General features: G+C 38.3%; 6 protein-coding genes and 1 pseudogene across 9 annotated transcripts in view; 5 read left to right on the forward strand and 2 right to left on the reverse strand.

The window, feature by feature from the left end:
- The first annotated feature begins 4,232 nt into the window (after positions 1-4,232).
- Positions 4,233-7,016, forward strand: LOC127618180 (T-cell leukemia homeobox protein 1-like). The gene is made up of 3 exons (XM_052090478.1): positions 4,233-4,701; positions 5,420-5,657; positions 6,806-7,016. Exons 1-3 carry the CDS (start codon positions 4,233-4,235, stop codon positions 7,014-7,016), a joined length of 918 nt encoding a protein of 305 aa, XP_051946438.1.
- A 3,321-nt stretch (positions 7,017-10,337) lies between these two features.
- On the forward strand, positions 10,338-12,959 carry LOC127618151 (succinate dehydrogenase assembly factor 4, mitochondrial-like). Its single transcript, XM_052090438.1, has 3 exons — positions 10,338-10,515; positions 10,738-10,869; positions 12,422-12,959. Exons 1-3 carry the CDS (start codon positions 10,437-10,439, stop codon positions 12,529-12,531), a joined length of 321 nt encoding a protein of 106 aa, XP_051946398.1. The 5' UTR covers positions 10,338-10,436; the 3' UTR covers positions 12,532-12,959.
- Positions 12,960-13,789: 830 nt separating this feature from the next.
- On the forward strand, positions 13,790-156,376 carry LOC127617645 (stromal membrane-associated protein 1-like). Of its 4 annotated transcripts, none has more exons than XM_052089661.1 (11): positions 13,790-14,069; positions 53,012-53,145; positions 59,126-59,211; positions 68,656-68,731; positions 76,338-76,409; positions 79,656-79,733; positions 121,619-121,697; positions 129,165-129,292; positions 148,061-148,280; positions 149,355-149,668; positions 155,228-156,376. In XM_052089661.1, the coding sequence occupies exons 1-11, from the start codon at positions 13,952-13,954 to the stop codon at positions 155,360-155,362; spliced, it is 1,440 nt and encodes a 479-aa protein (XP_051945621.1). In that variant the 5' UTR covers positions 13,790-13,951; the 3' UTR covers positions 155,363-156,376. The 4 variants fall into 4 exon arrangements, with proteins under 4 accessions (XP_051945621.1, XP_051945620.1, XP_051945623.1 ...); XM_052089660.1 differs by having other exon boundaries at positions 79,653-79,733; positions 155,228-156,375; XM_052089663.1 differs by lacking the exon at positions 76,338-76,409 and having other exon boundaries at positions 155,228-156,374.
- A 194-nt stretch (positions 156,377-156,570) lies between these two features.
- LOC127617648 (galactosylgalactosylxylosylprotein 3-beta-glucuronosyltransferase 2-like) lies at positions 156,571-172,451 on the reverse strand. The gene is made up of 4 exons (XM_052089665.1): positions 171,446-172,451; positions 166,558-166,702; positions 162,124-162,272; positions 156,571-157,133 (listed from the first exon to the last, which is right to left on the reverse strand). The coding sequence occupies exons 1-4, from the start codon at positions 171,998-172,000 to the stop codon at positions 157,047-157,049; spliced, it is 936 nt and encodes a 311-aa protein (XP_051945625.1). The 5' UTR covers positions 172,001-172,451; the 3' UTR covers positions 156,571-157,046.
- A 15,342-nt stretch (positions 172,452-187,793) lies between these two features.
- On the forward strand, positions 187,794-201,578 carry LOC127617646 (opioid growth factor receptor-like protein 1). Its single transcript, XM_052089664.1, has 7 exons — positions 187,794-188,066; positions 189,884-189,970; positions 190,193-190,271; positions 192,025-192,103; positions 195,638-195,704; positions 195,945-196,090; positions 198,807-201,578. The coding sequence occupies exons 1-7, from the start codon at positions 187,878-187,880 to the stop codon at positions 199,294-199,296; spliced, it is 1,137 nt and encodes a 378-aa protein (XP_051945624.1). The 5' UTR covers positions 187,794-187,877; the 3' UTR covers positions 199,297-201,578.
- A 22,184-nt stretch (positions 201,579-223,762) lies between these two features.
- LOC127618141 (isoaspartyl peptidase/L-asparaginase-like) lies at positions 223,763-234,864 on the reverse strand (annotated as a pseudogene).
- A 1,602-nt stretch (positions 234,865-236,466) lies between these two features.
- LOC127617981 (regulating synaptic membrane exocytosis protein 1-like) overlaps positions 236,467-288,358 on the forward strand; it is a 126,361-nt gene continuing 74,469 nt past the window's right edge. The window contains 3 exon segments of the mRNA XM_052090181.1: positions 236,467-236,796; positions 238,825-238,899; positions 281,075-281,288. Coding sequence (XP_051946141.1) covers positions 236,630-236,796; positions 238,825-238,899; positions 281,075-281,288 — 456 coding nt within the window. The 5' untranslated portion in view covers positions 236,467-236,629.

The raw sequence follows: 288,358 nt of genomic DNA on the forward strand, positions 1-288,358 counted from the left end.
TTTGCTATCTTATTTTATTCTCCTTTATCCTAAAACTATATTGAAGTAGGCTGTTTGGATTCTCATCCGATGATCCTATGTTCATCTATCGATGTAATAAATGTCTATGGATCAAATACAAAATTGAGAAGTCTATTGTTTTTTAAGCAAAGTATTGTTTTTTCTGGACATATGAATATCAGCATTGGCAGTATGACTGCTAGAGATGTGGTGGCTGTTTTTTTCTGGTTGGTGTGTAGGGTTGGGGGTGCAATAGTGTTGATCTCACACATAATGACCAGTAGCTGGTGAGATGAGTCCATCCATCTCCGTGAAGTAAACAGGTCCCAGCTGGGCTGCTGTGTTCAGGATGGAAAAGGGAAGTGAAGCTGGCCTCACTCGCCCTCCCCTAAATAAAACAGGCGACAGGATGCACCCGCACTCAAGAAGACAGACACACCATCCAGTGGCTATAGGGGAGGAGCAGCTTCCGCTGTCATGGGTGTCAAGTCCACTATAAGATCGCAGAGTGAATCCACATGGTGCCTGATGTAAATGCCATGGTGTAAATGAGACTTCCCATGTACTAGCAGGAGTGGGAATTCAGACAAGAAATCTGTACTCCAATTCATCCTGTGAGTGATCTGTCCTATAGTCACCACATGCATGCCTGCTGCAATTATTTAGGGAGTTCATCTAAAAAAATAAGTTAGTCTTTATATCTGATTGAGCATGAACTTTTTGAAACTGCACTGGAAATAAAAAGGGAACAGTTACGGTGACAAACTGAAAAAATTTGCCCTGAAAACATATTTGATGATATTTAGAGACAGCATTTGAATATATATAGTTTAAATAAAGACTATATATTGAGACTATATTGTGGCAGCTTGGGAACCTCAAATGTTGCCTCAAGTATCTTTTCCTTTTTACAGTGAAAGCTGTGATAATCATTTTACAAGAACGTTGTTATTGTTTGTTGAAAGCATTAATGTTTTATGTCTGAAGAGAGTCATAACATAGACTTGTTTTGGCTTCTTCTTAAGATTGATGTAATGGCGAGCACCCGAACTAGCTTCATAATATGCCATCCATTGAATTTGACTAGTTCAACATTAGTCAAATTATCCTCTCATTTTCACAAGCATTCAGGTTCTCTCTCTTGACTATTGGCTGTAATACATATAATAATTATGACCAATTTATCAAACAGTTGTTCATACTCTGTTTTGACAGACACATTATCCAGTAAAACAAGTCATTAGCATGGGAGACACAATAACTTAAAGGATGTCCTGTCCCTCAGCACCTCAGCAACTGATCTACACATTTGTTAACTGGTGATTGGTCCACTTCTAAAAAGCAAACTAATTCTTTCAGTATTAAACAAATTGTGTTTCACCTTGTGGCACCTTCCAATTTAAAGGGACCAAACACCTCTCACTTGCGAACTTCCTTGAGGAGCATCTTAGTTTCACTAAAAACTTGGTAAATAAATTCTTGCTGATTTCCTTTCCAACAATACATGCCAAAAATGCCTGGTCCCTTCCCTTTTGGCACCCTGCGTTATAATGTTCTATTTACAGAGTTCATCAATCTTTTTCAGAGGTTAAAGATGGTGAACCGAATGTTCTGTCCTCCAAAAAATAAGGCCCATTTTCTTTATTACAGAACAGAAAACTACATAATACTACAGTCGTTTTGATTTGGGGTTGTATTGACGCGGGTTTCGCCCAGGGCGTCAAACACAAGTTTTTATAGTCAAAACATGTGAAAACAATCTACAAGTGCTGAAGAAGTAATCCAAAGTATTTAGAATACATTACTGACCTTGAGTAATCAAACAGAATACGTTACAAAGTACACTTTATAGCATGTAATCTGTAGTGGAATACATTTCAAAAGTAACCCTCCTCTGCATATCAGCTACACTGAAAAAGTGGATAGGTGCATTTGATACCTTCAGAGTCAAAAAGATAGACCCATCGCAATGGAACAGAAAGCAGGTGTTTATAAAAGTGAAGTTCTTTTTAACTTGATGTCTAAAAAACGCGGCACTGGAAAAATAAACAGCAAGACACAGCGCAATGGCGCATGTTTACATAAGAACCATTAAAACCAGCGACAGATAGCCTACAAAAACGCATCCAGGTGTTGATCGTACATGATCCGCTTTAAAATGACTGATGATGTTACATAATTCCAATTGATTCAATCATATTTCATTTGATTTTTGACTAATAAAACAAGATCATTTACCAGATAATTTTCCGTGGCAACAATTTGAAAGTGTAACTACATTTCTCTTTTTGTTTTTTAGAATGATTCTCTAGTTGCAGATGTTTTGGATATGGCATTTAAATATGATCAATGAGAGTGCAGGATTTCTGTAGGTGCTCTTGAAGCTGTCAGCAGCAGGGCTGCGCGCTCTCGACTGCGTTCAGAGATGCAGTTGATGGAAAAGGCGCCAGTGCGCTCACGTGACTCAGATGTCAGACTCTACCACAGGTACACTGATGCACCACAGAGGGTTTGAGCCGAGTGCTAAATCGCTCTACAACGTCTTCAGAAGTTATATGTTATTTAATTGACTTGAAATCTCTAATCTTGCCTGTAACTAATCTTATAGGCCTACTATAAATGTATTTAAACAACAAAGCCAACATTGACCGACGATTTTATATTTCGTAAAACAAATTAGTAAAATTTTAATCAATACATTTCGATTCCAGTCACAGGGCCTATTATTTGGCAACGGCGGAATTAATTATCAGTAGCCTCTCAATAAATGACAATTCTGAAGTGTGCCTTGGTGGATTGATAATGCTGATCATTATAACATAATAGCATCGAACTCGTCATACCAAAACAATCCAGCATTTAACAGTCTGACTTCATTTTCATTTAAGAATTAGAGGGCATTCAAATGCATTGTTTTCCAGGTGTTGTGGCCTAGTGTATTTTAGTAGGCTACCTACCTAAATCCTAAAAGCTGTCATTAAGACCATGAAAAAAATAAATACATTTTAAGCGAAAAGACATCCTTGTACTTGATTAAACTTTAATGTTGATCATTTGGCCAGTGTTAATCTGAAGTCCCATCAGATATTGAAGTCCCATCAGATATTAATGCTTTAATGAATCTTGCGTTAAATAATCACCTTAATAATCACCACCAACCGCCCCAATGCTTTCTTCCAGAAAGGAAATCAATAATCTGTAAGTGTTTGCGTTTTATATAATTTTGCATATTTATTTGTAATAGCCTGATTTAAAAAGATGAATGAATAAAATGAATAATTAATGCAAGAGTTCAGCCTATCCTAGTTTAAATAATCATCTACATGAAATTTGCCATGAGTAGCCTACATATAATATAACATATTAAATAATTTAAATGGAATTTGGTCTATTACACAACATTTACAAGTAGCATATTCAACTGCCCAAGGTATTTGTCTGGTCGGATATAATTATTATTATTATACATTTATATGATATATTTTAAATATCGTTCTTTTTTTCCAACTTGTCTTAAACCGTATTAACACAATCCTCTTTAATACATAAGATAAATAGGAATAATAATTCACATGCATTGTTTTGCTTTTAAATACATTCTATTGATCTTCCTCAGCATGAAATACGACTGTAATAGATTTGAAATCTTAAGGGTACCTGGTCGCGAAATTTGTATATTAGTTTAACATGAGTGAAAAGATGTAACCTCGAAATCATTGTCTCCTCTTTCCATGACCAAAGAAGTATTATCAAAATTATCCACAGACAAATGTCTAGGTAATATGTAGTAAAGAAACGACATAGCCCAAACTTAATGCTGCAATTTGGCTTTGTGACTTTTGTTGAATTTTGGTGACGTTTTGAAAAATGTGTGGTGTTTGGTTTAATAAATCTCCTCTCCCCTGTGTTGAAAAGGGAATCCCAGTGACTGTCACTGAACAGACTCGTCGTGGTTTTTTTTTTTTTTCAACCAATTGGGTCTTTCGGCCCAGAATTGGAGGCTTAATTTTACCCTGCCTCTTTGGCATTTTGATTGATGTTCCCGTGTCTCCATAGCTATAAGGGTAAAAGGGTGGCAGTAAAAAAGTCCCAGTTCAGCCTTTTTCGCACATACTCATGCAGTCCATGTTATTAAATAACGACAAATCATAGCTAAACTGCATTTTAGTTGCTGTAGCACGGGTGACGTGGAGAACCCTGTAGGCTTGCAGGAGCGCGCGCCTCTCCACACCATGGATCATATGGGAGCGCATCTCCACCAGACACACGCGGACACCATCAATTTTGGGATTGATCAGATTCTTAACAATGGAGACCAGGGGAGCTGCATGATCTCCAACCCCAGAATGCAGGACCTGGACTACGGATTGGGGTGCATTGTCAGCACATCCTACACTACCATGACTGGCAACTACAATGTCAATAACTCGGCTGGATACAATGGGAACTCATGCAGCGTTGGCTCGCTCGGCAGCTCATACAACATGAACTTGGGCACGAATGTTAATGGGAATTGCCTTAATTCTTCGGGAGTGATCCGGGTGCCAGCGCACCGACCGCTGAGCAGCGTTCACTCATCCATTCCCACTAATGGTGCCAAGGTGCCAAGTATGGGAAGCATGGGCACCATTAATAATCTCACGGGATTAACATTTCCATGGATGGAGAGTAACAGGAAATATACCAAAGACAGATTTACTGGTAACAGCAATTACTCCAAACATTCAGTGTTGGCATATTTATTGACCCTCCGTTCTTATTCTAAAGTATCCACAATGCATCTCGTAAAACGTGAATTCAAATTAGCCTATTTAGAATGACTTCACTGTTTAAATTACTCCATTAAAACGTATTCTCCGATTGTGTTGCTATGAAAGCATATATAAACAGCTCAAAACGGAAGATATTTCTTATAAACTTTAGTTAGGCATAAATTAACCTTCTATACACATCGTTAATTAATCATTACCAATCATAAATCATTGATAATGCATTACAATCACGATTTCTTTCAAATCCACGCTATATCTTTTTCTGTTATACTGTGTCAGGTGGTCTAAAACTCAAATAAATAATTCTAGTTTTTTTTTTATTCTTAATTAAAACATTTTTTTCCTCATATGAAAACTTAATGTTAGTCGGGATACAGCAGCAATACGTACAGTAGGGTAAGTTTTAAGAAAATTTGATTAACATTTTAAACTATTCGTTTTTATGTTTTAATGAGTAAATTGTATTTTGCGCAAATGGTTTTCCTGTCTTTGCTTGCTACGCTGAACCTATTTGACATGTTTTCTGCATGTTGTTTTAAAGGGCAAATTCATCTTTCTCCTCTGGAAGCCTCTTTTTGCTCCTCGCTGCTTGACTCTGTCGTTTTGCTGATTTATCCCGCTTGCTTTTACCCTGTCTCTCAATCCAGTGGCCATCTCACCGTTCACTGTAACACGCCGTATAGGTCACCCTTACCAGAACCGAACCCCTCCGAAGAAGAAGAAGCCCAGGACGTCATTCACGCGCCTCCAGATCTGTGAGCTGGAGAAACGCTTCCACCATCAAAAGTATCTGGCGTCAGCTGAGAGAGCAGCCTTAGCGAAAGCCCTTCAAATGACTGATGCGCAGGTCAAAACATGGTTCCAGAACAGAAGAACAAAATGGAGGTAAACTGTTGACATTTAGTAATGGGGTTTAAACTCTCTCTCTCTCGCTCTCATATGTTTTTTTCTCATTCTCTCACCAATTCCAGTGAACTAGAGTTTGAAAAGTATAGGCCAAAGCCAAGACGATATCTTAAAAACATACTAAGCAGCTATTTGTAATGCAAATATTATTAATTCAGTTAAAACATAAACATATATTGAACTGGCTCCGTTTATTTTGGAATGATCAACATATCTCAAACATATTGACAGCATTTTTCCTTCGTCGTGAAATGCTGTGTGTAAACAGGTTATATACAACAGGTTACTAATGCTTCATCCTTTAAATGAAGGCTGCTAGGCCTGGACATTGATTACTTCAGGCCGAAAGATGATCAGACATGGATGAAGATGAAGGCTGTATGAAAATGAACGAAATTTAAGTATCGGCTTTCACTGCTGCTGCTGCTAAATCAATAGTCGATATTGTGCTGTTTTTGTGCACCAATATTTACAGTCAGAGCATTGTACAAACATATAAAGGACATTTGATTAGCAAATCATTACAAATGAACATCTGTTATGGTCCGTGATTTAGCAAAAAGTGACTTGTGGGGGAAGTCCTGACTCTGACTTCTGCTAGGAACATGAAAATGTAATTTATGTAAAATAATATTTATGCTAATTTTACCATATTAAAATAATAATATTATAATCATATTCATATAATATGATATTTCATAAAATATTAATATATTGATGTAGCTATATAGGTTTATTATATATTAAAATACATTCGACCTCCAAAATAATAACAAATTAATGTAATCTGGGAACCCGTTAAAAAGAAAATGAGCTTTTGTTGGACTGGCAGTTGATGTATGTTGCGCCAAAAGTATTATGGGAAATCCACCTTATGAAATAACTACACCAAGACCCAAAATAAGTCATTTCCGCATGTTTATTTAAAAACGTTTTTTTCATGCATTATTTACTCAATTCACCAAGTCGTTCTTTTCAGCAACTCGATTCTAATGGTTGGTGATAAGCTATCATGGCATTCATGATTTCTAATCGTTGTCTAATATTGAATATTAGAAATCGTGAATTCTTATTGTCCTGTTACAATTTATGGTTTGTCTCTTGTACTTTGATCCAAACCTATACAGGAGACAGACAACAGAGGAAAGAGAAGCCGAACGACAACAAGCGAACCGAATCCTAATGCAACTTCAACAAGAGGCGTTTCAAAAGACTATCAACCAACCTGTTAATACGGATCCAATCTGCCTTCACAACAGCTCTTTATTCGCACTTCAAAACCTCCAGCCCTGGACTGAGAACACGGGGAAAATCAGCAGCGTTCCCAACAGTGATTAAGTCCAGAGCTTTGTTATGGACGTGCGATGGACCGGGAAATCGATCAACATTAGCCTACATAATATCTTCTTTATTTTCGTGAAGTTAGCATTTTATTTGTAATTTGCAATATGCAACTGACAAGCTCAACGAATAGCCAACTTAATATTCCCCATTACAGTCGAGTAGAATAATGGGAAAGCGATTTTATCGATTTCATTGTAGCCTATTTCGATTTGGAAATAAAACGAACGAATTGTAATAGCCTTTTGTTTAATTTTATCTTTACAGCCCGCAGTTGATGGTAACAATTATAATAACCTTTATTAACAAGTCCTTATCGAATAGACATGTATTAATGCTTTAGAGTTCAGTGTATAGATGTGGGCCAACATTCAAATTTTAACAAACCTAAAAATATACTAATCTAAGTTTTATTCTATTTATATGTTATTTTTTGCTAGGCTATTGTAATTAAGAATGATTAAGCATTAGCCTCTAACATATTGTTTGTTATAAACAAAGTTATTTCTAAGTGTTGCCCAATTTGTCCTTTTTTTATCACGTTTCTATGTTGGGTGTTTTTTTTTTTTTTTTTTTTTTTCTTTTTTCTTCTTCTCCATAATCGCAAATGTTGCGTATAGGCCAGCATGGAGAGATTGCATTTTTGCACGTTTGATATTTAACATTTTGTGAACAAATTCGTTGTGTGGATTTACATTAAGAAAAATAATTACAAAATCGGCTTTTATTCTCTATATTTGTGATAAATGAGGAGTGTGTGGTATATCGACTAGCACTTGTTTTGCAGAAATGGGAAATTGTTGCGACTCTGCGAATTAAAATGATTTGTGAATTTCAGATTTTATCACCCCCAGAGTTGGTCTTTCATATAGTTCGTGACCCTCATCATCATGTATCTTGTCAAAATATTCAAATTAGCCATACCATTGATACAAATTATAAAGGCAAAACGACTTATTCATACTTAACAGCAGGCATACGTCAACAGTTTTTTTTTAGTTTTCATTTTTACACAATGTTCTGTTTCTCTGAGGCAGATAAACTGCACTGGCAATCGGTTTGCATGATTTTTCCAAGTAAACATACATTTTGACTCTGAAGTACGGTTAACTAGTTACAAGCCTACACTTAACTCATCTGTGACTAAATTATCGTTGTGTTGACTTAATTTAAATTGGGTTATAACATGTATTACAGTGTAAATAAATGTATGACTGGACTCTATAGCCATTTGGACTCTACTCAGTACTAGTGCATACAGAGAAGAAGTAAAGAAGAATGGCTTAATCTTAACAGGCTCAAAGTTCACCAGAGGTAACACTAATCACCCTAATGGTGAATTATCAACCAGCTACAACAAAACAGTCATAAGAATTAAAACTATATAAATTTTTTAATTAAACATAAGTAAAACTAAATAAAACAAATATATATATATATTTATTATTTTATAAAAGTTCCCTTGTTTTAACAAACATACATAATAAATTAAAGTGTAATGGCTTATGGGTATTTCACACATTTTTCACACATTTTTTTTTTTTGTTCTTGATAATTTTGAGTTAGTAGTACTCAGTACCAACATTTACATAATGTAGGCCTACATTTTTTAGTTATGATTCCAAAATGTGAAATTTCAAGTTCTGTTTAATTAGGACCACTTACTGTAAATGTTTTTATTAATGACAACTTTACGATTTAGAGAGTAACAGTAACTTAATTAAAACTAGTATGAATAGTAAAAACATAATGTCTAGTTGAGTAAACTATTTATGAATACTATTGGTATTTACAGTGTGTGCTAGTGCTGTTTTATGCTCATAAATAAAGTTCCCCCATTTTTTTTTTCCATGAATGATTGAAAATATATGGCCAGTTCCCAGACTGGGTCACTCCAATGTTCCAATTGTTTAGCGCTTTATGTAGTTGAGAACTCATGGGGGGAAACTTTGAAGGTTTTGTCGTTTTGGAGAGATCTGTGATGGATATGCACTCGAAGTGAATGACAGGCTTGGTTGCATGATAAATGTCTTTCCTATTGCATGGATAGTGCAAAAGTGTGCATGTGATATGTGCAGATGTGAGGGTGTGACTGAAACTAGCCAGATACTTTTCCAGTACAGCAACGGAAAATGGTTTACGTTTCATCATCTCTTCCAATATTTTATAATAATCATATGTGTCTCTTTAAAAGTTCCAGAATGGGGGATATGAGGCATTTTTCCATTATCACTAATTCACAATGCAAAAGCGCAATTAAGTCCGGTATTTGTAATTCATACGCCGATCGTAGAGAAGATCGTTACGTATGAGTTTGCAGACTGTTTCCAAAAATCATTATATTTAATTGGCATTTTGAAAATTGTCGTAGTGCTGCATGTAAGACAGACTCATGCAGTCCCCTGCAGGACAAACGCAAAATTACACCTTATAATCAGTTCATGTTGCAAACCTTGAAAGTTCATGCGGGATATGCAAAGTGTATTTAATATCAGGATAGGCATTTAATTACAGGCTAATTACCAGAGCCTCGGGCCACTTGTAAGCTAATTACGTGCTAGTTAAAGGGACAATTCACACTTTATAAAAGATAAATGATCACTTCATAAATTAGGCTAGCTAGATTTGAATGCATTTTTCTTTGAAAAGTAATAGGCCTAGGCTATAACTAACTAATGGCACTAGACATGAGTTATTGCACTAAACTACATTTAAAATAAATGAATCAATTCTAGCAGGTTTTAATCTGATTCAGTAGCCCCTAGCATATTGAATCCATAATTATCCATATCGAACCAAAGCGATCATTATTTATTTTATTAAAATTAGGAAACAATTATAAATTACATTTTATAAGAGATTAGCTGTATGCGATTCTTATGCAGGCACATAACATTATGTATTTTTATATATATATTTTTTCAAATCACATTGCATTTGATAGGCTATCATTTGACTAAATACAATTTCCTCTAAGTGTCCTATAAATATGTGAATCGATTAACACTCAATTCAAAAAATTATGTTTTTTTAAATTATAGCCTAACTTTTTTTTTTGGAAGATTACTTTTTTTCTAATCATGGCTTTAAGTGACATTAAATTAGTTATTATAATAAAATACTAAACAACAATAGAAATGGACTTTAAATCTATTTTTAAGAAAATTCATATATTTCATATTTGTTGAAATGAAAGAATTAACAATAACAGTCGGTAAAATTTATTTATCTTATTTAACCGAAACATTCTGCACATTTTGAGCGCTAACGCGACCCTCTCGAGTGTATTTGGTGTCCCTTAATGATGACGTACGCACGTAATTTTTGTCGTCAAAACATTATGCAGTTGTGTAACTTTTCTGTTGCTTCTTCAACAGGATTAACATTTACAACACATCAGTGCAGCCTCAAGGCAAAATGTCTCTTTTGCGTGTTTGTTGTACTAGAGCAAAAGGTTTTGTAAACAGAGGATTGTTTTTAAAGTCGACTTTTACAGGTGAGTGCGATCAATGTATTTGACCGTGGTTGAAGGGCGCATTGGGATGCTTTTAGTGCATTGAGTGCTAGTTATTTAAAATTAAACGGAATGATTTTATATACTCCTTTATTTTTGTTACTGAAAATTACATTAGTTTGTTAATAGCGATTAAACCATTGCACGAACTGCAAGTCTATTTGGTGCAGAATTGTTGAAATGGCTCCATGCTCTCCCCTTCAGCAAGTCATAGGACAGCAGGATATGCATCTGGTGGGGTGGCCAAAGATAAGAATCCGTTAAAGAAAGCGAAAACACCCCAAGGACGCTTTGACATGGACGAAACTGAGCCAAAATCTAAAGACGCCCTTGAAAGTAGGAACACATCTCAGTTTTACAGTATTATAATTGTGGAATAAATTACAAAAAGAGCAGAGTGTATTGTAACGTGTCTAGAATATATTAACTATACACAAAATATGTTTTAGCCTATTTTTAAGATTTACGCATTCAGTTTAATAACAAAATTCCATAAATTTAATTGTGTAATGTTTAACTAAATTAAATTAATAAAACATGTTTTTCCATTGCATTTTATTAAAGATGACTCAATTCTATTTGATGGAATTATGTTACCAAATTGAAATGCTTAAATTTGAAAAAAAATAAAATAAAAATAAATAAATAAATTATATATATGTATATTAGTGTAGTATAGTTCATCTTCTGTATTGTTACAAAACATATTTAGTCCTTACAACGTTCCGTGTCCGGAAATTGATGAAATTCACATTCATCAATTTTGCTGGTGTTTTAAACTAATGGCACATTTCCACTGCACGTTACGGTGACTCGACTCCACTCTGCTCTCTTTACTTTTCTGAGCTTGCTTTTCCACTGCAGTTTAGTGCTGCCTCAATGTGGGTGAGATTATAGGCTGATCATCATTGTTGCACTGCCTCTACTGCCGTGACATCATCTTAAACGCAACACAAACATTACTGACCATAAACGATAACATGACCGTTAGCTGTTAGCTACTAGCTCATTGTGCTGCTTAAAGCAGTTGTTGCATGGTGATTTTACACAAGTGTAACAGTTAAATGTACCTGTTTTTTTAGAAGCAAGTTTTCCAGTAGCTGGTCAACTAAATAAAGGGAAATAAAGCAGAATATTGATTTAACGTAACAAAACGTACCATCGTCCTTCGAGTTCAGGGCACTCTCCCTCCCATTGCTCGCCCTCCCAAGTTTACATATTGCCATAGATAGTATCCACTTGGTCAACCCACTTCCACTTTCTTCTGTTTGAACCACTCCGTCTGTTGTGGTCCTTGATGGTTCTGTAGTCACTTTTACATTTACACTTTTCCCTACACTGTTGGTAGCCGTGTGTTGCCAACAGCTGAGACACTTCCTGAAAATTTTTTTTGTTCGTCGCTAACGAGAGGAACGTCTGCTCTTCGTTTATTGACCACGGTGTGGTTTTGCACACAACCATTTCTTTTTACAATTTGAAAGTCGCATGAACAAATGATACTACTATCGCTGTTGCTAACTTTAAAACTAGCGGTTGTTGTCCCGTGTTGCAAATCCAGTGATGCTGGTAGTGACATTTCTCTGACCAATCAGTGATTTGCAGGGTTTTGACATCACATTTAGTATCGGCTCGGCTTGCTTGGAACCTAAACTGAGGTGGTACTAAAAAAAAGTACCAGGTACCATCCACAGTGGAAACCCGCCAAAAAGCAAGCAGAGTGAGTGGAGATGTACCATTCAGTGGAAAAGCCCCATTAGCGACACTTGCAAAATTAAACTATTGTTTTGTCTTAGATATCTAAACAAGGTTTCATAATGTGAAAGTTCTTACACTAAAAGAGAGATGTTGTTAGATTACCTTGAATAATGCTTAACTTTTCCCTAAACAGGATTTCCAGATGATGTGAATCCAGAGACTAAAGAAAAAGGTGGTCCCAAAGGCCCAGAACCTACACGATATGGTGACTGGGAGAGAAAGGGCCGTTGTATTGATTTTTAGGTCACTGTGTTAACAATATTCAAAGTTAATAATTTATACATTTAAATGTGATTAATCACCATTCTGAGATACAAAAGAGATCATTTCTGGACCAGAAATTGTGTATCTCCCTCCCTTATTGGCATCAACCTATTAGCATAGGAGTACTGCTTAAAACTGCTTAAAACTTTAGTGAGCAACTTGAGAAGACTCATTACTTTATTTGTAATTATTGCAGTCTATTTTTTTTCCTATTGGAAGTAGGGCACTGTATAACATGAGTGTCTGCACAGCCTGTCTGGTTTGTTCAAAGAATAAACTTATTAAAAGATTTTTGGGATCACATTTCAAATATTTGTTGAAAGTTTAGTAAGAGGTTTTAGGATACCTATTTATTTGGTATGTAGCATCAATGTTCGTATTTGTTTTGTGAATAAAATACAAATAAATTAAATGTTATGTTGTAACTGTAATAGCTATGAATTCTTCATCTGTTCAGCATTTCATCTGACATTAATCTGAGAGACATCTGGAAGGAATAGAGTGGGGCAGTTATAACATGTTTATAAATAAAACAGGAAAGAAAATCACTGCATGGATGAAACCGTTAATAGTGATTTAACAGAGACTTATTTATGTTTTCATAACAACAAATTATATATTTACGACTAAAATTATAGATTAATTTTTAATTGGTGAAATAATAATGACTCCATTTACACCAGAAAACGTGTCACATCACAATAATAAAACAAGTGGGCAAGGCTTTTACTCTTGTCTTCACCGAATATAGAGAGTAGTGCATTACAAAGGCAAATGCTGTGCAATATGGTAAAATATAAATATTTTAAATGTAATATTATTTATTTGTGTATTTTACTTATCAAATCATATTGTCAATAAGGGAATTACAGTGGGTTTTCCTCTTGGAAAACCTGCATTTTGAGAATGTAATAATTACTCCGTGAGAGATTCGTCTCTTTATCTATTAAGCTACTAAACTGCTATTCACGGTAGTCTTATACCGGCTGTCAAATACATACGTAAGCAATGACGCAAAAGTTTAAATGGGACAATTATTTTAACAATAAATATAATTCCACGGAAGTATAAAATGACTTTCAGAGAGACATAAAAATTAAGATACAAATTAAACCAGCGAATCCTTTGATTAATCAATACAGTCCCGTTTAATATATATATATATATACAATTCTGACAGCTCACGGCACCTTTCTTGTCTCCGTTTCCGCTTCCGGTCAGTTCCTCCAATCGGCCATATTCCGCCGATCTGTCTCAAGCAAAGCAGCTCCGGCGCCTTGAGACCATCATAGTTTAATTTTTCGGGGGATGGTCTTCCATTTATCACGCTCCAGTTGAACAGAGTTCGGGGGAAAGGCCGGTGATTTTATTCAGAGACGTTGACAGAAAACGGGGCGAGATGACGACGCGATCGGAGAGGGAAAAGGCTCAGAAACTAAACGAGCAGCATCAGGCCATTCTGTCCAAAATGCTGAGAGAGGATGATAACAAATACTGCGCCGACTGCGAAGCGAAAGGTGAGATGATCACCATTAAACACTCGTGAGATGTTTTGATCACCTGTACAGCGCAGTCTGTGGCGCTGGAGTCACATTACACACACTAGTTTTTCAGGTTTCTCATGGCTTATGGACCTGAGTCATTCAGAGAGGAAAGCGATGGCTTCGTGTCAAAACCTAGTAAACTGCTGATCTAGAATGCATTCTGGGATAATCAGAGGCTCGTTTTCGAATATAACGATGCCCAAAATGCGGTCAAACGTTTCGATCGCGCATGCGATGCCCATAAATGCTGTTTTGAGACACATCCAATCACTATAGATCTTTTTGACAGACTGTGATGATGCGTTTCCGCCTTATTAAGCAGCGTAAATCTAGCAATCGTTTTTATGATTTTTTTTAAAATATTGAGTGTAAGTTTAGACCATTATTCTTTGTGTTATATTGCTCTGGAATTAGTTAAAATAATAAAATAAATTAAAACAGGTGCGAGGGCGTTTTGATTACAGCTGCTGAGAGCGTGACAGTACATTTGGCATCTTCTCCCATCTGACTCTTAATCCACCGCTCTCAATTTTTTCCTTTTCTGTCAAGTCATTCAAATGTAATAGTGGATTTTTTTCTTTTGCTCTTGGAGCAAATGGTTGTGAAAATAATATTTGCTGTGGTCTCCCATTCATTCCCATTCATCGCTGTCGAAGTTTATCCTGCAATCGTTTACTTCCGCGTTTCAAAACCCGGAGTGTGTAAAAGGTCTTTAGACTGTGTCTTTGACCAAAACCATTATTTATGTATGAATGGAAAACCAGTCTGGAGTTGAACTGATCAGCGGGTCTGATATACGGTGTCATACTGATGTTTCATTGGGTCTACTGTGATGTCAGAGTCAATTGTGTGCAAGAGGGATTAACCTGTTCTTGTTTACCTCTCAGTCTAAGTGCATTGAAACGAGTATTAGAACTTGATGATCTTAATCAGAAAGGTGCTTTTTGTAGACAACATCTCGCTCTACTTTGTTTCAGATATTTACATGATATTTACACATTTCCTAAGGGTTCACCCCAGTACAGATCATAATACACACAAGAAAACAATGTTATGTGTTCTCCAAAGGGACTGTATATCCCAGGTGTGAATTACTTTCAGCAGAACGCATTTGAAAAAGATCTTGGCTCAGTAGGTCCTTAAAATGCAAGTGGGTGGTGATCTGTTTTTTGAAGCTCCAACAATAACAGACAGTTAGCATAAACGTTATCCATGCGACTCCAGCGGTTAAATTAATGTTTTCTAAAGCGGCACGATCGCTTTTGGTGCGAAAAAGATAAATATTTAATTACATTTTAACTCCAAATTATCGCTTCCGGTAAGCTTCACGAAAAGGTAGAGTTCAAGTGGTCTCTCTTCGTGTTGCCATGATATGGATGTGATCTCACGTTCTCTGCTTGTCCTTCTTTTCCGGCTGTGACTCACGTGTCTCAGTTCTCGCGTATTTCAAATGACAATGCGATTAAGTCACATGTGCTTACCGCTGCAGAACAGAAGCACGATTTAGAGTAAAGTACTTAAATATTAAACTTTATTGCACCAAAGTGATCTTGTCTTTTTAGAAGACATTAATTTAATTGCTGGAGTTATATGGATGACTTTTATGCTGACTGTCTGTGATTTTTGGAGCTTCAAATATTGGCTCAACATCCACTTACATTTTAAGGACCTGAGCTGAGATATTTTTCGAATTGTCTTCAAATGTGATCTGGTGAAGAAAGTCATACACACCTGGGATATCATGAGGGTGAATAAATAATGAGACGATTTTAATTTTTGGGTGAACTAACCCTTTAATGATGCTTTTGGGACACGCAGACAGGTGTGAGGTCTCTCCGGTGTTTTTAGTTAATGGATTTTGTGCACTTAAGATGCTCATTATTATTTTAATCAATGTATATGTTAATTCCTTCCAGGGAACTTTGGGCTTATTTTATTCTGAAAATATGGGAATTTATTGTGTGTTATTGAGAAGAATGTAATTGAAAATACACAGTGTTAATACAAATACAGAAGGCTTTGTCATACATGGCAAAATTTTCAAGCCTATATGTCAGTTGTCTCCAAGCATCAAACAAGTTCAGTGACTGCCAAACTATAGTTCAGGGCATTATGTCATCCTAGTTGTTACAGCACATATCCTACTATTTGCATACTTGTGTAGCCTTGTTTTTTGTGACGTGGATCAAAATGTTAGTGGAATTTTTGCATTTTAATTTCCTCACATTCATGTACTTGCCTAAATTCTTTTAGATTAGTACTTAATTTATCCCATTAATATCCCTTGAAATTATGCAAGATCAAAAAGACAGATCTTTTCTTACTCTGTCATTGCTTTCATTTCTGTGTTATAATTCCTCATCTGTCTTTCCATCGAATTCCAATATCTCCATACAGAGCAGACCATGCTCCTGGCTTATTGAGGAAGTCTTGTTTTCTTTTGATGAAAAATCTCTTCTGTATATATCAGTTATGAGCTCTGGAGTGATGTACCAGACCAGCACCTTCATAAGCTCTCCTCTCTGCTTTTTGAATTAGACCAGTTCCTCCCTCTCAGCTCTTCGGTGTCAGTGCAGACACACCTCACCGCTCATATTGCAGGCCTCTTTCTGCCTCTCTTACTTTATGCCGGTGCTGAAGGGGCACAGTTTTGTAGATTCAACATTAGCCCTATTAGTGACTGCTGTCAGGGTGTATGTTTTAGTGAATATGAAATCAGAGTTAACATCTTTAATTTTTAATACACAATTATGTTTGTATGCTTCATCAGATAACAGCAGCATTTCCTATAGAATTTAGCTCTTGCAGTGGGGAGAGCGGTATTATATTATTTATATAGTTTATTATTTATTACATTGTAAATATTAGTAACATTTTAATGTTATAATTGATTATAAATGTATTGCAAAATTTATCTGTAGCTAGCTACACGTTGTACTTTAAACAACACTGATTCAGCAAGTCAAGGATTCATTAGACATTGCACTTTGTGATAGTGCCCACTTTTTCCTCATATTTTTTTTTGAACCAAATCAGTTTGAATTTTAAATCATTGTAATTTAATTCTGAATAATAATAATAATAATGGGTATTATTAATTACAGAAATCATTTTTTTTTTTTTTGTATTATAATAACTACAGAATGTTATTATTATTGTACAAGTAATATTTCCCAAATAATTTCTTAACTTGTTCACGGCATTGCTATAGGATCTGGTTAAAAACTGTAGGAACATTCTGTGTGAAGTCTCGTTAACAATAGCCTTTGAATGAGCCTTGGAATTATTTCAAATATGGTGAAATGCTCACATCTCTGCTTCTGTCAACTAAAACATAGTGTCATAGGGTTATTTTATATATGTATTTTAACTTGAAGTGAATTTAGAGTGCTGAAACAAGCAGGCGTTGACATTAAGTGGATTTTTGAAAGGCCAATTGAAAGAGTACTTGACCGACTGGACAAGTAGCCTGATTAAAATGTCAATAACTAAAAATAACCGACAATATTTGTGATACAGCCTAACCCTGTTACAAAGTTCCTATTCTTAATCTGCTGTTAAATATAATCTATAGCGCATGGGCTGCTGCATAGGGTGGAATGTAAAAGGTAAACTGTTGACGAAAATTTTATGAGAAAAAAACAATACATGCAAGATATTATCAGTGCATATAGATATAAACAGAAGAAGAAACATTTAAAGAAACATCTGTTTAAAGAAGATATTAGATATGGATGCATCTAATCCATTAATCCAATGTTGAGGATTTCCTCACTTATTTCACGGAGCTCACATCTGTGCATGAGATGAAATTTGTAGAGTGAGCACAGCCAGAATCACCTCACGTGTGCTCAGAACAGAGCTGCGCATGAGCAGTGTATTGCACGTGCAGACTGTTTGATTAAATCAGAACCCTTTGCAGTTTAATATTTACATAAGTTCATGTCTTGATTTTATTCGATGGATTGTTCAGCCCTACACAATGCAATAGAAAGACATTATTTCGTGGCACGCACTCTCTTTATCTTATCAGCTCACAACTTGGGGACCATTCTTTTGCTGTGGTGCTACAGATCCAGTGGAGCGCTACTGCTGAAAAGCGGTGCCTGAAACTCTTGAAAGAATGCAAAAGAAATAAATTCATTGAAATACTGTGTATATCAATATGTAATGACTTGTTCTGCCTCTAAAGCGGCTTTCTTTTCCAGCTGACATCACATAGGCAGCACAGGATATTGGTTAGCATTAAAATCGGCCTTAATGCTAACCCATGGCCAAAAGCTATATTAGGCATTGTTTTAGACTATTTTTGTATTGCAGGTAATTCAACCTTTCTAAAATCTTGCCAATAGTTGCATCGTGCATTCCATCAGCAGCGTGGGAGACCCGGGTTCGCATCCTGCATTGAAACCAGGAAGTAGTTGCTTTCGCATAATTTACAATGAATGTTATTTGGAGGTTTCAATTTTGCATCCAACATATTTGTTTTACTCTATTCCTGGTTAGGTTTAGGAGTTGGGTTGGGCGGTTCAGATTATAAAGTGTGCATTTCTTTTCACATTACAGCAACTCTCTTCATAATAGGACTGAAATGTTTAAAAAAAAATTGTAGACAAAAATGTTTGTTGTCAAATAGTTGTAGTAGAATCATTTGAAATTCTAATGATGATGCAGAAGAGCAGCACTTCAGCTCGCACTTGATTGAGAAGGAAGAAAGAACAGCTCACAGTCCAAACGCACTCCAATCTTTCCAAACAGATTAAGGTGATGTAGATCGAAAAGTATGGGGAAATTATAATACAAAAATGCTAAATAAGTAAATACAGTAGCAGTGCCGTTGACGTGAAATAAAGCGGAGCCTTACCTGGCATTCCACTTGTCAGCAAAACTTGCCTAAAACACCCTGCCGTTTTATACTGTATTTAATGCATCCTTTATTAAAGTTAAAATAATAAGGAAGCGGGCTGTATAAATAAGCACAAACTCCAAAACTGGCGTCTCTCTGTGCGGGCGTGTCAAAAACGGCGCAAGAGAGTTTCAAACTGGAAATGGTCGTCTCTGGTGTGCACTTGCTGCAGCTATTATATAATGTGATTGCTTGCGACGTAGTCGACGTAGAGAGCAGGGTTTCTTAAACTTTCTTGGCTCAGGACACAAATTGGTGTCCATGCAATATGCTCTATTTACTATATCCATTAATTTATTCACTTTTTCATGACTAAAACAATTGTGATATAGACTCACTAATTGTTTCTATCCTTTCACAGACTTAAAATAACTAAATTAAACAATTGAACATGCACATAAACATGTACACAATTTTTATTTTATATTGATAATCAATTATACACGGTTTGAACTTGAAAGCATCATATTTTGTTTCATATTAGATCAATAAATTAGTGTCAAGCTGACTATTAATCATCATACTGATGTCTGTCTATGTTTAGGATTGGACTAAGAAAGAAAACGGCATACAACAGTACAGACTGATTTTAAGCAAATCACTTATTCCACTTTAATAGACACTACTTGCGTATTTCTGCATGTCTTCATCGCTTCCAGTGCATCAATTTTTAAAGGTGCACTCAGTAACTTTTGTATTTGTGTCATCCTGGACTTACACTGACACCTAGCAGCTTGGAAGCAGCATACATTTAAAATCAGTAGTTTTCAGCTTCAGATGTCATTGTAGAAATGTAGTATTCATGGTTAGCCATGATTACTTTAATCATTGGGTGAATGTGTCTAAAAACAGGACATTTACTGAGATTCAGTATGTAGTATTTGGCCGGTCTTGTGATTCTTACATGGCAGCCCTCATGTGCTGACCCTCTCCCCTATATAACAGCTATTACAAGGTTACTGATAATGACTGGAGTCTTACAGTTCATACCTTTTTAGGAGTTAAACATTTGTAATGAGGAAAACGTTACTGAGTGCACCTTTTAACTTTTTCCTTTTCGTCTTGTTCTGACATTATTTTTGCGGCTTACACTCGAGCTGCAGGTGCCGCTTAAGGAAATTTTGTTTTATTAAGAGATTATTAAGAGATTTTGAACAAATAAAACTTTGTTGGTGCTCCTCATGTGTTGTTAGCAGCGATGTGTTGTGATGATGCCAAGTGAAGGGACCTGTGATGACTCCAATAAAACAGCTAAGCTCAAATCTAATTGGCCAGTCAGTTTTCTTTGCAGTCTGAAGGAAAATAATCGGACTACTCTGTTAAAATATAACTTCAGATTGTCAGCGGACGATTTGTCTGACCTGTTGTGAATAGCAGCATTTTTCCGAAAATCCAAAATCCCGTTCGGAACATTCGCATTGTAATTTGGGCTTGCTGAATAGGTCATCAGTTATTGTTTTTTGCTTTTTTTTCTTATTTTCACTTAGTAAAGATAGTTTTGTCTAGATGCCTAGGTTAAAATCTCTGTTGACTGTTCAGTTGTCTGTTCGAAGGTATAAAGTATGTGTGCGCGTGTGTGTGTGTGTGAAAATGCAAAAATGTTCAACCTGGACCTAGCAATTGCCTTAACCAGGCGCAATGTTCAGTGGAGTAAAAAGGCATTCATACCAATCCATTTTTGTTTGAAAACTTTTTTCAAAAGTGCGTGGCAATAGAGAGTGTTTTGATTGTTGATGTCTGTTTTATCAGTTTTTTCAATGTTGATGTCTGTTAAGATTTTCCTCATGTCCTGTTTGGCAAAACTGTGAGGCATTGAGAGGAGATCTTACAGAAGAACCACTTTTCTTTCTGAAATGAAATGTCATTTTAAGATGAAAGGATACTATTTATTTATTTATTTTTTGCCTGGCTCCTTTGAGGACATGACTATAATAACCAGGCTTCCATCAATTAAAATTAAATGGTGTCAGTCTATGTCATGGTTCGTTTTAAAAACTTTTGCTCACTTTTCCATTTCATGTGTCTTTTTCTCTGTGTGCATATATGTGCATATATATGTGGAATATGTGCAGAACTTTGTGAATTTTGTGTACTTAAATCCAAATTCTTCTGGGATTTCTGAGAAATTCTGCAGGAAAAATTTCTGGGGAGGCTTCTGGGCAGCCGTAGTAATGATTAATGAACCAATCATAACTGCAGGCCTCTAGACACCAGACAAGAGTGCTGAAGTGTGTGTCCATCCTGATTTAAGTGCTGATATAGATGGGTTATGTGTGTATTGGTTTTTGCGTTGTGCCTGGAGTGTTGAGAGTAGTGTCTGTTCGACAGTCTTTTTATCCTTTACTTCCCCTACGCACATGGACAGACAGGAAATGTGCACTGGTACTTCCTCCTGTGTGCTCGTTCGTTTTCAAACTGTCACTCACAGAGATAAGCACTGTTGAATGCTTATATCAGCATCTTTGTGTGTGTGTTTTGTCATTATAGCCTCCATAAGATATGTTACGATAAAGAGAGAGCATACTTGACTAGCTGATGGAACAGCCACATGTGTTTTTTATATTAGTGATTGCAGGGTTCCCATGGATCCTTAAAAATCTTAAATGATACAACAAAAGTCTTAATTATCATTTAAAGAGGTCTTAAATTTGAGGGCAGAAAGAAGGAAACGTGATATGACCTAATGTGATTTTATCAAATTTAAAAATAACTGGATTTAGTTAAATAAATGTATGCGCTGCATCCATCAAAGTGAAAATGTGGCACTGTTGTACTTAATCCAAGCATGCAGCTTCTGAGTGTTTCCAGCTGTTAGGCCATATCAGAAATTTATGACTAGTGATCACTAATGATAAGATAGATGATGATGATGATGATGATGATGATATACTATTGATGATAATATACTACTGTACTGTTGCTGAAATAAAATATGACAATGTTTTCTTTTGAATTGTTTATATTTTATTACATTGTAGATTATTGTAGGAGTGCACACTTTATTTCTCTTATCTGTTTGAATGAACACCAGTGAAGTGCATACATTTCAAAATAAGAGTCCCTGGTGTATTTCAGCCTTTAAAGTTAAAAGTTCTGCGCCATGAATCAAATCTTTTATTTTATTTTATTTTTGCCATTTTGGTTGCACCATAAACCTCAACTGCCAAAACAAACACACCCCTCCCTTCAGTCCTCCTTTGGAAGCTCCACCCCCCCAAATTCTTACAGTAACATATACAAAACCACAGTGACCAAAAAGGGTGCTACCAAACATGTGTTTTTAACCTTTGTGGCTATAAAACCCTTTGCAAATGTTGAGAGGACAAATAGCATTAGAAGATTAGAGCATATAACAACACAGCAAGTAATGTAAGTAACGTTAGCAATGTAGTGGGTTAGCAAACTGTTGCTACATTAAGTTGCTGCTACTAAGATAACTTGAAGAGAAGATGAGAAGGTTTTACACACACCAGCTTCAGACACTAACAACTCTCCTGCTACTAAATCTAACATCACAACAACAGCATATGGGTTCTGTGAAACAAAGCAAAATTTATGTTACCCACCTATCAAAAAGAAAAAGAGCAGGTCTGAGGACTGTCCACCGCTGAAAAGCCTCGCCGACGTTGACGCGGCTTCTAGCACTCAACTTATCATAATCCTTTTTTAGTTTTAAGTCATCTGGCCTTTTTCTCTTGGTCTGTTTCTCAGCCATTTGTCCTCCTTGGAGTTTAAAAAGTTTGCATCAGCCAGATTTGCCATAGCTCATCTAATGAATTTCAATCTCGCTCTGCCCCACCCCCATCCTGTTCACATGCTGGAATAGTGTTGTGTGGATCAGTCCGATCCACTTTGTTTTTGTCCCATTTACAGAGCCAGGGCTGTGTACAAATACTAGTTTTTTTTTTTTCAGCCCACCCACAGAACAGACCGCTAGCAGACTGTGAGGAGATATTTGCAGAATTTGACAAAGTGTATTGGATTAGAATTACTGAGTGCACCTTTAATTGCCTTTCTTTCAACCCATAAACATCTCAGCTAAATCCAATATTGTTCGACGTATTATCCTACCCTGTTTAACTGATAAGCTATGTTAAGGCCATGTTGACTGTGTACCCATGCCAGTTTAAGTAAGATGTGATACATGATTTATTTTGAGATTGTGTGGGTTTGTTTTTGTATGGGGATACCTAATTAATTTGATTTGTTCAGGATTTAGAAAAGGGTCTTAACATCTTCAATTTATTTTCCAACACTCTGCACCAACCCTGGATTTTTTTTGGTGCCAAAGGAACTCAGTGGACAGCATTGTATTTTTGATTAGCACAATATAGAATTTCAAATTGATTAAAAAACTAATAATCACTTTTTCAGTAAGGCACTTACAATGGAAGTGAATGGGACCAGTCCATAAACATTCAAATTTACCAGCTTTAGTAGAAGTATAGCCAAAAGAAGTATAAATTATGATAACATGATTTTAGTGTGATGAAATCTGAGATTTATTGGCTTTAGTGTTTGCCAGATTACAGTGTTATCCAAGCGTTATGTCGTCATGACAACAAAGTTGAAAAACTTGGATATTACTTTAAATGGATGAACTTAGTGAACTATTTAATAACATTAAATCATATATCGAGTTTGTCAACGAATACAAATTTGTCAACTAATACAAATCATTTTGAGGCAAGGTTACAATACATAGAGGAAATCACAAAAAAATAAATAAATATTGTATTGTAAAACCTGTATTGGACCACTTGAGATGGACTAGATTATTATTAGTAAAGAAGGACTCAAATATTTATCTATTTCTTACCCGCACCTATCACATCACTTCAGAAAATATTAATTTAACCATGGAGTCATGGATTACTTTTATACTGCCTTCTTTTTGGACTTTCAAAGTTCTGGTCACCATTCATTGGACCTACAGAGATGAGATATTCTTTTTAAAATATTAATTTGTTTTCAGTAGAAGAAAGTCATACACAAAAACCTATCCCTTTAAGGACAGAAAGCATCTCACCAGTGTTTATTTGTCCAAATATTAGCTGGCTGTTTTACATAAGACTCTACCAGCTGGAGTGGTTTCAGTTAGGTCAGTATGTTGTGCTGTTGCTTTAATGCTTTTCAGACATATTTAATTCCACTCACAGCCCAAATAAAATTGGCTCACACCTGAATGGCAGTATGGGGCCTGTGACTGCTGACCCTTTGATGTGTTTGGCTGTGTCCGCTAGAGTCAGATGGACACTGAAAAGGACACAAGCCATGCCACAATTGGCACACACTCCTGGAGCAGGCAGAGGTACATTTAAGATATTTTGACCTATATCCTCGCTCAGCTGCTAAAAGTGAATCAGTCATGATGAACTCTCAGTGATTTTGGTACATATAAGTTCATGTCAAAATTACATACTATAAGAGAGGGAGAGAATCTCTACATTTGGATACAGCTCAATTTAATATATCTCAAAATAGGATGGTGTAGCATAGTTCATTGTTTTGACGGCATAGTTAATTTTTAATGTGCTAAAAGACATCATTAAAATATGTCTGCCATTCCTCTCAAGGAATCAAAAGTGTTTTTTAGTGGTCTTTCAATATAACTTACCATATGAGTAACACTCTGTATGTATGATTAATGCTTTTCTCTAGTTTGTCAGCAGGTGGTGCAATTGAGATGTTTCCTCTCAGTTTGGAGGGTGGCAGTTTGGAGGGTTTTAAGGCAGAAATATGAAGTTAGCGCTTCCATTAATGCTTCATTTGAGCTGTAAAGTTTTTTTAAAAATCTTAATTTTTATGGTTGATTTAAGATTGTAGAAGGTTGTTTTACTATGTTACGTTGTCATTTGAAATGGAATGAGCTTTAATGCCAAGGGTTCTCACATACACAATTAAAATGTTTTTGTGTTGGGAGAAACAAGTGCACACAGAACATTACAGTAAGACACAGAATTTAAAACAAGTTAAGAATATAAATAGACATACAAATAAAAGGACGTAGAACTAGAGGTCGACCGATTAATCGGCCGATTTTTTGCATTTTTTACATAATCGGCATCGGCCAATATCCACGCATATCAAGCCGATTATTAGGCAGGCGCATCTGTGGGCAGCCTAGTGTTGTTGTGGAACACGTGTTTGACGCACGCTGCCCCTAGAGTCATTTTCCAGCAGAGTGAGCAGACCTCATCCAGTGCCTAAGGAAGGAGCTAAGTTCCTGGGAGAAATCAGTAAGGGTTAAATTTGTATAACTTCTTTAGATTTAATTAAAAACTTTTGATATGTTACTGCCAACTTCAAGAAAAAAAGTGACAAACGCGATAGTTGACATGACGTTCGGCTACTTTGGATATTGATAGCGTAGTTGAAGTTGCATTATCACAGCAGAAGGGTTGCTATCATGTCACAATAAGCAAGCAAGAATTTTGCAATTACAGACAGTGAATCTGACACTTTTATTTGTTCTGTTTGTGTGTCTTATATTTGAGAGGGTTGTCACTCAATGCAGATAAATAAGTAATAAAAATATACCAACGCACTATAGGCTATTGAAGGACTGGCATTGGTAAGCTCGGACGTTATCGGTTCTGCTGTCGGTACTGGAGAAATTAAGAAAATACATTCTTTATTGCTATAAAGAGAAAGTTATTTTATCTCGCCAGCCATTTCTATGTATAATAATATGAACCCATTTGTCTGTGATGCAATTTAGCTATTCGCAGAGAGAGAGAGAGAGAGAGAACTCGCTCACGCGGTGCCACGGCGAGCACAACACGAGCCCAGCTAAATGAGTGACAGAACTAAACATTCAAACATAGCCTGGTTTAGATCTGTGATTATTAGTCTGATTTTATTTTAGATTTCGCTTTCCAAAGATTATAAAAAGAATATTTATACATAAGCCGCATTCTGTCAAGCACAACTTCCCTTCACAGCGGTGCACTGACATTTCTCCCTAAAACTCAAACTTAACGTCAGAATCAGCACGTTCGGTGATTGTTGTAAAATGGTACTGTTGTTAAATTGCGGGACGCGTTTAATAATAAAAAGAGCGCAAGAGATACCGTTCCCAAGGCGGCGCGCGCTCCGAAACAGTCCGCAACGAGACAAGCAAACTATAGGCTACTTTGGGTTTCATGTGCGCGTCTAAACGATCAACTATACACAAAAATATGTCAAAACGACCGGCTTGGAGAATTCACTTAAACACAGTTTATGTCTTAAATGGAAGTAGTTATGGAAATAGTTGGGGAGAAAATATGCTGCATCAGGAGCCTATTAGATCTGAACTCGGTCTTAAAGGGGAAGCTGTCTATTAAACATGTGACGATTGAGCCATTACTGCGAATCAAACAACAAAAGGCAAAGAGAAAATCACTTACAGCTCTTGAATGAATAACTTCTGCATTAATAAGCATTAATCTATCTATGATAAACTATGCAGTGTTATTTTACAATTGATTACTTTATTAGATTTCTTTTTAGACCACACCTGAACAGTAATGTTAGTAGACCTTCCTGAAATGAAATCACTGTGCCTATATAACGTTTATATTTGTGTAATATATATATATATATATATATATATATATATATATATATATATATATATATATATAACTAACATCCTGGATGTTAGTTTTCCCAGTCTCACAAGCTGCTGCCTATTTTTCAGACAGCTGGTTATCCATCAACCGATTGTGGTTGGTATGGAGAGCTGGGCCAGTTTGGTTGAGAAAAGATTAGGCATGATGGTATTGAAGGCTGAACTTAAGACCACAATTAGGATCCTTGCATTAGTCCCAGGTCTGTCAAGGTGTTGCAGGATATAATGCAGTCACATGTTGACAACATCATCCACAGACCTGTTTGCTCTGGAAGTAAACTGAATGGGGTGTAGCAGGGGTCCAGTGATGTCCTTCAGGTACCATTCTCTCAAAGGACTTCATGGCCAAAGACTTGAGAGGGACCGGAATGATGGTGGAGAGTTTGAAGCAGCATGGAACTTCACACTGCTCCAGTGATCTATTGAAGATCTGTGTGAAGATGACAGGCAGGTGAAACACCATCTGGGCTTGAAGCTTTCCTAGTCTTTTGTCTCTGAAAGACCCGGCACACATCCTCTTCACAGACCATTAGTGCAGGTTGAGGGGGGGTTCTAGGAGTTGTTGGTGTGTGTGTGTGTGAAGTGAAGATCATAGTGGGGGAGGGTGTGAGACTGGGCTTTGATCAGTGCAGACTTTCAGACAGGCAGGTGAAACACTGTCTGGGCCTTCAGCTTTTCTAGTATTTTGTTTCTGAAATTCCCGGGACATATCCTCCTCACAGACCATAAGTGCAGGTTGAGTAGCAGGAGGGGGGGTTCCAGTAGGTGTTGGTGTGTGTGTGTGTAAAGAGAAGATCAGAGCATTGTAGGGGTGTGAGAACGGTCTTTTCAAACCTGCAGTAAAACACATTAAGGTCATCAGCTATATGTTGATTCTCTACAAAGCGAGGGGGTGGTGTCTTGTACTCAGTGATGCTTTTCAGGCCTTTCCACACAGATGCAGGATCGTTGGCTGAAAACTGGTTGTACAGTATTTTATCCCCACTTCTGTAAGCATCCTCTTTGGCATGACAAAGCTGTCTGAGGTTTCCTGTAAACCATGGTTTGTCATTATTGAATGATAAAAATGGCCTAGATGCACATATCCTCACAGAAACTGATATATGATGTTGCTGTATCTGTGAGCTCATCCAGGTATGTGGCTGCAGCTTCAAAAACACTCCAATCAGTGCAGTCAAAGCAGGCTTGTAGTTCCAGCTCTGCTTCATTGGTCTCTCTCTTCACAGTCCTTACTACTGGCTTAGTTGATTTTAGTTTCTGCTTGTAGGTCGTGAGAAGATGAACCAGACAGTGATCAGAGAGTCCCAAAGCTGCTAGAGGGACAGAGCAATATGAATCCTTTACAGTGGTGTAGCAGTTGTCCAGTATATGTCCTAAAGCCGCATTGACAAAGCTTCACAAGCACACCAGCTCTCTTCCCTCGCTTGCATCTCTTGAAGCACTTGTAGAACACTGCTGCGTCTCCAAATAAGATGTCTACTAAAATGTCCAAATAATCAAAACCCTGTCAAAAAAGGATTAGGTATGCTCTGCTGAATATTCAGAAGTTAATCCCTGGTGAAACTGATCGGGAAAGAGTGACAAAAAACATGACAGACAAACAAAAGTAACAATAATGCTAGAGAGCTCCACACCGAAGCAGCCATCCGCAGTGCCATCTTGTTATTAGAATGGCAACCAAGTTGCAAAATTGGACATAACTTAACACAGGAAAAAGTTAGTAATTTTATCACACTAAAATAATGTTATCAGCATGCCTACTGTTTACATGTTCTGGCTATACTTTTGAGACGGTGAGTATTTTAATGTTTACTTATTGGCCCAATTCACTTTAATTTTAAGCGCCTTACTGTAACCTGGATTTTTGCCAGGTTTTTTTTTCCTAAATAAATTGTGATTAGGCTAATCAATAATTTGCCACAAATGCTTTTGATTGAGCTTAAATTGTAATAAACCCGGGAATGTTACTTTTAAATAACCAACGTCATGTTAGGTTTGAAAGCTTCTTTCGAGTGTCAGTTGATGTTGCTTCAGTACTTCATATTCAAATTCTTTTTTGTAATTCCCAGTGACTCTTACCAGCAGGGGGAAGCACAGCACAGCTTAAAATTGATGTGAACTAGATTGACTGTCTCTGCTGTTCTGATCTTACACCCAAATGACTCTGGCTTCTTAGCTGCAGGTCACAGTCTCCCAAACTTGCTTTTCACACCATATTACGAGACCGGTGTGGACGTTTAAGGTTGTTCACAGAGGTTACAACAAGTCAGCTTTTCTCTGCTTTTCTCTCATGTTCATTCCCAGTCTTTGCTCTCCTTTCCGCTTGACAGAACAGCCACTGTGGCAAGACTTTACCCCCCAACGCTCTCTCCTTTTTCCCCTCACCTGTCAGAGTTAGCAGACAAACACACATACTCATACACATACCTTTTCTGTCTTTGTCAGGTGTCTTTCTCCTGCTAGGCTGGAATTGAAGGCTCTAATTTCATGCTCTGCTAGTCTTCTCTATGTGAGGCCGAACTCACCTCAGTCTGTCAAAGACCACTGCCACTTTTGAGATGATTTGTGTATGCGTGTGTTTTCTTAAATCTGAAGACTGGCAGATCAGAGCTTTTCTTTGAACAGGGTGTATTTTTCCTGTAATGAAGTTGGTTCTCTCAGCATCTCTGTGAATGGCTTTTATCTTTAATTAAATTCTTAATTTATTTGGGGGCTTTGTAGGGTGTACTGCCACATGGTGTGTGCTTTTAAGGGCTCAAGCCTGTGAAGATGAAGGTCTTGGCAAATTGTGTGTCTGTATCCACTTTGTGTTGATTTCAGGTCTGTAAAATCAAAGTGCTTGTACTCTCGTGAAGATGGATTGCATAAAGGGATAGTTTTTACTAAAGAATGTATTTTTCATTCTTTGCTCACCCTCATGTTGTTTCAAAGCCAAATGTCTCTTTCTTCCATGGAACACAAAAGGAGATGTTAAGCAGAATGACAGCCTCAGTCGCCATTCAGTTTCAATCTGTCCCTTGCAATTTAAGTGAATGTTGACAGAAAATGTCTGTCCTGAACATTCTCCCATTGTGTTCTGAAGAAAGTCATAAGGGTTTGGATTGGAAGTACATGAGGGTGATTTAATGAATTTTGGAGTGTTCAGACAGAGCACGTTAATGTGCTAAAAAGCTTCTCAAAACTGCAATTCTCAATGTGCTCATTTAACAGTCAACATTCTTTTTTAACCTGACACAGCCTCTAAAAAATGCAGCCCTGCTGCACAAGTAAATCGAGATGTGGCACACCTGTCTAAGACATCCATCTAGTGCATGTTTTCATGGAAAATCAATGGAAAAAGCATGCAACGTCCATCGCGTTTGGTGCGAGCTGCCCCTTGTTTTGATTTTCATTCCTGTATAAGTAACACATTCTTTGTAAATTTCTTCCATAAATCATTGTTGAATTCCTTCAAATTGTGTTGCTATGGCGGTCTGGGATGCTTTGACAGGCCTGGGATCTGTAAAAACTTGTGTAATTTGGTGTGGCTCATCAGGTCAGTTTCTGCCTTTGCAGCATCGTTGGCAGCATCGTTGGCAGCATCGTGCAGGATGCTGTTTCTGGCACTGGGCTGCTGTATATTTTGACCACAGTGAATCAATAAAGAGGGAAACAGGCTACACGGATAAGTTGTAGTTGGTCGACAGAAATGGGTTTCAACCGCCAATACTGATGCTAACATCTAGATATATAATACAGTTAAATCATGGCAATTTGAGCAGATGATACAGAAATGGCTGAAGTTAGGACTTTTATTTTACAAAATATTTGCTCAGAATCTACTACAAAATGTAACAATGGAAAGTTTAGCATTCATTGACCAGGTTGTCAGTAGATTTCAGAAATGTCACTGAAGAAGTTTTTGCTCTGACATTCTTTGCCTCCAGGTGGCGCTATGAGGATACATTATAGCTGAAGTTGTACAGTGGTAATTCTTGCCTTCTGTGCTCTTTCCATCTGTTTGTCTCTTCAGTCCCTTCATTTCAGATCCATCTGAATGTATGCTAAGTATGGAGAGAAACTACAATGAGCCAGCAGGGACCAGGTGATACGATATCCTATTGATATCTGGGTCGTGATGTGATAACATTGTGATTCTTTATGTTTAGTGTATTTAAAGCTTGTGGATCTAAAACTGTGCAGTCTTTTACTCGTTTACTGAGATCTGATCCTGCTGATTTTCTTCAGCATAGAACTGCAGAAGTGGTGCAGAGTCCGTCAATGGCACAGAGTCTGTCAATGTGGAAAAGAAACGTGCATAAGGGTATAGTATTCCAGAACGTTTAGCATTATACAAAAACCCTTGCGGTCTAGCTGTATGGATGATCTGTATAGACACCGTCTCACAGAAAAACTAGAGATGCACCAATTGTGAAATTCTCTGCCTATACCAATGTTTAAAATGATAAATTTGCCTTTACAGAATTGTTTATTTATTTTTATTTAATCCCCCTTTTGTGCCAGTGTAACAAAGAAATCTTCATTATAAAAAAATTAGTGAGCTGTTTTTAAGTCTCACAGCCCTGCATCACACCACACATCTTTGAGTACAAATCCAATCATACAAATTTATGAAACTACGTTTAATATAACTTTTTCACATGCCGAACATTCTTTCTTTTTGTGCAAAATAACATTTTCAAGAGCCTTTTTAGCCTGTTATACATCTGTCTACTCAATGAGAATAATTTTTCAGTACATAGCCCAACAAAAATAATTTTAGTGAAAAATAAATGTAATTACATTTAAATGTAAAAGTGATTATAAAAGCAATAAAATACAATATAATTAATAAATACAAACATATATAGTGCTATCTTTCAGCTCTTGTGTTTTTCATACAGAATACAAAGTTCTTGTGATTCCATTAAGCACAATCTTAATTTAAGGAAAATCAAAAATAAATTGGCCTCTTAGGAAATACCTTCCCATACTTTTGCAAGTGAGCACCCAGTGGCGCCTGCATCTGTACGGCTGTACGCACTGTGCGTACCATGAGCACTCCGACTGACCTGAGAAATGTTTACTCTCAGAATATACAGGTGAAACTCGAAAAATTAGAATATCGTGCAAAAGTTCATTAATTTCAGTAATTCAACTTAAAAGGTGAAACTAATACATTATATAGACTCATTACAAGCAAAGTAAGATATTTCAAGCCTTTATTTGATATCATTTTTATGATTATGGCTTACAGCTTATGAAAACCCCAAATTCAGAATCTCAGAAAATTAGAATATTGTGAAAAGGTTCAGTATTGTAGGCTCAAAGTGTCACACTCTAATCAACTTCTTCAACTGATATAAATGCATCTCTAGACTCCTGCGTTCCGCTCTTCGTTGTGGTGCTTTTTGTTTTTTGTAGCGTGAAGACACGTTTGTCTGAACGGTTACTGGACTTTACTGTATTAGCCAATAGTTACATGAATGCTACTCGTACTTGAGAAAATAAATTAGCGCTTATCTCAAAGTCATCTCAACGCTTTGGAGTTGGTAGTATAGTACCACCTGTTGGATCTACTCCGAATCTGCAGCTGGGTAGGGCACTGTTGTCTAAGTTGACCATAAATAACCAATGCATATAAACAGATAAACATCGGCCACTGCCATTGGTGAATGGCATTGTATTTGCAGATAGGCCGATGGCAGGCAACAAGGCGAATATCGGCCGATACCGATGTTTGGCCGATAAATTGGTGCATCCCTAATAAAAACAAGTTATTGACTTGAACAGAAAGAGATTAATTGGTCTAATACACAAAAATATATATTTTAGCCTATTTTTTTAAGTTCACCCATTTTTATTTAATATCAAATTCCATGTTAGCTGGGATAGGCTTCAGCCCCCCGCGACCCTGTACACAGGATAAGCGGTTGACGATGGATGGATGGATGGATGGATGGATGGATGGATGGATGGATCAAATTCCATTAAATTGAATTCTGTAGTTTTTAAAATTTTTCACACTAATTAAATTATAATTTTAATTTTACAATTAAATTAATAAAAATTTTGATATTTTTTAGATTTTGTAATCAAAGTCTTCAAATATATATATATTTTTTTTAACTTTTTGAGGTTTTTTCCCCCACCCAAATATTCCTCTGGATTCCTGGTTGTGTCTTGAGACAGAAAATTACTTAACTATTTCTTATATTGTGAATGGCAGACACATATTTTGAAGCTAGTGTGGTTGTCTTGTCATTTTCTCGAAGTACAATTGTGAGTTTCTCTGTATCAGACAGTTTATGGAATGAATGATGAAATGTTAAAAAAAAATTAAAGAATGTTTCTCTTACAGTTTGGTACTTTGGGCAAAAAACAAAACAAAAAAAAAAGTGTTTCTCATCTACTATTTGGTTTGTATCACACTGTCTACATATCATCTGCTCTCTTGGTAGCCAGTAACTGTGATGTCTTCTGTGATCTCTAGATCGGTCACTTAGTCTATATTTAAACAGAATCTTTCTTTCTTTAAGTTGTTTAATTGACAAGTAATTTGCTATTTCTGTTTAGGACTGAATAGCATTGAAGTTTGTTGTGGAGTTCAAATTCAGTTTTTAATGTTTCATCGTGCTCATGTCTTAGATTTGTTTTTACATTTTACAGCCGGTGGGGGGTGGTATTTATTAGAAACTTTATCATTAACTAGTATACTTAGCAAAATGAACATTAATTCCAGTATAATCATCAGTAGAAAGCTTAAAAAAAAATTCAGCTTGCATCTGGACTAAATGATTCAGATCTCTTTTTTTTGTTCAATTTAGTTGTTAGAGATCAGCTCACTTTTCATTCACTCAGTTATTTTTTGGGACCCATATAATATATTATAATAGTAATATATAGTAGTATATCTCAATCCTGCACCTTTGATTTTTAAACCCTCATGCTTTTATTTTGACATTCTGAACTATCCAGGAAGTCTTGTGTGTCTGTTTGTAGGCAAGTTCACAGTACTTTTAATTAGCTTCTTATTCAAATAGTTCAAATAGCTCAAATAGCTCCTCCACCTCCTGGCAGATGTCAGATGCTCCTCCGCCTTCCGGTGGACAGCAGTGAGCTCCCCTGGCCCCTGGTGGATGGTTGTGGCTCCTCTGCCCTGCGCTTCATGGCAGACGCAGTCCTCCTCTTAACAGTTACTTATGGTTGTCAAATAAAGGAAAGCCTCCTTCGCCATCATTTACAGCAGGGGTGCTCACACTTATGAAATCTACCATGTTCAATAAAGGCTATACATTATCACAATACCAAAATTAGTAGTGAAATTTTATGCTTCTCAAAACCACAACAAAAAATAACACAAACTAATTTGTTAATTATGGAAGAATGGTTTCAAGTTCTTAAAGGAGACCTATTATGCCCCTTTTTACAAGATGTAATCTCAGCTGTCCCCAGAATGTGTCTGACGTTTCAGCTCAAAATACCCCACGGATAATTCATTATACCATGTTGCAAATGCCTCTTTTTGAGTGGAATCAAAAACATGCTGTTTTCGTGTGTGTCTTTAAATGCAAATGAGATGTTGCTCCCCGCCCCCTTTAGCTGCATTAGCCGTGGAATCGGCTAACATTCACATAATATAAAGTGCAATACTTGCATCTTCAGGATATAAAGCTGGAACACAAACAGTTGGTGCTGATCCATGCTTGAGAATCAATTTTATTTAAAAATCCAGATTGATATTGACACTCATTCACAAAGCAGGTGTAAAATGATTTGCACAAACTTTTTTTGTATGTTTTGGGGCACATTTCCTTCAAAAACAAAACTTTTTTTCAGTGGCTCTGAAGCCGGGAGTATATGAAGACTCTTGTGTTCACTTTTACAGCCAACAACAGAACACTTATGATGCTTATGAAGCTGAGACAAAATTCTTCTCACTGTATCTTCGAAAACAAATAGCTGACCATGTGTAGATCACTCGGGGGAGGATCTATGATAATAGGGTGGAGTCCGTCACCAGTCGTGGGCGAGGTCTGCTGTAATGTAATAACACTGTTTTTGATTAATATAAATATAAGAAAGAGGAGTGGGTGGAGTTTTAACATTTGTAGGGTGGTTGTGTACACACACTGCCGACTCACATTTATGTACAAACACCATGTTAAAGTTTTTGCTTAATCGGTCCCCTTTAAGTAATAATTTAAGACTAGTAAACAGTCAGTAATAAAATAACAATAAAAAAACAGCAATGAATAGAAATTGGTTAAAAATAATAGAACACACAAATACAAAAATAAGAAAATTCTGTGCTTTTTTTTAACAGCATTAAACATTCAGAATGAAATGCAACATAAAACTACTGCTGGTTTTCACTGTATGATTATAATACATTAATACCTTTTTAAAGCTACTAAAGTTACCCAGTTAAGAGCTGTGAGTGTTTTCCCGTATTCTTGTTATGGTTGTTTGATTATTATAATATCATGCTACAATAGACGGCAGCAGGTCTATTAGCTTACATTTATACTTTCTAGTGTAACATTTTAATAAAAAAAATTTTCTCCACTGTTTACATTCACTTTAGACATCACTCTCTGTGTTTAAATGAATACCTCACCAAGACGGGCATTTTGGCAGAATTTTGAGATGTATTTGACTGTTTAGGCACGCATTTGCGTAAGCATTTTCGGAACAAACCTGCGCTGCCTGTCAATCAAACAGGGAGCAACTGTAACTAGATCACTTGCGAATTATAAAATGACATGCTCTGGATTACTTTCAACTGATACAGGCCTAAGATATCTCAAATATAGCTGATTATTTTTTTCATTATTGATGTTTTAATCAGTCTGCTTGTCAGGTCAAGCAAGTAAAATTCTTTCACTTTTCAAAAATCCACTTGTCCCAGACAAGTATAATGTCGAGCCCTGTTTGAATATTGTATTCGGCATCCTCTGTTACCAATTTGTTTTTCTGCAGTATAGCTCCTCAAGTAAATGTACGTTATTTTAAAGGAGTTTTAGATATTATTTTGGAAAACAAGCCAAAAAAGGCTAATCAAAAATGTATTTTGTTCCAGTGTATATTGGTCTTAAGACTACACTCTCACATCTTTCGATCCATCTTTAACTCACAAAATCTCCCTGCATCCCTGTCTCTCTCCACGACTGTGCCGGAAGAATGCATTTCTCTGATATCCCAGTTTTACTGCACATTTACTCTATGCATGCATGGATTGTATAATATCAAATGTTTTCCCACTAATGCCGATTTGTAGGAGTATGTAAAGTAAACCATCATGCCAAATTGATACAAATTCTTTTTTTTAAATCTACGAAGCATGCAAATATTTTCCTTTGTTTGCCCTTGATGTTTTTGTCTTTTAGGGTATGTAGAGCACACACAAATACTGCGGTAATTATTGGGGTCAAATTTTTCAGTCCTTCAGACCAAATCACAGGGAAGATGCCAAACCATAAAACCAAATTAAATATCTTGACTAGAGCTTGAATTATGTTGTGGCTGCTGTATTTAAGCATTTCATTACTAATGCTGTCTTGTTCAAATGCTTTATTTGTTCTTTTATTTCTGACAGTGTTATATTTATATATATATCTCTTTGCTTTATTTGTTCTTTTATTTCTGACAGTGTTATATTTATATATATATCTCTATTCAAAGGGTTTATACAGACTCCAAAATGTTTTTTGGTCTATTAATTGATCAATTTAATTAACTTTAAAATAGATAGGAGTCTTGTCAGCTGATTGGCTGTTTTTTTTTTTTTTTTTTTTGGCAAATTGTCTTTTCGAAGACATTTACATTCTATATGGAACCAGACAGCATTTTAAATGTTTTGTTGAAGTTTGTTTGGTTGTCTTGTTTTAGATAAAATTACATATTACAAATATGTAATTAATTTTGTCTGCTGCTGTATTCCATTTACCTCTGGAGGGAAATTAGTAAACATGAATTCATCTAACATATGTAATATTATAGAGATGTTCATGTTATCTTTGAATTTTTCAATGTTTGGTTCCATTTGAGTTTGATTTTCAAATGAAATATCGAACAATTCCAGATTCTTGTGGAGTAGTCTTAGTCCATTCATTTGATTTGTCTTAATAAGAGCACTGTTTGACAGTGATCAGAAATTTGGAGTTGAGGTCTTACTTTAAACGCATCATTGAAGTTTGGATTAATGTCTGTAATTGAATAATCAACCACACTAGCCCATAATGTGAAGTAGTGCATTAATCTAACAAGTTAATCTCCTCTAATTCTACCATTTATGATGTAAAGCCCCAAACCTATACACAGCTCTAACATCGGTTTTCTGTGTTGACTAAACTGTCATAGCTGTTTCTTGAAGTGATAATGTTGACTGAGACATGGTGTCAACATATATGTGAATATCATCTACTATATTTATATAATACATTTCTCTCCTAGTTCTTGCATTAAGGTCACCACATATCAGGACATTTCCTCTGGACTCAAAGTGTAGGCTGCAGCTGTATAAATTATTCTTGGTAATATGGAGAGTCATGTGGTGGAATATATACAGCACAGAGGTAAAGATCACTCTGTCCTACCAGTGGTTATATTTCAGTCTAGAGCCCGACCGATATGGGATTTTTGATACCGATTTTAGAGAGGGGACATTTCCTGATTACCGATATGGTGGCCAATATAGTTAATTTTTGAGTTGTTGTTCGGTTGATGGGGGTACCAAACTGTGAATCCTTAACAAAACAGTTTGTTGAGTACATGTTTACACATTAGCTTACACTCAGCTGACAAGCAATGAAAGTAGCTACGTGGTTAGTTAGCTTTAAGCTAGCTGGTAACCGCTAATAGGTACATGTACAAATTCATGTTCAGTTGACAAGCAATATACTTCAGACATCTTATTTTTATTGTCTACATTTGCAACAGACAAACACACTAATGAACAGACAACATTTTCAACCCCACCTCATAAAACAGCTTATAGATATTAGTTAAAATAGAAATATCATCATCAATAACAATACTGGATACAAGAACACAACATTTCAGTGCATTAATACAAAATATTTCACACATGGTCCCGTGCGTCAGAGAACATTCTCACTATTCTCAAGACTTTTCAACAATCAGTCAGGTATCTCAATCGCGCATTTCTTCAAACTTTCTCCCTCTTATAAAAACTTTTTCGTTTTCCACAAACACGAGCAAAACGGCATTAGATGTCTTTGATTCCTGCACTGTCATGGATTTAATAAAAACTTTTGATGACTTTTACCCTTGTATTTTATTTACCCTTTACATCTGTGAGGAGAGCTGCTCTGATATATGTATCTCTCATACTGTACTCCTATTTGATCACTTGATCAATGATGTATTTGCGAATCAAATTTGTTTTTGCATGGCTCTGATGGTCACCTCTCTGAGCACTGGAGCCAAATGACCTTTCATGGCCCTTCAGTCATTCGTCCCTGTGTGAATTAGTGCCCGACCGATTTATCGTTGGCCGATATTAGCCTTTCACAGATTTATCGTATCAGTGTATGTGTTTTCTAATATTTGCAGATATTAAAACTTTCTTTTCAGAACATATAATGCAGAAAACAATGTTTAGGTGATTTAGAATTGGTGTAATAACAGCGTTTGTCCAGCAGAGCGTGCTCCGAATCCATTGTTGAAAGAGCTGAGCTGATGGTGGTTCTGCAGACAGGGTGGAGTTAATGGTGGTTCTGCAGACAGGGTGGAGTTAATGGTGGTTCTGCAGACAGGGTGGAGTTAATGGTGGTTCTGCAGACAGGGTGGAGTTAAGTGGTGCGGAGTTAAGAGGTGTTTTCTGATTAAGTTGCTAACTAGATTTTGAAATGCATACTGGAAAATTAATAAACACTGACTCCATTTTCCCTTTTCAATATAACTAATAAAATGTTAACCCTGTCCCTGACAACCATGTCACTCATGTTCATCACATTTGTTTGCTGTGTTAGCCAGCTTTAGTTTGTCAGTGCAGTCAGTAACTTAGCAGATAGAAAGGTAAGCAGATCATCTTTTTGCAGCTCAGCAGACAACAGTGCAGTAGTGGATGTTGTCTGTTGAGTGTTGATGGCATGTTACGTTGATACCTATTTGGCGAGACCCAATGCTGGGAAGTAAATAAACAATGCCCATCTTTTACTCTCTGTGACAACAAGCTTATAGCTAATTAGCTAACCACGTAGCTACTTTAATACCTTGTCAGCTGAGTGGAGGCTAATGTGTAAACATGTATTCACCAAACTGGTTCATTCAGGATTTGTAGTTTGGTACCCCCTTCAACCGAACAATTCCAGTCATTGCATTTACAAAATATAATATTTAAAAGTCTGGTTTTCCACCATTTAAAAGTTTCCCCAGAACTTGTATAGCAGAATACGGTGCAACACCGCTGCCGCTGTTTATCTCTCGACTCGGCAGCATTGAACCATGAGTTGTTTGTGACTATTTTGTTATGCATTAACAGTGAAATATTGCTTATGATGTTTTGATAAGCAAGAAAACTGTACTTTAGTACATTTAAGATGTACTTGTAATTTACTTGAGGATTACCATGGCATTTTCTGGTACTTTATACTTATACTCCACTACATTTCAGATGGAAATATTGTACATTTTCCAGTGTTGACAATGTATAACAATAATAATAATGTAAAATATTCTTTGATAAAAATATTTGTTTAAGAAAGCAGCCTTCTGAGTACCTTTTTATAGTAATATCATCCACATAGAAAAGGTCTGTTTTCATTCCAGCTCAAAAATTAACTATATCCCTATAAAATCAGTATCGATCTAAAATAAAAATCCCATATTGGTCGAGCTCTAGTGTGAATAAGGATGTGCTGGTAGGTTTCATTCAGATTTTTATCAGAGGATTTCAAAGTCACTTCTTGTGTTCGGGCACCAGATTTTCTGGTCCTACATTTTTGGAAGAAACAGTTTCTTATTTATATATTTGCCATTTGAGTCCATTAGAATAAGAACCTGTGCTTCTCTGTGGATGTCTGGAGCCATACTGTGGGATTGATCTTGTGGATCTGTTGAGGAGTGAAGCTCTTCCATCGCTGGTGATTGTTCTAGCTAAAGATTTACAATGAGTGTCTCTGGAGATATTGACGTTCTAGCAGGAGATGAATGTTGAAACAGAATTGAGCTGTTCTTTCAGGTCGTAGATAAGTCCATCTTTGGCCCGAAGTTCTGACTTCAAGACAGACAGTTCCTCCTGCATTTCTTTCTTAATCTCTGTTAGTTGTCTTCTTAACGTCCTCAAATCTTCTTTTGTTTGCTGAAGTTCTTGTGTCATCTGTTCTTTGTTTCTCTGCAAGTCTTCAATCTCTTGTCTTTTAAATTTATCAAGTCAATTGTAAGCTTATGCATCTTGTTTTCTTTTAGGTGGGGCATTTATTAATTCTTTCAGTTCCAGAACCTCATCTCCAGGAGTGAGAAGTTTTCTTTCAAAGATGTTGCTGTTGTCTTTGTGTTTTGGATGTGTTTGACGTGAGAAGAGCTGGTATTTGGATCTTTGTGGTCATCTTGTATGGGAGTTGCATTAGACAGTGCCTGTTTTTTAATTGTTACAAAATCTCCCATAAAATGGTTTGAGAGCAGCCTCTGATCCCTGAACCATGACAGTGCCATTCTGATATAAGTCCAAAGTTAAAAATCTTGTTTCATTATTCCTTTCAATTTTTTCAAATACCGGGATCTGTATGCTTTTGCAGATGCCTCTCTTGGTGATGAAGTGTTGGCAGAAAGCTGAGTGCCATAAATGGTTGTTTTCAGTGTAAAATAACAGGTTGATTATGACACTTTTATTATAGTCAGCAAAGAGTGGCCAAATTCCAAATGGAAGTGAGAATCAATATGCCCTACTCCCCTCTGAAGGACTGAGCCCTTGAAGTGGAAACTCTGAAGGGAGCAGGGCACTTGTGTCACGTCTTGTATGGCTGTTTGGAACACACTTGATGAATGGACTAATGAAAGACATGGATCACTCCCACTTTATCATCGCCTGAAACTAAAAGGGCTCAAAAACGCAGTTTGGAATTCGCCCAGTGTGTTAGGGTTTTTCTTCATCTGCTTATGATGCTGTTTGGAACATTCCAAGCACTTCTGAGGGTAAGCAAAGGGGTGGGGCAAACATGCTGCATTGGCCATATCTGATTTTAGAATGTAAACAATCAACTGAAAAAATAAAATGCCTTTTTGTTTGTTTTTGATATTTCTTCTAGGAAATATATTACACATAAATAAATAAAAAATGATTAAATAAAACCCCAAAACAAGCAAATGTCCAGTTCCACTGGCACTGTATTTTGTCCAAAATGTTTTTTTCTGTTCTTCATTTTGGAGAAATCTGCTCCTTTTGAATTAAGATCTATCTTATCCTCTCTTTTCTTCTCAGTTTTTCTTTATTTGTTGTTGTTGTCTCTCTGGATGAGTGATGTTAAGGTGTTGTCTTTTCCTTCTTTGAAACTTCTGTGCTCTGCTCTTCAGAGGTGTTTACACTGTGACTTGAATTCAGACTCCATACTGAGAGGGTATCAGTGAAAACAAAAACTGTTTTCTGTGTAAAATCAGCAAAAACTAGATCTTATATGTTGATTGGATGCGTTTTTCCTTGATTTTCCTTGTTTGTAAATTATTTTGATTATTTACCTGGAGCTTTTCTAAAGAATGATTTTACAGTACTGCTGGAACTCTCTCTCTCTCTCTCTCTCTCTCTCTCTCTCTCTTTCTCTCATGTAGTTCAGAGAGGAACTAGTCGATATGTATTCAGTGTCAGTGTTTCATCTCACGGTTAGTTTTCTAGATAAATTTTCTCGGCTCTGCGGTTCGCTGCCTCTTCGTTATGGTTGGTATTGAGATCCACTTGCTGTGCGCCTGTTTTTCACACTTCATTTTGGGTTATATTTCCTAGTGTGTGGGTGTTTATGGGGTTGATCTTTGCATAGAAAGGATCTGAAAACAATCACAGACGCAGCATAGGGTAATCTTAAGTTGATTTCACACTGGCTTTTTAGTCTAAAACAGAGCGGTTTTCACATGAAAAGTAGGCAATGTGAAAGCTGATTTGGGGAATGTTGTACAGACCCCGAGACTACCTGTAGTAGGTGGTCTGAGCTCTGATGCAGTGGAACTGTGTTCCGGTTGGTAAGAAAGCAACATGTACTTTGGTCCGCACTTGTTCAGGAAGTAAAATGACTTGAGCTTGCGTTTTTGTATGATGACATCATTAATTACATAAATGAGGTAGGTAAAGAAAAGTTTTAACCAGTCTGATGATTCAATGTTTTATATATGCAGTAGAAATGTTTTATTTGTCATGTTTACATTCTGAATTCATAGTGCTTTGGAGCAAACAACACTCTATGCGGCCATAATATACATCGATTATGCCATTTTTGTGGGTGTATAAAAGAGTGTTAATAGGGGAAAAACAGACAAAAGAATGATGATAAGAGCGGCATATCTTTAGAGAGATATGTGAATGGCTTTCGCTGCAGATGGCACATAAGTGAATACGCACTTGAGTGTATCTGTAGATTTGATTAGTTTTGTAGACTAAATAAACAAAAAATAAATCGCTTGACATGTTCTTGTAAAATGTCTCTACATGACAATCGTCAAAATGTTGGTAAATTTGCACCAGCTCGCTAATAAATCTACATGCCAGTGTGTTCATGTTGACTGATTTTGACTGACGAATGTAAACAGAATTAGCTGTCTGCCTCAAGGTAAGTGGAGCTCTAGAGTAGGGCTGAAATGGCTAGTTAATGTTATCGGCAATGTCAGCAATAAAAATTGTCAACAAAAATTCACATTGTCGAATAGTCGTTTGATCTCATTTAACGTTGATCGCACTCTAAACATTCCAAACAGCTTCAGGTGATGTAGATTGCAAAGAATGAGGGCATTATAATGCAGAAATAAGTAAATACAGAAGCATTCTCGTTGTGGAATAAGTGGAGCCAAAGCTCTTTAAAGGAAACACTCTGGAGTTACATCTTAAATGCAGTTATATTTAATGCATTATAGTTAAAATAATATGGAAGGAGATCATGTTAATAACTACAAACTCCAAAACTGGCATTTATCTGTGTGGTCCGAGCCTTTTCTATGAGTTGCGCGAATGTCCCAATCTAAGGGGGAGAGATTGAAATTGTACCCGGCTGATTCACACTCTGTGGTGGGGGGCTCGTCCCTCGAGCGCACACACTTAATGCAGCTAGATTATAACTTGATGGCTCGCGACTTATTGATTCATAATATATGTCACTGTGCATTTCTTATAGTGAAGAAAATTGGCAATATGTAGCTTTATTAATAAGAGAGAGTTTGTTTTTCTGTGAGTTAAAGATGGATTGAAGTGAACAGAAAGGTGAGAGAGGAGGTCTTCTCTCCATTATACACTGCAACAAAATAAATTTTTGATTTGTTTTTGTTTTGGCTTGTTTTCCAATATAACTACTTTTAAAACAACGTACATTTTCTTTAGAAGCTATACTGCAGAAGATAAATTGTTATCAGAGAATGTTGAATATAATCAAAAATACATTTTGGCCAGATTTTGTCCTAAATTATATCACACTCGTTCTTTCTTCGATTTTGTATGAAGTATATCAGGGTCTTAAGATGCACCTTTTTCCGAGAGGTATTTACTGTGCAATGTGTCTTAGAGCTGAAGCACAACATGATGTTACTATAAGCATGCTAATTAAGTAACCATCAAATTGATTGTTGGACAACTAGATGACAATTATGATCCATCCCTATTCCATACAGCTCTCTCCCACACAAACAGGCACGACTGTGATGGATGGGGCAGAACTGCATATTTCCCCCTCACTCTGTTCTTGCGTTTCATAACCAAACACATTTTCTGCACCAGTTCTTGATAAAAAATGGTGCGGCTCTCTTTGTGGACTCTCCATAGATAATGATTTTTATACTGTACAAACTATAGATTCTATCTCCTAAACCTAACACAACCTCTAAACCTAACTCTCAAAGAAAACTTCCTGCATTTTTACATAAAAAATTAATAAAAAAAACAAGAAACTATTTAGTATGTTTAAGCTATTTGAATTATGATATGTCCTCATAAACCACATTTATAGCATAAAACACTTGTAAATACCAGTTTAACCTTAAAACCACACACTTACTCACCACACATGCATATATGTTGGTACTCCTATCATTACGAGGACTGTCCATAGACATGATTGTTATACTGTACAAACTATATATTCTATCCCCTAAACCTAACCCTCACAGAAACCTTTTGTCATTTTTATCATTTCAAAATACAAAACGTGGTTAAGTAGGTTTTTAAAGCTGTTTGAATTACAGGGACACTAGGGGTGTCCTCATAAATCACATGTATAGCATAATACCAAAGTAATTACTAGTGTGTAGCCTAAACAAAATGTCCTTGGAAACCTTGTAAATTTATAAAGGCTCAATGGGTGACTTGATGCAGTCAAAAAGTGTGCGTGCTCATACCATGCCCACACTCAGGTGTGTGCTTGTGTTATGAGAGACTTCTGTGCTGATTCCACACTCTCTTTGGAACTAGAGATAAGGGAGAGTGCCACCACAGGAAGCTCCCGCGGCCTCACTTCCTGTTTATGAATACATCCCACAATCACATTCCCAGCATGTTTTGTGCAGTGACCTATACTCAGCAGTCGACACTCACAGTCATTTAGAGATGCACACAGATGCACTGTACAAGCATGGCTTGCCCTGACAGAGCCAATGAGGCGTTACACACACACACACACACACACACACACACATACATACACTATTAGATAAACATCTTTAGCACTGTCATACACTGTTAAAGATTGCAGCAGTTGTTCTGTTTAAAAACAGTCATTGTCTAGCAGAAGTGCTGTGTGTGTGTGTGGCCAGCATTTCTGTGCTGTTTTCTATTACTATGCTGCAGTGCATTCAGGGTTACCCATGTACTCACATTTATGTATCTTTTAGGGAAGACGACATATTTAATTTGGCTATGAGTGAAAGAAGTATTGTCTTATATGCGTCTTACTGTGGGGCCGGTGAATCATGAATCATTAGCCACTTTCACATTAAACCCGTTAAATTGCAGTGAGATATACTGTAGTTTATAGTACTGGTATTTCCAAATTGTTCCTGTTCACATATGACAACCACCACAACCTCCTTCACAAATCCAAACATTTACCCATTTGCCATCACACAAGTATCTGTCAATGACAACAGGTGAAAATTACTAATAACCTACAAATTAAGAACTAAAGACAATTATAAATGTAATAACAATCATAATAATTAAGCCTAATAAATTCCATTGTGTTCCCAAAATAATGCTGCCAAATCTCTGTTCTTTTCGAATTTTGTTTTGTATTGCTTTTTTTTTTTTATTTTATTTTTTTTTTTACAGTTAATGGTGCCAAAATAAAATAAAATGGAACTCAATTTTAGGTTCAAGGTGAAATTGTCTTGTATTATTTTATGATTTAATCACTTTTGTCTTTTGGTTCTTTAATGCAAAGATGAAACTGCTTTCACAATGCATGTTAACTGCAAACTGCTCCATGGAAATAAAGCAAACTACTCTCACAGCACCTCCTGAGATTATCAGAGCTCATATTTAGCATTCTCATAGATGACATGATTCTTGCAAACAGTTTTAAGATGAATGAAACAGAAAGAATGAGAACTCTTTATATGCGCTTGTTCCACAAGACAGGCCTCTGAACAAACAGAGAATTGGAATCAGAATCTGACAGATAATCTTTTGTCTGTTCTTAAAAATACAATAAAGTGTGTTTCTTAAAGCAACATCTTTGCATCTAATAGCATTTCTTGTCATGTGTTTCTCTGAGACGTCTCACAGGTCGCCTGCCTTTTTGTGGGTAGATGACCCAAAATGACATGTGCATAAAATATCTGCATTTAGACGAGGAGCTTGCAAACTGGATTTAGCCTTGTTGCATTTTCCTGGAGGCGGGTGCTTATTTCCATGGTTTTGCTATTTCCCAATATTGTCGATCAACATCTGGATTTTGTAAGATATCATCAGTATCTGATTACATGTTTCCTATTGCCCAGCCAGCAGCATAAAGAAATCCATATGACTCCAGTCTTTAAATCTATATTTTCAGGAGCAATATGATAAGTGTAGGTAAGAAACAGATCAATATTTAAGTCCTTATTTACCATCAACCTCCACTTTCACATTCTTCTTCTTTTGTTTTTGGTGATTCACATTCTTCATGCATATCGCCACCTACTGGGCAGGTAGGATAATTTACTGAAACTTTATTTTCTTGCAATGAAAGTGAATGGGGATGGAGACTGTCAGTCTCTAACAACTGTTTTTTTAAGATAGTCATACATTACTATTATTTTTGTGTGAACTATCCCCTTTAAAATGCAGCTCACCCTGAGTAAAATTCTTTGCATGTAGGCTAAAAGTATGTTCTCTTGATGGACCTGTCTTCCTCTAATTTGTGGTCAGGGTCCAGCTTGTTTGTGATTTTACCATTTAATCAGTTTAAACACCTTTCCTCTATGTACAGTTAATAAGCTGTGCCGCTTTGCAGCTAAATTAGAGGGTTTTGCTGTACCTTGACTGGGGATAGAGTGTTATTAACATAACAAAAAGGGGGAGGGGCTGATAGAGAAGACACACAATGGAAAATATTTGCCATAAATAATTTTTCCTGCTCTTTAAATAAGAGTCTGAAGTAGTATGCAGACACAATCTGACATATGCAATGCAAAGCTCCCTGCCAAGACAACACAGACCAAAAAAGAAGAAACGTGATTTAGAAATTGTCTGTTGTTCAGAAGACACATTAATATATGACTGCCGACATTTACCTATCAACTACTATTTAGTATTGGCATGCCTTGATGAGCTACACTGTGAGCTAGGCCAGTACATGAAGGATAGATAATCATAACTGAGCTACATACAGAAAATGTAAATATTTGGCATCAAAAACACCCTGTTTTATTCTGAGAGAGAAGGCCAGAGAGAAGGGTGGAAAATGCTCATTAAAAATAAATTATAACTGTCTGAAAAAGTAAAATGCTTCAAAAGTATTAAATTGCGACCCCTTTGAATCACAGACCAATAATAAGACCTCTCTAGTACACTCCTATTACTCTGCCATTTCTACTTTGGCCTATGTGGTGCAGGGGTTGGATCCTAATCAGCTTTTCCTAATCAGGCAATACAGGGGGCAGCTTTGTGGGGTCCTGAGACACAGCAGCTGGCCAGTGTCCCTGGACCAGACCAATACAATCAGCACCAGCCTTTTGAAGTGTTTTGAACCATAGCTGGAGTGTCCTCAAAGTTCTTTTGAGGTTATTAGGTGAAGTACAGTGCCCCTCTCTTCTTTCTCCTTTTCTTTATCTCTCTCTCTGTTCTTTCTCCTCCCCCTTTGGCAGAGCTGATGGAGGGAATTAGGAAGGAATTTAAAAGAGAGAAAGAGAGAGAGAGGGGCTCTTGTCGCCACATTTACCCATGCCCCCAGAAGTGAAAGATGGTGGGCATAAGGGGACTGTTGCTTGACAAATGCTTTCTTGTAGCCTTGGGGTGACATTGACTGAACGAAGTGGCCATTCAATTTACAGTGAGACAGGTGCTACAAAGGCACACATGACGTGTGTGGGACAAAGAGATGAAGAGTTTGTGTATGTGTTTGGCACATCCTACATTGTGCATGGCTGATTGTTTAAATGTGTTCTATACAGACAAAAGAGCTACAGGCTTATAAATCTGGGGTGACTCCAGAAAGATGTGGGCAGAGACCCGGGTACCAGAGTGCCAACTGTAAATCTCCCGCTTTACAGACACACAGAGTCCCAGGGCCCTCTGAAGGTTTAGACATTGATTCATTTATTTTGCCACCTTATAATTGAGTTTTCAAGGGAGGACCACACACACAGACTCAACCAAAAATATAATGTTATCTTACCACCCAGCTGTTGAATGCAACCTTGTGTTTTATATTCAAGTCTAAATATAGAGTGCCTTAGCCATTCTAAGACCATTTCATACGGCACTTTCACACATCGCTGTATTGTGGACTTATTTACAGTGGCAGATTCAGGTTTCTACTGAGATGAATGCTGAATTATTAGCCAGTGAGTGGTGACTGAGGGACTGGACTGCTACGACCAGCTGTGCGAATAATGAAGGGATTTAGAAAATAGAAAAAGAGAGAAAATGCAAGCATATGTCATTTGAGTAGCCAGAGTCACCCTTTAAGACACCATCTTTCGTTCTGCACAATTTTAGGACAGACGGAGCTGGGGCATGGTCATTGGTCATGGCCTGTCTTGAGTGTGACCTCTGCCAATTCCCCTCCATTTGCAGCACTATCTGTTTACGTAGACCTGTCACTAAACCACACGAGCTGTGAGACGAGCCAAGTTGAAAGTCGACAGACAGTAATAGACAGCAAACAGTTTCTGTCACAGGGTTTGCTTATTATAATTCTTATAATTTTATATTTTTTATATAATTTACCTGTGACATATCACACCACTCGCCTCTAGCAGCTGTTTTTGCACTGATGCTAGAAATAATATGCATTTGTTATGAATAAACTTAACTGAATTATAGAAGAATAGGCATTATGACTGGTTATGTAATACAGTATATACAAATTTTTTGGATTGAATTTCCTGCAAAAATAATTATAGTGGTATTAACATGCATCTTGAATACTGATCTGTGCTGACGTCAACCAAGACTACACTACACCTAAGGTGTAAAAATATAGTGTGCGCACATAAATACATGTGCACGGGCAAAGCCACTTGGAATCAAATAATAAATCACACCTTTAAAATTTGCTACCTGGCATTAACATTATGTTGGAAGTGAACTGTTTTATTTGCATATAGAGCAGGAGTTCAAGATCTAAATTATACCCTTTTGGTGGAGATACATTGATGTGGCCAAGTGTAAAAATATTGTGCATATTTAATCTGATCAGTGAAAACGGATGAATTCACCAAGTGTAAATACCCCCTTTCATGAGTCCTTTTAAAACTCATGTGACTTTCTTTCCGATGTGGAACACAACAGATGTGTTGATGAATATCCCAGTCCATCTTTGCACAATACAATTGTAGCTGATAGTAACTCATTTTAAAGCTTAAAGGACCCAAAAATATCCTGCAAGAATTATGTGGCTTGTGCGCCATTTCCAAGTCTTTTATAGGCATATGGTGGCAAGAAAAAAATGGAAATCAGTGGAATTCTTGATGTCTGTTCTTTATGTTCTTCTCAATGTTCTTCTTGATGTCCTTCTTTCGAGAACTTTCATTGTATTTAGCATTAAAGAAAGTCATACGGGTTTGAAATGGCATGATTGTTAGGAAGTTATGCCAGGTTTTCTTTTTTGGGTCAACTATTCCATTAAAACTCTTGTTCTAGCAACATAATTATGTTACACGAGTAGGTAGTCTTTCGCCGCTGTTTGGGAAACATCAGGACGCATTATCGTTTACACAGCAAATGTGCCCGACCACAAACATGATGAGTGATACATTAGATAACGTTTAGACCCAAGATGAACATTAAACCATGTGTAAGCTAGGGGCCTTATGATAATAATTATAATAATAATAATTTCTTGCATTTAATAGCACTTTCTAGGTGCTCAAAGCACTTTTACATGGTTTAGGGGGAATCTAAGCCATCACCAGTGTACAGCATCCACCTATATAATGTAACGGCAGCCATAGTGTGCCAGAACGCCCACCACACACCAGCTATTGGTGGAGAGGAGAGTACAGTTATGTAGCACATTCATATATGCATAATGCATATTTTTAATGACCTCAGAGAGTCTGGACTTTGGTTTAATGTCTCATCCAAAAGAGGGTGTGCTTTTACAGTATAGCATCCCCATTACTATACTTATGCATTAGGACTCACACAGACCACAAAATATACAGCCCCTGCTGGCCTCCCTAATACCTTTTACGGCAGCAACCATAGATTTTCCTATGAGGACTCCCATTCAGGTAATAGGCAGGCTCAAGCCTGCTTGGCTTCAGTGGGTAACCAGGTGAGATCTGCAGGGTGATATGCTGCTGGCATAGATATGATCTACTTCATTCCCCATCTGGTAAAGCTCTGGAGGAGAATATCCAGTCCCCACTACAGAGTTCTTGTCCAGAAGGGAGGGTGGAGAGTTCATCCAGCACTTCCCTTTCGCAGGGGCTCTGCACCCTTCACTGCGCCGGGCTCCACTCAATGACAAATTAACCTTCTTTAATTGTGGGTGAGCAATGCAGCTCCTGGTGCAGTGGTGTGAAACACAATCTTGCAGCCTTTTATTGGGCTAATAAATCTGGGAGGGTGGCAGATGGAGCCTGTACAGCCAGCCGAACTGAAGTTTGGATGGGTGAGAGATAAGAGACTTTGAAACGAGCTCTATCTCATTACCGCAATTTTTTCTTGTGCTTTTTCGCATGTCGAGGGAATCTTATCAGCCTGTTCCTGTGCTTCCATCCTCTTTTGTCAGCTGAATGGCAAACTGAAGCGAGATCAAAATCGTAGTAATCATGCAGGATGAATTATGAACACGCTTGTAAAATGAAGAAACAGTGCAGTATTGTTTGTTATGCTAATGGTTTCCTTGTGTGTGTGTGTGTGTGTGTGTGTGTGCGTGCATGCGTGCTTGTGTGTGCATGTGTATACGAGGTATGGAAGAGCTGTGTGTTCGGCACTGCCAGGGCCAGTGCAGTGGTTTACTCTACTGTTGCCTAATGGGCATTCAAACCCATGCCAAGCATCCTACAGATCCTTTCTTCCTGCTACCAAGGATACGACAACATGCTGTTAGAGCACGTGAGACAGAGGAAGAGAATTGGACATGTCCTAAGATGGCTGACAGGTGTAGATAAGGCCAAAGAGGGAGGGAAAACCACTGAAATCCATTTCCTGGCAAACATTGTGATTAATAGCCTGTCAGGAGCAGTGCTCCCACCAACACCAACTGACCAGCCAAGAACTGTCAGGCCCGCTCAAGTGCACCCCCAAAATCCTCCTCGCCTTCATGCTATCAGCTTGCTTTTAATCTCTCTTACCAAGCTTCGAACATAGCTGAGAGATACACAACCTCTGTCTCTGTCTGTCTTCGCATCTACAGTCTGGTTACAGATAGACCTTTTCCACCATCATGGTTGGGGTGCGGGCTCCTGGGATGGTTCAAATTCTCTAACTGTTCCACGTATTTCCACCACAGAAAAGGCTGTTCCGGGGCCGAAAACCTGGTTCCGCACCAGCCCCAAAAGCTTCCTGGTCTCTACGCAAGAACCGATTATTTCAGGGGATGGAGGGTGGGATAATGCTTTGTCACCATGGTAAAGTTTTCCCAAAACAACAACAGTAGCTACCGTCTGCAGCAAGGAGTACTTTTTCACTCTATAACAACAATAAAAAACAAAATTGTCAGACATAAAAGCTTTCAAGTAACATGACGAAACAAGTGCTCTACTTGCGATTATGGTATTTACGAAGATCCGAGATAAACTAGAGAGATTGCAAAGGAAAAAAATACTCTGAATGAAGGTGCAGCACAAAATGATGCATGCCGCCTTCAATCGGACAGTTGAACAAATCATAAATAAATTGAACAACACTTGACTACAGGGACCATAAGAAGGAAATAAGCATGTTTGAAATAAAATGTTTGTTTATGTTTGAGATAGTCACGTGAAACTACCACGTAGACCATAAGTGTTACGTCACCGTTTGGCTCAGGTCAGTGGAAAAGTGCGGCCGGTTTACGATAGGCTCCAGATTGTACCAGCAGTGAACCAGCGGCGCACAGGCTCGACTGGGAACCATTGCAATTTCAGTGGAAAAGGGCTAAGAGACTTCACCGGGCTGCCTCCATGCTGAATATTACACACACACACACAAACACAAGTTAATCACAGACACACTGTATTCTTGCAAAATTCTAATTTTTCTGTGGCTGATGAGATCTGGATTCTCGCAATGCAGTTTCACTGAGGCAGATTACTGCAATCAGAAAGTATTCAGACCCCTTAATTTTTCACATTTTGTTATATTGCAGCCTTATGCTAAAATGCTTAAAAAAAATTTCACATCAATCTACACTCCATACCCCATAATGACAAAGCAAAAAACTGATTTGTGATGGACTAGGCTTTCATTAAGGATATCTCTGTATTTTGCTGCGTTCAGCTTTCCTACAACCCTGACCAGTCCTCTAGTCCCTGCTGCTGGAAAACACCCCCTAAGCATTATGCTACCACCACCATACTTCAACGATGGGGTGGTATTGTGAAGGTGATGAGCGGTGCCTGGTTTCCTACAGACATGATGCTTGGAATTGAGGCCAAACAGTTTCATCAGATGCCCAGATCGGTGGAGTGTTGCAGTGATGATTGTACTTTTGCAAGTTTCTCCCATATCCACTCATGATATCTGGAGCTCAACCAGAGTGACAAACTTTCATTTAAGAATTATGAAGGCCACTGTGCTTTTGGGATCCTTCAATGCAAACAAAATATTTGTGTAGCCTTCCCCTGAGCCTAAACACAGTCTTGTCTCTGAGCTCTGCAGGCAGTTCCTTTTGACCTCATGGCTTGGTTTTTGCTCTGATATGCATTTACAGCTGTGAGACCTTATATAGACAGGCGTGTGCCTTTCCAAATCATTGTCAAATCTATTGAATTTGCCACAAGTGGACTCAAAAGTGTAGAAACATCTCAAAGATTATCCAGAGAAATGGGATGCACCTGAGCAAAATTTCAAGTGTCAAATCAATGGGTCTGAATGCTTATGTCAATGTGATCTTTCAGTTTTTTCTAGTAATAAATTTGCAAAGTTATCAAAAATCAGTTTTTTGCTATGTCATTATGGGGTTTGAGTGTAGATTGATGTGGGGAAAAAAATCCTAATAATTTAAAACATTTTAGCATAAGGCTGCAACAACAACATGTGAAAGAAATGAAGGGTTCTGAACACTTTATTAATGCACTGTATATTGTCTGTCTATTGACTGAGTGAAAGCCGTAAGCAGATGTGCTACCTGCTGCTCTCATCTCTGCTTAGAAAACTTGATTGAATTGTTAGGACAGCAAAATTGTATCGTTTAGATATTGTTTTTTGCAATCAAATCAGAATACAGTTTATTCAGTGCCTTAGAGGGGCAAATTTAAAAGGCAGTTTGAGGTAGCAACATGACTAAGAAGATTTATTTTATCCTTTGTTTCTTCACTGCCTGTTATGATTTGACTTATACGTTTCAGATAATGAGAAGTACAGCAGTTAACTCCAAGTTTAAAATCGACCTGCTTTCTTTTTCTCTGCAGGACCTCGATGGGCCTCTTGGAATCTGGGTGTGTTTATGTGTATCCGCTGTGCTGGAATCCACCGTAACCTGGGAGTGCATATATCACGTGTCAAATCAGTCAACCTGGACCAATGGACCCCCGAGCAGATACAGGTGTGTTTGTTATGTGTAAAGGGCTGTTCACACAGATTATTTTTGTTTCCGTCTGGGTTTGTTTTCCATATATTTCTTTTTCGATGTAAATCTGCGCTTTTAGATTAAGGTTTTTGACTGTTGTGCCGTGTCCAGCTGATTTTTCAGTGTGTTGCCAAGCAGTCTAGTGTTTTTAAGATACTGTTTCAGGTGAAAAAGAAAGTCAACTTTTAGTAGTGCGCCTCAAGACATCGGTCTGTTATATCACGTCTAACATTTTTTAGCACAAGAATGCTTTTGGGATAAGCCCTTTTAGCCCAAAATCCAATAGGACATTTATCAACACAAGAAAGAAAACTACTTGTAAATGTATTAAATGTTTACTAAATGGAAATGTACTCATACAGTCATTCATGGGGCTATTTATTGATGCCTCCATATCATAACTCATTAAGTTCAGTCATTTTTATTTGTATAGCACTTTTCACAACACGCATCGTTTCAAAGCAGTTTTACAGAAAATCATGCTTTAACAGACAGTGAAACTGTAATATCTATAAATTCTTAGTCATCATTGTATAATTTGATTAAATATGATTGTAAATATAAATAATTAAATAATTGTATTTAGAACCCCAGTGAGTAAGCCGAAGGTGACTGTGGCAAGGAACCCAAAACATCATGTCATCACTCAGCGACACATAGGAGTGGAGTCTGACAGAAAGCAGGAACGAAGCTGGATCTGGCTCGGGATATGAATCCCGAGGTTGATACAGGGAAACAAATAGAATAATATTAGTGTAGATGCCATTCAATTTATTGCAGAGCTATAGATTATTAGAAATGTTTCTGAGGAATGTTTCTGGATCCGGCAGACCTAACTAAAGCAGCCTTATTGTGAGTTAATGGATAAATTAGGGGTATGCCTGGCTAAATAGATGAGTCTTTAGTCAAGACTTAAACTGAGTGAGTGTGTCTGTGTCCCAAACAGTGTTAGGGAGACCATTCCATAGTTTAGGATGTCCATGACCAAGGGTCTCGAGATATGTAAAACAGAATTTGACGTTCATCAAGCACAAGTGTACACAAAACATGCAGTGAAAATAAACCAGTTTTCTCCCCATAAAGAATGCCGGGGTCATTGTGGCGAACCAGTTTTCTCATACAATGTTCATACAATGTTCCCCATTCAAATACCATGGATATATATTCTGCCATAATCCCTGCTGTAGATACATTTTAGGGCATCTATAATTTATGCCTAAATACAATAAAGGCAAAAACATTGTCAAACTAGCCACAGTATTGAACTAGCCCTCCGCTGTGTCGCTGTTTCTGGGGCAGTCGCCAAATGTAAGCCAAGCATGCCATCAATTGGTTAGATGTCACGCTGCAGGCAAGAGCCATGCATTAACCTGTCTGTCGGCTTGGCAGCAGCTGTAGGGCATTTTGAACTGGGTACTTTGAACGATAAAGCATGGTTATGTAATTCAATTCAGACAGGCTTTGCTGGTGTTCAATGGGGTTGTTCCGACAGACGTTTTTTTTCGGGAAGCCCTGTTTTTGATTCGGGAAATTCACTCTCTCTTAGAAAGAGGCAATTGAGGAGAATCCCCATTCTCAGAGAATGTGGCTTTTACAGCCGTTATTTTCTTTTCCTTAAAAAAGACAGCTGCTTTTGTCCCATTCTGGATTATTGAGATGTTTGAATTTTGCTGTAATTAAATGTAAATTCTGAATGCTCAAGCAGAAACAAGTGCAGCCGGGGGACTGGTTTGTGACTATAGGTTTAAAGGATGTTTATTTCCATATTCAGATTGCGCCAAAGGATAGGCTGTTTTGGGGGCGAGCATATACATTTTGCATTCTTCCGTTGCACTGGCACCATGCACTTTCACAAAAGGCATGGATGCAGCTTTGATGCCCTTATGGATTCAAGGCATCCGCGTTTTGTATTATCTCTGTGATTTGTTGGTGTTTGCCCACTCTGAGACTCTGGCTGTCCAACATCGGGATGCCGTTCTCAGCCATTTGATCTAGGGCTGTGTTTAACCTAGACAAGAGTGCCCTGTTGCCAGGGCAACAGACTCAGTTTCTAGGGGGGAGCTGGATACATGACCAATATAGGTGCATCTGTCGCCAGTTTGTGTTCTCTCGTTTCGCCAGTGTCTAGCGATGTTTGTTAATATTACAGGTTTTTGGGGCTCATGATGGTGGATTCCGCTGTCATTCCCTTGGACATTTTGCATGAAAGACCTTTTTAGTGCTGAATAAACTCCACAAAGGGACTTCAACCATTGATGCATGCCTTCCGTCTTTTCAAAGAGACGTGTGGGTGCTAACGAACTCTTTTACTATGGAAACAGACACTCCTTTTGATGTCTGGCGTACCGTTGGGACAGGCGTGTCACCACAAAGTTATAACGACAGACACCTCCTCCAACGGGTTTGGCTTCTGTTAGTGGCGCCGTTTTGGCCATCTCAAGTATGGTTTTTGACTCTGGTCTCTCTCCTGGAGGAAATGCCTTGGGAGATTCCAGTCAGAACAGACATGCTGTCTCAGGCTTGGGGCAGCATTTGGCACCCCCGCTAGACATGTGGAAGTTATGGGTATGGCCCCTCAATAGGGCGCTCTTTTGAATGAACTGTTATCCCCCGCTGTGGTTGATGGCATTCTGAACTCTAGAGCTCCATCAACTTGAAAACTTTATACGTTCAAGTGGTGTATTTTTCTCCTTGGTGTACGCCACAAGGTGAAAATCTAGTTCGCTGCCCTGTCGGTACAGTGCTGAATTTTTTGCAAGGGCGATTTTGGGCCGGGGTTGCCCAATGCTTTAAGTCTATAGTGGCTGAGGATGCGCTTATCAATGCAATCTCAGTCGGTAGACATTCTCTTGTCTCTCGTTTTGTGTATGAGATATGCAGGCCTTCTTGTCCTGTCCGCGTTCCGTTATGGGATTTATCTGTTGTTTTAGAGGTGCTCTCGGGTGCTCCGTTTGAGCCTTTTGCAACAATCGCTGATATGCTCTTAAAATGGCCTTGATAATAGCATTAAACATAATTTAAAGGGTTGGTTAATAGCATGCCCTGTCGATCAATCCCTTATTTTGGGCCAGGGTGTTTAAGACTGTTGTTAAGACCACATTTGGGCTATTTACCTAAAGTTGTTTTTAAATCATTTCACTTGTAGACTTTTAATTTTCAGGCTTTCTAACCTCCCCCATTTGAGTCGGAGAAGTATGAAAGATTGCATATCCATTGCCCTGTTCAGGTGCTGCGAGTCTATTTTGACCGTACTAGCCAGTGGTGTAAGTCAGAGCATTTGTTTGTGTTCTTTGGTGACCTTAATAGGGGGGTTTCAGTGTCCAAGCAAAGACTGTCGCTTACTGATGCAATTTCAAGTGCTAACAAAGCGCACTTTACCTTCGACTTTGCGTTTTCGAGCCCATTCTATGATGAGCATTGCATCCTCATAGGCTTTTGCAAGAGGTGCGTCCTTAGAAGACCTTTGTATGGCGGCAGGGTGGTCCTCTCCACATAAATTTATTAGATTTTATAATCTGGATGAGGGTTTGACTCCAGCTCAAGTTCCTAAGAAAGCTAATGCCTGAGTTTCATGAAACGCAACCCTGGTTCTCTGAGTGGAAACGAGAAGCTACATTGTGCCTACCTGCATAAAATCGGACTCGATGGCACCAAAGCGAGAATTTCCTTCAGAGTGCACAATCTTAAACAATAAAAGACAAGGCTGAATCCAGCTACTTAATCGCCAGCTTCATATTCAGTAAAAGGATCTTCTTCACCACTACACCACTCAGTCGGTGGAGAGTAAAATCTGAAAATTTACTAGCCTCTAGCTAGTGTCTAACAACATGTTTGGGACATATACCTGTGTGATTAACTTACAATTTAGAGGGCAGCAAATGCACTTGGGGTTACTGAGGTGCTTGCTTATTTACTTAAAGAAGTCCTGAACTATATATGGTTTACTTTTATGTACATGATATGCTTTATCATGTATAGTTATATAGCATTATTAGGTTTCTTAACCCTCTGGGGTCTGAGGGTATTTTGGGCCCTGGATAAGTTTTGACATGCGTTGACATTTGTGCTTTTTTCAGTTGCTTAAAAACATATTAATGGCAACGTCTGATAACCCTGTATTCAGCACAAACTGGGCTACAATAATATATGAGCAACATGTATGTACAGGTTTGTATTTTTGAGAAAATAACGTTTATGTATGGTTTTTGAAAAAACTTGAATTTTAAGTCACTGAAATGAGGTCCTATAACAGATACTAAACATTTGTCCACAATACTTTTGAGAACTGGATCTTGTAGCCTAGAGTTTCTGCTACAAAATGATGTGAAAACCATCCTGATCACTCATTCATACAAAACAATATAGTAATTGAACTTTAGTAAGACAATTTTAGTGTTGAAAGGTAATATGCGAGGAGGCGTGAATGATCATGAATATTCACTGAGAGACAAAGACCCCTCCCCTGGGCCTATCAATGAGGGATAGAGAATGAATGTGAGGAGACTTAATGATCCAAATCAAGTTTTAATTTAAAAGAAGTAATCTGACTATATATTTTCTTTACATAAATAAACAGTTTTCTATTTGAATATATTGTAACATGCAATTTGGGATCAAAGCTGAATTTTCAGAATCATTACTGCAGTCTTCAGTGTCACATGATCATTCAGAAATCATTATAAGATGCTTATTTTCTAATATGGGCATATTTAAAGTGCATTTTACTCATTTACACCTGAACACATATTTGCAAGCACAAGCTTTGTAGATGATAATGAGGCAGCATAAACGCTATTTAAAATATAATCTAAACATTCATATAATTTTATATCATATTACATATCATATTTATATTATACAGCATACAATTTAAATACCTGCTATAGCGGAAACAGCATTTAAATGTAACTAAATCTTGCTTATTAGGACATATTTCAAATGTCAATACTCTAAATCCTGTCTGGAAACAGTCCCACTAGTAAAATATGTACATGTTTATATAAAATAGCATGTCAACTAATGAAAACTAAATGACTTACTCATCTGAAATTGTATCCTCGGCTGGATCAAGTCTCTCTTCAAAATACAAATGTTCATCGGAGTCCCACTCTTCTTCTGAGGAAAATGTTAACTCTTCTATACTATCCTGGAGCTTTCTGGTCTGTGTATCGTTGCAAACGCGCAGAAAAATGAAATAAATGTGTTTAAATCAAACCTCACAGTCGCCTGTGTATCGTTACAAACACACAGAAAAGTTGAGTTGTGTTGTGTTTACTCTAAACCTCAGAGTCGGGGGCGTGTATGTTTGCGTTGATCGTTCAGGACATTAGTGTATGAATGGCACGATCTGCTGGTGGGTGTGATCACATTACAGATAATGAGATGGACTGGTAAAAACTGTACATCGCTTTGTTTTATACAGATTACATTGCAGGAGAATATTTGTTTTAAATTTGAATTGTTTTATTTAAAAGTAGAAATCTTAAGCTTTCTTTAGATATGTTTCATGTTTGTGTGATAAGTATTCGCAGCGCAGTTCATTTTTGTGATGTGTTTCTGAAATATGCTTGTGAACACAGAGACTGCAGAAAGCTCACCCTTTTTATTTTCTTTATTTTACAAAAGCACAAGGTTTTGTTGTTATTGTGAGTGTACACAAATAAAAGTAGACCTTTATAGTTTCTAATGATGTCTTACACTTATCTGTATACCCAAAATTGACGGAGAATTTTAAGTTGTTTCTGCTGTAATGAAGAAAATATCCAGCAGGACGCGCAGAGGGTTAAAGCTTTGAAAGAAGAATCTAGATGTCAGTGTGGTTACATCAGTGCATTTTTAATTTTTACTCTGTCTGTTCAGCTGCGACCCTGCTTATTGCTGCGGGCCGCTAAATTTTGCTAGATGTTTTGTGATCTTGTTTTCCTATTTACCTCTTTCTCTTCTTTTCTCTGTTTAGAGTGTGCAAAGCATGGGCAACACCAAGGCAAGACAACTGTACGAAGCTCATCTCCCAGAAAATTTCAGACGACCACAAACCGACCAGTATCCTTGTATCTGTGTGTTTGTGTGTTATTAAAGCTACACTATGTAATTTTTTTTTCTTTTTTTTTTCTATTTTTTTTTGTAACAAAATGTTATTAATGAGAGAGAGTGCAACAACAATCCATCTTACAAACCATGTCTTTACCCAAATACACTTTGATAAACCTATTATAATAATGTATATTTTAGAGCTGTCAAGACGGATTTAGCTGGTAATTGCTTAAATGCGTCATTTGCCTGTGTGTGTTGACGTCATATCTGTACACAGAGACAATATGCTCCGGCTACTGTAGCATGTGTATGGTGAGGGAGTAGCTGACGCTGAACGTTTGTTGAACAAGAAAAATTGACCATGGATCATTCAAAAAGGCAAACCTCTGGGGAACCTCCGGTTGTAAAAACAAAGAAACCCCAAACAGATCTTTTAATAAAACTTGAATCAACATCGGCTTGGCTTTTCAGAGGTGGCAACAACTCCGAGATCTGAAAGGTTGCTTTGTTTTTTTTTTTTACTCAACAGGTAAAATATATATATATATATATATATATATATATATATATATATATATATTTTATATGGTTTATGTTAGGGCTGCACAATTTGGACAAAAAGTAATATTACGATTATTTAGAAAAATATTGCAATTTGAACTGCGATTATGATGGTAATGTTTTCCACATGTTCATCTGCAAAAAGGCTGCTGGGGTTTTCACACTTGAGCCCTCTTAAAAAGAACCAAACTGAGACCTTTTTTCAGTTCACCCACAAACAAATAAATATATAAACAGTTAAAAAAAAGTCTTCTTCATATTCAATTGTTACTATCCACCGTGTACCTGTTTTTGTCCATTTTGTGATGGACAAAAACAGCCCACTAATCATCATCATTTTGAAACAGTCAACTTGAATATTAGGGATGATCCAATCAGGATTTTAATATCTGATACCGATCACCAATTTTCTTTTCATCTCATCAATCGATGCTGATCATTTAACTTTTTATCAGCAGCTATGTCAAAACTAATTATATGTAAGCTTTCTGCTCATGCCACTGTTAACTGAATTACCCTGTTGGTAAAGCCATAGTTGTTGCCAAGTTTTTGCTGGCAAAAATGTTGGTTGATTGAATAATGCAAGAAACACAAAATATAATTTATAAATATAAATGTTACTCTTTATTCTAGGCCTTTAAAAACTATTTGGCTTATACAAATTATTCTTTACTATATATAAGATAGTCCTATAGAATGAGGCTTAATGTCAAACTGAAGTTGAACTGATAACCCATTGGTGTAATTAAATTTAAAGTGACAATTTTGGTTAGTTTGTCATCATTTAATATAATTATTTTTATTAATTATTTTATTATATATAATTTAGCAATTTATTATATTATAGTAACTACATTTTTTATATAGATTTATTAAATGTACGTTCCTTCCTTTTAAATATTCCGTGGGGAGTGTAATAAGTGCGACACACTCTCTCGTGAGGTAAACAAATGACAGGGGACTGGATGAAGAGAAGTTTCTGGACTCTACAGGTGTTACTGTTAATGCTGTTTGCTCAGCAAGCATTTAATAAAGATGATTGAATTATACCCCATCTTGTATTCTGCGTTATTGTTATGATACCTGTGCCTGCGGAGACTGAGATGCTGCTACTGCAGATAATAATAAAAAATGCTTCATGCAGGATGCGCCAGTTTAGTTTAAATAAAGAGTTTAGCGCATGTTAGCAAACGGAACTGATCTCAGAGCACTCTGAAAACACTGTACCAATGCTCTAACTTAATGTAGACTGGACAGAGCAGCGCAAATAAACTTTGATGAGAGCGGAATATTTAATTAATTAAATCACAGCCTTTTGCAATTTAATAATCACACAAGGTCATATCGTGGTTTGAATTTTATTTCGATTAATTGTGCAGCCCTATTTTACGTATAATTGTGTAATCACACACACACACGTCTATGTATGTGTAGTGAAATACAATAATTATACTGTAATCGGTGCAGAACTTTTCACTTACTAGCACATGTGTGTATTTTTCTTTATAACAGTAATCATTTATATCATTAAATCCTTTAATCCTTGGCTTGCCAAGGACATATGAGTCTTGAAATGTTGACCATTGGTTGGTAACAATGACAATTTATAATTAGTTACTACCGTGGTCCATTTGGACAGAATATCCTGTAGTTATAAAAACGTAACAACGTTTGACTTTATAAGATTAGCAATCGTTATGTCTAATGTTAACACTTTGCCTAACTTTTGTAATAAAATGTATTTCAAAACATCAATGTTTCCAATTAGGCAAAACAACAGCATAAGATATGGCACTTACCTACTAGTATTTGGTAGCATTGCCAATTTAAATTGTTTAACTTGGATCAAACATTTTAGTTAGCCTTGCACAATTTTCTCGCAATAAGTTGCTGGAATTTTGGCCCATTCCTCCAGACAGAACTGGTGTAAAAGAGTCAGGATTGTAGGCCTCCTTGCTCGCACATGCTTTTTCAGTTCTGCCCACAGATGTTCGGATTGAGGTCAGAGATTTGTATTGGCCACTCCAGTACCTTGACTTTGTTGTCCTTAAGCCATTTTGCCCCAACTTTGGAGGTATGCGTGGGGTCATTGTTTATGTATTTTTGACCAAACTTTAACTTCCTAGCTGACGTCTTGAGATGTGGCTTTAATATATACACACAATTTTCCTTCCTCTTGATGCCATCTATTTTGTGAAGTGCACCAGTCCCTCCTGCAAAGCACCCCCACACCCCCATGCTTCGCAGTTGGGATGGAGTTCTTCGGCTTGCAAGCCTCATCCTTTTTCCTCCAAACATAATGATGATCATTATGGCCAAACAGTTCCATTTTTGTTTCATTAGACCAGAGGACATTTCTCCAAAAAGTCAGATCTTTGTCCCCATGTGCACTTGCAAACTGTAGTCTGGCTTTTTATGGTGGTTTTGGATCTGTGGATTCTTCCTTGCTGAGCAGCATTTCAGGTTATGTCGATATAGGACTCGTTTTAATGTTGATGTAGATACTTGTCTACTGGTTTCCTCCAGCATCTTCACAAGATCCTTTGCTGTTGTTCTGGGATTTATTTGCACTTTGTACCATACTATGTTCATCTCTAGGAGACAGAATGCGTCTCCTTCCTGGGCGGTATTATGGCTGTGTGGTCCCATGGTGTTTATACTTGAATACTATCGTTTGTACAGATGAACGTGGTACCTTCAGGCATTTGAAAATTGCTCCCAAGGATGAACAAGACTTGTGGAGGTCCACCAATTTTTTTTCTGAGTTCTTGGCTGATTTCCTTTGATTTTCCCATGATGTCAAGCAAAGAGGCACTGAGTTTGAAAGTAGTCCTTAAAATGCATTCACAGGTACACCTCCAGTTCACTACACCTCCTATCAGAAGATAATTGGCTAATTGACTTCATTTTCTGGAATTTTCGAAGCTGCTTAAATGCACAGTTAACTTGGTGTATGTAAACTTCTGACCCACTGGAATTGTGATTATAGTCAATTAAAAGTTAAAAAATCTGTCTGTAAACAATTGTTGGAAAAATGTATTGTTTCGTGCACAAAGTAGATGTCCTAAACGACTTGCCAAAACTATAGTTTGCTAATATGAAACCTGTTGAGTGGTTAAACATTTGTTTTAATGACTTCATCCTATGTCTGTGTAAACTTCTGACTTCAACTGTATTTGTCCATTCGCTCTAAGATGTCCTGTATCCATGTGGATACAGATGCCTCAGACTACATTCATCTTTGCAGAGGAGCAGAGCCAAAGCACAGCCAAAACAGCGTTCTTCCGTTTAATTTTTTTAACCGCTAGAGGGCCAAAAGTTATACAGTGCCATAAAGCATTTTTTAGGGTTATGGAACATGTATATTGACAGAGTCTAGAGTTGACAGTAAATTATTATGGAGAATGTAATCGGAAAATACAACGCTGGTCAGATTCATGTCTGATTTTCCCATATGAGCAGCCTAAATACACTATATGGCCATAAGAATGTAGACGACCCATTCTATTTATAAGTTTGTTTGCTCCATTAATTCAAGTGAAGTCAAATCATAATTCTACTGCATACAGTGGTAATCTAGGGCATTGTGTTCTTCCAACTTTGTGGCTAAGGTATGATGGTGGGTCCTTTTCTATTCCAGGATGAACACACCCTGAGAATAAAGTGAGGTCCGTAAAGAAATTTAGTCGCCGAGTTTGGTGTGGAAGAACAAAGCCCAGATCTGAACCCCATTGAACATATTTGGGGTAAACTGGAACGGCAAGTGTGAGCCAGGCCCAATCGCTCAACATCAGTGACCACTTTTACATGCACTTAAAAAAAGGTTTATTCCAGGGGTTTTGCAGATAACTGCATTCTGAAACGTAATGTAAACAAGATCGTTGATTAACTCACGCTGTTTAAAGAGAAAGCGATTTAACACACCTAGTTTTCTCCTGAAGAATGTGGCTCATTGTGGTCATGTAAACGTATAGGTTGCGTTTTAACAGGTTTTTTTTTTTTAGGAGTGCTGAATGCTGAAGAGAAGCTTAGACTACAGCCTCAGAAGAACTGGCATAGGAAGCACACAGCCTAACTAGTCTGCAGCCTTCCAATTAAGAAGCACCGTAAATGTCAACCCAGTGGAAAGAATAAAACATTTTTGGAAGTACAATGGGAAAATCACACTAGCTATAAACTATACCCATTTATACACACCAATGTAAAATACTGACTGTCCCTCATGTTCGTGTATATGCACCCTTACATTGGGAAAATCTTGGAATTTTATAAGAGGGAAACCCCACTAAGGTCGCTATAGAAAGTGAAGGAAACCAATACAGCAACAATTCTGGAATATATGGAAAGAAAACAAACAAAAAGAGAATAAAAAAGTCTTCCTCTGATCCCATGTTTGTTATTTACACAAGCATCACTGGAACATTACGTTGCCGTGGAGGAAGCTGCTTACTGATTAAGCCTCATGATTATGGGAGTAAAGTGAAAGCCACGGACACAGCTCATGTAAACCCATACACTGAATTTGAGCCTTAAGCTGCTTTCTCACAATTAACAGCTTTACGGTATCCATGTAAACATAGTCAGAGCCTGACCTCGCTAAAGCTCCAGTTTCTAAATGGGAGCACATCACGGTAGCCATGTTACTAAATAAAGTGCATTTGAAAGCCCTCCCAGAAGAGTATAAGCTGTTTTTAAGTAATGAGAGTAATACTGCTTTCAATTAATATTATATTAATAACAATTTAATGACTTACATTTTTATATACATTTAAAAAAATGTACTGTCATGGTTGTTTACACATGAAGCTACCATTGATTTTTGGTCCTGTATCATGATAATGCCACACAATTGTTTTTGTAAGGATACTATTGGATTAAAGCATTATTTTGGTTGTACTCATTTGCTTTTAATTAGCATTTAACAATTATAATTTTATTTAAACATTTTATTTCATTTGGCGTTATCAATTCTATCACAAACTGCCTTTTGGAAAATACTGTAGACTTTGGCGAATGTGGAAGTTTGCAAGTCTGACAAACTTTTTTTGTGTGAATTCACACCTCTAGCTCCAGATATGTGATTCAGTGGCAACACTGCTGTTTTCAGCACCTTCACATAGCGCAGAACTGAATGGGACCTAATGAGACCTAAGAGAAACTCAAGCTACACCTACTTTCTTCTCTCCCTTTTCATCCTCTACTTCATTCCTCTTGCCACTGGTATCCTCTTCCATTCTATTTCACACCATCAGTCTAATTGGGTGTGTGTGGCAGTCGGGACAATTCCATATTCTCCTCATTGACTCTTTCAGAAACCCTAATTGAAATTCTCTGGTATCTACTGCCTGTTATCAGCACTCCTACATTTGGTGTGGCTATGGAAATGGCTTCATTTGTATGCTGACCAATGAGTTACAATTTTCTTAACCGTCAAAATTGATTAATCTGGACTGCGGCGGTGAGCTTCCTCTACAAACCTGCTTTGATGGAATTTGCTGTATCACAGGTGTGCTTTCAAAATGTGGATCTTTTGTGCTCTAGTGTGGGGGTCTCACTCACTCACTCTCTCACCTTTTGGATAGTTTGTTTGTTATATATTATGTCTGTTAAGGGAATTGTAAAATGAGCACAATCCTAGTTTGTTTACTATGGCGGCTGTGGAACTCCTCTCCTTACTCAGTGCAGGTTTTAGGCCAATCACAGGCTGCAGTTCTTCCCACAATCCCTAAAGTACCTACCCCAGAGTTGGAGATAAAAATGGACGAGACGGACACGTGAGCATCAAGAAGGGAGCAGAAATGGATTGCGGGAGGCAGGGAGCAGAAATGGATTGCGGGAGGCAGGGGTTTGTAGTAGAATGGTGAACAATGGGGGAAACAACACACAAATCTGCCTGAGTCACAGTGAACTGCATGAAAGAAAGTTAAACTGTTAAAAAGAAACCAATTGAACTTTATGAGAAAAAGAGAAATTATGAGCAGCCACATCAAAAGAAGGTATCTCAGCCATACACAATGAGCCAATTTATTTCAAACAGAAGAAAGAGTACTTTTTAAAGCATTTCCTCTTTTCTCACCGATCTGACATTCACATTAACACACCCAACTCCTCCATTAGTAAGATCATGAGAAGAGAAGAGAGGTGGTAAGTGGGAAGAGAGGTTCGGAAAAAATGTTCTCCTGTAAGCTGTGCATACACAGCCACACGCTTTTGTTGCTTCCATGCAGACAGAAAAATTCAGAGAAGAAAGTAGACTCAAAAATATGCGGGGAAAGAGCTAAACGAATGATCAAAGCGTGCTCTACTGTTGTCCAACATCATGTGAACCATCCATCCGAATATTGCATGGAAATAACATGGTGTTGATTAATTATTGATTAACATACAATACTGAGATTTCAAGTTCACAGCGGCACGTACATAAAACCACAATAACCATGTAATATAAATATATATACAAGTTATAATTATTAATTTATACTTAATTCATGTTTTATAATGAAATGCAATTTATAATACATTTTACTTAATATTTACTGTATATATATATATATATATATATATATATATATATATATATATATATATATATATATATATATATACATATACACACTCACCTAAGGATTATTAGGAACACCTGTTCAATTTCTCATTAATGCAATTATCTAATCAACCAATCACATGGCAGTTGCTTCAGTGCATTTAGGGGTGTGGTCCTGGTCAAGACAACCTCCTGAACTCCAAACTGAATGTCAGAATGGGAAAAAAAGGTGATTTAAGCAATTTTGAGCGTGGCATGGTTGTTGGTGCCAGACGGGCTGGTCTGAGTATTTCACAATCTGCTCAGTTACTGGGATTTTCACGCACAACCATTTCTAGGGTTTACAAAGAATGGTGTGAAAAGGGAAAAACATCCAGTATGCGGCAGTCCTGTGGGCGATAATGCCTTGTTGATGCTAGAGGTCAGAGGAGAATGGGCCGACTGATTCAAGCTGATAGAAGAGCAACTTTGACTGAAATAACCACTCGTTACAACCGAGGTATGCAGCAAAGCATTTGTGAAGCCACAACACGCACAACCTTGAGGCGGATGGGCTACAACAGCAGAAGACCCCACCGGGTACCACTCATCTCCACTACAAATAGGAAAAAGAGGCTACAATTTGCAAGAGCTCAACAAAATTGGACAGTTGAAGACTGGAAAAATGTTGCCTGGTCTGATGAGTCTCGATTTCTACGAGATCTTAAGAATTAAGGCAGTTCTGAAGGCGAAAGGGGGTCAAACACAGTATTAGTATGGTGTTCCTAATAATCCTTTAGGTGAGTGTCTATATGATTAAAAAAGAAAGGGGATGTTGTTCAGTGGGATTCATTGACAAAACTATCTTACTTTGATGGTAAGAGTTTTTCCCTCTTGCATTGACATACAATTCCAATTTGAATGTGGTTGTCTCTTTGTGTGTCTGGGCCAGGTGTGATAGTGTTGGTGCTGTAGTGTTTTTTAATGATGAGGAATAGGTACAGATACACAGCGGACTTGACCCTTTTTGCAGGGGTTACAGTCTAGCAGCGCAAGATGCCAATTAAAGAGCTCTCACCAATGTGAGATTTGTCACCCAAATACAAGGCTTCAGACTGGGCCCTGGATCAACTTAAAAACAGAGGTTTTAAAGTTTAGCAGACTAATTGACTTTTGGATTGTTTTTTGTGTATGAGAGGAGAGGGCTTAGTGTTTGACGGGTGTGTTTGCATCAGCAGATCAGATATGCTGCTTAATTTTTATTACAGTCCCTCTTTCAGATTAAAGATATGTTTAATCTTTAGTCTTTAATCTTTAATCTTCAGATTCTGTTATGTTTAAAGCTACTTTTTCCTATCTCAGCTTAAAATGTAGACAAGTCTTTAAGTAAGCCATTTGTAGGTTGCTTTAGCAAAGAATGATAAACAGTGTGGATCTCTGGCATCATCAAAACATTAAGCTTGTTTACATCGTCACCAGAAAGTCATTTATTGCAAGAAAGCTGTTTTAGGCTGGAAAACAGCATTCCTGTTTACATGCGCTGTGTTCGCGGCATTCTCTTTTCTCCCATATACATACTGCTTGGTCTGTAAGCTGCTTGCTCCAGCAATGTTATTTCCTTGCAACACTTGTGTAAATAATAAAAATGGGATCAAGGAGGGCTTCCCATTTTATTATTTGTTGCTTCGCTTTATTTCCAGACATTCCAGCATTTTTGCTGTGTCCTTAACTTTCCATAGGAACCTGCATAGGAATTGCCCTGTTATAGTGGGTTCACCCAATGTACTTGAGCTCATATACTGATATTTTTAAATTGTGTGTAAATGGGTATGTTTTAGAGTTTGTGTGCTTTTCCCACTGTACTCCCAGAAATGTTGATTCTTTCCACTGTGTTGACTTGTTGATTGGATGTATGGCTCCATCCTATGACATTAATTATCTGGTCTATTCCACGCACATGTACACTCTTCAAGAACCTGTAAGAACACCGTTGTTGCATTTACATGGCCGCATTAGCCTCGTCCAGGAGAAACATTGGTGTGTGTTAAATCGCTTTCTCTTAATCACTTAAACGGCGGAAGGAAAATGGCATTCTCGTTTACAATGACATTGTAGAATGTTGCTTTCTGCAAAAACCTTGGAATAAACTGTTTTCTTATGTGCATGTAAACGTGGTCATTGCTGTTTGCCAAACTTGGCAACATTTGCTCAACCAATTATTAATATCAGGGAAAAAGCGCAAATCATTTTTTTTTATATTTTTGGTGCTGGTGGCACCAAAATTACATGCTTCAGCTTCACAATGATTTGTGTCTTGTATCTGATTAAAATGCATCAGTTTTTTTCAGTTTTCCTGAGTAGTGTTTCAGAGCCGTGGAGTTCTTCATCAGAGACAAGTACGAGAGGAAGAAGTACTACGATAAAAGTGCTGTCAATGGAGCCATTGTGAGTATCAGCATGCACTCATCCACTATTACATTCAATCATTTTTGAGTGTGCGTGGCATTGCAATATTCTCCAGGTCCATGACCAAAGTTGGAAGGGCTGATTTGGTGGCCAGTTGTGCTGACTAGTGAGGCCCAAAATTTATGTTACGGCCTGCATCTGTCGTTTTGTGCTCAAAAAAGGTTGATGCTGACAGGGCCAGCTGCCAATCAAACCACTCACATTCCTGCAGAAAGTCACAATAAATAGTGATTGGCCTGCCTTATTTTGCTGTGCTGGTTGTAGCCTCATGAAAATGCTTGAGCAGATTAAGCATTTAAAAAAACAGCCTCTTTTTGGCCTTCTCTGATTGCTTTAGATCACGAGAGAGTGAAACATGGCTGTAGTGCAAAGGGTTTTCGATCAAAGTCTGCAAGACTGCCCTGTCCAATTACATTTCTTCCTTCACTTACACCTACCCAGGCAGAGCTCTGCCATGCTTACTCACCCGTCTGACCAGACTAATTAAATCTATGAATGTACCTGCAAGCACAGACAACCAATCAGATGGAAAACCCTGGAAACCTAGGATGAGGTCACTCACTGAGGAGTCACAAAGTAATCAAAAGCAAAGAAAAGCAGTTAAAGGGATAGTTCTCCCAAAACTAATTATTTTGCAATGCTATTTTCTTTCTCTTTTCCATACAACAAAAGTGGATAATGGTTTTAAATGTCAAGCTCCAAAATGTAAAAAAAAAAAAAAAAAAGCACCATAAAAGTAGTCCATAGGAATGGAGTGGTATATTCGAAGTCTTCTGAAGTAATACAGTAGTAGTATGTGAGGACCAGACCATGGCAGAGGGGATTATTATCAGTGTATAATGACTTAAATTTGAGCCTGTTCCTCACACAAAGTGATAGCATGGCTTAAAAATACTTGAAATATAGCACACTAGTGCTGTTGACTACTTGATATCAATGATATGATCTGTCTATGGTGCTTTTTTGGGGGAATTAAAAATCACTTTGCACTTTTTATGCACTGTATGGAAAAGTGTTGCCTCCTGTTTTGGAGAAGAGAGAAAATTATATTGATTTGGAATAGCATGAGATTGAGTAAATAATGTCAAAATATATATTTTGTGGGGTGAATTGTGTATTTTAATGAATAATAAAAAAAAAAGCAATGTTGTGGCGTGTTGTGTTGTAGTGCTGCACAGGTGCTGCCAGAAGTCTGTCTGTGATTCTAGGTTGTCCTTGTCCACCCACTCTGTCAGAGCCTTTTATATGCAAATAAATTATTTAAAATGACTCGTTATCAGTTTAAGGCATTTTGCCTTGTGTGAGGAGGGGGCCTGGATGAAAAGGAGACACCGTAAAGAAAGAAAATGGAATGAAAAGGTGAGAGAGAACAAAGTGGAGTGAAGGACTGAGTGTGTCACTTTGAGTTGAACGCAAGAGCAGATAATGATTTATTGACAACAACTGTGTGTGTGTGTTTTAAGTATATTAATCTTATAAACAGGGTCATGGATATTTTTAGTTTTTAAAAATAGCATCTTCCAGCCCTATTTTTTTTAATTTATTTTAATTAATTTTTTTGAAAAGAGCTCTGCTCTAAAATATTTTGTAGGCTCAGTGTTGCTCTTTTGTAGAGCTTTTCAAGAATACAACTTGCTCTCAAGCTATGGTGATGTCCAATTCATGAGTGAACCATCATTTTGGGTTCGTTATACTAAATTAATTGGTCAAACCGGTTCACAACAATGACTTCTTGTTCACAACCGGTTCTGAACAATTCATTAGAAAATCAGTCTAAACCAAAATGATATTTAAACAATCACTAACCACTAGAAAAGTCACAGGGAAAAATAATTGATTCAAAAGTCTTTGAACCCTGTAAACTAAACTATATGTAATTTTTAATTTTATTTTATTTTTTTTGGCAAGAGGATGTAACTGAAACGGTTACATTCTCTTGCCAAAAAAATTTTAGAATTTTTTTTTTTGCTAGAAACCATGCATTCATATATAATTAGGCTGTGCAACAATCATGGAATTGTATACACATATACACACAAAAAAAACCCAACCTAATCTCATATAATGAATGCTACTATAATAAAATTTTTGCAAACTGGCTTTTATGTGCATTTTGTTGCAGGTTACTGGTGAAATGAACGTTATAGGCGCTACAACAACTGCGTTTTCACTTTCATAAAATCACCACTACAACGGCTGATTATGACTTTATTAACACTTATCTTTCACACTATTACTCACACACTGTTGTATTATGATATCGAAACACTTCTACTCTCATCTGGCATCATCTGAAAACTTATACATTTTAATGCTTGTATTACAGACTCACCTACATTTACACACTTATTACATATGGGGTTAGCTTCTGAGTTAGCTCACCTCATAGAGTGTTTGGCTTTGCTTTCTGAAGACAGCGGTTCAAAACCAGTCAAGCACCGCAAGCTAACACATGAGACGAGTGTCATAGAAGTGACATGAAATTATGTGGTGGCTTCAGAAAATGTGATTTTCCTTTTTTCTTTTTTTGGACACTTGGTTAGGTTTAGGCATTGGTTTAGGTAAAGGATGTCTGTTTTGTGTAACTCTAACACCCTGTGTACACCAGGTGCAAGCGTCACTTTAAAAATAATAGAACCCCATTGTAAACAGTGATGCTGACTACACTGGAAGTGTCCATTGCGGCGCGTTAGTCACACGGACAATAAATGGGTGTCGCGTTCTATTTTGCTGGCTCTACTACATACATTAAACAGTTTAGAATGGTTAGCTTGAGTTGAATGCCACAAAAATGTGCTTGGAATGACATGAGGCTGAGTAAACTACAACAACTTTTTTAGTTTTGGCTGAACTAACCCTTGAATGCTGCTGTTGGACTTGGGAAGAAATAATGCTAAATAAAATACTAGATTTGGCCAGGGTCAATATTTCATGGCACAACTTGCCCCAATGGTGTTTCAGTCTAAAGCCCTGTACAGGTATGCTGCCACTCTTATCAATGTGATGTGAACTCTAAGCCTGAAATGGAGGCATCTGATTGGCAGCCTCTCTCATCTGGATGTGGAAGAGAAAAATCAATAGTGCCTGTTTCTATCCATGACCGTGAGAGATGCAATATTGCAGCCTTTCCTTACTTCAATTACTAAAACAAGCTTGAAAGAGTTTAACGAACCCTCCCTCTCTTTCCTTCTTTTTGTTTCCAGCGTGCCAGTAATGAAAGTTTGGTGTGTTCTGCTGTGGCAGTAGATGGGGAATAAATATGTCTTATTGAAAAGCTTATCACGAGTCAGTGCGGTGAAGTCATGCTCCCTCTCCGCTGATTCGCACCATTTAAATGATTGTGTGTGTGTGTGTGAAGCCAACAGCGAAGCGGAACCCCTGGAAAATAAATGTCCTAGGATATTAAGCGTAAGCTTGTATTGTTTTGATGTTTTCGAAACATGTTTTTTCCTTTTCATTTTTTTTAATTTTTTTTTTATTATTATTTTGATCAAAGTGTCTCCGACACACATGTAATGTGCAAAATGAAGAATTTTGACAAGCTGTTTCAAATCTGAAGAACAGAATATAAAAAAGAAGACCGCAAGAACACATCACAGGCTCTGCTCTTCCATGGAAAATGTAACTTGATTTTCAATGTCTCTATGCTGCAGAACTGTCTGTATTAGTGTGACTGTGCGAATAAGATATCCGAGTGTAACTAATTATAGCTTTAGCCATTCGCAGCCTGTGATTGGTCTCATACCTCTCAGTTCTCCTTCTCTCACTGCAGTCATCGAAGCTTTATTCAGTCTCAAGTGACCTGAACTGCTTGGCCATTTGCACTGCATTATGGAGCATTTAGCCATCCGCTTCTTCTATTACTCCTGTCTCAGAAAAGCTTGGGACCTTTGGACCTCACACGGATGCTGTTACCTCTTTGAGAGGTTGGCAGTCTAGAAGCTTCAGGGTGTCCATTCACACTCTGGATTGATTGCTGTCTCTACTTATTGACCGCCTCTCTTCATCTCCTCCTACCCGCTGTTCTACTCTTGTATCCCCAGACGGGTGTGCGGGTATTAAATGGAATGGGGGAAGAGGAGTATTGCATGGTATTATTTAATAGCCCACTAATGAATATGGGCCAGTTCTGCAGTGGAACATGATGCTGATGCTAACCCAATAAAAGCTGATTATGAGGGGGACCCAATTAACCTGCCCAGACAGTTGTGCGCTAACTTGGGCTGTAATGGACATACTTGTTCAGCTTGGGCTCTGAGGAGCCATGCTGCTGACAGCACTACTTCTGTACTGGGACAAAAGAAAAGTAATCTGTCTCCCAGTCCCATTCTTCTTTCTTCGAACAACATCCCTCTGCCATCACCATCACCTAATTTAAGTCATTGAGTTTCATTCTTTAACCATACCTATATTTATGTGTGAAACCTGTGTGCAAATGTTTCCATGAAGAAATCATAACTAAGTTCTCATGAAACGTTGAACCAACTGAAACAACTTATGCAAAAATGACAGATTCCTGGCAGTTAAGTTTGTAATGTATATTAATTAGAAATGGAAAAATTATGTGTTCCTACAGTATGACTTATTTCAGAGCAGCAACAATTATGTTTATAACTAGATCTGGAATAGGCTCTGAATAAAATTGGCAGTCATGTGGTTTTGAGAAATGGCACACTTGAATTTAATTTCAATATCTAGCATATGTAATTTTAGGCGAGATATGTCAGTAGAGAGTAATAAATAACTGTAAAGTAGAGCTTGTGCAGAAAACCCTAATATGGAGTTTAGGTGTTTATTATGCTAATTAATAACTGCAGGCATGCATTCCCCCATTTAGAATAATCTGCATTCATCAACATTAGAACGAAGGTAAGAACAAGTTTATGAGAGTGCGCACCTGTTGTGAATCCAGTGGAATTTTTGTGCAAAAACCTTTTCTGCGGACAAAAGAAAACTTGTAATTATTAGGCAATGAGACCCAATCCTGTTCCATCATTGCCTTTTTCCACTATTCATTTGTATCTGTGCCTTTCGCCTTTGTCCTGACCAGGTCAACTCTTTCTCATCTTCTACTTTACCTTCTTCCTCTTTGTCTTTGTCTCTGTTTCTCTTTCTCTCTCCATTTGGGATTGTGTTGTCACTAAGGTGAAGGTACAGATATAGAGTAAGAACCCTGGCCCTGACCCAACCATGCCCTCCCCTTCCTGTTTCTCTTTTGCCCCAAGAGAAAGAGCCTTTGTGGGACTATTTGAAGGGGCAGAGCCATATATTTGCCCCATAGCCTTTGGAAGAGAACCTAATCAAACGTCCCAAACAAATGAAAGGGGTACACAGGGAGGATGCAGTGAGGGAAAAGGGAGAAGACAACAACAAGAAATGATGGTCAAGGGGTTGTGAATTGATCTGTATCTTCCGCAAATCATTTATTTTAGTCACTGGTGACAGTTATTCTTTTCTATGGCAAGAAAAGAAAAAGAGCTTGACTCTGGTTTTTCATTCATTCATACTGACATTCTTCAACCCCGCTTTTGTATGAAAAGGTGTCACACCTGTTTGTAAATATGATTGTCAATCTCAAATGTTGACTGTGTGAGCAAGAAAACATATTATAGTGATGAAATATCTGCTTCCTTTTTTGTGGTTTGCCTTTGCATTTCAGGTATGACCTGAAAAGCATCTGGAGCAGGTTTATTTTGTTTCTGGCATGTGTCCAAAACCTGTATACATCTGCAAAAGTGTGTCCATCAGTGCACCGTTTTTAAAGGTTAATAAACATGGGGCCCTATTTTTGGAACATTCAACCTTTAGCGCACCGAAATATGATGGCCATGAAGTTTTTATTTTTTCTTGCAAGCATGTGCTAACTATGTGCACAAGTGGGTAGATGAAAACGTGTGTGCAAAGCGCTGGATCAAGTGCAATTCTGAGGTTCTTCTCTGGTTATTGCACCATCTGTGTCCTATATTGTATTTCATGTCATGCAATGTCAAAATAAATGAAGACCGTTCATTCATTAGAATTTTGTAGTGTAAATGGGCTGTTTGCAATGCATCTCCTGCTCTGTTTGTCGCCTGTGCTGCTCTGGACGATGATGTATGTGTTGTATGTTCTCTGTCGGCCTCTCTGAGACTGATGGCTCTCGTCCTGCTTGCCCGTGTCTCACCTGCTTGAAATATGCTTTTGATTCTCTCCCATCATTCATTGTTTTGTAATGCTCTGCGCCTAGCGCAGCCATGAAAATAGAACCCATACAGTGCAAGCCGACATATGTGATTTTGGTATTAATTCTGAGAGCATTTTTTAGCAAGCAATACAACATTGGTGTCTTTTTTGTTTTTTGTTCTTTTTTGTCTACATTACACCAAGCAACAGTAATAAAAAAGTTTGTACATAATCAGAGAGGACTATTTTCAGCCTGTAGTTTCAAGTACCCCAGCTCCCAGAATCAACACAACCTATTAATGCAATCAGTACGTGAACCACTTTTTTGGTTTAGTCATACCACAAATGATGCCTTTCCACACCAGATGATGTAATTCTTTATGGCACAGAAAAAGTAATCCATATATTAAACTTGTCTTGGCCCTTTATCTATGTATCTGTTAACATATATGAGCAAGCTTTTTAAATATCACCATCTGATTGATGCGGTTATTTGCAGTGTGTACACTTGAGAGTTAATTGTATTGATTTTAGGCAGTCTTGGCCATGCAGATTGATTGACTTACTCTGACTGCAGATTCTGCAGATGGTCTCACATTATGGAGTCTTGAGCATCTGGAAAAGTGTGTGCTATTTATACCCACATGTCTTTGATGATAGATGTGTCTGCTGATTGTGCAGCTAGACCAAGATACGTGGGTCCTTTTCTTGATTTGGGTATTTGTGTAATGAAGTAAAGCAGGGTTTTTTAGACTTGCCAAATAAGATCATCCCTTTGCAAATGAATCACTTCCTGGAGGCGGCTGTATTTTTTCATGTTCAAAGACCCCTTTATACAGTGTGACACAAACAATAATTGGTAAAATAGCATTAAGACAATGCGGTTATCTCGTGCTTTTACAGTAATTTAAGAAAAAAAAAATGTTGGATTCAATAATTTGGATGGATGATGCTCTAAAGGAGTGTTAAAAATGGTTAAACATATATGTAATTAATCTCTTAAGTTAATGCTAATTTTGACAGCCCTAAAATTCATTTTGGAATCTATTTGCCTCAAAATAACTGTAGACCTCCTTGTGGCCCCCAGTTGAACAACACTGAAGTAATGTATTTGTGTGTGTGTGTGTGTGTGTGTGTGTGTGTGTGTGTGTGTGTGTGTGTGTGTGTGTGTGTGTGTGTAAGAGAGAGAAAGAGAAAATGTATCTGTATAAATGTAGCTTTTCCCAGTTTCCCTGAGGCTAAATAATTTGTCAGTGTGTGGTGCGATCAATGCAGCCTATTAATTCTGATGTCTCTCTTCTGCTTGTTCTTTTTCTCCACATCACTCTTTATCTCCATCTCATTCTCTTTAAATTGCTCTTTTTAACTCTACTTTTCTTCTAACACTCTCTTGTCTTCTCTCTCTCATCTTTCGACCCTGCAGAAGACCTCTGATGCTGCTTTGCCCTCAGTATCGTCCCCCTCTTCGCAAGCAGCTGAGAAAAGCAAACTGGAGGTACTATAGTGTTGTGCTTCTCCGTGTGCTGTGCTGATCTGTGTCGTTTGGTGATCTTGGTGCTGTGCTAAGTAATGGCAGCCTCTTAGACTGCATCACAGATTTAATCTTTTCCTTTCTAAATAGAAAGTTTATGTTTGGTGCATCCCAAATCATAGTACATTCAAAATGCAGTATATGATTGCATGAAAGAAAGTGCATCCTTGCATGCTTTTTGGATAATAGAGTCCACAATATTTTGAACGTATCACCCTTTGCCAAGATTTGTTTAAACAAATATTTTGGAGTTGACTAGTCGATTAGTCTAAAAAGATACCCATAGAAAACAGAAACAAATGTCTGTTTATGCAACGCATTTAAAATGCTTCATCTACTCCAACAGCCAAATCCGACACTAAATTCTGCGAAAATGGGCATTTACCTGTAACGTCTTACCTTGCACAATGATCATTGTACATTAAATATAGAAGGTGACCCACATTTACCAAATCAACATTTGCAAATATAGACATTTATTAAAAGCAATTGAATGAATGGTGCAGGGCCAATAGAGCAACCCTAATAGCCTATTTTAAATGGAATTCACTAAGTAAACGTTACTTTACATATTAAAACAGTCAGGACATTGTTGAAAATATTAAAGCAGTAAGCCAAATCTACTAGAGAAGAAAATGCATTGAAAAGTTGCGCATATTTCATGACTTGCATTAGCCTATGATCTGCTGTCTTTAACGGAACGTTAATAACTGGACCTGACTCGCGTGTGGCAGTTATCCTGTACTTGAAAAAGCCAGCTCGGCAGGAAAATAACTTGCAAGCATGCAAAGATTTAAAGAAGACATAACTGTAAAAACATCCATAGCCAAAGTTTTGTTATTTTCACTGCCCATGCACCACCACCAAAGTGATTTCCATAGCTACTTTGCTGGTCTTGCGAGAAAATATTTTCCTGCGCGTGCCACGAATGAGAGCGAGAAGCACACACAGCCTGAGGTGAAATGAAACTTTGTATCCATCTGCTCCAGATATCCTCTTTTTAAATAATTTGTATTGGTAATTACAGTTTAAAAGTGTACCATAAATATGACAGTAATTTAATCTTCTAAAATCAGTCTTTGTAATAGTATAAAGCTAAATGTAAACGTGTGAAAATGTTGAACAGTTTAATGGGGAAAAATATTGACGACTAGTAATTTCAGTGTCGTCTTTGTCTAGCAGCATTAGAATCATTTAGTCGACTAGTCTCGCTCATCCCTTTTATCAACATAATTCAATGATTTGGTTTTTCCTAAAACCATACTACTGATAAGCATTTGCAAAGAGCCTTGCACATTTGTGTGGTTGGAACTACCTGCCTAGTAGCCCTGCACCAGTGGTTAGAAGCATAGTTTGTTGTTTCAATTTTCTGAGTGATATCTACCATGACTTCGAATCAGCATTCGTGACCATATGAAATAATTCTTCCAGAAAGAAAGTCAGTCTTTGAAAACTGTGGTTTCTGCATCATTTTCAGTCATATGTCTTTAGCACACGATTTGTATGTCATATGACACAGGACTTAATAAGAAACAGATGCACAACAAATACCTTTTTTTCAATCATCATACACTTTGGGATCCGAAAACTGCACCTTTTTCTTAATGCGTGCATTTAGCCCCGTTGTACTCTACCGTGCAGTACATTCTATATCTTTTATTCCATTACAGTCAAGTTATTAATCCATCACCTGTATATCGCCATTAACGACATTGTTCAACTAACAAAGTTCAAATGACAGATGTGCTGATTTGTGACGAAGTTATCATGGTTTTGGAGAAAAATCATGACTATCTTGTTATATTCTCTGATGATACATTGTATTATGGGGGTTAAGCTGTTAATTACGATGTACGGGAAACTCACTCCTGACTGTTGAAACCCCAAAGCTATGCTGTTAACCAGCAAAACTTTGCTTGGTTAAGGTAGTTAAGAATCCTGGTGGAAACACCAGTATCCCATGCTGGGGATCAGTGTCCAAAGCACAACATATGCTTGTATGTAAACTTCCTGTTGCCATCATTCCCAATAGATAATCAATTTGTTTAAAGGAGCATGTAAAGCGGATGTAATTGCAACAAACTACAATCAGACTGACTCATGACAGGTTTGACAACCAATGATAAAATGGTCCTTAAGAACACCAATTTAAACTGAACAAAGAGAAAGCAGATGCAGCCTATAGAATTGAAGGCTTCACATTCATTCTTGAAAACTGCTGTGATTGTATTTCAGTGTGTGTGTGGAGTCTGTTGCCTCTGTGCTTTGCTGTGGAAAGGAATCGATAGCACAGCTCTGTCAGCATGCAGTAGGGAAATAAAATAATCAATGTGCCCATAACGAGCTCCAAACGGCCGGTCTACTCCTGTCCTCCAGGCCTGTGCTCCATTTGTTTCATCTGCTCATAGTCATAGTGCCAGCCAGACACCACCACGGCAGCAGAAAACCCCCTTTGGTCCTTCACACCTACACCTCAACTGGCCTTCATTCAGCGTGTTAATGCAGGAATTGATTTACCCTGAGAGAAAAAATGGCCGATGGCTTGATATCAAGGCCAAACTTTCATGATGGATATGTTTGGCATTGCAGTAGTGATGGGATTTATATATGTTGCACTTTGTTGTAAAAGCCTTCACAAACTGTATGTATCATGTATGACTAATAAGAGTGTGTTTTAGGCTGTGGAATTACCTCAGGTGATTCTATTTTTATTTTTTTTTTCAATAATAAAATGAGCTATTTTCCCATATACCAGCTCAATATAAGGAGACCACTAGAAGGAAGCCCTATGTAGGTTGATTTTCCCCAAAAAATGTCAACTTTGTTGATATCAAAATATTGTTTAAGCATACCCACCAGCCCGACAGAGCAACATTGGTTCAAGCAATAACATGAGTTTTGGGTTGGGCTATCAGTTCATCCGACCAATGGCACATATTTTTGTAATTCAGTTTGGTGACACTAGTGGGAATTACACAATTCACCTTTAAGCTGTCTAGGCAGCAAGGCAAAACTGTAAGCCTTGTGCCCTAAAGTAAACTAACTCAACTTGTATACCTTTTCTTGTTTGCTTTTTTATTTGAAGTAATTGAGTGCCGTCATTGATTGTGCATGTGTGATTATTTGTGTGTCTGTTTGTACACTTGTCCTGCCTGATTGCAGTTTGTTCTGACATGTAATATTTCCTGTTCCCTCAATCTGACACAGAAGGAGAAAGATAAGAAAAAGGATGAGAAGAGGAGGGAAAAGGACATGGATAAAGGGAACAAGCCAGCAGCATTTGAGAAGGTAATCAACCTCATTACCCACAGAATAGCACTGAAGCCATTACCTCTTCTGTTAAGAGCTTTATCTATGAATCATTGTAAATTTGAAGGCTTGTTTGAAAAGGAAGTAACTGATTGTGGAGCGTCACCTCCACCCTGAGCTTCTAAAAGGTCTCAATTAGGAAATACAGCAAAAATGTTTAAAGACATACACGGATAAGGATATAAGTATGCCAAATGTATTGTCTCTGATTTACAGTTTTGCGGAACATGTGGGAAAATCTGAACATTTTGTGAGAATATCAGAATTATGTGAAAATGCTCACAAGTGTGTAGGTCAGGTGTGTGATGTCCAGGGTTCCTTTGGTCAAGGAAAACTCTGAAATATCAGGGAATTACATTTTTTTTGGTTTTCAGACAGGGAAAATGTATGGAAATTAACAATCTGGAGAAGTCATGCTCATTTATAAGAAATATATATTGTCTCTGATGTACTTATCCTCTTATTTAGTTGTACATCTGGACTTTCACATCTCCTTCTGTCCATGTTAGAGCAAGTTGTCCTTTGTATTTGAAGACTGTAGTGTACCACTTTTTATATGAAATCTTCAGTTTCTATCTTTATTTTTGTTTTTGGCAATTTCATGCATTGTATAGCCTTCATTCTTTAAAACAATGATTGATGATTTTCTAGAGAAATGCTGTTTCTTTTTTGCCATTTTTGACCTAATATTGACCTTAAGACATGCCAGTCTATTGCTTGCTGTGGCAACTCAAAAACAAACACAAATACAATGTTAAGCTTCATTTAACGAACCAAATAGCTTTCAGCTGTGTTTGATATAATGGCAAGCTATTTTCTGGTACGAAATATGCAATTTAGCATGATTACTCAAGGATAAGGGGATGGCTGCTGGAAATGGGGCCTTTCTAGATTTTATAAAAAATAACTTTTTTCAAATAGTGATTGTGCTGTTTTTTTACATCAGTAATGTCATGAATGACACTCTGGTGAATTAAAGTACCACTTCTTCCATAACAGCAAAATATGTACATTATTCCAAACTTTTGGTGTGAGCGTGTATTTATCACTTTGTGGGGACCAAATGTCCCCATAAGGATAGTAAAACCCAAAATTTTTGACCTTGTGGGGACATTTTGTCGGTCCCCATGAGGAAAACAGCTTATAAATCACACTAAATTATGTTTTTTGAAAATGTAAAAATGCAGAAAGTTTTCTGTGAGGGTTAGGTTTAGGGGTAGGGTTAGGTTTAGGGGATAGAATATAAAGTTTGTACAGTATAAAAACCATTATGTCTATGGAAAGTCCCCATAAAACATGTAAACACTACATGTGTGTGTGTGTTTATTTATATATTTTTTTTTACATTACACAATTCAATTAGATAGAATTGTATTATAAAATTGAAATGCGTAAATCTTAAAAATAGGCGGAGGGCAATTTAATAAAAAATGTATAACAATATCCTTGAAATTTGTTATTTAATAATTCCTGAGGTAATTTACTCAATGTGATCGATTTAACTGCTATATTGTCCACCCGTACACATTTCAGTTGTGACTAATATACATTTATGTAGTCATGCTCAGCCCTTCATTTGCTTGAAATTGCTATTTGTGAGTTCAGTCTCTATTGAATTTGTTTTATTGATATGCAATTTTATTGGTTTAAAAGCATTGGGATCCTGGCTGACCATCGGGAAGATCACTGTTCAGACTCTCTTGTCATATCAAAGGCTCTTGGCACTGGAGAGAGACATCTATGTCTGGCATTTAATCTTTAGTCTTGCATATTCATACTTCTCTACATGTGAATCTTGCAGAAAATAAGATCATTTAAATCTCTGGGATGTAGTTTGGCAAATGTTGTTTATGTAACAGATACAACATTTTTGCAGCATTAACTGCAGAGATGTTGTGCAAACTCTCACACACACACACTGTTATGAGTGATGTCAGTTTTCGATGGGAAATAGCCACAGCAGCAGAAAATGTAATTTTGAGTCTACACCCATTCCCAACCTTATAGTAGAGAAAAATCTCTGAACAGGCATCTTACATTTGTACTTGTTTAACAATCTGCTATCTCCAGACTCCTTGCTTCCCTTCGGGCTACAGAGACCTTTCATAACCATTTTACATACATTTGCATTTACACACTTTCCCCTACCCCAAGCACATTTTGGGGTCATCTGGGATCACGACACAGAAAATAAGCACAAAGAGAAAGGCTTATGCAAATGGCAGTTGTTTGTATGAGAGTAAAGAGTGTGTGAGACATTTGGGAATGTGTATTATTGTCATCTGTCTGTCAGAGTGCAAATGTCGGTATTTGATTGACAGGCAGAAGGATGAGGATCGGTTGCATACATTTCAACACTCCCTTTTTTCCCGGGAGTCTCCCGTATTTCACACCGATCTCCCGACCCCCTCCCGTTTTGTTATTTCTCCCAGTAAACTCCTGTAATTTGTATGGACCAAATCTCGTTATATGAATAATCGCATCAATATATTATTTAAAGTTTTATTATGTTTAGTTGCCTGATCTTGTTTAAAATGCATCCTACTCACACAATTGACACATCATACAAATTTCAACCCATTTGTGACTTCAACCTGGCAACCTACAAACCAGTTGCGCTGTTGATATCTGCGCAGGTAGTAGATGCGGGAAGTTGAATCAAACATCACTGATGGGAGAAGATTCAGGTGGCGCTCCGGTGAAAAAAAACTAAATATACATGTCAATTTAACAACAGCTGGACGGAAGAATTTAATTTGATATTTCAAAGCCATATCGACCATGGCCACGCCTTTTGCAAAGTGCATCGCACTGATTTTAATATCAGACACGGTGGGAAAAATGATGTTACTCAGCACATTAAATCACAGCAGCGCAATTGTATGTATTTAGCCTGCCTCTGCTAGGGATGGGCGGATCGATACTTAAGTATCGATACTTCCGATACTGATGTGGTATCAAGAATATCGATCCTCACATTAAAATATCGATTCTGAAGGTTTTTTTTTTTAGCCAGCGATCTTGTTATTTTTATAACATGAATATTAATGTATATCATAAGCTTCGAAGTGGAAAATAATAATTATATGAGCGAATTGTTGCATGGCACCGCTCATCGTGATGCGCAGAAATGCTAAAATACACTATCAGTCACAGACAGCTCTCACCCTTTCAATCATAGCGCTTGTTGAAAGAGGGAGCAGTGTTTTAGGTAATGACAGAAAAACAGCATCTGGAACATTCACACCAAGTAATGACAAACCTAGACATGACATGTATTATAATTTTTAATAGGCTTATGTGACCATTTATACAGGTTTATTTAAATTCACGTGTTAAAACATTTTCAATGATCTTTAATCCTCGTTAATAAATGATACCCTTATGAAAACTACCCATGGATTTACTTTAGTAATATTGTATTAACCTTGACTAGTAACCACGACTGTAGAAAACGTGTTTTTTTGGGGAGGGGCAGTAAGCAAGGTTTTAATACAGTTAACCATGGTTTTACTACAGCATTACTGTAGTATCCATATGGTTACATGGTTTTAGTAATATTAACCAACCATATAATAATATCTATGGTTAATTTTGTGGATTTATATGTTGCTTATACTTACACATTTTTAAAAGGTAAACAAAGCAGCCTAATCATTTTCTGCTTAGACCTATAAATATATAAAAAAATGTAAGTAATAATTTAAATTACTAATTTTATCCAAAGAATTCGTAAAAATGTAATTCATTAGAGGTATCAGTATTGGGGCCTTAAAGTACTTGGTATCGGATCACCCATCCCTAACCCCTGTCAATGACCAGCTCAGAGGTCTCCCGGATTTTGGTACCCAAATGTTGACAGGCCTTGAGTGAGAGTGGAGAGTCACAGTCTTTGCTGTGCCTTTTTCTCAACAATTTTTCTCTCTCTCTCTTTCTCTCTCACTATTGCTCCTTATCCTTCATGCTCAGTTGTCCTACACTCATGTCTTTGTCACAACTGTGAGTGTGTATGTGTGTGTGTGTGTTGATTCAACTGTGGGCCGCGGAGGAGAAGATTAAAAATTTCGTTGGCCTTTGGAAGTCCAGCAGCAATCTCTTCTAGTTTTCTGCTCCACTGAGTCAAGAATATTCACGTGTCTGTAAGTCCTGGAAAACGACTAAGCATTAAAGGAGAAAGAGTTAGTGTGGCACGGCACCACCTGTTCTCGAGCAGTCTCGCTCCATCCCCTAAGAGACAGGGATCAGATGAAGGGAGAAGACTTAAAGATGAAAGAATGGAGGGGAGATCTGGACAGGGCAGTTCAATACCTTTGTGCCTTTGGGGCTGCTGCCTGTGGCCATACGTGACAGCTCATGTATTCTCCTCTATATGCACACACACTCAGATAGAGAAGTCCTGGCCACAGTAGACACACATTCTCTCTCTCTTTTTCTCTCTCCATCCTTCTCTTTTATTATTTTTACCAGTTATTATAGCACTTCACATTGCCCATTTCACCTGCTTTTGTCTTGCATCAAATGCACCGATAAACACACCACACACAATCAGGTATGGTAATAATGCATTAAAAGATTACATTACATCTTCCGTTTTGTTCTATTGTATTTCTGTCTGGCTCATGATTAAAAATTGTAATTTGGAAGACTGCTGTGTTTTTGTTTACAGTTGCAAAATGTAATTTCATTGTTACAATTTGGGCTTTCGATGTTAACACATTGCTATTGTACACAATGTTGTACACATTAATTCTGTGATTTTAATTATACAGAAAAAAACACGTTGAAAAGTGTAATGCAATTAATCATATTACCCAGTTACATTTTACATTTATGCATTTGGCAGACGCTTTTATCCAAAGTGACTTGCAGTGCACTTATCACAGTCCCCCCAGAGCAACCTGGAGTTAAGTGCCTTGCTCAAGGACACAATGGTGGTGGTTGTGGGGATCAAACCGACAACCTTCTGTTAACAGTTATGTGCTTTAGCCCACTACACCACCACCATTACCCGACCCTAATATAGAATATTCCTACCACCGAAGCAATTTAAGATGAAATGTACCTGTTTTTAGCAGGGGCCAATAAGTGAAACTCCAGCTGTATAGGCAAAGTGGAGCTGTACAGGGAACAAACCACACTAAGGCTTGCTTGACACTAGCCGAAATAGAAGAGGAGAACACTTTTATGCATTCAATCACATCTGGATGGAGCACAATTACGAATGCAGGGATCTTGAGTTGTGTTTTTCAAAGTTTTATGATATGTTTAACTTGACACAGCGACCTAAAAAAAAGTTAGATGCTACAAAAACGCATGTGTTCATTGACGTGTCTTGGGCAGATTAATAAAACCAAAGTTAGATGCTACAAAAACATCTGTCTGACACATGAATTGGTGTGTCTTGGACAGATTGATGAATTCAATTGCAAATGATTGGAATGCTGGACCTTTGTTTATACTGCCTTCTTAAGCCCCTTTTTGTATTGTCTTATCAATGCTTTTCTCATCTGTCGCAATAACGCAATGCATTTTAATTATCTGAATTATTATTTGTTACATATAGTGAATTTTGAGTAAATCATTGGGTATATAAATTAATATCTTGACTAAGGCTGCACAATTCATTGGAAAATTATTGAGTTTAGATTACTATTAATCAATCCTTAATTTGGTCATCCAGCATAGCTGAATGAGATGCCGCTCACGTCTCTTAAAGCGCTGCAGCGGAGAACGACAACCTTCATTTTTATGTCGTTGTGAGTTAATCTCCATACATACTTCCTCTGCCATCAAAGGTGCATTCTGGCTTATGTTAAAATCAGCCAAGCAAGGACCTTACAATGATATTCATAGCCTCCCCTGAACATGTGTGCGCATGCGTGTGTGTGTGTGTGTGTGTGTGTGTGTGTGTGTGTGTGTGTGTGTGTGTTACTTCTCCTGAGCCATACTGTGTGAGTTGTATGTTTAGATTGACAGAAATGTGTGTGGCTCTGTTCAGAATCCTAGTAAGCTTCCCAAAGAGATGGCATTTTAAGGCATCATCATTTTGACTTGGGCATCTTAATAATGCAGCCTCTTTAAGATTTTTGTTTTGTGCACATGTTGCTGCAAATAGGTTAATTTTAAAGTTCCATCTCCTTTACGATTCTCACTTAGAAGACAGCTGCCTATGTAGGCAGCAAGCCAGCAAATTGTTTTTAAAACAGACCCTTTTGAATGTGTGAAATAAAAAAAGAGAACCAGAGAAATCAGATCTGACCCCAGGTCAGTGTTCAGACTGATTAAAATAGCAGTGTGCCTTCATGAGTAACACGACAGAAGAAGAATAGGGATTAATAGCAAGACCACCACAGTCTTCAGACAACAACCGACCCGAGAGAGTGGTGAAAATCCTTTAGTGTGTAAGATGTTTTTAACATCCTCATGCCCTTAATGTCCTGTACTGTTTGCCCTATGTGTGTTAATTGCCTGTAAAGTATATGTTGAAAGTATATGTATTGAATATAAGTTAGATAGGTCTATGTGTAGTGTTTATATTTGTAATACTGTGGTCCTGCGAGGCGCGACGTTTCGTTCCCTTTTATGTCTCTACATATAGAAGAATCTCAATAAAGCTCACTTGACTTGACTTTGTTTTGCTTAGTTGCAGCCAACTTCACCAATTTGGTCCTTTTTTTTTTTTTTTATCCTTGGCTGATTTTTTTATTTTTTTTATAATTAGCCGTGCTTCCTAAGGCAACATCACTATTACTTGGTTATTGCTCATACTGGGCTATGTGTTCGTTGAAATCCCTAAGTCTTAAAGTTTTTGCTTATTAAAACATTTTACACAGACATGAATAGATTTTTTTTTTTAATCTGTTGAAAATGATGTACACTCACAATAGATCAAGACACCAATAAAAGCTGTTTAATTTTACAAGGAGCAGGACGCCTGCTCATGGGCGCTGCCATGTTGACCGCACATGACAACCCGTGTCATGCAATTGACCGAGTTACTATTACTAACGTGTTTACTTTATATAGTGCTTTTAGCCAATGCTCAAACATAAAAGTGCATGTAAACAAAACAAGCAAACAAAAAATTTAATAACAAACACAATATACTTGGGGTACAACGTGGCTAAAGTCTCCACAGGGTGAAAGGCTCCATTGATTTTATTTTTTTCCCAAAACACTAAATAGCAACTAACTACCACGGTACTTTTCTAAACACCTGTTTGTCACTATACACTGGAAATGTTTCCTGATCCATGAGATCTTTGCATGTGGTGTCTAAAGGTTGATTTTGAGGCAATTTGATCTACTTTTTTATTATTTTTTTTAAATGTTGCAAATTTTTGTAGCTAATGAAAATCCCTGAAATTTAACACCTTTCTTTTAAGACAAAATGCTTATTTTTTGTTTTAAGTCATTAAATCAAATTTTTTTCAATAACTGTCCAATAACTGAAAGGATAGTATTTGTAGTATTACTGCGTGTGAATATGGAAAATTATTTGGTGCTGCTAAATGTCTGACACCTGTCATCAAAGTTTATGAACTTATACCATCAGAATCAAAACTCCTATTCATCTAAACTTAAATGCAAATTACGTGATGATTAGAATAATAATCTAATATTATTAATAATCTTGCTGTCTCAAAATTATTTGCATTATTTGACAAATTGTGCCCTATAACTATTGCCCCTGTATCTACACAATATCACTATAAACCCCCTAGAGGCCTTTTACCCCACACCAGGAGTAAAGGCTCCTTCACCACCTTTGTTTTTTAAAACTGAATTTTAATCGAAACAACCTTCCATTATTATTTATTTTCACACAAAGTATGTTGCTCCTTCAATATTCAATAAAAATACATACATTTTATGGACCTTGATACATTTCCTTTAGGGGAGCCTTTAGCCCAATTGTACCCTACTATAAACAACAATGTCAACCGTAAAGTCCAGATTGTTGGTACTGATAAAATAAATGTTATCCACCAGACAGTCCAAACAGCATGAGTGCAAATGTCCAAAGAAGAGGTCCCTGCTGGAATCACGAAACAAACTGATTCTAGCTCTCACGGATAAGCAACGCAACATCGAATAGCAAATGCGAGCACAAGAAGATGTTCAGCCGGGGCAGAGAGCTCACAAGTCACAGATGCCTGGTCACATTCCAGTGCGCAACAACTCACAAACATTTGTTTGGGTGTGATACAAGAATGTCCATAATAGGTATGTGTGTGCTATGAGACAGATAAAAACAGATAAAAGTAACAGAAGATAAACAAACCTCTTCGGTGTGAAGCGGTAGCAAACAAACTTCCAGTAGGCTATCCAAGATGATGGGTGTCAGTATAGAGTCCAAAACCACAAGTACTACTGGGACCAATGGGACAAGTAAGAGACAGCTAATATCTTAGTGCACCTTTAAATATGAAACCGCTGCGTGTAACTCGTCCCACGTTTGTGCTATGGACAGGAATGATTCCTCAAATCATGCCGCTTGTTGAGTAGAGGTGTGCTATAGTATTCTCAGTAGTCAGACTTGCACCCTAGCATTGTTTTGGGTACTTTTGCACAGGCAAACAAGTAAACAAAGACTAGTCTAGAGACCCCTGCTTTCTGTTCCATTCTGCATGCATCCAGGGCAACTATCATGTCTGCCATACCTGCAAGGGAAGGTGCAAACCAAAATGTACAAGCTTTGCTTTGACAAGGTGGACATTGTAAATTCCAGTGTAATTAAGGCATGCAAATTCTGAGATGTGTGCTTGCACAAACAGAATGTGAGTTTTAAATGGATTCAGGAGCAGGATGGGAGCAGCTTTCTGTGGTTGAAGTGAAAAGCTGGTTAATCTCTGGAGGAGTATGAAGAGAAATGTGCTGACAGTTGGTGCTGGAAAACATGTGTGAGGGAAGAGGCCACAACTTTCAATCCTGTTAGACAGCTCACCTGAGCCAGACTCCGCTTTTACTGAAATTACCTTCCCCGTCATTACCACACATAACCCTCCCCTAACTTTTGCACTTCAAGCAGTCTCTCGCTCCCTATCTCCCAGCATCTTCTTTCCACACTGAAATGGAAAATGTGATGGGAATAATCACAGCTTATCTGAACATTTTAATGTTTATTATACAGTTATGTGGAGCAGGTGTTTGAAACTATGAGATTTCACTGAGGGCGAGGCTTCCATGTGTGATGCCGCAAAAACTAAGGCCACACACACTATAGCAAAATACTGTTGTCACTTCCTTATGTATTGCTTAATCCTGTTTTGTACAAATATTTAGGTAATTTACAAGATTGTCTACAACTGAATTAACTCCCAAAAAATGTATGTTGTTATATAACCATTTTAATAAATTCATTCCACATGGTGTGTATAGAACTGAACAAGTTGTTGATGACATGAATAGTGTGTCTGAGATATTTCTGTCATCGTCTTGAGCGAATCACACAGATGTGTCTTCACTCGTTTTGCTCATTTCAGTGCTTTACCGAGAGCACACCGCTGCTTAACGAGCAAAAACAAAGCATGTGAGTCTTGTTAAAGGAATATTCCTGGTTCAAAACAAGTTAAGCTCCATCGACTGCATTTGTGGCGTCAGGCCTTATTCTAAGAGCGCTAGAGCTAAGCGCATCCCTATGTCATAAGTGTAAGTGCAAAGTCAATGGACATGGCCATGAAGTTTTTGTATTTTCATTCAAGCATGCGCAAGTGAGTTTGGTGAAATCGTGCTCACAACACGCTAATAGGCCGGGTCAAGTGCAGTAGGATCTTAAGCATAATAACATAAACATTGTGTAACTATGTGTAAATGCTGATTTTAAAGTCATTGTCCTAGCTGTTGAGAGACAGCTGTCACAAATATAAGCCTTTTTCTTTACAGTGTAGGTCTATGCCTCTATAGTTTTGTGGATTTATGGTTATTTTCATTATTTTGGTAATATCAACTGAGACAAATTCATCTAAACAATTTAACAGCAGTGAAATGTTATTTTGTAAAACGGCCTCGAGGAAAAACAGGCGATGTTGCTGGTTGACCAATTAGAGTAAAGGGGCGTTTCACAACCACCCACATGCGCAAATTCATTTTTCACATCTTAGTTTCTTTTTAGATGGAATCAGATTATCAAAACAAACAGTGTCCCATGGACATTTTTCCAATTTTCTATTTTTAACTTGAGCATAAAATCAGAAGTATGACAAACAAGTCATTATTTGTTTTTTAATATTGGTTTTGTAAATGATAAATTAAATAACAATTTGTTTTTCCGATTTCAAATTCTTAATTGAACATGGAAAGAACTAATGATACTAATAATTGTTCTCGTTTTATATGCTTGGAAAATGTACGCTCTGTTAAATTATAGGGAATGTAAGTATTAATAATAATATTTTTCTGACACACAAATCATGGCTTGTATCAATAGTGATTGTATCAGCACGCACTTCAATTCTACCAGTCAATTTAGATTTTTAATAATTAAATACATTTATTATAACACTAAAAGAGTTAACCAAAAATATTTCTAAATTAAAACGACAACGCAAACTAAACAAAAATACAATCAAATACAAATACAAAGTGTTAAAGGAAATCACCACAAATCCAAACATTTCACTCTCTGCAACTCCTTTCACCAGCACCTTTTGCAGTGACTTAAAAATCACTCTATGACAACTGGTGGATAAATACAAATACAAATTTGATCATAAATACTATTGTAAATGTAAAAATAATAATGATAATGGGTGGAAAAAACATGACCTACAGTATAGATACTTTCACACAAATGTATATAGTTTCATGAGACTGCTACAACTCTGATTGTCAGTGACATAATTTGATGAGTTTGGACATGAACTGTATTACCACCCACTGGTGGAATCTCCAAACTGTAAATGTAGGAACTGAATTTAGACATTGTATTGAAAACAGACCTGCTTCTGAAACGTCTTACAGTTTGCGAACATACACCCACAGATAGCACAAACACCCATGCCCACTTGCGCTTTGTGCCGGCACGAAAATGTACAATTACCATGCTCACGACAATTGAATAAGATGCAGCAAATGTAATTCAAAATGTACCTTAGCTTGAATTGAACCAGGAATATAACTAAAATTGCTGAATGATAAAGTCAAAAATAACAAACACAAAACAGGTTAAACTGTTGGCATCCTTGTTTATTGTCACAGGCGTGAGACACATAAGCATTGCTACAGTTATCACATGGTAACTCCTGAATTCTGTAATCAAATGGTATAATAATTTAGGGATTTCGGTTGTCAACTTCAAAACATTGCAGTGTGAATGTGGCCTAAGTGGTCGACACAATGTCCTGTTGCTGGTTGTGGCCACAGCTGGTTAACACTTAAAAATTGTTCCGCCAAATGGATTTACATAGAAAAGATATAATTTAATACTTTTGTCCTATTGTGCCTGGTTAGGACACATGTGAGGATTAGGATTAGGATGGGGAAGAGGAGATATGAAAGTAATGAAAGGGAAGAACAAGGTTGATGCATTGTTAGGAATTTAAAATGTTTTGCTTAAAGTCCCAGTTCTTTATCCTTTTATTGTATTTTAGGAAAGAATAAACCATATATTTATTGTGTTTATTGCACTTTCATCTTTAGTTTTCCGAATATTACAGACTTGAAGGCCTTAACTTGCACTTAACTGCACCTGGATGATAATACTTCAAGCTTTTTGGTTACTAGATTGTAATCAGGTTTCCAGTCACCCCAAATTACAATTTCCAGAGGTCAGTAGCTGCTCGGGCATTTCGTCCTTCCCGCCCATCTCTCATTAAAACTCAGAGAAATGCTCATTAGTGTTTAAGTGGAATTAATATGAAAAGCTCTCGCTCTACGCTAATGAATGCAGCAGTGCCACAACAGTTTTTTTTGTATTCCGCGACTCGCCCTGAATGCAATCAGAAACCCTGACAAAGCCCCTGCCAACTCTCTCTCTCTCATTTCTTTTTTTATCCCATGTGTTTTTCGAGGCCAGTAGGCAAGGTAACTGCACATATTATCTCTGCGTTTACACACCTCCCCCATTTTGTTTCTCAGGACATGTCCAGAATAATATTTGTTATTGTTTCAGAGATCTGATATAAACCCTCCACTATTGCTATAATCAACATCATCTCTTCCTCTGATTGGCGCATGTTACTGCCATGTGCAGCACATGGGTACAGTCTAGCATATGTATTCTCTCCGGGGTTAGCCCCCACACAAACATCGTGCACTGTATTTGAATCCACATGTGGTGCCACAGCAGGTTCCTGTATGTGTGCTTATTCACTTGGTTTTGTTTTTCGGTACTGTGGTGCTCATCATGAGACCTTGGTTGAGAAGACCTGTCTCACTTCCCTCCAACACCTGTCTTGCTTGCTTTCTGTTGCTACTTCTCATCTACTTCTCATTCCCTCATCCCCCAAGCTTGTGTTCGCTTGGGCCATAAATAAATTATGAATTAAGAACAAGGAATGTTGGCTCTACTGGAAATGCTGCTGTTCTTGTTTTCTGTGCGTTTATGTTTAGGGTACATTGAATATTAAAAAAAAATGTTTTTGCTGATTTTGCTGGCTGTGTTTAATATTAACCACTATTTTTAATGTTGCGATGATTTTAATCCACTTTTTATTTGGCCATGAAGTTTCCTAAAGAGCATGTCATTAGACTACTTTCATGATCTTTCCTTGTTTATGAGTAGCAAAAACTGAAATAAATTTTATAAGTTTGATTCCATTTTTGTAAGTAAGTTCAAACTGCCTATATTAATGAATCAATTCCACACCAATGTAGTGGTGGTGGCGTAGTGGTTAAAGCACAGGGCTGTTAATCAGAGGGTCAGAGGTTCTAACCCCACAGCCACCACCATTGTGTCCTTGAGCAAGGCACTTAACTCCAGGTTGTTCCGGGGGGATTGTCCCTGTAATAATTGCACTTTAAGTCGCTTTGGATAAAAGCGTCTGCCAAATGCATAAATGTAAATGTAATTCATAACTCTGACTCAACCATTCATATGTTATCTCTCAAAAATGCTCACGGGAGTCGAGGAAATTATGTTTTTAATTGTTAGTAAAATATAATGTATGTAGGTGAATATTAATGTTTATTACTAAGTAAAGTTATATTGGTGAATGTAAATGAAAATAATTAAATATCATTTTTACTTTTGCTTATTTACCATAAAAAGTGTGGAAAACATGCCTTGCTTACTTTAAACTGGATTTATACTGTGTTTTAATTTCAGCATTAAACATTTTGAATCTAATTGGCATCAATGCCTGATTGGTTGAAATGATGTTTCCTCTCATTGAAAATAAAATCATTATTTTACAAATAGGTTCTGTTCCAAAACCTAGTGAGCGTTATCTGGAGGCTGCACTTTAAAACATCATAGGCATGCTCCCAACACGAAGGCTGTTCCAAAAGGTAGATATCTGAATTATGCAGCCTCCTAATATCTCGTTTTGGCCAGATTCTAAGGTAGCATAGTATATATCCTTCCTTGGGCAGGCGATCCCAGAATGCACTATGATGAGATTGGTGAAAAAGAAATCCAAGATGGCGGAAGAAGGGCGAGAATTTTCCAATATACTGTAAATATTCGTACAATCAATTTTGTATTGATAAAAAAAATTTAATTTTTTTTATATGATAGAAAACCATTTTACCCCAAATCTGTGTGTGCTATGCACATTTATCAGCTCACTAAGTTTTGGAAAAGACCCATAGTGTGTATTGAATATTGTCAAAAGGCTGTAAAACATTAGATATTAATTTGTAATCTAATATTTACATAGATTAGAGATAATTTAACTTTCACCGATCTTTATGTATGTGTGTGCTTTTGACATGTATGTATAGTTATGATTCTGTGAGTTATGTTTATGATGTTGTAAGAAATGGTAAGTCATCTCTACACTTGATAAACATGTGTATGTGTGAGTCAGTGGAGTGCCAGGAGTGTGAGTGTGAGTGTGTACATGGAAAGCTCCATATATTAATCACATTCTGCATGTGTTTGTCCCTCTGAGTTTGTGTTTGTTGAGGGAGGATGGTATGTGTGTGTTTGCGCACATTTCTTGCTCAGATCTTTCCGTCCCCCTGCTGTTCTTGTGACAGCGTGATGTCAGGGGACCATGAGCAGTAGAGAGGGAGAATTTCCATATTGTTCAAACACACATTCCCACAGAGAAAGGTGTTTGTATTGTTCAATGTGAAAAGGGCCATCCAGATGTGCAGTCTGTTGCAGGGAAGATTGAGACACTTTCCAGCTCTGTGATAGAGGCAGCTTTCAAATCTGACTTTAGTCTTAGTGCCCCTGCTTCATCACAGGCATCCGACCTGAGCCAGCCACGATTCCCATTCGTGTTTAACATATACAACGGGACAGGCCTCTTGTTGAAAAATAAATGGGAGAGATCGCAACACATAACATTTTGGCTATAGAAAAGGAAGTGCCCCTTTTTTGGGGGGGGGGCATCAGGGACACAGCAGGATTGTAGACTTGGTGCTGGAGAGCTGGCATTAGTTCCAGAGGTGAGCAGAAACAGGTGAGATCCCAGAGTTCAATAGGTTCAGGGGCTTAACAATAACATATTTACATACTAATAGTGCAGGACCTTTTGTCAGCATTATGCATGTGTGTTTAATTGAATAATTGTAGTGTAGGCGTTATTGTGTAAGAGGTATTACCCTGTCTGGTGTGATTAATGAAGATAGAAGCACAAACACACCTGTACATCACCATTACAATGCGTGTGTGTGTGTGTGCGTGTAATCTCTGCTCTTGAAAGTGTATGCGTGTAGTGCTGGCAGGTGATAATTTCCCTTTGAAGTCTTTGTGAGGTAAAATGCATTTAATTAATGCTGATGAGATATTTAAAGCTTGAGGCCTTGCACTAACCAGTGCCACACATATTAATCCCCTTTTCTCACTCGTTCTCTCAATTACGTTCTCGCAATCCTTCTTACCTTGTGTTTTGCACAGTTTCTTTTGAAGAGAATCAGTAGCAAGAAACCCCTTAAGTTAGAAAAAGCTTTAGTGACCATAGCCTTCAAAATTTAACTAAGGGACTTCTTAACTTAAAGGAAAACTTCACCCAAAAATGAAAATTCTCTCATCATTTACTCAACCTCATGCCATCCATATGTGTGTCACTTTTTCGCCTACTGAACTCAAATGAAGATTTTTAGAAGAATATCTCCGCTCTGTAGGTCCATACACATACCCACACTCATCATATCACTTCTAAAAATATGGATTAAAACATTGAAGGCATATGGATTATTTTTCTGATACCTTTATGTGCTTTTTGGAGCATAACAATTTTGGCACCCATTTACTTGCATTGTAAGGACCTACAGAGCTGAGATATTCTCCTAAAAATCTTAATTTGTGTTCTGCAGAATAAAGTAAGTCATACACATCTGGGATGGCATGAGGGAGAGTAAATAATAAGAGAATACATTTTTTTGTGTGGACCATCCCATTATGGTATTTTGTGGAAATGGAGAGAGTACGAAAGAAGGATGCTGTTGTGCTAATTTCCATGAACTGATAGAACTCTTTCACACTTCTAGGTTTTGAAATGCAGGAGTAATCTATTACAGGGTATACGTCTATAGTGGTGAATGGAAGACAACAGCAAATATAATGTTTTTCTTACCCTTTTGCTCCAATAACAAAAGAAAAATCTACTATTACGTTTTCACGACTTTCCAAAAGATGAGAGAAAAAATAGAGATGCCAAATTTACTGTAACTCATTCAAAATAGAGATGCCAAATTTACTGTAACTCATTCCACAGCTGTATTTGAACGTGTGCATTAGCTGGACATTTGCTAATTTAAAATAGGTTTGAAGCGTAATCATCACAAACAGTTTTGGATGTCAGCCTTTCCTTATTATAGTAGATAAGAGCTGTACTTGTATGAAAATGCCTGCTGGGGGGTGTTACCAAGATGGCCGTTGAATAAACTGACTTGCCTTAAAGGGACTTTGATGTAGAGTCACTCTTTTTTTTTTTTTAAATGCCTCAGACAAACCTAGCTGACTGCTTGTCTCTCTCCCTCTTCATTTCCGTCTTATAGCCTGCGTCGCGACAGTAGATGCTGATTCACTCTTGGGCCTGAGGACAGCAAATAATAAAATGTCGGTCACATGATAATGTCCGTTCTTCCCTGCGCTCCGTGCCTAATCTAGGCTAACAATGACCTTGGGTCTGTGCTTATACCACACAGACACTGGGAGATTGTTTTTAGGTTGGAGGATGCAGAAGAAAAGATTGAGAGGTGATGAGGGAGATGGAGAGAGAAATGAGGTTTGGGAAAGAAAATCAAGAGAGGGAGAGAGAGAATAAAAGAGAGAGAGAGAGAGAGAGAGAGAGAGGTATCAAGGGAGAAAAAGGTATGAATGAAAGGAACGGGGAGATGAAGGAGAGGAAAAACAGATGCTTTGTTGCATTGACCCATAAAGTAACGTAAATCATAGGCACATCAGTGTTGGTAAAAACATAAATAAGACATGAGGAAATATCTTCATTTGGTTCCAGTGTATTTATCATTACACAAAAACCCTTACAATATGGAGGATCTTTACGTACATCCTTACAAATGAAACAAGTTATATACTTATTCTTGGCTGGTTCAGAGTTTCCCGTTAAAATGTCTCTGCTAGCATATCGATACAGTATACATGGTAAAATATCACAATACTTAGAAACATTTTTCTAGTGTAGATCTCCAAGTCTCAGATGTCTGTACAATGTAAAAATCTACAAAAGATACTATGGCTCTGTTCCTTTAGCCAGTGATTTTATCAAAGGTGGCAGCAGTGGGATTTCTGCCTTCTGGGCCAAACACGCTCACACACTCACAAAGACACACATTTACACTCAAACACCCCCTTTAAACTCTCCATCTTTAGCTCCGAATTCATTATGACTCATAAAAATGCTCATTTGTAAAGACGGACATACACACACACACACACACACACACACACAGCTTCCGTTCCTCCAGGCCTCCACCCCATCTGTTCTGTGCAACTGGTTTGTCATGTGTGTGTAGTCTGTTATTTATAGTGCAGGATTGACCTCAGATCAGACTCAGTAAGCTCACATTGAGGTTTGTTCTCCCTAGATGAACCTCCATTAGTCCAGTATCTCTCTTTCTATCTCTGTCAATGTCTGTCTTGTTTTCTGTGCATTTCATTCCTTATTTCCCCTCTACATATTCACACAGAAACTCTGTTCCAAAACCTAGTGAGCTGCTTCGCTGTCTACTGTCTACATAGGAAGCTGACTTCTAAGGCAACATTCTAACTGTAATTTATCTCATAAGTGACTGATTTGAAATGCTGTACTTTAGGACTGGGTAAAAATATACATTTTCCGATGCATCACAATCTTTATTTGAACAATCTCAATTTCTATTCTTAAATCCCAAGATCAATATTTTACTCTATGCCAAGCCCTCTACAACAATAAGAGGAAATCACTTGCATTTGCAATCAAAATTTGTGCTATGTGACAACTGGCTGGTAAATGTTCAGATTTCACTCACCAGTGATTGTGTAGTATATTGGGAAAGAAGTCCAGCACCATGTTGATTGTATAAGTTTGGTTTGACTCATTCCTTGTAATGTGTGTCCAAAGATAAGATCCACAAAATCCATTTGTCATTGAATAATGTCTCTTTTAATATTTTTTTTTTTTTATAAATAAACATTTCATTCTAATCATGCATAGCACGGATTCGAGTCCTCACTTGTTAACACGCTGTCTTTTACACTTGGTTTTCTTAAAGAGACTGTATCGGTTTTTAGCATGTGTTCAACAAAGCAACGTAAACACTTGTAAATAGTCAAATTGTGCATGTAAACAATAAACATATTACAAAATATATGCAATATTATATTTATTGATGGAATACATGGATTTGTTAATAAAAATAAAAAAAAATCTAAAATGTGACCAAAATAATAAAAAGCTAATCACATTTAATTATAAAAATTTAATTCACCATAATGTACATAGTTAGAAGATCCTCTGTATAATTAACATTATTAGCTGGGAGAGAACTTCTTGTAAGGAAAATGTACTTTATTACTGAAACTAAAATATAGCCATATGAAACCATATTGAATCAAATCGAAATCTGTATCAATACCCAGCCTTTCTCTACTTAGTACAATTCTGGAACCAAACAAACAGTGTAGAGGAGATGTTACACACAATTTATTCCTGTAGAGTCTGATGTTAGTGTGTTTCTAAGCTAACAACACAACGCTTTATTAAGCAGAATACATAGCACATACAAATATTGTATTTATTTATACAGTTTTTGCATTGTGAGTGCGCCTCAAAGACTGTAGACCGCTACAGTCTCTGTGTTTTAACGATTGCTTGAGCAGTTCTGAAGTTCTATTTATTTTGGTAGTTGTTGTTTTTTATTTGTTTGTGTGTTTGATCTAGACAGCTATGGTTTTAATTTCCCTCTGCAGATGTATCATCTGAAGAGTACATTGAAGATTTAAAAAAGATGCATGTGTGTTTGTGTGTGAGCATGTACGAGTTCTCAGCTAATCAGTCAATGGAGAGAAGGTATCTATGGTGATGGCAGTGTATATCAAATGCTGCAATGTATGGGTAGTTTGCGGTTAATGGAGAGCGGTGGAGTCCCTGATGGGAGGTGGAATAATGTCCCTTCATTTGGACTGTCAATCTCGGAAGAGTGAGCGAGCGTAAGTCTTTATTTAAATGATAGTATGTATAAGAGATAGTGTCTCAAAGAAAGAAATGGCAATAGACAGATTGGGGAAAAAATTGTGGAGGGAAAAGTGAAGGAGGCAGAGAAGATGAAAAGATGAACGCTATATGGAGTGAAATGAAGAACTCCGAGATGGAGGAGAGACGTGGGGGGTTGCCTCAGTCACCCTGCGGGAGGTGAGAAATGCAGTTATTTGTTGTGGTGGTGTATGTTAGCAAAATCAAGCTCAGCAGAGTGAGTGGTGTTTGTGTAAATGTGGTGTGACAAGGGCATGACCGGGCCGAGAGTATGCACGCCTGGCACTGAGTTGCCCAATAAACATACTTAATAAATCACTGGTGAAGACTTAACAAAAATGCACACACACAAACACTTCTGCATGCGTCTCTCTTTCTCTGGCATCCCCAGTCCCTCCTTTTATCTCTCTCCTGCTGATTGCACAACTCCGGGCGTTCATTCACTCGGCCCGGCTACGCCCTCCTCACTAGAAAAACACTTAACACTACATCAAACACCGTTGAAAGCTATTCAGTTCGTTAAATGATGCTTAACATTGTCTTTGTGTTTGTATTTTAGTTGCCACAGGACAGAGCAGTGAAAAAGTGCCATTTAATGTCCTAAGGTCAATATAAGGTCAAAAATGGCAAAAAATAAACATCGTTCTCTAGAAACTCATTAGTTAATCATTATTTTGAGGAATGAAGGCTATACAATGCTTGAAATTGCCAAAAATCTGAAGATTTCATACAAAGGTGTACTGTACAGTCTTCAAAGACAAAGAACAACTGGCTCTAACAAGGACAGAAAGAGATGTGGAAGACCAGATGTACAACTAAATAAGAGGATAAGTACATCAGAGTCTCTAGTTTGAGAAATAGATGCCTCATATAGGTCCTCAGCTGACAGTTTCATTAAATTCTACCCGCTCAACACGAGTTTCATGTACAACAGTAAAGAGAAGACTCAGGAGTGCAGGCCATATGGGAAGAATTGCAAAGAAAAAGCCACTTTTGAAACAGAAAATCAAAAGAAAAGGTTAGAGTGAGCAAAGAAACACAGACATTGGACAACAGATAATTGGAAAAGAGTGTTATGGATCTTAACTACATTGAGCTTTTGTGGGAATAGCTTTACTGTAAGGTGTGTGAGAAGTGCCCGACAAGACGGATGTGGAGGATTTTTTTATGAGAACTCTTTGAAGTATTTTAAGAGCTTCTGAAATTGTTTTTCAAATTGTAATAGTAATTTTTCACGTTATTATGTCCTGACTATACATTGTGATCTGTTGAATGCCACTTTGGTGAATAAAAGTACCAATTTCTTTTCATAAGAGCAAAATCTGTACATTATTCCAAATGTTTGGCTGCCAGTATATAAGCTGAGAGTGTAAAACAGAGAGAGAAAAAGAGTGAATTATTCCTCTGTTTGATGCATATATGTCTGTTAATTCACCATGGCAGGGCATTTCCCAGGGCTCTGTGCTCTGTGGTTCCAGTGATGTAGAAAACTAATGATTTGGCCCTATTTTCTGGGGCTTGAGTGTGAGATTGTTGGGTTAGCTTGCAGTGTGAATGAATAACTTCCATTGCTGTGGGTAGGTGAGTGTGTATTCCCCTGAGGCTGCACAAAGTGTGTGACATGGAAAGGAGTGTACAGTGTTAGTCTACAAACTATGTAAGAGCCAGTAAATGCATAGATCAGAGCTTGTCAGCATGCCATGCTCTATGTATTGCTAGAGCATAAATCAGTAGAAGACGTGAAAACACACAACACTCCAAGACAGTCATCATAGATGATATGAGTAAGAATGCTCTTTTTTTAATTTCCTTGATTATAATGAATGGTTTGTCCACGTATGCTACTTTTTTCTTACCCTTACAAAAATGTACTATGGTTTCCACCAAATTACCAAAGTTACTACAGTTGTTGTATTTACTGTAAAAACTGATTGAGGCTTTCTACGCCAGACGAGTCAAAGTGAACATGCTAAATGACATGCAGATAGCACGGACCAGTCAGCTGTGAGCTTGAGTAGACCAGCAACTGTTAAATGGGTGAATAAAGGGTATACTACATTTTTTCCAATGGAAAGCCACTGGTATAACCATGAATGGTTGCAAAAAATGTGTATTAATATGGTTATAAACAAAAGATTATTTAAATTGGTACACCAGAGATCAGAAACAAAACAGTCTGTCTGACGTTTTTCCAAAATGTAACAAGCTAAATTCATGGCAAAAAGGTTCCAATGTATTATATTTGGTAAGGTCAACTGTGACTGGGCGGAGGGCGGGGCCGGTTCGTGATTATACACACCCAGCCCCTTATCAGGCTAATTAAGCCGCCGAGAGGGATAAAGGCCGATTGCGGACGGTGGTGCGATGAGAGAGAGATCGTTTACAGACATGTCCGTCATGTGTGTGTGTTTGTCTTGTTTAAGTTTATCATTAAAATATTATTTATATTTACAAGCCGGTTCTCGCCGCCTCCTTTCCATTGAACTGCTTTACATCAACCATTTTATTTCAGATGTACAGAATAATACATTGGCTGTAGTAGCTTTGCGGTGCGTCAGCAGTAGAACAATCCATCTGTTTACTGTCGGCTCAACGGTCACTTACAGGATAGACATTGTTATTAATTAGGATGGGTTCTGTTTGCTTTTGATGCAAAGTGCCACTTGTGTCCAGTGTAGACAGGATGTTGAGGTTTTGAGCTTGGCCTAGATCAGTTTTTCATGTCAGCTTAGGCTAAATTCAGACTTGCACACTTCTCTGCAAAAAGTGTGTGTGTGTCTGTCTGTGTAGGATGAAATTCTATTCATAGTCTATGGGAGTCCCTTCACCTGGGTGTACTCACTTGTAGAGGGAATAAAAAGAGTTTTCCCTCTCTAGGATCAGGTAATGTCTTGAAAATAGACAGGTCAGGATCTTTATGCCTGTGCAGACCTCTTGTGCTAATACCAAGTTACCACAGTTTTTGTGTCGTAACGATACCTTCAGTAACCCTACTACTATATACAGTAGGTCATTTTAGTAGGAAAATGCATATTTTATTTATATATATATATATATATAGATAGATAGATAGATAGATATAGATAGATAGATAGATATAGATATATAGATATATATTGCTTATGTGTCTGTGCATGAAATTAAATTTGCACATTGCTCATCTTGACTAGTGTGTATTTGCATGTTTACACACTCCTGTTAAGGAAACTGAACATTGCTGTTAGTGGTCTCCATTAGCCAATGGTGGCCATTAGTTGCTCACTGCAGCCTCTAATGTAGTGTTACAAAGGCTCTTCTTTCCTCCCTAACGCCTTCATCTCTCATCTCTCTTTTCAACATCACATCTGCCTCCAGCCCCCACCGCTGGCTACTGTAATGCGTCAGGTCGATGGCCGATCGAGAGCCACAGAGAGAGAGTGAAAGGCGCTCTAAATGAGCAGCGTCCTCTGACAAACAACACTCCTCACCTTAACTTGACATCTAACTCCCCCACCGTCCATTCTCTCACCCTGCAGGGATCTAGTTTGGTTTAAAACCAGACGCAATCACACACCTGCAAACAGTCGATCGATAGCAGTGCTGCAGGGAGCCTGATCAATACTGGCTGGATTTGGAGCAGTGGGAGACTGTTTCCTGATCAGACTCAGGGGAGCACACTCACTACAATATGTTTTTGTTTGATGCATTTGTGTGATGGAGGGATGGAAGAATAGATTTTTAGACTTTAATTCATGGTCTTTTGTTTTAAGTTTGCTTGTTTTTGAGTCATGAACCTTTTAAGTTTTTTTTTTTTTTTATATTTAAATTAAATTAGCATCTTTTCACATGCAAGCGCACTCAGAACATATAGTGTCCACTTAAAATATTAGTGTATTCACTAAATCGTATTGGATGTAGAATTAAAGCACAAAGGCATCATAAAGAACATATTATCCTGGCAGGTTTGAAGTGTTGTTTCTAAACCTGCTGAAGGCTGAATATTAGCAAGGCTTTGGGGGTAAAGAAGGCCTTGCAGCTCAAGATGGCACTACTTAGGAATCATAATTAGATCTGCGGCAGTTTTAGTCCCATGATTGAGGAAATGAGAGCTAAAATGTATCTAACCCTGTGGAAGCCTTCATGATATAGATAAGCATTTATGAAAAGTCTTAATTAAAAGATTAATGCTGGCAGACAGGCGGTTGATGGGCGAAGGCGGGTGTAGCCTTTGTGCCTCAATGTTTGTGTGAGGAGGTGAGAGAAAGATAAGATTTCAGAAACCTGACTAGGATGTTACACAGTTCTGCATCTTAACACACACCCACACAAGTGCACGGTGCTGTTTTTGAAAAGGCCCCCTCCTGGGTGGTAGGGACTGACTCCTGTGAAAACTGCAAATCCAATTACTTTATGCAAAATGAGAGCAGTTGTATTTTTATTAAGAACAAAATAAAACTTGCGTTAGAATCTATTAACTATGCCTCATGAACAAATAGCTGATTGCTTTGATGTGGAAAGAGCAAATGAGTTCTGGAGATGCAGTCAGTGGCAACTCTTCGGCTTTGGGAAAAAAAGGAAATGTGTCAAAAATTGCTTCCGAAAGTAGATTTAATTCTTCTCCTGAAAGCCAACGAGGAACTTCAAAGAGTGGCTTTTTTTTTTTCTTGTAATTGTATTTCTATATCTCTCACCCCCTATGTCTTCAACTACCCTCACTACATCAAATCCTCCATCATTTCTTTCTTTTAATAAGCAGTCTTTTACCAAGTCTGACAGTCCTTTAATGTGTTTTGAATGGATCTCTGGGTATGTGGCCTGCTAACTGCGTCACAGCAGACCCTATGGGGTCACCTCCCATAACGCCGGCTGTGCTTGTTGAAATCTTAATGAAAAATTTGTGAGGGGAATATTTAATGTTTGAAGTATTGCATTAATTAAAGGAGAGCTGTGTAAAATGTACAACCTGGTCTCATAGTGAAAATGTGACCTATATAAATGTTTGCAAACTTGGTATACCAAGTACACCAGGTACAATTCCAAGCAGTTTCCTGTTGAAATGAACACTAGAGATGCTACAACACCTGTGTTTTATTCACTTTTACTCAAATCACGGCTTGAATGGCTGATTATGACTTTGTAAATACTTATTGTTCTTTGTTACTCAGAACATGCTATTTTATGATTTCGACACACTTTTACTCTAACGTATCTTTTGTAAAATTATAAATTTTAATGCTTGTATTTTAGGTTTAGTCTTTGATTTGGTAAGGATGTATTTTTTAAAAGTCTCATTTATATTTTAAAACACTTGGTTAGGTTCAAGCTAAAGTTTTAGGACAGGGAGGTATGTTTTAAAAATGTCCCTCTAAAATTAAACTTAAAACCTTGTTTTGGAGCCCCCAGCTGGACATTTCACTCGAAAACTGCAGCCAAACGTGTTCTACAGCACGTACATTTTTAATTAAAAAAATGTTCACGTAAATTTTATGCAATCACCATGAAAATTTAGACGATAATATACATTCTTTTATCACAATTTAATATGCAGAGAACAGCTTTAAATAAACCAAATTGTTTGTTGACTTCCCAAAAAGCGTAAACACTGGATTTGTAGCACTCATGTTTTCAGCAAATGTGAGAGAAATATGCAACAAATCACTAATCACAGCAAATAATTTCCTGACTACAGTGATTGGCTGTTGGCACCACAAGAATGCGCACAGCCCCATGCCCTTCACTAGCAACTATTCTGAGCTGTGACACGACAGACAGCAGACTGGGGAAAATTAAAATTTTAAATATCCCAAAAAGTTGATTTTTAATCAAAAATGTATAATGGATAAACACCTACTATAAAATGTTAATATATTTAAATTAAACATTACAATGCTTAAGTAACATTCTAAATGTAAGAAATACTACCTTTAAATGTGTTGCATAAAATACAGTATACTGCTGCTTTTACTGTGTGTCAATGGAGAAACCTTAACCCCTTGGATCCAACAAGCAGTCCGACATGTCAGCTGTTCTGGCTTAACCAGTGGTGTGCATTTGGGCCAACGCTACCTGTTTGTCCTGCAAATTCAGTTTTGTTCTAGTGGTGCAGAAATTATAGACCTTACGTTTAAAATTTGGATGCTTCTAAACTCAGTTTATGCATTTCTCCTCATTTATTTTGATACCTCTACGAGTTTTAAGACTTCTCTGTTCAGCTGTGCGTGACGTGGTTGTAGATCCACATTGTTTACGAGATTGTGAATTTTCTGGCCAGTTATTTATATTTTATTTTTATGAGCTTGCTGAAAGTTATGGATGGTTTGATGCTATATGGCATTGTTTAAGAGTGTGGCAAGAAAATAAAAAAAACATAAAGGGGAAAGAAAAACTGTTTCAGGGCAGCACATTTGTAGAATTCTCCCCTCATCTGTGGCTGAAGAGTTTTTCTCCCCTCCCTCCCCCATTTACATCATCAGACCCTGCTGAACATTGCATTTGACCTTTGCCAAAACAATTTGGTAAGCGTAAGGATCCAGTAGGCATGAAAATGACTGTGCTTTGCAGCCTGGAGTAGAGAGACTGTAACTCCCACCCTCTGAAGTGTGTGTGTGTGTATTTGTGCTGAGATTGAGGCCTAACATCCATATTGACTCGTGGTATGAGTGAAGTGGCTCAGAGGTCCAGACAGCCCTCACTGAGCTCCATATATACTGCAGTGAGGGCATCATCATTAACCTCAACATCTCAGCCCATCGACTCAGAATTCACATTAGCTGATGTACAGGGCAGCCGGGCAGAGTGATGTCAAGATAAAGGCTGAATTAGAGAGGGAGGTGAAGAGAGAGGACATGAGGGTTTAACTTCACTAGGGTTTTCTGGAAAGATGAGGGTGCAGGCAACTTTTAGAGAATGAGATCACACAGTAGGAATGCGGTGATGACACAACTGCAATTTCTCTCTTCTTAACAGTACAGTAGGTGTGGAAATCTTTAGGCCTGATTTGATTTGATTTTGATGCAGGGAGTCACAATCCCATTTCAAAAACAAATACATTTTTGTGCAATTATCCACATTTGTAATTTAGTGCTAAAACTATATGCCATTTAAAGGGAATAAATGTATTGACAGAATATTGGATTTGTTTTCTATAAGATGTTGTAAAAGAAAGTTTATTCAGCCATTTTGTCCTTTTTGTCAACTTTTCTGAAGTCACCTGTGCATGTTTGTTTTCAGTGTTACTTGCATCTTTTTGAGGTATTTCTGCGTTTTGCAATGTTGCTCACTGCATGCTACCTGCCCTTTTTTGTAAAGTTTTGTCCTGTGTATGCTTTTTTAAATAAAATTCCATATTCCATATCAATCAAATAAAATTAAACTCCTTTATTAATAATATTCCTATTATGAGTTTTTTCTGAATTGATTCTGAATCTTCTGAGAAAGAATTGTAATGCATTGATGAAATGACTTGTCCCCTGTAGATTCAATTTTTTTTCTTGCCTGGCCATCTGTTTAACTGGGCCCACCACAAAAAAAAAAAACAACAACTAGGGATTTTTAAGTATTGCTATATGCTTTTGTATGATATATGCAAAGAATAATAATTATATATGTCATTAAATATAAAGTTTCCTTTACAAAAACTACCGTTGCTGGAAAATGATAGCACACAATGCAAAATAGTACAGATTGATTTGTAATTTTCAACACATGCTTACTGTATCATCGGAAGACTATCACAAATTATTCTTACAATTTCGACAACATATTTTTTTTCCAGTTAAATAAAGCATGGTGCTAAATTTACCTCAGCAGTATTTGGAACAACAATTTGTAATATATCAGATATATAATATATTTTCTTTTACAGTACAGAGCAAAAGTCTTCGCCACATAAGATGTTTCACAAAATGATTTGTCTTAAAATAGTTATTAATAGGAAATATAAAATGTTAGACTCTCAAACATTACTTTTGCAAATAAAAAAAAAGATTAGAATTGAAGAACAGGGAGTCCTGCAACAGATGCCCCCCACTGAACAAAGCCACAAACTGAACATCATGCCAATCTGGGATTACATAAAGAGACAATTGAGACAGCCTAAACAGAAAGAAGAACTGTGGTGATTTCTCCAAGAAGCTTTGAACATCCTATCAGCAACAACCAAGAAAAACTGTGTCCAGGTGTACCTAGGAGAATTGGGTCTGTTTTAAAGGCAAATGAAGACATCCTCACTGTGTAACGTTTTTCACAAGTCCCTAAAACTTTTGCACAGTACTGTATGTTTTGCAAGTAGTTCGGTGTAACAAAGTTCAATGGAAAGGAGGCAGCGAGAACCGGCTTCATAATATAAATAATCTTTTAATAAAACAAAAAGACACAAACATAAACACATGTAGGGCAGCTGCCCGTAACTCTCTCTCCCTTGAACTGCCACCTCCGGTCACCTTTATCCCCCTGAAGGGCTTGATGAGCCTGATTAGGAGCTGGGTGTGTGGCATTATGACCCGGCCCCGCCCTCCTCCCTGCCACAGGTGGCAACTAATGATTATTTTGATAATTGATTAATCTAATGATTATTGGAACGATTATTCGACTATTTGGGCAATTATTTTAACAATTAATCATTAGCTCTTAACCGATCATTCAGCTTGTGCCCCAACTTAAAAGGTTGCATTTACCATACTAATAAAAAAAGAGGACAAAATCATCTTTTAAAAATATCTCTATATGACATTCACTGAATTAAAGGTGAAACAATTAGATTTTATTATGTTTATTTCAATAAAAAAAAAAAATTCCATTTAAAAATATCATTTAGATAAATTTACATAAAGCAGCATAAAATATATTTATGAATTGACTTCCTTTCAGAGAATGTATTTTGAATATACAGCAAGTGTATTTTGTATATTAGTGTTTTTGTTTGCTTGCTCATTTACTGCGAGTGCATTTTTTTATTCTGCAGTATAGCTGCTAAAGTAAATATATGTTGTTTTAATGGAGTTTTAGATATTTTTATTCAAAAACAAGCCAAAACATCAACCAATCTAAAACGTAATTTGTTGCAGTTTATAATGGGTGAAGACTATCTTCTCTTTTTTGTTCACTTGATTTAAATCTATCTTTAACTCACAAAAAACAAACTCTCTCTTAATAGAGCTGCTTATCGCCGATTTGTTTCTTAAGATACACACATGTATTATGATTCACTATGTCACAAGGGATTTTGACCCCTCAACGTTTGATTCCAGAGTTCTCACAAAAGCAGAGTGTTTGGAGAGAAACACTGTGTGTGAGTGAGTGAGTGTGTGTGTGTGTGTGTGTGTGTGTGTGTGTGTGTGTGTGTGTGTGTGTGTGTGTGTGTGTGTGTGTGTATGTATATATATATGTATATATATGTATATACACACACACACACATGTTTGTATATGTATGCAGGCAGGCAGGCAGGCATGAAAGAATCAATGTGCCAGAGTCTATTTAGCGTGATGTGCGTTGACAGTTTGTGATGGGCCAGAACCCTTGCCGTCTGTGTTTCACAGAAGTGAGCTCACCCTTCAACGGTGCCACTCTCCCTCACCAAACATCTATTGTTGATCTGATGAATTTTCATGCCTATCCATCCCATCGTATGCTAATAAAGGCTTATCACTGAAATACCCTCAAACCACCACATACATAAAAAGCTTACAGTGGCCATATTTACTATGAAACATTTGAAAACTCACACAAACAGAAATATTTTAAAATAATATTACGGGTTCAATGCAAGTTAAGCTCAATCGAAAGCATTTGTGGCATAAAGTTGATTAATACACTTAAAAAAAAAAAACAAAGAATATTAAACTCGTCCCTTTTCTTAAAAAAAAGCTAAAATCAAGGTTATAATGATACAATTACAATAGAAGTTGGAGATTAAATTTTTTGCCATTGGTAAAGGATGTTGCACTAGCTGTTTTACTTATTGTATATACATAAATATTTATATTATTGGTGTATATGAAGTCTGCATTAATGTTCTATTTTGTCTATTTATTGTCTGTGACATTGTGCTACTGTGTTGTACTGTAAATAGCTTGTTTCTTATGTAATTGCTAAATGATTGCGCCAAGGTTTACAGGGAAACTACAAGTTTTGTATTCTGTTTCTCTTTGCCTTTTAATAAAAACCATAACAATAAACCTGACTTTGACCCACCAATGTGTACGCTATACTGGTGCATCAAAAAAAAAATTAGAATATAGTGGAAAAATACATCAAGTGAAATACGTCAAGCCTTTTTTGTTTTAATCATGATGATTATGGCTTACAGCTCATGGAAATCAAAAATCCAGTATCTCAAAATATTAGAATAAAGAATTTATAATATAGAAATGTCGACCTTCTGAAACAGATGTTAATTTATGCACTCAATACTTGGTCGGGGCTCCTTTTGCACAAATTATTATTGCTCAGTGGTCCAAAGTCCTCTTTTCAGATGAAAGTAAATTTTGCATTTAATTTGGAAATCAAGGTCCCAGAGTCTGGAGGAAGAGTGGAGAGGCACAGAATCCAAGTTGTTTGAAGTCCAGTATGAAGTTTCCACAGTCAGTGATGATTTGGGGTGCCATGTCATCTGCTGGTGTTGGTCCACTGTGTTTTTTTTTAAATTCGAGAGTCAATGCAGTCATCTACCAGGAAATTTTAAAGCACTTCATGCTTCCATATGCGGACAAGCTTTATGGAGATGCTGATTTCCTTTTCCAGCAGGATTTGGTACCTGCCCACAGTGCCAAAATTACTAGTAACTGGTTTGCTGACCATGGTTTTACTGTGCTTGATTGGCCAGCCAACTCGCCTGACCTGAGCCCCATAGAGAATATATGGGGTATTGTCAAGAGGAAAATGAGAAACCCCAGACCCAACAATACAGATGACCTGAAGGCCACTATCAAAGCAACCTGGGCTTCCATAACATCTCAGCAGTGCCACAGACCGAATGCCTCCTTGCCATGCCACATTGATGCAGTAATTAGTGCAAAAGGAGCCCCGACCAAGTATTGAGTGCATACATTAACATACTTTTCAGAAGGTCGACATTTCTGTATTATAAATAATTTATTCTAATATTTTGAGATACTGGATTTTGGATTTCAATGAGCTGTAAGCCGTAATTATCAAGATTACAACAAAAAAAGGCTTGAAATATTTCACTTGATGTGTAATGAATCTAGAATATATGAAAGTTCCACTTTTTGAATTCAATTATGGAGAAAAAAAAAAACATTTCCACAATATTATATATATTTTTTTAGATGCACCTGTACATTGCATGGGCTTGCAACGGCAAGTTTGTTATTCTTTCTGTATCTCAGAGTTTTTGAGCCACAGCAGCCATGAGCTGCAATGCTGCCCTTGTGTCTGGACTCTTTGTAAGCAAGCACATGGATTAACAGATGATTAAAAGTGGAATTGAAATAAAGTAATTAGTGATGTAAGTGGCTGTGCTGATTACGAGCTGAAGACTCCTCAGGCCGCCCCCAGTTTAGATTTCTGATAAGCACAATGATGAACTATAATTAATGATAAGCATATTAAATTATATGAGTCTTGTTTTCTCTCCCCATGGCACAGGCCTCCATTTCTTCATTCTGAGCATCCATTGGCAGATGTTTCCACGCTTCCATTAACCACTGGCTGGGTTTTGTGCTACTTTAATTACTGGAAACTCAATGAGTTGGTGGATTGTTGATAGATTATGATGTTCATTATAACAGAGGTTTCATTTATTACATCCATGTTTTAGTTTCTGGCAACAATTTGCTAACATTGCCCCTACATTGCATGTTTTTTTTAAAGTGGTTTAAAACAGAACAATGCACATCTCTTTAAATTCTGAACAATTCATTCAGGAATCTGAATGATGAACATTGTTTACAAATATATTACACTTGTACAGCATCCAACTGGATGATGCGACGGCAGCCACAGTGCGCCAGTATGCTCACCACACAATAGTTTTGGTGGAGAGGAGATAGTATAGTGACCTATTCAATGCTTACATTGGTGATTATTATGATCCCTTAGGATCCAAATCTTCTCTGCTTGTGTTTTCTCATGTGCCGTTCTATTTCTCTCTATCGTTTCACTAATGATTAATGCTACTGCTCTCAGGTCTGTGGAGCTCTTTACTTTGTGTGCATGTTTATGATGGTCTATGTAACGGAAAGTGGCACGTGCCTACTCAAGCTCATGAACGCTCTGTACCTACAGCCGAAAGCATCCACTGTCATTATTTGTGTGCTGCAGAAGTAGAGCAGAAATTCACCTCGTTTCTGTTCCTTCTCAAGACATCTCATCTCCTCCCCACATTCATAAATTAGTAAGTCTGTCATTATTTTGCATAATTGTGCACACATTATTTGTTTTTACTTCGTCCTTTAATATAGTGTCAATAGTGGATTTTTCTGATAGGGAAAGGTAGATAACCGATTAAAGGAATGTTCTGGTTTTAGTACAAGTTAAGCTCAATCGACAGCATTTGTAGCATAATGGGGAAAATGCCCGGTATGCCAGACTACCAGTCTAGCCCTGCCGAGGACTTTTATATTGACAAAATGATGAAAAAACTATCGGCATAGATTGTTGCTGAACCTATATTTTAAAAAGCAACTATCGGCACTGATTAATCGGTAAAACTGTAATCGTTTGTCTAGATTTCTAGAATTTGTAAGGTATGGCGGAGGATCAGTGCCTTAACAGATTCCCGAACAAACAAGAACTTACTGTTAAAAACCCCCCTAATTACTGAAATAGCTCAACCAGCCTCCACAAGCACAATAAATGTATTGACAAAGAGACAATGAACTATTGACAGAGAACCGCATGTGACATCCGCGATGCTCACCACGTGCTTATCATGTGGACAGGAAGGGGAAACTTTGAACGTAAAAATGTGTGTGTGTGTGTGTGTTTTTCAGTTAAACACAGAACTGCATATTGCTAATGAAATACGTGTAATCCCTGTATGTTGTGTATTTCTGAGGTATATCAAACTCGTTAGAACTGTTTCGTTGTGTGTTTTAAACTCTGAGGCCTCATATTTAATAGCCTCAGTGTATATTCCCTTATTAATTGTACTAAATATACCTTTCTTGGTATCAAATTAAACCTTACGATTTGTCCGAGCTAAATTGAATATAAGATCTTCAGTAGAATGATATTACGCTATGTTTTGCCATCTTTTGAGTCATTCAGCCCAAAATCTCTTACCGCCATAAACCCAGCCAGAAACATGCAAATGAGCCGTGACTGAACAAAGGAATCATTCTCCTGCCCAGAGTAATGGAGGCCTTTACTGACCTCCAAAGGAATGTTCAGAGAAGTGCTGACTCTCCCTTCATTCTCTTACTGAGAAAGAGAAATGAACCCTGTTAATCCTATATATATATTCTATATATCCATGTGATAAATATTGACATGTATCTAATGTGCCATCTCACATTTTCCCTTAAATGTGCTTGATCTATGTTTTCTTGCAAACTAATGGGTTAATGTTTCAGACTTTGCATACTATGGTTAACCAAAATCATATGTGTGGCATATTTGGTCTCTATAACTTGGTATTTTGAAGATTGAAATGACTGTGTACATGATATGTCGATAACAACAGCATATTAGTATTACCAGTATGTTTCCTATTTTCTTTCTTGCACATGCAATGGGCAATTTTACAACAAAGAGCAATAAACCAAATTCCCGCCTAGAACTCAAACCCTTCTTATTGGTCGAGCCAATGAGAGGTGGGACCTGTTTCCCGAGGGTATAAAATTGCTGCGCCCACTTCCTCTCTTCTCTCTCTCTTAGCTCTCGCTCTTAGCCCTGTCAGCTTCATCTCTTGCTCTCTCTGAGCCTTGTGCTCTCTCACTCTCTCGCTGAATCATGCCACACTAGAAGGCCCCAAGGACTCCCAAGCATGTGCCAGGCTACGGCCTCGACTGCCCATTCACCAAGATCCTCTGACTCTCACTGGTTCTCTCTCATCAAGACAACATCATCAAAGATCAACTGGAGCCTCAACAAATTGCATCAGGACAGTTTAATTCAAATGGGACATGCAAGTATCAAACTTAGTCTCATTATTTGATACATTAAGTATCCTTAACCCCTTTCTAAAAAGGGCGTGTCAGAACTAATATGATGGTTTGCTCAGGCTGTTGATCTGCTGAACTTCAAACAATGCTATAACTTCTTGCCTTCCTGTATTCTGCTTCAGCCCTCTTTCCCTTGGTAAACTGTATGAATGTATGTATATGTATGTTAGAGTAGTTTAAATGTTTAGTCTAGTTAATAAAGTCTTGTTCATGTCACATGTAAAGTTGTCTGTGTCTCAAGCTCATATCTAAAGTCACTAATCATAGATTTTGACTACTTGCTCTTAATACTTAGTAAGAAAGACATTTCCTTGCCCCGAAATGTACATTTCTATTAATTAATTAATTAATAACCAAAATTGAGTGTTCACGGATGAACCGAGTATTTGGTTGTAATGTTAATGTAGCTACATCAAGTTAACCCGATTAACTGATCCAAATATTCATAATCGATTATAACAAGTTATGATTGATTATTAATATTTCATAGAGCTGATTCGCTACCTAATGGTGGAAGAATATAGAGCTGATTCGCTACATAATGGTGGAGAATGCGGGCATGATTAAACAAAGGTTATGAGCTTTAACCACTGTCAACTTAAAAGTGTGCATTGAATAATTCCGGTCAGAATAGGACATGACATGCTAAACGGCATTTGCTTCACTAGTTGCTGGCTTGTTTGGATGCGGATAAAGTGATGGCTTGAATTGACATCTCTACTGTAATTGAAAGAGTCTTAACACATTTAAGCATATTTTCAAAAGGTATCAGTGTACTAGTAATATGATTTTAGCGGAGAAACCCTAATTTCAGTATTAAAGTGTAAGTCTGTTTTGATGAAGGAATCTCAGCTCAGCTGCATGTAAACTGTACCAGAATTGATTGCTTAACCTGTTTCTGATGAAGAAATCTCAGTACAGTGTTATATAAATGTAGATTTGGGCGATGCTCCCTTTTCACAGTATAAAGGCCTTACAAATTATAGTTAGATTGATGTCCTTCATCTAAACTTTATCTGTGCATCTAAAAGGCTTAGCTTCCTGGTGATCAAACCTGTGTTTCACTCACTGAAACTCTGAAGTGCATTGGTTCCCATGACAACCACTTGTCACAGGAAGTGCTCACTCCAGATAGCACATGTGTTTCCTTCCGACGCCATTTTGTAAACAAACCAGCCTAGGTGGCTAAGCTAACCCAACTTAGCAGCCCCTTAGCTTAGGCTAAGCTAACTAATAGCTTCAACAGTTAGCTGCTAGCATAATTTACATGAAGCCTTTATCTACAGCTTGTGTGCATGCAGAGTGAAGTGATCTAAACCATTTTCCTTTAACCCCATTTCTGGTTTCTGAATTTTCACTTTCTTTCCTTAACTTTAATTCTTCTCATCTATCTTCACCTGCACCTTTCAGGTGCATCCCTTACTGAACGCTGTTCAGCTAAATTTGCAGTTACTTTGTTAATTAAATCTAAAAACTTAATTACATGTAAACTGTTTAGATAGAGAATAATTTTATAGTTATTGGGAACTTTCAATGGCACGCTGACTAAACTTTATAGAGGGACAAACACATTGTGTGGTCTTGAACACGCTAACAGCTGTGACCAACTATAGAATGATGTCCAAAGCAAATCTAATTGTTAATCATCAGTGCTATTGATTATTCCCAATACAAGGTTATTCTGCTATTTTAATCACTTCTTCAAGCCTTTTTATTATTTTTACTAATAATAGAAGTCAGCTATTCATTTTCCCATTTAACCCTCTTGGTCTAGTGTAGTTTTATTTCCCCATAAAACTGCAAAAGTAACTAGACATACTTTTCTTCTCGATTTTGTGTTTATTTGCAACAAGTTGCTTAAATTTTATGAGCCAGCTACACTAGTAATCTAGACGATTTCTATGGCATAATTTTGAGCACCACTAATAGACACAATCTAATAGGAAAGCTCTTTTCTTCCTCTTTCTTTCTCCTCTTCATGTGTTCAAAGATCAAGCCTGTTGTATGCTATCAGTAAGTGCTGATAAATAATTTGACCCAAAGAAACATCTTAAGTCATTTATTAAATCTAGGCTTACGCTTTTTAGCAAAGCCACTCAGATCCACACAAATCTGAGCATCCTGCTATTTGCAGCTAAGATAGTAATAATCAGGAACACATTTCAATTGTTAACCACACCTAGCAAAACCTAGCTGTACATTATACACCTTGCTGTCTCACTTTGCCTTTAGCTCCAAATTCTGTTTGATCTTGCATTAGTCTCTTGCCCTTACTCTCACCAGAAGTGTGCCAAAATGTTGCAGATGCTCAGCCTAACTGCCCAGATGGCAGGCCAAAAGGACTGGCTAGGTGTTTTGAGGAACACCCTTTATCCATGGCTGCTGACTCACCTTCAGCAACAGAACAAAAAGCAACTGGAAAACGAGGGAAAAGAACTAATGACAGACGACTCAAACCAGAGGTATGAGCACAAATATCTGACTGAGGTTATCGCCCTGGCCCACAACCTCACAGGTTTGAAACAGGAGGTAAACAACCTCAAACGCCAGATCACTGAGTCCCAAACGGAGCTGACACATGCTAAAAACCGCATAGACCAGCTAGAGATGGAGGCTCAGGACAGACACAAGGACCCTGGCAGAAGGGAGTCACAGGAGGTAATCCACAGACTTCAAACGGCTCTGACAGCTGCTAAACAACAAGAGCAGTTGGAAAAGACAGCCAGAGAGCACCTGAAAAGGTACTTTTTCACAAAGATTCACTGTTAAAAACAGCAAATTCTGAACTCTTGGACAAAGATGCCAGAATCATGGCCTGTGAAGGTCAACTGAATGTGTCCAGAGCTGAAGTTAAAGTGCTGACTCAGCAGCTGGACAACACCAAAGATGAACTTGACATGGTCCAACGAGAACTGAGACACTCTTACCTGCTGCAAAAGGAACCACAGCAGGAGAGACATCTCACTCCCCACTTGCAATCAGCAGAGAAACCTCCCCAGCCAAGCACAGATTTACAAAGGGGGAGACAAACCCCACTGCTTAACACGCCATCGACAGTTTCCTTAAAGCTCCTGCAGCCGCGGAAGGAAAAGGATTGATTCAGACCTAATCTTGAAACGACACGTGTAGCGTACACTCAAAGACCTCAACCTAATGGCCAGACATATCCCTGCATTTACACCAGAGCTTGCAGGAGACCACGACGCCCACGCTTACCTGCGTAGACATTGACTTTCACCTGCAGTCTTTGATGAGTGTGAACCATCAAGATAGACTCCATCTGATCTGGATCACGTCCAGCCCAGAGTTGCGACGCTTTCTGGCTCGACAGCCAGAAAACATCCAGTCTAACTACCAGCAGCTGAAACAAGCCATCATAAGGGAATTCTCAGAGTCTAACAACGGACTGATCGCTGCCCTAGACACCAAACAGGGTCGGCATGAAACTCCCTATGTTTACTACCACAGACTCAGACGAGCTTACTTGAGCTCAGAACAAACCTGGGATGGAGGAGGACACCAGCTTCAAGAGCCTTTTCCTCCTAAACCTCCATCCTATGGTAAGTCACCATTTAGGCATTATGGCCTGCCCCCACACAATGCCTATCCAACAACCGCGTGATCTGACACAGAAGGCCTTTAACAAACACAAGGCCTCACCCAGCAAACACCACAGGACGCCCCACAGCAGTCTACAACAACATCCTCCTGTACACCTTTCAAACAGGTGCCAAACAGAGGCTGCACAAAGACAGCTAGAAACGCCTGTTACTGAGTTACAAGAGCTGCTAGCACTAGCAAAAGAGCTCCTGGAACAGAACTCCCCTGAGGAGTACTGGGAAGAACAAACCTCTGACTCTTGCCCAACACCACTCAGGCAAGCTCAAGTCAGCACTGCTGCCAGAGCAGAGTAACACTGCAGACTTCAGACACCTGGTGACTGGGTGCCTAACCAAGGGCTTAACGGCCACCTGCTGCCCTTTTGCTACCAGTACTAGGTCAGTCTGAAACTCTCTCCACACTACACAATGCCCATAACCACTCCCTGCAGCCACAAACAAGCACCTGCCTCAAACGAACTGACTTCATAATGACAGGTGACACACTGTCAAGGCACCTGCTGCCTCTGCACCTGCTGCAGAGACCTGGATGTGGCTACTGTCTACATCACCCACCGTGGAACAACCACCTGCTACAAAACCCTCATGATTCACCTGCCATCCGCCATTGTGATGATTGTCGTCCGATGATGTCTCCAACAGGGACACCACCTGGCTAAAAAAGGGGACTGTAAGGTATGGCGGAGGATCAGTGCCTTAACAGATTCCCTAACAAACAAGAACTTACTGTTAAAAACCCCCTAATTACTGAAATAGCTCAACCAGCCTCCACAAGCACAATAAATGTATTGACAAAGAGACAATGAACTATTGACAGAGAACCGCGATGTGACATCCGCGATGCTCACCACGCGCTTATCATGTGGACAGGAAGGGGAAACTTTGAACGTAAAAATGTGTGTGTGTGTGTGTGTTTTTCAGTTAAACACAGAACTGCATATTGCTAATGAAATACGTGTAATCCCTGTATGTTGTGTATTTCTGAGGTATATCAAACTCGTTAGAACTGTTTCGTTGTGTGTTTTAAACTCTGAGGCCTCATATTTAATAGCCTCAGTGTATATTCCCTTATTAAGTGTACTAAATATACCTTTCTTGGTATCAAATTAAACCTTACGATTTGTCCGAGCTAAATTCGAATATAAGATCTTCGTAGAATGATATTACGCTATGTTTTGCCATCTTTTGAGTCATTCAGCCCAAAATCTCTTACCGTCATAAACCCAGCCAGAAACATGCAAATGAGCCGTGATCGAACAAAGGAATCATTCTCCTGCCCAGAGTAATGGAGGCCTTTACTGACCTCCAAAGGAATGTTCAGAGAAGTGCTGACTCTCCCTTCATTCTCTTACTGAGAAAGAGAAATGAACCCTGTTAATCCTATATATATATTCTATATATCCATGTGATAAATATTGACATGTATCTAATGTGCCATCTCACATTTTCCCTTAAATGTGCTTGATCTATGTTTTCTTGCAAACTAATGGGTTAATGTTTCAGACTTTGCATACTATGGTTAACCAAAATCATATGTGTGGCATATTTGGTCTCTATAACTTGGTATTTTGAAGATTGAAATGACTGTGTACATGATATGTCGATAACAACAGCATATTAGTATTACCAGTATGTTTCCTATTTTCTTTCTTGCACATGCAATGGGCAATTTTACAACAAAGAGCAATAAACCAAATTCCCGCCTAGAACTCAAACCCTTCTTATTGGTCGAGCCAATGAGAGGTGGGACCTGTTTCCCGAGGGTATAAAATTGCTGCTGCCCACTTCCTCTCTTCTCTCTCTCTTAGCTCTGCTCTTAGCCCTGTCGCTCTTACCTCTCTTGCTCCTCTGAGCCTTGTGCTCTCTCACTCTCTCGCTGAATCATGCCACACTAGAAGGCCCCAAGGACTCCCAAGCGTGTGCCAGGCTACGGCCTCGACTGCCCATTCACCAAGATCCTCTGACTCTCACTGGTTCTCTCTCTCATCAAGACAACATCATCAAAGATCAACTGGAGCCTCAACAAATTGCATCAGGACAGTTTAATTCAAATGGGACATGCAAGTATCAAACTTAGTCTCATTATTTGATACATTAAGTATCCTTAACCCCTTTCTAAAAAGGGCGTGTCAGAACTAATATGATGGTTTGCTCAGGCTGTTGATCTGCTGAACTTCAAACAATGCTATAACTTCTTGCCTTCCTGTATTCTGCTTCAGCCCTCTTTCCCTTGGTAAACTGTATGAATGTATGTATATGTATGTTAGAGTAGTTTAAATGTTTAGTCTAGTTAATAAAGTCTTGTTCATGTCACATGTAAAGTTGTCTGTGTCTCAAGCTCATATCTAAAGTCACTAATCATAGATTTTGACTACTTGCTCTTAATACTTAGTAAGAAAGACATTTCCTTGCCCCGAAATGTACATTTCTATTAATTAATTAATTAATAACCAAAACTGAGTGTTCACGGGATGAACCGAGTATTTGGTTGTAATGTTAATGTAGCTACATCAAGTTAACCCGATTAACTGATCCAAATATTCATAATCGATTATAACAAGTTATGATTGATTATTAATATTTCATAGATCTGATTCGCTTCCTAATGGTGGAAGAATATAGAGCTGATTCGCTACAAATTTATAAAAATAAAAAAAAAAACTGTTTGTAGGTATTTTATTTTGTGTTGTGTTTGTATTTATTTTATTTTATTACAGTATGTTTTGGTGTGTTTTTTTTTTTTTTGTCATATTCTTTACATTTTTGTGGTAACCACAGTTTCTGTCAAAATACCATAGATACTACAGTTAAAGTTGCTATTGTAAAGTCATAATTTGTTTTTCTTTCTTTTTTTTATTTATTTTTTTATAAAAAAGCTTATAGAACCTTTTGTCGTTTTAAATTATTATTATTTATTTTTTATAGTAATAGCTAATACCAAGTTATCACTATTGTGTTGTTGTAGAATAACTGTGGTATTTTGGCAGTTACCATAGTAAATTTTTGAACAGATTTTTCTTGAAACTGTTTTATGAAACGCCTCTTGTACTACCTCCTACCTATTTGGTGTGTTGTTTGTTTGGTTGTTTGTTAAAAAAAATTGTGTGTGTATAACAGCTTTTCACATGTCTGCCCTTTTCACAATTAATCATCCATCCACAGTCTTAAAAATCTGTAGGTCTTTTTAATATCTAGAAAAAGAACATCAGTGTCCATTAATGAATACAAAGTAGGTAGCAGACTGATCTGTCCCTCTCCGATATTCATAGCAGGAATGCATGAAGGTATGAGTGCTCAGCCAAGTGTGTTAAGCTTTACGTCAGTCTAGAATGAGGGAAGTACAAGTGGCCCCATGCATACCGCTTGAGCGCACATGAGCATCTCCCTCTGATCCTGTTTGCATATTTTGGCCGCGTCAAGTGTGAGGAAATGTGACCCAAATGGAATTACTCCTCCATCAAAGGGAAGTATTCATGAATTAGGAATGACCTTGATTGGAGAGGCCCCTGAGACAGAACGCCGCAGTTCAAGCAATTTCACACCCGTTCTCCGAGCGGCTTCTAAGAGCAATGGAATGTGGAAAGGATGAGATGGATGTAAAAAGGTGTGGAGGAGTAAGAAAAAGGCAGATTTATAGATTTTATATGTAGGAATGAAAGCATAGCAAAGAGAACCAATCATTCATGCAATACGTGGTGTGTTTGTTTGTATATATCGGTGTATTTGAGTTTCTTTGTCTTGTGAATGTGGTTTTTGGTTGTTTGTCTCAGGCCGTCGTGTTTCCATCATCTGAAGCACAAATCCGCTCTTGATGGATTTCGTCTTCAAAGTCGTCTTCAAAGTGCGTGTGTGTCAAAGTCAACAAAAAGAAAAGCACCTAAGCCCCTGAATTCAGCCATTTTAAGATTACGGATTTCAATCATAGAGGTGAATGAAAGCCGTGCATGCGAATCGTGAAGGGCAGCTGTAGCTCACAATTCTGCCCGTACGTCTCTCCACTCCTACATATGAAAAGAAAAAGGTCACAAGTGAAAGACTCCTCACAGTATTGGCCTTGTACACAAAAGCTGACATGCAAGACTGCAGAGGCTTTTTAGCACAAAAAGATTAAGATTCAATTCGCTTTAATTCAATTTCCAACCTTTTCTCAAGAGCTTAGGACTCAGTAATGTATAAAACGCCCGTCTGATAGCTTTCATATTTCAGGAGCTTGTAAAATTACAAGCAATCAATGTAATTTCTTATCAGAAACTGCATTTGATGGCATAAGAATTGGCAAGGAGTATTTTTTCATTAGGCTGCATTTGTTAGTTTTTTCTGTGCTGCTGCAGTAGAATGGACCCGGGTCAAGCTTACTGAATAGCAACAGCAAATTTTCTTTTTCACATTTAATCCTCTATCCATAATGCACCTGGCTTGACACCTCACTGCAAACTCAAGCCAGCAGATGCTCATTAGAGTCTTTCAATCGCACCACATCTATTGCTCGATTCCAGTCTTTTTGGCATAAACAATCGCACAACAATGAAGTTAAGTGACACATCTAGACAAATTGACATTCATCTTTCTCTTTTATTGTGCTAATAAGGCAGATATCAGACAGAAGATGGTTTTATTCAGATCTGAACGTGTATACTGGCTCAGTATGTTTGCTGTGTTTGTGTTGTCTTGTTCTGCCCTCTTGTTACTTTCTGTCTTCTCTTAAGAAAAGCACATCACAGTGCTGTCCTCTTGAGTTTGGTTGTGTGTGATTGATTGTGTATATATGTGAGTGTGTTTTTGTGTTGAATGAGGTTTTAAAGGGCCTCTGTGTAGCTTTGATCCAGACTTTAACACAGCGCCCATCGATCGACAGTTCAGGCCGGATTAAGGTTCAGCTCCTCAGCCGAAATGGCCCGCTCTGCCCATCTCAAATCACAGAGGCCTCAAGAGTGCCTTTGAGTGGTCAGTCAACACCTTTTAGATGCAGTCAGATCTCAGTCAGAGCAAAAAGTAAAGCTGTTTTGCCACTGCATTCCATTATTTCTCTGACAATTTGCAGCAATGAATGCTCACGGCCATCAAAGTGCCCGACTAGCAAAATAAGCAACCTTGTTTCAAATGAAACACACAAGCATCTGAGGACTTATTTTTCCATGATGAATGACATTCAAATCATAAACAACAGCTCTGCCACAAATAGTAAGAGTGCCACAAATAGTAATGGTTGCCTTTTTTGCTGTTTGTGTTGGCGCAGCTGTGACAGTTTCAGTGTATGGCAGAATTGCAATGCCAAAAAAAAAGCTGTTTGGTAACTCTCGCCTCTTTCTTTCCTTTTTGTCTACCAGAAGAGAGAGGACAACCTGACAGATTCCAGAGCCAGTCCTAAGAAGAGCACAGAGCCCGCCATCGATCTGCTAGGCCTTGGTAAGACTAATGAATAATTGATTACTCATCCAGCCATTGCCGTAAGGGGAATCTGATACATCAAAGATAAACTGGAACTGAGAGAGACGTAACACTTTATACTGGTTCTGCAAGTGCTGTACAAAAGGTTCCAAGACTATGGCTTTATGTATTGCAAAGAGACACATTTTAAGTGGTGTGAGCTTGAGCTCATACATGTCGGAAAATGCTGCAATGTCATTGATTTCAATGGGGGTATTGTAGGGTTGGATAAAATTTGAACATCAAAACACAAGTGTGGATAAGAAATAAATGCATAATGCAAAAAATGCTTAACTGTAAGAAGATTTAAAATATTTTCTTTATATTTATGGAGTACAGGAAAGTTTGGTGCATAATAATAAAAAACAATATATGAATAAAGTATAATATCATGTCTGGATTTATGCAAACACAAACAAATAGTAAGGCTGTGGATTATGCGATATATATTTGCATATCTTCACGGGAACATTTACTGAACCAATAATTACAAAATAAATAAATAAATCTGTCATCTATACAGGCAGATAAGTTTGATCTTTAAGCCAAGCAGGCCACAAATTTTGGCTGCCAGTTGCTGTCTGTTGCCCTCTGGCCGGTGCTACAGAGCACAAGTACAGCCAGGCACAGGAACAGTTTTTTTCCCTCAGTAAAGAATATAAATGAAATATGGATATAAATAGGAACTGATGGCAAGGAACGAATTTGGGAGCAGATTTAACTGTTCATGAGGTGGATAGCCTGAGTGAAAAAACTGTTCCTGTGCCTGGCTGTTCTGGTGCTCTGTAGCACCGGCCAGAGGGCAACAGTTCAAATAGGAAGTGTGCTGGGTTAATGGGGTTGAAGTTGAAAAAAAAGGTTGAAGATTTTTGTTGCTGGTGCACATTGACATACTGTAGGCATCTGTTGAGCAATAAGAATTTCAAACAGGCAGGTTCACTTGTACTTTCAGAAATCCAGTTTGCTGTATTCCTCAGAATCAGAATGAGCTTTATTGCCATGTATGCTTTCACATACAAGGAATTTGTCTTAGTGACAAGCTTCCAGTGCAAATGCAAATGTATCTATGTATGCAAACAAACATTATAGCGTTATATTGGAATAATGTACAGATTTTGCTGTTTCGGAAGGGAATTGGTACTTTAATTCACCAAAGTGGCATTCAAATGATCACAAAGTATAGTCAGGACATTACTAATGAAAAACAGCACAATCACTATTTGAAAAAAAGTCATTTTTATAATATCTAGACAGGCCCCATTTCCAGCAGCCATCACCCCAACACATCTTTCCTTGAGTAATCATGCTAAATTGCTAATTTGGTAATAGAAAATCACTTAACATTATATCAAACTCAGCTGAAAGCTATTTGTTCAACCCATCAACGTTAATGGGGTCAACGGTGATTTTACTAGCCCTTTTCGTCACTCTGGATGTGTACAGTTCTATCAGGGTGGGTAGGGGAGCATCAATAATTTTCTCAGCAGTCCGAACTGTCCTTTTGAAGTCTTCTGATGTCTGGCTTGGTAGCTGAACCAAACCAGACAGTTATAGAAGTGCAGAGGACAGACTCAATGACTGCTGAGTAAAACTGTATCAGCAGCGCCTGTGGCAGGCTGCTGATCACACTGATCAGGCTCTTTCCACACCCTCATAATGGAGCTTAAGCATTCCTAGCCGTCCAATGCTCCGTCAGAGCTTTCTAGAGAGGATAATTCACTTCGGTTCTGGATGGCCACAGTCCTGCAGAGTTTAGTTCAAACACTAATTAAACACACTTGCCTGAAAGTAATCATGAAGAACTTGATTAGTTTAATCAGGTGTGTTTGATTAGGGTTGGAGCTAAACTCTGCTGGTCTGTGGCCATCCAGGACCAGAGTTGAATATCCCCGCTCTAGTGTGTAGTAGGGCTGAAACGATTAGTCGACGTTAGCAACAACATCAACAATAAAAAATTGTCTACAAAAATTGTATATAGTCATTTGATCTCATTTAATGTAACATGAAATCACATTAATTTATAATGATGACGCGTGAGAGCAGCACTGCAGTTGCCGTCAGACTGAGGAGAGGAAGAATTACACAGCTCATAGTCCAGACGCACTCTAAACTTTCCAAAAAGCTTCAGCAAAGGGAATTATACAAAAATACCAAATAAGTAAATTGTGGAATAAGTGGAGTCGGAGCTCTTTAATGGAAACACCCCTGTGTTATATCTTAAATGCAGTTTTAATGCATTTAATTTATTAAAATTAAAATAATACGGAAGCAGGTCATGTAATTAACTTCAAACTCCACAACTGGCATTTATCTGTGTGGTCCGAGCCTCGTCTATGAATTGCGCGAATGTCCCAATCTAAGGGGGAGAGATTGAAACTGCACCCGGCTGATGCACACTCTGTTGCAGGGATGCTCGTCCCTCAAGTGCGCGCTTGCTGCGGCTAGATTGTAATGCGATAGCTTGTTTTTGACTTATTGATTCAGAATATATGACATTGTGCATTTCTTATTGTGAAGAAAATTGGCAATATGTAGCTTTATTAATAAGAGAGAGTTTGTTTATCTGTGAGTTAAAGATGGATTGAAGTGAACAGAAAGGTGAGAGAGGAAGTCGTCTCTCCATTATACACTGCAACAAAATACATTTTTGATTTGTTTTTGTTTTGGCTTGTTTTCCAATATAACTACTTTTAAAACAACGTACATTTTCTTTAGAAGCTATACTGCAGAAGATAAATTTTTATCAGAGAATGTTGAATATATTATTAAAAATATTTTTTTTTTTAATAAAAATTCTTTAAAAAAGATGCATTCGCATGAGAAGCAGCATGTAAGGTTAAACTTATTAAAATATTTTTTCCATTTAATTCAGTGAATGTCATTTAGAGGTAGATGATTTTGTCCTCTTTATTGTTGTAAGCATGTTTAATACAACCTTTTAAGTTGGGACACAAGCGGAATAATCAGTTAAGAGCTAATGATTAATCGTTGCAATAATCGCTGAATAGTCGAATAATCGTTCCAATAATCGTTAGATAAATCGATTATCAAAATAATCGTCAGTTGCAGCTCTAGTGTGTAGTGAGTGCTGGTGGCGTAGTGGCTAAAGCACAGGGCTGTTAATCAGAAGGTCATTGGTTCGAACCCCATGGCCACCTCCATTGTGCCCTTGAGCAAGGCATTTAACTCCAGGTTGTTCCGGGGGGATTGTCCCTGTAATAATTGGATAAAAGCGTCTGCCAAATGCATAAATGTAAATGTAGATGCAAGTGACCCCAAATTCTTACTGCTTTTGCTGTCTGGATGAAGGTTCTGGAAGAAAACTGCTTGTTCAGTCCTGGTAGTATTGATTAGACTGGCAGCTTGAGCCCATGAGATGACTAAACACAATTGATGTTATATTAGTTTCTGGGAAATGAAAGTGTCTATTCCTTTCCTTTGCTACTCGGTCTTGTGTTTCTCTCTCTCTCACTCATTGGGTATCTATCACTCTTCCAATCTCAGTCTGATACAAAGTTGTCCGTTATGACAGAGAGAGAGAGAAACAGAAAAAAAAAAAACAGAAAGAGAGAAGATATAAATATCAGCATATAATGTGTGTGCCATAGGCACAGAGGGCAGTGTGTGTTTATGATTTCAGCTGCAGGTCAGTAGTGGTATGTGCTGATGAAGGGATGCTGGAGATGATGGTGTTGAGATTAAGATATGTGTCTTATTGATATATTTTCGCTCAAGGCCTTGGTGTCTCTCCTCACCCCCATAGCACCAGGCTCCAGCACACTAATTAGACTCCCAAGTCTGTTCTCACTTTTTACAGAGTGTAAAACTTTTACTTTCCTGATGGCCCATGTGCATTGCTTCAACTCTGTTTACACCTGGTATTAACATCTGTTTCAAGTGATCCAATTGCTAGTGGTCAGTAGAGACAGTGTACACCATTTACACCTAGTTGTGATTTGATTCAAGTGTACATTATTTGCTTTAGGCACTGAAAAGTAAAAAAAAGACACTGTATTAATTTACTTTAATTTTAATGTCACCATGAATGTATTAAATGTTTTTAGTGTTAATAAGTGTTAAATGAGTGCCTGTATTAATGTTACAATTCACCTAAACATTTAAAGGTACTCTCTGTCCTGTTTTTCTAAACCAGCATGATTTTCTGTGTTATGCGGAACACAAAAGAAAGAATATTCATAAATATCCCGGCCCTACTTATTACAATGGGAGATGATTGTGCCAAGCTTTAAAGCTGAAGACCCATATAATAAAAGCAGCCTTCAGTGTGTTTGTTTTCATCTGGACAATGTAATTCTAGACTTTTCTCATTTGTAAAATGTTACTAAAATCTTCGTTCTGATGTTAAAATGACGATTTAAAAATGTCTGGGTTCAATACAAGTTAAGCTCAATCAAAATGTTGAAAAATGTTGATTACCGCAAAAATTATAAGGACTTGTCCCTTCTTTTTTTTAAGAAAAGGAGGGATGAGTCAATAATTTTTTGTGGTAATCAACATTATGCCATACCGTTGTCAATTGAGCTTAACTTGTATTGAACCTGGAATATTCTTTAAAGCAAATGTTGTTAGAGTTTTAGGAAGTATATGAATCTGCCCTTTTTTAAGAGATTGTGGACAAGATGCTTTCAATGGACCACAATGATTTTGAGGTGATGGAATCTTTCACCGACATCTCAGCCACATACTGTATGTGTGCTTACTAGGTTCTTTAATTTCCTCTTCCCTTTCAGTCTCTCCCCCAGCTCATCAATTCTTGCATCTCTCCTCTCCCTCACACAACCATTACGTTTCTCTACAGTAATATTACTCTTGAGCTCTATTTATTTTCATGGATGTATCAGTCATATAAACTTGGCACCCTATTCCCTACACTCTGCACACTGTAAAGTGTGAACACAAGTAGGGCTCTGATGGAGTCTGAGTTTAATGGAATGAGAGAGTGCGTCTGAGCATCAGGCCGGTGTCTGTTAGTGGGGGCATGTGCAGAGTGTGATTAGATTTCCTGCTCTTTTGGATGGAGTTGATAGGTAGCGGGAAAGGAAAAGGCAAGCTGAGCAAGTGGTGTGGGCTACTGCCAGAAAAATACTCCTTTATTTCTCTCTACAGAGACAAAAACTCATACAAGCAGGTTTAGCCTGGAATTGGCCATCACTCCAGTCAGTGAGTCACTATGGGTCTAAACTGATATGTACTGAGATTTACAGGTACAGCTTTTACATCACTGGCCTATAACAAGGACCACAAAGCAGCTTGAAAAAAGACAAAAACAGTGGCCCCAAAAATGTATTGTACACTTTATGCCACATTAAAGAAAATTGCATTTTGCTGCATAGATGGCAAAATATCAATATGTAACACAAGTATCTTTTAGTAGTTTTTGCAAGTATTTTTAACTAACTGGTCCCAATGTAATTTTAATGGATGTTACAGTTCCCCTCAAGTTCATAGGTGTCCTAGCAGATTAACCCACAGGTGTATTTCACGTTAGATCATATTAACTATGGACATGTTCCAAATATTTTGTCTTCATTTGGGCCACTATAAAGCTTAGCAAGGATACATCTTAGCAAGGATCTATTTATCTGTCTCTTATTACACACATCCCTGTAATGGACATTTTCTATCCAATCCAAATTAATTTTCGTGCGTTGTTGCGCTCCGAACTTTGACCGTACAGCCGCTTGTGAGCTCTTGGCCGGCTGAACACCGCTTTGTGCTCACGTTTGGTGTTTGATGACGCGCTGCTTATCCATGATCCGTGCCGTGTGAGCTGCAGGTCATAGCTAGTTAAAACACTCCATCAGGGACCTCTTGTTTGGACATTTTATCATTCCACTTTTAATTATTCTGGTTGGACTGTTTGGTAGATCACACTGCTGTTTATCAGTACCATACCATCATTAGTACCACTGATGTCCATTGCATGACACAGTGTCATGTGTTGTCAACATGGCAGCCCCATGAGGGGTCGACCCGCTCCATGTAAATTAAATGGCTTTTATAGGGTGTCTGATATGATTTGAGTCTTCATCTTCTGTATGTATATAATTTTCAACATACTGTATTTCTAAAAAATGCTATTCATTTCTTAGTGTAAAACTTTTTTTAATTAGCAAAGACTTTTATAAGTCTTTTAATAAGCTGCAGAACTTTAGACACTTTTTCGACATTGTGGTTGAAACCTATAATTGCAAGTAACATACAAACTACAGTGATAGGAAAGCACTTGCATTTGCAACCAAATTTCACGCCATGCGACTGAAGTGAATATATTTGGCAACTGGCTGGTAAATGTTTACATTTCACTCACCAGTATGTAGTTTAGATGTGAAGTGTCAGCAGCGAGATCCTTTCACAGTGTGTTGAGAGTAAAATTTGTGACTCGATACATGTGTTAACAGACTATGATAATGGCCTACTTGGACAACACATTGTTTCCTAGAACTGGCAGAAAAGACTCAAAACAGACACAAGCAGCGTATCTATCAATCAAAAATAATTTAATATTGAGCAGCAGCTGTAAGAGTTGCATTGGAGTGATCCCCCCCTCGAATGATTGGCTAGAGGAGGCACTGTTGATCAAGAACTAGTGGACCAATAGGGATGCAAAATGCCCCCTAATTTACATGAAAATCTGCTCATGAGTTTTGGAAAACCAAGTGCAGAATTTGGAAACTAAAGTAAAGAAAAATACAGTGTGAGCGTAAAACAAAAATGAAAATATGAGCAAAATTGAAAACATTATTTTGTTTGCAATTCTGATGACTTTGCTTTAAGTTTTCTGCTGTTTTTTTTTTTGCAGAATATTGTAAATGTTTATATATGTGCTTTATTATTTTTTTATCTGCGCATATAATTTTTTGAGTCACGCTTATTATTTTTGGATCTTTGACCGCAATACTTTTGACAGGATTTTGATCACATACTAGACACACAGGTGCACGCTCTAAAGATGTATTCAATAACTCACAAGATATCTGATGAAACCGCTTATGAATGCACACAACCTGACTGTCACCAATGGCGACTACATTTTAAATTATTGTCGCAATCAATTATTTTTGGTTGCATTTGCATCCATTTTATTCGCAGTGTGGAGCCCTGCACTATGCTCTATCTAATGCAGTTGACTCACTAGTAACACTTTGCTCATGTTTACAATGACTTCCAAGACATGTTAAGAGTGGTTGGTCTTTGATGACTGTATTCTCCAATCGAAATGCAAGGAAGCAATTTATAAGTCTTTGTGTGATCTGACGGAGTGTCTGTACCCACCCATGAGCCATATCTGGTTAATATAACAAAAGCCGGACAAAGAAATGTTTCAGTTTCTAGTTAATGGAGGCACTAGTGTGGCCTTTTTTGGGGCCTTTTGCATGTCGTTCAAGGTTTGTTCACCACTGGTTTTGTCTTTCTCTCGCTCAGATGCACCCACAGCTAGCTCTGCCAGCAGTGGGGTGGGAACAAGCAGTGCTGCTCCAGTCAGTGATGACCTAGACATATTTGGACCAATGGTATCCAACCCTCTGCCCTCAAGCACTAACACAAACCAGGTACGTGAATCGCTAATGCAAATATTTATAGCCTCTTAAATACTGTTTACATCTAAAAAAAAAAAAAATACCTGCTCTATCCTGTTTCCAATTCGGTGACACTAGGTACCATTCACCAATTTCTTGTGGGGTTCTGTTAACTTGCTTTATGTCATTTGAAGCATTTATATCCAGTTGCTGTCTTCCACCAGAGCTCTTGCTGACTGATGCTAAGCAAGGCCTTCTTAGATAAACATGCCTCATTTGTGAGGCAGTGAAGGGAAGACTTTTTATTTGGCAAAACATCACTCTGTTTCTGCCTGCCCTCATTCAGTCGAAACTCTACTGACTAAGAGAGACAAAGAAAAGGTCAAACTTAATTGTTTTACTTTTCTCTACAAACAAAATGATTACATTTAGCTTGTCGAGTTGCAGCTGACCGAATTGATTTGCAGAGTCTTCTTGGCTAAAGGACGCACCATGAATAATGAGGGGATATTAGCATTTATTACAGCCCTTTACTGAGGGGAGAGAAGAGGAGAGACATTTAATAATGTGAATTGAAGAGAGGGGTAAGAAGAGGTGGATGTTGAGATGAGAGAGTGAAATTAGGTTGGTTAGGTCATGTAGCTTTTAACTCTTTGTAAGGCTGACACAGGTGGTCCTGTTGAGCTCAGAGAAGGGATGGCTTCGATATACTGGTTAAAATTATATATTGGTAGAAATGTGTCATCTGGTATCCATTTTCAAGTATTTTCAGCATGGAAGGGAATGCACGTTGAAGCAATTAAAATTATATAATTTCCCTGTGTTTTTTTTTTAAATAATTTTTTTTATGGAACTTTGGCGGCTGGGATGAGGATTAACACCTCTAAATCTGAGGCCATGGTTCTCAGCAGGAAACCGATGGAGTGCGTACTCCAGGTAGGGAAGGAGGTATTGCCCCAAGTGAAGGAGTTCAAGTACCTCAGGGTCTTGTTCATGAGTGAGGGGACAATGGAGCGGGAGGTTGGCCGGAAGGTTGGCCGGAGAATCGGGGCAGCGGGGGCGGTATTGCACTCGCTGTATCGCACTGTTGTCACAAAAAGAGAGCTGAGCCGGAAGGCAAAGCTCTCGATCTACCGATCAATTTTTGTTCCTACCCTCACCTATGGTCATGAAGGCTGGGTCATGACCGAAAGAACTAGGTCACGAGTACAAGCGGCCGAAATGGGCTTCCTCAGAAGGGTGGCGGGCTTCTCCCTTAGAGATATGGTGAGGAGCTCAGTCATCCGTGAGGAGCTCGGAGTAGAGCCGCTGCTCCTTTGCGTCGAAAGGAGTCAGTTGAGGTGGTTTGGGCATCTGGTAAGGATGCCCCCTGGCCGCCTCCCTAGGGAGGTGTTTCAGGCACGTCCAGCTGGGAGGAGGCCTCGGGGAAGACCCAGGATTAGCTGGAGAGATTACATCTCCACACTGGCCTGGGAACGCCTCGGGGTCCCCCAGTCAGAGCTGGTTAATGTGGCTCGGGATAGAGAAGTTTGGGGCCCCCTGCTGGAGCAGCTGCCCCCGCAACCCGACTTCAGATAAGCGGTTGAAGATGGATGGATGGAACTTTGGCACAATATATGATATCATTGTAGCTACATTATAGCAATCATGAGGAGGTTACCCCATATGACTCTACCCTCCTAGCCACTGGGCCAATTTAGTTGCTTAGGACACCTGGCTGGAGTCGCTCAGCACGCCCTGGGATTAGAACTAGTGAACTCCAGGTGTGGTAGCCAGCGTCTTTACCACTGAGCTACCATACAATACATGCCAATCTTTTGACATTTTTCAAACACTTAAAAACACAGTAATATAAGAATATTCTGCCTTCTATTGCCTCGACATTTAATAAACTTGGCAGGCCAACAGAGGGGTGAGGCTCTTTAGACCCCATGGACAGCTTTGCATTTCAGTGCGTCCGTGGCTGTTGTCGCCTAACTATCTGCAGGGCTTTTGGTGGGAAAAAAAGAACACCTCTTTTTACATGCTTATGACCGTCCAGGACCCTGGAGATTCCTAGCATGAAGAGCAATTTGTCTTTGGAGAAGCTTGTCCTCACCCCTGGGACCCTCTCTCACCAACCCCCACACAGACCTCTCTTTCTCGTTTCTCTTTCTCTCCCTCGTTTCACATCCTCCCACCTCTCCCACCTGTTTCATCCATCGTTCTCGTAATAGGGTGAAGTAGGTTCTCTCTTCATCCATGAGGCCTGAAGCTGTACAGATAAAGCCAGGAAAGCAGATTTGGCAAAAACATTCTTCAGCTCCTCGACCAGAATAAATGATGCCCCCGCCTGCTCCGTTCTGACCAAGTAGAAATCTGTCCATCCTTAGATGGTAACAGGTGGCAACATGCATGCACATGCTGTAGGGGTTGGAGTCAGAAGGGACCTGGTGATATAGATATCTGGGTCACAATATAATGATATATTTTCTAGTGATATCATTATATAATGATATCATATTTTAGTGTATTGCAATAAGAAATCGTGAGATATTGCATGTGGCACTCCGTTGTTTCTCGTTCATCTCCATTGGATATCGGTGCTTCGCACAGCAAGTGCTGAACTTCCTGCTTCATCGAAGAGCCATTGATGTAGCATAGACTAAAGCCTATGCAAGTCAGTGTCAGTACAGAAATTTCATGTAGGAATAACATACCTTTTTTCCAACATGTTTACAAGTCCCTTGCATTCTAGCTTTATGGTTTGGAAGCTCTATTCCACCACGTTTATATCTCTCAATTGTAAATATATATCCAGCAACTGCAACTCGTAATTGTGACTTTATATCTCACTATTGTATTATGGTAAAATTTATTTCCCATTCACATATGTAGAATTCCTTTTTCAATTGCTTTATTGGTGGATGCAAAACTGTTAATATTAGTATATTATAATGAGCACTACATACTACCACTTAAAGTTTTCCAATTTTTACCTCTGCTGAATTTTGATGCAGTGTCTTTATAAAAAGAGACGTCTGCACTGGTGCGCTGTCCTTTTGCATGGTGCTGAAATAATGTAATGTTTGTTGAACAAATGCCACAGTATGTTTCAGCATCTTTTTCGTGATAAATGAACTAATATTGATTTTTGCTGTTAGTAGACATGGATTAAGTATCATGAGGTAAAATATTGCAATACTTTAAAATAATCACTTTCAATACACAATGCACATTATTTATCCATGTAGGCTTGTCCTCTATTTTCTAATAAAGGAAACAGATAAACTAAAGAGAGATCACTTGTGACAATAAGTAAATGTTCATGAAAGCTTAAAGCCCAGAAAGCCTTCAGTCTCAGCAGCATGCTTTCAATCTCGGCTCTTATTCTCTGCATGAATCGAATGGTGGTGGGTGTCTGATGAGGGAGGAAGGTGGCATTATGCTTTAATTCTTATTTGTTGTGTCTTTTAAACTCTTTGTGTGGAGGACGTGTCAAAAAGAGCTGCACACAGGCACTTGGAAGGATATCTGAAGATGTGTCACTTATAGAAATTGAATTGCTTACCCATGCGAATGAGGATTTGTTTTTCAAGTAGAGTGATTTTTGGAAGTGCTGGAGGACAGGAGATACAAATGTAGAGAAGAGAGAAATTAAAGCAAGACAATGAGGGAATGCATGTTGATTTTTTTTTGCCCTGCCTCGAGACCAAAAGAAAGCATGTGGAAATGAGCAGACATCCAGGAGATCTCTGATTGGTTGGCATTCCCAGTACTCCTTGAGCCTAAAGGAAGAATGAGATGTGAGTATGAGAGACTGGTGGAGCCCTTAATGAGAGACCACCGGGCTTCTCTATTCCTTCAGTGTGACCCCAGCCAGTGCATGTTAATCTGTCCTCACACTTCCTCTTTTCACATCTCATCTACTGCCAGCTTTCATATCACCCTCTGAGACAGACACACACACACACACACACACACACACACAGGCTGCTCAGTGCGGGCTCCTCCACTAGACTTCCCCCTCTTTGCTGCTTTTGTGTGATTGCACAAACACTGTCTTGTTCTGTATCCCATGATGCTCAGGTAGCAACAAATCTCTCCCATTATTGACATCCTGACAAGCTTGTTTCTCTCTAGATCTCTAATCAAGCTGTCTGCAATGTTTCTGCATTAAAGAGATGTGTGTACAGCCGTGGCCAAAATTATTGGCAGTGACATGTACATTGTTCTGCTTCAGTTGTTGTGTTGATGATTCACATTGATTCTAGATTATTGTGCAGAGTCATCAGATGCATTTTAAATAATTGCAAAAAGCTTCATTGGCCAAAAAAAATAACTTTATCACAAAAAATGACTGAAAATTGGATTGAAAAAAACCTGAGATGATAAAATAGATAAGATATAATTTTTTTATACCCAATTTCACAGTTTGTTGGTCCTGGCACAAAATGACAAGCCAACATAATTTTACTAATCATATCAGCAGCACCTGGGAAAGTGTGAATGAGTACAAGTCAGGTGAAATCACTCCATCATTCTGATTGGATTATAAGAGCAGACTGACTGCTATAAAAGGAGGGAAGAAGTGCTTCCAATAATTGTGTTCTTGTTCGCAATGGTTACCTCTAAAGAAAGACGTGCAGCCATCATTGCTTTGCATCAAAATGGTCTCACGTGCAAGGAAATTGCTGCAAATAATATTGCACCTGAAATAACCATTTACCAGATCATCAAGATCTTCAAAGAGAGAGGTTCAGCTGCAGTGAAAAAGGCTTCAGTACATCCCATAGAGAACCTGTGGTTAATCCTCAAAAGCAGAAGCCCACAAATTGTGATCAATTCCGAGCACTAATAAATCAAGAATGGATCGCCATCAGTCAGGATTTGGCCCAGAAGCTGATATCCTTGCAAAGGTTAAGAATAACAAGGGTCAACATTGTAAATATTAACTCTTTGCATAAATTGAGTGTTTTTGCCAATAAAAGCCTCTAAAACATATTAAATGCTTATCATTGTTTTCCAGTATATCAGAGAAACATGTGAAAACATAATCTACAAATACTGAAGCAGGAAACTTTGCAAAACACAAAATTTATGTCACTGCCAATACTTTTGGCCACGGCTGTAATATCAAAAGCTGTGTAATATCAACGTCAACGTTTTCATGTCAGTGTTTTGAAGGCAAAGAGGATGAATATTGTGACTGAGCGTTTGCTACAAATCATGCACCATTTGTTGCATTGAGAAGTGTGTACGTTTTGTTAAAATACGTTCTCTTGTCCCAGCTTTACAGTGCATCTGGAAAGTATTCACAGCGCTTCACTTTTTCCACGTTTTATGTTACAGCCTTATTCCAAAATGTATTAAATTAATTATTTTCCTCAAAATTCTACAAACAATACCCCATAATGACAACGTGAAAGAAGTTTGTTTGATATCTTTGCAAATGTATTAAAAAATACAAAATGAAAAAATCAGATTGTAAAGCAGTCAATTGAAAGGAGGAGGTGAGAACCGGCTTGACGATATAAATATTATTTTAATTATAAACTGAAACAAACACACACACACATGACGGACATGTCCGTAAACGATCTCTCTCTCCTGCACAATCCTCCACAGTCGGCCTTTATCCCTCTCGGAGGCTTGATTAGCCTGATAAGGGACCGGGTGTGTAGAATCACATGTACATTAGTATTCACAGCCTTTGCTCAATACTTTGTTGAAGCAACTTTGGCACCAATTACAGCCTCAAGTCTTTTTGTGTATGATGCTACAAGTTTGGCACACCTATTTTTGGCGAGTTTCTCCCATTCTGCTTTGCTGGACCTCACAAGCTCCATCAGGTTGGATGGGGAGCCATTTTCAGATCTCTCCAGAGATGTTCAATCGGGTTCAAATCTGGGCTCTGGCTGGGCCACTCAAGGACATTCACAGAGTTGTCCCGTAGCCACTCCTTTGATATTTTGGCTGTGTGCTTAGGGTCATTGTCCTGTTGGAAGATGAACCTTCACCCCAGTCTGAGGTCCAGAGCGCTCTGGAGCAGGTTTTCATCAAGGATGTCTCTGTACATTGCTGCATTCATCTTTCCCTCGATCCTGACTAGTCTCCCAGTTCCTGCCACTGAAAAACATCCCCACAGCATGATGCTGCCACCACTATGCTTCACTATAGGGATGGTATTGGCCAGGTGATGAGCGATGCCTGGTTTCCTCCAGACATGACGCTTGCCATTCAGGCCAAAGAGTTCAATCTTTGTTTCATCAGACCAGAGAATTTTGTTTCTCATGGTCTGAGAGTCCTTCAGGTGCCTTTTAGCAAACTCCAGGTGGGCTGTTATGTTCCTTATACTGAGGAGTGGCTTCCATCTGGCCACTCTACGATACAGGCCTGATTGGTGGAGTGCTGCAGAGAATGTTGTTCTTCTGGAAGTTTCTCTCTCCACAGAGAAATGCTAGAGCTCTGTCAGAGTGATCATCGGGTTCTTGGTCACCTCACTGACTAAGGCCCTTCTCCCCCGATCGCTCAATTTGGCCGGGCGGCCAGCTCTAGGAAAAGTCCTGGTGGTTCCAAACTTCCATTTATGGATGATGGAGGCCACTGTGCTCATTGGGACCTTCAATGCTGCAGAAATTTTTCTGTACCCTTCCCCAGATCTGTGCCTCGATACAATCCTGTCTCGGAGGTCTACAGACAATTCCTTGGGCTTCATGGCTTGGTTTGTGCTTTGACATGCACTGTTAACTGTTGGACCTTATATAGACAGGTGTGTTCCTTTCCAAATCATGTCCAATCAGGTTACCACAGGTGGACTCCAATCAAGTTGTAGAAACATCTTGGATGATCAGTGGAAACAGGATGCACCTGAGCTCAATTTTGAGTGTCATGTCAAAGTCTTTGAATACTTATGCACATGTGATTTAAAAAAAAAAAAAAATATATATATATATATATATATATATATATATATATTTAATACATTTGTAAAGATTTCAAACAAACTTATTTCATGTTGTCATTATGGGGTATTGTTTGTAGAATTTTGAGGAAGATAATGAATTTAATCCATGTTGGAATAAGGCTGTAACATAACAAAATGTGGAAAAAGCGCTGTGAATACTTTCCGGATGCACTGTATATGCAACAACAATGTAAAGTGATCTAGTGGTTGGTTGATTTTCCCGAAAAGTGCTAACGCTGTGACTTTGTGCAGCTATCAAGCATGACTTTGTTTGTTTGAGCGCCCTGACCAGCCCTGAAAAGCAACAGTGACACAATTGAATCAATGGTGTGAGTTTAAGGTGGAAATATTTGTTTAAAGATCTGTTTAATGATGAGGAAAAAGGTTTGAAAACCTTTCTGAAAACCAGTCCACACTAATGGCACTTACTGTTTAATTACTTGACTTGTCTATCTCTCCTGAGCTTGCTTCTATACTACTCTAGCTTCTCTGGGAACTTGGCTGCGTGATACTGCAGATATTGTTCATTTTGTATGACAAATTGCTTATGTTCCTCTTTTGTGATTCACTTTGGATAAAATTGTATGCTAAATGACTAAATATAATGTAAATGTAATGAAAGCAGTCATTATTTTAGCCATTCTGTTTAGTGACACTAAAGGCCTGGAAATGACATTCATCACACTTTTCTTATTCATTTCAGTGGGATGTCCTTGTGCAACCTTTAATGCAGTTGTGTGATTTAATTTTTGTATCCTGACATGTGATTTTTTTTTTTTTTTACGTCACATCTCTCTACTACCATATCTTGCAGATGCTTTTAATCCTCTTAAAATGAGGATTGTGATCTATTATAGGTTTATTTGAATTCTAAACCACTTTCCACCTCTGTGTCGATGCATTCTGCTGAATCGGTCATGTAATAGCAGAAAGGTTTGCTTTACTTAAGTAATTATGCTTAGAACCATCTGTAAGCTGCAATAGACCTGCCCCAGAATCTGCGGCATGCAGGATGTATGGCATGCTGACTCACTAATGAATCATTCAGATGTGTGCTTGTCTCATCAGAAAACCATTGATCCATTCTAAACATTGCATGCCCTTTTGAGCTCCATGGGCCCTCACACTCAACATATGGACCTGTCAGAATGCTCGACTGTGGAAAACCACAATCGGTACCTTCAGAGTACATGTAGCACACATGAATGTATGTACACTACACACATATTCAAGTGGGCTGCAGTGTAGGCAGCCTCAACATTTTGTGTGCGTGTATTTTTAAAGCACAGATGGTCTCTCAGTAGGACTTATGCCTAATGAAAGCTGAGCTTGTTTCGTGTGTACACCTCTACAAAGAGGAAAGATTCTGTGGTGGCCAGCATGCTTGGGGTCGACTGCTGTATCCTAAATTTAAATCTAGGCTTTGCTGAGAAACAGCATTATTTTATTTCTATGGCTGTGTGTGCAGCAACACTATTTTTTGTGACCATGTTATTTGCCATATATTTGTGTTTTTCAGATTTTATAGGTTTTATAAATATTGTGTCTCTGAAACACCGCTGTTTGGCTTGAGTTGTGGATATTACAAGGCTGTTCTTATTGGCAGCGTTGTGTTTTACTGCTGCTGTTGTAATGTCATGTCTGCTGTCTGGGAAGTGACTCAGCGGCAGACATGTCATTCGTGTTGAGGGCTATTACTGCCACTGCCGGCAGGATGTGTGAGTGTCTGAATATGGAGTGTTAACATTGAGGTATTCTGAGATTCAAAGGCTTCTGATTCCACACTTGCTCTGTCCCTGGTTAGTCCCTGTAGTTAAATTAACTACCACATACATGGACACTACCAGTAAAAGATTTGGCCACACCTACTTATTCTTTATAATTACTATATTCCAATTATAAATTACAAATTATCATTTAAGAATTCTAGTGAATTCATCAAAATTTGAATGGACACAAATGGAAGTATTGGAATTATATAGTCCTTAAACTATAGCTTAGCTTCTTAAAGGAATATTCCGGGTTCAATACAAGTTATGAAATGAATGAAATTGTACATTTTAGTTTAAAATTTCATTTTTTTTAACAATTTAAAATGTTAAATTTACAGTTTTAAAATTAAAAATCTTTTTTTTAATTTTTTGCTAAATAAATGTATACAGAGGCACAATTTATAATTGTCTTCAAAACAAATTTTAGCATTTAAGCTATGCCTAATCCATACTCCAATCTTTTGACTGGTCCATTCTCTGCCTATGCTTAGAATAACACCCACGTCCACATAAAGCAAGAATGGGAAACCTTTATCCTATGAGTATTTACTAAATTATTCAAGCACCATACAATTGCTTGCCGATTCTTATTTGAGGTTGAAATCATACAAGGTCTTTCTATTATACAATTCTTTGCATTGTTATTATTTAAAATAAGTTTTTATCTTTATTTTAAATGTATTTATTGTTTACAGTTTCTGGAATCAATGCCATTATTTTGCTTTTCAAATTATTTCTCGATTGTCCTCGCAGGCCGATAAAAGTGGTCTCGCGGGCCGTATACGACCCTGAGGCCAGATGTTCCCCAGCCCTGATGTAAAGCTATTTGCCACACATGAAGCTTACAGAAACCCATCGTATGTCATCCCAAGGTCAAGGGCACTATACAAACATGTGTTGTAATATAGTCCACATTAAACAGCCAGATCCCAGGAAGAGCTTAGACCCGACTTGCCCGAGGAGCTGCGGCGCTGGTGGATTAACTTATTTCATGCTCCAGCCCAGCGCAATGCAGATTCACTCCTGCTGTCACTGTTGCCAGCTCTACCTTAAACCCAGAGAGCTCGAATGCATAGCCGATCCACTCATAATGCTCTGCACATGCATCTCAGCCCATTACTTGTGACAACATGCAAATTGTTAGGATTAATTTAAGGAAATATTTGTGCATATTTTAGGATTCAGGGACAGTAAAGCATCAAGTGTATACATTTTTGTCTTTACCAGACGGGGTGAGCTGGCCTGAATTGGTCCTGATTTTGTCACATTTAGAGTGTGTGTGTTCGTGCGTGTGTGTGTTCGTGCGTGTGTGGTTTTGTGCGTGCGTGCGTTTGTGTGTTCGTTCGTTCGTGTGTGCGTGTGTGTGTGTGTACTTGCTTTTCCAGGACAGCTCATTTACTTGATGTAGAACATCCTTGGCTATGTGAACAGGATGTTGGGTGTTACAGTCAGGGTTGCATTAGGTTGTGATATCAGACATGATGGACTGTAGCTGCAATATTATTGGGTATATCTCATGAAAACATGCAGTGTCTCCACAATTTCAAAAGAACAAGACTAATAAATAATGTTTTGCATAAAGAAAACAAAGCCTACTTTAGGACCATAAGGGTTTTTGCTGTGTAACTTTATTTTCATGACAATTGAACACATTTCCACCATGATTCTCATTACTGTAATGCTTCTTGACGTTTTATTTTGAGATTTGTTTAAAAAAATTTATTATTCTCAATGGTGATTTTTATTGAATTCTCATTACATAAAACTGATTATTTTTATAAATTATATTTGATGTACAGCATATAATTTATGCTGAGTTAAAAGATAATAAAGGCAGTTCAAGAAATTCCACCTTGATTTATTAAATGCAATACTTTTTCAATAATTTTATATGTTTATAATTTTTAATGAAAGCAAGATTTATTTTGCCTTTTAAGGAATTTATTTTACAAAAGTAGGCTATATTTCTTTTTTTACATTTCAAAGTAGTTTAAACGGGTACAATCAGCAGCAGCAAAGGAAGCTAACAAAAGCAAGGATCTATAGCTTGATTAACATATTAAATATTAAAAAATATATAATTTTTGCATTTAAGTAATAATGAAGAGATTTTTTTTGTGCCTTCCAGAAATGTATTTCTTCAAACAAAATTGAATTTCTTATTTGGATTGATTGATTGATTTTCAAAAGAATTTAAAGAGGTTCCATCAGCAGCAGTAAAGGAAGCTATCAAAAGCAAGAAACTATGGGTTGATTAACAAATTGTACGGTTTGTGCATTTAAAGTTGGCAGAAAATGTCAGTTTTTGAGTAGCATCATAGCAGTCCTTTATCCACAGACTATACCCAGTAAAATGTTCAGTTAGTGATAGAGTGGCATTAAATACTTACATATTAAATATATTCTTAGTCATGTGTGATGGAGGAGAAGGTCAAGTCATGCTGCTTGTATATAAGAGTATCACCTTCACTAATGCAATTATGACTGAAGTCTAGATCAGCTGAGTATCGATTACCACCATAGTGAGGCAGTGGATACCTTATTGAAGGCTGATACATTATATGAAAGCATATAGGTCAGGGTGCTGATGCAGGGTCAGGTTTCTCCATCTCAATCTGTAACCACTGCTAACTCACTCAGTTAAATGATCCCAGATAAGCATCACAGGGCCACTCTTCTACAATCAACATCAGAAAGTCAGCTGGATCAGTGGAGGTTGTGAACGCTATACAACAACTGGATTCTATAACTCCTCGGCGGCTGGGGCTAATAGAATTGTTGCTTGGTAAACTCACTCAAACCTTTCAAAGTTTTACTATTGTCTTTAAGAAATTGTCTTAATGTATACTGTTCATGTCTTAAGGTCTATTCAAGTGAGAGATATTATGAGTGGGAGGAGATGGACCACTCAAATGAAAATGTATGGAAGAAATCGCAACACTCAAAATGCCAGCTGTACTAATAGAAGTCTCCTTTCAGTTAAAAGACACAATCACCTTATTAAAAGAATCATTGCCATCATTGAATCAATGGTCATTTTTGACAGCTAAAGGAAAGGAAGCCATACCTTTCAGATATTTGATCCAATCATCTTTTTTGTGTAGGCATTTTTTACTTTTGAGAAGAGCATTAGATGGAACAGCCTAAAAATTTTGCATGATTTGAGAAGCAATATTTGTGATACAACTGTTTTCTAATTTTATTACTGATTTGATGTTATTGAACTGTTATCTTGACAAAGCGTTTTAAAGATGTTGGACTTTACCTATTCAAGCAGAAAGTAACCTGTTTTTTTTTTTTTTTTGTGGTTTGATTTTGTGTGGTTTGGTGTGTTTCTTTTATTTAATTTTTTGGATTACAAACAATTCAGATTTCAAATGTTTTCAAGATTGTCACGGAAATTTGGCATCAGACTTAGTGCAAGTAGCTTTAGTGCAAATTTTTTTTTGGTTTGAATATTTTTCATATTTGTAACAGGACTGGTCATTGAGGGAATGAGGAAGTTTGGTTCAGGTATCTTCTCACTCTTTATTCACAATAAACACTCAATGGTATGGGTTTAACACTATATCGTTTGCTCTGCTATGTGGCACTCTCTCTCCGGGCTCTGCCGTGGCCTCCTCTTATCACTCATCCTGAATGACTGCAACAAGAAATAGCTGTAAGGCCTATTTGTCAACCAGGGATGAATCCTTACCGCTTCCCCTACCCATGGATGTACACTCAACCATGCCCTCGCCAACCTTCTTCAAAAATTATTCGGGTTTGCCATGAGACCTGCTCATCTCAACGATCTCAGGACAGCCCGCAGATGTTGCAGGTGCTGCTGACAATCATTACTGTAAATAATGATATAGTCTAAATAGGCTGCGGCATAAGCAGTGTGCGGTCCGAGGACTCTGTCCATGAGTTGCTGGAACGTAGCCAGAGCCCCAAACAAACCGAATGGAATCACCACGAATTGGTGTAATCCGAACAGTGTGGAGAATGCTGTTTTCTCATTGGAAATTTGGGTTAAGGGGATTTGCCAATTGCCCTTTGTCAAATCCAGTGTCGAATAAAAAGGAGCTGTGCCTAACCGATTGAGCAATTCTTCAATACTAGGCATTTGATATGCATCAAATTAGACCCTGCCCTCTCCGGAACCGTCAACGTCACCGGGACTGTTTCCCTCCATAATTTCAGGTGGTTGAGATGATATATTTGATGTGTGTCAACTCTATCCATTTGTTTTACCTCATAATCCAGATCTCCTATTTGACGTGTGACCACTTGGCAAGTAATTTTTTCAATGTTGGGAGTAATACAAGCACTTTATCTCCCGGTGCAAATTCCCGTAGCCGAGTGCCCCATCATACAGTCGGCTTTGTTCTTGAGCTTGGAGAAAATGATCCTGTGTTAGTTGACCCAAGGTGGGGAGATTTGCTCTAAGATAAATAATATACTGAATTTTGTTTTTAGTACTTGAAGGCCCCTCCTCCCAAGCTTCAAGCATGATGTCGAGCAGACCGTGTGGTCATACAGTAGTTCGAATGGGGAAAACCCTGTGGAGGCTTGCGGAACCTCTCAAACTGCAAATAATAGGGGTTTGAGGGGGCCTGGGTATCTCAGCAAGTATTGACACTGACTGCCACGGCTCCAGCCATGTCAGTGTAGACTCACATGGGGTAATCTCCTTGTGGTCGCAATTAGTGGTTCTCTCTCAATAGGGCACGGGGTAATTTGTGCGTGGATCGTGGTGACTAGCATGAGCCTCCACATGCAGAGTCTCCGCTGTGTCATGCACAACGATCCACGTGATAAGATGCGCTGATTGGCGGTCTCAGAAGCAGAGGCTACTGAGACTTGTCCTCAGCCACTATACTAATAATAGGGGTTTGAGCCACTTTCAAATGGGGGTGGGGGGGGGGGGGGTATGGAGAGTGAAGAGAGAGAGAAACCGAGGGCTGCTTCACCCGCAAGTACACCGTCATATGGTCCTCAGCCAGCTGGACGGCCTCTTCCAGCGATGCCGTGTGGTGGCACTGGACCCATTCTGCTGTTCCGGTCAGCAGACGAAAGACGAACTGCTCCAGCACCACCAGATTGACAACTCCCTCTGCGTCGCGCTCCTCCGCCAACAGCCACTTCTGGTAGGCATCACTGAGCAGTTGGCAAACACAAATTGGCAGCCGTGCTCGCTCCACGTTAGCAAGCAGAAGTGTGCTGTGAGCTGGGTTTTTCCGGACAACAGCGGCACGAGGCTGGCCGCCCACTGTGATTTCAGCCATTTCCAGAGCTACACAATTCGCCCTCTGGTTCATCGTGCGGGCCCATTTTCATCAGGGTGAGAGTGGTCATGGAAGGTGTTGGGTCCGCGGTCGCAGCCAAGCCTTGATCCTGGTGTATGAAGCTCTGGAGTGCTTGCCGGTCCTCCGCTTGGCCCCGGAAAATCTGGAAGCACTGGTCTTGGTCTTGACACAGCTCAAGCAGGGTCTGGTGTTGCGCCTGGTGCATGCTGGCGAGGTCTTGATGACTTTGGCCAGCGGTGAGGGTTCCATGACTGCATTTTATCTTCCTCAATGTTCCCGGGTTTCGGCACCACTATAATAGGTATGGTCATTGAGGCAATGAGTTGTGGTTCAGGTATCTTCACACTCTTTATTCAAAATAAACACTCAATGATATGGTTTTAACACGCTAACGTGTTTGCACTGCTGTGTGGCACTCTCTCCCTTGGGCTCTGGCGTGGGCTTTCCTTATCACTCTTCCCGAATTACTGCAACAAGAAACAGCTGTTAGACCTAATTGTCACCCAGGGACACCTTACCACTTCTCCTCTCCCTTGACTGACACTTTACCACACCCTCGCCATAGTATTGTTACTAAGGGGCCTTTGCTGTTCATTTAATTTCCCCCTTTCCCTTCATATTGTTGATTTTCTAGCTGTGTATTGCCCAGATGGCCCTGTGTCTTGCCTGCTCTTTCGTCCTGATTGATCCTCAGATTTTGAGCTACAGTGGGACCTTGGCACGGTTGCATTGCCAGACTCTGCTCTGGCACATACCCAGCATTTACCCAATGCTGCGAACAGCCGTCTTCACCAAATCCTAACAAATACAGTCATGATTTTGGGACACTTCTGTTCTTTTGTTTCTTCTTCTTTTGCGCTTGGGTTTCCCTGGCAGAAGGGAGACTAGGGGGAACTAGACCAACCCACAGCACAACCAGAGTGCTAATTATCTGTGTGGGACTGCTAATCACACAAAGCTTGCTTTGTTGCACACAAAATCTCTCTCTCTCTCTCTCTCTCTCTCTCTCTCTCTCTCTCTCTCTCTCTCTGTTAATGTGTGAGGGAGCAATTGAATTGTGTTTGGGGGTGGGTAGAGCTAGAATATGCATGGTGCTCTTTGAATGTCACAGTGAAATACAGGCTGCACTGTGTGTATTTCTGATGGAATGTGTGTTTGTATGCTGTGTATATGTGTTGGTTTCTGTGCTAATGTGGGGGTAGGAGAAATAAAATATTCATGGGTCTGGTGCCGCACTGATTGCTGGTGAATGAGAACTTTTGTTTGTGTGTGTAAATATGTTTTATGTAAGCATATGGCAGAGGAATCATTGAAATATATAGAGTGGGCAACTGAGATGCATGTTTGCATGATTATGCACCTTACAATAAACAGACACAATTATGTTGTCCATTTTACCATTTACTTTCATTGAATAGAAATAAGATGCGGTGAAAGTGGGTAAACTATCCCTTTAACACGAAAGCTATATCTCTCTTTCTTCTTGACCATTGAGGAATATGGCTGGTCTACGCTATGAATTATGGAGTGTGGGTCTCTTGGCCTCTCCCCTCTCATCTATTTTTAATTCTAATAGCATTTCCTCTGTCCCTCTGTGGATAATCTTTGATTTAAATCAGGCAGTTATATTTTTTGCTAAGATGCAATGTGTTTGTGTATTAGTATCATCCCTCACAGGTATCAGATCTGTGCAGCAGGGTTTGGCTTATCGAGCCGCAGTACTGTTCACCCTTGTTCAGCTCCGCTCAGTTCTTATCGGATGCAATGGCTGCCGCTGCAGCAAGTAAAGGTGTTAACTCCCGCATACTTAAACGCAATACCACATATCGCCGACCCATCTAAATGGGATGAGACCAGCCACATCTGTCCCTGCCAACCTCCACCTCTTTCCCCCATAGCCTTGCCTTTTTTTCTCTAATTATTGTGGAGCATTTCCGTGGCCAGAGCTCCAGGACACTGATGGATAGACAGCAGGAGATCAGAGATGTGACACAGAGCTTGGAAGATCTGTGTAAAGTGCTTCAGCAGCAAAACTTCAGAGAATGGCTTGTTCGATATCTGCCATCTGAGCAAGCATGTTTGCCACTTAATGATACTAGGGGGAGGGTGATTTTTGTGGGGAAAATCGATTGGTACACATATCTGTTTTCACTCGATTTGCATCAAAATGATGTGGTACATTCTCCCACTGTTTTTTTCTTCCCTCTCTGCTTCTCCCACCCTCTCACTCTCACTGTCTCGCTTTCATAGAGGGTGAAATGTGTTATAATTGGCCCTACTGCTTAAAGGGATAGTTCACCCCAAAATGTAAATTATTTTATCATTTACTTACCCTCATGCTATCCTGATCTGTATCTTTTGCAAAACACAAATTAAGATTTTAGAAGAGTATCTCTTAAGCTCTGTATGTCCTCACAATGCAAGCGAATGGTGGCCAGAACTTTGAATCTCCAAAAATCACCAAGTCTGCAAAAAGTAGAAATGCACAAAGAATTCTAATCTGTAAAAAACAAAAGAATGTGGTAGTGAAAGTGGAGATTTATAGTGAAAAAAATGCCTTGAATTTTGAATTGTTTTTATCATCAGGGTTTAACAATGGATTTAACAAATAAAAAATATTCATCCTGCTTAAAATGTAGATTTTGTACAATACTGTATATATTAGATAAAATCATGTTTAACGATCCCAAAACAAATAGAAATTATTTAATTCATGAATTACACAGCCTTCGTGTAAGAATTAATTTTTCTTTCTAACGTTCAATCATTTATAGCTTTTTTCTCTGCGCATTAATGCAGCAAGCAGTGTCGGAAGATGTTATCCGCAGCTAATCTAGAGTCCGTTTTTACATTTCACTTATTGTTACGGTATGGATTTGGCTTTGGGAAACTGACCAGTAGTTATGTGCCCTTTATCCCGAAGCAGAAATCGAAAGCAACAGGCGGTCAATTAAGTGAAAATCTTTACCAATCAATTGCTCAATTGCAGAATGCTACACCTGCAAATTAGGACACACTGATCTGCAAGATCACACATGTTTATTAGTTTTGATGTAGGAATATTTGTGTAGTGTAGCCTTCTTGCTAACCTTTTGATGTACTACCATGTTCGCGTAGCACATCCTCGTGCTTTCTGTCAATGTGATGCATTACAAAAGGAATATTTGCTAATTCTCACGGTCTCTCCACACTCCCTTTCGATTTCCTTGTTCTTAGCTTTGATTTATACTTTACATTTATGTAGGTTAAAAGGTTTGCAACTTCACTAAACAATGTTTGAACTCCTAAGGCCTTTTGCTTATTTTGCATGTTCCCAAACCAGCATATCACAAAGCACATTCTGGGTTGAGCAAGCAGCCCTGAGCAACCTGAGCGAGTGGAGCGGAATCTTCAAAAATAAATTGTTTTATTTTAGTCATTTCTGTTTCAGTGAATTTGAATTTTCAGGAATCAGTTTAAAATTCAGTCTGACTGATTCATTAGTGAATAAATCTAAATTCGATTGACTAAATCATTATCAAGTAATCACAAAGGACTGCAGAGTTCATTGAAAAGTCATTGAAATGAATTGATCAAAAAGTGTGGAAATGTTGCAACCTATGCCCATTTGAAATGTTTTGTTGCAAACATAGCGTTCCTCTGTCCTACTCAATTACAGTGTAATGCTATAAGGAATGGAAGAAAGGCAGCGCCAAATCTCAGCAAAGCTCATCCAGGGCTCCAGCGCCACAGTATGTTACCTTGGATCATTGTAGAGTTTCTTCAGACATGTGCTATCAAAGTCAGTAAGCCACCACCAGCATGCTGAGCTTCCTGGAGTTATGAAATATTATTGAAGCATAGAACTTTCCCTCTGATTCAAATTGACTGGCTTTCTTGTCGGAGGGTTATCATGGCATCATCTGTACCATCTGCAGTTTTGTGACTGCTAGTCTACCATCATAGCACTATAATTAAGTGAACGGATGCAGGTGCTTTGACTGAGCCTCTTACTGATTGTCTCCATCTTCTGCGATTTGTGTGCGAGTGTGTGTGCTGTAACTTTGTGTAAACTGTGTATTGTGTCTTGTCTTCCTGAGCTATTCATTCATCACAGCTGCAGTCTAATTAATGTAATTTCTCTGCTTCAAGATGATGAAGCCTTTCTGTCGTGTGTGTATATGCGTCTGAGTGTGCATTTGTGTGTCGTCCCTCCTCCGACATAGAATGGATATTTTTTTTTTTTCAACTTGATTTTGGTCATTTGTCTTTTGCATTATCTATTAATTTTCACTCTTTTGTCCCATGGTACTCTACCACGGCAGTGCCACAGTAATAATATCAGATGGTAATAAAAAAATATATTTTTACATAAACCGTGGTAACCATAGTCATTTAATGGCATTAGCATGGTACTCCAATGTATTTTAAAGAAGGTAGCATGCTATTGCCATGGAACCATGCCAGAATAACATGATAGTGTCATGGTACTTTTTTATAAGTATTATTATTTCTGTATCACTAGCATCACCAAAATGATTTTGCAAATATAATTACTTTATCCCCCCATAATTCACCTTTAAGGATAATATTTGTCTATTCAGCACAGATTTTCCCACCATTTAGTGTGGACCATATATTTAGAAACCTCATTTGGCTCTTGATTTGAAGACCCACAGATGTGTCCATGCGTGTGTGTGAATACTAATGAGTTTATTCAGATGTGAGGGAATGACTGTATAAACCATGGTATGAGTATATATTCAGGTGTGACAGAGGTGGCTTTAAGTTAATGCTCTCCATTACTCTCCAGGCCAGTTCCAGTATAGCAGCTGGGAGCTCTCAGACCAGCTCCTCCGGAGGGGCCGTGGCTGGTGCAACAGGCACAGGAAGTGCAGCTCTAGCACAGGGAGATCTGTTTAATGAAAACAGCGGGAGCAGCAAAGCAGAGGAGTCGGCCAAGAAACTTCTGTCCAAGGACTCCATTCTCTCCCTCTACGGCTCCAACACTGTCCCACAACAGCCTGCACAAGGTACACCCATCCACTTTAGTTCCTTCTATGTTCCTCAAAGACTTCATCTGTCCGTTTGAATGAGAGAATGCAGTGCTGTAAATTACGGGAAGGAACCAGCAGGGAATTTGCAAAACAATAACATATAGACAATATTGTGATTGTTTTAGTTTAGTGGTTTGTTGCGATATTGTCCACTCTAGTTTCTCATTCTCTTAATTTGCCTTCGGTGCTTTGAGCAACAAGTGCTTAACTTCCTGCATTACTTTATTGTAGAGTCATAGAAGAAGCATGAAGTTTAAGCACATCAGCCTCAACCAAAAAAACAAACAAATCAAAACTTGAGCGAATAGCATACCTTGGATCTGATCTTATTTATCATTACACAAAAACCCTTGCAGCTTTATGGAGGATCTGTACGGGCATCCCTACAAATGAAACATGTAATACGATTATATTATCTTGACCTGTCTTTGCAATTTTGCCTAATAAAAATGTTGGTCGTTGATGGTTTGTCGCTTTTTCCCCAAAAAAATATTCATTTGAAAAATTTAATTTACAATATAAAATATTGGCGTTACATTATCATTATATTATTATGCGATAAAATATTGCGATACTTTTAAAATATTTATTCCCTCTCTAAAGTAAATGGTGGGATGCGTCCTGGGTCCGTGGGTGTCCTTGCGCGCGCGCGCGCGCGCGTGTGTGTGAAAAAGCAAAAATGAGCAAGGTTCTTGAAGCCCTCCTTTAATGGGAGTATCAATAATTCAAGCACTGCGTGGCTCAGCACTCTGATACTGTTGAACATGGTTTAAAGCTGCCTTCTTTGCCTGCCCTTCTCTTCAAAGAGGACATTTTCCAAAACCTTAGATGCACCAAATGATGCCTCAAATATCCATTTCCTCCGGGATCAGGGCAAGAAACGGCACACATTTGAGCAGATATTGATTACTCTTCTCTGTCTGTGATGCTTTGTGTCCATGTCATCTTGCCAGCTTCTATTTTTGTCTCTTTGAACAGATTGAACACGTTGTTATGTGTAAACGTAATCTTTGCTTATTTCTGTACCTTTGTGTGTTCTGGCTCCCACAGCTACTGCAATGTTCATGGGTCCATCTCAGATGCAGTTTCCAGCTCAGCCACAAGGGAACTTCCAAGCCTTCCCAGGAATGGGAGCTGCCATGCCGCCCACTACCATGATGGGAGCCGTGATGGGTCAAGGAGCTATGATGGGTCAGAATACAGGCATGATGGTTGGCATGACAATGCCCAATGCTTTCATGGGAAACGCACAGCCAGGGGTGATGGGATTGGCCCCAGGCATGATGGGACCTCAGGGCATGGTGCCCCCTCAAAACATGTATGCCATGCAGCCAGGTCAGCAAGGCCAGTGGAATATGGCACAGGTACGTTACATCTGGATTTGAAGACTGTTATATTTTGAAATGCTACACCTGACAGATATCACTGAAATCTGTTTCTTAAAGGGTTAGTTGACCCAAAAATGAAAAATCTCTTATCATAACTCACACTCATACCATCCCAATGAACACATCTGAAGAAAAATTGAAAAATATCTCCGCTCAGTAGGTCCTCAAAATGCAAGTGGGTGGTGATCAGAACATTGAAGCTCCAAAAAGAATAGACAGTCAGCATAAACGTCATCCATACGACTCCAACGGTTAATTTAATTTATTTTAAAGTGATATGATTGCTTTTGGTAGGAAAAAGATCAATATTTAAGTACTTTTTAACTTTATATCATCGCTTCTGTTCAGCAGCAGTATGCATGTTCACCGAAGTGCTGAGTTCACGCAGTCTCTAGTGTGATGTATTCGCGTTGGCATGTTACAGACATAATCTCACGCTTTTCTCTCTGTTGAGACATCCAGGATAAGCACACAAATGCACCATTGTGAAAAACAAACAGATAAAAATACAGATTTAAACCAAATCCAACAAAGCTTCTGTACAGAGCGTTCCTCCTACTCAGTTGTAAACAGCGCTAATCTTCCTGCTGTGTCGCACGATTTTCAATTCTTGCGTGAACTTGCCATGTGCATACTGCTGCTGACTGGAAGCGATGATTCATAGTTAAAAAAAATTGCAAATATTGATCTTTTTCGCACCAAAAGTTATCCTGTCTTTTTAGAAGACATTTATTTAACTTAATTTTGAGTCGTGTGGATGATGTTTATGTTAACTGTCTGTTATTTTTGGAGCTTCAAATGTCTGATCACCATCCACTTTCATTTTAAGGACCTACTGAGCCAAGATATTTTTATATTTTTCCTCAAGTGTCTTCTGCTGATTAAAGTAAGTTATACACACCTGGGATGGCATGAGGGTGAGTAAACTATAAAACCCTTTAAAAGCAGTCTAATTCAGTGGTGAAGTCTGTCGGAAGTTAGCAAAAAGCATTTAAGCAACAAAGCATTAAGCATTTGCTTTAAGCAAGGCACATTCTGTATGGCTGAAGGCTATTTGTTTTGAAATATAACGTGCTGCAGAGATAAGTACTTAGATGAAGTAGGGTAAGAATATTGTACCATTGAGTTGAGGGTAACAAGCTTGTAATGCAGAGATCTAACCAACTAAACTAAACAACCAGTTTAAGATGATCACATTGTCTGAGCTTTGTTCTGAATGGGTCTACTAACATTCTAAGAATAAACCTGAATTGTACATAAATTGTGGCAGCTACAGGAGTCCATTGTAGAGGATGCACTGAAGAAGCTCTTGTGCAGATGCTAGCATGAACCACTTTACACTTGGTGTCTTTAACTACTACGTATACCATTTGCTGTAATGCACTTATTATGTACATGTGCTATTACATTTAAAGTACCTGCATTTAATTGCATCTGTAGTTACACTGTTAACCTTACCTCTAACCCATCCCCAACTCTTACCCTAAACCCTACCCCTTAACCTACCCATACCTCAACCTCAGTAGCATCAAATGTGAATATTGTGGCAATTATGCAGAACAACATGTAGTTACACAATAAATACATTGTATTGCAACATTTTTAATGCTAGTACATAGATTAAAGACACCTAATATAAAGTGGGACCTCTAAACTTATCAAGAGATAAGCAGGGTGGGAAAATGGAGCTAAAATATTCAGAATTACAAATTGTTGATGACTCTACTCTGATGTAATCTACCGGAGGTCAGTCAAGAGCCCCAGGTTAGGTTCATTTTCCTCTGGGTGTATTTTTTACCGACCCACTCAGCAATAGAATCTATTAGGAGTCGTCGATATTAAAGTAGGCATTCATCCTCAGTGCAGCACACTAACTGTAGTGGATCAACATCAGCTTTTTATGGAAAGAACATCTATATCTAACACTTACTATTTATCATATTAGACTTTGCTGCACCACTTTCCACAATGCATTTTGCACACTACCTCCCATGCACTCACTGAAATGGGTCTGATGATCAGCACCAAGCCTGCGTTTTATTCAGATTAGATTTTTTTAAATGGTTTCATGGTTGAAAGTGAGTTTATGGCAAAAAGGCTTTTAGTATCTTTAGAGGTGGCAATCAGCAGTGACCTGGCGATCCAATATAATATTGATATCTGAGTCGCAATGCCATAATATTGCGATTGTTTAGTGTATTGCCATTCAAACTGTGATATATTAAGATCTTTTACTCACTTGTTTCTCATTTATCTTCATTGGACTTTGGTGCTTTGCTCAAGAAACCTTGATTCCAGCATGTTTTTCATTATGCAAAAACTCTTGCAGATCTGTACGGACCTTACAAATGAAACAAGTTTGTTTTCATATTAGCATATTGGCCGAATAGAAATGGAGTTTGTTGACCAAATGCCACACTGTTTCGTCCCCACTTCTGATGCTCAATCTCTTTTTTCCAGAACTATTAACGTCAAAAATGTATCAAAATATTATTGTAACAGTATTGAGGTAAATTATTATGTTATTTTGATATGCACCGATCAGCCACAACATTAAAACCACCTGCCTAATATTGTGTAGGTCCCCCTTGTGCTGCCAATAAAGCTCTGACCCACATCTCAGAATAGCAATCTGAGATGCTAATCTTCTCACCACAATTGTACAGAGTGGTTATCTGAGTTACCATAGACTTTGTCAGATTGAACCAGTCTGGCCATTCTCTGTTGACCTCTCTCATCAACAAAGCGTTTCCATCCTCAGAACTGCCGCTCACTGGTTGTTTTTTATTTTTGTCACCATTCGTAGTAAATTCTAAAGACTGTTGTGTGTGAAAATCCCAGATCAGCAGTTACAGAAATACTCAAACCAGCCTGTCTGTCAACAACAGTCATCCATGCGATCAGCCAATTACGTGACAGCAGTGCTTAAAATCTTTCAGATACGGGTCAGGAAATTCAGTTAATGTTCACATCAACCATCAGAATGGGGAAAATGTGATCTCAGTGATTTGGACAGTGGCATGATTGTTGGTACCAGGCGGGCTAGTTTCAGTATTTCTGTAACTGCTGATCTTCTGGGATTTTCACACAGTGTATTTTGGCAGCACTATAATTTTTATTTATTTTAAATCCTCATCTAATCTTCTGTCATCTCCTATCTGCATGAGGTGCATTAAAGATTGAGGGCCCTCCTGGCCCCCTTCCTGTCTCCCTACCACCTTCCATGGCCCATGACCCCCTGTATATGATGCTGAGAGCAGAGGGAGTCAGAGATTTCAGATTCCAGGAGGTTAATTACACATCATAAATCAATTCTGCATGCCTTATACTTACACCGCCTTAATTAAAATCCCTCCCCACAATGCAAGTGTGTGTGCTTCCTGAGTTATAGGCCTTTAGCACCACGTTTTTATTTTGAGAGCCTGGCTGGTGAAAGGAATACCTTTGCTTAATGTTTTTCTGGAGTGAGGGTAATTTTTGCCTCACGTTTCCTGGGAAGAGCGCTTTCTGAGATGGACTTGATTTTCTTCGTTACCCCACACAACGTGCGACTGAGGGTTATTATCGTTTACCAAAATTTTAATGAAAATTTCATTAAAAAAATGTAATTAACTGAAATAAAAATAAAATGTATTAAATGTATTGAATATATTTAAGGATAAAATGAAAATTTTCATAAATAAATTTGAGGTGTATTTCTTTGCACTGTATATATTTTTTACAACCTTCCTTGAATGAACATAAAAAAGTTCCATTAAAATAACATGAAAATAAAAATACATTTTTGTTTAATAAATTATTAAAAAGAGCATAGAAATAAAAACGAAATTAAAAATGATAATAATCCTGGTGCAAATCCCTAATCGATGTCTGAATAGAACAAGTGTGCAGTGAGTAGAAGAATCATTACGAGTTTGGTATTCACTCCCTGAATAGCTCAGTACTGTTCTCAGAATATTTACAAACACACAAATGCCAAGTAATGCACTCTCATGGCCCACAATTTTCTCTGTACTTTGGCACGATTGTCTGAGAAGAACGCAGTTGTAATTACGAGCACAAAATGAAGTAAAGGTCCACAGTGGATCATCCAGTGTTTGGATGGAATTTTCCACATTTTCTCTGACTCTTTCAGTTCACACTCTTAAGTAACTTCAGTTCAACTCATCCAGTCATACACATAGCCTAAAACAGTTTAGTCACATAGTGAAACATCAGAGCTCTCCAGAAGTTCACAGTGATGGAAATCCTCTCTCAGTGCCTCAGGAAGGGGTTTAAGACCTTTGGAATTGAACAAGAATATGAGGCCAATGAAGCCTCTTGTATGCCAATACCATTACTGGATTTTATTGGATGTAATTTGTATTTGAAGATGGTATGGGAAAAGGCAAGTGAGCTATCGTTTGAATATTCCAAGGGCCATTTTCTATCCTTTTTGTAGTCCATTTATATTGTTTGTTCAGGTTTCTACACCAACAACTATTAAAAAAAAAAAAAATGTTTTTCATGGCCATTTCCCAATCTCTTTCCTGTATTTAATAGGCTCTCTTTATTTAATAGGCTGTTTTGCCTTTATGCCGTCTATGTGTTAATGAGCTCTGTTAGGATTGGCCAACCTCTGCATATTGACACGTTCACATTTTCACTCATCAGGTCGTGCTAAGCTGCTTAGTTACTGAATAGATGTACACATGGGTGGTTATACTATATGTTTGCGCACTTATGGTTGTGATATACTGTAACCATGATGATTCCTAAATGACCCAGTGCAGCTTAGTTTTCATAAATGGTCTAGGTGAATTGCATTATGAACAGTGGTGTATGTTGGAATAAATAAAACAAATATTTAAAAAACAAATCCTTTTATTTCCCCTCTTATATCTGGATAAAGATTGCACAGACTACAATTGCCAGAATTCAACTTACTATTGAAAAATAGGTGGCTTCTAAGCTGCAACCATTAGAGATTTTCTTTGTCTTCTGGCTGTAAGCTATTGAGGCAGCTGTATAAATCAGTCCAACCCTGCTGATTGGCAGCCCCACCACCAGCAGACCCCCCAGGACACGCTCCTCCATGCTTCTCTGCTCTCAGGAAGAATAGTGGTGAGAGTAAATGGAAAAGTAAAACATGGGTAAAGAAAATGAAAGAGAGAATGCTGGACTAGGAGTAATAAAAGGATTGAGTGAGTTTAAAGATCAGATTGCTTGGTATCCTTAAAAAGAAAAAAAGAAGAAAAAAAAGGAAAAAAGAAAGTTAGAGGGAAAGGACATCTGCACACATTCGCACATCTATCCCTTTAAAGGAGTCAGTCACTGTGTAAAAATATCACTTGCAGTTTCCACTACTGCAAACAATCCCAAAAAAATCTAAATATTTTTCTACTTTAAAGGGATAGATAGATCACCAAAAATGGGATAAAAATAGTTTACTAATTGTGTAATATCTTTTAATTCAATGATTTGATAATGCCAAGAGAAGTTTCATGTCTGTAGAGGTTTCATTCTTCTCTGACTAACTCACCTCATCTTTTTCAGATTAACCAACAGATTTCTGGAATGAGCCTGAATGGTTCTGGTGCTCCAATGGCATTCGGCCCACCTGGTGCCCCCATGGGTGGCTGGGTGGGACCACCCTCCGGTCAAACTCTCAGCACCCAGCTCTGGAAGTAAACAAATGAGGAAAGGTGGAGGACACGGGGGCACCACATCCTTCCATCTCTCCTCCACCATCAACCGCACCCAGAGTTTTATTCATGTACTGTTTTTTTTCCTCCCATCTCTTTCCAACCATTACTACTCTGGAGAGCATCAACTCGATTTGTGCTGTGTATTGATCAAGCGAGCAAGAGTATGGAGTTTAAGAGACTGGCAGCTTTGTCCATCTTATTTGCAATGTTTTTTCTTCTATATATAGATTGGGGGGGGGGGGTTCAAAACACATATCAGCGATGAAAGATGCTGGACCAATTATACAGGCTTCTAATATATCTTTACCAAATCAATAGTGAATAATTGTATTTAAATGACAGAGGTATGGCTATCATATTTGTGACTTTCCCCCATCCCTTTCCTAACTTCTGTGTATAGAAGCCCCATATCCCAGAAACCTGTAGCTAATATCGTATAGACCCATGTAATGTATGTAATCATGAGATTGAGAAACCTGTCGTCCCTTCTCTCCAGCCTCTCACCTCACCACATCCATGTAGCTCCATATTTACTGTGATGTTTTAATGTGTGCATTACAGAGAAGCACAGTGAGTAAAAGACAAATAAACCTGGAAGACTGTACAGCTGTGAATGTAACAGCTTGCAGAAGGGGGGTTATGTGAGTGAAACTTGTTGGCAAGTTTTGGAGAGTAAGGACCGAACAAAAGCGTGCAGTCAAACACGTCAGTCCCGCCGCTGTAGCAGAGATTGAAAAATGTACACACAGGGTCTCTCTGCTGTGCAATAATATAAACATCTACACCTTGTCATCCAGGTTTATTTCTATAACGTGTTTACATTTTCTGGTGCCTAGTACAGAGAAAGAAAAATGTCATTTCTGTGCATTAAAGAGTGAATAGCCATGAACTATTGTGTGATCATTTTGTCTAAAGACGCATTTATTGTAAATTTATCTTTTCTTTTTTTTTTCTTTTTTGCTTTTAAAGAAGGTCATTTGGAATAAACACAGTTGTAATCCAAAGTTTCTGTCCCTGTAATGGTGTCTCATGTGCTGTGAAACAAAAACTGGTTTTTACTTTGCAGCTTCAAACAGCTTAGTCTGTACTTCCAGGAAATGTTCGGTGCACCTTAAAAGTCTTTCATCCACATTTATTTGTGCAGTAATTCTTTGTGGACTATTTGTGTTCCATGGGCAGGTTCTTCACCAACACCCATCAGTAGTTGAGACCTATCTGTACATTATTAAAGCATTCTTTCCTAATGGTTCACAGGCATACAGACTTTGATCTGATTCTCTGGAGAGCCGTCCAGAGTCTACAAGTAGAGTGATCACTATAGATGCATTAGGAATAGGATAACGTTTTACACACATTTGCCATTTGTAAACCCCTAAACCATGGTTTTTCCACCACCACATTATAGGTAATCCAGTGTGTTGCTACAGTGAAAAGCATCAGCAGATGTAATGCATGTCAGTGAAGAATCGAGGAACATGATCCCAGGACAGCTTAGTCCGAATGCAACTCCAGAGCATTTGATTGCTTGAGGAACATGTCTTTTCTCCAGAATAGGTATCCAAAAGCTCAAAGGTGGCCAACATTTTGGCAAGTGCCATTGATTGCAGTCCTCTGATCCATCCAATGTAAAATTGGCAAGTTTAAAACTCCTAGGACAGTTTCATCCACTAGACCTCAATAAAAACAGAATCGCGTTGCCGCTTTGGTTCGTTGCCCAGATTGACCTTCTCAGTGCGGGTGTGCCACACCAGAACCTGAAAGAAACAATATAAAACCTGAGAGCACGCAAAAGGATGCAAAAAAATTGCAATTCAATTATTTCAGAATTTTGGGATTCAGAAGAAAGGTTTGCTGACAACAAACATGCAAAGCTACAAAAGAACAGGGAAAATAAGGTCCATCTTAGTTTGTTCTCTTCAGTGTTGGGTGTAATGCATTTTTAAGTAATTATTTACTGTAATTAAATTACTTTTTCATTGAAAAAATAGTTAAGGGATTTCTCTTATTTTTTTTGTAATTTAATTACAGTTACTTCTGATGTAACGGTGTTAAATACTGTATAGACTAGAACTTCTATATAAAACAAAAGTGAATTTAAAATCTAAATGTAACATCTAATGTTAAAAGATGTTTTCTAATTTAATGCTGCCCCCTTACATTTTTTGTCCAGTTCATGAATAATTTGATTTTATGTAATTTATTTGAAAGTGTTAAAAGATCAGTTTCATGTCTTTCCTTGTATTTTTCATCTGGTCGAAGTTGATAATGCTTTTAAGAAAGCAATAAGTGCAATTACTTTTCAGACAAAGGAATTTGTACAGTAATCTAATTACACTGTAGAATATGTAATTAGTAGTTAGTAATTCATTACTTTTTTAGAGTAACTTGCCCAACACTGGTTCTCTCAGTGGAGCTGTTTTAATTTGATGGTGCGTGAAGGATGCTGGAATGGGATCTGCCATAGACTCCTTGGCCTATTAAACGTCTTAATTATATCAGGCTGAGCCAATGCAGTGAATGAATGTGGTTAAATGGCCGCACCCAGGTGTGACGTGTCAGTTCCCAAACACATGGCACTGGAAAATGGCTTGTTTTGCTAATCAAGGGGCCTATTTAGCAGAACCATTAGAGATCAAAAAGGTGCATTGTGAAGTCGTAATCCATAGCATGCAGCAGCGATGGTGCCTACACAGCCCTATAAATACAGGCATCTCAGTGTTAGATACCGCAATATATAGTCGTGCTAGTAGATACAGTAATAGAGGTGCTGATCAATACTGTAATGGAGATTATAGAGTACACTCAGTGACCACTTAATTAGGTTCACCTGTACACCTACATATTTATGTGATTATCTATATTATGCATTGATTAAACTCATTCAGATGCAGTTCAGGAGCTTCAGTTATTGTTCACGTTTACCATCAAAATGGGGAAAACTTGATCTTGGTGATCTCGATTGTGGCATGATTTTTGGTGCCAGACGGGCTGCTTTGAGTATTGTAACTGCTGATCTAGGATTTTCACGCACAACAGTCTCTAGAATTTACTCCAAAAACATCCAGTAATCTGCAGTTCTGGAGATGGAAATGCCTTGTTTATGAGAGAGATCAACTGAGAATGGTCAGATTGGTTCGAGAAGACAGAAAGGCTTTGGTTACTCAGATAACCCTCTGTACAATTGGAGTGAGCAGAATAGCATCACAGAATGCACAACACATCAAACCTTGAGGTGGATGGGCTACAAAAGCAGAAGACCATGTCGGATTCCACTTCTGTCAGCTGAGAACAGAAAGCTGAGACTGCAGTAACAGGCTCAGTAAAAGACTGGAAAAACATAGCCTGGTCTGATGAATCTCGACTTCTGCTGAGGCACAGTAGGCCTACTGCACCCTCAGCTTTCTGTTCTTGGCTGACCGAGGTGGAAACTGATAAGGTCTTTTACTATCGTAGCCCATTCGCAGAGGTTATTTGAGTTACTGTAGACTTTTTGTCAGCTCGAACCAGTCTGGACATTCTCTGTTGACCTCTGTCATCAGCAAGGCGTTTCCATCCCAGAACTGCCGCTTGGATGTTGGCACCATTTTGAGTAAACTCTAGAGACTGCTGTGCATGAAAAGCAGCAGTTACAGAAATACTCAAACCAGCCCATCTGGCACCAAAATCATGACATGGTTGAAATCACTTGATCAAAACAATTTTACCCATTCTGATGGTTGATAAGAATATTATTTTGATTATTTATTTATTTATTTTGCATTACATGGCTGCCACGCGATTGGCTGATTAGATGATTGCATGATTAATTAGGTGTACAGATGTACCTAATAATGGGGTCGTTGAGTGTAGAGACACTGGTAAATACTGTAATAGAGCATAGAGGCACTAGATTCTGTAATGAAGCATACAGAGGCTCTGGTATATTCTGTAATGGAATGTAGAAGTGCTGGTAGATACTGTAATAGAACATGTAGAGGTGATTGTAGATACTGTAATAGAGTGTGTAGTGGCTCTGCTGTAATGGAGCGTATAGATGCACTGGGAGATACTGTAATAGAGCATGTAGAGGTGCTGTAGACACTGTAATAAGAGAGTATAGAGAGAGTTCCTTGACGTCTTGTGTAGGTGTCTGATGCAATGCTTGGCTTTCTACTGATCCCAGTGTTCCCTTGATAAATATTATGAGAGCCAGGGCCCTGTGAGTTGCACAGAATAAGCTCTTGCACTTGTTCTCAGCACAGAGATCAATTGACAGTTTGATCTAAACCGCTTTAACTGCTGGGCTAAAAGTTTTTACTCAAAGTTCTTAGGTGGTTTTCACACTGGGCCCATTTGCTGCAATTGTTCCTGGCGCCCTCTGCAGCATTGGTCTGGTTTCAGACTCAATGCTGTATATTTTTTATAAGAGGAAAGCAATAATATATGAGGAATTAGACTCATGTGCCTTTGCTTTCATATGTAATAAATCATTTAATTATTAATGTTGACAATGTAGTAGCTACAAATTGGCGTGCTAAGTTTATAAGCAGTGATATTAGAAGCTAGTGAAAAGGTGTAAAAGCAGCAATCCCTATAGACTGATAATTGTAAATGGACTCCAAGAAAAGGTGATTAAAATGTAAACAATTGGACTAATCTTAGAGCACTCTGTCACTATGTATCCATGAGAATATTAGAGGTTATACGTATCTTAGTCGAGGGCAGATTCATTTCATCATAATTTTCATGTGTGGTAATGGAAGTCAGATGGTTTTCTCTCTCTCTCTCTCTCTCTCTCTCTCTCTCTTTCTTTGGTTACTTCTCTGATAGACATGATTTGGATAGACAGGGTATCATGGTTTGAGCCAAGTAATTTGAATGACAGTTTAAGGCTCTAATATATTGAAAGTTGTTAAGTTTGATCAAATCTTGTACACAATCTGCAACAGCAGAACGCTACAGAAAGCTCTGCAGAATATTTATTAATTTATTATATTTATTAATGTTTTAGTTCATAATGCATTCAGCTGCCAATGAGTGTGTAATACTCTCGGCTCCATTTCACCACACTTTTGACCTAATTTCAATCCAGCAGAATTTTCCTTCCAAAATCAGTGTCGAAAATGTGAATAACTTTGGTATATTTGGTCATAGCCTTCCTATTTGAGGGTTTCTGTTGAATCTAAATAGGCATTTGAAGCCCATTCAGATTGTGTCAGAGGGAGATAGGAATAATGTGAGGAGTTGTGTTGTGGGTTGTGCAGTCATGTTGGCACACTGAGACCAATCTGGTCTGTAGGAGCAAGATTTAGATTGACATTAATAAATAGGAGAGTCATTGCACTGGCTTTTGTAAATAAGCCTGTGAATCTCGCCATGTCTATATGCATGTTTGCCATCTCTGTACCAATCAGATTGTCTTTGCCCCTCAATCGCCCCCTTAACTTGTCCTTTATCATTTCCTCCTCTCTCTGTCTGACTTTCTTTCTCCCTCTCTATGCTTGCTCTCCTTGTCACATCCATTTACTCTGATTACTCACACACAACCACATAAGCTGAACTCCCATCCCGGGATCACTGCCCCTAATTTTCAAGTGCATGATGGGAGTTGGCCATATCGTGCTGCCCACAGACTTGATCACTGTCATCCGCCAGGGAGCCTCTAGAACGCTTCTACAAATTTAACAATTCCTAAAGACGTCTTTGGCAGTGCTCCATTTGGCCAGACGCCCTCTCACACCCATCTGCTGATGATGATGAGGAAGAACAGACCTAAAGTATAACTGCTGGCACTAGCCATCTCCACTTCCCTTTGTTTACTTCCATAATAGTGACCACATAAAATATGTGAATGCTTATTTGGACAACAGCCAAAAAAATAGGTACAGTATATTAAACTCCCACTTCACTTCCAACTCACGCTTCTCTGTAACTGTCAGTGCCCTTTCCATTACATTTACTGCCGTCCTCCAGATGCGATATCTACACCTGGCCTGGAATTGTACTGCAGGAATGACCCTGCACTTTCTGAAGTGCATGTACAGTGCGCACATTGATGCAAAATGATGCTTCATTAGAATCATATACTGCTCTTGCTGGTGTTAGTGATTAGTGGAATTGTCAGCCCTGCTAATAGTCACTATTAATAACCCAGTGCAGCTACCATTAGGGTAATTGGGTGATAATGATGATGGCAGTAGCTGTGACGTGCGGTACAGGGTGAAGGGAGCATTTTGACACATAAGGTGAGCAGACTGAAGAGGTTTGAGTTCAACAAGATGTCAGTGCATGAGATAATGGGCCACGGATGAATGAAGCTTTTTTAATCAGACCTCGTCAAGTGCATAGTTTTTCAATTTCAAGTGCTCTTTGCCAGTTCTATCCCTGTATGCAATATTGCTCTATAGTCACAAGAATAGACCGGAGTACAAGAAGCCATATTTTCAAAGATGCACCAAAAGGTAGAGTTAAGCTTTGGGGCCCTAACTAATATCTCAGGCCAAAAATCAAGAAACTATTATGATAATGTATTAGAGATCTACTTTTCTGCTAATTTTAGTGCAAACTCTAACGCACTTGTCAAAACCTTGATTATCTGGCTGAGAACTGTTGGGTTATAGATGGATCTAAACTCTGCAGGAAGGCAGATCTCCAAGAGCAAGACGGAGCACCACTGGAGTAAATTAACTGCAAATACTTGCTGCAAGAATGTTTTAATGTATCTTATATTCCATAATGATGATGATTGCAAACTGTTTTACTGACCTGGGTACAGTTGTGGGCCTTTGGCTCCAGTTCCTCCACCTTTGTGATCTGCTTGAGGAAATCAGACTCCTGCATACCTGGTTTGGCTCCTCTCCTCTTGAAGAGGGCACGTGGGTTTGACAGGATCACTTGCAGGTTCACAGCAAAGCCTGCCAAATGATAAGAGAGAAAATTGAAAAACTTTTTTCTCTAGCCTCTTTCACACTAGCAAAATGGCTGGATTGCCTTTACTCTTAAATGTACCACCACATCTGCCACGTATCTGTTATGCAACCATTCACACATCAGCAACAAAATGCCATTATGCTCTTTGAGGTAATTTGCCAGAATAATAGTCTATGTATACATAGTATATGTAGTATATGTACAAGTATATGTAGTTATTTTATCATAACTAACAGAATCACTTACTGCTCCTGTAAGATATCAACAAATTTCTTAATCTGCTCAGACTCAAAGTCGTTAAACATCTCCATAATAATTTTGTGAGTTGCTCATAACATAATTCTTTCATCAGCATTATGTACGTGATCCAACCACGTGCTGATACTGTAAGTGTTACAGCTTTGTTCAAAAATAGCATATAAAGTTTACTTTTCCAGTAATGTTACAAATTCTCATTCTGGAAAATTGCCAGAGCTGATTTATCTGTATTTTCCAATGAGTCCTGTTGACACATCACCTCTAAATGAAAAAAAAGTCATTGATTTTTCCTGAAAAGGCTGTTTGTTTGAAAGTGCATGTCAGAGTTTCCTAATCCTTGTCCTGGAGTACCCCCAGTGCTTATGTGTTTTAACTTAAACTTTACACCTGTTGGGCACAAAAAATGTGATGGATAATTGTGCTTTGAAGAGAGTGGGAACACTGTCACCACTATGAAAATGTGCCAAACCTGGAAATATGAAAGAGTGCCATTCAGGTCAAGAAGCATGAAACATGTATTGTGTTGTGGGTACTTCAGGACCAGGATTAGGAACACTGTTATTAAATTTACATTTACAATTTATAACAATAAAACTCACAATTCATAATCATGTACAGTATGTATGCGTTTGGCAGCGACTTTTATCCAAAGCAACTAACAATGCATTTTGAGTGTATTGTTTATCAGTTCATGCATTCACTGGCAATTGAACCATGTCCTTGGCATTGCGAACACCGTGGGATGCCAGCTAAGCTACAGGAACTACAATCTACAGTTGGTGAGTAACTGTCCAAATACATGCTCTCATTCACTTTGTCTTAACTATACACAAATGTGGAGCTCTGCAGCTCTCAGATGACCATATGCATTTCCTCATGGGAGCAGGTTGTACTCTCCCACTGCTGCATGTGTGTCATGGCAAGTAGTCTTTTCTCTTAATGACACCATCGCAGCCGCAAAAGAGCAGAAGGACATTTCAAATTTTTCTGTAGGGAATTTCACCCTCTGTTGTGGGCTTTTTATCCTGCACACATGCTGTTTTCTAGGACGCCAGAGTTCCTGCTAAAACTGCCTGATCTTCCCTCAAATCTGCAGAGGCGAACTCACGACAGCAATTCATGTACGTCTGATCTTTAGCTAACCGTGTCCTTGTGTAGTTACAAGGTTTCTCTCCCTCAGATCGACATACATACTGTCAAGGTTTAGTTGAAGGCCAGCCAACTTCCTCCTCTTGATCTGTTTTTTTTCTTCTTCTTTTTTAATGACTGTATTGCCTTTTGATGCCACTGTAAGAGTATTTGGGAATGTTAGAACCCATGTTCCACATGCCTGTCACATGGCTTTGATACTGCTCTGGAGCCAGACATGTATTTGTTGTTACACCAACAGTGCTGCAGGGCCCATCTACTGGAGATAAGCTGTTGAGTCAAAGGCATAAACAGCGTTGCAGGCCCATGGCTACATGCAAAATTCACATCCTGTTTGTGACGCCAAATCTAGGCACTCATGACCCAAAGTGTGCAAAGGTTAGTGTGACTCACGTACACCTTAATCACTGTGTACACCACAGATGCAGCTTTATGCTACCTGTTATTCTCATGCATAGTCTTTTCACCCCCCTCTTCACCTAATGCGCAAAATGCAGCTATTGTGTGTTAAAAAGGGTTCCATGTTAAGACAAGCACTTGAGCTCCTCTTCAGGTAATAGCAGTGCTTGAAAGCAAAGAGAGGCAGCTCAGGACCTTTTCTCTCCTATTGTGCTTGCTCTCGGAAGCTGTACTGCAGGAATACTAAATAACCTCATTGTTCTCTGCTTTTGTTCAGGGAGAAGTGTGGTAGAGCTGGCAGATTTATTAACCATAAACAACTCATAGAGCCGGGCGTTTAGTCTACAACAGAGATATGAGGAAGCATACACATTTTGTGAAGTGTGTGTCAAGGTAGATGTACACACTTTCAGGTAAGACTTGACAATGACTACATTTTCTCTGATGATGATTTTATGGTTGAGTAAACGGGTAAGAATGCAGGCTATGGAAGAGGAGCACTAGAGGAATACGGTCTTGCAGAAAGGAATACAGAGGATAGATGAGAAAGAGATGAAACTATCTCTTGTTATTAGAGTTTCATGAAGAGCAACATCCAGAGGCAGCGCTGGAGTCAAGGGAATTAGGGATTGCTTCAACTATGCACTCATACTCTGCAGCTTGATCTTTGACATTCTATTCATTCCCTCAAGCAGCATACGAGTTCTGCCTCTCTACATTAGGATATTTTCGACCTGTCAGCATCTTCTCACCCCAACCTTTTTATGCAATGCCTGAGTGCTCACATTTGCTAAAAATGCACTGGAAAATTGCTGTATTAAGCTTTAGCAATGGTAGTTTTTGCCAGTTATAGGAAGCATAGTGCGGCTGGTACCCCGTCACATCACTTCTGCCTATAATTACTGGGTTTATGTTTGCCTGACAGTTATCCTTTCATTCAGAGCAGCACCATTCTTTTCGAGTTAGCACCCTGCCACCTATGAATGATCAATGACCTGAGTCCTTCCCTTCTCTGCAAGTACAGTTCACTTGCTTGCTCTCCAAAGCTACCATCCTTTCATAACACACACTGACAGAATTTTATCTAGTTAGTAGAATTCTCTAGTGTTTCACAATATTTCTTTTTCCTTCCTAGGGCCATTCACACGAACATATTTTTTGCATTCGACCATGCTGTTTTTAAAATGTTTTTCTGTGTAAACATGCGCTAGAGGACATCTTTGACCATTGCGCCACAACTCTGTTTTTTTTTCTTCCAGCATCTCACATTTACTGTATTAAGTAAAAAGAATGTCAATTGCTAAAAACCTATATCAAGACACCTGCGCTTTGTTCAATTCTTTGCACTGCATTTAGTTTAGTTTTTTTGTGCAATAACACGTTCGGACTGAATGGCCCCTTAGAGCAGTGGTTCTCAACATTTTTGACTCCAAGGCCCCCTGTTGTCCAAGACAATATTTGAAGTTCTTTCAGTATTTGAAACTCTCTCTGGAAACTGCTTCCCCAAACTTCTTGAAGCCAGTTTTACATACTTTGTGGCTTTTGAAATGTGACTTCAGTGAGGAACATTCTGTACAGTATCAACATGACCAAACTGCAAAGAAGTCCCATCTGCTTATCTGAGCAGTCAAGCTGCTGCTCTCACTGGTAATATGGTATAATGTGGGCAGAAAATTCCTCCAGACTCAAGAAAAGATGGACAGAGTTATGAGTGAGGGTAGTTCAATAATAGTAGTTCAGTAATATTAGATACAATTGAGAGTTCTTGTGGTGAAACCTGAAGACATAATGATCCAGCTAATGTTGTTTTGCACTCTCAAATGCTTTTAAGACATTTATAGTAATGGTGGTGATGTAATGGGTCAGAACTCTACAAATGTCTTTCATCAGGTCAGTTGATGGAAGATTTGAACTGGTATTGGTTCCTGTAGCAAAACTAGTTGACCATTGTGCTTGCAATGCCAAGGTCATTTGTTTCATTCCTGGGGAAGCACACATTATGAAAAAATGCACACCTTGAATGCACTGTAAATGTCTTTGAATAAAAGTGTCTGCCAAATGAATACATTTAATGTAAATGGAAGGTGTTAGACAAGAGATTTTCAAGCTATAATAAATCACACAATTGTTTGTGCTTAATCTGTAATACTAAACCTCCTATTAATAAACACAGCAAGAGTATGACAGTGCACTGAATCTACCCTTTATGAACCTGCAGAAATGCAAAGGATTTTATTGTCTAGTTGTCATTTATTCAAACATGCCAAATTGTTTTTCCTGATTAGATTAAAACTGTTGGATCATAATGCTTTTTATATACCATTGTCAGTCTTTCTTTTTATAATAATCAGCAAACAAATCATCATATAGTGGTGTTTTGGGTACTTTGATATGATGAATGGGCAAAACTTGACTTTATGTGTTCTTATATCAGATATTAGAGAGATCTTAAAGGCGTCTTACCAGCCATGTCAATTGCAAATGGTCTGTCTGCCCTCCAGCCTGTGTACCAACCGACTACTTTGCCCTTCTCCACCAGGGGACGCTCGTACCTCCGGCCTCCAACAAGTCCTACTGGCCACACTGAGACTCTCCTGGTTGACCGCATCTGAACAGCAAGCCACAACGACATGTTGCAGATTTGTTGATATTAAAAACACAATAAAAAAATGTAATCAAGAAAAATAAATTACACAAACTTGCTTTTTGTGGGCTAACAGAGTTTTATGCCACTCATAATTATTCTTTATTTTGATACCTAATATTTTCTCCATTATTATACAATAGTTGGTTAACTAACTATTGTGCAACTATTGTATATTTGAAGTCCTCTAATCTGACTGCACAACTGGCATTTTGAGAGTGCATGAGGCTTGAGTAATATTCTCAACTATTTTTAGGAGTTAGTGTAGTAAAATCACACACACCACTGGCTCATGTTCAACATAAATCTGTCCACCTGCAATCTGCTGGAGACCGCACACATTGCTCATCAATTTAATAAACATGTAACATCATATCTGATTGAACCACCCATCAACACAGAAACTGTCATTTTCGACAAGCAAGCATCTTTCTTGAAGAAATGTAAACATCCTACTGCTGAAATTATCTCCATACCTTGACAGGGAATAAAAACTATTTGTCTCTGTGGAAACAAGAACCACTGGGTAATTTGTCCGACAAATGGTCAGAGTCGCCTTTGAATATTTAATGGTTGTACTATTCATGTGAGTGCTGTATGCAGCAGGGTGATGTGTCTGTGGCTGGTGGCCCTGAGCATTGGACAAGCTTTGAAGCTGAAACTGCCCCTTCAGCTGTATGTTTCTAATGCCTATCCTCCTCTTCTCCAGCACACTTTTCAAAGGCTCTGTCTCCATAATGGTGCTCTTAAAATGTAACACAGCTCAAAGGCAAATAATTCTCTATTGCAAAGAGGATGTCATCTGCAGGTGCCAATAGTCCTTTTGCATTCAAGATGACAACAAAGGCAACATGCACAGCCATCAAACGCAATGCCATATTCACTGCCCTTTGAGTTGAGCTCTCAAGCTAAGGGTGGCTATGAAAAGACATCTGGCAGTTTTTGTGACCCACACATTTTCCTGCTGGGACAGGGGATGAGAAAATCTGGCCCTACTTAGACAACACAGTGCAGAGAAATACATTTGTATTACAGGTGTGTGTTCAGCATCTTTACAGAGGCAAAATCACCATCGAAAACAAAACCCCACATGCTGTCAAACAGTTCCATAGAGGACTCAAACAATACAACAACAAAATAGGATCTAGTAAGGGAATATACTTGCGGAGAGAGACAAGTTATAGTTTCAAATGGTGCTTGCCATTACAATATGCTTAAATACATCAGTTTCTTTTGTGATGTGAGTTCAGCACCCATAAAAGCTATAGTAGAAGTGATTTTTCCTGCAGTCTGCAGTAGCGTGAAGGCCTGTAAGTGAGTGCATACTTTGTTGCTGTTGAACAAATTAGAACCAGTTCCCAGGATGTTGTAGGTGTTGCACCATTTTGTAATTGCATGTGTAGTGTTAGGCAGTCCTGATGTAATTTTGGTTTAAAAGTAGGGTAGATACAGGTAAAGTGGGACACTTTTTGATAATTTGCCATTGGTGGTATTTTAAAATGTAATCCAAATGGCTACAATACTGTCATTTCATACTATTTTGGGACTAGTTTAGTCAACTTAATGCAGATTTATTGTAGTGGAATAATATATACATTATGAAATATGATTAGGCTTCAGTGTCCCACTTTACCTACAACATATTCAGCCTACTTAAAGTGCTCAACTCCAATATTTATAACCTTAATACAGAAGCATCAGCCCTTGTTATCTTATTCGTGTAAAGCCTTGCGTGTATGCTTGTATGAGCCAGCTGTGCACGAGGCACTTAACACAAACCATTCTTTTTCTTTTTCTTTATTATGCCAACACTTCTCCTCAAGCATATACCTTCAGCACATGGCTATCATTCGCTTAAGGCAAAACTCTCATTTCAAGCGCAGGAAGCAATGAGAGAAGGAAGATGACAGAGCATCTAGCTATTTTTAGGCAATTTTTTGGGGGGTTGCTGGCCCCACGCAAGGTTCCGCCCTGGGCGATATGCCTAAATCCGCCACTGACAATAGTACATGATACATGACCATTAATGCTTACTATTTATAAAAGGTTTTCTACAGTTTCACTTTTGCTCTTCTATGCAACTTTGCAAAGCTTCTTTAAAGTTACTGTTTTAGTAGGATGAATTGCTTGGGATTCATTGGGAAATATCTTTGGAATAATAAAGTCTTCTTAATGAATAAATGTAAATGTTTTGCTTAAGGTTTTCCAGTGGTTCATTAATATTTGTCTTTATCAAACACTGGTTGTCGTAAGTTGTAAGTGACCATAGAGCTTTCATCGTAGAGCTGTATAATGTGTTTGTGTTCAGCAGCGCATTGGTCATAAGCTCACTGACACAGCCCTCACCCCCTCAGGGGCTGTTCCATGTGTTCATTTACATGTCCAGCTGTGTTCTGAAGAAATGGAGAGAGGGAGAGAAAAATAATCAGAGGGAGGGAAGGATAAGCAAGCATTGAAGCATGGATTCAGCCAGAGAAAAGCAGAGGTAAAAGAAGAGAATAATTGATGATAATGAGACAATGAAGTATAGGTGCAAGAATTGGACAACAGCCAATGGGAGGCAGGAATAAAGAGAAAATAATTTTGTTATAATGCAGAGCAGGAATAACCACCATTAACGTGGGCTACCTTGTGCCCTTTTATGCAAGCAGTCAGCATATACAGTAAACTAAAGATGTATTCATCAGAGTTTGGACATCAGACAAAGGAAGAGTTCATCTCAAAATTAAAATTCTGTAATTATTTTCTCACCCCCATGTAGTTCCAAACCATATGCTCTTAACTGCTTTTCCGCCATCAGTCCTGAACATGGAGATTAACGTTTCCTTTAGCATTTACACTTCAGCATGATTCGGCACGGTACAATTACAAATCGTTTCTGACTCTTCATTCTCAGTATAATTAGCAAGCTGTACTCAGAACAATGGAACGGTTTTAGTGGCGTGGCAACTCACGATGATGATGTCACTTGCCTAGTTAGTCCATTTAAATCCTGATTTTGCAACAGCACAATGGAAAAAGAAACCGTAACCATGTTAACAAGCCCAGAACAGTATGTAGCGGTCGGTAAGATTCAACACATTCTGCCCAATAGAGGAAAAGCACCTATTTTTATCTGTGGAACAAAAAAGCATTTTTGAAGAATCTTTTCCACACATTGACAGTTCAGATCATGGCTATCAAGTTTCAAATATGACCAAAAAAGAACAATGAAGTCCAAATGTTCCATGTTCAGGTTCTTCTGAAGCCACACAATAGCTTTGTGTTAGGAACATAGCAAAATGATGTCATTATACATGGAAAATCTTCTCCAATTCAGTCCTCAAAACTCATTCTCCATCTCACATATTCAAACCAGAGCAAAATACACAAGAACCAATACCATTTTGGTGCCAATGACGTCAAACGTGCTGCGATGCTTCAAAGGGCAATTTTTTTTTACAAATCTAAACGGAATTGTGAATGAGATTTCAGAGCTTCTGCAAAGGAAGATTCTAATTTTCAGTCTGTTCTTTATACAAAACCCTATCATATGGTTTTTAGAAGATGCAGAATTGTTTTCGTATGGAAAACTTTCATGGTGCTTATCTATTTTGGAGCTTTACAGCTGTTGTCTCTATGGAAAAAAGCTTTATGAATATTCTTCAAAAATGTTTAATGTTCCACTGAAAAATCACAGCATATGGGTCTATACAGACATGGAAATAATGACAGGTTTTTAATTTTTGGGTGAACTATTCTTTAGTTCCATTGACTCCCAAATTACTTGATTTGATAATCCCAAATTATTTACCTAGGCCAACATCTCACAATAACTGAAGAATGATTCCTGAAAAGTGTGTACACATTTTTAAATTATTTGAAATGCCATGTCTGAGTGCATTCCCCAAAAATGTGACCCTCCTCAAATAACCATTTTGAGGTATCTCTCCTCACATTACACCACCGTGTTATCGGTTTTGTCCGTCATCCTCAGACAACCGTTTACAGAGACAAATTCTAATTTCCTGGCTGTCAGGTCACACTGTAATTTCTCTGTGACTTCCACTGCCTTAAAGTGGGTTAATTCTCTCTGCTTGGCTACACAGTGTACTGGGTTGTCGCCTTCATTTCGGTGCATGAACAACTGCGCATTTAGAGCCTCATAAGGAATAGATGGCATGATTAAACACAACATGAATATCCACAGGAACAAATGTCTGCACCTGGTTTCAAGAAAGAGAATTACCTAAAAAGATTTACAGGGCAAACACAATAATGACACTGAGTTTTGTCCATACAACACCAACCCTCCCACTTTGCAAAGTATAAACCTATAAAATTTCCCATTCACAATAACAACCACAATTGCTCCACTGACTGTTCCCTCAGGTGTCATAGATGCAATAGTCCCCAGCTTGTTGAGAGAACAGTCCTTGATTTCTGTAAGATTATAGGTTATATGAATGTGTAGTATGCTCACGCTGAACACAAATATATACTAAGCAACTATTGTGTGCGTGCCATCTATTCCAAATATCATTCGTCCAGCTTTTTGATCACACTTTAGGTTTGTTACAATGTGGTTATGAGAGCAATCGCTATACTGAGTTATTGAGTTACTGTTTTGGCTATTGTAAATGGACACTGTAAATTGTTAAAACAATATATTTCTAGCCTTCATACGTCTCTAATCGCAGTATATTTGTCTCAGTGAGTCGCCCTCACCTCTCTAAACAACTCAAGGCTGTAAGTGTTATCATCATCCGCGAAGAACACTACTCCTTTATCTTTGGAGGTGCTGTGTCCTCTCAGCCAGCCGAGCGCTGCGTTCCTCTGCTCGGTCGCGCGGGGCATCCCCGTGCGCTTGAACCTGCGCGGGGTGAACACGTTCAGATGGGTGCATCGAAGCCCAGACTGGGCGAGAAACCGCGAAACCAGCTCCGTATGCGAGTTCGAGTCCTCCACCACGATCCAGTGAAACTGCGGAACCTGGCGGAACGTGTTGGCCAGGCGCGTGAGTTCTGCTTTCTGCACCGCTCTGCTGTAAGTGGGAGTGATGGCATAAATTACAGGGAGAGATGTGCCGTTACTCCCGAACACGCTGCTGGTCCGAGTCGCCCTGACGTCCTGCTGCCGCTGCTGGACAGTTCCCATCCGAGAGAAATAGAAGCTCGCCGTGTTCCGAACAGACGATCTTTTCGTGTCGATATCGATCACGATGATCACTATCAAAATCCACGGGAGAAGAATGAAAAGGCGACTGTAGAAGATGGATTTCATTGTGCCCAAGGAAACAACACTGCTTAATTTGTAGAATTAATAGTCCACCTCTAAAGGAGCGATTTAATAGAAGACATTCAGAGACCGCCACGATTTATCCGTTGTTGCACATTTGCGCTGGAGGGTCGATTATTCTAATATTACAGATTATTCATTTCAAACGTGTTAAGCTTTATTGAACTTCCTTTGGAATTCCTGTGAATGAATCCTAACGGCGCTCTCGCGATCGCGTCCCGTCCTGCGCGAGTGAAGAGTCGGCTCCCTGAGATGATGCTCCGGAGTCTTCTAACGATAAACGCAGAAAGCAGTGGTAAATATAACAACAGGTCATTGTTTTCGTTTCACGCATAGCTTGGAGTCAATAAAACATATAGGCGTAATTGTCGTTTTTATTAATAATCAAACGGCTGATTCGGAATGATGGGAATGAGCTGATGGTCCGACAGACGCTGCTGTGGTCCACTGAAATGAGCAAGACGCTGAGATTTCAAACTGAGATTTCACCCTCGTCACTTGCGCACTGGCAAGCAGAGAGAGAGAGAGGAACGACTTGTATATAAAGAGTCGAGGAGTATCTGACTTTTCAGTTGTTAATTGTCATTATGGCCAACATTTATAAAGATAAAGACCACATGATCTTATCAAACACTACTGTTTCAGATGACTGGGATTCTAAAAAGACTATGTGTAAACTGTTCAGCTGACATACATCAAATGCAAAAAAAAATTATTGTATAGCCTAATAATAATTTGTGAATTTCAGTTGTCACCATTATTAAATATAATAGTAAAGGAAAAGGATTACATAATGGATACATCAAGGGTATGCAGTAAAACAATATTGGATATTATAAAAAGGTGTCTTAGAACATGAGCATCATAAACCAGAGGTGACATTTCTGAACATACATAGGCCTGTACTTTGAAAGAAACCATGCAAACCAAAGCACAAGGAGTTGCAATAAGGTTAATTTGTGAACATTATATGAACTAACAATAAACAATACTTTTGCATCATTTATTAATCTTAGTTCGTGTTCATTTCAATATATAGGCTACCAAAAAAAAAATTTAATCCAAAGTTGTAATTGTTAACATTATTTAATGCACTAAGAACTAACATTAACAATGACCAAATGTATTTCTATTAAAGCTAGTTCACCCAAAAATGAAAATTCTTTCATCGTTCTCTCACCCTCATGCCATCCCAGATGTGTATGACTTACTTTCTTCTGCTGAACACAAATTAAGATTTTTTAGAAGAATATCTCAGCTCTGTAAGACTCCAGTGGTTAATTCCTTGTCTTCAGAAGCGATATAATAGATGTTGGTGAGAAACAGATCAAAAGTAAGTCCTTTTTACTCTAAATCTACACTTTCACTTTTACATCTGAAAGTCACACGTTTTGACAGTTAAGTTTCGCTTTCACATCTAAAATTTTTAATCTCATGTTTTTCCAAATCTAAGTAAATTGTGACTGAGGCTAACATTCTGCCCAACATTTTCTTGTGTTACATGGAAGAAAGAAAGTCATATGGATTTGGAACAACATTAGGATATGTAAATCATGACAGAATTTTCATTTTTATCCAAAATATCTTGATGGATTACTGTAAAGACCAACATGGCAATTTAGTAGTTTGAACAATTGACATTGTAATAAAAATGGATGACACATTGCCTGCAGGTTTGTGATGTTCATTTCAGTACTGGCATGTCTATTTGACTGATTTGCGTCTCCATTCTCGGTGACAGCTATGAATTGTGACATCCAACCTTGTCCTCCCTTCCTTGACATGCCACCCCCTGTCAGCACAGACAATGTCAATCTCAGAAACTAGAGGCAACTGTCACAGACTGCTATCTTATTGTGGCAAATCTTTTGTTGCAAAAGACTTAGTGTCTATTGTGCATTTCTTTGCATCTGGATTCAGGATTGAAAGAGATGAACTGTGAAGTTCTTCCTTCCTCTTCCTATGACCTGTTTGTTCAAGAAACAATCTAAGTGTCTTTAAAGGAATTGATTCAAAGTGAACTGTTCTATGGAGCAAGTGTCTTGTAGATTTGTGAGAAGAAAACGAAATGTGATGGAACAATGAGGATATATGCTTTTACAGAAACTATTTTACTCACTTAATGGAGGAGAATGGTGGTAGTATAAAATGCATGCTTTTTTCCCCATTCTAATCTAGTAATCCCCCATCTTTTTCACGCTGATGACGCTATGCAAGAGAGCATGGACTGGACTGTTTAATAGCTTTCAGGGAGGGGGTGGAGGAAAAGGAAAGCTGTTTATTGATGGAGACATATCCTTTCAATACTCATGCTTGCTGTAAGAGCCTACAGAATGCAATAACAACCAATTAAAGCAATGCTCTGCAAAGCAATGAAAATAGATCACAGCATAACTAGATTAAACAATAATTTAGGTCTCAATTCAATAAGAGTGAGGCAAAGCAATTTAGATGCACACAATAAAAAGGAAATATAGAATGCATCTGTCAACACAATTTGCATAGAATTTACGTTTCATTACTTTCCATTATTGTGTGAATTTGGCTTGAGCCAGTACATTTTCTCAGCATAACTCAATGGAAGCAATTGGTCTGCTGTTAACAGCATTAGGTTTCTGTTTTAGAAGCTAAGGAATCAAACTGCTTTTTCAACTAAAAATCGAAGCTTTCAAATTCCCTTGTTCCCAGCCTAATCTTATTTTCAATAGAAATGCATCTAGTGTTTCAACCTGATAGCATATTATGTAAATGAAATCTATTGCCAATTCTTCCATCATTATAAATTGGGGGTTTTGTGCTGTAAAGCAAAATTGCCTTACATAGTTCAATGTTTCCCAATTGTTTTGTTTCTCACAAGCTTCAGTGTAAGATTGGAGATGATTGGAGTGGTGGTGGCGTAGTGGGCTAAAGTACTGAACTGGTAAGCAGAAGGTTGTCGGTTTGATCCCTATATCTACCACCATTGTGTCCTTGAGCAAGGCACTTAACTCCAGGTTGCTCTGGGGGGGACTGTCCCTGTAATAAGGGCACCGTAAGTCACTTTGGATAAAAGCTTCTGCCAAATGCATAAATTTAGATTAAAATGAGCAATTAAAGGGTTTTAGCGTAAACTGCAGTACTGGTTAAATTCTGTACGCCAGGGATGCCAGTCGTGCAAGCAGATCTCTGAATGACAAAATTAACTTTGCAATGTCTTCCAATGACACTAAAGGTGCATACTTGAGAAAACAGTTCACTGGAGTATCAATGCAGATGATCAACCTCATTTTTGACTTTTGATAATTAGCATCTGTTTAAATTGTATATTCAAGCATCTTTCTGTAATGCAACCTCCAATATTCTTTACAGATAGCTATATTTTAAACAACCCTGTGAGCAGAGGAAAAACGTTGCTTCTTTAAAGGGATTGCTCACCAAAAAAATCATCATTACTCACCCTATAATGTGATTCCAACCCCCTGTGACGTTCTATCCTCTATTAAACACAAAAGGAGATGTTAGGCAGAATGTTAGCCACATTCACCATTCACTTTCCTAGCATCTTTTTCCATTCATTGAATAGTGACTGAGGCTAACATGTTTGGAACCACATGAGGGTGAGTAAATAATGGCATAATTTTCATTTTTGGGTGAACTGTCCCCTTTAACCACTGAATAAACACACCCAAATCCTAACACAGCAACAGGATGAATATGTGATGTAATAACCTTGAATTTGACTGAATATCTGCTGTGGGATTGATTTACATAACAAAAGAATTCTCTGAGAGCTCATAAGTAAATAGACCCAAAGCAGTAATGGGGCATTTCACCAGCACATATCACGACTACATTGATAGATGATGACACTCTATCCAAGCCTACATCAAAGGTATGAGTTCCCGGATAAACGTGTATTAGCACCTGTGAAACCAAAAGGCTCTCTCACACTGTAGCTGACTTAAGCAATTAGCTGGAGGATCTTCAGAGATACTAAGCTTGGTTGTGTTTGGTAGCACGCACAGCATGTTAATTGTCCCCTGGCACTAGCACAGCAGCTCAGTGAAGTAATGATACACAGCCAGTGAGACCTCCGTCATTGCAGCTTTGTGTTGAAACAATGCACTTTGTCTTCATTCTGTGGGCACACCTGCAGTAAAAGGTAATTTAGGTTCTTAATTAATCCTTTGGGAAATTATATTAGTCTGCTGAGATGGAGATATTAAATGAGAATATTCTCTAATCTCAAATGTGGTATGCAATCTTTTGAATGCTGGATTGGTTTGCACTGATTCTGGCCTTGATCTTCATACTATAATGTACTGTATCTTAAATTGCTAATTTGTATTTATCCCTTTACGGTACGGTGTAGCCACATGGCAACAGTTTCGTTTCTTTCACTTTCTCACCTTTCTGGAAAAAAAACTGCAACATAATGCATTGTTGGAAATACTGTTTAAAGGCAGTAGTTAAAGTAAACTGTAATATGCTGTTTTTAAGGAACATGACATTTGATGTGGTCTGTTGTGAAGTGCTCCACAAATTGCTCTATTAAACACATTTGTATCTTTCTATGACATCATAATTGTTTTTATTTATGCTGCATCTTAATAAATTAATTGGATGTTGTTGTTTACTGATCAACTTATCTCACTTTTAGTTGACAGGAGTGTATAAATGAAAATTTTTTGGACCATTTTCCATTTTTTACACAAGAGCTATTTTATGTCAGAAAATCAAGTGCACTCTTTTAGATTGATAGCATATTACCATTTAATTCAGATAGAGGCACAGCTGGTACTGTATGACCTGATTATTTTCTCAAAGGAAAAAAAACATGTAGAAGAAAGAAAGTGCTTTTGCATTCTGTCTGAGAGGCATTTGAACCCCTGGTCTTGGTTATGCGAATCATGAAAGATTCAAAATGAAGACTGTCATTTTGACTGAGTGCCCCGGCAAAACCAAGAAATAACCAATGTTCACAATTGCATCTGGCACAGAGAACTTGGCAAGGCCTTCTAACATCACAATTAATTGGTCTCATCCTGCAACATCTAATTTGTTACTGTGACATGAAGCCGTTAACGATAAAGAGCGGTGACAGGGTGATCAATTAGTCTTGTCTTTCTCTGGCCTGTTCTGTGCTGTTTGGAGACTCTCTTGGGTCGGTCTGTTCAGTCCCACAGGATCTAGACCCTGTGGGTGAATGTACTCCCTAGACTACAAAGTGTAGTTTTCATTTCCATGCTGGTGGGACGTGCCGTTTCTCGTATACCCAGCCTTGTTTCCACTTCTGCTGCTTTTCTGACTCCTTTTTCCCCTGCTGATGAGAGATAATGAACCCCCTTGGTGTTTATCTCAGCTGGGAAAAGGAGTTTCGACACACCCAGAGGAAGATGATATAGCTCAGAGATTGCTCTTTCATAGTGCGGTAAATTGAGTTGTAGTTATGTTTCATTGAAGTATCAACTTTGTCTCCAATGTACTGTGTCAGAGCCATAGCCTAGAGTGGTTACTGCATACTCTCCAACAGGTTTTGAGCTCATGTTGGTGATGCAAGTTCAAATCCAAATTGTGGTAAAATTCCTTAGGATAAATCATTGACTTAGAATTGGGGATACGACAGGGACACAACCCCTCATTGCTGTGAAGCAGCATATATATATATATATATATATATATACAGTATATCATTTTTTTATCAATGCTGAAAATGTAGAAGGTACCATGCAATTGCATTTTTCTGACAAAAAACTCAATAAATAACTTTTCCAAAGAACAAATTAGGTTTTAAAATGACTTCCTGACTAATTGGTCACAATGCACGCAAGAACTAATGATGTTTAATAATCTCGACATAGCAACCATATTGGATTTCATCGCAGTTTATGAATTATATGAATGATTTTATTTTACTTAAATTCTGGTCTGTTTAAAGTGATTGCATGCATTCAGAAGACTATTCAATGCACAAGTGGCACTAACTTTTATGACATTTTTGGGTACATTATTGAAGGAATATTCCGGGTTCAATACAAGTTAAGCTCAATCATCAACATTTGTGGTATAATGTTAATTGCCTCAAAATATAATTTCAACTTGTCCCTCCTTTTCTTAAAAAAAAAATTGAGGTTACAGTGAGGCACTTACAATGGAAGTGAATGGGTCCAATTTTTGTAAGGTTTAAATGCAAAATGAAAAGCGTATAATTTTATAATTAATAGCACTTAAGCTAATTCTTCTGTTTAAACTTGTATATACTTTGAGTTTTAAAGTTGTTTAAATCGTAATGTTTTTGGTCTTTTTACCCTCAAGGACAGTGGCGTAGCCAGAAACAAGACTTTGGGTGTGCCAAGAGAAAACTGGGCTTGCAACAACAAAAGCATAATTAAGTGAAATATAATCAAATTAACATTAACAACCATTGCATCAATTTTAAATGGAGTAAATAGCCTGGGGCCTGGGTAGCTCAGCGAGTATTGGCACTGACTACCACCCCTGGAGTCATGAGTTCAAGTCAAGGGTGTGCTGAGTGACTTCAGCAAGGTATAAAAAATAAAATAAAAACAATATTGTTGTTATGTTAAATATTAAGCCAATATAAATAAAGGATAATCCCATGTCTGACATGATGCAGTTCAGCGTAAAAAAAAGTGGCATTTAATTTAGGTGTGCAAGGCATATGAGGCATCAATTTCTCAAACTAGAGACTCTGATGTACTTATCCTCTTGTTTAGTTGTACATCTGGCCTTCCACATCTCTTTCTGTCCATGTTAGAGCCAGTTGTCCTTTGACTTTGCAGACTGTACAGTACACCTTTATATGAAACCTTCAGTTTTTTTGGGGGCAATTTCAAGCATTGTATAGCCTTCAATCCCATAAAATAATAATTGACTGATGAGTTTCTAGAGAAATGTGTTTCTTTTTTGCCATTGTTGACCTAATATTGACCTTAGGACATTCCAGTTATTGCATACTGTGGCAAATCAAAAACAAACACAAAGACAATGTTAAACTTCATTTAATTAACCAAATAGATTTCAACTGTTTGATATAATGTCAAGTGATTTTCTAGTACCAAATTTAACATGATTACTCAAGGAGATAAGGTGTTGGGGTGATGGCTGCTGGAAATGGGGCCTGTCTAGATTTGATCAAATATGACTTTTTTCAAATATTGATGGTGCTGGTTTTTTTTACATCAGTAATGTCCAGACTATACTTTGTGATCAGTTGAATGCCACTTTGGTGAGTTAAAGTACCAATTTCCTTCCAAAACAGCAAAATCTGTTTGTCATTCCAAACTTTTGGCCACCAGTGTATATATATATATATATATATATATATATATATATATATATATATATATATATATATATATATATATATATATTCCTGCAGTAGTAATATATTCACATATTATATTTATATATAATATTACTATATTCAGTCACTATTAGTCACAACTGTGAATCGGCCGACCTAAATGTAATGATACAATTATTTTTTTATTAAATTAACTTTATACTATAATACAATGTTAAAAAGCTGAACTCTGCCAAATGAACACAGTCAGCCTTTTTACCAATTACAGAATCCAAGCTGAGATAATTACAACAATGCTAATGCTACTGTCCACCTCTGTGTTCTCCATCTCACTGCAGCCTGCTTAATTTAGTTCTCAGTGTATTACTGTTCTCATGTGATATCCTGCAGAAGATACACATGGCTACTGCATACACATGGACACTATGACCCAAACCAAATCAATCCTCCTTCATAGGGCCTTTATAATTGGTACACTCTCCCAGAGCAGGCTTGTTAAGTATGCTACGTGCCAAATTATTTATAGCCAGCAAAATGGCCAATAAAATATAAATGGTCGGTTTTGTAGCTTGCACTTCTCTGTGTGCAGATGTTAGTAGAAAAGCCAGTGTAGTCCAAATAAAACACCCCTGTCATCACAATCCAGGAAATGGCACCGTGCTCTTATGAAAGCTGGGGGCCATCTATAACAGTAGATGGCATTATGGTGAAGCCTCTCATCAACATGAGTGCCTGTGCCTATATTTTACCTGCAATCAACAGCAACTGTCTGTGACACTGAGCATTATTTCCCATGTGATTTAAATCCCTCCTATCACCTGCCCAAAACCTCATTCCCTCTCATCTGCTGATGTTAAAAACCTTCAGTAGTTACATTACAGCCATGAACAAAATATTTGGCTGCAGGTGGAATTAGGGCCAGGGGCATATTCTCATTCCCGATAGTATTTGAAAGGACTACATTTGGTGTAGTGCAAGATGAGTCATCAATATTTTTGTCTGTGTTTTCTGATCAGAGAGACTGTAAAATTTAATTTGGTATACATTTGTGTTAAAGGTTAATTTTGTCAATATTTGGCTGCATATTAGCATATAGATGGTCTCAAAGATAACACAGATGGAATATAGACCACAAATCTCCATCTTTAAACCTAACCAGTGTTTTGTTTTGGTTGTTTATTTCATTCTGCACATCATTCATAGTGTGTCCTGCATGTGAGCAGAATGCTGAAGGGAACATGATAAAGAAGCAGAATGCTGGGCAGAGAAATGCTGATACTGAGCTGAAGGAAATATCAGAAGGTTTGCTGTGTCAGATGGGAGTGTGTATCTGGGGTGTCCCTGGAGCCCCGTGGATGCACAGACATACAGCTCTGATAAGAACTTAATTAAACAGCCATGGTCAAGTGCTCTATAACACAAACAGCTAGACACACACACACATACACTGTGTGACACAACTCAACGTGTGCGTGTGTGCCTAAAGGGAAGAAATATGGTAAAAATGATAAGGCCCCTATACAGTTAGACACAGAATTGTAATCCTAGGATGTTTATGGTAGAAGGTTGGTGCCTATCGTGAATGCTGAATGATGTTCCTTTTTACCTTTTTACAACCTTTTCCAGAGGGATGCTAGCTTGTGGATATGATTACTAATCCTTGTAGGTACATCTAGGCCATTAAGTTAGATTGTAAAAGCAACCTTGAAATGCTTGACTACAAAGTAATGTCCCATATCTTTAATTACAGACAATTATAAAACCGATCGACATGCACAATCCTGGCACCACCACTTCATAACCTGTAGATTGTACTTGGTTTCATCTAAAAATGAAAATTGTGCCATAATTTCCTTATCCTCATGTTGTTCCAAACCTGTATCTCTTGAGGCCACCAAGCTCACAATAATTTATTAAGGACTGTAAAGCTATCGGAAAGCAGCTACTCTCAAAATGTTCTGCAGTTATCTCAACATATTGTATCAGTGTGTGAGTGTATGTAAATGTCCCAAAACATGAATTACATCTGAATAAATCCTCCCTTTAGGGACATCTCAGGATGTCCTTAATTAAAAAATTTTTTTAAGGTTATAGTCTATAATAATTATTATTTACTGGATATAAAAACAATAGAAGTCTATGGTATGTCCTCATTTAGAAAGGGGAACATCATTGCTGCTCACTATGAAAACAGCTTAAAAAAACACACAGCAATGAAATGGTTAATGTGTAGGGTTAATGCATCGAAAATATAATTATGTCAGTATATTGACTACATAAGTCAATGAAAAGCCCCAACCGTTATAGAAAACAAATGTGTGCGTTTTATAGTGGTAGCATAGAAAAGAAGGAAAAAGTCCTGTAATTATCCAGATTTTTGGGTAAATGCTTGCACCTTTTTCTGTATGTATATTTTCCGACCTTTGTAAAAGATAAATGTACACTGTAAGTTTAAAAGAGTGAGTGGTAGAGAGAGGGACAGGATTTGAGGAGAGTAGTACATGCATGCTTTTTAGAATAAGCAGAGGGATATCTTTAGTAATGGTGTGTGTTATATCCAGTACAGGCTTGACTTGCCATCACTCATTCACAGATTGAGATAATAGCTCGTCTGCTGCCCCAGCGCTCCACAACTGGCTGCCGGACTCATAAAGCATACGAAGAGTAATGTCTCAAAGTATAAAAGGACATGTAGGCATTGTTTTCATTCCATAGGAACTGCTGTTATCTAGTGGTGAAGTGTAGTATTACAAGATAGGTATTAACTACAAGAGCTTTCATGGGCAGAAAGGATTAATACAAGAAAGCCATAGACCTCAATTTTTACTCAACAGAACAATTCACTTTTATTACATTTTACTTTTTTTATATGCAATTAAAGTGAATCAAGAATAAAGGCTTAAATTATAGCTAACATCTCCTTTTGTATTCCACAGAAGAAAGAAAGTTGTCCGGGTTTGGAACAATATGAGGGTGAGTAAATGATGAAAGAATTGCAATTTTCGGATTAACTCTCCCTTTAACACAGGGTAACATTTGATGGTAGGTTATTCCAGAACAAATCAAAATATATACTACATACAAATATAGTATACTGCATACAGTATTCAATAAGCAATATATGCATGCAATACAGTAACAATAAATAAACAGTAATAATACAACAATTAGAGCGTATTAGCGCAAGAAAAGAACATAAAGGCAAAAATCAATTCATAATCTGTCTAAAAATAGACATTGAAATGAATAGTGCTTCTTACATATAGTTATTACAATGAGTCATGTCTAATGAGTTCATATGCTTTTGTAACCGGTCTTGCTTGACCCACTCAGAGCGGGATTCGAACCGGCATCAGCCAGCATGTGAAGCGTGCACACTAACGAGTAGGCTAAAGGCTACAGCCTCTAGCATCAGTCGCTAGTGCACCTTTTGAGGCCAAGGGAGTGAGGTTTACACATACTGTACAGCTATCACATCTGGCTTCCACCCCCATCCGGGTCACGGCACCACTGGAACTGCTCGACCCACTCCGAGTGGGATTCAAACCGGCGTCAGCCAGCATGGGAAGCGGGTGCACTAACGAGGAGGCTAAACGCTACAGTCCCTTGCATCAGTCGCTAGTGCACCTCTTGAGGCCAGGGGAGTGAGGTTTACACATCCAGCAAAGGCACAGCTATCACATAACAGCTGGCTCCAGTTACACTATCTCAGAAAAACTATTTTTAAATAAAATACTGGTTTAGTGCACCCAGTTCAGGTCAATTCAAGGTTTTGCTTATCTGTACATATATCATGCCAACACATAAAGAGTAAGCTACTAAAGATAATGTTCTGTCTCATCATTCAAGGGTCCCTCAAGTTCTGTAACTTCTGTCACTAACAGCCTTTGGTGAGACTGGCATTCATTGAGATTCTTACAACCATCAAACCCATATCAAATTATCTCTGGATGTCCACCAAGAGGGGTCCACTTCAGTAGGACCTACACGCAGACTCAGGAGCATGCATGCTCTTTATGGTTCTACTAATGGATTGGGCGGCTAAGTCATATTTGTGCCTCCTTTTTTAACTTCACCTCCCACCTCTTCTCATTCTCCTTGGCTTGTTGCTTTGTTATTATCCTCACATAGCTTGACAGCAAATGGATGCTGGTGTAATGAGAAAACAGCCATAAAATGCTCTATGGCCTCCCAAAGTAGCATGCAAACAGTTTGCTCTGTGTGTTTGTCAAATTGCTTAGAAACTCCTCATTCAATAGACTCAGATTGCTCTGTTCATTGGTGGGGTTGCTTAAGAAGATCTAAGCACACTTTTACACCTAAAAGTTCAGAGAGACATATTTCTACAAAGCATCTAAATAAAAGTAGAAGACAGAAAGTCAATGAGGAGTTTTGACCAAAAATAAAAATTCTGCCATATTTATACATTCTGAGGTTGATCAAACCCCTTTGCTGTTATTTTATTTATTTATTTATTTATTTTTCATTTTTAAAGAATCTTCACATAGCTCTTTTCCACACAACAGTCCATAGTGACCACATCTGTGAAGCTCCAAAAAGGACAAAGTCATAATATATGCACCACAGGAAAATTAACAGTATACTGATTTGGCACCTCATGAGGATAATAATTGAATTATCCTCATTTTGGGTGAACTATTAGAAGAAGGAGAAGAATCCTTTATTGTGGTCACACATTATACACACAGTTTTTTTTTGCATATATACAGTGAAATGTATTAGTTTTCACATATCCCAGCTAAGCTGGGGTCAGAGTGCAGGGTCAGCCATGATACAGCACCCCTGGAGCAGATAGGGTTAAGGGCCTTGCTCAAGGGTCCAACAGTGGCATCATGGTGGTACTGGGGCTTGAACCACTGTCCTTCTGGTCAGTAACCCTGAGCCTCAACCACTGAGCCACCACTGCCAACTGGGTGAATGAGCAAAAGCTGAATGGATATGTCATAGTGAATACTTGGTATGTAGACCAGCCGTCTTCTGTATTCCCAAATCCCCTCTAGCACAGGCCTCAGGAACAGTTGCACTGATGAGCTTGTAAAGGGAGCACTCCCCCCCTCCAACAGACAGGAAGCAGCAGAGCATGACTGGTGATGAAGGATAATTACCCGACAGTCACTAGAGAGTCAATCCACTCTGCAGAACTCACATAGACTGAGAGATTCAGATGAAAAGAGAATGAGAGATGGAGAGGGAAACTTGATTGAAAGCGACAACAAGGCAAAGTGATAAATGAATGATAAATGCATTATAGCATGAACAATGCAGAAATCAGTGGCGGCTGCTGGTCTTTCAAAGAGGGGAAGCTCATTTTCGGCCTACAATATAAACTTATTTAAAAGTAAATTCTGCCCTATGTTCCTGTTCGAGAAAATGCACTGTGACTCTGTCGTACCAACTATGCGTCTTTTCCTGTGACTTGACCAGTGTCTTCTCAATGGCCAGCAGAGCTAGGCTGCTTAAACGACCTTGGCCCATTGTGTTACTTGGCCCTTGTTGGATGATTCACTACTCTCATCATGTCCCCTAAATGACAGCTCCTGTCGGCCAAGCAAGGCGGTTTAGGAAGGCCCTGTTTTGTCTGACTGTTTCATTATGTTTAGTCACTTGAATGCGAGCACTTTCATTGATTGCATGCTCAACCCTGATCCTGCCCATGCAACTTAATCTTGCACATGCACTCACATGTTCATTGCTCTTTTCATGTCTTTTATATGCCCTGTCAAAGTTAGACAGATCTCCAAACCCCACTTTTGACCAAACAACACATCCGTGAGATGGTTTTATCAAGAGGCATGGCCAGCAGTACATTTTATTTGTCACAGCACTTCCAGTCAGCCAGCTAACTTTGTCATACCAGGAGAGCTGAAAAGACCTGTTATATTTCCCTATTTTTTGCACTAAATCAATCTTAGGTGTTGATCTGCCCTGCTGTTCAATTCTAATTTGTTCCTCGTAAGGAAGGAACAAAATTGCAAATTGCTTCGCCAAAATCAGGTCGACAATATTAGCACCGTCTGCCATCGTGCGCAGTTTCACCCGTACGACGCTAGCCTAGCCTACTGTATGAATGAATGAACGAACGAACGAACGCTCTAAAACAAAATATATTAAACTTGGTAAAACTGAAACAAGGAATGTGGTGTATAATTGTGTGAAATGTGTTATGCAAATTGACTAGCAATTTCGCCAAACAAATATAAAGAAATAGGTTGCAGCAGTTTGTCTTTCGACTACACTTGAGAAATCCGCGATGGGACTGAGCGCGAAATAGCTTCAGTGACTTCTTATAGTACAGATTCGCTGTCAATCAAAAGGAGATGCAGTCTTTCGACAGATCCTCCAATCATCACGCGGAAGCACGGAGTCCGGGCCAGCCCACTCCTCATTCACCCCCAGAGACGCTGAGCGTCCGTGGGCGGGACATAATCGCAGCATTTATCCAATGACCGTCTATTTTCGGAGCACTGAAAAAAACTGTTCAGAGCAGCCCCATTGAAGTCAATGGACGCTCGGCTTCAACAGGGAAATGCACTGACGCTACGGGAATGTATGAGAAGTAAATCGAGTCAGCCGACCTGCTATATGTAATGTAGCTGATTCTGAACGAACTCGTCTTCGAGATGAACGTGTTCTAATGCATTTTTAGTCAATAAATTGTTAACACAATAGTACATATTTGACCATTATTTTTTTGACATTATAGGTCAAAAGAAATCCCCACTGGCAGAAATATATAGAAAGTAAACTGGGAAGTAGGTAAGTCTATAATTTACAATGTTGTCAAAAAGAGGGTGTTACAATATGAAAAAGAGTTGGAATGGAAGGTTAATGGAAGGTATAGTTCTTCCAACCATTAAGTGGGGGAAAAAATAAGCAATCTTCACTGTGATTTGTCTGTCCTCTCCTGTTATCTTCTCTACCACTCAGATGCATTTTCTCTTGCCTCTTTGGCCTTGCTGTGTTAAATCCTGATCTGAAGGGCCTTCTACCACACTTGGGGTAAAAAGTCCCATCACCTCATATTTAAAAATGAATTTGAATAAAAACAACCTTCAGTTATTATTTCTTTCTTCAAATTATTTTGCTCAATATTCAATACAAATTAATTTATTTTCAACCTAGATACACTTTGTGACCAGTCAAAAAGCACATTTTCCTTAAGGCCCTTTCCTTTGCATCATGGTAACTGTTAACCATTGAGTCAACAAAAGTGTCAAGAGCATGCTTGAGATGAAATATGAGACGTGACATTTGAAGAAATCAAAGAATAATCATGGTAAATTTGTGAGAATAGTATTTTTATTGGGAGTTATTTCCAATTAAACTGTTCTTTTGCCAAGTTATTCAATAAGTGTAGAAAAAAATATGATTTGCATGTATTTAGAATACATAAAATGTATTAAATAATTTAAAAAAGGGCAAGAAAGGGAGAAGAGGGCATGGTGGCTCAGTGGGAAACAGTGTTACCTCACAGCAAGAAGGTATCCAGTTTTAGTGTGTGGAGTTTGCATGTTCTCCCCGTGTTTGTGTGGGTTTCCTCCAGGTACTCCAGTTTCCCCAACAGTCCAAAAAGACATGTGGGTCTCCTCCAGTTTCCCCAACAGTCCAGAAAGACATGCAGGTTAAGTGAATCGGAGGCCCTAAATTGCCCGTAGGTGAGAGTAAGAGTGTGAATGTCTGTGTGTGTTATCCCTGTGATGAACTGGCCACATGTCCAGAGTGATTCTGCGCTAGACTGCTAGGATAGGATAGAAGCGAGCCTGCCATGACATTTCCACCACAGAATTCTATTAAACACATAACACAATTTGAAATGTGGTAGAAATTACACTGTACTTTTCCTCACTTTAAGAACAAATACAAACATTACATACACATCCTGACTGTGATGTACAGTAGTATGCACAAAGTTGCACATTTGTAGTGGACAAATAGGCCCAATACAAACGCTAGAGTATGAAAACTGTTTCGACGAAGCTTTCTAGAAGTCCACACACACTGCTAAAAGTGTCCAAAGTTGAAGAAACAGCCACAATTGACCTGTAGTTGACCTGTCACATCGACCTCTCCCTGCATTCTCTGCAGCTCACTGCGCATGCTCAGTCTGTATGCCAGCGCCACCTAGCGGCTCTAGTTTGAGAAATTAAACTAATGGATCAGGCAGATCCATACAAATTTATCAAGAAAAAATTTCAGCACTTTATTACAAGCTGGAGAATTTATCTGCTTGATTCTGAGCTTGGATTATTGTCGTTATTTCGCTAATTGTAGTTTCAGTAGACGACTCCTCTTGATTTGTCTAAATGATGCTGAGAGCACATTACCATCATCAGAAGGGTGTGTGTGTGTGTGTGTGTGTGTGTGTGTGTATGTATGTGTGTGTGTGTGTGTGTGGGGGGGAAATCCCTTTAGTCATATAAAAGGGACTCAAACACCTGCTCTACATCATATCACCGCTCGCCCTTGAGCCCTACAGCCAGACGAGGACTTTAACTATGTAGGCACGGAGGAGAGGCTGGACAGCGGCAGGTTTAAATGGGCAATCTGATGGACAGCTGGAGATACAAGGAGCCGAGCACAGTGGAAGAATGCGACTCGACGTGGGAAACGGATTCGGAGAGCGACGAGCATCAGCGGGGAGGAGAGGAGGAGGACGGCATCTCCGAATCCATGAGCCCGGCGGAATCAGGCAGAGGAGTCGAAAAGATGGAAGAATCACCGCAGGTATCGCTATACAGTACAACATGCATTTGTAAAGAAGACCTAACAAAAGAAAATGCAACAATAACTTGGAAGTAAAGCCCCATAAAAATATGTTGGCATTGTTCTTATATAGCTTAGGTTGCATAAATGATGACAGCGTGTAGTGATGATTATGGTGCTGTAATTTAAAGTGTTTTAAGCACGCGTGCTGTGCGCGTTCAATGTGTGGGCAATGTCAACCTATTAACATCATCATCATCATCATAATCATCATCACTATTTTAGTTCACTCATATGCAGCTGTGTGATATGCACTCAATGCGACTCTGAGAATCGATTCTGCGATCGCACATTCAGAGAGATCTTTTTGCTAAAATACGGAACATGCAAACACAAGAAATGAGAGATTTATTTGAGTAAACTGCTAATCAAAGGAAAGTGGGCATATTTGAATTTTTCGCTCTGGAGCAGAGACATTAAACTGGTTAACGGGTTAGACATTTAGTGGATTAAGAGACTGGATAACTAAGTGACTATTTGCGCTCCAATAGTAACCATGGTTTTACTGTAGTAATATTGTAGTAACCATGTGTTTTGGTGGAAACTATATAGTTCTGATGTACTAACCATGGCGTTACTACAGTAACATGCTGTTAATAGTAGTTAATAGTAGGCTAACCATGTTTAATTTTGTGATTACTATGATTTTACTAGAAAAATAGCATGGCAATACTATTGTTACTGTAGTAAAACCATGGTTATGTTTTGTAAGTTAGGGGTAGGCTAGGGGTTGATGTAGGGTGTCTGTGGGACTCCAAATAAACACAATAAAAATGCTGCAGTGATGCCACTATACTGTATGTTAGAATTTAAACAGGGCTGTAAGAGTATCTGCTACTATTTGCACTATAGAGTGCGAATTACATCTAAAGCTATTTGCACTTAGTGTAACCACTGGAGTCTTATGGATTGATTTTATGCTGCCTTTATGCGCTTTTTTGAGCTTCAAAGTTCTGGCCATAAATCACTTTAATTGTATTGATATACAGAGCTGAGATATTCTTCTAAAAATCTTAATTTGTGTTCTGCAGAAGAAAAAAAAAAGTCATACATATCTGGGATAGCATGAGGGTAAATTATGAGAGAATTTTCATTTTTGGGTGAACTATCCCTTCAACCTTTTGGTTAAAATGTCATGATGTATCCCAGTGTGTTTTAATTGTGCTAATATATTTACTAAAGAGTTATTACAGAAATATGATGCAACTGGAATTGTATTTTGGAGGTTAGTTTACAGAAAAAAATATTTTGAAACCAACATATAAAACCACTGATGGAGTCAACAAACATTTGTGTGATTAGACTTTTGACTCAAATCCTTATAGTTACTGATATAATAGTTACCCTTGTGACTATGTGCTTCAGTTTCTCCTATAATGTTTAATTTAAAATTATATAAATAATTGAATGTAATTATTTCAGCTTCACAGACATTTGAGTGTGTCGTTGGATCTGACTGGTTAACAGCTTCTTATTATGAGTAAGAGTGCTGTGTTTTCACTCAACCGTAAAGATGTACAGTGGTTGAACATCACAAGAGGCTAAGAGATAAAAATAGTCATGAATAAGTAAAAAAGAAAAAAAAAAGTTGCAGATTCACTACAAAATGGAGCTCTTCTCTTGATGCTGCCTTTGCATCCCAATGGGAAGGGCACTAACAATGCAGCTCAGTATACATGCTGATGAGTGAACTCATTCCTCTCTTCTCTCTCTCGCTCTCTCTCTCTCTCTCTCTCTCTCTCTCTCTCTCTCTCTCTCTCTCTCTCTCTCTCTCATAGTTTGGTGACATACTGGAGTCCTCCACCAGGATGAAAAGGAGTTTTTATGCTGCAAAAGATTTGTACAAGTATCGCCATTGTTACCCGGTAAACAGTCTTCTCTATTCAGATCCAAAGTATAGAACTCAGAGGCTGGTGATCTTTGAAGAGATTGGGTTCATGGGCTGTTTAACATATGGAGATAATCATTAAACAGCAAAACCTATACAATTTGAGCACAATTTCTCTCTCTCTCTCTCTCTCTCTCTCTCTCTCTCTGTTCTTCTGTCCTGTTATCTTTTTGTGATTCTCCCTTTAATTTCCTTTTAGAACTATAAGGAGCCTCGTCAGCTGAACGAATACCCCAATCTGAGGTTCTATCTGAATAAGATTCCCCTGGTGCCAGACGGTGAGTGTATGTTTGCTTTTTTGTTTGAACAAAACGAGTATAACAATCTAGATTTAAAAAGCATATTGTTTCATGGCACAAAAGGTTGTAAGTGCTGTTCAATAATTCTTGTTACTCAAAATGTCTCCATTTGTGTTCATTATTGTATGGTTTTATATTTGCCAAACACATCCACCACATGTTAAAACAGCTTCCTCTCTGGAAGTCCCTTGATTCTTATAATGCGAATGTGCCTTCATTGTTACTTGGGGAAATTTAATTTACAGTAATAGGAAGGAGGTATTTCCAGAGTAAAGGTATATGATTAAAAGAAGGGTTGGTAAAATCATAGTGGTTAAATATCTGGGTTGATAATCCAAATATACCAGTTTCAAATGGATGATCCATGAACATGGAGAGTTTCTGAGTTCTTCTCAATAGCATTTAAACTAAGAACACCACACTTAAAGTAAAACTCAAGCTAAATGAAAAGTTTTGTCATGCTTAACTCACCCTCATATAATTCCAAACTTGTGGACTGTTATAATTTGTGGAATACAAAAGGAGATTATTTTTTGAAGAATGTAGATTTGGATTAAACGTGTCTGTCAAAGAAGAGATTTTGCGATCCAACAGAATAAAAAAAAAAGATTAGAAAGTGAGCTTTGATTGACTCCCTTCAAAAAGTTAATCTGAAAATTAATCAGATAAGGATAAACCATAGAACATGACCACTCTCAATACTTTCATCCACACTCCCATCACAAATGGGACTGGCTAAACAAGATTATTACAGGACACAAAAACATGAACATAACATATTGCAGACAAGGAAAAATCAGTTTTTCCAACAGAATACACATACCAGCTGGTGTGAGGGAAGAAAATGGCTTTCGGAGTGCTTCATTAGCTAAATGTTTTCCCTGAGGGGCCAGTACAGGGAGGCAGACAGTAAAGACATCTCAGATGAGGAGCCATTGATTAGTTATTGTGGTCATGTTTAAGGAAAGGAATTAACTGGATTCAGTAAAGATCTGTTGTGCAAACATTTAACAGTAGCTTAACTGCTTTGCTGTTGCTTAGGGGATGGGTACAAACACACACACATGCAGGCACGCACACACACGCTCACACACACACACACACAAACACACACACACACACACATACACACACACGCACGCACACACACGCTCACACACACACACACAAACACACACACATACACACACGCACGCACACGCACACGCACACGCACACACAGAGCTGTGCTCTATGGCCTCCTGAGAATGTCACAGATGACCTACAGTACACCTCTGTTGACAACACTGATCTGTTACAACCAGGGGTGAAAATTTCATAAAAATGTTGGGGGGGGACAATAAACATAACAATTCTCAAGAGCAATTTTTGAAGGGGACACCAAGGTTTTTTTTGTTGTTGCCCCGTTTGCATTTGTATTATTTTATTTCTTAAACAATTATTTTATTGTAAAAATATATCATTATATTATTTACAATACACATATTTTAATGATATTTTAGGGGGGGGACAACCCTCAGATGGGGGTCCTGACACCCTCCCCACTGATTTCACCTATGGTTACAACACATCCAATCCTGTATATACTCTTGTGTGAGTTACATTTGAGTCGTAACATTTTTTATACACTATAGTACTTCACAAGTTGGTCTTGTTAATATACAGTTTAAACAGACTAATACTTAGATTGGTCTATTGTGATGATTCATTTCCTTTCTATCTGTTCTCTCAGGTATTTTTATTGAAGAAATCCTCACTAAATGGAGGGGAGACTATAAAAAGCTAGAGCACAATCACACATATATTCAGTGGTAAGAAGTTTCTCTAATATTCTAGCTACTTTACGAGCAGTAAAGTGCCTACAGAGTAACTGCTTATTAATGCCTAATGACTGAGACTTAACAAATGATTTCACTGACCAAATACTTCAATGAAACTTCAATAAACAGGGAAAGTTGATGCTAAAATGTGCATGAGGGATTTCTGTGTGGTGAGACATTGATAATGATTAGATATGCTTCTCTTATCAGTCTTTTCAAAATTAATGTAATCTTCTTTAGATGCAAATCATGCAGGTGAAGGCAAAATCAAGGCAATGAAACTACAGTAAGAAAGTTGACAAAGGAAGTGAAAAAGACAAAATCAGTGCAATTTGCGCTAGCTGCGGGTGCACTTGCTGAACAACAATGCCGTTTCCAGCACAAACGATGGCTAAAGACTTCAATTAGAAAGCCAGATAAAAGTTTCTTTAATGTTTAAAGTCACTTTAATGTTCATAGACAGCTTTGGTTGACGTCATCTCTTTTTGTCCACGACTAATGTGCATTTTCTGATTAAATGATCTATTTTGCTAACTTTAAACACATTATACTTTCACCATATATACTAATGATAAATTTTTAATGTTGATAATGGCTGTGGATATGTGCAACCCATAATATAGAAATGCATGTAAGCTATTGTAAGAGCAGATCTATGGATTTGAGGTGGATGAAATCAAGCATGATTAATTAAACAGCATGGAAGCCCTATATTGAAATAGCAATACTTCCACTCTGGTTGTATTGGTGAAAAAGTGAGTAGGAAAGCATAGTAATATTTCAGAAATATGTCCCTAAATATCTTTAGCACTGAATTTTAGTTAGTTAGTGTGTTCAATTAATTAAACTCCTTATTAATTAATGGATTACATGGAATATTTGTGCTTTCCAGGGAGGAATGTGTATGAGAATGTTAGTACATGCCAATATTTAGTGAGCAGGAAGTCCGGTGGCATATATAATATATAATTCCAACAATGCCTATATGTTTAGTTAAATATATACAGGTGAAACTCGAAAAATTAGAATATCGTGCAAAAGTTCATTAATTTCAGTAATTCAACTTAAAAGGTGAAACTAATATATTATATAGACTCATTACAAGCAAAGTAAGATATTTCAAGCCTTTATTTGATATAATTTTGATGATTATGGCTTACAGCTTATGAAAACCCCAAATTCAGAATCTCAGAAAATTTGAATATTGTGAAAAGGTTCAGTATTGTAGGCTCAAAGTGTCACACTCTAATCAGCTAATTAATCTAAAACACCTGCAAAGGGTTCCTGAGCCTTTAAATAGTCTCTCTGTCTGGTTCAGTTGAATTCACAATCATGGGGAAGACTGCTGACCTGACAGTTGTGCAGAAAACCATCATTGACACCCTCCACAAGGAGGGAAAGCCTCAAAAGGTAATTGCAAAAGAAGTTGGATGTTCTCAAAGTGCTGTATCAAAGCACATTAATAGAAAGTTAAGTGGAAGGGAAAAGTGTGGAAGAAAAAGGTGCACAAGCAGCAGGGATGACCGTAGCCTGGAGAGGATTGTCAGGAAAAGGCCATTCAAATGTGTGGGGAGCTTCACAAGGAGTGGACTGAGGCTGGAGTTACTGCATCAAGAGCCACCACACACAGACGGGTCCTGGACATGGGCTTCAAATGTCAAACGTCTTACCTGGGCTAAAGAAAAAAAGAACTGGTCTGTTGCTCAGTGGTCCAAAGTCCTCTTTTCTGATGAGAGCAAATTTTGCATCTCATTTGGAAACCAAGGTCCCAGAGTCTGGAGGAAGAATGGAGAGGCACACAATCCAAGATGCTTGAAGTCCAGTGTGAAGTTTCCACAGTCTGTGTTGGTTTGGGGAGCCATGTCATCGGCTGGTGTTGGTCCACTGTGCTTTATTAAGTCCAGAGACAACGCAGCCGTCTACTGGGACATTTTAGAGCACTTCATGCTTCCTTCAGCAGACAAGCTTTATGGAGATGCTGACTTCATTTTCCAGCAGGACTTGGCACCTGCCCACACTGCCAAAAGTACCAAAACCTGGTTCAATGACCATGGTATTACTGTGCTTGATTGGCCAGCAAACTCGCCTGACCTGAACCCCATAGAGAATCTATGGGGCATTGCCAAGAGAAAGATGAGAGACATGAGACCAAACAATGCAGAAGAGCTGAAGGCCGCTATTGAAGCATCTTGGTCTTCCATAACACCTCAGCAGTGCCACAGGCTGATAGCATCCATGCCACGCCGCATTGAGGCAGTAATTAATGCAAAAGGGCCCAAACCAAGTACTGAGTACATATGCATGATTATACTTTTCAGAGGGCCGACATTTCTGTATTTAAAATCCTTTTTTATTGATTTCATGTAATATTCTAATTTTCTGAGATTCTGAATTTGGGGTTTTCATAAGCTGTAAGCCATAATCATCAAAATTATATCAAATAAAGGCTTGAAATATCTTACTTTGCTTGTAATGAGTCTATATAATATATTAGTTTCACCTTTTAAGTTGAATTACTGAAATTAATGAACTTTTGCACGATATTCTAATTTTTCGAGTTTCACCTATATATATATATATATATATATATATATATATATATATATATATATATATATCTTGCTATCATTTAATTATAGCAAATGAGATAAGCACAGATATTCTGAAATTAAATGAATATTTGGTAACACTTTATATGGATGGTTCCAAGTAGATATTTAACTGACTATAAGTGACTTATCAACTGGCTTGTTATAGCTAGTAAACAGTGTTTCAACAAACATTCAGTAGACTATCAGTAGCCTGTATAACAGCAGCAAAATAACAGCTTATCGACTGACTTGCTATAGCTAGTAAACAGTTTTTCAACAAACATTCAGTAAACTTTCAGTAGACTGTATTTTGCTGCTGTTATACAGGCTATTGATAGTCTACTGAATGTTTGTTGAAACACTGTTTACTAGCTATAGCAAGACAGTCGATAAGCTGTTATTTTGCTGCTGTTATACAGGCTATTGATAGTCTACTAAATGTTTGTTGAAACACTGTTTACTAGCTATAGCAAGTCAGTCGATTAGCTGTTATTTTGCAGCTGTTATACAGGCTATTGATAGTCTACTAAATGTTTGTTGAAACACTGTTTACTAGCTATAGCAAGTCAGTCGATAAGCTGCTATTTTGCTGCTGTTATACAGGCTATTGATAGTCTACTGAATATTTGTTGAAACACTGTTTACTAGCTATAGCAAGACAGTTGATAAGTCACTTATAGTCAGTCAAAATAAAGTGTTACCAAATATTTTCATACAATATTTACTTGTACTTGAAAATAGCAAAACATGTTTACAGTATTTTCCTTTGACAAGTCAGTAGATTCTGGAACTGAAACATGGGAGAGTCTACACTTTTAACTCTTTACACTTAAAATGCCATAATCTTTGTTGATTAATATGTCGGTTTATATAGTGTTTTCAAAATTATACATTCAGAGGTAGGCCCTAACTTGTCCCTCGACTGCTCTTACAGGCTCTTCCCACTCAGAGAACAAGGCCTAAATTGTTATGCTCAAGAACTCACTCAGGATGAGATAAAGGTAAAGGACACTTTGAAGTCAAATCCCACATTTTTGGATAAGAAAAAAACAGTGCCAAAGTCCTTTAAAACAATCTAATCAAAACCAATCAAAGCATTGATAAATAATCTGTATTACATCCATTGAGACATTCTGTGCTGTAGCCTAATTTTGCCTTGTTCTTTTATTTGACCTTAAATGACCTGCTGCTGCTGTTGTTGTCATTCACACAGCTTTTAACACAATTTCTGATATCAACAGGAATTCCAAAGCACTCGAGAAGCAACACGACGCTTCCTCTTAGCATATACTATCATGTTGGATTTCTTTGGGATCAAACTCCTGGATAAAAACGGGAATGTAGCTCGGGCCCCAAACTGGCAAGATCGCTTCCAGCACCTGAATGAGTGGGTATCTTTTTTGGTTTGCTTTATATTCTGTGGCTCATAACCACCCTACAACATTGGTGTTTGTCCACCACCCTTCCTATTGACCAGTTCTATGCTCATCTTCCATGTCTTAAAGGAATCACTCACACAAACATGAAAATTATGTCATTATTTTCTCATCATCATGTTGTTTCAAACCAGTGAAACAGAAAAGGATATGTTTTGAAGAATCATTACACAGAACTTTTCCATACAACAACAGTTCCTAGTGACCATGAAGTAAATCATGAGATAATTTGGCGTAGACTCTAGTGCCCCAGTGTCCAGTGCCAGAGAGGGAGCAGACTTAGTCTTCTCTTCCTGAAACAGAATTTCACAGTCATAACCCTAACTGCACTGTCACATGACTGTCTCATGCAGTAGTCTGAGAAATGGGTCAGACAATCAGAGGAGGCTAAACAGAGTAGATCTGAAAAGGTTATGAGAACTTTTGCATTCAGAGAGATGCTGATTTAGAAAGGGCCATGAGGAGAAAAATATGGAGACAGATGAAAAGGAAAATTTAAAAAGAGTTGAACGAGATGAACACATGATAACCAAAGAGGGAGAAAATTATAATCCGCAGTGCAGCTGGCTAAATAGTAGACTAGACATAGATGACTGTACAGTATGTGTCTGTCTGTATGTCATTGACCCAGGACTGTATCATTGAGGACACACTCTATGGTATTACAGATGTATTGCTTGATAAACTATTTCTGCAGTGTGAATGTGCCTGCGCCAAAAGATGTCATTTTTAACACTCTGATGCCCTGTCCTAACCAGGAGTGCTGTGACACGCTTCCAGCGATAAGTAATTGTTTGTCCACACTAAATGCAAAACTGCTGCGCAATGTGACACAATCAGAAGATTAAAAACTCAGATTTACATGAAATAAAAGCTTTTATTGCTTGTACTTCATTGTTTTTTGGTTAGGACACTTAGGGCTAATTCGACAAACAGGCGCACCACTTTTGCACAGGGTATTTCAACACCAAAACCTTATTATTCACTATAACCCTAAATACACTGAAAAATTGTACACAAGAAAGCACTCTGATTATGTGGTAAATATAGCAGAAATGATTATAGGTACTTTCTACATTGAATAAGTTAAAGTGTGAACTTGAAAATATTAATTAAGTTCTACTTTTGTACTCAATTCAAACAAAAATTAAATCTATAGATTCTAAGTAAATATTTATGATTGTTTGTTATCTTTACAATATATCTTCATGTACCAATCCTAAAGTATAAAAAATTGTCATATTTATATGCTAATTTGAGTAAATTTCACAGATTAATAAAATTAGTAAATTTCACTTAACTTTTCGAAGCTGGTGTTTCCAGTGCACACCGGGCTAGAATAATTAATTATCTTGCATGGTTTAACAGCAAGATTATTGAAAGTTTATTTATGCCATCTTTATGGTTGATTTTGTTGTTACAATTGGTAACTTCTTGTTTTGTGATGTCTGAAGTAAGTTTTCTTCCCCAAATTACCCAAAACAATCGTGTCATCATGCTTTGCGCACCAAGTGTTGAGGTCTGTGTGTATAGATCTGTATCATGTTTCAATCGCCTATAAAGCAAGATGGTGTTGTCTAAGAGAAAATATAGCATGCTTTAAGCTTCCCCTTGGAAGGTACGTCATGTGGTACGATTAAGCATATTTATAAGGAAAATTCAAAATGTGAAATGTTCTAATGAAATGCTCTTTTAAATATTATGTGTGTAAGTGTAATATATTTTAAAACACATTTTAAGTATCATGAATATCAGATTTTTAAGTAAAAGTTAATGTCTTAACTGTATTGCTCACTCATTTGAATAATTTATTGAATTTCAATATTATGCCATAAATTAAGTAGATTTTAGCTAATTTAATACCATTATCATTTACTTAGAAAAACTGTGTGTAATGACGTTAGCTACGCAAATGTCCAGGAATATCTCGATTTTAATTGGTCCATGTCTGATACGTAACGGAGATGATTACGGGCATAACATATTTACGTCAAAAGGCACAGCAGATTTGTGCTTTTTGCCGTACATGTTAAAGAATACAGGATCGAAGTGCGCATGCGCAACATGGGTTTTCCACTTGTCGTCTGCAATGAATGGACCGTAAAAGCACTGCTTATTCTACCATTTGTTTTTAGTTGATTATGCGTAACTGCTACATTTGTCATCATAACGTCTAAACAATTGGAATAACACACATATTGCATGTATAAATCACAAGAATAAAAAGTAAAAATCCAAATACAATTTTATTATTTAATAAACATTTTATTTTTGAATTTTGGCAGGGTAGGCAGTGCCTAGTTTGCCTACCCAGACCGCACGTCAGTGCACAGATTTTGCGGCCACATTTGCACAGTTGCCTGATCTTCATAGCCTGATTCCATTATTGAGTTGTCTGCTAAACCAGTGCAGACAGCACATGCAAATGAACAGCACTTTTACTGGACACAATTCTCCCCCTCCACAGTAAGTGGTACTGTAACCCATTAATAAATTAAAAGTACTTTTTAATACATAAGAGCAATAATCCACTTGGACCCTGTTACCACTATTCCTGACCAAACAAAATGACAAAAATACCATCTTGTTCTACTTTATCAACTGTTAGTTCATGAAGTAACAATTAAAATGTTTTGGGCATTGTGTGAAAACTATCATCTGGTCCAGGTCACAGCACAACTACCTGCGGATAACTCGCATTCTGAAGAGCCTTGGCGAATTGGGCTTTGAAAAATTCAAGCTTCCCCTTGTGCGTCTGCTGCTGGAGGAGGCACTGGTGGAGGGCATGTTACCCAACATGCGTCACAGCGCTCTGGAGTACTTTGTCTACACGCTACGCCAGCACGCTCAGAGACGCACACTGCTCCGCTTCGCCCAGCGCCACTACCAGCCACCTGAGAACTTCATCTGGGGGCCACCCAAGAAGAAACAGATTCCAGGGGCTTCTGGATCCATAGGGACAAAGGCAGGAATGTCTGAGGCAGTGGAGAGGAGATCAGGCAAAGCCAGGTCACCAAAGGAGGGCAGAAATCTTATTAACTCAGAGAGAGGGGTGGATGACACTGGACGAAAAGAAGAGAGGAGAGTGGAAAACAGCAAAAAGCTCCAAGGTCCTGCGAGAGAGCAGGGGAAGGATCGATGTGGAGGAGTACATTGAGACCATTCCTCTGTAAGAACATGGAGTTTCTCAGATTATCTTAAAATTAGATTAAAGGAATAGTTGAAATAGTGGAACACAAAAGCAGATGTAAAGCAGAATCTTTTCTCCATGCAATGAAAGTGAATGGTGACTGAGGCTGTTAGACATTTTGCTTAATCTCTTTTGTGTTCCACAGTAGAAACAAAGTCATACAGGTTTGGAATGATATGAGGGTGAGTAAATGACAAAAACATTTTCTTTTGTAGGAACTATCCCTTTAATGTTAGTTAAGGGAATTGGCTCAGCAATGTTATTCCATGTCTTTGCCTTTCAAAAAATGTTCTATGTGAACAACTTGACTGTTTTGCTTTTTTAAATATGAGATGTTTTTTTATTTCTTACCTCTGAATACTTTTCAAAATGTTAATTGATGAATTTCTCTACTATAGTTGTAATTTGTTCAAGTTTGCAGCCCTCTGGTGAATTCTAGCACATGTGCAAGCGTGAGTATATACTGTAGAAGTGCTACCTGAAATGATAACGTGCGTGTGTGTTTGTGTGAATTATTGCACTTTTGACTATCCAGTCTTCCTCTGTGAGAAAATATTATCCTAGTCCACTACAAGGCTTTATTTATTAATCCAAAGTCGAAATATGAATATCTCCAACAGATGTGTCTTCTTTATATGTGTTTGGAGCTTGCGGACGTTTCTTATAACAGTCACTTGTAGCTCCTTGTAACTGATCATTATGATATATAGATATATATAGTAAGTGTAAATATACTTGCAGGAATTTTTTAGGTATGTTTGTGTGAAATAGCCAATTCTATAATCCAGTACTCTTGAATACGTCTTGCAATATAAAGTGCCTCTTCTTTCATTTGTTTCAGCATGTACGTGTGTATGCTGTCTTTCTCTAATCAAACTTATTAATAATGTTTTAGTGAGGACAATCAGGGCTATCGATAATTACTGTCCACCTAGAATATACATGAGGGTTTTTTTTTAGCAGATATGCTTGTATGTTAACCACAGATATGCTTCGATAATTGGGGTTTGTGACTGTACCCAGAGGGCTAGCCAACACATCCATAGTATAAGTGTGTGTGAGTGTGAGAATGTTATCGGCCACATACACACTGCAAAATGTTGAGAATGACAAGCCCTATTAAGTGCAGTGAGTCCCCCTAAATTATCATTCTGCATGTGTATGGAATTGGAATACAGGAGTAACTCCTGAAATTGTGATGGTTGACATAGTGATAACTATATTAACATTTACACTTTGGTTAACAAATTCAGTTTGGTCCTGTACATACACACACTTGAGACTGTTGAATTCTCTTCCATTTGTACGCTCAAGCTAGAAAGACCACATCTGAATATTTCAGTGACCACATTTTAGACATTTACTTTCTTAAAATTAAGTGTTGGATAGGAGGATAGCTGAAATGTTATGCCTTTATTGTATTGATTTTAAATATAGTTAGTTCATTGGTTGGTCTCATGGGAATACAAGTTGTACCTTTTCTTACAATATCTTGCAATTTTGGCATCTATAAATGAGATTTAGCAGCAGATTTTGCAACAGATAGTCCGTGCCTTTTTAATTTCAATGGGGAAATCCTGCAACTGTAAGATACATTTTTTGAAAGTCTTTTAATCCCTTTCTTCCTTCAAGTCCCTTTATCCCTCTGTCTTTTCTCTGGTCTGTGAGGACAACAGTGACTTCTGCAGTTGTGCCATAACCAGGCTTCCCACACACATCTTGAATTTTCTTGAGTCTCTTTCCCTCGGTCAATATTTGGGGTGAGCACACATATCAGTTTGCTGTCTAATCCAATTTGTAGCATGGGCTTCATTAAAAACCTGTCTCTCGGATTGTGTGAGTGAATGTGTGAGATTGCTTAAGACGAAGGACCTCATGGTTCACAAAAGTAGGTTCAATGGCTTCCAAAAATGAACAGAGAGTGACTTCTGTCCTGCTGGGAAACAAATAGCCATGGTCCCTTTTACTCTCTTAGCAACCTGTGGATCTAAAAGACTGTTGAATTCTCTTCCATTTGTACGCTCAAGCTAGAAAAACCACATTTGAATATTTCAGTGTTTCTTGTGCCATAATTTTGTGGTAACGGATAAACTAGTCTAATGTAAGACACAGTGTCTTTTTTCCATATATATATATATATGTTATATAACTTAATTGACAACTGATGATTTGTATAAGTAAATCTGACTTATTTGGAAGTTTACTTTACATTGTGGCCTACAATATAATAAAATGCAGCTCTTTGAAGAATGACTGACTGTTAGTGTGCTTGTGTGACATTACTGTGTTAAGAGAGGAGATACCAAATGCACAGCATTGTCTGGCCAGTAGAAATATCTAACCAGAAATTACTCAAAAAACTACTCACAAAAATTCAAAATTTTTGCCTGATCTATTAATTATGTTGGCTTTACAAAGCACATACTGTTATTTTACAGACTTGGTTTATAGTTTGCCCAAAACCCCTAAACTAAGACCAAAAATTATGATTTGTAACTTTTCCAAGAGCTTTCAAGCTACATTCATCGAACTCTGCACATACCTTCTTCAGATTGTTCTTAATTAGTGTGCTATGTGTTTTCTAATCGATTGGACTTACAGTTTTCCTGTACAGATAATAATAATGATATATTTTAAATCCCATAGATTTACATTGACAGAATAATCAAATGGTCTGAGGCTGACTCCAATTGTCAAAACTCACAATCAGCACAAGACCTTAAACTAGAACAGCCTAAGAACACCTAGTAGCCTAGTATCAAATGAGGACTGGGATTGTGATGTATTCAATGTATGTAGTGCTCCCCGTCTAGGCCTACCACATGCACAGTATATTTCAGGTTTTTTTCTGTCTCACAGCACTCTTTTAAAATTGAGGTGCATAATCAGTAAATTGCTCACAAGTTGTTGCTGTTGGCTTTCATTGGTAATGGAATAAATAATGCAATCTAGTGGAAATCTGGTTACACATGGTTTAAATGTAATGTGCTTTAATTTCATGTAATTGATTTTTGTAATCTTATAAGTGATTACACAAGTGGTTAAGGCTCTGGGTTACTGATCAGAAGGTCAAGGGTTCTAGCCCCAACACCACCAAGACACCACTGTTGGCCCTTGAGCAAGGCCCTTGAACCTATCTGCTCCAGGGGTGCTGTATCATGGCTGACCCTGCACTCTGACCCCAGCTTAGCTGGGATATGTGAAAAATAAATAATTTCACCATGTATATGCAGAAAAGTATGTATAATGTGTGACAATTGATCAATTTATTTATTAACCACACTTCAACATGTCTGAATGGCATTGCATTAGATCTAAAAATATGATAATAAGTGGCATCTGGAAACAATTTACTCTAGAGATTTTTTTCTGAAGTAACCACTGAAGTCTTTTTTTAATGACTTTTAACCAACTCTTTTCAAGGTACTTTTTTGTGCATATATGAAGTCATTTCTTGTATTCACAGTAGTTCATCACAGTAATTATGGACATTTTCCACTAAAGTTTGACAAGTATAAAGTGTCTCTGTTTGGTGTCTTCATTTTGAACATTATATCTATTATGTCATCATTTTTAGCCTAAAAAACGTATATGGTGAAATCTTAACTTTGTTAAACTTTGTTTAAAATAAATGCCACTTCATATTTTGTTATCTAATGTAATCACATTTATACATTTTTACATGTAACTTAAGTATCAAAATAAAAAGTAACAACTGCCATCAGATACCATCACATGTGTCCATATCACACAGCATAAAGTTAATTTTGTTGTCTGAAATGGAAGACATCTTAATTTTGCATGTTTACTGGCTCAACATGCTTCAGTAAGCAGTTAATAAAACACTGTGTGTGTGTGTGTGTGTGTGTGTGTGTGTGTGTGTGTGTGTGTGTGTGTGTGTGTGTGTGTGTGTGAGTGTGTGTGTGTTTAGACGGGTTTGGGTGGTTTACAAGGAATTGATTTTAGGTTACAAACTGGTAATAATTACAAGGGTATTATGCTATAAATGTGGTTTATGGGGATATTTCTAGTGTCCCCATAATTCAAATTGCTTAAAAAACACTGAACAATTATTTTAATTTATTTTTTTATGTAAAAATACAGAACGTTTTTTGTGAGGTTAGGGTTAGGGGATATAATCTATAGTTCATACAGTATAAAAATCATTATGCCTATGGAGAATCCTCATAAGGATAACTGCACCAAAAGCAGCCACAGGTCAGGTGAGAACAGATCAGTAAGCATGTTGACTGAATAACAGATTCCTACCATTGACCTAGCCCATGCAACTGAGATAACAGCAGTCATGTTGCCTTTTTTGCCTTTTCTTAAATGGGACATTAGAGGGCTGACAGCAAAGCAGGTGAGAAAGAGGAATGTGATCATGGCATGACCCTGACTCCAGCCCAGGTTACTGTGACCTTAACAGCTCTTTGTATGTTATGAGCAAGAGTGACACACTACACTCTGTGCGATGGGTTCAAACAATACCCAATAACTGCTAGTTTAGCTTAGCTTAGCTTAGTTCTAGAGAGCTTTTTTGTTGTTGTTGACAAAAATGTGTAACTACCCTACCATGAAATATGAGTCAATATTTGTTGTCCAATTTCCCGGGAAAGAAGTTTTAGATATACAGTATATATGTTAAAATTGTATTTTTCATCAACTTTAAGAACTAGAATTTCAGTGGCCTCAAAGATAGTGGACATAAACGAAAGACACAAAACTACAATTTTTAGTTTATCAGGTCTTTAAAGAGCATATTAGTCTAATACTGCCAACCACAGTGAGAAGAGGGTAGAATTTAGGTTAAAATTTAAAATGGAAATTTTAGATCTTAGGCCCTGAAATAGGTCACTATTTCCTATAAGTGTTTGACCATTTTAAACACTTTTTTTGCCTTCACTAGTTCTTTATAAATGGTCCCACATACTTTTTTGTGTATGTGTAAATGTGTAAAGTTTAAGTTTACACATTTTAGTTGTGTAACAAACTGGACAGTATAATTTGGTATATGGTAAAGCATTATGATTTGGCATTATTTGGCAATATGAGCTAATTTGATAGTTTTATCTTATATGTTATACTTTTTGAGCAATCTTTTACATATTTTTGTTTACTTTGAACAAGATTTGTTCTCCATTCATTCACACTCACAATTTTTTTATTTTATTAGATTTATTTAAATGATGTAAATCTAATTTAAACCATTTTTGTAAATCTATTTACATTTTGTTTTTTTTTTTTTTTTTTTTTGCCAGGAATAATTTATTTGAGTGTAAATTAATTGAGCATGAATATAGTTAAAAGTAAAAATAAACATTTCTCAAAAATATAACAAACAGTATAAGATTGCAAAAAGTATAAAATTAGTTCAATTAATGCCAAATCAAAATGTTTTGACATTTACCAAAGTATACTGTTTAAAACTCATTAATTTTGTTAACTAAGTGAACTAGTTGAGTGTAAATGAATTAAGTGTAAATGAAAATGAAGGTGTGTTAAATTAATATGTTTCCTTTTGTCTCTAATTTAATTTGAGGTCATAACGCTGCTTATAAGAGCTCACAATTTTAATAAGGAGTATAGCATGTCATACTGCAGGACATGTCGACTTCCCAAAAGTATTTCATGTCAACTACCCATAAACAGCCACTTACCTCACTTCTTCCGGCACCCCACTCAACTCTATCATCAGCTCTCTCTCTAGTTAAATCACAATGGAATTTTGACCTTGAGTTGTGTCTCATGCTCGAGCCCCTCTAATATGAAAGTCTAGAACAAATTAAGGAACGTTATACTAAGGGAATCTGTGTTCCTCACTTAAGTTTGCTTTTTAGAGAACATAGTTTTGTAAAATTCTGTTCCCAACAAAAGACAAATGTATTGAGCTGTTGTGAATGTATTTATTATGTAATAATACCAGGGTATGGGATATGCATTCATCATTCTGGCAATAAAGGGTTGATGTGCCAACAGTTTTATAAGCTTTTCCATTACAGTAAGTTATCTGATGTCACAGGGCTGGTGGCATTGTATATCTAGTACATATGGAGTTTATGTACTAGATATCTAGACTGCAGGTCTATAGGGACTGTTTGTGCTACAGAATTGTCCAGCTGACAAAAAGCTGACAAAAAATGGCATGACTTACTTCCACTTTATTGCTCTCTTTCTGCCTGTCATCTCTGCTATAACTTCAGCACCCTATGGACTAATCAGGGTGTATATACAGAGAGGATTAAAAGACAGGGAGGTATTTTCTGAGCTTATGGGAGAGATCAAAGTGATTAATGAGCATTCATGCATGAATGAGAGCCAATATCTTTTTGATTATTTAAACAAACAGATGGTTTAGACATCTGTTTCTTTATTTTATTTTTTTGTTTTAGGTGTGCTTTTAGCTTCTGATTTGTATAATTTGCACAATGCAATTGCTGTAATGATCAACTCACCAACATCTGATCATTTAAAACGCAAGGCTCAAATAGTGTGCTTATCGATCATGTGATATACAATGGCCTCAAAAAGAATGTGGACACTTTAGTCATATTTAAAATGTCTGTATATCTATGCATTAGATAAAAAAATATATAAAACCAAGAGGCTTCTGCAAACATATGTTGCCAGACATTGACACAAAACTAACTGCGCTTTTCTAGGCCATTTTTTGGAATTATTTTAACCATCTACATGCAAGGTGATTTTTAGAAGATGTACTGTATAAATACAGTTCCTCTCAGGTTCTCATACAGTATGTTTCACCTGAAACTACAGATGTAGTTCTTCACATATGGTAATGTTCTGTAAAGTTTGACACCAAGAAAGTGTCTTTTAAGTACTATAATTGATAATAACCTTTTTATTGTGAACTTCTTTCTTTTCTTTGTGCTATATTTCTTTTAAATGAATGCCAATTGATGAAATATTTAGTTATATAATGCAGTGGCATTCATGCATTTTATGCCAAATCAATCACATAGTCATGTATTAAGTGTGGCTTAAATGTCCAAATACTTTAATGGGGCCACTGTAGATATATGAAATTGTTTATATTGTGAGTTTTCACATTGTTTCCCCATTGACATAAATTTATGAAACTCCAGATGTTGTTTGAGGAAAACGTCTGTTTTGTGTAAAGAGGAAGTGCTGATATGGTGTCATATCAGTGTGTCTAATAAAACAGTCAGCACTGTCGACTCAATTCTCCACTGTGAGCAGCCATGACGAATTAGATGACCTTCAGTCCAGCCGCAGCTGACCCAAACAGGCTAAATATCATGAGTACTGTATGTGTGTGCTTGTGAAAGAGAGAGAGAGACAAATAGATTAACATACAGACAGAGAGAAAGAGAGAGAGAGAGAGAGAGAGAGAGAGAGAGAGAGAGAGAGAGAGAGAGAGAGAGAGAGAGAGAGAGAGAGGCCTACTTTGGCATTCCAAAAAATAAGGCTGCAACATTTCTAAGTCTTACATCATGGTTGATTCCCTATTTACACTGAAGTTTGTGCATGAACCCCTGCCAATACAAGGTAGGTGTGTGTGAGTGTGTATACAGTAAGATGTTTATGTGTGCCATATTTAATCACATTCGACAAGTTATTTTCACATATTTCCAAGTTTCTTAATGTAGTCGTATGTGGATAAAGAGGCCATCATGTTTGTACATAATGTAATATTAATCAAAACTGTATGTATTTCAATGACAGATCCCAAAATATTATAAGTAATGTGAATGATATTGAAGTATGATAATGATTTAGACCAGGGTCAGAAATTAAGTACGGTTCCCACTGAAAGTGACAAAAATACCACAGATATTTAAATTGAATAATGATGATAAATTAAATAATATATTTCCTAATATTGTATTCTAGGCCTATCAGATTATGGGTTGGGTTATAGTATTTCAATTAATCAATTAAGTTAAATTATTTGACATAAATTGGAGTCATGTTGTGTGTTTATATGTTAGGGAAAAAAACTCAAAATAAACACCAGAAGGCAAATATTTCCATTTATTTGCTGGACATATTTTATATCAAATTTTCTACAGGGGTTATTGTTTTAGTCACAGCTCAGTGTGTTTGTTTCTGCTGTACAGTGTAGTAAAACTAAAAAATAACTTGTTTCAGTTCCTCATGTGGTCAAGAATGTTAACATCCCTCGAAACTGAACTACATACTATTATAACAACTAAACCTAAATGCAGAGTTTCGACTGACTATTATCATGTTTTTGAGTTTATAAGGAAATGTTTTGATCAAAAACAATGCAGCTGACCAGATAACAACCCACAATGCAACAATAACAAAGTCTCAAAATCAGAAAGTAGGATATACATGGTTTATTAAGCAAAAAGTTCAAAAAAATAAAAAAGGACAAACAAAACAACATTCATAGTACACCAAATGCATATGCAATGCTTGCAATTCATTTTTTAACATGACAAAGCCATTATTACTTTTCTCATAACACAGTCTACATACCTAATTCGCTTGCGTCATCTTCTGGTTCCAGTGCCACCTGTTGGGAGAAATCACTGTGAGATCCTTGTTTGAAACATTTTAGTTTGTGTACATTACATTCATTTAATAGTTCTCTACAAATTGGATGAAAAGAGTTCTGGCACAAATTATTCATACAGTATGAGAGTCATTAATAAGAGGACTGCAAAAAGGGAACATTTAAACTAATATTGAATGTTATCTTTGTTGTCATACTTCAGTTTTCAACTTGTCCAGTTCACAGGAAAAGTTTGATCACATGTTATCAATTGGTCTTAAATATTCCTAGCAGGTTTTCACTGTTTAGTGTGAAATATAGGGAAATGCTTTGTGGGCTAAATGGTGTCACTTTGATTTTGATGGCTATTTTGGAAACTCTGGACAAAGTAGAAGATTCCTTAGAATTTAGGAGTGACTCATTGTAGATTATCATCATAGGCCTACTGGTGCGCCAATCTTCTTGGACAACCGACATTCCAAGATTGCTGATTAGTGGAGCAAAAATTGACAAAATAAGACCTTATTCACGCTAGCGGCATCTTTTGAAAATGAGGCGGTGAAGGATAGACTTACCATCTCTTCAATGGGACGAACGATATAAAGCTCCTAGATCACATGTGATTTTCCACAACTTATGTCATCTAGAATTCTTTGTATAGCCTACTGAATGTTCTTGGACAGATATTTCATCAAATTGTTGTCTGCGGAATGATCCAAAACACTGCAGCACAATCCATTGAAGAGACTGTAAGTCTATCCCGCACAGCCTCGTTGCCATTCCCATTAAAAATTAAAGATAGCGCCAGCATAAATAAGGTCTATTGTGTCTAAAATGCATTTTTGTCTTTTCTCTTTCAAAGCTGTGCCTGAAGCCTTATGAATAATATTCTCAGTGTGTCCACTGTATTTCGCAAGATGGGCGGAATTTCCGGTTGGCTAGCAAAAGTGCGTTTTGTGTGTAGACGGTCACTGCTTGCTTGCGTTTCATGCGGTAAGATTCTTAATTTTTAAATGTTGTAAGATGTCTTTCAAATTTCCCGAACAATGTGTGCAGTTAATGGTTATCCTAATAATCAAGTGAAACTAAAGTTTAATATAAAACAGCAATGTTATGATCAGAAACCACTCGCACTCCAGTCCCAGATGAAGCTTCTTACATCAGCTGCCCACAGAAGGATTGAGTTAGGAGCATTTGTTTGTGTGCTATTTTCACTTTATTGGCAAGAAATCAACAGCGGGAATTACTTATAATATCCATGGTTATCCAATAGACGTCCAGAAACGGAGCGCAATTAATTACATATATGATAGCATTATTGTGCCAGCTAGTGTGTTCTTGTGCTGTAAGTTCATTTGAAATTTTAGTTCATTTCTATTTAGCATCTTTTTGTGTGAATGCTTCACATGTTTTGAAATGGCATTATTACTGAGTATAAAAAGGAACAGTGTTTTACCTGAACTGTCTGTGAGTAGTGACAATGTTTTCTACTGTTTTCATGCTGTGATGCTAAATGGATAAATTCTATAGTGGAAGACCATACTTATTAGATGAGATATGTACAGTAGTGAGATGTTTTAGCACATTTGAAATGATCTGTATTCTGATTTTCCTCTTTCTTTTGAGTGTCTTTGCAGAATGTGCATGTCTTACCTTAAGGGGGAAAGGTGATTTGAAAAAAGGTGTGGATATTAATTCAGTATAAATTAAATGTATTTGTACAGCTAGTGGTTTTAATAATACATACTGTTTTATAGTTGCTTTACAGAGAACATTGAACTTTTCTGTACAATGTATGTCCAAATAAATGTTAATTTGTATTGCATGTAGTTCTTTTTGTACAGTACAGTTTATTGTGTGGCTGCTAATACAGCATGTTTCCTACACATTAAATGTATCAACAGGATCAGTTGTTCAATCAACTCTAAAACATGTTATATAGGTTATAGCATTTAGATACGGAGATTATGTATGTAAACTAACAATTATAAAGATAGATGGACTTACTACACATTCATCTCCCACAAAATAATTGTATTTTATCTGAAAATGGCTGTATGACAGCATAATTGCCTGAGTCCTGCAATACACAAGCATCATGCTGTCTGGACCTCCCCTGTATCTGCAGAAAGTACATCTCGGGACAACAAACTTTTCAGGTTCTGAATATATTCAATATATGCTTTAAAATAAACATAATTATCTACAGTTCTCAAAACATGTCCAACTGTACAGAATGTACTAATCGGCTTACATAGCTTTTCAGGTTAGTCTGCTCAGGTTCTTCCATCAATGGATAAAGACTCATAGTAAATAAAATGCTTCTATTTGTGCTATTTGGTCATCATCCTCAAACCCATAATCATTAATATAAAATGGTAGGGAAGAAAAATCTTGCCTCGCTATAATTCTGTGATCTTTGTTCGGGAAGTTTCTGTCATTTTAATGCTGCCTTAGTACGTAACATAATGATTGTTTACACTTAACCGGAAGTTCCACCCACATTACCCGCAAAGCATCATGGGACTCATCATGGGACTATTGTGGATAGGCATTTGTCAGGCATTTCCTGGAGACATTCTGCCACCTAGTGGCTGTTCTGGAGAGATGCCTAAGCTATAAAATCAAGCAAAAGTGGACAAAGGTAATTGGAGTAGGAGAGAATGGATGCCAAACAGGGTTAGGCATGTACATAAAATACCAGGGTAGAACGGTGTGTTGTGTGTGCATATATACATGTAGTTGGGTTTAACCTTCATGAGAGCAGTCCTAGATGCTATTTGTCTAAGGAAGCAAGAAGAAAGACGCCCATCGGAAGGGTGCCTCTCTCTGTTCCTTAGTGGGTATAAATAGTCACTTCCTCTCAGGCAATTCCATCGCCAGCTCTGTCTGGGGGGGGGGAAATTGTAGTCGGATAGAGTTGTCCCACCCTGTGGGGTTAGAGAGCTTCAAAGAGGGGTGCAATTCAGTCTGAAAGAGCTTAATGACAGGCTACTTACCCTCAGAGCCCTTCACAATGCTCACAATGGAGTTCACTTCCTGTGTGCATTACAGACCTCCCATATCCACTTCAAAATACCACTGATCTACCCACAAAGTCAAGGAAGAAGCCTTCTTTTATCCTTTGGCTTGCACATACTGTACACTTTCACCTTCATATATAATGTGGTTCTTGTCTGTGCAAAACTCGATGCCATATTGTTGGGGTGGTGTTGTAACATTAAGCCTCATCACTTAGGAAAGTAATACTACACCTCTCCTCAAAAACCCGCATGATTTGTGGTATCATTCATGTTCATAGCAGGAATGGAGCTTAATAAGATTCTTAATAAGAATAAGTTTAGTTGAATACTAAGGGTTAGGGATATCAGCTAGCCAAAAACCCTAAGTATTAACAATGGTAAAATGAACTTCATTAGTAAACTAGAGTTATGGGCAGATTGCAGATTCCCCAGTGAAGTACCTTATAATATACCTCCAGTATATTTTTAAATAAAGTTTCCTGCAACTCAAAGAGTGATGCAGATCTGGATGACTGTTCTAAGTAAGCCCTCTTTTCTGTGTACAGTGCAGCCATAGCGACCTCTGTCTTGTTGTAGCGTTCCTGAGTCAGAGAGCGCAAACATCCCACTCCCGGCCTCAGGCAGGGCTCCAGCTGAGAGTGTAGGATGTTTACACTCCCTGATACTCACAGGGTTTCCAAGCCAGGCTGGGTTGGAAATATCTGGCCATGGCTCAATGGGAAAGAATTTCTCACCTGAATATCCAGTTTCGATTAATGCACATACAAAAATTAGGTCAGGTTCTTTGCATTACAGTGTGGCAGTGTGTACACAGACAGTAATAACAGCAAGAAGACCGGCCTTCAACTCTGTTGCATAGTAGAGTTGTGTTACAGACCCCATGAAATCAAAATGAGACTTTTGAGGCTTTTATTCCATACCTGTTAGCTTTGAGGTCATCTATATAATAGTGTTTTCCAAAAGTTGATACAATTTACTTTTAGAACTAATTTACATTTAAAAATTCTTCTGAGAAAATTTACCATAAATATGCATGACTCATTTTGCACTCACCAGCATATCAAAATTTGTGTCAAATAGAATACTCTGTATAATGAGCATCTCTACTTCTTTTAATACCACCTACTTCTAACTAGCAATATAAAGAAGCAAATCATTGTTTGTCTAAATTACTTTGGTAGCAGTAAATTTAAGGCCATTGGCGGTTCAACATGACCACATGGAAACTTGACATTGCTACCCAATGTTCCGGTACCCTGACACCGACCCCATCCTAAAGAGTTACTGATAAGCGGCATGCTCCATCAAACACCTTTGCGGCGATTCAAATGTGTTTACATTTTTCTGTGGCGCTACTGATCGTGTGTTTGCCTGAACAGCCTCAGAGAGAGAGGTTCTGGATTCATTAAAACCAGGAAGTGATCATGTTTACATAATCAATCACAAGCATGATTCGGCGGTTGCATTTTCCCTCTAAGATTACATTTTTGTTCAACTGATGGTTAGGTTTAGGGCTGGGGTTTGGGTAAGGGGGATGGTTGATACAATATGCATTCCCCTTGACTGTATGACATTTACAATGATGGATTTCAGCAGAACAACTTTCGACTATTGCAGAATTCACAAAGATATAAACCTGGGCTGTTTAAAAAAAAAGAATAAGCCCTTTGAAATGCCCCACCCCAACTTTCAATAGGAAATACGTCAACACAGGAAAGAAAACTGTCATAGTAAAGCAAGAAATCTACTTAATTGCGATATTCATAGAATATCAGAGCGCATTTATGAAGAGAAGCCGATCACAAAGACTACATCACCGTTGTGCCTTTCAGTAATCTGGTCATGCTGGTCATTAGTCTTTCAGATAATATGACCACTCTATTAATAGAGGCACATTCCTCACTCTGCCGCCTACTGGATGGTGCTACTCTCTGGGGGTAGAAGGACTGCAAGGAGAGTTTATTTGTGTGAGTAAATAGAAGGCCAAGGGTCTAGAGCCGATGTCCTATGGGACAGTGGAGAGGCAGAGACACTGGACGCTCCCACGAACCAGCGTCATCTGAGGAGCCTCTGCAGCACTCTTGGCCACTGTCCAGGATTGCTAGCCCACCCTCTTAAAGCAGCAACCCCTCCTTCCTCCTGAGGATGTGACCACTCCCAGCCCCTGCGAACTGGCTTGAATGGGAGCTTTTCACATTCTGCAGTCGCCTTTCCTCTTATTGGACAAGAGGGCTCTCTCTTTCTGCCCCCTCTCTCTGTGTCTTAGCTGAATCTGCTGGGAAAAGTCATCATACTTGGTGCCAGCCTGTGGGCATAGAGATGGGTGGAGGACAAGAAACAGACAGAGAGAAAGAGTGATTGAGTTTATGAGGAAGGGGAACAAGAAGGGACAGAATGATTAAACTGGTGGGGCTGGAAAAAGACAGAAGAAACATAGTATAAAAGTCTAGGGCTTAGTGAATGTAGGGCAAGCACAAGATACTGAAAAATCACAGCATATACATTACTACAATTATTTATATTTGGGTAAATATTCTACTGTTCCTATGTTTTTAGTAACATAGAAGCCCATGCATTAATTTTTTTTCTTCTTACAAATATTTACATTCGTAAATTTCACCCATTTACCTGAAAATGAAAATTTTCTGTCATTATTTACTCACCAGTTGTTTCAAACATGTATTGCTTTATTTTGTCTATAGAACACAAAATGAGGCAGACTGTACCCATTAACTATCATTGTATGGAAAAAGAGCTATTTCTACCCAGCATTTAAATGGCAAACATCAGCTGATAATATTGTCCATGTCAGCCATTTTTATTATTAGCCCATTCTTCATGAAGTAACAGATACTTCCTACTATGTCAACATTCAATCAGTTCACTTGTAAAATGTATAATCAGCAAACAAAATGCAGCCTAAATAAAAACCCTCGTTTTAAGTCAGTAGCTAAACAAAAAGTAGAGAGATAGAGGACCAAAAGTCCCTGCTAGCACAGAGGTTTTGTTTTGTTTTGTGGATTTAAATCACACTGTCTAACCTCTAGGACATGGTGTCTGCAGGGTCAAGATAAGAGAGCTGTCCAGAGTGCTGAAACCAGGCGTTCATTAAATCTGTCACTCAGATTTAGCGATAACCAAATTAAAAAAATAAATAGATAAATATTTAAGTTAGAGCTCAGAAACTCATAGACTAAAGTGCAAATAACATTGGGATGTCAGACCACAAACATTACCAAAATGTGTAGCAACAGCAACAGGCTGAATACTAACCTTAACAGAAAAGTCCAGGTACAACAATTACACTATATACACTTTTATTGTAACTGCATTTCTGTTAAACGGAGTTATGAGTCGATTTCCTGTGGAAATCAACAGCATGTCACATATGCAGTAAATACACTTAACTAACTTGTGAACACTGTGGATTTAAAGTGTGTTAACAGAACATCACATTAACTCCAGTAAAATACACCATAAATCCACAGACATGTCAAAATTTAACAAAGTTTAAACAACAAAGCCTAAAACATGGTTTACAACACTTAACATCAAGACCACAATTCCAATAATATGACTGCTGTGAACTGAAATGTTTAAGAAAAACATTTAGCAGTGTTGCCTGAGGATTTGTAAAGCTTTTAGTCTTAGCTTAAGAAATAGCTGAATTAATATTAAAACAAAACAATAAATAGGAAACTTTTACTTTTACTTTTAAGATAATTTATAATTTTATTTATTCTTTGAGTGAATGAACTCTGTAAGATGGAAAGTTTTCCCTTTGCTTACCCAAAGCTGTTCTTCAGGATCACATTTCTGTGCTTTTCTTCGCACGCCCTGTGGGAGCCTTCGCAAGAGGTGGGAAAGCAAGAATACTGTGCTCTTGGGATCTGTGTTTCAGGCCTTTGAAACTCTGAGAATGAGTGACCCAGAGCTGGGGCAGCTCCGTTAATCTGGGTCTTAGCGCTCCACAGGTGTCAGGGTGGAATGTGTTTTACATGACTGAAAGTGTTAATCTGACACAAATGGAAACACCCATCTTCTGATGTTGACATTCGGCCTCTGGAGACAGCGTTTGCTCCCGCCGGAGCCTGTGGAGCAGAGCCCTGGCCTGGTTCGCTCTGAAACCTCTGTTTGCTCTTGATGTGCCACAAAGGGAATCCATTTCAGCCCATCTCAGTTCACAGAGCTATGCTATTGCAGCTGCTTTCGATCGAAAGTTACATGGCTGAAAACGTCAGCTGCTGGTGTAGTTCACTGTTTCACATCGCTTACATGACAAATAAACACAGGAAGGTGTGAAATCCTTTCGTACATATGAAGTGATTTATTCTCGCATTAAATTTTGAGTTCCGACATAAGTTTGGTCCAATCTGCAGCTAATTCTGGCCAAAACCCACTTTATGCCATGGTTAGTTAGAGGTGGGTAAATCTGAAGTATATTATTCCTCAAAAAAAGATCAGCACGGAAAACTCCAAAAAAAAGTGTGACTGATCAGAATGTCAAATTTTCGATCCAAAATTTTTAACTTTCAAATACGATTTTCTTCTTGCTGGTGGGCTGATAAAAACCAGTAGTTGTGTTGCTGTCTAACAATCTGATTTAAGCTTAAGATTTTCACAAGTGACTAGAAGAACTAAGGACTATAAGTGATTAGACCTCAACTACCTGAACATTATATAATCTGATGGTTTGTTCCAGTGCTGTGGGTGTGTCCATGTTCTTCTGGCACAGGGGTACGGGTGAGAGTAACAGCAGTTGGCTGCTGAAAACATCCGACTGAAAGCTCCATCTTAAGCACCAGCTTCCAGTCAAGGATGTTTACAGTAGCCCGTACTGCCAGCTATTCGCTGCCCACTACATAAACCTGAAACTGACACTGATATTTTCACCATTGCTGGCAAAGGTATATGACAAGTACAGTTTAAAACTATTGCTCTGTTCCAAAACCTAGTGAGGTGCCTACGGAGGCAGCACTATTGCAAAAGGTAGACAACTTTATTTTACTGTCCCTTTAAGCCCCTTTCACACCGCCAGCAACAATGTCGCTTAATGTTGCTGGTCCATGTAATGTCTGTTGCTAGAGGGTGTTCCTATTGCTGTCATTGTAATGTAATTGGAGGGCTATGTAACTAGCCATAGCTTCTGAAATTCTGATCACAGATTAGATATACTGCTGGTAAAACTAAGATATAATTTTAATTTACATTTATGCATTTGGCAGACGCTTTTATCCAAAGCGAATTACAGTGTAGTTATTACAGGGACAATCCCCCCGGAGCAACCTGGAGTTAAGTGCCTTGCTCAAGGACACAATGGTGGTGGCTGTGGGGATCGAACCAGCAACCTTCTGATTAACAGTTATTTGCTTTAGCCCACTACGCCACCACAACTTGGCAATTTGATAGAGTGTTCAGTTCTCTTGCCGCTAAAAATCAACATTCTGCAGGGTAGAGTGTTTTTATATAACTTGCAGCAGTGCAAAACAATATTAACAATCTATCAATGTATGAATCAAATTCACTCTTTCCATGCATCTTTTTTATTCTAATTTATATGGTTTGTTATAGACAAACCATATAAACCAGTAAATTCACTCACAGTAACTTTTACGTCTTGCCTGCACTCGGCTCCATTATCTCACAGGATGAAAAGAGCTCCACTGACTTTACTCCCATTGGTAGACGGTCCTGAATGTTGCTCAGCATTTGCATAAAGTTAAACTTTTCTCAACTTTGTAATGTCGCTCACCATGGCCACATCTTTTCGTCTGCGGTCACTGAGATTGTCTAGCTGTATGTCGCTTGTGGCTTGAATGAGGCCAAAATCTTTTCAGCAATTCAGTTCAATTGACAGCCATCCTTGAAACGCTCTTGAGCAGCTATTGTTTTACACATGTTAACAAGCAGTATACAAGTGCAGCTCCTGAGTAGGGAAAGACTGAAATCTCCAAAATGGTTGGTCAAGATTATGATCAAAGAAAATATTTCAAATCAGCAGTAAAATCTGGCATCACTGGTATCATAAATTGGCACTTTAACTTGTAAGGCAGGACTTCCATTTTACATCCGGTGGGCATTCCAATTTATCCCATTAATTTTAATAAAACTGACCTGTCTCAGCTAAATAGTCTCTAATGAGGCTTAAGATACCTCGTCTAAATTCTAAAGCAGCACTGCAGGTATCTTTCATGGACAAGGCAATCCTGCTCAGTAAATAATAATTCCAAGGAAGCAGATAAAAGTATTAATAAAATGTAGTGTAATAATAAAAAAAACGTGGGCAAAATTTGTGTCATGTAGGGAAAATACGTATGCTTATTAGAGTATCGCACCCTCTCCCTTCGCCTACTTTGAAATAAATTGCAAGTTGAGTATATGCAATTTGCATGGCGAGCAATGTTTGAATGCGGTGCTGAGTTTCTGCCTATGTAGAGGGTTCCAAATCGGTCACTTATGAGGTTTCATTCCAATTAGGATGATGCAATAAAAGGCAGCTCTCAATGTATACACTACACAGTGAGGCAGCCAACATGGAGCAGAGCTTATCGCCAACTGCAATAAGATTGTAGACTTGAGCAGTCTTTCGGCAGTCCGTGTCTATGGAGAGACAGTTATTCTGGCTAAGTTAACCCCACCTGTGTCTGTTTTACACAATGTGGGCTGGTTACCATGACAGAGGAGAAATGTCATATTTACATTGAAAACACAAAGAGGAAAGTCAGCGGCCACTGTTTGTTTTGCCATCACTCTCCAAAAGAGGGCCAATCTGATGTAGCTTCACATGCAAACTATCCTTGCTGACTGCAAAATTTTCCTAAACACAAACAGCAGACCAGCTTCCTGCTAACCCACCCCCTACAACCACAAAGCACAATCACTAAGCACCCTTCTTTGTGTTTACTCTCTTAATGAAGCTGTTAGGGCCGCTGTGTTTTGAGGGCTGATATGGCACATTTCCTGATGAATGTTTCTACTCCCTACATTGTAGCCAAATGACCTCTACACAGGGAATGCCAAATTGCACTTACTGTATAATACCAATAAATCAACATGATTTTCTGTCATCAGTTTTACTTTTCCTTAAATGATTCAATCCAACAGGCCTCTAAAACTTGAAATGTGTGTGCTGTGTGAATAGCCATATGTCTATTTTGATAAAGTGACCATGGGATTTAAGAATGAGTCTCTTTTCTTTTCTTTTCTTTTCTTTGGAAGGAATCTTTCTCTGCAGACAGAGTTAGCAAATATACAGTATACATTCAGAAACTGATTCACAAAGTTAGGGAAATGCTTTCTTGTCAGATATTTATGAATTTAATAAAAGAATTGCATAATTGACTGGCATTTACAATATATATTTCAATATCTCTCACTAAGCCTTCCATATATGTCTGGTACATACATATTTTGAGATTTTTCTCTATTTTGAGAATTTAGAGAACATTCAGTGGGGTTCAAAAGACCATATTGAATATCTTTTATTGAAAAATCTCCTTTAAACCTTGAAACACCCAAAAATGTTTTTTTAAAAAACATTGACATAAAATTAATAAAAAAATATTTAAGATTGTGCACTATTTCAAGATCATTAAACAAATAAGCAAATGCGCTTATTTGAGTGACATTGACAATGCTAAAATTTGAACCCAACTGTACATCTATATTTAGAGAAATATAGTAATATGACAACAGCTGTATGCACATACAAATGTAAGAATGCAAATTTAGTTTGTAACCTGCATTCCATGTCCTGTCCAGGTACCAGGAGTCAGCAGGTAGGTTGTTAATAAGAGGTGGCTCAAAGTGTGTGTTCACTAAACAGTGTGTTAAGACTGTGTACAGAGTCTACTGTGCAGTGCAAAGACTCCCAGGGTCCCATATCCCTCCCAGTGTTCAGGTCACGGCGGGAACAAAGCAAACTTTATCAGAGATCTGCAATCCCACATTCCGCAGATTCTTAGCACTTGGCAACTGCATAGCATGTAGTAAGGCAGAAATGTAGGGAGAGAAGGAATGGGGGAAGGGTAGAGAGCAAGGAAAGAGAGTGAGACTAAAAGAAACAAGGAAGAGATCTGGCTATGAGACTGAATACATGTGGCCTCCACCTAACACTAAGCAGTGTTATAGTTACCATTTATATTAAAGACGAAGAAATGTAACCAGTTGCAATGCAACAAGTGATTTTCTGTGCAACAAGACAGTCCCACCCAATTAGAACATTGATATTTAATGTACAGTTATGTGACGTGGGTCCTTGGACCAATGAGATTTCAGAGTGGGCGGGGCTACACAGCACAAGACAAATAAACACAGTGCGATCAACAAAATGGTCGGTTGCGACAAAACTGACATTTACATGGTAGAGATTTTATCCATAGTCATTTTATCATGTTAAATCTGTTTAGGACACAGTGTTACAATTAACACAGAGGGCAAATATTATCAGAGAATAATAATAATATTCAGACTTGTCATGTCTGTACTGACATTTCTAAACCCATATCATATATTATATGCCCTGCAGCTCTGACTGGACTAAAGCTGACTATCGTCATGAATCTAATCTGGCTGGTGTGTTTTACTACTTATAATGTTGTCTAATGCTACTAAGCTCTCTACAGAAATACAATGAATTCCCAGACAAGACAATGTGACAGCAAGGTCACAAGGATCAGACTCTACAATTTCACACATTCCACAACCTCTTCATCACTTCTCTTCATCTGTTCTCTCTCAGTATCAAATAGATGCAAACATCAGAGGAGTCTGAAAACGCAATAAAGCCAAAACTTCTCAGAGCTCGATACATTGGTCCTGATTGCTGGAATTTTGTGATCTTCCTGTTCTTTAAAATACCATCGCAGGGAGCACAACTCTGATTTCCCCTAGATCACGGGCCTTATCAAAGCATTCTTCTCTAACACTTAAGCTACATTTCTCATGATGGCACATGCCATATGTGGCAGACTTGTTGCGGGCAGAAAAGAGGTTAAGTGAGCATGTAGAATCCTCCAACTTGTTACCCATTCATCACGTTGTAGAAGGCAAGATCTAAAGATAGTCTGCATTGGTTATATATTTGACTGTTTTGTTACACAAACAGTCAAATAAATCAACATATAACAACTTAAGAAAATGACAAGTATGCATTTGATTTAAGAGCTGCATCAGATTGGAAGATTATCCTTAAAGGGGTCATGACTTGGGCTGAAACCATTAGTCGTCATTATCAACAACTTTGTCAAATAGTCGTTTGATCTCATTTAATGCAACATGAGATCATTTGAAACACTTATGATGACATACAAGAGCAGCACTGCCAAATCGCACCTTAATGAAGAGAGGAACAAAACAGCTCACAGTCCAGACGCAAAGGTGATGTAGATCGCAACGTATGAGGGAATTATAATACAAAAATAAAAAATAGAGCTAGATTATAAGATGGCTCGTGATGTAGTGAATCATAATATACAAAAAACATTGTTTTAAATGACACCACACCTGTTCGATCTTCAATTTCGTACCTTTATGGTGTTTCATCAGTGGCGATTCCTCAGACCAGCAAAGCCTTCTCTGATGGCCTAACAGGCCTAATAAATTAATATTTTTTCATCCTTTCATTCTCACTGACCTTTTTGCTTGGTTATTTTCAATGGCTTTCCACTCCTAATTGATCTACAAAAGAATAGCAAAAAACTAAAAATGTATGTATCCAATCAGAATTTATTTCTCAATGCTTACAAGCAAAGTGTGACAACTGCTTCACAAATTGCATGCCCGAAGCCATGCTCCATAGCTGAAGCAGTGCGTGAGTCTGAGCTCCACCCCGTCAAACCTTCAGAATTTCTGCAGAATCCCTCAACAGTGCAAATGAATAGGTATCTAAAGCCAGATTGTCAGATTCATCAACCAATCAGATTGATTTATTTGTTCTTGTGGGTGTGGTCTTTAGGATATGTCCCAGTCCAGGCCTTTTAGCTGGTCTTGAGTGACGAAATCACGCTTTAAGTGATGTACGTAATTTGAAAGCGAAGAGTGCGAGATCTTACTGATGAGTCAACTGTCATCACTGCTGGTATTGCCGTTGAGAAAGAGATCCTTATGGATTTAAAAACCTGAGATGTTCTGCATGATCATGCGAGTGATTAATTAAACATGAAAGGAGGACTGATTTTCACTTGAAGCAAATTGGTAAGTGATTTTTGCATTGTTATAGCAACATCAGGAGTTTTAAATTAAGTGTAAATTAGGCTGCTTGAGCATTCAGTGTCAGATCAAGTTTTGAAAAGTAAACATGTACCCTGACAAAACAAAATGTATTGCAAGCAAAATTTAAATTGAAAATATTATTAGAGAGTTTTTTCTTGGTATTAGACCTCCTTGGTTCTAGCTTTCGTGCTTGGATATGTTTTTAAAATGTCGATTGGTATTATTAGTTGACTGCCACATAATGTATGATGGGCATACAGCATCTTATTCAATGTAAAACTGTGTTTTCTTATTGCCATGAATCACACTGAAGGCCTAGACTTAAAATGCACGGGCCGCGGTTGTGTTTTATAGTGTGTTTTTGGTCACAATGAACTGTCATTGTATGGAAAAGATCTATGCAAAGATTCTTCAAAATTCTCCATCTGTGTTCCACGGAGATAAAAAAGAAGAAAAAAGGTTCGGTACAACATACTGTAAGAGTGAGCGAATGATGACGGAGTTTTCATTTTTGGGTCAACTATATGTTAATCTACTTTTACTTGTTGATTTTCCCTTCGCATGTCATGTAGTTTGGTGATGGCAAAACAGCATTGTCTTTTTTAATTCTGATGAGATGCACGTGTAATTATAAATCTTTCCATAATCTAAAGCAGAACAATATGAACAAAGGCTTCTCTGACCTTGCTGGAGGTTAAAACTGGACGGGCAGTTAAACACAGTTCCCTGATTACATGCACAAAACACTAAGCGAGAGAACAAGTCATCTGTGTCACCAGAACACTGATTAACAGAAAACACTAACTCTTAGAGGTCAGCAGGAAGTCATGCCACCCCAACACATTTACACTTTACTGCCTGATTTGCATCACCAAAATAGATGTTAGGGAACAACGATGAAACGAGTCAAACGTAAGCAATAATGAAGGGTCTAATCAATGGGTCTTCTGAACATCTTGTCTTGGTCAAAGACAGGAACAGGAGGATCTCAAATAGGGACGTGCCAACCAACCCAACAATGTTGCCAACAGTGCATACTTTCTTCAATACCTACAAATATAAAACTGTAGAAATATAAAATAAATCGAATTATTTTAATGTTGTGCATACCACTGATGTGACAGTGAGATAAGAAAGAACTGCTGGCCCACAGATTCTTGCAACTGTTCAAAGACAAAAACAAAATTTAGCAGCCCACAAAAGAGAAAAAAAAAACTTTAACTTCTAGAAATATTGCATCTCTTTTCATAAAAATAAAAAAAATACATAAAATAAATTCATAAATAAACAATAATTCTACAGGATCATCTCTTTTGTAGTAGCCTACTTAATGCCGGTTTGAATATATGCTATTAAATCAATCAATAATTTACAATTCGACCCTCTGTTTTGAGCGGGGCAAATTCCTGGACACATGTGAAAACGCATTACCAGTTTAAAATGTATTTTATTATTATTTTATTTATATAGGGCTAGCTCCTACATAAAAAATCTAGAAACATAAGTCACTACAGCATATGGACTTACCACTCACCAAAGTCAAAAGCATAATTCATATCTATTCGTCCGATGAACTTTCTTTCGTAAATTTCGTCTTCTTTCGCAGATGTCCGTCGCTGACTGTTCAGATGCCTTGTAAGTAATGAACACTTATAAATGTCCAGAAAGGATGTCCTCTTCAATTCGACTGATCCTCGCGGTGTTTTTTGTCTTCTTTATTACTTTATCCTATCTTCAACTTTGAGACCGCCACTTCTCATGTGATTTAAAGCTCTTGGTCAAAGCAGAGCAGCAAAATAGTTTGAGAACTACTACAAAAGCACAGAAGATCGCTACAAGAACTCAGTTATGTAATTTTCGTAAGCGACACGTCAAAAGAAGAAAGGAACCGTTAAAATCAACGACGCTGTCTACACTTCTGTCCACATACCTGTGATTTTATTGCGAGCGTTTTAAGTTTTGTCGCATCCCTTTCTTGCCGTGTAGACACAGTGTTGGAGTCTAAAATAAATCTTTGAAAGATGGCAACTTATAGAATAAGGGGTTGGCAACTTGACTCCTTCGTCCAAGCGTATTGTAAAACTGTCACCCACTCCGGACGATCTGTCACTCCTGACTTTTTCTATGCGGATTCCTGAGCTTTGGCCCGCCCCTTTTCTGCTATCGCTGTTGAGTCCTGACCAATAGTAAAGCGCAGCGCATTCATCGATGATGGTGCCAGCTTTCACATGCACTGAATGACCTCTTGACCGCTGTGCTTTTCAGTTTTCCTAGAGTTCACTTTGCTAAATTAGCCATATCTTTGTGGACATGCCACAGTTTGGAGTTTTACTTTTTATACAAATGTGCATTATGAAAATTACTGACAATGTATACTACTAACCCAAAGTTTTAATTAATAAATAAAAATGTTCTTCTTTAAATCTCTATGGACATTTTATATATATATATATATATATATATATATATATATATATATATATATATATATATATATATATATATATACATATATATATCGTACTGTTTATGTATAATTATAATACACATTCGATCTAAAATAAATGCATTTCATTAACTCTATATACCTACAAAAAATGCTTAGGGGGAAAAAAGCTATTTATTTATTTAAACACAATTTAACTTGAGCCTTGAGACACATTTTAAAAAGATATAAAAGGACAGAAAGGTCATGACTTAGGTTGACTGTGTCTTTGAGAGGACAAAATTTGATGCTGTTTTGCATGTTCCCATCATGTGGAATATTTTGAACACAAACTGGCTGCAGAGGGTAGAAAAACTGGTTTTTGGGTTGTAGATCATTATAAAGACAATTCACAGTTAGAACTTGCAAGCTGGCCTATGTGTTGACACAATAAGCAGGAGCTAGCGTTCTTAAACTGTCATCAGGGTCAGGGCAATAAGATCCAAGGACCACATCATCTCACTATTCTGTACATGAAAACAAGACAACTGATGTTATCAGTATCTGGGCTGTCAATTTAAAATGGCTCATGACTCATGAGTTACACTCAGCAACAATGGATTATTTTCTGCTTGTTTTCACCTTCCAAAATAAGTTTCTTGAGGTTGTATACTGATGATTGCTTTGTGTTAGCCATCATAATCATTTAAAATGGAGTAATGACACTAACATGTATTTAAAACATTTGTTTCAAAATAGACAAAATTAGCTTATGACCAAACAAACAAAGAATATTAAGCTGTTATTTAATAAGATAAAAAAACAAGCCGCTTTCTCTTTAAGGCTATAGAAGGAAACGATCTACTTCCACGGTGAATCTGGATTTCTGTTCTTCAAAATCAGTTTTCAAGGATGGCAAACAATTCTGACAAGTAGACTTTCTTAGTTAACATTTACATGTAAACCATTTTCATTGTAACTGTAAAACTATTATTTCCACAATCATATCAAATTTGAATTATAAAAGTAAAAAAGTAAAGTAAATGTGTATATTAAGTAACTTTCTTATTTTTTGATCATTAATATGTGATTACAGAATGCGTTGCTATGTGGATTACAACAAATTAAATTCATTTGATCATTCTTCTCCATCTAGTGGAGGACATACAGTACTACCACGAAAAAAGCTGCGCTGTCTTCAATAAGGATTGTTATCATAGTTCGTTGTTATCTCATCTGCCAAACACTCAGATTGCTTTACTGAGACCAGCTTCAAAATGTTTATTTATAATGTACATAATTCAGACAAATTGGAGAAAAATCACATTAGTAATGTCCTGACATACTGTAGGTATTAAGACAAAAACTGATTTGCAAATGCATATTTCCCAGAGTATTCAATACTGATTGTAGAAAAATAATCAACCATATGAGCGTGTTTCAGGATGTATGCATGTTTCATTATGTTTGCTCTTGTACAGGCTCAATGAAGTCCTCCCCATGGTACAGTGGCAGCCAATAGTGGAGTTGATTTTGTTGGGCAGCTGTCCATGCCATATGGTGGTTGCTGAAGCAAGCTGCCAGGTCCCTTTTGGATCTATCACCACCACCCCACCCAGGCCCTCCACCCGCTCCTTCATTTACACAAGGGCCAGGTCACTTGTGTCATGTGGGCTCTCCCCTATTTAAAACATAGGAGAAAACACATTTAACTCGGCAAGTAAACATTCAATAATATACAATAGTTTGATTGGACATTTGATATCAATCAATCTGATTGGACGAGAGACGTTCCACGAGGACTGATGGTCTGACACCATCAGCACTCAGATGCTTCACTGTGTGTGTATCACACCACTTTTGTTTGTGCCATTCTAAACTAAAGTGTATCAGCATTGCAGATGTATTAAGAGCTACTGTTTGTCTTTTTGTACATGTATTTTTTTTACATTATATATGTTTGCCAGCAGGTGATGGCAATAGCAACTATTTTTAAATGTAATATGAGCCAGTTAGGTGATGTGAAGTGGATCCACGTATTACTACTACACTACTAAAGCTAGGAAATAGCTTTAAATCAACAACTTCAGCATTACGGCTCATCACAGCTGAGAGACACAACAGAATGATTAAATACACAAACTGAAGGCACTTACCTCTTATCGGACTTTCCACATTGGAGTGGACACACTGTTTAAAATGGCGGAAGACATTGCGGTTTCTATAATGAAAGACTCTTGTGCACCGGCTACCGCTAAATAGGGAGAAATACCCCCCACTTGGATGGCAACTTTTCCACTGAGAAAGCTGATCTTCAGAGAGATGACAGCATATCTGCTTGGGTGTGGCAACAGGTCATTGCACAAGCTCTCTCTCTCACATACACACACACACACACACACACACACACACACACACACACACACACACACACCACCATCCATCCATCCATCCATGTTTATCCAATAACTTGTTAGAAACAGCCCAAGCCGTGATACTATTTCTGAAGTGACATTTTTGAATTACTAACGAATGCTTGGACGCATCATTTGGTTTGAACCAGCAACGGCAGATTCTGATACGCCACGTAATAAAGTACTTTTAAGCACAAATGCGTTTTTATGACCATACTCAGTTTTTCCTAATTTCTCATTGAACTGTTGTTTATAAGCAATAACACATGAGCAAGAGTGCTATATGGCCCTACATTAGCACTGCTGTAATAACCTGTGGCCGAGTGCTAATTTGGGGCCATATAGCACTCTTGGTCACGTGATATTGCTTAAATAATATTTTGGTAATAAAATAAACTAATTACATAAACAATTAATTACATGACCATTTAGTGAACCAGTAAATGTCTCTCCCAGATCTGCAAATTTAGGTGACTAGGAAAGTGATGAAAGTGACTGAAATGCTGGGTGAGACCAAATAAATGTTATCAACAATGCTTTTCCCATATCAACATACATATAGCTGTGCTGATCTCTACTTCATCAGCAAAACATTTGCCTTTGTGTTTCCACATGCAGAGGGCAAAAGCATGCCTACACAAATAATCACCTAACCATGGTCATCACTTTAAAAAGAAAGCTGCTTTTTAATAAAGAGTAATGCAGATTTGTGCCTGAATGGTCAAATACAATACAAAATTCAGTCTTGGTGAGGTATTTTATGTAAACCCAGTCCATTGTGTCTAAAGTAGACATAAATAGTGAGACTAAAAGTGGATTTGTATCAAAATATCAGACCAGTGCATTAAGACTTGCAGTGTAAATGCATCCTTATAGGCCTGCTGCATTCTATTACAATCCTTTTTGCTGGATAACTTTAGCAGCTTTAAAAAGTATTAATTTATTATAATCATCCAATGAAAACCTGTAATATAGGTTGTTTCTATGTAACATTGCATAACTTATATACTACTTAATACTGCTGTTCTTTTTTCTTATTTTATTAACGACTAATTAAATAATTACTTGAGATCTTTAAACAATGTTTACTTAATTAAAAAAGTAGTAGGTACAAGTTTGTATTACTGTATCGAAAATCATAAGTATATATATATATATATATATATAGTATATTGTATATAATATAAGTATATTGCGTTAATGAACATGTATGGTATTTTTACTCTGAGCACTTAAATATACAGTGAATACTTCTAGACACCTTATCGAATTGTTTAGATTTTTAGAATTATCTTGTTAAAAAGTATAACACTGCATGTATGCTGTGTAAAAATACGGTCAGATTTTCACATTGATCTAACAAAAACTGCTGAAGGGCTGAATGAAAATGCTAATTCACTCTCTGACAGTAGGTGGCGCTTATGCAGCAGAAATATAGCTTGTTACCCTGGTAACGCCTGTACACAAAGCAGCCCTGCTCTTATAAACAATACTTTATTAGGCATTATACGGTGGTAAGATGAAAATAAATGCCATCGAAACTTTTCTGAAGACAGTCAGTTCCCTTCAGAAATATATTTATATAAAATAGTAATAAAAGTATTAAATTCAAGGGCTTTAGTTTAAGTCTTTAGAAGTCATAATCACTACGAGAGCACTTGGATTTCGTCACAAGCAATTCTGTATATTTTATTCTACTTTTTAAATAAAGTGTTGTGACTGCAGATCTGCCTGTTATGTTTTTATATTGCCAACAAATGTTTATGGTATATTGTTGATTGTTGAGAAGGTTTAGAAAAGGCACACACACATTTAGAGGCAATGTCAGGTCATTTCAAACTTGTCGCGCAACAAAACATGAGAATAATCGTGAATCATTTTAATTCACTGACAACCCTCAAACATTTGAACAGTAATTTTACATATTAATCTTTCTGGATAATGAAATTATTTACTTACCTTTCCTTGTGGTTTTTGAAATATCTGATGAAATTCGAGGTTGTATCGGATATTTATGAGTTACATATTTTCATACTTTTTATATTCACATGGTCCAATTTGAAATCTTTATATCCAAAGGAGATTATTTTGGGAACTCGACAATCATCTGTTATTTTGACACGTTGCGAGTCATTTTCTTCATTTAGTCAAGCAAGTCAAAAGTCCTTAAATTTGCGACTCGAGTCAGACTCAAGTCAAGTCATGTAACGCGAGTCCCCCACCTCTGGTACCGCCTACAAAACGTTTGGTCAGGTTTGGTTTTATTCTTATTAGTTTGACTAGCACAGAAAGCTAGCATTGAGGAGGTGCAGAGGGGTTAATATTATCTTTACTGTTCAGACAGCTTTGTGACTATAACTTCCATGTATTCATTGTAAATGGTGCAAAAGCTGGTTTAATGCACTCCATTATGTGAGCCTGACAGAGTTGCTTTCACTCATACCCATTACAAACTTGAGGTCAAGCATCTTAATGAGGTACTGGATCTCCAGTTAATGTGTAGTTGCAGTGATTTAAGCTGTTTATTCACAGACTAAAATGCTCCAATGAATTACTGTCTCACAACTAATCATTAACACACAACATGTACAGTCCATATGTGCTCTTCTGGACATACATTATGCTGCCAGATCAGTATTAGGATACAACCATGATGTGGCATGTATACAGTGGGGTCCAAAATTCTGAGACCACTAGTAAAAATGCTTCTATTTTGCATTTTTTAAACACAATATGTTTTTCCATTCCAAATTACAACCAATAAGTGAAAAAGTGGATTTCAGAATTTCTTAGTATTCCATATGCCCACCTTTTGCTTTAATGACATCATGCACTCTTGCAAGTTTGTGCAAAACCTGATAATCCAGAATGATTTGAGAACGTTTCAAAAACATCTTGTGTGCTTCAATAAAAGACAGAAAATCTTACATTTTGTATAAAGGACTTAAAATTATCAATGTCACAAATTTGCTTATTCGATTAGTGACCTAAATATAGTGCAGAGTCTTAATCCCCCCCTCCCCCTTATTATGTCTATTTATTTTTAATTTTTCTAAATACTAAACCATTGTTCATTTCCAGGTTTAATTTAGATTTTGATTCTTAGATTGTCAATGGAGTCTCAGACTTTTAGACCCCACTTCAGAAACCATAATATTGCATACAACTGCTGATTCAAAGTGCACAGGGCACAGGCTGAGGGACATTACTTTAGCTCTTTTTTTGCTATTAAAAGAGAATTATCTATTCAGTCTGGTTATTCTGTTCACTATAACTCGAAAGCTTTGCTGTTATCGTTACAGAGTTGTGCTGATCTTGTAATACATGCCTTGCTCCATGTGGAAGAGAATGAGTCTAGACAGTGTGACCATCCTGATGGCTTCCTCATGGCCTGTGGGTGAGACCCAATCTTGTTATCTGCATAGCCCCCACATCCTGAGAAAAAAAAGAGGCAGAAACACAGATCTTGAGTGAGATCTTTCCTATACATACACACACTGCAGAATTTGATCAGTAACAAACCTGTTGCTCCAGATAAAACCTCCACTTGTTTGAGGTAAACACTGATCATATTAACTACACTATTACAAGGGAGAATACGCACCTGTCATTTTCTCCATATTTAATATTATTATTGTTTATTTACTTTAAAAATATAATACTTATTATGTCCTTCCACAATGGACTCTCTTTTTTCATTGAATCATAAAAGATGCATTTTTTAAGAATATCCTGGCCACTCTTTTTCCTATAATGATGGTGGGGCATTCAAGCTCCAAAATGTTGAAATTAAAGTTTCATAAAAGTGGTCCGTACTGCTTGCGAGCATTCATGCCAAGTCTTCTGAAGACATAGGATAGTGCTTTTGTGATGAAAGCACTAAAACCTACTCAATGAAAATCTTGACATCCACCCTAGCTCTCCAAGGGGCATTCTTGAGAGTTCATAAAAAAGTAGCATTGTACAATTTGTGAATGAATGGCTCATTATTCACAAAACCTGAATGATTCTTAATGATTCAATCATAAAATCAGACGGATCTGGTTCAAAAGGTCTGTTCCTCACACAATCGCTATTGAATGGTTACAGAATACTTGAAATATAGCAGACATACTGTACTGATGACTTTTCCTATAGACCACTTTTTTATATTTGATGGTGCTTATTGCAATTTGGAGAGTGACATCCTCAGTCCTCATTCACGTTCATTATATGATAAAAGAGTGACCATAATATTTCTCAAAATTGCACCTTTTGTGTTCCACAAAAGAAAGTAAGTCAAACTGGTTTGGAACGACATGAGAGGGAGTAAATAATGCCAGGGGAAAACTTTTGGGAGAACTGTCCTTTTAAAACAGATAATACCAGCCAACAGTGTCTATTTTCCAGCTCTATTTTTAACATTAACTAGTGTGTGTGTGTGTGATTCCCACAGGTTAAAGTGTGTCCTGAAAAACCGTGTAAGTGGAGAAGCAGTGTGTTGTGCTGAGCTGGGGATTAGATCTGTGATTTGAATATTAACACAGCAGACAACAAGCTCTCATGAGCAGCTGAACATTACAAACATTCGTGCATGTCCAAAAGTCAAAGTCTCAGTTCCATCATCTGCTAAAGCGTTTTTTGTCTAAGTAAAGACCCCATACACCAAAGCAAACAAGTATGGATTTACCAACACATGGTGCGTCTCCCACCCGACCCTCCATTTTATTTATCATGCCCCCAGTAGATGTGGCACAAGCAATATTTCCCTCTTTGTCCACAGCCACTGCATCTATTGTACCCATCTTGCACCTGCAACAAACACACCAAAAAGCATTCACAACACAAACAGATTCCAAATACCAGATACTATCTATCTGAAGACCATTAGTTTTATTTATCTGGTAACTTTTTTCTATTTTAAGCACTTTCTCCTTGTTATGAACAAGCATTCTGGTATAGTCAAATCAAAAGTTATTTACTCAACCCAATAGCTGTTTTCATCTACGTTGCAAATTAAATTAATGCGAAAAACCATCTTATCTCATAAATTATGTGCGAATGAAGAACGTGTTTCCATCCCATGAACAAAAATGTAATTTCCGGATAACTGTAGCCACTGTTGTGACTCTTTTATTAATAAAATCCTCATGGTTTAGAACACGCAGACAAAACACTGTAAAAATGTCTGAGAGCGACAGAGCGTCACACTGTTCTGGGAGTACCATGTGTGCGTGCTCCTCCATCCATAAGGCTTTTCTGTGTGGTCTACAAGTTATTTTTCAAAAGTGTCAATAAACCTACTTGTATTTGACATATTTGGTCTGGAAACTCTTTGCAGGCTTTGGATTTTCAGTACACTGTCATTTCAGGATGACCAGAGCAACATTTCAGATGTGGTGATTGGTCAGCTGGTTACTCCAGTTATGAATGAATTATTCAGTGACATTACCTTTTTTGATGCCCAAAATGCACATGAAAATATGTGACTGTAAACCCAGCTGATGACCTCAAACCTGTCCATGTCAATATGCTTCATATTTGAATTTGAAACAGCACATGCAAAATTTGTGAGCTCTGCCAGGGGCAAAGCTTTTCAGAAAGCTATCATGGGACTTCAGAAGACAAATATAACGTGCAAGTCTTATAAAACAAATTGATGGTGTTTTTTGGTGTGCTTTTTTTAGAGCTTAATAGTCATACAGCTGTCATATCAAAAATAAGTGTGTACATTCCTTAAAATATCTTGTCTGATATTCATCAGATAAAATACCAGCATCCGAGTTTGGAACAACATGAGGGTAAATAAATACCGACAATGTAATAAGCTTCAACTAAATTGCCAAGGAATATTCCAACATAGCTGTTACTAACAGAGTGGCTTTAAAGGAATTGTTCACCCAAAAATGAAAATCTCATTATTTACTCACTCTTATGCCATCAAATGAAGAATGTCTCAGCTTTTTTGGTTCATACAAAGTAAGTGAATGGGTGCCAAATTTTTTAAGCTCCAAAAATCATATAAATCAGCAAATAATCTATAAGACTCCAGTGGTTAAATCTATATCTTCAGAAGCATTATGATAGCTATGGATGAGAAACAGATAAATAATGTCCTTTTTTTACTCTCTCAATGAATTCTCCTCCCTGCTCAGTCATTCTTCTTTTTGCGTTTTTGGTGATTCACATTCTTCATGCATATTGCCCCCAACTGGGCAGGGAGAAGAATTTCTAGACCAAAAGGACTTAAATATTGATCTGTTTCTCACCCACACCTATCATATCACTTCTGAAGACATTGATTTAAGTCTTATGGAGTCTTATGGATTACTTTTATGATGCCTTTATGTGCTTTTTGGAGTGTCAAAGTTTTGACACCCATTCAAATGCATTGTATGGACCTACAGAGCTGAAATATTTTTCTAAAAATAATAATTTGTGTTCTACAGAAGGAAAAAAAGTCATACACATCATGGCATGAGGGTGAGTAAATGATGAGAGAACTTCCATTTTTGGGTGAACTATCACTTTAATACATGTTTGTATTAATTAATATTATTAGTTGTTTCAGAACTTTTATACATTAGATAACTTTTGACAGCATAACTTATGTCAAACCAGCACTTTTTCATTACAGTAACAGTTTTCATTACATAAAAGCTTTACATTTGGCTTTCCACAGTGTTGGCACCTGGCTCCACGTTCTTCTTCCAGCGCATCTTGGCATAGTCTGTGATCAATGACTCCTCTGTCACCTCCGGTACACCAATGTCTTTGGCAAACTTAGAGGCCCCTTCAGGTGTCAGATACAAGTGTTTTGTCTCCAGATAGAGGACAGACATCATTAGTTCAATTCACAATCATCCATTTTTTAATACAAAGTGCAGTAACATTTTCTAAAAGTTACAGTACATTAAATGCAATTTCAAGGACAGCAATGTAAGCTTAAAACATGAAAGCATTTGACAGCATATAGCTTTATATTCCCACTTACAGCTGTTTTGGCCTACGGTTTGCTTTATTGGCACAACCCATTCAGTGCCTTAGTCAATGAATGTGCCCGAAAGCCTTGCTACTTCACTCTAAACGTCATATCTAATGATGAAGATCAAATTCAAGTGAGCTTTAGACAAAAGCAAATATTAAGTGAACAACAAATGTTTATTTCTTATCAGAATTAGAGTTATAATTTGAAGAAAAATGTAAAAAAAAAAAATGTAGTCTGAATGATCAGGTGAAAGAACTAAATTCATTTTGAATAATTTAGTTCTTTCAACTGCTCATTCAGACTACATTTTTTTTCCCCACCAATTGCTAAATTGCACGCATAGGATTGCAGGATATTATAGGTAGTGAATGATCCATCTATGCTTCCTTCAAAAACAGACTAATTAACCAATTTAAATCGACAAGATGTAACAGAAACATTGCATTCGGACATGCCTTGTTGTCTCCACCTATGCCTGCGAAGGCAGCATTTTTTTTAGCTTTCAGCAAAGCCACTAATTATTAATAGAGTATTTTATTGGTTATTAATCATGTAACTGTCTGAGATGCAAATTAGCATGCGCTATAATCTCTATGTCCAATGCATCTTTTTAGTTTTTGTGCTGAAATCATGTAATTGTACTGTCCCTATATAAATAAACCAATAATATACAATAAAACATCTAAGGTGGTTATGTATATGGGAAGTCATATAATGATTCCTCTTATAACAATACCTTATCCATGACAAGCCTGGCCAATTGTATTTGGTTAGCCACTCTCCTGACCACTGACCCAGCCCCACTAAAGTCTTCCCGTCCATCATAAGTGCATTCATCTTCACTTCCCCTTTCACATTTAGCACTGATCCTCGACCTAAGATATATCAGCAGAAACCAGCAGTTTTCTACTGATCCTGATTATGGTTGAGCTGAGACACATATGCATGGGATTAAATGCATTTAATTGAATATATGCGTATTAGGAGTACCTGCATTTTATGTTTGGTTGTTCTCCATCAGGGTTTATGCTTCTTTCACAGCATCGATGGCACTACCACCCTTCTGAAGGATGGCATATCCACTCCTTGCTGCCTCCTTCAACCAGGCACAGGATTGTTCAACCTTTTCCTTGTGAACATTACCAGCACGTCCATGCACCACCACTACAGCCAGCGTAGCTGCGCACAAACACCTGTTAATTCACGTTGAGATCAAATTAAAAGTTGTAATCTCAAAGGAAACTACATTTCATATTTTAAACAGTGAGGCGATTTTAATTTGTAACATTTGGGATTATACCCATTAAACTCTGGATATTTCACATCATGAAGCCAAACTAACAGAGATATGCAAAAGCAGATGAATGTGTGCTTTCAGGGCTATATTTTGCATTTGCATTGCACATGGCTAAGATTTCAAAACTGCCCCCCCCCATTTCAATTTTATTGGTCCTCTAAATAGAGCTTAGTACAGCCTCACACTGTATCACACTATCTGTCCTGACTCAGTTATGCTGGTAGCACACACTAATAAGTATTATCTGCCTGACAATATGTGCTACACAGGTTTTTAACACATTTCATGCTGTTGTAATACATACTGACAGGTTTTCCCATGCCTCCCGACATGTGCTACCCATGTCTAAACTCTAATCACCGTACTACTGGTAGCACCACATACTGAGCAGGTAGCACAGATTGTCAGAACACCGGAATGTCTCCCTCGAAGCGCAGGGTTGAGTAGGCTTACAAGTTTACGCTGCAATCAGCTGAACTGACATGCCATCATCATAAAAAACTGGCCCATCCGCTCATCATGCACTAGGCAAATATTTATCTTAAAATATCAAATCATGCGCAACATTTATACATATAACTCTGGGCCACATGCACATTCCAACAGATGCATTACACAAAAATAATACCAGATTGACGGTAGAATTATAAAATCACAGAGTGGAAGTGCCATTACGGAAGTGCCTGTAGATGGTGTCACGAGGACAAAACATCATATGATCCCTGAAACGTCATATTAGCTACTGTCCGAAGAAATCGCCACAATAGAAGTCTCCGAACTCTTAAAACTTTACAACAGCGCTTAAGAAAGAAAGAAAGAAAGATTAATAATTATAACATAATAAATAATCTAATATAATTATAATATTTATAAATAACCTAGATAGAAGTACAAATACGAATCGAATTAATTATTATTTTTTTTCCACTAAAATGATATAGGCATACTACGAAAAAAAAATAAAAAATAATACAAAATTAATTCACACAACACATGGAGAGCATTGACCTTATTAAACAACAAGTCTAATGTAGCCTGCATGAGGCTGTTATAAATCTGCCTGAGAAACTTGGATTAAAGTCACCGCATGTGCGAACACAGATTAGGCCTACATGCAATCTTTAGCTTCATTTCACTACAGAAAACATAGAGCTTTGTAGACTAATTTATAATGTGTACTATTAAGGGTGCACTCAGTAATTTCTAATTCAAAAAGTTTTACTACCTCAAGAAATTAATTATAATTTTTAAACATGAGGACTCCAGTCATATCAGTTATCTTACAAAAGCTGTTTTATTCTAGGCTACATGGAGAGGTTCCAAGTCATGAGGGCTGCCATGATGGGATCACATGGTCAGTCAATACTATGCTCAGTAACCGCCCTGTTATTGGACACTTTCACTTTTAAATGAAATTCATCATGGCTTACCTGAATAGTTAATTTCTACAATGACGTATGTAATTTAAAACGATTGATTCTGAATGATGCCGAATACACGCCGTTAGGTGTCACCGTAAGTCCAAGATGAAAAAAAAAGAAGAAGAAAAAAAGAGGGTTACTGAGTGCACCTTTAAATAGCCTAAACAACCTAGAGGGATAGGTTGCTTGCACAAAGTCGTCAGCAAATAACACTTTTAACATTTGAATGCCAAATGTTTGATTCAATCGACAATTGCATGCGCTCTCCGTGGTCCTAAAATATCCTCTGTTGTGCAGCTATAAGTCAGCATCTGGTTAAACCGTTTATAAAAACGAATTATTGATCAAAATCAACCTATGTCAAGCTGGTGTTTTTCGACACGTTTATGATATGGATGCTAGCCAATGGTAAAATTTTCCTCGCAGATCAAACACTCAACATTTAACTAATTTAATTTACACTTTTTAAACTGAAATAACTAGCCTGGAGAGTGTGCTATGGATGGCGCGTCACCAATGCGCTGTGATTGGAGAGGGGAAATGGGATGCTGTGCGCGCGTAGAGCGAGCCCCCATTCTCAAATGAAATTGCGCGTGTTCGTCTCGAGGAGGCGTGCGCGCGCTTGAGGGGCTGCGGTCCCATTGACTATTCCGTCTCCCTGACAGCGGCAGCATCAGCACCGCGGACTCGGAAAACAGGGCGCCGCACTGACTCCGCCTTTGCTCCCATCATCCCACCAAGAGTACGAGCTCCGAGACTTATCTTTGTCAGGTCGAGTGACATACCTTCTGGATCAGATATGGACTATCCTTGACTGGAACTGGAGGGAGAGGCAGGCGGGCGGCGGGGGGGTGGGGGGGAGATAGAGAGGAGAAAAAGCTGTATAGGAAGAGAAGCACAACCGTGGGTGCTCGCAACGATGAAAGGTTCGCCACGCTCGCGAGAACCGCAGATAAGACATCGGACTATGTCCTGAATAACGGTTTAAATTGCTGGGATTGTGCACCGATCATACGAGCCGCCAAGCAGGGGTAAATTATGTCCGCCTCGGTGGGGCCCCACGGCGGCCCTCGCCCACCCACAGCGCAGAGCTCAATCTCCGATCTGCCGGACCTCAGTCACCTCACCGAGGACGAGAGGAAAATCATCATGGCTGTGATGGTTCGGCAGAAGGAGGAGGAGGCGAAGGACGAGGCCATGTTAAAGTAAGACGCGAACATGTTTCATTTGGGAGATTCTTTCAAGCCTGTATAGTATTCGTGCTGCTTCTGTAAGCAATTTGGGGAAAACTGGTTGTGATTGTTTCTAGGTGCATCTATCTGTGCCATATGCCGATCAATAAAGACATCAGACTGTACACCTGCACCTGAGCCCCTCTCTCTGTGTGAGAGTGTATGTGTTTCAGTCCACTTTCTCTTCTTCATCCTTACCGTGCACTGTCATGGATGAACACCGCTATACTGTATGTGTGTATCCATTTGGAAACTGCTGCACTGTTAGCCTCATAAATGAATCAGTCTTGTGTCACGGTTAGATAGAAGTGTAATGATAAAGATGGTATTACTATAATTAAAGAGAAAGGGGTGTGTCGACACGCAAGAACTAAGTCACACTGACCAGCACTAGTACAGAAAACTCACACAGGCTCGGTGGACAAATCTACAACTCAAAACAGATACCTGCTTTAATGGCCATGAGCTTGTTTCACACCTTACTGTGTTTTATAGATGAGATTTATCACATTATTAGTTCATTTATTTGATTGAACATGCTATTTTGTAATGTTAGTAAAATACGTTAGAGAATGTTCTATTGCATATTAGTATGCATAGGTTTTATACACAACCAGTGTAGGTATTCTTGGCTTGTCACGACTATATTTCCATGCCTCGTCATCGTGACCATCAGGATCTTTAACCCATTCAACAAATGCCTCCTTGATAATATCATGAGCATTACCCACAAAATCTACTGCAACAGCATCTTTCATCACTTTTTCTATTCTTTTCTTTTTTCTTTTCTTAGATGAAACTTCTTAAGAAGTTCAAACCTCTTAAGAGATCATATTTATGCACTTGCCCGTAATCATGCACGACGGACTGCATTTACACAAGTTTTATTGCCAGTGGTATTTGCGGTTCATCAATGCTCTTATCATGAGTGTGAAGATTGTTTCTTGGCTTCCTGTCCACCTGCCATTTAGAGGGCATCATTGCTCATATTACATTAGATGTCTTCCACCTTGAGATTTGAAATCAAATTTATGCATCTTAAATTGGTTCACTGCACAGCTACAATCAATAACTTAACCATTTGTTTGCCCATATTATTTCAAATAATGATCTGTTTAATTTTTGTCTCAGTGTTTGTACATTTTGATCAGACTGAGTATTTCTATTATTGATAAGAGACAAGAGACGCACCAGAATCTTTCTCATGTGGTGACCTGAATAATTGTACAGATCAGAGTTGGGGAAGCTATTTGATACTGTAACTTCTTAAGCTAAAAGCTACTTATAATTTAAAGTAGTAAACGTACAGTGAAGCTTCACCTTTCAAAAAGCTAAATGTTTTGGACTTCTTAGTGAGAGAAAGGACAGTTAAGGCCAGGTTAGCACTTTTGATGCTGCAAATGCAATACAGGTTGACATTAAAAACAGTGATGTAGCGTTTTGATGCACTACACTGCTACTCACTGGAAAAAGTAGCTCGCTACTGGAATACCTACGCAATCGTGAAAACAGCTGAATTACTGTAACCATGTTGCTGAAAACATAAGATAAGTTAGTAGTAGTGACAATACTTTTAATTACTCCACAGCACTGTCACTGATAATCTTCATTTGTTGTGTCTGATGTTTAAATGTTGTTGTGTGTTTGGTATGAGACGCAGTGTTTACATTGGTGAATTTCCTCACTCGCAAAGAGAATCTCTGTCCTGACTCAGAAGCTACAGGCTGGCCTCACCAAGTAATTATTATGTTTTGAGGCATTCAGAGCTTGGGATAGATTGGGATATTGTGTGCTAACTTGGGAATAATTATTTGGAACTGTTTACAAAAACGGGAAATGTTTTCATGAAAATGCGTGCTTGTTAACGGTTGGCACTGGAGAGATATTATATATATTAAACACCCTCAGAATGATTTTAGCCATGGTCAAAAAAGCTCAGCTTTATATTTGAGATTTACTTTCATTGTCTAAAAAGTACTGTATTTGTGCCCTGCTTTACAGAGAGGAAAAGCCCATACAAGCAAAAACGGTGAACCTGGTTGGGAACAAGAAACCTCCTCAGCAGAATGACATCAGGTAAAAATCTCCATCAAGTTTATCTACAAAAGATAATAAACCTCCCAACAGTCAGATGATGTAAAGAAACATAAAAAAGACTGGTTATTTAAAAGGGTCATGACATGAGGAATTATAATGTCCTCAATCTTTTCACATGTAAGTGTTCATTGTACTATTAAAGAATACTGTAAGTTTCAGAACTCAAAACTTCCTCCTCACTGCAAAAAGGGCATTTGTTGAAACAAAGCTGCCAAAATGAATCGTTTTCCACTTCCTCCTCATTGTGATGTCATACTGTGGTAGAGATTTGCATATGACCACCTCCAACAACACATCAAAGCCTAAATGACCATATCACTTCCTTAGCCCCGCCCAGCGGCGGTGAGCAGTGAGATGACAAGGAGAGAGCAGGTCAGTCAAGAGCAGAGAGCCAATCAGAACAGTGTGTTTACTGTCAAGTCTTAAAGAAGCAGCAGTACCAAAACAGAGCATTTCTGATAGAGGGTCAGAATGAGGCTGGAAAAATATAATGTTTAAAAAATATATGACATTATTTTGTGCAAACAAACTTTATTAATATTACAAGTGATCCTCAAGGAACATATTCAAATAATAAAAAAGGCATGTCTTGGCCTGAGTCTGTTTGTTTAGATAGTTGTTTGGTTTCTTCAGCACATTAGTAGTAGTGAATTAATTAGGTCTGGATATGATTTCCAAGTTGTGTTACTCATTTTATGTTCTGACTGGTATAACTGTGGTTTATAAGTTATTATCAGACAATGATGTCTTGGCAGTGCTGCCTCAAAATGTAGAAGTCACTTATGCTATTGAATGAACAGTCAAGCTTTACCTTAAGGAGGCGCTCTATGCTGATGTGTTCTTGAAGCTGTAGGGTTTGTCATGAATCAAGATGGATAGGCCTGGGCAAAAATGAGGATGGTGCATGCTTTATTGTGCATGGTGTCACCTGTTGTGACATTCTTTAATACTTTATGACTGTTATTCTTGATTTTGTATTTTATTTTTGCCTGCACATTGGGGTCAGCTTTAACCCTCCACTGAAGTTGCTGAGAATGGCACTGTGTTCTAAATCAAAAACTTTCTCTCAGTCACATTTTTTCCCCCTGCAAAAACAAGAAAGCACCTGTGGTGCTGCTATAGAGTGCTGACAAAGTAATATTTGTGCTATGTTAAAATATTCATGCACACCAGTATTGCCATGGTTCTCTCTGAGAGATCTGTCGATTGAGATTAACTTTTATTGAACCCGGAATATTCCTTTAAAATACTTTCTCCTATCTTAGCTTAATATGCAGATACAACAATGGAATAGCTATTCGTAGGCTGATTCGGCCAAAATGCCGTGGCTCTGTTGGTTTGAGCATCCTGACCAGCCCGACACAACAACATTGGCCCAAACAGTGAAGTGAATTTGGGGTGAGGCTATCTGATTGTCCGACCAATGTAATAATGTGGAATGTTCAGAAACCTGTTGGAAGTACAAGCAATGTTTTTGCTACTCTGTTTGGTGACACTAGTGGTGCAGAAATTGCACATTTTAGCTTTAACAAACAATGCGCTGTTCTTGTGTAATGTACTCACTTACGCCCACAGACTTGTCTTGATGTTGTACTTCTGGCCAAGAAACGCTATTGTTGAGGAAGGGATTTATTATATATAGTATGTGTTTGTGTCAGGTCTATTCTGCAAAAGATCAAACAAAGAATTTCTCTTATTGTAATCTCAGTCTCTTGAGCCCCACTCCTCCTCCAGCCTGTGCTTCTGGCTTAGAGACAAGAACTGACAAAAACCCTTTAAAAGAGGAGGAATACATGAATAGATAAATAATTAAATGCACAGGCATATCATACAGTAGTGTCTTTTAATAGCGCCCTAGTCCATACATTAGCACCCACTGGAGAACATGCCTTCCGAATCCATTTGCTCTCACCCACTAGCAGCTCTCAGAAGGATGAGTGTGAGCTCACGGGTTGGCATGTGCTAAAGTCATGCTCCTAATGCTCCAGCTCCCACTCAATTACTCTTTCACTCACTGGCCGACAGCATTACAGAGTGTCTTTCCCAGGCCTCAGCATACAGATGCTGGAGTGGCCGTGGGTTTGAATTGCTGTGCGTTGTACTGTATATGACCTACTCAAACTGAGCTGCTTAAACTGAATAATACAGATTAAATCTGAATTGCATTGGGAGAATGCTAGTTAGTTTAGCGAATAAGCTAATTGTCCATATAGAGGAGGATACATTTTAAATAGCTAACTCTTGTCATAGGAAATAAAGTTATCCCAACAAGCTAGAGATGGAATTTGGTGAATGCTGCAGTTATTCTATGCATTTCAAGTGTGTACTTTGCAGGTGTTGGAAGATTTTATACTTTTGAATAAAGTTGCGGTTACACTACCCTTAAAAATTCTAGAGTTGCCGCAAAATTGCTGCAAACTCTTCATTGCTGCAAACTTAAGGCAAATAACAAGCTCATTTTGATGTGAAAATAATGAGTGGCAAATTTGCAGCAATTGTTCGGCAACTCAAGATTTTTTGTAAGGATAGACTTTGCACTCCATTCAACTCCATTTAAACACATGTGAATACAGGAAAGTGGAAACACAAGCACATGCAAATAAGCTTTGTCTTTTGCTGCAAGATAAAGTTCAAATTTGGTGACCTTGCGATATTTGACCAATTGAAGACCTTACCGTCAGAGACTGACCTTTTAACTCAATTCCGAGAATACAAACTTCAAAGCTGAATGGTTGACAATGATTTATGAAAATGAAGTAGAAATATATGCGTAGTAGTATATTTTTATATATATTATTATTTATTAAAAACAGAAGTCCTAGAGCATTACATCTTATGTTGCCTGTTGCTGATTTGTTGCAGAGTCTGAAGTAGTCTAATTTCACATGCTCAAAGTCTAGTGTGACTGCACCTTAAATAGTATGACTTAGAGCTTCTAGAGTTACCATAGATACATTTTGTAAGGGAGACACTATTTTATACAAAAAGTGACTTTCACTACAGTGCACAAATCACAGTACTGACAAATATCTCAGTTACTTGAAAATATATTATATTTGATTTCATTATACATTTAAGATAGAAATAAGTAAACAGCAAACAAAGAACATACTGTAACAGGTATTATTTGTAATACCAAGAATGCAGTCTAACTGAATAGTCACTGAGCATCTCTCTGAGACAAAATCTCATTTCCCCCATGTTAAATCAGAAATTCTTACAATGCATCAGATAATGAGTGCTGTGAAACAAATGTTGTTAGGGAATAATAATTAAGTGTATGAACAGGCCCACATAAACATGTCAGAATATCCCATTTAGAGTTTTATGCTGTTCTGAGGTGTGTTTATTTGTGTGTGTGTGTGTGTGTGTGTGTGTGTGTGTGAATGCTGTGTTTCTTCACAACAAGGAGAGTGGGGAGTCCATCTGTTCCTCCATTTGGTTAGCTGTGGTAGGACACACACATACACATGCTCATTTCCTCAACAACTCACACAAATATGCACTCAAGCCGACAGGGACCCCTCACCATGCACTGCAATAATACACCCATCCTTGTGCTGTGGTGTCAGCGGCCCAGGGCGAACTGCAGGCTGTTTAGAGCACAAATGTTTTGGTGGATAATGGCACTGTTAAGGAAAAAACCTTTTAACACAGAAACACACAGTGAAATGAGGGGGATTACAGCTGGCATCTGTCACCACATTACTAGGGAGTATATTGGGAGCTGTTTAAACACACATGGGGGGGGGTTTCCCTCGATATTCATTTGACTTTTTTCTTATGGAGGAGTTTTATCAAAATGTCAAAACTGCTCTTTTCCATACGATGAAAATGCATGGTGATCACTGGTTGTGAATTTTAGTTGCAAGTTTGCTTTGGCTTACTGTATTTTTTTTTAAGTACAGATAAAGTGAATTCATAAAGTATGCAGACCACTTCATTTTTTTTACATTTTGTTATGCTGCAGCCTTATGCTAAAATGCTTAAAAAAAAAACAATTCACATCAATCTACACTCTATACACCATAATGACAAAGCCTAAACAGATTTGTGATAACTTTGCAAAAGAAACTGTAAGATCACATTGACATAAGTATTCAGATCCATTGCTATGATATATGAACTGCCTGCAGAGCTCAGAGACAAGATTGTGTTTAGGCTCAGGGGAAGGCTACAAAACAATTTTGGCTGCATTGAAGGTTCCCAAGAGCACAGTAGCCTCCATAATTCTTAAATGGAAGAAGTTTGGAACAACCAGGGCTCTCTCTAGAGCTGACCGCCCGGCCAAACTGAGCAATCGGAGGAGATGGGCCTTGGTAAGAGAGGTGACCAAGAACCTGATGGTCACTCTGGTTGAGCTCCAGATATCATGTGTGGAGATGGGAGAATCTTGCAGAGATTCTCAACTCCAGGTATGCAAAGCTTGTTGCATCATACCCAAAAAGACTTGAGGCTTTGATCACTGCCAAATGTGCTTCAACTAAGTACTGAGTTAAGGGTGTGAATACGTATGTTAATGTGATATTTAATTTTTTATTTTTAATCCATATGCAACGTTATCTTAATAAAAACTATTTTTACAGTTTTTTGCTTTTTCATTATGGGGTATGGAGTGTAGAAAATAATTTAAAGTATTTTAGCATAAGGCTGCAACATAACAAAATGTTGAATACTTTTTGCATGCACTGTATATAAGGTCAGAATTTGAGTCCTGGTCCCCTTGCTAGCTAACCAAAAAGTGTACTCTTATGCCTAAAATGTCTTATTCCTATGTAAAGCACTACATTTTTAAATATGTTATCTTGCCTTGGGCTTGAAATGAGCTAGGACTGCCACTGGTGCCCCCTCAAAAATAAAATTGGTGCATGATGCCTCTGGCATGGATTTTATACCTATGGTGGGATGGACTGGCATTTTTTGTTTGTATGTCTTGCACTGAGTTTTGGAAAAGTCTTATATTTGCTGTGGTGTTAAGTCAGTGGTTTCCAGGTCAACAGTCATGATTATTACCACCAATCCTCCTGTGAGAATTTGTCCCATGGATAAGCGAAAATGTAGCATGCATGCCAAAACACTTGCTATGCCCAACACTTTCACTAATTTGGTTGTTAAGCTTGTCTATCCTCAATCCTTAGGAATGAATTGCAGTTCCTAAGACGTATGCTGAAACATTCAAATATTCCTTAGTGTTGGAAATAATATGAAGTGTGTTAGGGGCAGGGTGGAGAAGACATAAGACAGATGGATGGAAAGATGGAAATGTTTCTAGTCTGTTCCAAAACCAAAATGCATACTATCATATGTGTGCTCACTAAGGCCACGCCCACACTATCACGTTTTTGTTTGAAAACGCATATTTTTATCGATGTATTGGTCTTCCGTCCACACTGAGACAGCATTTTTGTCAGTGAAAACTGAGCTTTTTGAAAACGCTCTCTCAAGTGGATACATTTTAAAGCGTCGTCTTCTCGTTGTAGTGTGGACTGGGTAAACTGATATTTCTGAAAACTACGATGTATTTGTTGTCATGTGACGCAGACGTGATCCATTTAACCAAAACTATCAAGATGGTGCCCCATGTTATAGCTTTTAAAATTTTTTTAATTAAAGATGCTGTTTAAGTCAAGAGAAATGTCGATTGCAAGTGTAATCTAAATTCTGATTGGATGAGTCATGTTTGAAATCATTGCAAAATTTTATTTTAATGCAGCAAGTTGCTTCGATGCTTGCCAACCAAAAAATGTAACATTTCATTCATTACTGGAAGATATCTCTAAAAATCTAATCCATTAAATAATTGACTATTTCACCCAATATATTTGTGTGCGCTCTGTCAATTTTGTGCTTATTTTACAATCTGTTTTAGAGTGTCTCATGCATTTCATGTGAAGAGTTAACAAGGTTGCTGCCTGTGAAGAGTTTCATAACACTAAATGTAGGAGCTTATATGTTGGTTAGGATGCTGTTTTAGAAGATTGTTGACTATGAAGAAAGGAAGGAAGCCCGCTAGGTTTTGGAAGAGAACTTACCATATCTCCACTGCATCTCTTTAACCATATACCTTTGCAATGTGAGCGTTGGAATCTTGCCTCTGAAGATTAAGTGTAGATAGACTTTATTGCAACTTAAAGCACACACAAAAGCTTCATGACTGTGGTGAGCTGTCAGCTTTCAGTATGTCCTCTTTTAACTGTGTCTGCTTCCTCTGTCAGCTGTATGGTTTTAATTAGCTAAGTCTTCACTTAGTCAGTCAGTCAGACATTTAGTCAGTGAAGTGTGGCACCAACACCTGGAGCTTCAGTTACACAGCACTCCCATGGAGGAATGCGTGTTTTGGGCTGTTCTGTAGGCACTGTTCTCTCTCTTTCCCTTAGCACAGTGTCACTTTCCTCAAGCATCATCAGTATTACTCCTAAGCTGGCCAAAAAGATGTGGCTCTGTGTTCCTTTTGCACCAATGAATTTTTTAATCGCCCACAGTAAAGATGTGTGTATGCATGCATACATGCAATTTTTTAAAACAGCACAAGCACATATATTTTGGCCTTGGGCTGCATGATATACAATTGATTAAAATATGATATCTCAGTATTCTTCAACATTTTGATGGCATTCGATATATATGTACGTACATATACAGATGAGTGCATATGTTTGCACCCCCCCTTGCAGAATCTGCAAGAAGTTCAGCATAAATAAAAGAGGGAATCAGGGATCATAAAAATTGCATTTTGTTTTTATTTAGCAATGCCCTGAAGAATTTACACAAATTATCCTGTTCAGAAGTTTACATCTGCTTGGTTAATTAATATGGTGTGTTGCTTCCTCGATGATCAATGACTGTTTGTATCTTTTGCGATAGCTGTGTATGAGTTGTCCTGCTTTGTGCAGTGTAACTGTCCAATGTTCTTAAAAAATTAAATTGTCTGTGCAGCATGTTCTTTGGTTTCCCAGCATCTTATGCACATTTGAATTCTTCCCAACTGTGGCTTTGATGTTGACATCAAGGTTTTGATTCTTAGGACAATTGAGGGACTCATACAAAACTATTACAACAGATGCAATCATGCACTGATGCCCAAGAAGACAACACACTATATTAAGAACTAAGATAATGTAAACTTTTGAACAGGATGATTTGTGTAAATTGTTATTATTTTGTCTTGTGGGATATATGTTAATATCTTTGAAGCTTTTGAAGGGTAGTACTAAATTAAAAAATATGATATTTTTTCTCTTATATTTGTATAAATTATGAAGGGGGTCTGTAAACATATGAGACAAAAAGAGGATGCAAACTTATGCACTCAATTGTATATATTTTTGCACATTCTGAAATACTGTAGATTAAAAGCTTAAAAAGGTTATTCAGAGGAACCATCATTTTAAACAAGTATGGATGTGTAGATTCAAAATGTTCAAAACCGTAAAAAATATAGTTTTAAATGGATTTGACTGTTTTTCACTAAATAAATACAAGGAAGAAAGTTGTTTAATCATTTTCATTTATATGCACTAATATAACAATGTATAGAAAACACATTACTAAAATATTTTAAGATATGAAAAATGACACAGACACTATTTTTTCAGATTAGCTGAATTAGAGCTTTGAATTGATTCACTGAAATGGACCATTTGAACAGATTCATGAAAATTATTTGACATAAAAACTAAACTAAAAAACCCCAATAAGTTGACTACTTAATTGATTGAGTAAATTCATTCCCTCAATTGAAATAAGGAATTGCATCTCCAAAACTTGCGTAATTAAGTTCACTTAACTTGGTGTTCATATGGTATAAATGAGCCCAAAACTTGACATTTCAAGTCATTTTAAATGAAGACAACTTGGTTTTTCCAGCAATGATAACATTAAGGTTTACAGTGTAATGTTATTTTTATTTCTGAAGTTTATATCAGAGACTATATTAAAACATGCGACACAAGTAGAGATATCAAAACTATTCTACTAGTCTTTTGGAACTTATTGGCCAAATAAAAGTGCATAAAAATCATTGCGATTTTTAAATATTGCTTAATTTTAGTGAAATCATTGCAACTATTTTGTGAATAAGTACTGCTTTCACCTAGCATGACCGATTTAAAAGTAGTATTGTTGACGTGTGTATGTTAGGAAATCATATAGATCCACAGAATTTTTTCCCTCATGTCATGTAGATTCCAGAGTAATTCCAGAGGGTTTTGAGAGGACCATGATGTCTTGGATAATCAGAGAGAGAGTCAGCTCTCTCATCTATTTATAGATGTGTTTTGCCTTAATGACATGGCTGCCATGTGTGTGGATAGGCATATGGACACTTTTTCCTGTTCTCCCTCTTTGCTTATTTTCGCTGAGCCTCATGGGACCACTCCATCTAAAAGTGGATTGTGTTAGAGATTTACAGTCAGTCTGAACTTCTCTGCTATTGAGGAGTGTCCATTCCAACTTTTACACATCACTCATTCTTTACTGCCCAAGCATTTTCACACAGGTCATGGCCCATGGTTTACTGTATATTTTGCTCACTGTCTGCTCACATGACCTCCTCTCCTGAATTATGCTGAAGAGTGCTCACAGAGGTTCACAGCTACTGGTACAGTTCCTGGTCAGACCCAAGGGTTCAAAGATTTTGCTGGTTAGCATGGGCCAGTTAACCCTGTATTGTGAGAGAATAAAGATTTTTCAGTGAACATTTTTATGTAATTTTCAAGTAGCTCCAGCGTGATCACTTGAGAACAGTCACAGTCAGATTTGGCAAAATAAATAAATAAATGATTGCAGACTTTAAATCACTTTCTTCAAAGGATTCTACACACCCATCCTGTTATAATATAACATCAGCTTACGAACTGAGGTATATACATTGGGTTACGGTTGTTTTCATATGTCTAACCCAGAGTGTGAACAATAGTAATAGTGATGCTTGCTTTAGCAACACTAAAAAAAAGCAGTGCATATTGCAGACACATTGGCACATTTTTTTATACAAGATTTTAGCAGTCTGAAGGTGCACCTCTGTCTAACACATTCAACTATTTAGCCCAAATATTGATGCTCTTGAACTTTAGATGCTAGCTAGTGTGTCTTGGAGGCATATTTAAGTGTCAGAGCATCCAACAGTGCAACAGTGGTGACTTCCGTCCCATTTCTTCCTTCCTGTGTCTCTCAGCACAAGCAGGAGAAAATGTCATTACAGAGGCCTGGAGGCTCCTCCTGCCTGCTCACAGACACACTCTTTGTAATGTCCTCATCGTGCTCCACAGGGTTAGAGCTTAGACTTATGGGATGTCTTGGATGACAACCAGACTCAGGAAGGAAGAGATGGGAAGTACATTGTTCTAAAGGGCTGTTACCATGATGTCATGTACCCAGGGGTGTGCTCCCTAAGTTCTGGAGCATGGATGGGTTATGGTCTTGGAGGCCCAGGACACTAGCCTCTTTGGAGAACACTTTAAGTGGAAATGTTACTGGAGCCATTACTCACTGTGCTCTGGAAAAGTGGCAAATGTACCAATACTAGTATACAACTTCAAAGTTGCAATAATGTGTTCAGACAGCACTGTCAGGGCTGAGGTGGGGCCAAGATCTATATAATCTTGAAATGGTTTGTTTCTAGGTGTATATGGTCGAAGGGCTCTCCGATGGAGGGCATTGGCCCATTCTGTCCTTGCTCTGTAGACTTTATATAGATCCACCTTTTTCTGTTTAAGATTTTCTGTCACTCTCAAACACACTTTTTTTTCTGAATCAGCATGGGCATGATTGTGGCCTCAGGCCTGTGGCACTGTGTTAAAACATAATTTGACATCACAGCCAAGCTCACAAACAAAACCTATATTGACTTTTTTTTAAATGTCTAGGTATGAGCTCAGAAAAGCAATTAAGCAATCGCAACACCTGACCGAACAGAAAAATTGTAGCATGCTAGCAAGTGACACAATACACAGCACAATGCCTTAATCGATGCATATAATATACCACAAAATATGGAAGAACAACAAAAGTCAGTGGAGATATGTAGAGCTAATCAGACTACAGACACATTACAACCTCAGCACTTAAAAAATCTTCAAACCTTGTGAAACACTGAGGTCTAATACCACTAATAATGTCTGTTTGTTAAATGTTAAATGTTGTTAAATGTTTTGTTACCAAGGAGGATTGATCTGAAAGTGGGAGGACACTGTCACATCTAAGTGTGTTTTTGTTCATGTTTTGTTTTCATATCTTTTATTTTGAAATTAGTTTTCTTCCCGTTCCTGTTTCTTGTCATTTGTCCTTGTCATGTGGTTTCCTGTCTCCCTCATGTTTCATGTGTCTTGTTCTTCTTGGTCTTTGGTTTATTAGTCTTGTTATCTTGTTTTCAGTTAAGCTATGCCATTGGTCACCTTGTTATTAGTTCTGTCTTGTCATTGGATGTCTTGTTATTTTGTTACCTTTAGGTTTGTATTTATAGCCCTCATGTTGTTTTGTCCTTTGTTGAGTATTGTAATTGTATTATCGTGTAATGTTGCTTTAGGTTCCGTCCATTGTTTCTATTTCTTGTTCTTGGTCTCATAGCCTTAGTAAATTCCTAATCAAAGTCTTTTGTTCGCTTTTGTATCTTTTTAGTCATTAAACTGCATTTGGGTTCTCACTACATCATCTTAGTCTGCTCTTGTCTCCTGCTCTGCCTCCAGCAACATCACAGACACACTGTAAAACGTATTGGCTTGGCTCATGTATATTACAGTACACTTGTATACCGTCAACCAGTAGTCTAACCGATTTGCTGAAAGGCAGATGTTGGTAAATCGATGATTGCCATAATATTGTTGCTTAGGCCTACAGCTTGCATGTTGCCAAAACAAAGTTTGTTTCTTTTTATTTTTCATTTTCATACAGTGTTTGCTTCACCCCTAAACATTACATATGGAAAGGATTAGTTCCTCGTGCAAAGAAAGTTATGTCTTCATTTACGCACACTCATGTCATTCCAAACCCTTTAGACTTTCTTTACCATGAGACCCAAAAAGAGATGTTTAGCAGAATGTACAGGTTTGTCTTGTTCATATAACAACACATGTGGATCTTTCAAGATTCAATGCAGCAATCAAAACTTTTCTAAAACTTATAGTTGTGGGAACATGTAAATGTTCAGTTTTTTATGTGAATAGTTATTTCATGGTTCTCATATGATTCCTGAACATGCCCAAACTTTCAGAAACTTAATTTGCCAACTTTATCAATTTTCCATTTAAAGTAATCTAGTTTGAAAGATGTACGAACATTGTACTAAGAATGTTTTCTCCTAACATTATGAAAACTTTTATTGAAAACTATTGATGGCCCATTAACATTATTTAACGTGTTTTTCCTAATATGTACATACAGTAATGGTAGCCAAAGTTATTTGAACATTCCCTGTAACGTAGGGAAAAAGGATGCAAAAGTGTAGTGGAAGTTGTCCATAAAATGTACTTGGCCAGTGTTTCTCCTCTGGTGGGTCACATGTTTATTCGGACTGGGTCGCGGACAGCAGGGAAAGAACAATCCCATGGTTCTCCCATTGAAGATTTTTCAGCGACTGCCTAAGTGATAGCCTATTTAGGACTACTGAGGTAAATTTAATGATACTCTCTCGTTCAGCTTAAGGCTTCTCATCTGCACTGCGATAACGTTTTTGTGTGATTGTAACGGAACCAGCTCGCACTAATGATCTGATCTGATCTCTGACATGCATGCACAACAACCAGGCCTCCCTCGATTATTATGGCGTGCAGACCTCAAAACTGATTGCAGTTCTAGTGCGACTTTTCTAGTTTAAAGCGTTACAGAGGAAGTCAAGTCAAACCGCTCAAACAGTAGGCAGCCCAGACATGCCAAACAGCACTTAGGAGGAAAAGAGCAACACTTTGCTATGCGCTATTTTACATTTTATATATATATTTTTTCATTACACATCATCACCTTTACAAAATTGTTTCATGATTTTACATGAGTAAAAGTCATTGTTATATTTTGACAACATGTTATAGTTTCACATTAATTAATCTATCTGCATAATCTATTATACCTCATATTTATATCAACAGTGGCATTTGTAATTAAATTTAAAATGTCTAAGCTAGTATTTTTTAGTTTTTGTTATATACTATAATTTATTATTATACTATTATATAAGACTAGCTACATTGACCTGACCATGGTAATAAGGAGCCTTTTCTCCTGTTTAATATGTATGTTCTATTTGAATGATGTTTGAAATTAGAAACAAACGGGATAATAATGGGCTCATATAAATAAATATTCTCTTAAATTGTTAAAAGATGGGAGAGAAAACTTCCTGTCACTTCTGTTGTTGATGTCAACAACAAAAATACTGTCACTTGATGCATGGCCTTACTCTTGAAAACCAAGATTAAAACTATGCAAGGTAAAATTAAATGTGACCAGGATACATTAAATACAGGTTACGGTTTTACTACGGTGGGTCGCCACTTGATTTTCAATGTAATATCTGGGTCCCGAAGCAAAACCAGTTGAGAACCACTGCACTAGGCTATATTTATCAAGACTTCTGAAGCCATACAATAGCTTTGGGTGAGACACAGAAATGTAAGTCATTGTTCACTGAAGTTTTTGACATGCAGCCTAGCTCTCCTTGGCATGTTCATGAGACAATAAGCAATGTCCAATTTGTTGAACAAATCATTCTTTTTGATTCACAAAACTGGCCTAAATGGTTTGTTTTTCAAATCCGGTTCTTAATCTTAACTCAATAGTGAGTCACTAGTAATGACCTAAATTTGATGCAGTTTCAAGATAATGTTTCACTTCATTTGATATTATTCCTTTAAATATGTTTTTGAATCTTTTCTATTTTGTTGTATGCCATCCTCTGTGTATAGGGTTGTTTGCAGACCTGTGTGTGTTTGAGTGTGTCCTCCTTAAACTGGCCGTTGCCTGAATTTCCTGTGAGGAGAACTGGTGCTACATGTGTACTTGGGTGTATTTGAACAGCTTGTGTTTACATATGTATGTATATGTGCAGGGTTGGGAGTGTTACTTTTTAAATGTATCCCACTACAGATTACAGATTACATGCTGTAAAATGTCATTTGTAACATACTCAATTAGATTTCTCAAGGTCAGTAATGTATTCTAAATACTTTGGATTACTTCTTCAGCACTGGTAGAAGTTTTCACTTTTTTTGACTATAAAAAATCTGCCAGTACAGTAAGACAAAATATACATGTTATAAATATATTCTCTGAAAACCTAAATATCTTATGTAGTGTTGTTTCTAAGATCAATCAAATTGATCTTGTTTTAAGGATTTTTTTATATATTTTAACAGAAAAACAATACAAAAATTATTATCAAGAATAAGATTTTTGCCCTAATATCAAAGGTCTTAAAAGAAAAAAGAAATTATAATCCATCATGAATTTTCTTGATTAAAAAATATGATTGTGCCTGGTAAAATGTGCATGAAAAATGCCTAAAAATAGCATTTTAGCTTAGCATAAAGCTAAGAATTTACAAAGGTTTATTTCTATTTCAATTGCTCCAAACTTACTTCAAAATTATTTCTCTGTCTGCTCGTATGAATGTAACACATCATAAGAAAGTGTTTCACCACCGTTCAAATTCACTTTGGATCACATAATTTATATGTATAAATGTTTTCCATCTGAATGGACTAAATATTAATTTAAACAAATTACAATAAAATACAAAGTAATCAAAATGAAAATTCAAATCAAAATGTGAAAATAATAAAACATAATTCCATTACTCCCCAGCCCTGTAGATGTGTGTGTTGAGCATCATGCTATAGCCTGGTGTGTATTTAATGCTGAGCCTCCGCTGGGCTGTGTAAGTTGTGTAGATGTGCTGCTAGGCCATATGGATACCTTTATCAGGAGAGCCCAGCATCCACCACTTTGTTGCTACAGTCTCTGCACACGTTCTCCATCTGTTTCTTTCTTTCCACTACTCTCTCTTCCCTCATCCCTCCATCTCACAATCACTCTCCCTCCCTCCCATTCTAATCTATTTGTAAATGGGTAATTCACAGCAGGGTAAAAATAGACATCATCATCATCTCATGTACCACCTTAATTAATGACGGGTCTCTATTTGGCCAGGGGGCTAAGGCCGACAGTTTTATTAAGTGTTTTCATGCTATCTGAAATACTAGCCATTCAAAGATAATGTAAGTGTCAAATAAGCTGTTTAGACGGGAAAAAGGAATGACTTGGATTATTGACAGAATAGAGACGCCACTTGAGTACATGTCTCAGTCAGCCCTTCAACTCTTAAGCCCCCCTCTTATGCACATTTGTTTCTATCTCCTACTTCCACTTATTTGCTCGGTTCCAAAAACAAAAGAGTGCTGCCTACTGTATCATAGTTGCACTCCTGGTGCTACCTGGACATGCGAGAGAGATGTTGAAAATAAATAAAAACATATAAACATATTTGTTTAATTCAATATGAAAAAATATTAATACAAATATTTCAGTGTAATTACAAGGGAATATTTTGCCTATTATTTCTGTGTGCTGCACATTTGCTAATTAGAGTATCATACCATTAGCTTAGCAACATGCTAACACCAAACTCTGTTGAAATCAATGTTAGTTCATGATACTTTGTGAATATAGTCAAAGTCCCTTTAACCTTGTGTGACCCCTTTTGCGTGGACATTGTGTTTTGCTTTCGCTATAAGTTATGCATAATTTCATTTAATTTATACTGACTGATATCAGTTCAGAACACTCTGGGCTGTCAGTAAAGGGTTAAACATTTGACCATGTCATGTGACAAATCAATATGGCGCTGATCACATGGGAGTTTGTCTTTTGGAAGAATTGACAACAAAACTACATCTGGTAAGATACCTAATTAAGTTTTTACATTGAAAACTGTTTGAGTCAAACGATTATAGTCTCTAGTTTCATGCAATATGCCATTTTTAAAATGTGAGCCATTTATTGTGAAATGCCACGCTGTTTATCACAATGACTGCTATAGTGGACAATAATGCTAGTTTTTCAGGAATAATCCCACACTGTAAAATTGCTACAGTAAAAAAACTTTAATTGGTTTATGGGTGGTTACCTTAAAATATACAGTAAAAAACTGTAATATATTTAAAAAGTATGATTTTCTGTATAATTAACAGTAATAAAAATATACTACGTTTAACAAGAGAGTACATGTACTTTGTATGGTAAATTATTGTTAAAATTATGGTAAAAAAAACCTATAATCAGGCTTTCCCAGAATTGCCTGAGTCACCCAGTTCATTTAATTATATTTTATGGGAATAGTTGTTTCTTCTTATTTTTTTATATCAGTTATGTACATTGTGGTGTTCTGTGCTATATTTGATGTAGTTTAGATAATGTTTATTACATTATTTTAATTTCACAAGTGTTACCCTGATGGTGTTAAGTGTTTGTGTGAGTGACACTGAGCACTTTCTCTACATGGTTATTGGTCATTGCTTGAGGAAGGGTCTCTATTGATGAACTTCATGTCATCACATGCTCTTGTGTATTTAATACGGTGATTAACAATACATTAGACATTACACACAGAAGGTTAATATATCAAGTTTATTATGTAATAATATATACAGCGGTAATGCACTGTAAAATATAGGCATCAAAATAGCATCCTGTAAAGCCTGAAATGTGGTTACCATATTTTTTATGGTGATTTTCTGGCAACCACAGCTGCCAGTTTTTTACCGTAAATTTTACAGAATGTTTTTACTGTGTACATTTACTGTGCATTTTCACATTCAGCATTTGTTTTTGCTTTCAGAAGATTTATATGGAGTTAGGATGAAAATAAGGTGAATTTCTAACTGTAAATAAATGCAGACCGACAGCACATTGGAGGTTAAGTAATTTACTTGATAGGGTGCAAGGGAGCATCCAATAGCTTTACTATGTACTCAAATGCAATTACTCCTAACTTCCGACCACAAGTTCAGTTTCAGATTGCAGATAAAATTTGGACCACTCGACATATTTGGCAGACATGAGACAATGATAATCAGTACATAGGTTTGGAAATTATAATGTATAATTTAATTTTATTAAAATGGTTGGCAGTGATTGGATGATGCTGGCCATTACTTTCAATCAGAATTATGCACATTTTTGATTGATAAAATGCTTTAGCACTGACAATCACTTGTGTGTTTGACATTGCAAAGAGAGAACATTAATATTTTGTTGCCAAACTAAAAATTAATATTGTAACGTAAAAGTTAAATCAAGTCAAATAATTTGTATTTGTATTGTTTTTTATTTGTGCTTTGTACCAAAGCAGATTCTCTCGGTTGTGAAGGATGTAACATCTCAAAAACATGAATAACTAACTCTTCTGGAAAAATAATAAACAATTTGATAAAACATCTGACATTCTGTAGCTTGGTATTATTTATAATTTAACAACTTAATCCTGCTGTACCCATATGAGGCAATTCATTTTTAGGACATGTAAGTCAGGTCACTTGGCGGCCATGTTTGTAATGGGCAGCCTGCACAAAGCTATTTTCAGTAGAAACAAGTACAGGTCTCATACATTGTTATAGTCATAAATTGTGCTACTTCAGCTCAGATCCAGCTAAAACTACTATTATTCAAGTTGGTCCAGTTAATGAATGAAAATTGAGAGGTAATGTTAAGGGGATTGGCTTTTTTAACTGTGTTACATTCCTAGTGTTACGGTTTTCCTATTCATAATGAAGTACACTAGCGACCCGTCTTATCTCATACAATCTATGGTCAAGTTTTCTGTGGAGCACTATTTGTGCAGTAGTGTTCCAAATCGGTCACTTATGAGGTTCCATGTTGGTTAACATGCTGCTATAGAAGGAGGGACTAAAACAGTTAAAGGAATGAAACCTGAAAACAATATTTTCAAATGCTGGTAAGCAGTTGATAACCAGTTAATTTCGTTCTGATATTTTTTTTTAAAACAAAAGACCAAAGGGTTTATCACAGTACTTTTTTGGAATTACTCCATTTCCTATTGCCCCCAAAAATTAGGCTTCACTCTTTTTTGCTAGAAAATAAGGATGTGCTTTGATCCTGAAGGAAACCGCTGCATCACACATTTATTTGCCTAATTGCACCATGTGAATTTAGCATTCAGTGACATGCTGAAGTATATATAATTACTACTTAAACATGCACGGTTCATCCAGATACAAGGAAAGATATTCATAAAAATTGAATTTTTCACTGAATTATTGTTAGATATTATGCATTAATATGGTTTTGACTGAGAAGCAGATCTGTAATGAAAATGTAATTATCCATTTATGCATTTGGCAGATGCTTTTATCCAAAGCGACTTACAGTGCAATTATTACAGGGACAATCCCCCCGGAACAACCTGGAGTTAAGTGCCTTGCTCAAGGACACAATGGTTGTGGCCATGGGGTTAGAACCTGCGACCTTCTGATTAACAGCCCAGTGCTTTTTTTAAATTAATTTTTTAAAATGTGATGGAATCATGGAAACAAAGAAAGGGAAGAGAAAGGGGAAAATGAAATAACTAACCTGAAAAAGTTTGGGCTTAAGTCAGCAAAATTATTTATTAGTCAAGCAAAATGGCAGTAAATATACTACATTTAGTGAACTTTTGACTGAAAAATAAATTTGTTTTCCCTTTGAATTATGTTTTTTTCTTACACCGTGTTTTTCTTGTTTTAAGCACAAATCTCACTAAATTCAGTTAGATTTATCTCAAAACAAGACTTAAAATATTATGCCAGTTTGCTTGTCATGCTAATAAAACACTTTTTAAGAATTTTATGATATTTTTCCTTTAAAACTAGACAAAAATACTTTTGCAGTGTAGATGGACAGATATTTTAAATATTTGGGGAGAAATATTAATAATATTATGTGTACATTTATTGAAAAGGCATTAATTCTTAGGATTTCTTTGCTGATCAATCTTCAACAAGGGAATGTGAGCTTTGAGCTTGTTTTTCCACACAAGGTTGCTTCTTTTTCTTACGAGAGTTGGCAACACAGCAACTGGTACAGTATATCACCCACCCTTAGCACAGTCAGTGCTAATAATACTGTTATTTAAAAGAGAACATTATTAACTGTTCAAAGTGGTTAACATTTGTAAAGGAGACAGCAGATCCCTTGAACCATAATAAAACAAATACAGTTTCTCCTCAGAATGAACCGAAATGAAACACATTTTAGTTTTAGTATCTACTTGTTAGCAGTTGTTAATAACACAACTCTTTTGGTTGTGGAGCAAAGTTATTATTCTTTTGTTGTCTAGTACACTCCCTCAAGTTACACATGTTCCTTAGTGATTTACTGTAACCTGTGGTCAAATATTCCCATATCTTTATTTCTTTCTGTTCACACGCTCTCTCTTTACTTCTCCCGCTCATGGATTTAAAACTTTGGCTCTTTTCTTTATAAAGGGCTGCTGTCTAATCGGCACAGAGTTGCTGCCGTCACTAGGAGGTTTTGGGAAATGTTATTTTCTTAATTATACTATACAACTCCTCCAGTCACCTCAGCTATGGATGATCAGGCATCTTACTAAGTTAAAAATACAATTGTCCATTGTTAGTTCATAGTGCATTAACTAATGTTAACAAAATACAACTTTTGATTTTAAAAATGTTTTGAAATTTACATTAACAAATGCTTAATAATTATAGTTTGTTATTTCTTGTTAACTAATGTTAACAAATGGACCCTTATTATAAAGTATAAAGTGATTTTTTTTTTTTACATTTTATTGTTATTATTATTATTATTTTACAAAAGGCACCCTGTTTACATCATTATGTCATTCCACACCGTATTATAATTTTGGTCACACAAAGCTGGCTTCAGAAGCCTTTCAATATAGTGCAAAAGTTATGTAGACCATGTTTATAATAATTCTGTGGATCTTTTGCATACTTTTTTTTTTTTTTAAACCTGAATGCTTCTGTCCCCATTTATTGCTACTGCATGGCACAGAACCACTAGTAGATTATTAAATTCTCCATAATTTGTGTTCCATGGAAGAAAGAAAGTCATATGGGTTTGAAACCACATGAGATTGAGTACTGTACAAAATTTTCATTTAACTATTCACTGAATACACAATTATTGATCTGTTCAGCTACTGCAGATTTCCACCCACTGTATCTGAGAGGAGATGCCCTTTCGAATTACAGGACTAGAAAGGAGACCCATAAGGAAATGTGTAAAGGCGATTGGAAACATGGAAACAAAGAAAGGGAAGAGAAAGGGGAAAATGAAATAACTAACCTGAAAAAGCTGGGGCTTAAGTCAGCCCTAGCTGATTTGGCTGGGGCTGACTTACTGGACTTTGATGTTACTGTTTCCTTAAGAGAGGAAGTATCTCTCCCCTGACTCTCTGCTGCATCTCCAGTTTGGCATAATGAGGACACCACTGTACACTTTCTTCCCTCTACCTGTCCTATGGGAGGCAGCGGCTGGTCACGTGTCACACACAACACTCCTCTGTGTCCCCATCATACTGGTCATGTGAACTTCTCTGTATCTAGTACCTCCAGTGAACATATACACACATCTTTTTTATCTGTGTTATCTTTAGAGGAACTTCATACATCCACAAAAATATATTGAGACCAGTTGGTTAAAATTAATTATAAAAATTAAAAGTGACATTAGATTGTTGGCCGATGCGAGGTTGTTTGATATTGATAAGAGTGTTCATATAATTTTTGGGGAAACTGTATATGGAGTGACCAATTTCAGTAAGTGATCAAGTTTTTAGATCAAGCTTAGCATAAGAGATTGCATACTATATATCTCTCTCAGCTACTCCCAAAGGCATGGGAAGGGGGGTGCTGAGGGTGCTGAAGCCCCCTCTAATGAGGGTGACTGAAACAGTATCAACAAAATTTTGTATACAGTATTTACTGTATAATTCAAGTGTCGCTTTTAGTTTATCCTTTATGTTAATAAAAATGGTGTCCCTTTTCTGAGAGATTTGTCATACTTGTAGACAGGGCTCTGCCGAACTGAAAAAAAAGAACCCTGTGCTGGACACTATTAAATTTGTATTCTCCCTTTCCCCCCTTTATTTACACAAGCAAAATAAAAATAAAAATAAAAAAGTAATTAACAATGAAACCGTAATGTGATAATATATTACAATTAAATTATGTTATTGTATCATTACTGTGGTTTAATGATACATATTGCAATGTAATATTACAGTTTATATGAATAAAAACAAATTAATCAATCCTTAATATACAATTTTTTTTGCAGAAGATTATTGTGCTTTACATTTTAAAGCTCATCCTTTGAAATTATAATAGTTTTGTAATGAACAGGCCATGGAGACAGTGTTAGGATCCATGTGCAGGAAGTTTATTAAAAGAGACACAAGCAAACAATCCAAAACATTAGGCAGAGAGACATCGTTGTAAAGCAGATAAATCCAATAAACCAAATTGACAGTCCAACCAGGCAAACAAAACAGAGTAATCCAAAAAGCAGTAAAGCCAGAAAAACAGGAAATGGTCATAACATGAATCAAGAAACAATGGCAATGGAAAAATGCTTGGCAAGTTAGTTAAGATGTTAGTTAGTAATATCACAAATTACAAATTGCAAATGGCCACCAGAAGGAATTACTTACCGGAGTGATTGTTCTTTGGATGCCAGTGTGTTCTGTGCTCAATGAAGTTTGGACCCATTGGATAGTTCTCAGACATGGAGCTTGTGGTACAAATGCTTGGTTGGGTTTTCCTTTGAGCAATGATGTGAGTGGTGCTGCAATGATACTGTAGTTTCTGATGAAGCGCCAGTAGAAATTGGCAAAGCCCAGAAACCACTGTAGTTCTTTGATTGTGGAAGGTCGAGGCCATTCGAAAACTGCTGTGATTTTAGAGACATCCATTTCTACACCTTGGTGGCTAATATTGTAATCTAGGAATGTGGTATGGGAGATATGATACTCACATTTTTCTGCATTGACAATTAGCTGGTGTTGTCCAGACATTCTGGATATGTTGTTCCTTGTTTTGAGAGTAAATGAGGATGTCGTCAATGTAGGCCACCACACACAGATTCAGTAGGTCTCTGAAAATCTCATTGACAAAAGACTGGAAAACAGAGGGGGCATTAACATGTCCATACAGCATGACCAGATTTTCATAGTGCCCCCAGTTGTGATGAATGCAGTTTTCAACTCATCTCCTTCTCTGATTCTGATAAGGTTATAAGCACTTCTTAGATGGAGCTTGGTATAAATCTTAGCCTCACAGAGTTGTTCAAGGGCTGAGGGGATAAGTGACAGTGGGTAACGGTATTTAGTCGATACATGGACGTAGACCTCCATCCTTTTTCTCCAAGAAGAAAAAACCTGCAGCTGCTGGAGAGGTGGAGGGATGGATGTAACTGGAGAGAAGGGCTTCCTTGATGCAAGTTTCCATAACTAAGGACTCAGGGGATGACAATGGATAACCCTTGCTTCTCGGTGGAGCTGTATTAGGCAGAAGTTCAATGGTGCAGTCCCATGGACAGTGAGGTGGAAGTTGAGTAGCATTGACTTTACTAAAAATGTCATTGAATTCTGCATACTCCTCGGGAATGATGGTTACTGTTTGGAATTCAGGGCTTTCAATGCTGGTGGTAAGACAAGGCATGGAGACAGCAACATGAAACAATGTTCATGACAGAAACTTGATCTGTTCATGACAGAAACTTGATCGTTGCATGAGCTCACCCTGGTTCCAGGATATTGAAGGTTTGTGGATGGCCAGCCAAGGATGACCCAGGATAAGAGCGTGATTGGGTGAGTTTGACATAGTGAAATGTTCTCCACATGAAATAGTCCAATCTTGATGGTTATGGAAACAGTCTGTTGGGTTATACCAGTACTAATAGGAGTGTTGTCAACTTTGGTGATATTCATTCTTGGAATGCATTGAATGGTGGGTATATGGAGTTCTTGTTCGATCTCTTGATTTATGAGATTCACAGCAGCCCCAGGATCTACTAAAGCTGTAAAAAATGTTATATGATCACCAATGGAGATCTCTACAGGCAACACAAACTGTGAAGGATAGGTGATACAAAGTTTGTGGTACTCACTTTCAGCATTGATTCATTGGAACTTGATTTCTTGTGTGGGCTTGCAGCATTGAGATGACCTGGTTCACCACAGTAATAGCTGTGTAAGTTTTTCGTTACGTCGACGTTTTCGTTCCTCCATAGAAACACAGGCATAAACAACTTGTATAGGTTCGGGTGATTCAGTGGATGCCTGTGCTGAGACTATAGACTTAGGAATGGAGTGAAACTGGAGCATTACGAAGCAGGTTAACCATCTTAATAGCCGTGGTAATTGAATTCAGACAGAGTAGAACCATCGCCCTTGCATGTCAGTTCTGCCTTGAGTTCTTGGTGAAGCCACTTGTGGAAAACAGTTTTCTGAGTGACATTGTTCCACCTATTTTGAGCCGCTAACGTCCTGAACAGAATTGCGTAGTCTGCTGCAGATCGATGACCCTGGTGTAAATGAAGCTGCTGAACAGATATATCTTGACTACCCACTGGATACTCGAAGACTTTGTGGATCTGTTGAACGAAGTAGTCAAACAAGGTCTGGATTTGAGTATTTTTGTCCCACCGGTCCTTTTGTTACCAGTAAGCAGAGACATCGTAAAAGGTATATTTCTTGGCATCTTGAGAAAATAATTCAGGTTGGTTAGAGAAATAGGCTTTGCACTGCCGTAAAAAACCTGGCAGTTCTCAGCAGAACCATCAAACTTGTCAGGAAGAGCAAAGCTTACTGGTTTATCATGGGGAGCTGACAGTGAGTTAATGTAGTGAGTCAAACATTCGTTGGCAGCTCGTAGGTTGTTAAGCTGGTCTTGATAACCCTTTAAAACCTCACACTGGTGTGCAAAAGCAGCCTGGAGCTGTGAGACTTCCTCTGAATCCATGGTAGGTGAAGTATTCTGTAACAAACTGGCCATGGAGATGGTGTTATTATCCATGTACAGGAAGTTAATTAAAAGAGACACAAGCAAACAATCCAAAACATTAGGCAGAGAGACGTAGTCTTAAAGCAGGCAGATAAATCCAATAAACCAAACTGACAGTCCAACCAGGCAAACAAAACAAAGGGTAATCCAAAAAGCAGTAAAGCCAGAAAAAAAGGCAATGGTCATAACATGAATCAAGAAACAGTGGCAATGGAAAAATGCTCAGTAAGGCAGGGTAAACTGGCAATACCGCACAATTAACAATGGAACTGCATGGCTATATATACATGTGTGTAAACAGGAAATGAGCAGTGAAGAAATGGGTATTCGGGAGAGGGCTCCATCTGGTGGTTGGTAGGATATGTAACAACCTTAGATGTTACAAGTTTACACACACACACACACACACACACACACACACACACACACACACACACACACACACACACACACACACACACACACACACACACACACACATGTTGTGTTTCCATGTTTTATGGGGACTTTCCATAGACATAATGGTTTTTAATGGTTTTACAAACTTTATATTCTATCCCCTAAACCTAACCCTACTCCTAAACCTAACCCCTCACAGAAAACTTTATGTATTTTTACCTTTTCAAAAAACATAATTTAGTATGATTTATAAGCTGTTTTCCTCATGGGGACCGACAAAATGTCCCCACAAGGTCAAAAATTTCGGGTTTTACTATCCTTATGGGGATATTTGGTCCCCACAAAGTGATAAATACGCGCTCACACACACACTCACACACACAAAAACAGTACAGGTTAGAGCTTTAGGTGTTCTCGTGATTTGTTGCCCTGCAGAATGCAGTTGAGCAAAAACTTTATCTTCTGGTGTTTGTTTGTGTTTAATGTAAAGACATTTATTAGCAACACCCCTGAGCACAAGGCCACATTTTAGGTCTTCAAGTAACAGGTAGGACAATTCTTAATATCTTAATATTTTAGCACATTTTGTCTGATCAATTAGTTTGTGTTTTATGGTTATTTCTCATTCACACTGACATGACAACAGTTTTGAATGTGGTGGAATATACTGTAACTAATGCATTGGCTGGCTTATTGAATTACTTAATTGCTGGTGAAAATATTCCATTACGTTTTATGTGTGTGTGTGTGTGTGTGTGTGTGTGTGTGTGTGAGTGTTTATGTACAGTGATTGTGATGGAAAAAGGTGCCTCTAGTTGTTCCTTACAGGGTATTCAACCTTACAGGCTCCATATGGTTAGGATTAGGGTGGGGGTTAGGGCATCTGCTGCCTCTCAGGAACAAACTGAGGGCTTTTTGTACAATGGGTGTACAGTGATAGGGAGAGACGTGGTTCTCTGATGCCCTCGTTGCCCTCGTTGCACGTGCATGATGTGTAAATCGTCCGCCTAAACTGCAGCACCCCTTGCCAAAAATGTGTTCCCACGTTTATGAGAAAAGAACCGTCTAATTAAGTACTCAAAGACAATAGAAAAGAGAATGGGAAAGAGGTCTCATTCATATGTGCTTGCAAATTTACAAGCCTGTATAAATTTATAAAAATATACACAATAACACAGAAAGTGCTGAGAGGGAGAATGTGGCATAAACTCGGCCCCATAGCCTTGCCACATGGCTGGTCTGAGGTGTTAGCAGGGGGCAGTGCTTTCAACACACTCCACTGCAGGGAAGTTCCGGTGGCGGCTGGACTCAGCCATGGCACTGTTGCTGGTACCATATGGTGCCACTCAGAGAGGATGGCAACCCCCATCCTCAGCCTCAATGCCTGTGTGAGGAGAAATAATGCTCTGGCACAAAGTACTGGAGCCAGTCCTTACAAAACAAGAGCCAACAGACACATTGAGGCTGCACCTTGGGCTTTCATGCTGTTATTTGGATATGTGTCAGAACCGGATATTTAAGCAGTACAAGACTGTGATGCACAAACCAATGTTATTTTGAAATTTTAAAAAATAACTTTCGTAAGATACTAGTTTGGAGCTAGTTCCAAGTTCATAGTGATTTCTTGTTTTAACATTAAATTTTTACATCACTCGTGCCTCAAGAATCTCTGAATCATAGCGTTTGCAATGTCTCGTTTCCTTCGTCTCAGGGAACCGAGGTTACGTACATAACCAAGACGTTCCCTTACAACTCTTGTACACTTGACATTGCGTAGTTACGCATATGGGGAACATAATCCCATCACGCCGCACTACACGACATAAATTCCCAGAGAGGAAACATGGCCGCGTAGTCTTATGGGAAGGCGACTGACATGAGCATGCTACAGTGAGTGATCCTTGTGATGGCCAGGAGGAGAGCACTCATAACAAAAATTAACTGAAGTCATACAGAATGAATTAACCTCTTATTAACCCAGTCGGGAAGGGAGTATATTTATTTATTTAAAATCTGAAATACGGTACAATAAAATACAAAAATGAAATACGGTAATGAAATAAGGTAGAGGCTAATGTCAATTGTAAATGCAAACAGGGCATTAGCCTACCCATATGCTTCAGCATTACCTTCTACATGCTTATATCTTTCACAGCATTTTATGCATTTAACACGTGCTTAAATCACTCAAAGCATTTATCCATTTTTATCCAGGTTTTAAGGACATGTATAACAGTTTAAAACAATGGAATTCTCATTACATGTTCACTTAATTAGAAAACGCTCTGGGCTATAAATGATTAAATAAGATATGATTCATTCTAAATTTACATTCCTAGTCCTCACGTGTGCAAAACGTGGTCAAACTCCAAACAATCATATGCATCCTTAAAAAAAGATCCATAACAAACACTTAATTTTAACATACAACTCTTCTGAACACATATTTAATGCAATGCATCAGCATTTTGTATAAAATGTTATATTTACTAAAGAATTCTCAACCGATGAACAAAACTGGAGCTCTCTTGCACAACATATACTGATCAGCCACAACATTAAAACCACCTGCCTAATATTGTGTGGGTCCTCCTTGTGCCGCCAAAACTCCACCAAGTTTTTTGTTTTTGGCACCATTCTGAGTAAATTCTAGAGACTGTTGTATGTGAAAATCCCAGGAGATCAGCAGTTTCAGAAATTCTCAAATCAGCCTGTCTGTCACCAACAATCATCCATGCGATAATCTAATCAGCCAATCATGTGGTAGCAGTGCAGTGCATAAAATCATGCAGATATGGGTCAGGAGCTTAAGTTAACGTTCACATCAACCGTCAGACTGGGGGAAAATGTGATCTCAGTGATTTGGACCGTGGCATAATTGTTGGTGCCAAATTGGCTGGTTTGAGTATTTGTGTAACTGCTGATCTCCTGGGGATTTTCACACACAACAGTGCAGTTCTGTGGATAAAAATGCCTTGTTGATGAGCGAGGTCAACAGAGAATAGCCAGACTGGTTTAAACTGACAAAATCAATGGTAACTCAGATAACCGCTCTGTACAATTGTGGTGAGAAGATTATAATCTCAGAATACTATTCTGAGATGCAGGTTGGTGCTGTTTTGGCAGCATGAGGGGGACCTACACAATATTAGGCAGGTGGTTTTAATGTTGTGGCTGATCGATGTTTTCATGCCTCTAACACGAGAGAGTGCTGTAAAGCAGGTGTCGCAAAACTCTTAAAAGGGCCACATCCATTAAATTTCTCCACTTGGCTACAGTTCCATGTGAAAAATTCAGTCATATGTAAAAGCTATATGAGGGTTTGTAAATAATGACAGTATATTCAAACAATTCCTTTAATACAATGACTTTCTTTAAGTGTTGTGAATAAGTGCACACATTACTCACAAACTGTCAGTAATGTGTGCATTTCTGCTCCTTGCATAACCAACCAGCATACAAAAGATTATCAAAATGGTGGATGATTTTTGTAGCCTTTTCTGTTATCATCCCCTCGTTGGCAAACGGTCAGTTTAAAAAAATATATATACATATTTTTGTCCACTTTACATTTCCCCAGAATTGACAACCACTTTGTGACGCTCAATACAGATAGAGTATTATTACAATACTGATTAAAAGAAGCTATTTACAGCTTCCATTGAACTTAACCTTCTTATCCAATAGTGACTAAAGCATGCAGAGTTGTTCTGGAGAAATGGAGTAACATTTGTTTTTGTCTAGCTTCTCTATGGATATTACTCTCACTGGGCCCAACTTAAGCATTTCCATTAAGGTGACTGCTTTTCTGTATGGTAACAAGTATAGCAAAATCGAACCCCCTAATAATTCAGTTCATTTGAACCCCATTTATTTTACGACGTCTGTGTGCAGAAATCAATCATGCATGGAGCCGCCTCTCTCTGGAAGGGGGCTTAATTTCTAAATTGGAAGGGAGTGATTTTCTCACTGTGTTCCTGATGTTTTCACACGGTGTACTTTGATGGATTTCCACTCACATTCTAACATTGATCTTCAGGTGATGGGATAAATCATTCCACTTTGGCCTCTGTAACTTTGGTCCCCTTTCTAAAAGTGTATGTCACCCACTGCTGGATTTGTTTATAAGCGAACCAGATATTTAATACAAAACATAAGTAGCTGTCATACATTAAAGGGATAGTTCACCCAAAAAATACAAATTCTGTTATCATTTACTCTCCCTCATGCCATCCCAGATTTGTATGACTTTCTTTCTTCTGCAGAACACAAACAAAGATTTTTAGAAGACTATTACTTTTCTGTAGGTCCATACAATGCAAGTGAATGGGTGTCAACATTTTTAAGCTCCAGAATGTAGATAAAGCCAGCATAAAAGTAAACCATAAGATCTTAAGAAGTGATATGATAGATGCAAATCACCAAAAACAAAAGAAGAAGGACTCTCCCACACTTATCGTATCATTTCAGAAGATATACAAATCTTTGTTTGTGTTCAGCAGAAGAAAGAAAGTCATACACATCTGGGATGACATGAGGGTGAATAAATGATGAGAGAATTTTCATTTTTGGGTGAACTATTACTTTAAGTGGCCTGTAAATTCATGGAACCAATTCATTTTAAAGGCGAAGTTTAGCCCCGTTTTTATCAGTAGTAATTGCAGTTTCTTTCTTATTGTTATTTACAGTATGCAAGCCTGATTGGCAGCATAAAGTGCTGAGTCATTTGTCATTCAAGAGAAAGTAACGAAGAGGAAGAACTGTTTTCTTGTGTTTATTGCCATGGGAACAAAAAGTTATGTTTTTTTAGAGCTGAAAATGCCATGTATGACTTAAAAAATAACAAGTTTCTCTACAGTGTATGTATCTATCTATCTATCTATCTATCTATCTATCTATCTATCTATCTATCTATCTATCTATCTATCTATCTATCTATCTATCTATCTATCTATCTATCTATCTATCTATCTATCTTTACACATATATGTATCACTAAACTGATGACGTCTGTATAATACAATATTTAGGTGTTCAGTACACTGCCTGTGAGTAATGTATTGTGACTCTTCTGTGTTTGGTTCTGTTTTGTCCTCTTGTGTTAAAGGAAGAATGGAGCTGCTAGTAAGTGCTTGTGAGCTACTTTTATGGCTCCATCACAGGCTGCCAACTTGCTTTGTTCCCTCATAAATGCACGCTTGTCCCAGAGTTAGCTGTGAATGATGTTGAATTTACACTGACTCAACCTAAGCAGTACTTTCACTACTTCTCTGTCCCTCGCCTGTCCTTTCATACAGCGTCTTGGCACAGATAGGGTGGATTTATGCCCATGAAGGGAGCCGTGGGGCCTCACAGACATGATAAATTAGGCAGTGTGTAGGCCCAACTAAAGCATCCTCAGGAATGCTGCACACAACCAATGAGTTACAGATGTGGCTCCTGCTGTGGTGTGTGTTAGTATGAACGATTACTGACAGTGGTTTAATCATAGACTTTTCCATACGTTTGCTGGACAAACAGACAGATGACGTCACCCCTTGTATAATGCTGTGTTTAAAACTGGATATATATATATATATATATATATATATAGCATATGCACACAGTGAAGGTGATATATGTCATTTATTAGATGTTAAAATAACCTACTTTTTAGCCTATCCCTATGATTACTCACCCTCATGTTGCATTTGAATTTCTGTTCCATGGAACACAAAAGGAGATGGGTGAATGACAGAAATAGCAACCGAGGACCAGAAATATAAACCAAGAAATATTATAATCACATTTTATAATTTATAAAGTATTGTGCATTATATTTTTCACAAAAACATTTGACTTAAAATGGTTATTTAATATTTTCTGCTTTTAGTGGATCAGTATGAAATATCAATTTTAGATTTCAACATTCTCTTTGCAAATAGAATTGAACAGAAGAACAAGAAGCCCTACAACACATGGTATGGCCCCTTACAGAGCCCGGATCTCAACATGATTGAGTCAGTCTAGGATTACATGAAGATACAGAAGCAATGAGACTTAATAGATAGAACTGTGGCAGGTTCTCCAAGAAGCTTGGAACATCCTATCTGCCAACAACCAAGAAAAACTGTGTCCAGGTGTACCTAGGAGAATTAGAGCTGTTTTGAAGGCAAAGGTTTTCCCACCAAATATTGATTTATCTTTTTTTATGTTTACAAGACTTTGCATGATGTTAATTGATAAATAAAAAGTTACTCACTTACATTTTTCACCGAAAAAATTTGCACAGTACTAAATATACACCGATCAGCCACAACATTAAACCACCTTCCTAATATTGCGTAGATTCCCCTCGTGCCACCAAAACAGCACCAACCTGCATCTGAGAATAGCATTCTGAGAGAATATTCTTCTCACCACAATTGTACAGAGCTATTATCTGAGTTACTTTGTTGGTTCGAACCAGTCTGACCATTCTCTGTTGACCTGTCTCATCAAAAAGGCATTTCTGTCAACAGAACTGCCGCTCACTGGATGTTTTTACATAAATAAGTAAATTCTGGAGACTGTTTTGTGTTAAAATTCCAGGAGATCAGCAGTTACAGAAATATTCAAACCAGCCTGTCTTGCACCAATAATCATCCTTGTAATCAGGGTTGGGGAGTAACGAAATACATGTAATGGGATTACGTATTTAAAATACAAAATATAAGTAACTGTATTGCATTGTAATTTAAATACAGTTACATTCAAAAAGTATTTTGATTACTAAAGAAATTACTTTGAATTTTATTGTCATTTGTTTTGTTTAATATTTAGTCGTTTCAGATGGAAAACGTAAATGATGCGATCCAAATTGCATTTGAACATTGGTGAAACAATTTCTTATGATGTGTTACGTTCATACGAGCAGACAGAGAATAAGTGTGAAGTAAAATTGGAGCACAAGAAACAGAAAGAAACATTGTGTAAATTGTCAGCTAAATGCTAAGCTAAAATGCTATTTCTAGCCCTTTTACATGCACAAGTTACCAGGCATTTTTATCAAGAAAATTCATGTTAGATCATTATTTATTTTTTCTAGTAAGACCTTTGATATTAAGGCAAACATTTTTATCATTTTAACATTATCATGTTCTTGATAATAATTTTTGTATTGGTTTCCTGTAAAATATCAAAATCATTAATAAAAAATTTATTGATTGATCTTAGAAACAACACTGCATGAGATATTTAGGTTTTTCAGAGGATGTATTTTTAACATGTGTAGTTTGTCTTACTGTACTGGCAGATTTGTTATAGTCAAAACAAGTGAAAGAATCTACCAGTGCTGAAGAAGTAATCCAAAGTATTTAGAATACATTACTGACCTTGAGAAATCTAACGGAATACATTACAAATTATATTTTACAGCATGTAATCTGTAGTCTGTTGTGGAATACATTTAAAAAGTACTCCTCCCAACCCTCCATTAAATTACCTAATCAGCCAATCATGTGGCAGCAGTGCAATGCATAAAATCTTGCAGATACGGGTCAGGAGCTTCAGTTAATGTTCACATCAACCATCAGAATGGGGAAAACATTTGCTCTCAGTTATTTGGACCATTTCTGTAACTGCTGGGATTTTCACACAAAACAGTCTCTAGAATTTACTCAGAATAGTGCCAAAAACAAAAAACATCCAGTGAGGGGCAGTTCTGCAGATGGAAAAGCCCTGTTGATGAGAGAGGTACACAGAGAATGGCCAGACTGGTTCATAGACAATGTCTATGGTAACTCGGATAACTGCTCTGTACAATTGTGGTGAGAAGAGCAGCATTTCAGAATGCTATTTCCAGATGCGGGTTGGCGCTGTTTTGGCAACATGAGGGGGACCTACACATTATTTGTCAGGTGGTTTTCATGTTGTGGCTGATTTGTAAATACACATACTTTATATATTACTCACTCTCATGTTCCATTTGACTTTCTTTGTTCCATGGAACACAAAATGAAATGGGTGAATGTCACTTAGATTAACATACTGCACAGTATCTTTTTTTGTTCCATGGAACAAAGAAAGTTATTCAGGTTTGGAACAGCATATGGGTGAGTAAATGTTGAGAAAATTATAATTTTTGGGTGAACTAATCCTATAACGTTTAATTTTCGGACATAGCCCACCTGTCATCAACTGGGGGAGAACGGTGCAAAATTCATCCCACCTCACTCTTCTCCGTGCTGGCTCTGCTCCGTATCCCCACACTTTACCACATTAATTAGAGCTTCCACATACCTTAATTACACAAAGTTCTATGCTAATGCTGGAGTCCTATGTGAATTGCCTGCCATTTCTTGCAGACTCTGTGCCTGATTTGCATCTCACAAAAGGTTTACATCTATTCCTGGATGAGAGAGGGAGAAAGAGAAGCAAATCAATTGTGATATGGGAAGAGGGGTTCTCTTACGAGAGGTTCTCTCGTATTGCGTAAGCTAGCTTATGCTACGGAAAGATTAATCTTTTCTGAGATATTAAAGCCAAAAAATTATCCTTAATTTTGTATCATTTGTCAACGCAGTGCAGCAACTGCAGACCTTGAGCGGGCTAGCTAGCGAGCTCATTGGTTGCTCTGCGGCAACTGCTGCAGCCTATAGACGAACTTGGGTGAACTCGCGTCCAATGAGAGGCGTCCGCGCGCTTACTGCATCAAAGCCCGCCAAAATGGCCATGGCTAGAGTGCATATAAGCGTAGTTCGTAGGCTGGAACCCTGATTTTCATCTCTTCAGCGAAGCCCTTCGCATCTCTGAACTGGAAGCCGCGTCGCCGTTCGAGGGGCATCTAGCAAGCTTGGACAGCGCTCGAAGAAGCCGGCCGTCTTCGCCACCTTCAGCCATCCTGCGAGCTACGCCATCCGGCGACGTATCCTTTTTTAGATCAAGCTAAGTTCCTCAGCGAACTTCACAAAAAGAGTATCGAGCATCTTTTTAAAGATGCCTCGCACTTCCTGCGGCTCATGCCGCGCTCCTCTCAGCACCGGAGACCGCCACCTCATCTGCGCTATCTGCCTGGGACGGGAACATGCAGAGCTCGCCCTCGCTGACGGCGGATGCGACCTCTGCGAGGAGCTTCCGATGTCGACCCTGCGGGCTCGACTCGAAGCATGCAAAACCGAAGCCGCCGCGCCGCCTTTCGTTTCGCCGCGCAATAAGAAGCGCCACTCCCAAAGGCTGCCGGAACCGGTGTTAGAAGCGACTGCCTCGCCGGAGCCTCTCCCTCGAGTCTCGCTTTCACCCTCCCCGCCCCCCCGGGACACGCAGTTGGCCCCGAGCGGCCGCACTGCTGCCATCTGGGATGACGAGGCGGAGGATAAGGGTTGCTGTTCCATCATGGCTTCGGACAGCGAGGAGTGGTCAGGCTCCCAAGCCTCCTCCTCGGCCCAGGAATCCAGAGGATTCGGTAGCAGCACACCTTTGCCCGCCCTCCGCGAGATGGCGGTCTAAACCGGTGCTCCTGTCTAGGCCTGCAGAACAACTTCCGCCTGTGTTGGCCGCGCCTATGCCGCCGCCGGCCAAGCCGCATCTGCTCTGCATTCCATGGCCGTCTTACAGATCCTCCAAGCGGACCTCCTTCGAGAATGGGATGAGAAAGGCGGACACCCAGAGGCTGTTTCAGATCTAAGGAGCGCGACGGACAATGCGCCGCTCTCTCCGTCCGGTCTCTTCAGTTCCGCGGTGAGTGGCATTGTTGACCGTTTCACGGAAGTCCAGAAAGCCACCCAAGCCATGAATCTCTTCCTGCCTCGTCGCGCTAGCTCCTCTGCAGGCCGCCCACGTGACCAGCCTCCTGCACGAGCCTCTTCACAGCGCCCAGCTCAGCAAAGCCAGACTTTTCAGCGTCGACAGGGCGGCCGCCCTAGGTCGCGCTCAGACAGCCACCGCAGACCACCGCCCCCCCCCGCGGGCCTCGGCCTAAGATTGCGTTGAAACCTGAGCAACCGAAGTCCTCCTAGCTTTGTTGAGAAAACGACGGTTCAGTCCCGCCGCAGCCGGACAGCCGTCAAAGCTTCGCCCTCTGTCAGTCCCCTTCTCTCAGGCTACTGCAGTGGTGGATTCAGCAGCCAACAAGCCGGTGATACTGCCCGCTTGCCTGCACTCAAATGCCGTTTTCACGGCGACCCAAAGAAATCTTGTAAAGAGCAAACATGCCTTATGTGTAGAAAATGTGCCCACAATCCAGTGTTCACCCCTACACACAAGCATTACACTTCCCGTGTTCCTATCAGAGCCCACTCACATAAAGTGGACACAGCCCGCTCGAGTGTTAGAGTCAATAAACGCGCCCACGAATCCATGCGCGCGCCCCTTCTCTGGCCGCTCTGTCACACGACCAGCCTTGTGCAGAAAATGTGCCCACAATCCAGTGTTCACCTCTACACACAAGCATTACACTTCCCGTGTCCCGATCAGAGCCCACTCACATAAAGCGGACACAGCCCGCTCGAGTGTTAGAGTCAATAAACGCGCTCACGAATACGTGCGCGCGCCCATTCTCTTCCCGCTCTGTCACACGGCCAGCAAACACTTCTCTGTATGTAAGTCCCGTGCCCGTGACTATGCTCACGCATCACTTAACAGATGTGACTCTTTCCCCATTCACCTCAATCGGGAAGTCACTCACAGAACAGCCTGTCCCTGCTGTCTGCGAGCAGTCATGCATAAGCACAGTAAGCGCGCTCACACATTCTGTTCAGCGCGCTGTGTGCGGCAATCAGGGCGATTTGGCCATTCACCCTCTAGCGTTACACTTCAAAGCGTGGGAAGCTATCCCAGGATATCCAAATGGGTATTAAGCACAATAAAACAGGGCTATTTGCTAGAGTTCGATCGCCGCCCTCCCGCTTCAGAGCTGGCTCGAAACTATTGTGAACACGGAAGCAGCCTGCATGCTTCGTTCAGAAATAGCAAACCTTCTGTGCAAAAGGGCCATAGAGAAAGTGCCGCCTTAGCTGAGCGAGTCGGGGTTTTACAGCCGTTATTTTCTTGTTCCCAAGAAAGACGGCGGCCTCAGACCAATATTAGATCTCAGGGTTTTGAACAAGGTGCTTGCAAAAAGACCGTTCAAAATGCTTACAATCAAGAAACTCCTCGCGCATACGCGCCAGGGGGACTGGTTTATCTCTCTCGATCTGAAAGATGCCTATTTTCAGATTCAGATAAATCCCGTCACAGGCCATTCTTTAGCACCCCGTACTTTCACGAAGTGCATGGATGCGGCGCTCGCACCCCCTGCGGAGTCAGGGCTTGCGAATTCTGAACTATTTGGACGACTGGCTGATTATGGCACAGTCACATACGGAGCTTCTGTCTCACAGAACAGTTCTCCTCAGCCATCTGAACAGTTTGGGTCTTGCAGTCAATTGGACCAAGAGGTCACTACAGCCCAGTCAGGCAATTTCCTTCCTTGGAATAGAACTAGACTCCGTGGCAATGACGGCTCGCTTATCTACACAGCTGCGCGCGTGTTCAGCGACTAGCCGCGTCCTTTCAGATGAACAGCCTCACGCCTCTGAAAAAATTTCAGAGAGTGCTAGGTTACGTGGCCTCAGCCGCAGCAGTACTTCAGCTGGGTTTACTGCGCATGCGCCCGCTTCAGCATTGGCTAAACACCCGCGTGTCTCACCGGGCTTGGGCCACAGGCCGCCAGCCGATCAAGGTGACTCAGACCTGTATTTCAGCTCTGCAGCCCTGGACAGTGGCCGAATGGTATCAGCGGGGAGTGACGATGGGAGCTGTATCTCGCTGAAAAGTCATCTCGACAGACGCGTCCAACACGGGTTGGGGCGCGGTCTGCGAGGGCTCTCCGGTTTTTTTTGGCCTATGGTCAGTTCAGGAAAAGCTCCTTCACATTAATTGTCTGGAAATGATAGCGGTCGAGTACACGCTTGTGCGCTTTCTCCCGGTCATTCAGGGTCACCACGTCCTGGTCCGTTCGGACAACAGATCTGTGGTATCCTACCTAAACCGTCAGGGCGGTGTCAGATCCAGGAACCTCTTCCATCTGACGAAACGCATACTGAGTTGGTCCCAGTGCCACCTGCGCTCGCTGAGGGCGACGCACGTGCCAGGCCACCTGAACGACGGCCCAGACAGACTGTCCAGAAACAATATTCCCCCAGGGGAATGGTCCCTGCACGCTCAAACAGTCCAGAAGTTATGGCGCATATTCGGCAGAGCAGAGATAGACCTCTTTGCGTCAGAAGAGAACTCTCACTGCCCAATATTTTTCTCAAAAAGCGAGGACGCGCTGGCCCAGGACTGGCCCAACCGCCCGCTTTACGCCTTCCCTCCCGTCTCGCTATTGCCACAGGTAATGCAGAGGATCAGGGAAACGCGTCACTCGGTGCTCCTCATAGCCCTGCGTTGGGAGAATCAGACATGGTTCCCAGAGCTTACGCAGCTGTCACTGACAGCGCCGTGGCCCATCCCAGTGAGAGCAGATCTCCTCTCTCAAGCTCGCGGCACGATCTGGCATCCCCACCCAGAGCACTGGGCGCTGCACGCGTGGGTGATCAACGACTACCCGTCGCTCTGCCAGAAGGGGTAATAAACACCATCATACACGCTAGAGCCCCTTCCACGAGAAGACTCTATGCGTCAAAATGGTCTGTGTTTTCAAAATGGTGCACTGACAGAGACCTGGACCCACGGACATGTGGGGTGTCGTCGCTGCTCGTGTTTTTACAAAGAGCTGCTGGATAAGGGCAGATCCCCATCCACGCTCAAAGTGTATGTGGCGGCCGTCGCGGCGTTCGCTGAACCCCTGCAAGGCCAGTCACTGGGAAAAAACGAACTGGTCATCCGCTTCCTCAGTGGAGCTAGAAGGATGAACCCCCCGCGCCCCCCATCGGTTCCTATCTGGGATCTTTCTATAGTTCTCGAAACTATGAAAGCCCCCCCCCTTTCGAACCGCTTCAATCCGTGGATTTGAAATACCTTTCACTCAAAACCATTTTTCTGACTGCCCTGTCATCAGTCAAACGTGTGGGAGACCTTCACGCGCTGTCTGTCAGCGCTGCGTGTCTTGAGTTTGGACCAAGTGACTCCAAGGTCATTTTAAAGCCTAGACACGGCTATGTTCCCAAGGTGATCGGTACTCCTTTCAGAGCACAGGTCATTTCCCTATCGGCGCTGCCAGCATCCGATAGCGAACGCGACGCCAATCTCCTTTGCCCAGTCAGAGCACTGAGATTGTATACTGCGCGCTCCGCCTCTTTCAGACGCTCTGAGCAGCTTTTCGTTTCGTTCGGAGGCGCACCAAAGGTCTCGCCGCCTCGAAACAGACACTGTCTAGATGGATAGTGGATGCTATTGCTGCCGCATACGCGTCAAAAGACCTGCCATGCCCGTTGGGCATTAGGGCTCACTCCACTAGAGGCATGGCCTCATCGTGAGCATGGTCCAGCGGGATTTCCATTCACGACATATGTGTGGCAGCGGGCTGGGCTTCCCCTCCACCTTTGTCAGATTTTACAATCTGGAAGTGCCCGCCCTGCAGGCAAAACTACTAGCGGTTTAATACGCTACAGCTCCCCTGGTGAGCTGCACTGATGGGACTCATTCCACACAGACCGGCACCGCCGCTCTGTCGTTCCCTTCCCACAATGTGCTTATGTATTACACACACACTGGCCCGCACTCTTGCCGGCCAAATATTATTTCCCCACTCACAAGGGCTCCCCCGGGTCCCCCCACCCCCGGGGCTCATGCAGTGGATGCTTGGCGCGCACGCCGTTGACAGTGGGTTCCCGTAGCGTAAGCTAGCTTACGCAATACGAGAGAACCTCTCGTAAGAGAACGAATCGGTTACCTAACGTAACCTCGGTTCTCTCTAGACGAGGGAACGAGTATTGCGTAGCCGGCCGTGCTCGCGCCACGAGCGACTTTCGCTTCATTTAATGAAAACCAGGGTTCCAGCCTACGAACTACGCTTATATGCACTCTAGCCACGGCCATTTTGGCGGGCTTTGATGCAGTAAGCGCGCGGACGCCTCTCATTGGACGCGAGTTCGCCCAAGTTCGTCTATAGGCTGCAGCAGTTGTCGCAGAGCAACCAATGAGCTCGCCAGCTAGCCCGCTCAAGGTCTGCAGTTGCTGCACTGTGTTGACAAATGATACAAAATTAAGGATAATTTTTTGGCTTCAATATCTCAGAAAAGATGAATCTTTCCGTAGCGTAAGCTAGCTTACGCAATACTCATTCCCTCGTCTAGAGAGAACCGAGGTTACGTTAGGTAACCGATTCCTTTGTGCTAGTAAAGTTAGGCTGTGGTTCACTTTCATGTAACCTTGTGCTTCACTTATGAGTCTTTGTTTTATGTGCCATCTCAATTATGTCAAGCCAGGGCTGCTTTCCTGACCATCATTTCCAGCTCAGAGTACAAAGCTTTTTCATATGTTCTTTTTCAGTGCCAAGCTCAATGTTTTTCTCTGTTTTTCATAAAGTGCTGAAAGGGTTTGTTAGTCTAGTGGCACTCATTTTCATCGCTGCATTGACATTGTGATGCAATGTTCATTGGATCTTTTGTAACTAATTGTAGTCTAAAACTCTGAAAGGTGAATATTACATCTTAATGTATTAAGCTAAGAAGAGCATATGCTTACAGTAAAAGTGATGTGTAATTTTGGGGATTTTAATCCTTTGTAATCTATTTGTTTTATCTTAGCTTAATATACACAGATAACTATATAGGTAAGCCATATGTACTGTAGGTTAATTCCATTGTAAACAATGAAAACTTTGCTCTAGTAAATTTGTTTGAGGGTCTTAAAAAACCCAACACAACAACATTGTCTCAACCAGTGGTGTGAGATTGGGGCAGGGCTATCTGTTTTACTGACCAGTGGAAGACGGGAAATGTGTTTGGAGAGACCTGTTTGATTCCACTTGCAATTTCCTTGTTAGAGTGTGCCCTTAACTTATGTTTTGGCTGACAGGTATTTCAGTGGGGATTATGTAGAGGAACAGGGGAGCAGTAGGGTGCACAGTAGGAGGGAGACCTGAGTTAGGGCTGGGGGCAGGCACTGACATAATCTTGTTGTCTTTCTCAGTGGCAAGTTCTGGATGGCTGTTCGCACATTCATCAAGTTCCATAGGTAGTATATTCTTTTAACTCTAGGTAGGTTGCTTATTTTAATATACATCATATGATATCATCATGGCGGAGGAGTCTGTGGGGAAGACCCCTTTAGCGTAAGTAAAGCTATGGACAGATTCATTCATGATACTTCAGTGCTGTTAATTAGGCAGGACAGGGGTAAATCTTATATTCAAACGTGTGGGGTATTTGTACCTATTTGCTATTTGTTAATTAGTCACTCTTTTGTTTGGATTATCTTTTTTCGAAGTTGTCCAACTTCACAGTTAACTGCGACAATACATTACTGCAAAATACTATCTCAGTCAACACATTTTTAAAAGGTTTGATCAGGTGTTCATCATGCTGACACTAAAAGTAAAACTTTGGTGTTGGTTTGTTTCTGTTCTTTGTGATGAATTCTTAAAAATAGCTCAAGTCTACGTGCTCTGAACTTTGACCAGTGATACATGATGTTGTAGCAATGGTAGTAACCTAATGTTCAAGATTAGAACAATGAAATGTAAACATTTAAGAATCAGTTATTAAATAATCCATATTGATCGTCCGTTAATCTGAATATTGGTGAAATGTGTCCCCCTCAATCTTTATGGTGGCTACTAGGGCTGGGTCAAAATATACATTTTCTGATGCATCACAATCTTCATTTGAATGAGGTCAGTTTTTAAATCCCAAACCCGATTATTACGGCAACCTTCAATGCCAGTTAATCACTTGCATAGGCGACCAGTTTTTATAAAATTGGCTGTGTTTAGCCACTGGCTGGCACATTTTCAGATTTCTCTCACCAGCGATTGAGTTGTAGCCTATAGATGCTTGCACCCTCTTTGTATTTTAATGGGAATGACAATGAGGCTGTGAGGGATAGACGTACAGTCTCCTCTATGGGCCGTACTTCAGTTTAAAGTGTTTTGGATCATTCCGCGAACAAAACATTGATAAAATATCTGTCCAAGAACATTCAGTATACTAAGAACTCCAGACAACAGGAGTTGTGGAAAATCAGATGTGATCTAGGAGCTTTATACAGCTTTATACTGTTATACCATGCCATTGAAAAGATGGTTAGTTTGTCCCTCACAGCCTCATTGTCATTCCCATTAAAAATCAAAGACGGAGCTAGTGTGAGTAAGGTCTGTGATAGTGATGAAAAAGTACCTTTCACTGTGACTTAAGCTTAGAAGTTTGGTTTGACTCGTTCTCTGGTCATGTGTGTGAAAACATGAAATCCACGCAACCAATTTGTCAGTGATGAAATGGGTCTCGGGAAATGGTCTCATTTAGGCCACATCCACACCAATGCATTTTGTTGTCATGTGATGCAGCATGTGATCCATTCAACCAAAACAATCAAGATGGCAGCCCATGTTATAGCACCATTGTTGTGCCAGATATCTACTTTAGTTTACTCGAAATAGGTGTCCGGTGGCGGAACACCAGGATAATTGCATTTTAGACCGTACATGCAACGATGATTTCTCACATGCGCAGTAAGGGGATTTAAGCATGTTCATACGTTTCAGTGAGGACAAGCACATTTTCGAAAACATTGAAAATGACAGAGTGGACAGAGAGCGTTTTGAAAATGAAAACTGCGTTTTCAAACTTATCCAGGTTAATGTGGACACAGCCAAAATACCCTTGTAAAACAGTTAAAGAATGGGCAAGGAGGAGGCGAGAACCGGCTTGACGATATAAATCATAGTTTAATGGAAAACTTAAAAGACAACACAAACACACATGACGGACATGTCCGCTAACGATCTCTCTCTCCCGCACGGCCCTCTGCAGTCAGCCTTTAAACCTCACGGAGGCATAATTAGCCTAATACGGGACCGGGTGTGTAGGATCATGACCCGGCCCCGCCCTCCACCCTGCCACATTCCTCCCTCGTTCTCTCAGGCTGGGGAGCCCCCGGCCTGACGTACATCCCCCCCTCTTTCCCTGGGGGAGGGCGCGCCTTCCGCGCTGACTGCTGGCAGGTCATCCCCATCTACCTGGACGAGGGAGGGGACAAGGGGAGGGAAACAGAAATGATTAAAATGGGAGGGTACTCCTGTAACAGTGTAGTACCCCCCCAAAAAACTGTACAATTTAAAAGAGGATAAAGGCCAACGCAGAGCGACAGTGAGAGAGAGAGAGGAGAGAGAGATGAAAAAAAAAAAAAACAACTTACTCGCCAGTTCTCCGATACGCCACAGCTTGTTCCTCGGCCACTCCTCCACCCTTTATCGGATGACAGCCGCGCCTCTCCAGGCGGATCTGAGGCAGTCCTCCAGCCCCTGGCGGACGGAACACCCCGCCGCGTTCTCGGGGACTAGAAGGGGTCTCCCCCGCCCCTGGCAGCGGTTCTCTCGCGCCAGGCGGTCGGCAGTGAGCCCCTCCCCGCTCGTGGTCGGCGGTCTTAAACCCCGCCGCGTTTCAGCGGCCGGTAGGCGACTCCTCCGCCCCTGGCAGCGGCCCTGACCGCTCCAGGTGGTCGGCTAGGAGCCCCTCCTCCCCTCGCGGTCGGCGGCCATGGTCCTCATTCAGGTGGCTGGGCTCCTCGTCCCCCGGCAGATGGCCGTGGCTGCTCTGTTGGGGTGGACGGTAGTGGCGAGAACTCTACTACGGCGTATCCCTCCTCCTTCCCGGGCTTCGGCACCAATGTAAAACAGTTAAAGAATGGGCAAGGAGGAGGCGAGAACCGGCTTGACGATATAAATCATAGTTTAATGGAAAACTTAAAAGACAACACAAACACACATGACGGACATGTCCGCTAACGATCTCTCTCTCCCGCACGGCCCTCTGTAGTCAGCCTTTAAACCTCACGGAGGCATAATTAGCCTAATACGGGACCGGGTGTGTAGGATCACGACCCGGCCCCGCCCTCCGCCCTGCCACAACCCTTTTTGTTCTTTACTGTCAGTTGTTAATAAAACGTTTTTAAGGTTTAATTCTAATCACACATAGCACGAATGCAGTAAAAGCCATTCGACTCCACTCTTGTTAATATGTGCTAAACCAAAACACAAAAAGGCTACCTGAACCGCCGGCAGTCTTAAAAAGACAGTAGCATTTTAGCATGTGCTCTACATATCAAAAATAAATACTTTTAAAAAGTTCAAATTATGCATGTAAACAATATGTATCTAACAAAAAATATGTTTGCATTATAATATATGCAATTTCAGGACATTATATTTATTGATGAAATACACTGATTTGAACATTTAAAATAACTCAAATGTGAACAAAATTATGAAAAACTAATGATAAAATGTAATTTGCTAAATATATATTTTCATAATATACCTAGTTAGAATGTCCCCTGTATAACTAACAGCATTAGCTGAGAGAGAATTTCATTATTATGTAAGCAAAATGGAAATTATAACTTAAATATACCCATGAATCGGAGACGAATGGAATCAAATCGAGAGCTTGTGAATCAGAATCAAATCAACTAAGGAAATCTGTACCAATGCCCAGCCCTAGTGGTTACAGCTTTGTTTGTAGCAGCAATTTATTAGAGTTTTTGCTTGAAGAAGCCCTGTTTCTTTTCAGATATGATGAATGAGTTTCAGTTGTGTGTTTTTGTCCTCTTTCTCTCATGTCCAGTGTGCACCAGCAGTTTTCCAACTACAAGGAGCAGGTGAAGCGGATCGGGCAAGAGCCCCAGCAAAGGCAGCAGGGCCAACACAAGGATGACGCCCCCACTTGTGGCATTTGCCATAAGACCAAATTTGCTGATGGCTGCGGAAACCTGTGCTCATACTGCCAGACGAAGTTCTGTGCCCGGTGCGGGGGAAGGGTCTCTCTGCGTTCTAATAATGTGAGTAGCACCTACATTCCCTGTCTGTTTTTCATACTTCTTCAACCACTGATCTGCAGACATTTAAGCAGGGACAGGGAGAGAAGAGCGAGCCTGTCGCAGAGTAATGGGTGGATGAGAGAAAGGTTAATTGGGCATTAGTCAGAGGAGATGACGCTGTTGGTCACCAGGGGGTCACTACACTCCCACACTGGGATGCCCGATCGGTGCCGAGGCACCACAGGGGCAGCCATGCATGGAAAGGGAAACTCCTGAAATGGTGGCCCACCTCCTGGAGTGTGATATTTACCTTTGCTTTCTATTCCCTCCACTGAGTCCAGAGCTAATTAGTGTTCAGTCAAAATGAGTGCTGTGCAGGGAGTCAACAGAAGGGGAGAACTAGCTCACTGATGGACCTCCATGAAGTTGTCACCCCATATGATTAAATCATTACCAAATCTGTACCATTCGTTTGTGTGGATTTGTGCCGCAAAAATGATGGTGTTTTCGGTGTTTGAAATATTATAAATATTTGTTTTGGCTGTATGACCACTTTTCACCCAATGTGGTAATAATTGGCAGCACATAATCTTTTTTTCTTTGCATTTGGAGTTTGATGGGGTGAAAAATTACATCTTTGCCCAAAAATTAATTCTTCAACTATACCAAACACGGCACAAACCAGATGCAAGCACAAACGATGTAGACAGGTGAGAGTGATTGACATGGGGTTTAGCCTGTGCCATTTTACGGCACCCAAGAGCAATATTGTTTAATACAATGAAAGGAAAACATTATGATGTTCCTTTTAATGACACAAATCAGGCACAAACAAACAACACCAGTTTGGTGCAATTTGGATGACATGGGGTGGAGAGTGACGTTACTGATACCGAATTCAAATAATTTTTTCTAAGGAATTCAGGGTAATAGTTACAGTGTTTCTTTTAATGGGACAAATCAGCACAAATGAAAGGCACCGGTTCGGAGTGATTTGGATCACATGGGGTGGAAAGTGAGGTCACACAGCCAAAACAAATATTTCTAATATCTCAAACTCCAAACCAGCAAAAATGTTCATTTGTGCATCACAAACACATCACAAACTAATGGTAATGATTTAATTATATGGGGTGCCAACTTCACAGAGGTCACAGACGGAGGTAGTAGATTAGGAGGTGAAGTGAGTGAAGTGGAAATGGGGGTAAATGTAATTCATAATACACACTACACAGATTTATATATGGAAATATCACCCCTACTGGGCTTTTGTTTTACATTTTTAGGTTTTTATAGCTACACAATGAAACCAGGTCATTGTGCTGGAAACAGGGTCCAAAAGTAACATTTTCCGCACCTGCTATTGGTGAGTAAATTGAGCAGATTTACAGGTCGTAAATATTTCCTACTGGACATAAAACTATTATGCATTATTTCATAAAAAAAATTTTTTGTCCCTATCACAAATTGCAAAATTTTTTTTTTAATATTATAGTGTTCTCTCTGAGAAATGTGTTACTTCATTTGATTTGCATACATTAGTTATGGCCACATTATCATTCTAATATTGCAGTTAAACACATGTAACTGTATGTTGCACTGATTCCAAGAATACTTGATTCAGATTGGTAAATCGCTGTATACTGTCGTAACTTTTCTTTATAATTGACCGTTGTCCCAAGCAACTGATTTTTAACCCAACTGTTCTCATTTCACATCTCCCGAGTCATATCCCTCCACAGTCTCTTTTTCAACTCAGTCAAATCAATATTACTGGTCCTTTCACTTGGTAAGTAGCCATGTAATAAGCAGGATTCACATCAGGGTTGGGGTTTATTTTGCAATAACACCCAGCTGACTGTACATTATTCCTGAGTATTTATTCACCAAAGCAATTGACTCAAATTAGTCTCTTGGCGAGTGTTAATTTTGGAACCTGTGGTTTAGACTTGGGTCTCCCCTGTGAATGTGTGTAGCTCAGAAGGGACCAGTGTTTGATGTGTGTGGAAAGCACCAGAAGAGAAGGCACCAGAAGTCCCTGATGGGATGTGATGAAAGAAAAGTCTCTGTTGGTTGCTGCAACATGGGTGCTGCCCTGAGGTTAGCTTCGCTGAAATGAGCGCATGTTGTTTTTCTAAGCCCTTTGGCGTGTGCTATTAATGAAAGTGGCAGGCCTGATAATGGAGTCGCTGGATGCCTGTAGGTTAAACATAGAGAGATACACCTACTCAATCTGGTAGACTGGAAACAGTAGCTAACAGCAATGAAATGCACTTAATAGATCCATTGCAATGAGTAGCCTGAGACCAGTTGGTGTAGACTGAATAGACTCGAGGAAGTTCAATGCACCTGTTACTAAAATCGTAACACCCCACCCTATATTTTGCATCACTTTTATGTGTGCTCAGCTGGATGCACACTGTATGATTTTTGCCATGATTTGGGGATCCTAAAAGATGATTTAATCATAGGTCTAAATCGGAATTGGATCGCTTAGTGTGACATGCTCCCAAACAGCCAATTAACTGCCTGTGCGATGAATTTTAGCATCTGATGGATTTCTGGTAAAAATTACAGGTCACAGTCCTGCTGTGTTACTGCTCATAAAACAGCCATCTTATGAAGAACCAATAGGGGCACAGCATGACATATTCCAGACACTACATATAATTAGTGCAAGGGCTTTCCTGGATTTGTATGGTACCATTTAAAATAAGAGATTTCAAAATGAGAATGTTAGAACACTGCTGTCAAAGCAGAAACAATCGTAAAGAACAGAAAAAAAATCATACAGCTTACATCCAGATTTAGTGTGCATTTATTTTCTTTTTTCAGTGAATGGTGTGTCTGTAGTTACTGCACATTAAAGGGTTAGATGACCCAAAAATACAATTTCTCCCATCATTTACTCACCCTCATGCATCCCAGATGTATATGACTTTCTTTCTTCTGCTGAACACAGTTAAAGGTTTTTAGAAGAATAGCTCATCTCTTTATGTCCATACAATGTAAGTGAATGGGTGCCAAAATTTCGAAGCCCCAAAATCCTTATAAGGGCAAAATAAAAGTACTCCAATCAACTCTGGTGTTTAACTCCATATATTCTCAAGTGATATAACTGTGTGGGTGAGAATAATAACAATACTGAAGTCCTTTTTTATTATAATTTATCCTCCCTGCTCAGTCAATTTCCACTTTACTTTCACTTTCTCATTCTCCTTCTTCTGTTTTTGGTGATTCACATCCTTCTTGCATATAACCCCCTAATGGGCAGGGAGGATAATTTATGACAAAAAAATTACTAAAAATATATATCTGTTTCTCACCCACACCTATCATATTGTGTCTGAACACATGGATTTAACCACTGGAGACATATGGATAACTTTTATGCTCCATTTATGTGTATTTTGGAGTTTCAAAATGTTGGCACCCATTCACTTGCATTTTGAGAACCTACAGAGCTGAAATATTATTCTTAATATCTTCATTTGTGTTCTGCAGAAGAAAAAAGTCATATACTGGGATAGCATGAGGGTGAGTAAATCATGAGAGCATTTTCATTTTTGGGTTAACATTTAAGCATGTGTGAGTTTTTTTAGGATGGTGACTCTAATGGTGAATCTAATGTATGCTTCTTTTATTCCATGACCCCTAACTACCTTTATTTCCTCTGGGAATTATTAATTGAAAATCTAATTTTAAATATCTGTGGCTGCACCTCTCAGCTTTCCCCTGTGGGTGGCAACATACCTGCATATTTACACCACCATACGGTTCACATTTGCATGATCTGTCTTTATAATAAACATTTCAAATCCAGAATGATGTTGAAATGTGAACATTTCCTAGACATTTATTTTTCCCCACAACTTGACAATACATTTTTAACTTAACAACTTTTGGTGCAGCTACTGGCAGTCTGAGAGCTGATATTTGTGCTTGTGTTTTTGTCTTTTATTCCAATGTGCAAATGTACATAAAAATGATTTCTTGTATTCATATGTGATTATAATTTTTATACACCTCTCTCTTCTTTTTCTCCTCTTCCACCCACTGTCTCACTCTCTCTCTCTCTCTCTCTCTCTCTCTCTCTCTCTCTCTCTCTCTCTCTCTCTCTCTCTCTCTCTCACACACACCATGCTGCTCCTATGATGCTGGAAAAGGAGGACAAAGTGGTTAGCATTTTATATTCTCTTTATGTGACTGTTCATTCACTCACTCCTCTCATTTTCACATAAACAAGCTCTTCATCTGAGAATGGGCTGTTCCCTCATGATCAAACTGATCTGTTAATGAAGTGCTCACTTTTTTTTTCGATAGGCATTTTAGCTTTTATAGTGTAGGAGTGAAATAAACACTATTTTGGAGCAAAATAGTGCACAAAAATCTTTTTAATCCTAAATAAATTAATTGCAATTTTGAATGATGCTGCTTCCACTAGGTGTCAGTCCAAGTCCAAGATGACATGAACAAAGAGTTACTGAGTGCACCTTTATTTTTCTCTAAATGGGCATGTGTGGTACAGTACAAGTGCTACACTACACAAGTTCAGGTTAAGGTCATGGCTCACTGATTCACTGATCTCTTTATCAACTGTGTTCATGAGAACTTAAGGGCTTACTGTCATATGCTAGTCTGAATTGTATTAGGCTCTGATTTAACGAAGGTTTTGTGTGTAAAACAACATGCAAACTTGATAGAGCATGTAATGTGTGGGGGAAAAAAAGAGCACAAAATCTATTATATGAGTTTCTGCAGGTCATCCTTAATGAAGTGGTTTTCAACTGGTGGGTCACGACCCAAAAATGGGTCACAGGTCTGTTCTGATAGGGTTGTGGACAGCAGAGAAAAACCATGCAAAATGCAAATAATAAAATGAAATAAAACCACCTGCACAAGCTGTAGATATGGGCGTGTATGACCTATTTACACAATTATTCTTAGTAAATCACCTACAAAACACCCTAGTGGCGCACACACAATGTCTTAGATTGCACAAGTAAATTAGTACCCTTTATTTGGGATCTTAGTTAATCGACCTGTGAATATGCTAATGGATGTCTGTCCTGCATGGGTTGCTTTACTGTGCAGATTGTTACAAAGACTTTGCAATGTATGTGCACTGTGCCTTCTCCCAGGGAGCTGCATTCGTTAATCAGAACAGTGCTATACACTTCAGTGCTGTACAAAGATCTCTGTAAATGCAATCCAGAGCTCATTATCCCAATGATTATCAGGCCTCTTGGTAATATCTGTGTTTTCTTCTTTAGCCAAGCGTTTCTCTCTGACTGCTGCTGTTTTTGAAGTCAGAGTCATTTCCCTAGGCTGTACACTTGCCTCCTCTCCCCCCCACCCCCTCTCTCTCTCAATCACGTTCTCTCGCTCTTTCTTTCTTTTCCAAGGATCCATTTTAGACTATGGTCAGCTGGGCTGTGCTTTTGCACTGTGCATTTTTACACCAGAATTTTAATGTTACTGGAAAACACAAGCAATGTGTCATTCCTCTCCCTGCCTACACAAAGCGACACCATGAGATGATTAGTATTGATTTTTCTCCTCTTCCTTTGCATCTGGTTTGTGGTTGTTTAATTGACTAGGACTTGTGTCTCTGTCTCTGCAGTCTCACAGTACTAGAAATGGGTCATGATGGTTGATTGGTCCATTTGTGAGTTTGACTAGTTTATCAAGATTTTTTTCTTGTGTATATTTTAAATTTGTATATATTTGAACTGTTAAACAGTTTGCATGGTAAAACATGTGTCTTTAAATCCCCCTTTTAACGCACAGTCATTAAAACGATACACATTCCACCGGACCTCTTGGAGCAATGCATTGGATTTCACTCTTTTTTTAAGCATCTTGCCACAAGTTTTGCATGTTTAAGACATCTTGTCAAGTTAAAAATATTTTACTTTAAAAAAGTGCCTTTTGACACTATTCTGTTGCAGAAAGTTAATCTAGCTGTTTTTGAATACAAGGTGAACCTGAAATCAGCCTTATTATAAAGGGCCTCCATATATTTTTTTTCGATTTTAAGATTTAGTTGATTTAAAAAATATATATTATTATGTTTATACAACAGTTAGTTCTGGTTCTCGAATCTGATTGGACGAGAGACGTTCCATGTGTACTGATGTCTCACACCATCAGCACTTGGGCGCTTCACTGTTGCACTCCACTTGTGATTGTGGTGTTCTTAACTAAAGTGTAAGATAAGCAAATATATGTTAAAAGCAGTTACATGAGTGTCTTTTAATTTTTCTCTATGAAATAAAAGGTTTCAACCAGCAGGTGGCGACAACTATGAGTTAGTTAAGTTTGATGAGCATTGAGTCAACACACCGCAATAGCTCGGATTACTATTACACTTGGGAACAGCTTCAGCATTAAGATTCATCACAAACACATCTAATGGCTTTGAACTGTTGTATAAAAGCATCCTGCTCTTGCTCGTGTGATATCGCTTTAATAATGTTTTAATATGCTGTCAACTATAAGTAATACATTTTTAGGTTGATTTTCCTTAAATGTGTAATACTGTGACTCTATGGCACTCTCAAAACATTTCTCGGTTTGTTTGAGCATTTCGACCAGTCCTACACAAACAATATTGGCTCGACCAATGCTATGAGCCATCTGTTTTTATAACCAATGAAAGATGAGTTGTCTGGAATTCGGAAAACAATTATTATTTTAACAGTTTTTTTTTTTTTTTGGTGACGTAGTGGCACAGAAGTAGCATTTAGACTGGTTTGCAGACTATAGTCATTCAAGCTTTTTGACTTGTTCACTGTGAAAATATGTTGCTTTGCACATCCCTATACAATACACAATCTACCCAAATTGTGAGAAAGGTGTGATTTAAAGCTATTTCCTCACGCAGGAATTTATATGTAGTCAAAATACGAGACAGATCCAGTGCTTATGGGGATTTGGACTTGAGGCCAGCTCTGCAGGGACGAATAATGTGACGATGAAATGCACATGAGGCTGTGTATTCATAGATTTCATCAATCTGTATAATTCAGAGAAAGTCCAATGTTTGGAAAGGGAGCAGAGCTAAACTTATCACACTATTGATCTGCAGA

Source organism: Xyrauchen texanus, chromosome 24 (assembly GCF_025860055.1).
Source record: "Xyrauchen texanus isolate HMW12.3.18 chromosome 24, RBS_HiC_50CHRs, whole genome shotgun sequence".
In the NCBI taxonomy this organism is placed as follows: Eukaryota; Metazoa; Chordata; class Actinopteri; order Cypriniformes; family Catostomidae; genus Xyrauchen; species Xyrauchen texanus.

What these genes read in the sequence shown, in the direction of transcription:
- LOC127617646 (XM_052089664.1), top strand. Translation starts at nt 187,878, where the DNA reads ATGGGCAATCTGATGGACAGCTGGAGATACAAGGAGCCGAGCACAGTG. An exon ending in GATTCCCCTGGTGCCAGACG is followed by an intron (nt 190,272 to 192,024) that starts GTGAGTGTATGT and finishes CTGTTCTCTCAG; the next exon opens with GTATTTTTATTGAAGAAATC. An exon ending in TCACTCAGGATGAGATAAAG is followed by an intron (nt 195,705 to 195,944) that starts GTAAAGGACACT and finishes TGATATCAACAG; the next exon opens with GAATTCCAAAGCACTCGAGA.
- LOC127617648 (XM_052089665.1), bottom strand. Translation starts at nt 172,000, where the DNA reads ATGAAATCCATCTTCTACAGTCGCCTTTTCATTCTTCTCCCGTGGATT. An exon ending in GCCTTGAGTTGTTTAGAGAG is followed by an intron (nt 166,703 to 171,445) that starts GTGAGGGCGACT and finishes CTTGCTGTTCAG; the next exon opens with ATGCGGTCAACCAGGAGAGT. An exon ending in AGGCCCACAACTGTACCCAG is followed by an intron (nt 157,134 to 162,123) that starts GTCAGTAAAACA and finishes TGTTTCTTTCAG; the next exon opens with GTTCTGGTGTGGCACACCCG.
- LOC127617645 (XM_052089660.1), top strand. Translation starts at nt 13,952, where the DNA reads ATGACGACGCGATCGGAGAGGGAAAAGGCTCAGAAACTAAACGAGCAG. An exon ending in GTGCTGTCAATGGAGCCATT is followed by an intron (nt 68,732 to 76,337) that starts GTGAGTATCAGC and finishes TCGACCCTGCAG; the next exon opens with AAGACCTCTGATGCTGCTTT. An exon ending in CATCGATCTGCTAGGCCTTG is followed by an intron (nt 121,698 to 129,164) that starts GTAAGACTAATG and finishes TCTCTCGCTCAG; the next exon opens with ATGCACCCACAGCTAGCTCT.
- LOC127618151 (XM_052090438.1), top strand. Translation starts at nt 10,437, where the DNA reads ATGTCTCTTTTGCGTGTTTGTTGTACTAGAGCAAAAGGTTTTGTAAAC. An exon ending in TTTAAAGTCGACTTTTACAG is followed by an intron (nt 10,516 to 10,737) that starts GTGAGTGCGATC and finishes TCTCCCCTTCAG; the next exon opens with CAAGTCATAGGACAGCAGGA. An exon ending in ATCTAAAGACGCCCTTGAAA is followed by an intron (nt 10,870 to 12,421) that starts GTAGGAACACAT and finishes TTCCCTAAACAG; the next exon opens with GATTTCCAGATGATGTGAAT.
- LOC127618180 (XM_052090478.1), top strand. Translation starts at nt 4,233, where the DNA reads ATGGATCATATGGGAGCGCATCTCCACCAGACACACGCGGACACCATC. An exon ending in TACCAAAGACAGATTTACTG is followed by an intron (nt 4,702 to 5,419) that starts GTAACAGCAATT and finishes CTCTCAATCCAG; the next exon opens with TGGCCATCTCACCGTTCACT. An exon ending in AACAGAAGAACAAAATGGAG is followed by an intron (nt 5,658 to 6,805) that starts GTAAACTGTTGA and finishes AAACCTATACAG; the next exon opens with GAGACAGACAACAGAGGAAA.